Source organism: Lemur catta, chromosome 1 (genome assembly GCF_020740605.2).
Source record: "Lemur catta isolate mLemCat1 chromosome 1, mLemCat1.pri, whole genome shotgun sequence".
Classification (NCBI taxonomy): domain Eukaryota; kingdom Metazoa; phylum Chordata; class Mammalia; order Primates; family Lemuridae; genus Lemur; species Lemur catta.
Genome location: NC_059128.1, coordinates 231,663,196 through 231,951,553, shown reverse-complemented (window position 1 = coordinate 231,951,553; position 288,358 = coordinate 231,663,196). Strand labels below are relative to the sequence as shown.

Sequence of the window (288,358 nt, the reverse complement as noted above, 5' to 3'; positions counted from 1 at the left end):
ATTAACTAACCCCTAAACAACACACTATCTAATTTTCAAAAGTGCTGGCTATTTAACAAAATGTAAGGAGACCACAAAATATCAGAAAACTTTCACACAGTGAAAGAGAACATAACTGGCAGCAAGCTATTATGACAAAACAAACACAAATGTTTTTATACTTTCCATGTTCGTTTTTGACTTTGCTTCATAATGCCACTGATAAATGAGTTTTCTTTCAAGTACAGGATTTCTAACATTAAACATTTTATTTTCCAAATATTTTTATAAAGAAATAAAAAAGCCACAAATTACATTGTTTGCCATAAATTCATACATCAAAAAGTAAAACACAATTCAAATGCATTTATATATGCTTCCCTCTTCTCCAACAACACCTTTAGATGTTTTTCTATATATTTTTTTCAGCTTATTATGGGGGTACAAAAGTTTAGGTTACGTATATTGCCCATGCCCCCCCACCCCCAAGTCAGAGCTTCAAGCATGTCCATTCCCCAGTGTATATTTATTAAATATTTTTATCAAAATCAGTTCTAATTCATCTATGCAGACTAGGTAAAAATGATTTATAATGAATTATCTTTAAAATTACCTTCTATATACCTCTACCCCTGCCCATCCCCCATCACTACTAAGTCTCTTGCTGAAATGAACAATGATGCAGTGTATGTTTGAGGGGGCCTCAAGTAATCTGTAAACTTAATTTCCTAAATATCCAAAGATTTCAACTTTCTGTCAATATAAACAAAAGGACTCAAGTGGCCAAAAAACATACAGTTAGTAGGAGGAAAAATCCAGAGTACAACAATTATTTAAGTAAATCTTTACGCTTTTCTCTCAAGCTGTAAGCACTCTTTAGACTAGCATTACTGTGCATATGCAATCACAGCAGTTTAGATTTGCTCTGGAAGATATAAGTACATTAAAAATAAATAATTCTCTATTTCATAGTTTAATTGGTTCTTAAATAGTTTTGCAAAGGGGAAAACAAACGTTGTGAACAGCTGTCTGTTCATTTAAATCTTGAGGAAGATGAAAGATAGTTTATTGGTTTGTTTTTTTCCTAAAAATGCAATATATACATGCAATTAATCACTGTTCATACAGAGAAGGAATGGAATGGTATGGACAGATGCAATCTCTTTTAAGTATTATAGTTGTAGGATATCTAAATGGAATAAATTGACACTGACAATCATTTAAAGGCAAAAACCAAAGTCAAGAAAAATGTTGAAGAACAGAAATATCTACTGTTAAAAAGAAGAAAGAAGTGTTATCCAACACAAAAATGAGACCTATGGATTCAAAAACCACTTATTTTACCTATTTTACTGTCTTAAAATACAAATTAAAAAAGAAATAATAGGCAAATGGAGTCTAGACCACTTAGAATTGAGGCATCTTCATAGAAAAATAATACATATAAAAAAACCAAGTGTGATCAGATAGCAAAGGTGAGGGCATTTCTGTAAACTGACTTAGCAGGATTCTTGCTACACCTAGGCTAGATGGTACAATGATGTGACCCCATAAAACAAAATTTCACAAACGTCTTCATGTTTGTGATAATATATTAATGCACAAATTTCAACAGTACAAAATCTGGATTTTTCCCTTAGGTTTATAAAAAACTATCAAATTTCTTTTTTTTTTTTTGAGACAGAGTGTCACTTTGTTGCCCTGGCTAGAGTGAGTGCCGTGGCGTTAGCCTAGCTCACAGCAACCTCAAACTCCTGGGCTTAAGCAATCCTACTGCCTCAGCCTCCCGAGTAGCTAGGACTACAGGCATGCGCCACCATGCCCAGCTAATTTTTTCTATATATATTTTAGTTGGCCAGCTAATTTGTTTCTATTTTTAGTAGAGACGGGGTTTCGCTCTTGCTCAGGCTGGTCTCGAACTCCTGACCTTGAGCGATCCTCCTGCCTCGACCTCCCAGAGTGCTAGGATTACAGGCGTGAGCCACCACGCCCGGCCTCAAATTTCTTTTTAATGTGGCTACTTTCTCTAATCCCTCTCTGTTTAGCAGTGTATGCTATATGAGTACCTACATGCTGGAATTTTGCCATGAGAATTATACCTCTTTTTTTAAAAAATTTTGTATTGATATATAATAATTGTACATACTCATGGAGTACATGTTATATTTTGATACAAGCATATAACATATAATGATCAAATCAGGATAATTGGGACATGATTCACCTCAAACATTTATCATTGCTTTATGTTGGGAACATTTGAAAACGTCTAGCTATTTTGAAATATAATAAATTATTGTTAACTATAGTTGCCCTATTGCACTAGTGAACACTAGAACTTTTTCCTTCTCTTTAACAGTATTACCCATTAACCAACACCTCCTCATTACCCCTTCCCACCACCCTTACCAACCTCTAGTAGCCACCATTCTATTCACTACCTCCATGAGATCAATTTTTTTTAGGTCCCATATATGAGTGTAAAAGTGCAATATTTGTCTTTCTGTGCCTGGTTTATTTCACTTAAAATAATGTCCTCCAGTTCCATCCATGTTTCTGCAAATGACAAAATTTCCTTCTTTTTCATGGCTAAATAATATTCCATTGTATATATATACACACCACATTTTATTTATTTATTTATTTATTTATTTATTTATTTTTGAGACGGGGTCTCACTGTGCTCAGGCTGGTGACGAACCACACATTTTCTTTATCCATTCATCCCTTGATAAACACTTAAGCTGATTCAATATTTTAGCTGTTGTGAATAATGCTGCAATAAACACAGAAGTGCAAATATCTTTTGGTTACATTTCATGTCTTTGCCTCACCCAAGCGAGGTTTAGAGGCTTGCCCTTCCCCTCTACAATTCTCACCGTGTCCAGTAGTTGTGAGTTTACCCCCCCAACCCCCTAATCCCTGGAAAATATTACTACTGTCTGAGCACCATAGTGTTGATCAGTTAGTGCCAATTTGACAGCGAGTACATGTGGAGGCTATTCCTCCAATCTTGTGATACTTCACTGCAGATAATGGGCTCAAGCTCAATCCAGGAAAATATAAGAGGTGCTAGATCCTTCTTATGTTAAACTAGTGACTTGCCTTTCTACTTATATTTATGTACATCTCCTTTCCATCATATGACACTTAATACCTTTCTAGTGGCATATTTTAATCAACATATTACATAAAAAAGAATCTTGACTTTTAAATAAATTTTTTTAGTGCTGTGATATGATGGGTTTAGCAATTGACGTACAATATGGTAACTATAATACATTGTACTGTTTAAACTAATTCACCACTATAGGAAAATGTTTCATTTTTAAAACATAACGAAGTTGAGAGTGCACAATTATGAAATACTAGAGAACAGTGAATAAATAAATAAGATGATCTTTAAATCTGTGGCCAGCAATTATTTTGTTTTTAGGAACAAACCAGGAAGAAATCATCTTCTTTGATTTTTGAATGTTCTGGTAAATCTATTTGTTTCTTAGCTTTTTCAATATTACCTTGGATTGCTGAAATACGTGACTCAAAAGAATCAAAGTTCTTTTCTGGTCTGAGTTAGCTGACATGGCCACACTGAGGGTGTCCCCATGGAAGTCCTCTGAAGCTATGAAAGATAGGAGTTTCCATGGACTAATTTGTAAGGCCAGCAATTGTTTAGAACTTGTATCAGTCAAAGATTTTCAGGGAGGTGTATTTTATCACTGATATTGTTAAGAATGGCTGGTGCGATGATAAGAAAGCAGCCTTCAGTTGGTTTTATGATTGTTTTTAAATTCTGTACATATAGTGCCGCCTCCTATTATTTGCTGCCACTTTCTATTCTTGGTGTCAAAGAGAAACAGTGTGACACTAGTTGAAGGCTGCAAAGATGGACTTTATTCAGTGCTATTGCAATAGGGGAGAGAGACTTCAGTATGAAAGTGAGCTCAATTCCAAATACAGCAAGGACAGCTGGGGGTTTGAAGCCAATGAAAAGAGTGAGGGGGTCGGTGAAGGGAGAATTACTAAGGGGAGACTTCAAGGTTGGGGGATTCTTGCTAAACTGACCCATCAGGATCCTTGCTAAAGGCCAGCCAACCACTTAGATATCAAGAGTAGGGGATAAAAAACTTGACCACATATCAGGGGTGTTTCAAGGTCATCCCTGAGTAAAAAGAAATCAAGCGTGATCTGATATCAAGGGTGGTGGGATTCCTGCTAAACCGACTTAGCAGAATTCTTGCTACAACTGGGCCAAGGACAGGACCCAAGGACAGAGGTCTGGTTGAAGAGAAAGCTCCGGGCCCAAGGACAAAGTTAAGTAAAAAAGAGGGCTCAGAGGAGCCTGACTAAACTTTGGTCAAGGAGAGAGTCTTTGTCAGTGGCTGTTGGAAAGTACATTATTGGTGAAATATGAGTTAGTTCTGGAAATAAGTAGGGAAATAATACAGAAAGGGCGAGCCATTAAAAAAGCCTTATTTTTAAATTTCCTTATCTTAAAATTACAAAGCCTAAAGCATAATATTAGTCATTTGATCAATGTCACTAATACATAACAAAACTCAGGAAGCAAATTTGTACAACATGATATAACTTTTTTGGTCATTTTCGTCTCTTTTTTCTCGAGATGGATCAAATTTTAAGACAACTCAACTAATCTTTCACCACTTTCAGCAGACAGTTTCTCACTTGCTCTTGTACTTACAGCCCTTCAACTTGTACCTGGAGCAGCAGGTTTCACCTTTAAAGGGCAAGAGATTAGCCTTCCATGGACACCCAGTGCCCACAGAGTGATGCTGTTCTGGTAATACCCACCTTTTTCTCTTGGCCTGCTAAGAAAAATTCTGACACTGCCCCTGAGGGTTACCTTCCCTCCCTGGATCTAATCCAGATTGGCTTTGGAAAGAAAGGGAGAGACTGGAATATGGGATTTACATCAGAAAGGGCCCCAGGGTTTACTGAGGTCTGACTCCAGGAGTAAGGAGAGGTAAATGGAAAAAATCCCCTTGCGTAGGGGTTTTCAGAGTGTGGCTGGAGAGTTGAGAGCAGGACTAGGGAGTGAGTCTTCTGGAGCATGCAAGAAATACTAAGCAAGACGAATGTAGTGTGAGGATTTTTAAGATGTGGTGCTGGGGGTTATAAATTGGACCTCTTCCCATTCTTTAGTAGATGCAGGCAAAAATGATAATGACTCGTAAAATATTTTTGGGTTGTTGGATGGTGTTTCTTATAAGAGGAAACCGTGCCTTGAGGCTGGCTGTACTCTAAGACGCCTGACTCAAATGAGTGACATTAAGAAACCTTTAGTTTGGGGTGCAAAGCTAAGTGCTAGGTCCCTTTAACAGTCACAATATAGTAATGAGGCAGCTTCAGTTTCTGAACTGGACCTGGTGGAAGTAAATTGATTCCACTCCTCTGAGAGCTAGCTTGAATTCGATGACCATTCTCTCAGTTCTTCTCAAGAGAGCATGCAAGGGAGTGAAAACTGGCTTTGAGACACCCCTGGGTGATCATAGACCTAATAATGGACAAAGAAAACAGTGACGCTTCTTCCAGACCTGCTGACCTGAAAGTAAGTACAGTGTGAGAAACTTCCTCTCCTACTTGAATACCATTTATTGTTGACCCTGTTAGTAAAATGAGATTGTGTGACTTTATAAAAATAAAGGGAATAATAGTGAAATACCTTCTCTTCTTATGGTACTTAATGGATTTTACAAATATGAGCTTGTATTAAAGTGCTGTACTTGGCAATTGATTTGCAGCTGTTTTTCTAAAACTCCAGGGAAATTGTACTGATCTCTATACAAATTCCACTTTAAAATTTAATCAGTGCTAACTGAGACTGCCTATAATGTGTTCCTGCACTTAAAGATCCAGCCTTGGCCTTTGTCAGTTCTACAAGTACTGGCATCTCTGTGTGTTTCTCTCTTTTACCTCTTTTGGGAGGAGTACTTGAAAATAGCTTGACACCATAGTCGACTGGACTCTTTCTACAGTGGAATGTTTTTCTCTTTAGAAACACCATCCTCACTCTAGCAGGACACCACATTAAATGAAGTCTGGTCTAGTTCAATTTCACCCAGAAGGATATAAGCGACATTTCACTCCAGGGGCTGACAAGGGTGTTCAGCAAAAAGAATGAGGGAGCTATGAATAATTCAGAGTGTACTTGGCCACATATTATCCCATTCATTGGTAGGATTAAAGACTGAAAGACATGAATTTTGAAGGGAAGAGAGGAGGAGAGTGAGAATGAAAGCACTCTTGAAGAAAGCACAAAAGAGAGACTATTTTCTGGAATTGGTGTTCTATATTGTTGCCTTTAAAAGAATGGGTGGTTAAAAGTTATTTCATCACTGGAGTTTAGTTACCCTGACATGTATAAATCTCTCCTTCAAAGAAGCTAAACTCTCGCATATATTATTAAAGAATTCACAGCATCAAATGGCAGAGAGTGGAGGAGAAAATAAAAGAGCAGGATGGGAAACAGTTGAATAATGTATTTTTTTTCCTCCTGCACATAACACTTTGCAAGTAAACACACTTAAACCAAACATTGTCTAATCTAATGAGTCTTCTATTTTGTTCTTCGATTTATTTTTAAATTATTCTTTTACTTATGATTGAGAAACTGAGTCACTACTTAGTTCAGTGGCTGGCAACTGTAAAACAAGTACATTTGGTTCTTATCCTACAACCCTACCCAAATCATCACATTGCCTTAACTTTTTCTTCCTACCTCCCAGGATTGAAGCCAAAAATTTGAAATCAATTCACTTCTCTGGGGAACTCATTTATATTCTCATTTATCATCCTACCTCAGCCCAGAAAGAACTGATTGTGAGAGAAAAGCAATATAATACAAACATTTGAAACACGCACACACAGAGCTGTGTATACAAATGAATCTACCCACATGGAATCTTAACCTTGACCTCCTGACCCCCAGATCCTTCAGTCTACTTTACCCCATGACATTCAGGCCTTTTCTCCACAGCATCTGCTCAGCAGAGTTGAGGAGAGGATCTGGGGACCATTTTACTAGGGTTCATATACAGGATTGTCTAGTTTTTCTGATCTTAATTGGGTAACTTGGTGCAAATCAACTTATTAAACTTATGTAAATAATTTGACTGATTCATTTAGGCTTTTGAATACCAAGATCTCTTGACTGGGTAGTTCAATTTAAGCTCTACACTACTTCCAGTTGATAATACATCTTTTTTTTTTTTTTTAAAGATATCCAATATCTCGGTTCAGGTGGTCAGTACCCAAGGGAAGCTGCCGGGAAGACGACCACCGTTGCCAGGGAGACCACCACGAAAACCCATTGGTAAAGCCAAACCCAAACCAAAGAAGCAATCCAAGAAGAAAGTTCCCTTTTGGAATGTCCAAAATAAAATCATTCTCCTCACAGTATTTTTATTCATCCTGGCAGTCATAGCCTGGACGCTTCTGTGGCTCTACATCAGTAAGTTAAAATCTGTGCTCCTTTGGGGCTGGGGCTTGTGTCGTGAGTCCAGCAGTAGCAGTGCAGGCCAGACCTGCCCCTGGGTGTTTCTAAAGGGATTTTACTTTTCCCAAGGCTGATACATCACTTCCCAAACTGGTGTTGATGTTTTAAGGAGAGAGAAACCAAGATTGTCTTTCTCGTTTCTTCTTTCACCACCATCACTTTCTTCCCGTAGGAGAGCAGGACCAGGAGATGGGGGCAGGATGGGAAGAGCTGAGGAAGATGCTCAGGAGCTTTTGACTGATTCAGAAATGTAACAGCTTTAAAAAAAGGAAAGGAGTGCTAGGCTGTTTCATTTCCTCATTCCACCCACCTCCTGTTTCTAGGCAACCTTAAATTTCCAGCTTCCTGAGCTCCATTTTACACATGCGTCTTTCTCTCCCCTGTTATTATGTTTTTGTGGATCTGATTGAGCCTTTTGGACAGGTGTCATAACTAACCCCTTTCTTACAGAGTACTTAGTCATGCAAGGATGGCATTTGTTGACTTGTATTGGAGTTCTCATCCTGCACATGTTAATGCATTTCTACAAAATACGTGTCCTGTGACATAATGTGAAATATATATTTGGTCTCTGCTCCTCATGTCTGACAGCGAGCTTCTAACACTCTGTAACTTCCTCAGTGATGGGGTGATAAAAGCATCTTTTGTTATTTTATATATATATATATATTTGTTATAATATTTGATCTTAGTCTCTGGTTCCCAATGCAGTGCTTCTAAGAGTGTCTTTTTTATGTTAATGAAATGACTGATGGGGGAAGCCCCTAGACAACCCAAGGAACCAACCCTATGATTAGAGGGCTGTAACTTTCAGGAGGGGGCTGGAGATTGAGCTCAATCACCAATCACCAATGAGTTAATCAATCATACCTCTGTAATGGAACCTTCATAACAACCCTAACCAACAGGGTTCAGGAAGCTTTCAGGTTAGTAAGAATATCCAATTGCTGGGAGCGTGGGCTGCCCCAACTCCACAGGGACAGAAGTTCCCATGCTAGGAACCCTTGTGGACCTTGCCCTCTGTGCCTCCTCATCTGGCTGTTCATTTGGATAGTTTACAATAAACCAGTAATGGTAAAGTATTTCCTTGGGTTCTGTGAGCCATTATAGCAAATGGTAGCCTAGAGACCCACAACTTCTGCTTGGCATCTGAAGTAGGGGGCAGTCTTATGGGAATGTACCCTTAACCTGTGGGTTCTGACACTGACTCTGGGTAACTAGCATCAGAATTGAATTGAACCGTTGGACACCCAGTTGGTCTCCAGAGAATTGGAGAATTTCTTGGTGTGGGGGAAAAAAAAGAAAAAACTCTGATGTTGAAAGTGTTGTGAGAAGACAGTTTTCCTAGATATACCCCAGGATATTAAAATCTGATTAGAAGGTAAGGGTTATAGACAAAGAATTAAAGAATATTGTCTTGAACAGTTCATTATATATATATATATATGCACGCACATACACACACACAGAAATTGATCACCTATAATTTTTTTGGCACAGTGTAGGGCATCAGGCATACCAAGATGCATCTCCTACCTTCAAAAAGCTCACAGATGCATATTCTATTTTAGAAAAATTCACAGTTCAGTGCAGGAGAGAGAGCTTGAGTTGATTTTTCTGCTTAAGTGGTTTTCTTTTGATCACAGAAGAGAGGCATCCAACCTCTCAGGGACAGAGTCCAAGAACGCTTCATGAACTGGTTTCTGAAAATTTATTTGACACATATTGAGTGGGCCCACTATGTGTTGGGTGCTGTGCTAGGCATGGGGAACAGAGTGATAAGCAAGATATGACCTCTATCCTCAAGGAGCTCACAGATTGGTGAGGGAGTCAAGTCCATTGGCAATTAGCACAAACCCCCATCCCTCAACCCAGAACACGCCAACTTATCTCCCATCATTTCTCTGCTGTACCTCCACTGACACATTTGCACTGCCCTAGCATTTTTGTATAAAGTTTTAGAACATCCTTGTACAGAAGTAGTTTGTTGACTGTGTAAAAATCAGAGAAGGGCATTTCATGGAGAGATATTGGTATGAACAAAGGGAAACTGGTATGCACAAGTAAGAACTGCTCAACAGGAAACAAGTGAGTTTCGATACATGAAATCTGAGTGAGAAGGGTGGCCTTGAGAAATGAAGTGGACAGCTCATGGAAGAGATGTTGTCAACTTTATTTAGAGCTCCGTGGGCTATGAACCCATTAGATATGTAGCTGCCTAAAATAAGATCATTTTAGGAGCCTGATACTGACATAGCTCAGACAATGCCTTATTGCCACACAGATGGGAAAGCCTCCTAACCACCTTCTCTCCTCTTTTACAGTTAAGACAGAAAGCAAAGATGCTTTTTACTTTGCTGGGATGTTTCGCATCACCAACATTGAGTTTCTTCCTGAATATCGACAAAAGGAGTCCCGGGAATTTCTTTCAGTGGCACAGACTGTGCAGCAAGTGGTGAGGGGGTGAGGGCAGAGGGGGTGAAAGTCTGGGGAGGGTGGAGTTGAGGGGGGTGAGGGGTTAGGGGAGGGACCACAGATGTCACAGGTAAGCAGGGCATAGGGAAGTAGAGGGCAGAGGGAGGCTGTCAGAGGGAAACGTGGGATTTAGCTCATCTTGGCTTAAGACAGAATTGCTTCCCGCCCCCCCCTCCACCTAACATAAAAAGCAATGGCTCTCTCAGCTTCAGTTATTCTCATCTGTAAAATAAAGAAATTGGATCAAGTGACCTTTAAAATGCCTTCCAGTTTCGAAGTTACATCCATACTGATTAATTTTGTGATAATTCACAAAATTTATTTCAACCTTGATGCACTGTCAATCTCTTCACTTTTAAAAATAACTTTCTCATTATAGAACTAATAAACATTTATTATAAACCTTAGTAAAATTCATAAAATTATTTTAAAAATCATTAAAATCTTCTTTAATGTTATTGCAGAGATAAAGCTCATTTTATTCTGGACTATACAGACATAGGGGATAGTGCAACATTGGGATACTAGTAGATATTCGGGTTTATAATCCAATTTTTTTCTCTTAACATGATATTGCATATTTTTAGGCAAGTAAATATTCTTTAAAAAAACATAAGTCTCGATAGCCCCAAAGTTAGCAAATCCCTTTTTACTGAATGTTTAAGCTGTTTCCAATTTTTGTTACTATAAATAATGCAACAGCAAAACTGCCATATAAATTATGTATATCTCAGATTACTCCCTTAGGTGATTTCCTAAAAAGTATAATTACTTGTCCAAATAGAAAAATATTAATTTATGGCTCCTGGCACATACTGCCAACTAGAAAGTTTCTTCCAATTTGTATTACCACAATGGAAATTCAGTGGTGACCTCGATGCAGTGACTGGCAGTGTAGAATGAGGAACGGTTGTGAGAGACAGGCCCAGCAGTCAAAGGTAGTGGTGGTTGGAGTGGCTCTTATTTATTGAATGGCTCTTTATACTAGGTATGTTACTAAACCTCTTAATTCTGATATATACACAGTCATGTGTCACTTAATGATGGAAACACACCCTGACAAAAGCATTGTTAGGTGATTTCTTCATTGTGTGAACATCATAGAGCGTACAATACTTACACAAACCTTCATGGAATAGCCTACTACACACCCAGGCTATATGGCATAGACTATTACATCTAGACTACAGCCCTGTACAGCATGTTACTGTACTGAATACTGTAGGCAATTGTAACACAAATCAGTAGATAGGAATTTTTCAGTTCCATTATAATCTTACAGGACCACCTTTGTATGTGGAGTCTGTCATTGACCCAAACGTCATTTTGTGGTGTGTGACTGTACACCACTTATTCCTCAAATTCTCCTAAGGAGGTAGGCATTTTGATCGGCACTTTATGGTTGAAAAGAAAAAGAAAAAAAAAACTCAGCAGGTTTAGGCAACCATGTTCTGTGTTGCATAGTGAATTTAAACTCTGCAGCTCATGGTTTTTCCACAATATTTTATAATTTCTAAGTTTTTTTTTTTTTTTTTTTTAATCCTGGGCAATTAAGTAGGTGGCTTCCAATTATGTAGGAAGGGGAATACTGGAGGAGAAGATGACGTGGGAGAAGAGAGTGAGTTTGGTTTTAGAAATGCTAAGTGAGGGCAAGGAAGGTCGCAGGGGTGGGGAACCTGCAGCCTTTCAAAAGGATCTAGGAGGATCTAGAAGGCCACATGTGGCCTTTGGGTCCCAGGTTCCTCACCCCTGGCTGGGCCTTGCCCTAGAGACTGGACCTTCTGAAGGATCCTGGTGGACCTGGCTGTGGGCACCACTCGCCCCCTAGTGGCTAATGTAGGAATATGTCATTAGGACTATAGTCAACACTTGCACTGATGGAGAAGAGGTTGGGTCAAATACTGTGTTATGAAAATGTGCTTAAATGAGTTAGATTTGTTAACTGTGGAGAAAATTAACCTTTAGAGTGGGCAGAATACAGAAGTTAAGCTTGATTAGAGTCTTTAAAGAGAGCAATCAATGCATGAAGGTAATTGATTTTTCACAGACAGAATGAAGGTAAGTAACCCAAGAATTGCTGCAGGAAGTAAGAATTTATTTGAATTCAAGAAATAATGTCTGGGTTTGCAGTTAAGGGCTTTCATTTGAGGCTTGCTCTTCTCTTGTCAAAGCTTGGACCTACAATATATAAGATGCTTTGAAAGGAAGACAAGTTTGAAAGACTTAAGACAACTTGATTCTTTTTCAGGTAAACCTGGTTTATACCACATCTGCCTTCTCCAAATTTTATGAGCAGTCTGTTGTTGCAGATGTCAGGTAATGTATGTCCTTTGTTTGGGGATTTCTGCGTTCACTTCTATAAATTCCACTTAAGGCCATGAAAAGGCTGAGATTCCATCATTCTCAAGTAACTTCTTGGGGGTGGTTGTGAGTTAATACCCTATAGCACAACTAGTGACCTGACCCTTTGCCATGCTGTCACATTGTGTTTTTACTCTTTATCTACCAGTTCTCGCCTTCTCCCCATAGCTGAAATCCTGGTCCCCATGTCAGTGCCACTGGGCAAAATGCTCGTAAACATGGCTACCATATTGGTGGAGGTGGAGACAAAAATAAAGCAGAGAACACTATTTCTCAATGTCCAGTGAAAAAGTAGTCACTAGAGATATTCTGAGGAAAAAAAGAATTTCATGGTCAAGTAGTTTTTAGAAAAAATTGTGCACCATGTACTATATCCCACTGCCCACTCCCATCTCCAATATATCGGCAGAGATTCATAATCTGCTTTGGCATATTAAGGCACTGAGAAGCCTTGGGGTAAAGGATTCCTTAACTTTCCATTTCTTACGTTATTTACTGCAGAAAACTATCTTACGTTTCTTTCACAAAACATGGTGATATTTATGCAAGTAGGAACTCAGTCTCTGGCATCAGACTGAAAAGCAAATTGGACTTGATTCCTGGATCTGCTACTTATTAGCTCTGTGACTTTGAGTTGTATTTGGCCTCAATTTCCTCATCTGTAAAAAAAGAATAATAATAGGACCTTCCTTATCAGACTCAAATGGGATAAAGCAGATTTAACACAGTGCCTGGACATGGTGAGGTATCAAACATTATAACTGTTATTTTTAATGGCAGTGACTACTGATTGATATCCACGAGTAGTATATTTTTCCATGGAGATGCAACTCTACAGTAATGGTTCTAAATTTGAATCCGACACAATAATCAGAATGTACATAACATGATGCTTTCCTTTTCTGGTACCCGTAATAGGAGTCAATAATTACACCAAGAAGGGAACACATCAGTTAGCGGATGTGCTTACTGGCCTTACCTTGAATCTGTCAGTTGGGTTACTGCCTCTCTATAAAGTCTACTTCCTAAGAGGTATCCCTAAACATCTCTCTTTTTTCATTATAGCAGCAACAACAAAGGTGGTCTTCTCGTCCACTTTTGGATTGTGTTTGTCATGCCGCATGCCAAGGGCCACATCTTTTGTGAGGACTGCGTGGCAGCCATCTTGAAGGACTCCATCCAGACAAGCATCATAAACCGGACCTCTGTGGGGAGCTTGCAGGGTCTGGCTGTGGACATGGACTCTGTGGTACTAAATGGTGATTGTTGGGTAATTCTGCTCTAGCATTCCTTCCTGCAGCACTCCTGACACTTGCCATTACTGTAGTCAGCATTGTAATGAAGTATTCTCTTCCATAATCCCAGTAGCACAGGATGAGCTGAAGACAACGGGGCTATGTTAGTACAGGAAATTGCTAAATGTTAAATACAGTGATTGAACCATAGATTTGGGAACAAAATATATATGAAGTTGAATTTATTAAAATGTACATTTATTCAGCTCATGCATCTTCAAACTAAGTCCCCAAGGAACAAAGTTCTGGAGAAAGAAGGATTTTGCAGAGATTTATTTTGTCTTTCTTTGTCCAGACAGAACTACCCCTGTATTATGTAGTGTTGCCCAATGCTCCAAAATGGATTGCTTCATAGCCCTGTCAAAATGCAAATTTCAGTGTTTGTCTTGACAGTGAAATGGTTTAATTATTATGTAACCCAAAATTTATTCAGCTTTCTCTTTTTATTTAAACTTTATATATTGAAATAAATGTAAACATATTATATAAGTATATATATTCCATAGAAATGATAGAAATTGTATATAATATATATACACAGACTTGCACACTAGGCATATAGTGGGTGGCTGATAAATATTTGTTAAATGAATGAAAAAGCTCATGGAAAATTTTGTGCTACATGTACTATTTCAGATAGAGGACTAATTATTATCATATTTGTTTATTGCTTTTTAACTTTATGTTTGAAACTTGTAACTATGATTTCAAGAATACAAAAGTAAAGAAAATGGTATAATGAACTGTCATATACCATTTCCTCAGCTTCAACAACTACCAATTCACAGGTTGTCCTATGTGATCTCTAAATACCTAAACAACCTCCCTCACCTTCACTGGATCATTTTAAAGCAAATTCCAGAAGTGTTTGATTTCTTTTAAAGAAGAACTAAAAATAATTTCACTAAGTACAATTCTAACAAAATGGAATGATGGGTTTAACAGTCTCTTTCTATGTGGTTTTTCTTCAATGCAGCTGGACTTCGGTCGGATTATTCTTCAACCATAGGATCTGGTAAATTCTTTCATGGTTCCCCACCCTCCCTACACACACACTAGTATCATTTTTGGCTGTAATTTTCCTTTTCTAAGGACAGTATTTGTTAGTGCTCTTTGAGTTGCAAGTGATAGGAATACATTTAAATTGCCTTAAGTACAAAAGAAACTTGACTGGCTCATGTAACTGGGGCATCAGTGGAGTGGGCTGGCTTTAGGTGTGGCTGGGTCCATGTTCTAAAATAAAATATCATCAGAACTCTTCATCTCTGCCTACTTACGTTGAGGCTTCCTTATCAAGTGTGTTCTTCCATTGTGGTGGCAAAAATGGCCACCAGCAGGTTCACGCTTATAATTTATCATTTTTCAACCATGGTGGAAATCACCCCCACATATTTCCTGACAGTTCTGGCAGAAGTCCTGGGGCTGACTCCCATTGTCTGGCTTGTCCGACAGCATGCTCATTCCTGAACCAGCTTCTTTGACTCTAGGTTACGTGCCTACCTCTGAAACCAGGGGTGGGGTTAACCCCAACCAAACTATATAGACAGGATAGGGATAGTTTCTCAAAGTGAAATCCAGGGCTGTTACCAGAAGAGAGTGAATTGGATTCTTGGCTGGCAAAGACAGCAGATGTCCCCCACAGGACCTCTTTTGCTCTTTACTTTTCTATAAAGATTTCAAGAAAAATCATTCCTAAAAAGTAAAAAAAAGAAAAGAAAGAAAAGGGAAAAAAAGTGCTGTCTCCACAGACAAAGGCTGCTCTCAGTACATCTATGCAGATCATCTGTCCTTCCGCTACCCTCTGGAGATTTCTGCAACCTCAGGGAGGCTGATGTGTCACTTCAAGCTGGTGGCCATCGTGGGCTATCTCATTCGTCTCTCAGTTGAGTCCGTCCAAATCGAAGCTGACAACTGTGTCACCGACTCCTTCACCATTTACGACTCCCTCTTGCCAATCAGGAGCAGCATCTTGTACAGGTATTACGCGGGCACTCTTGTTGGCAGGGGAAAAGATTTTTTTTACAACATCTCTATTTTACGTACTGTAAAATAGAGAGCTCTCTGTTCCCCCTGGATTTTTTAAAAAATCATTTTTGTGTACACTCATAGGGTCAAAGACTGACTCATGCCCTATTAAGTTTGCATTACACTTTAGTACCATTGCCAGAGCCACTGGACTCAATGTTTTTCACTTGTAGAGAATAAGACTCTTAAAGTCAGTAAGAATTGCAGCTAATACATCTGAAATATAATAGATATTCTGTTTAATTTTATATTTATTACAATTGTGACAAGTCTGCTATTTTAATAGATTGTGAAAATTCTATGATGATTGCATAGCATTAGTAAAAAAATTGAAAGTTTTTCTTACAAAGATAACATATGTTCTTTGTAGAAAATTATGTCAGCCAGAGAAACCAATATCAATTACTTCACAATCTCATTACCCAGAGCAAGTTTCTGTTATATTTTAGTATAAATCCTTTCATTCATGTGTATTTAATTACACACACATATACTTACATATACCCAATTTTATTTTACTTAATAGTAAACATCTGCTTATGGGTGTTTAATATTTGATAACCTCCAAATGATTTAAGCTTTATTAAATAATTACTATTTGTTACTTACTGTGCTAAAAATGTACATGAATTATCTTATTTTTAACAGTGTCTATGTACATATGTAACAGTGCTTTATGTGTGTATGTAGGTATTTATATTTTGGTGATGAATATGCATATTAAAAATTCAAACACTACATAAGGATATGCAGTGAAAAATAAGTTTGCCACTGACTCCCATTCCTCAATCATCAGTTTCTTTCCATCATCCCAGACATATTCAGTTATTATCTCATTTAATCCTCACGACAGTGCTATGAGGAGTGTACTATTAGTATTACCACCCTTTCATAGAAGGGAAACTGGCACTTACCAAGATTTAAGCCCAGCATCTTTCACCCACGTAAATGATGGAGCTGAGGTTTTTTGTTTGTTTGTTCATTTTGAGACAGGGTCTTGCTCTTGCTCCAGGGCTAGAGTGCAGTGGTGTGATCATAGCTACTGCAACCTCAAACTCCTGGTCTCAAGCGATCCTCCTGCCTCAGCCTCCCAAGTAGCTGTGACAGTAGGGCACGAACCACCACACCCAGCTAATTTCTCTATTTTTTGTAGAGATGGGGTCTCACTCTTGCTCAGACTGCTCTCAAACTCCTGGCCTCAAGTGATCCTCCTGCCTCAGCCTCCCAAAGTGCTAGAATTACAGGAGTGAGCCACTGAACCCAGCCAGAGCTCAGTTTTGAATCTAGTTTTCCTTAAGGCAGAGGTCATGACCTTAGCCATTAAATACACTGCCTTTATATCTCATTAGTACTCAAGAAGGGTCCAGTGGCAACCATCCAGGAGAATTCGTTAGTAGTAGTCACTGGACAAAAATTTCTATACCTTTGTCAGCTCTGATCCATCCGTAGTGCCCTGTGGGCACCAATTGATGAAGACCTTGTTGGCAGAGACTGACTCAGAAGAACCGATGGGATAGCCCAGGAAATGTGTGGAATTAGTGTTGAATGGAGATCCATTGCTGAAATGACCTATTATTCAGGTACTTTTGTTTTGTTATCTGCTTTCAGAATTTGTGAACCCACAAGAACATTAATATCATTTGTTTCTACAAATAATCTCATGTTGGTGACATTTAAGTGTCCTCGTGTACGGAAGCTATCAGGAATCCGGGCATATTTTGAGGTCATTCCAGAACAAAGTAAGTCTTCTCCAATCAAAGAGAAGTCACTTTTAGAAATATTTGTTATGATACTCTAGTCTTATCTTTCTGGAGGCTGTGCTGTTATACTAGTTGTATTAGTAAAGGGCTCTGAAACAGGGTCCAGTCAGAAGAGAGAGATCATGTTAGTTATTTTAACAGAGTGAATTTAATGAAGAACTGTTAACTTAGTATAATAAAGGTGTTAATTAGGCGTCTCAAAAGACAAGTCAAGAACTATAAGGTATCATGGATATAACACATGTTTGAAGCAACTATCACCCCTAGAGCTGCAAGAACAAAGGAAAGAGGTTGGAATTATTACAATTTAGGGCTTGGGGAGGGGGTCTGTGGAGTGAAACTTAGGCCTCTGAGGAGGAGTTGCTGTTCGGCTGTTGCTGGTGTCTGAGTTCAGAACTATGTTTTTCAAGAAGGTAATACCATCCTACAGATCTGTAGCCAAAATATATGACTTGAAAACAAATATAGAATTTGAGAACAAACATTTTAGCTATATATCTGTTGGGTGCTATTTCTTCCTTTTTTTTTTTCCTTCAAGTCTTTTTTTCTTTTTTTTTTTATTTCTTTCTTTTTAAATAAAACAAAGTTCAAAAAATTTATAAGCTTCTTGATCAAGGAAGTGTACATTTGTAATTAAATTTCTCATAATCTTATAGCTGCGAATCATTGTGTGTTACTGGGTATCCATTGTGTGTTACTGGGTATCTTTTTCAGAGTGTGAAAACACGGTACTGGTCAAAGAAATCACTGGCTTTGAAGGGAAAATTTCAAGTCCATATTACCCGAGCTACTATCCTCCAAAATGCAAGTGTACCTGGAAATTTCAGGTAGCCTAGTTTTACCAGTATCTTAGAAAAGTATACTATTCTGTTTTTAGTAGCATTTTATTTTTGAATTTCATTACTTTTATTTTTTAAATTGCAAGACGAATATTACTTAATTTTACAAAATTTAAATATTATTGAAATATATTATCTAGAACACAAAATTTTCCTGTAATTTCAACCGTCTGCCCACAAATGAACTGCTTTTAGCAGTCTGGGGCTTATTTCTCCAATTTATTTTGTTTGTTTGATTTAAAAAATGCAAAACCATTGCTAAAGGATCAAAAATTATTTTATTGTGATAGAGCACATTTATCAATTCTTAATCATCGGCATTATAATAGGAATAATAAAGAAATAGTAAATGGGATTAGGCAGGACAGTTGGCCCTCTGTATCCATAGGTTTTATATCTGCAGATTCAACCAATCATGAATCAAAAATATTTTTTAAAAAACCACAATGAAAAATAAAACAACAATAAAAAATAATACAACGAAAACTAATAAATCATAACAACTATTTACATAGCATTTACATTATTTTAGGTATTATAAGTAATCTATAGATGATTCAAAGTATGTGAGAGGATTTGTGTAGGTTATATGCAAATACTACACCATTTTATATAAAGGACTTGAGCACCCTCGGATTTTGTTATCCGGTGGGTTCCTGGAACCACTCCCCTGTAGATACTGAGGGACGACTGTACATGTTTCAGTTGTGTAAGCAACCCAGAAGTGCAAATTTGTATGGAATATATATACCTCTTCTTCATGCTAGATTGGACATTTCTTCTTTTTGTTAAATCTTACATTGTAAACTATTTTTCTTTCTTCAACTATAGTATCATATAATGATAGGGCAAAGTGTCACCTTTGTTCATTTAGCATATCCATATAAAATCATTACTGTGTGGCATAGCAATTAGATATAAGAGGCAAGTAGTATGTAGTCTGTACTTATTCAACGTGTTACTGAATGACTACTATGGGCCAGGCACTCAGGCACTATTCTAGACACTGAGGATCCGTGAAATTAGAGGAAAAAAAAAAAAACAGAAAACAAAAAACAAATCCCTTGCTCTTACAGAGCTTACCCTCCAGGAGGGGGAGACAGGTGGTAAACAAGTTAAATATAGGCAATATGTCACATGGTGATACAATACTATGGAGAAAAATAAAACAAGGAAGCGAACTCTATAGCTTGAGTGGGGGTTGGGGGGTGTGAAGGGTAGCAAGTTAAGACGTTTATTACCTTAAACAGATGATCGGGGAAAGGGTCACCAACAAGGGGACATTTGCCGAGAAACCTGAGAGATGTGGAAACTAACCTTGTGGATACCAGGATAAGAACGTTGCAGGCAAAGGGAGCCTGAGGCAGGAGGGTGCTTGATGCATATATGGTTATTTGTGCATAGTCCTAACAGTGAGCTAGTTAAAATGATTCCATTACTCAGATCTGTACTTGGTGTCAATATTCTGATGGCATGCCCATTAAATTATTTTTTATCATGATCACATTTCCAAAGTAAGTAAAAGATAAAAGTTTTGGACCCTTGCTCATTGCCAGATTCTCAAGGCCCAAAGGCAGCAAAAACACAGGGCTTCGGATGACCCATGAGTCTGAAGGTTGGGGAGGAGGAGAGGGAAGAGGAGATGAAAGGAGAGGTTGGGAGAGGAAGAGGAAAAGACATTAAATCTCTATTCCTTCAATCTCTCCGAAAAGCACAAGTATCTTCTTGGGCTAGTATGATAGCCAGAGCAAGGAAAGTGCCAGTCTCAAAACCTCTGCCAAATGTTTGAAATTCCTTTGAGGTAAAATAAATGTTGATTCCATAATAACCTGTAAACTTAAAATGAAAATTCTTAAACATTGTTGTAACTTTTAGTTGAGGTATAAATAAGAATATTGGATCACTTTCCATTTTGCTAGGGGTTGAGGATTAGAAATGCTGAAGAAAAAGATGTCCTTATAAGGATAAGGGCATCCCACGAGGGGCGTGAGGAATGGGGAAGGGGAGACAGGACATCCTGGGGACAAACTGGTGGTGTCCACCATTTCCCAGAGAGCAAGGTCTGTCCTCAGTGTGGAGGTTAAAATAAAGCTGTACCTTTCTCAAAAGGCTTAGAACAGCCACCTGTATCAGTGTGAGAGTGTGTTTCTGTGAATGGAAATCAGAGTGAAAAATATTAATTTTTTTCACCCGTAAAATAGCTTTGAATTTATCAAAAGTAACCATGAGCTGCATGACTTAAGTAACAACAATATTGACTCAAGTCATGATAAAAGTTTTTCATACAAAAGTTGGTTGCTATCCTCCTCAATCCTTAATGTCTGGTCCCATTTCCAAATTTACCGAAGGGCAATCAACCCCACTGGCAAACTCACTTTCAGCTGAGTTTTAAGGTCTTATTTGAGAAGGATTAATTCCTGCTCCAGCTTAAAGTCCATCTGATCCTTCTCCCAAGCTCTCTTGCCAACTCAATAAATGCTCATTGAATGTCTGCTGCATGTCAGGCTCCATATGGGGACACCTAGTAGCAAGATAAACAACGTCCTTGTTCTCATGAAGCTTACAGACTACAGGGGAAGAAAGAATAAATATGTAAAACCAAAAAAGAGTGTTGAGTTTATAATATGTTGTCTACATTTGATTAGCACTTTAGGGTTTTGGGCACCATATTTTTATTTGCCCTTCAAAGCACACGTCTGATGCAGAAGAGATATTCTCGCCACCTTTTGTAGATAAGGAAACAGAGACGAGCAAATCCTTTGAGATCACTCAAATAGAATGTGATCCAGAGAAGGCCAGAAGGAATCATGCCCCTTCTGTGTGTAAATTCTGCTCCCTCCTCCTTTTCTGAGTTCTAAAGGTGTTCAGCTTCCCTGTGTTTCATAACAACCACTTAGTTGAACATTTACCTCCCTCTCCCTTTCTTCTTTGTATCCCAATAAATTTTGTTACAAAATCTTAGAAAAAGGAAATGGAACAGTGCTTTGAATGGTCACAGCTGTCATCAGCCCAGCACCATACAATTTGAGTCCACCAGACATAAAACAGGGGTTACTAGAGTCCATGCAGTTCACCTCCTCTTATCACTTAGGAAATGGATGGGAGTCCCAGAAGGGAGCCCCCTCTTTCCCTGCTTCTGTGAAGGAAATATGAAGCGTCTTTGCCACAGAAACTTCTAGGGCTTCTCTGAGGTGGGTTCTTGGATTGTGTGTCTACAACTCCAGATAAATTGTGGGTGACTGAAAGACAAAGTTTGTCCTGCATCCTATTACCATCACTAACTAGAGAAATATTTCAATGTTACAGGTGCAGATGAGGATAATTCCTCCCTTTACTTGGTTAAGGTTCCCAACACAAAGGTAGAAGTTGGGGAATAGAAACTGAGAATACAGAACATAGAAGGAAGTAGGGTACCTATTTTTTTATTCCTTTGTCCAAATAGCTTGCATTGCATTGTAAAACTGCACCTCATCACTCCATTTGTCAAGCAGGTTAATACAAGTATTATCCCCTTGGCCAATCTGTGTACAAATGTAGAATTGGGTCCAATTCTGTGTCAGTGGAATCAGTGTGCAAGGGGACTTATTTCCTTTCACTACAGAGAAATTTTGTGGATTGGACGGTGGTGGTGTATATAAAACAATTTTACTTTGAAGCAGTGGAACATAGTGAAAATGCCCAGGCAAACTTCTTGGTAGAGAATTGTATTGGAATATGTTCTTACACTATAAAATTTACATTGATTACTTAAGATACTGTCTGTCAGCTTTCATTTTTTTTAATGGGAAGAAATAATCACAAGACTGGAAGAAAATTGACATGTGTTCTCCTGTTCCCTGGGCTTTTGGTGAACATAAAATAACCCTGTTCCTCTTGAGTCTCCCATGTTGGTTTCCAAGCAGCGTGATACACTGGGAAAAGGGTGGCCTTCAGAGAAATACAGGACTGGTTTGAGCCTCTGATCTGCACTTCTTAACCTTGGAAATTTACTTGTCTTTGGTTAGTCTTGGTTCTTCTTCTATAAAATGGGAATCATACTGCCTGCATTAAAGGGTTGCTGTGATGTTTAAATGAGAAACATAAAGTACCTGATTCATTCCCTTTCAAAGGTAGATGGTGAGGTGTGGTTTACTATATTTAAGTGCATGTTAGAAAGAAGCCAACACTCACACACACACTTGCTTACACACACATGAAAGCATGACATATAATTTGATGACTTACAAAAACCAAACGTCTGTCGGAGCAGTACAAATCCAATGGGTAAAATTCATCTAAAGAAAAAGACAGCAGGATTGAATTACAAAGTATTACCTAAAACTTAACTTTATGCTATTTTCAAAAGACAAAAGTGAATGAAAAAGTGACTCAGTAAAACTGAACAATAAGGATGGGCAATATCATGTCAGGCAAGTATAAACAAAAAGAAAGCAGGGTTCACAATCTTAGACCAGGCAAACCAGGCAACACTGAAATCAGGGCAACAGCATCCGTGATTTGAAAGTAAGAGAAGACAGGCAATCTATAATGATAAAGAGGGTGATCCACAAGATCTAATCATGACATAGCATTAATACTCATAAATCAAAAACTATAGGAAATTCAAAGAAGTGGACAATGTTCAAATAAGAAGTTTTTTTTTGGTTTGTTTTTTGAGATGGGATCTTTCTATGTTTCCCAGGTTGGCCTCGAACTCCTGAACTAAAGCGATCCTTCCGCCTCAGCCTCCCAATTAGTCAAACAGATTTTAATTCCTTTTTCTTGGTTAGTGACAGAGATAGTGGGGGAGAATAAATAAAGCTAGGTAGGATGTTAAGCCATACAAATGAGTTTGGTAGTATATACGTGCAGAGAATACTCCTTTTTTTTTTCAAGTGACCATGGAGAATTCATAAATTTGATCACAAAAAAATCGTTAATAAATTCAAAAAATTAAAAGCAATATAAACAATAATTTTTTTTATTCAATTAAGATAGAACTGGCTGGGCGCAGGGGCTCATGCCTGTAATCCAAGCACTCTGGGAGGCCGAGGTGGGAGGATTGCTTGAGGTCAGGAGTTCGAGACCAGCCAGAGCAACAGTGAGACCCCGTCTCTATAAAACATAGAAAAAATTAGCTGAGTGTGATCGTGGGCACCTGTAGTCCCAGCTACTCGGGAGACTGAGGCAGTAGGATCGCTTGATCCCAGGAGTTTGAGGTTGCAGTGAGCTATGATGACGTCACTGCACACTACTCAGGGTGACAGAGTGGACTCTGTCTCAAAAAAAAAAAAAAAAAAGGTAGAAAACTTGATGATGGGTAAACTAAAATTCAACTCTCTTAATGTAAAAACCCTCTCTTAAATAATTCCTGGGTCAAAGTAAAGATCCAAAGGAAAACTTTGACATATCAGACATAATGTATGTGCATATTGCATAATGCAATAAAAGGGTCACTTGCATTGTGTGTGCCTGCGTGCGTGTGCGCATGCGTACATTTGCTCACATGCATAAGCAGCTTTCTTGTTTGACTGCTTCTGAAAAGACCTAGGGGTGATTCATAACAGCCTTCAGAAATACCCAGGTTTAGTATGAAGAGGATGCTGATTCATTTCTCCTTTATCTTAATGTCATTATTTACATCAAGAGAGGAAAATGTTTACACTCGTTAACAAGTGGGTGTTTTCAAGGTTAAGATCACCTAACAGGAGGAAACTGAAACCCAGAGACGTTGATGTGTACCCTGTCACCCAGCTCTACCTGGGGCCCAACAGCTGCTTCCTGGAGTAGGAGCACGCAGCTGCCGGCTTCCTTCTCTGTTAAGCTCTCCAGCTCTCTACCTCGTCCCGCTTTGTTCAGGGGAACTGGTTTACCCCACCGAGGGCCACAGGGCACCAGGAGTAGAACAGCCTTAAAACAAGCCAAGGAGATGAATACTCAGTGAGCAAGGAAATTTTAGCTTGAAACATGTACTTTGATGGAAGCATTTTTTTTGACTTAATGTTTGTTTTTCACAGACTCCCCTGTCAACTCTTGGCATAGCACTGAAATTCCATAACTATTCAATAACTAAGAAAAGTGTGAAAGGCTGTGAACATGGATGGTGGGAAATTAACGAGCACATGTAAGTGATTTCCATATGTGAGAAATCTGACCGAAGGTTCACAGCCGTGGTTCCCTGTTTCCGAAGAGTTTGCCCTTTACCATTTACAGATAGGGAAACTGAGGGATATAGGAGCTCAGTGACTTGCTCAAGGCCACTCAGCTCATGAGAGATTGAGGCAGGATTCAACCCATGTCTTAGGGCCCCTGCCTCCCAACCACTCTATGCTGCTGGGCTACAGGTGTGTATATTCTACACTTCACAAAAGTATTTGACAGATAAAGTTTTCAAATCTTGAGCCTCGGGGGAAAATAATAAACTGGGGTTTTGATGGCACAGAAGGTAGAGACCACTAGCCAATTCTGTGAGGTAAGAGAGTCCTAACTGGCCTGGCTTAATCCCAACACTGGGAAATGAGTTCACGCAGATCTGATCAGAAAGAAACCCAGAGAAACCCAGATGCTTGGGCTTCCTGAATCAACCTAGGTCCGCACTCCTACTCTTAAATTGTTGTTTATTGGCTTCTAAAGCTATATTAGGTATTCAGTACATATTGAATAGGTATTCAAAAATACAGGATGCTCTTTCTTGAAGCAGATGAATAGCTTCTCAGTTCACTTTCAGAGAAGTATCCTGTAAGGTTAAAGGATTTATCTGCTACTTCTTTGCTCACCTCTATTCTATGCATGTAACCTTCCCTTTCTAAATGCTTTTCTTAAAAAACCTTCTTTCAGTTCCTTTGGACAGATTACTTGCAAAATAATAATTGATGCTGTCTTCATTGGAATAGGCCCAATCAGATTTAAAGGCATTCTTGGATTCATTATTAAAATGTAGACTGTACTCCTTTGGGGAGTATAATTGAGTAGACTGTCTAATTTTGTAGGAATCAGAAGACCGGGGTTCAAATTCCAGCCCTGTCATTTAGTAGCTATATTAACTAGGAAAAATTATTTAACCTCTTTGATTTTCAGTCTGTGAAATAAGGTAATGATTCCTACTTAATATGGTGTTTGTTAAGTGTTTGATAAAATAATGTATACTACACAGCAAAAAATATCAGCTGTTATTAATGTGAGTAATCGATTGCTTTCAAAATGACATGGGATGGATAAATTGAGAATGTGCCCTAAGGTTTTCAAAATACTGTAGTTTGGTATTTAATTAAAATAGAGATCCAGAAAACCTATCTTTGTAAAACTTCTGTGAAGTTGTAAGCCTGTGACAGAGCTGTGCTTTTAAAATGAGGTCCTGTTTTATCTCTACATCAACAACAAGCCAGAAAGTGTTTGTTGCTGCCATAGTAAATAGAAGTAGGGTCTCCTCCCAAGCAATACCGGAAAAATTCTCTGACCCAAATACTTTCCTTTCAGTCTTGTGGACTGGCTGAAATCCTATCAAATTCTTTCTATGCTGGTTGTACCCTCAGGGTTTAAAATGCCAATCGTTCCTATTATCAGGCTTTTTCATCTAAAAAGGAAGGGCTCTAATTGACTAATCAGATACCTTGCTGAGAAGTTAGCCTGAGGGAATTGGGGCTGTAATGGGGAAGGAGGAAAAAGTACTGCTGACTGAAGGAAGACTAATGGTCTCCTCATTAGTAGTTCATAGAGCCTGGTTTACCCGACAGACCGACCGAGGGCCACAGGGCAGTGCTCAGGGCAGCTTCAGTATAGACGGCCTTCCTGCAAAGCTTTCCAAAGCTTTCACAGAGCAAAGCTTTGGAGGGGAGGCCTTCAGTGTGCTAGAAAGTGCTAGAGTTTAGTATCAGGCCAACTGCTGTCCAAATGCTGGTTCTGCTTACTAGCTGTTTGAGCTTTAACAAATTACTTCACTTCTCCATGACTTAGTTTCCTTACTTGTGATATGCCTGCACACAGAAACTGACTCCTGCTGAGTTTCTCCACAATCTCCCTTTTTAAACGTTCACTCCACAAGCCACATGATGCCCTGTTGCATACTCTCCTCCTTTTAAACTCCAGCCGGAGCATGGATGCAAAGATCTGTTTCCTTTTGATTCTCTCTTAACATGCAAGAAAACGGCACGAAATGTTAATGGTCAACACAAAGAGAATCACTATGCGATAGAGATAACATAATCATCTTATTTTCAGAGTATAGGATTCTGATCTCAGGATAATTGACTAGAGTAGACTCTGGCTCCAAAAATGAGGCTTGGCTTCCAGGTGCCTCTCAGACCCTGGCTCCTGCTTAGCCAGGCAGCCACCTGCAGCAGCTGTCTCCTCCTTGTATCCTAGCAACTGGCCTATCAGCTCATCAGTTCCTGAACTTCAGCCAATTGCAAAAGACTCTTCCTGAATAATAGGAATATTTTCCTTCTTCAAGCCTTAAAATCATAGATTATTTGTGTTCCTGAATACCGGCATCTGATCTATGGAACATGAGGGTTCCCAGGTGCTTTGGGAGGCTAGAGTGCTTGAAATTCACAGGTTCCTGGGGAGAACACCACTCCCCAAGTGTTGCATCTGCTCTCTGCCTCCCATCAAGACCTTGCAGGTTTGGGCTGGGTGTGGAGGCTCACATCTATAGTCCCAGAGCTTTGGGAGCCTGAGGTGGGAGGATTGCTTGAGGCCAGGAGTTTGAGACCAGCCCGAGCAACAGAGTGAGACTCTGTCTCTAGAAAAAAATCCCTGCAGATTTCACTGTGGGAAGAGCCTTATCCACACAGGGCAGTGGACTCACTTATCACTGGATTGCAATGTAATAATATTGCACAGTGCTAATGCAGCAAGAATTATTAACAGGAGGGATATTTTCTCAAAAGGACACTGGGAACCTGAAGCACACTAAGGAATGAGAAGTAAAATATTGAGGTAGGAATATATTGCAGATACACGTTAATTCTTTGAAATTTTGCCAAGGACAAGTCTTGAAGCACACATCAGATTTCATTGTAGATTGAAATAATGTTATCTTTTGCTTTAAGTGTTGCTGGAAGTCTCTGCATACCCCAGCTCATGGATTTCATTGGGTAGAGAGGCTTGTGAACAAAAGCAGACAATTCTTGTTACACAGTTGTTTATTTATTTTTTGAGACGGGGTCTCACTCTGGCCCCCTGGCTGGAATGCAGCCGTGTGATCATAGCTCACTGTAACCTCGAACTCCTGGGCTCCAGCGATCCTTCCCACCCCAGCCTCCCAAGTAGCTGTGACTACAGGCATGCACTACCATGCCCAGCTAATTTTTTTGTTTCCTGCAGGGATGGGGTTTTGCTACATTGTCCAGGCTGGGTTACACAGTTTTTTACACTGAAAAAGGAAGAGAGGACTGGGAGAATGAGATACATGTTTCTTCTGATCCTGAGTGTTGGTGAGGAAAACAACAGGTTGATGGTACTGTTATTGTTCTATTTAGCAGAGGAGAAAATTGAGGGGGCAGAAGTTACTCAATCACAGTCACAGAGCATAGAATGAGTAACTACCATTAACTCTACCATGAGCTTATGACACCCAAAGGACCTAAGTATTAGTGAATTCACTGTCCATAGGAATGCGGTCGGCAGAACCCCAAGCTATGTGTCCTTCTTGACTCTTGTCTCCTCAGGTACTGTGGCTCCTACATGGATCACCAGACGATTTTCCGAGTGCCCAGCCCTCTGGTTCGCGTTCAGCTCCAGTGCAGTGCCAGGCTTTCCGACCAGCCGCTGGTGGTGGAGTATGGCAGTTACAACATCAGTCAGCGTAAGCCTGTGATCAGCTCCTTCAAGAAACCTTAGGAAATAGCCAAAGGGAGGCTAATGCTTTATAGCTCTAAACTTTGAGAATTTAACAAGTGAACACTGCTTTATTTTTATTATTTCTTTTTATATATTTATTTTTTACAATACATTAGTACATATATAATAAAAATAAAGGTAATACATAGTATATGAAAGTATGTATTTATTACTACTGTATTATAGAAGAAATAATATAACTCTTTGATATTACTGATTAATAATTAAAAAGCCCCACTGTTTGGTTTGCTGTTGTTCCTGCCAGCCACAGCTCTCTGTGAGTGTGACGTTTACGCCCACATAGAGTGGATCCCAGGCCAACAGTTACAACCACTTTGGCCTGTGCTGCACAGGGAGAGCCGGTTGGTGGACAGAGTTCAAATATCAGCCCTCAGAATGGTGAACTTGAAGCTCACACTGAAAACTGCTGGAAGAAAGGCCAGGTCACTGGAAATGGCACTGTTTGAGGGAAGTCATTAGCTGGAGAGAGTAGATAATGACCTGCTCAGGAAATCCTCGACCCCTTTTAAAATGGCAAAAGTAGAGGTTATCCACTGAGGAGTTCACGAGGAGGGCATGACTTGAGCTCCTTTAGACCATATCTGTTTTTGCCAATCCCCAAAATATCTTCTTCTGGATTCAGAATATTACACCATGAATATCAGAATATTAGTTTCCAGCAGAGTCACAGGTAAATCAGTAAGCTGTCTTATTTTTAATTGTTTTTTAATGACTATTTTCCAGTGGCTCATCAATCCATTGTGTGAGGGTTTGATCTAATCATGCATTCTCCTCCATTTTTTTTTTTTTTTTGCACAAGGGGGAGATTTATTATTTCTCTAATATTTAACAACAAACTCAGGATTAATGATGCAAGATCAGGCAGGGAATGAATCACTGACGAGCAGCCTGGTTGAAGTGGAAAGAATGATGGACAAGGGGGTAGGAGGTGGGAGGCAGGAGTCTGGAGTTGTGAGGCCAGTCACTAATCTCTTTAGGTCCAATGTGATACGATCAGTGGTGACTAATATGTTTTGGAACAGAGACCACTTGAAAATGTAATTAAAGATACACAGAACAAGGCATCTGATCACAGGATTCAGAGACAACAGAAGTCCATTTGTAATTCCCTGGGGAGTCTAAAGACCCCACATTAAGCATGCTGGACCCTTGAAATCTTCCAACTTTCACATTTTTCAAGTATATGATAAAACCATCAAGCCGAGTCAAGGCCATGGAGTTAGTAAAAGTTTGCTTGTGCATATGGCCTGGATGCAACGTTCACTCAGAGCTTCTGGTGGATTGCTTTCTTCTTTGCTCTGCTAATTTCCGTATTTTTGTCTTGCAATTCCAACAGCCTTGATGTGATGTTATAGTTACCACCGCTGCTACCCTTTCAACTCCCTACCACTGAACACTTCCTGTTTCTTTGCTAGTGTGGTCTGGTGGTTGTCAGGGGCCCACCCAAGGTTTTCTATTTTGTATTGCCTGTAGCCTGCCCTGTCGGATCTTTCAGATGCTCCTCCGGTTTGTGTGTCCCTCAGGCCCAGCGCTGTGATGGCGTAAACGACTGCTTTGATGAAAGTGATGAACTTTTCTGTGGTGAGTATTCAAGCTTTTCATGTGGCTTTCTTATGAACAGGCAACTTCACAGCGCTGTTGCTGCTGCTGTCTATCCTTGGTCTTTGTGGTTGTTATCTATCCCTGCATAACCCACTACCTCCAGAACTCCGTGGCTTACCACAGTTATTCTCTATCATGCGTCCATGAGTTGTCTGTGATATGACTGACCTAGGCTGCTTCAAGCACTGGGTCCTCTTGGGCTTGGTTCTTCCCAGGTCAAGATCAGGTCTACTCTTTATGGCTCTTTTGCTCAATGAGCCAATGGGCTAGTCATGGCAGTGGCGGAAGCAAAGGAGGGGTGAGCACAAACGTGGTTCCCCTTAAGACCTGGGCTTGGAACTGGCACACCGTTTTGTATCATATTCCCCTGGTCAAAGCAAGTTGCACAGCAAAGTCAAGGCGCAGGGAAGTTTACTCTGCACACCTTAGGGCCATGGCAAGGGTGGGGTACATAATGCTACCACAGGGAGTGAAGATCTGTGGCTAATAAATTAATCCACCACAATCTTAAACACAGCAATCCTCTTTGAAAGCACATATCTCGGAGAGAAGCTCAGAAATAAACTCTTTCAGCATGCTTATTTATGGAGTCCCACAGTTGTTTGTAAATAAAAGAGAACGTTTTGTTGCTTTTAAAAAGCCTGTACAGTTTGCATTGACATCACATTGACAATGACAAAAGCGTGGGGTACTGGATATTCTTATTTTGAGTGGAGAATCTCAATCTTGGCTTTTCATATCTATTTGAACCACCTTCCTGAATCTATCTCTAGTTTCAGGGAGCCATGTAGGAAGGACAATTCACTGGACAATGTGACACCACCAGCAATACTTTCTCCTAAAGATCCAGAGGGTTTAATTCGAACACAATTATGATGGTGATGCTATTTAATCTTTTCCATATACTTTGGGAAATATTACAGTAAATATACTATAACAGCTAATATACTATTTGTGAAAAATTATACTTATAAAAAATAACCTGTGACTCTATACTTTCTTTTTTTTATTGACTAAACAAAACAAAAACCAAAAAAAGCCCTCTTAACTTATGGTTCACTGACCATTTAAATTTATAGTCTTCTATTTCTTAAGAAAATAAATACTGACCATTATCTAGTAACTGAAGTTTTGGGTTTCTTTACATTATTATTCTCTGCTCTGATGCTCCAAACAAAAATAATTAGTGTTATTTTATAATAAGAACTATTTTTTTGGTAATCATTATTTCTCATTGTGCCATTTTTGGGAGCTATTCTCTAGGAGAATACCTTAGGAGACTTAAGGAACTATTTCAGGGCAGTAATGTCCTCCCTTCTGCTCCTCACAAGAGATACCTCTGAAAAAAACAGAGGTAGATAACAAAACTAATAACTTTTTGAAAAATCAGAAATGTCTAAAATGTTTAAGGCATGATACCTTCTAAATATGGTTGGTTGCCAATATACTATGCCTGTCATTGATGTAAAGGCAATTCATGAAAATATTCCAAAGAAGAATATGATAGATTTACACTGGTATATGCTAATTTAGGGAATGGATCTCTCAGAATAAAATAATTTTAAAGAGTTTTCTTTACACACAGACCACAAGTCTATTGTCCTCTAAGATCTCACATTCATTAATTCATTCAACAAACCTTTAGTGAGCACCTACTATTTGGTCAGATGCTTGAGGTAAAGAGATGAATAAGACAAAAGCCTCAGTCTCAGGACACTCCTACTTTGTTTATGAAGGTAGACAAGTTCAATTTAGATGACAGTGTATTATTTTTATTTTCCTTAAATTACTCATGATACATTGAATTGTAATTAAACAAATAAGCCATAAGAAATGTGTTCAACACATTTATACAAAAGCAAAAATCGGATCTGATAAGTGCTAACAACTACACCAAAGTTTAAACATCTGGTTTTCCTCATAGAAGTGCCAGTTTTAAGGAAAATATGCCTTTTATTTTATTTAAGTCATATGAATGATTTGCACCTTTTGAAGGGTTCTTCTGGTCATCAGAGGACGCAGCTGATGTCTCAGGCTCATGAGCTTTCTTTTCTCATTCTAGTGAGCCTTAAGCCTGCCTGCAATGCCAGCTCCTGGAGGCAGCACGGCCCTCTGGTCTGCGATGGCTTCAGGGACTGTGAGAATGGCTGGGACGAGCAGAACTGCACTCAAAGTAGGAAGGGTCCTATGCGCTCTGCTGTTCTTCCTATGAAACTCATCTGATGAATCAAAATACCTCTGCTGGGTTAGGACAATCAACCTGACCCAGTTTTCCTGGAACTTTCCCAGTTTTAGCACTGAAAGTCCCTTGTTTTGGGAACCCTTTTAGTCCCAGACAAATTGAGACAGGTGGTCACTCTAAATGGGGTGGAATATGCACGCGTGCATGTGTGTGTGTGTGTTCATATGTGAATACTGGCGGATTTTCATTGCTTACTTTCTTTTAATGCTGCTGAAGATTGTAAGATACTGAGGACTTGGTATAGAGAAACTTGCCAGATACTGTGATGGGACACGTTCTATTCTTGCCCTTGCAGAAACACAAACCCCCCATTGGTTGTGAACAAATGTGCTGTAATTCACAAATCTGTCCATTTTCCTCCCTAATAATATAAAAGGACTGAGTGTGGCTGTGATTTTTGCTCAAAAACTTTCTTGGAGAATAAGACAGGGTAACAGGCAAAGAGGCCACTGATGTGGCCAACTCCTTTGTATGTCACCTACAGTGGAGGAAAGCAGAGGCGGTTGGATTGATCCTCAACAGATGTACCTCCCCGCCTGCCTTCTGTTTAGGTGAAGGAACAGGTCACTGTGGGGTTGCTTCGTTTCTCTCTGCCATTTTCCCCAGAGCAGCAAAACCAATCCTATGGGTAAACCATCCTTTGCAGAGTTCAGTGTCATTCACTCAACTCTGTTTCTGGCTAGGAGAAACTGTTTCTTCTTTTGTTCATTTTTAGGTATTCCATGCAACAACAGAACTTTTAAGTGTGGCAATGACATTTGCTTTAGGAAACAAAATGCAAAATGTGATGGGACAGTGGATTGTCCAGACGGAAGTGATGAAGAAAGCTGCAGTGAGTAGAGAATCATTCCAATTCCTGTAATCCCTCTTCCATTTGCCTGTTTTTGTTTTTTTTCATTTTGATTCCCTGCTTGTATAATTCCCCTGGCAGAGGTTGCCACAGGCCCAAGGAAGAATAGTAAATATTGGTGAATGAGTCTGAAATTGTTTCTCAGAACTAAAAACTCTAGAGTGGATTCTGTTTTCTTGCAAACAGCATTAATGCACTAGATTTTTATACTGAGAGCATTCACTTTGCAGTAAATCTAATCAAGGGAGAAGATCTTAAAAAAAAAACCCATGAGAAAAGAAATAGTTACTGGTACACAGTGGATGACTTTGTTAGTAATGCCTTAGGTTATGAACAGTATCAAGTGCTGATTTTTTCTTTAGCTAAGACCCAATAATTAGTCTGGCATATGTTCTTATTAGTTGCGAGGCCCTCTAATTAATTGGCCATGTGGCTACATGTTAATTATATTTTTTTACCAATACTATTTTTTTTTTTTTGAGGCAGAGTCTCACTCTCTTGCCTGGGCTAGAATGTAGTGGTGTCAGCCTAGCTCACAGCAACCTCAAACTCCTGGGCTCAAGCAATCCTCCTGCCTCAGCCTTCGGAGTAGCTGGGACTACAGGCATGTGCCACAATATGCAGCTAATTTTTTCTATTTTTAGTTGTTTGGCTAATTTCTTTCTATTTTTAGTAGAGATAGGGTCTCACTCTTGCTCAGGCTGGTCTTTAACTCCTGAGCTCAAGCCATCCTCCTGCCTCGGCCTCCCTGAGTGCTAGGATTACAGGCGTGAGCCACCGCGCTCGGCCTGCCAATACTATTTATGCTGGAAAATAATTGCTCTGATAACTAGTTTTTCTTAGTAGGTTTTCATTTGTCTTGGACTTACAAATTCACTCCCAAATGCTTTCTTTCACGTCAGCACAACTTCAAAGACAGTCTCACTTCTGTTATATTTGGAACATAGAGTTTCCTCTCTACCTAACAACCTAATTCCACAGACTGCTGTTTGTATCAGTCTAGCTCTTGCTATAAGTCCCCTCCTCCCCTCACATGCATTATTGTGTAGACTCTGTGTCAGGGCATGTTTCAGGAAGGAGGGGCTGGTTTCTTGGTACTGGTTTCAGACAGACCCACATATTCTTTCTCCTCTAGATAAGCAGGAATTTCAATTTGCTTACCCAGTGAGTCTGTTCCCAGCCAGCACTAAACCTGACTTACTTTCCAGTTTTTCTTCCACGTCTACCCTCAAATCACATGCCCTTTCCTCTGCTAAAGGCTGCAGCAGGAGTTCCTCCACCCTTCACCGCATCATCGGGGGCACAGACACCCTGGAGGGGGCTTGGCCGTGGCAAGTCAGCCTCCACTTTGTTGGATCTGCCTACTGCGGAGCCTCAGTCATCTCCAGGGAGTGGCTTCTCTCTGCGGCCCACTGCTTCCATGGAAACAGGTAGGACATCACAGTCCTCACTCTCAAGAGGCACTCTCTGACCACAGTCCATACAGCTGCCCTCAAGTTGTGGGAAGAAGCTCCCTGCTGGAGACGTTCAATCAATTCAGTTTTTTTTTTTTTTTTTTTGGGTACCAATTGTGTGCCAGACATTCTTTTTTTAGGTATTATTGATATAAAGAAGAAAGAACACAAAGGAAACGTCAAGAATGAATAGGCTTTTACTAAGGGCGAGAAAATAATATAAAGCTTTCAGGTCAGAGGGAGCAAACCTATGAGAATGTGTGCAGAATGCAGAGAATAACAGGCATTGGAAAATGGCTGGAGTCTGGGGAGCTCTTTCCAAATTAGGAGGGGAATCCTGGAAGGGTCCATTAGGACTCACTTTGGAAGGGCTCTTTCCGTCTTTACCAATGGGATTATTATGGGAGAGATGCTCTTCCATCTAAGGGTGAAAGGAAAGCTTAGAAAATAGGCTCACTTAAAATTTAAACTTATTTGGAATCTACTGGATCTTAGGTAAAAAAAAAAACATGTTATTCATTTCTCCTTCTATGTAATGTATTTCAGCAAAGTTATACAATTTTAGTTTTTGCTTCCTCTGGAAATGATAGGATTTACGTTAATTACTAAAATAGCTTCACATCTGTTTGATCACTATTGTTTTATGCTGTGAAACTTCTCCAAATAATGTGCTAGCCTTAATATTCCTTTGGGTCTCCAGAGCCACTCATGAGACCTCAGCTAAGACCACACTCTTTGGGCTTCCACATTCTCTTCACCCCCACTGCTACACTGGTGGAGATGGAAGCCTTACATGGAGACTACAAGCCCCTCTGTGACTTGTGCAAGATTAGGATTCTGGAAGGACTAAATGTTGGAAAAACTCTTATAGGCATTGGCCTAGGCAAAGAATTTATAAAGAGGACCCCAAAGGCAATCACAGCAACAGCAAAGATAAATAAATGGGATCTTATCAAATTAAAAAACTTAGGCACAGCCAAAGAAACTATCATGAGAGCAATCAGACAAACTAGAGAACGGGAGAAAATATTCACATGTTGCACAGCCGATAAAGGGCTGATAACTAGAATCTATATACAACTCAGGAAATCAGTAAGAAAAAAATCAAACAAACCTATCAAAAAGTGGGCAAAAGACATGAACAGAAACTGTTCAAAAGAAGATAGACTAATGGCCAACAAACATATGAAAAAATGCTCAACATCTCTAATCATCAGGGAAATGCAAATCAAAACCATAATGAGATATCACTTATCTCCAGTGAGAATGGCCTTTATCAAAAAGTCAGCAAACAATAAATGTTGGCGTGGATGCGGAGAGACAGGAACACTTGAACACTGCTGGTGGGACTGCAGACTAGTGCAACTTCTGTGGAAAGCAATATGGAGATACCTCAAAGAGATACAAGTAGACCTACCATTTGATCCAGGAATCCCATTACTGGGCATCTACCCAAAAGAACAAAAGACATTCTATACAAAAGACATCTGCACTTGAATGTTTATAGCAGCACAATTCACAATTGCAAAGATGTGGAAACAACTCAAGTGCCCATCAATACATGAGTGGATTAATAAAATGTGGTATATGTATACCATGGAGTTCTATGCAGCCACAGAACAATGGCGATCTAGCACCTCTTGTATTATCCTGGATAGAGCTGGAACCCATTCTGCTAAGTGAAGTATCCCAAGAATGGAAAAATAAGAACCACATGTATTCACCATCCAAATGGTTTTAACTGATCAACACTTAAGTACACATATAGTAATAACATTCATCGGGTGTCGGGCAGATGGGAGGGAACAGGAGGGGACGGGTATATAAACACATAATGGGTGTGGTGCACACCATCTGGGGGATGAACATGCTTGAAGCTCTGACTTGAGTGGGGCAAGGGCAATGTATGTAACCTAAACATTTTTACCCCCATAATATGCTGAAATAAAAGAGAATAAGAAAAAGGAAGAAGGATTCTGGAAGGACTGATGGGGGAGGGGCTGTTGGTGCCCTGTGAATGGTGACACTTCAGCGATTAGAGCAATGATCTTTAAAGCTTCTGGTAGTTTGCAAGAAATAATTTCATTAAATTCCTGCTTATAACACTTTGATTTCTAATCTCCCTTGGTATTCAAATAATTTGGATTTGATAGTAGGGTCCCCAGACCCCCACCTTACTGGGCCTGTCTGTCTCCATCAAATGCCATTTTCAGCATGAATAGGAAGAATGTAACTAATTCTATTTACCAACATTCTTGACCTGGGTGTGGTTCATGAAATACCAGTGGCAAGAAAATTTTCAAGCATTTCCTTAGGATGTTGTTGAGGGAACTTTCTGGAACATAGCTATGGCTCCACCCTTACCACAGTTTATTTCATCTCTGGTTTTACTAAGGAGACAAGGGAGGCTCAGAATTGTGCTTCTTGCCACCTCTCCGGACAGAGCCAGTGGCTGTGACAAGGCACTGAAAGGCAGGCCTTCCTTTCTCAGCCCTCATCTCTCTCTAGAGTGCTTGTTTCCAAAGCACACACAGTTCTTCAAGCTACCAACTTTGTGCTTCTTTCCTTTTCTACCAGGCTGTCAGACCCCACACCGTGGACTGCCCACCTCGGGATGTATGCGCAGGGAAACGCCAAGTTTGTCTCCCCGGTGAGAAGAATTGTGGTCCACGAGTACTATAACAGTCAGACCTTTGACTATGACATTGCTTTGCTACAGCTCAGTACTGCCTGGCCTGAGGCCCTGAAACAGCTCATTCAGCCAATATGCATTCCTCCCGCCGGCCAGAAAGTGCGCAGTGGGGAGAAGTGCTGGGTCACTGGCTGGGGGCGAAGGCACGAAGCAGGTGTGTGTGTGAATGAACGGTCATGGCTTTACCTGCACAGCAGGATAACTTGTGTTGCTGTAGTGCTTTGGGGTCCATAGAGCGGGTTTGTGTATATCATCTCTTCAAGCCTCCTGACAGCTCTGAAAGGTTGGATTGGAGGAGGGTTTTGTTATCTCTGTTTTATGATGCTCTCTACCTGCTCCAAAAGAAACAGGGCCCACCTCATAAAGCGGGAGAGGAGGCTGTATGAGCCAGTCAGGATCGACTAGAGAGTATGGGCCCTTTTCAAACTCTGATGGGTTTGCTAGGTTTGCCCCCTTATAGAGGAACAATTCTACCTTATTTTTTGTTTCCTTTTATCCAAAGTGATTCATTTTTAAGACGGAGAGGGCACACACATGCACATCCTGCTGTGCCAGCTCATAGACAACTGTTTGGAAGATTATGTGGGCATATCCTGCACCAGGGCAACCGGCCAAGGGATGAGAGTGGGAGCTGAACTCCAGGCTGCCCTTAGCTCCCCAGACTACAGATTCAGGCCTGGGGGTTATACCAGCCTAGAATTGGTCCACACAGAGGCGATGCTTTTTTACAATTCCTCCACTTAGGGGGGACATCTTTTTCAATATGCACAAAGGTCAGGCTGTATAGTAGGGAAGTCCCTACATCTGCCCTGCCAAGGTTTTCCATGGTCCAGGATTAATGGATGATTCTGAATATATAGTGAAGGGACAAATCCAAAGCCTGTGAATGTCTCCCCAAAGGTTAGTGCTAATACTTTCCCTTGGTCTTCCAGTCACCTCAGAGTCCTTTGCAATCCTTTCCAAGGGCTTAGGACAGATACAGGGTCTGTAATTCATGCACTGTACCCTGCAGCCTCTCTTTGTCATTCTCTAAAGATTCACTGTGGACAGGTTCTCAGATGCTCACTGCTGTCATTTAGTTACTGAAGTAATAATACTCACCACCAGTTTGGGTCCACTGAGGTCTCAAGCTGACCATTTGAACACTTACAGCCTTAGTAGGTTACTGTGCTCAGTGCCTTAATTCAATGATCATATATCACAAGAGGAAAGTGTCTACCCAGCCAATTTATCAGAGGAGTTTTCTTTATAAGCATGAGTGTGTGTGTGTGTGTGTGTGTGTGTATGTTTCTGACTCATCTTAGCCAGGCAGGTTAGAAAGGAAATGAAAGGGCAATACCCAAACTGCTAAGGTTTTATGGTTCCTTGGAGACTCCTGTATATCAGTTATGCTGCTCCATTTAAGGCACCCTCCAGAATGGTAAATATTGGTGATAACTGTTGCTGACTCACCATCCTACAGAAAGCAAGAAGGACACGGTGAGGAGTGTGGCAGAGCGGCCCGAGTGATTGAGTCAGACCTTGGGTTTGAATTCTGCTGATACTTGCTAGCTGAGTGCCACCGGGCAAGGTCTTTAATCTAAGCTTCCATTTTTCCATCAGCAAAATGGGGAAAATAGTAGAATTTACCTCAAAGAATAGCTATGAGGATAAAAGGAGATAATGTGAGTTAATTGTTCAAACGACACCCTGAATAAATATGGTCATTACCATTACCATGATTTCTACTTCTGATGCATTTTCCAGATAATAAAGGGTCCCCTGTCCTGCAGCAAGCAGAGGTAGAGCTTATTGATCAAACCCTCTGTGTTTCCACCTATGGGATCATCACTTCGAGGATGCTCTGTGCAGGTGTAATGTCAGGCAAGAGAGATGCCTGCAAAGTAAGTCATCATATGTTTTCCTTGCCTAATGTGTTTTCCATAAATGCTTTGCCATTTAATGTATATAACACTGGGAAATAGCTAGGGCAGGAATTCCCCTTATCTGAGTTGCCCAGATATTAATTGTATTCCAATTGCCTAAGATCAGGGAGAGGTGTTGAAAGAACTGATTCTATAGAACTCAGTTTTCTAGTCCTGATGTATTCTCCTCCAACATTTAGAGGATGAGGTCAGCATTCATCATTCTGCCATGATTTTCTTAGAACCAGAACTAGAAAGGAAAGCGATACAGAAACACACACGCATGCTGTGTTTCAGGATTGCTACCTATTTCCTTAGCGGCAGCCATTTAACTTCTGAAATTACAAGGGTTTTATTAACATTTACTCACTCGTTGAAGCACAGGCTGGGGAAAAGAGAAGAGGAGTGGGAGAGATGATAGAGAGTACTTGCATGCAGGCCTCTGGGTAGGCCCCGTGATAGTGGTAAAATTGGCGGTTACCTCTTGGTTGACCTTTGACCTTTGGGATGTTTCTCTAACCCTGACAGTCCAATTGATGGAGATCGGCAATATGTGATCACCAAAGAGTAAACAGATGGTTTAGAGGATGAGGAGGATGGGGGAGCTGTTGTCTGTCACATCTTTCCACAATGTGGCCACGATGCCAAAAACTCATTTTATTATAATAATGATTTCTATCTTTTGAGCTCCTATTTTGTGGCAAACACTGTGGTAGGTCTTTCATGTAACTTCATTCAAGTCATTCTTTTATCCTAATTTTACAGAAGAAGAAACTGGCTACAGAGAGAGTAATAAATTACCCAAGTTCTTACAGCTAGTAAGTGTAAATGTCTGAGCTGGGATTTGAACCCTTGCCTCTCTGATGCTAAAGCTACTGTGTTCTGTGTGCCTCCTGCAGCTCGTTGGTTACATAGCTCTGTTCAACATGGCTGTAGGGGTTTACGTGTTAAATTAGATTTAATAGTAGTAGAGTTGGTGTGGTAATAATTAAAACAAACAGCCCAGTTTCCCTCCTAGTCAGAATTTACCTAATTAGGTATAAAATTGTGTGAGTGGGAAACAGGGGCAAATTTGGACTGCTTTCTGGTCTTTGCCATCGACTAAGTTGCAACTTTGCCTACACTCCAAAATAGGAAAGTAAAACCAGACATTAGAATTTAAAGAAGTAATACTGTAGAAATTATGTTTAAACTTTGAATTATTTGAGCCTTTACTTTGTGGAATTGAGATATCAGAAGGGACTCTCACGTGAGTTTGATTTGTCTGTGACAACTGTTGGCCGGTGGTTGTCAGGGTTGCATCATCGGACCAGGCTAACTAACCAGGGTCTCTTTTTCTTTTCTCCATGAGGAAAAACTGCTGAAGTTACATGGCCTAGAGATAGAAGTCAACCTTCTACGATAACTATGCCTCATAAGGTGGTTGTGAGCATTGAATGACCCCCAATAATGCTGGGCACATATCTAGCACTAAATAAATGTTAGTCCTTATTATTATTACTTCTACCACTACTAGTAGTTCTACTACCACTACTGAGGTTTTTTCTTTATTTGAGGGTGAGAGGTGTTTTTTCCTGCTAGAATACTCTAATGTTATTTTTTGCCTAAAGAATCAGGTTTCTTAAAATGAATGCAGATTTGTGATTAAAGGAAGAATAATTCTAAAATGACATTAGAAGTTTCACATTATTTCTGGACACTTCCCAAACTGCATGGTGATTAGCCAAGCAAAAACATGTCAGAATTGGACTTTTGAACACAGTCCGTTAGACATATTAATGATAAAATTTCTGATCATGGGACAAATATGCTTCATACTTCCTTATCTTTCTGTGTAGGGAGATTCAGGTGGACCTTTATCTTGCCGAAGAAAAAGTGATGGAAAATGGATTTTGACTGGCATTGTTAGCTGGGGCCATGGATGCGGAAGACCAAACTTTCCTGGTGTTTACACAAGGGTGTCAAACTTTGTTCCTTGGATTCATAAATATGTCCCTTCTCTTCTGTAATTGTACCAGCTAGATTTTTAACTGTGATTTGTTAAAAATAGATTCTTTAAAAAGAATGTGATAAAATAAATCACTGGATTATTTTCAACTGGAAATGTTAGAGTGTACACATTTAGTATTTATTGAAAGACAGAGAGATTAATGTGTATTCCATAAAAAATTTCCCTGAGGATATTGGTATATTTATTTTTAGGTGTCAAAAGGTCATTGATCCAGACATGGAAGAAACCTAAAGTAATGTCATGAACCAAGCCTCTAAAATAAAATAAGACATAAAAGAGATGTCCTTACTTTATTTTATTATTTAAGGTGCAGATGCTTATAAGGATTTAGGCAAATTTGATTTGTTGAAATAAAAAATTCCAGTAAAAACCATACCTGACTTCAGCATTCTCATGAAATTAAGTGCACAAAAATATCTCCTTAACAAATGCAAATAAAGCAAAACACATTTTGTGACAGAGGAAGTACCTATATTATTGCTTTCCAATCCAATTTTGTCTGACTATATTATAATGGATCTTCTTTAACCATGGTATCTGGTAATGTTGGATACAGAGAAATCAATCAACCAACCAACAAAACTGACAAGTTACCAACAATTACTAAATGTAGAATGAAGCATCATGGTAGTTGGATTGAAAGCACATACATGAAATTCAAAGAAATTGTGGTAATGCTGGTCAGCAGTGAAAAGGCAAAGACATTTTTGTATGATTGTAGTGAAAGGGAAATTTTTCAGAAATATTATCATCATCTGGTTTTGGGTTCTTTTATAAAACCCCAGTGGCCAAGACTTTTTTTATTTTCAGGGCCTTACAATACCTTGCATAGTTGTAAACCTACAGCACACTCTCATATCCTAGTTCATGATTTATTTTGTCTTGATTTAGAGGATTTCACACTCAATCTCAGAATAATCTTTTCATTAACAAGAGCCAGAGTTAACAGTACCACCAAATAGATGAAAACAGCAGAAAAAAGAATATTATTTGTTTTCCCTGGAACAAAATCAAAGGAGTAATAGCAACACTAATATTAAGTAGTATCCAGAACAATGCAAAGAACCTCAGAGAATCTTAATGCAATAGCAAAAGGAGAGAGAGAGCAAAAGGTGTCATTCCTTAGGTCAGATAAAAACACTGAAATTTGAGTATGATTTCCCTGAAACAATGAATATTTTCTAGTTCACAGAACATATTTTGATTTGCTAAAAGACTGTTTCCCTCAGATTGAGAATAAAACATCTTAATGAAATCTTTGGCTATAGGATAGTATAATTCAGAGGGCCAAGTGTACCACTTAATTTACAGGAAGGACTTAAACTTGGAATTCACTGTATAAAAGATCAAATTAGGCTGATAGTTCTTACAATCCAGGTTTATTTTGCCTGGTATGGCTGTGACCTATGTATGAGGCGAAATATATTTTTCACTTCGTGGTCATTTCTAAGGCATAGAATTGGTATTCACGAAACACTAAAAAACCTTTGCATGAGTCTGTATTCTCAATCGGGGGATCAGAGATGGAAGAAACCTAAAGTAATATCATGATCCATTACTTTCATGGAGCGCTAGCATGATCTGTCAGATTTGTTAGGGATGGGTGTTTTGAAACCACACACATGCATACCACTATAGAACCTTGCTAGCACTAATGTGAGTGTACCACATTCCTCAGCAGCACTGAGTAGGGAAAAGGTTGAAAAACATCAACCTAACTCACTTGGATATTTCATGCCAAGATGCCTGTAGAATCTGAGTAATGTGGGAATATCTCCTTCATTCTTGCAAAGGTGTGAATTGAGGCAAATCCATTGGTAATATCACTTTGATGATGTTACTTTATTTTTTGGTTTATATGATAACCATTGGGGAAATTATTTGCTCTTAAAGGAGATGAGGAAAGAAGAGCAATTACTATTAATATAACAAGAAAATCAAAATTGAAAATCTTATGTTGGTTAGCAAATCTTGACAAGAAGTATGTTTTAATTTTCAAACATTATTTAAATTTGACTCTTTAAACAACCTAAAGCAATTGAGCCAATAGTAATTTTAAATTATATTAAAGAGAACTATTGGTGAGATAATAGTACTCTTTAAAAAGCTACCCTTATAGAAGTAAATTCTGAAGAAATTGCAAAAACACATCTAGGTAGAGTATGGTTCCTCATTCACAACTGTTTAGTTTTCATCAAAAATTGTTTAATCTAAAACTGGTTGTACCTCCAGGGAAAACACTTCTTTCTAACTCATTCTGAATCCCTAGTTTGGAGTCAAACAGGCAGGATAAAAAAGTCCTCAGGTAATGGTTGGGACTCTCATCTGCATTCTAGGTCAGCTGTCTGGAGATTAAGAAATTTGCAGTTATCAGAAACAGGAACATGTTGCAGTAATTTTGGGAGGTATCGGTAAGTGCCAGTGATCAGGAAAATATGACAGGACAGGAAGAAAAATCAATACCAAAAGAAAACATTGAATCCAGGGTTAGTGCTGGGTGCTAAGGATTGGAGGTGGGTGGGTATTAGTTACAAAGATACAGTCATAGAGAGTAAGGAACCATTTACTGAGACCTTTCTATTTTTCAGGAACAGGAATAAATGTTTCACTTTAATTACTTTATTCAATTCTCCTCACTCTGCTGGGTAAGAATCATTTTATGGGGAAAGAGTCTCATAGACATTAAATAACTTGCCCAAGAACACACAGACAATGAGTGTCTAAATTTGATCCTGGTTTTACTTGCTTTAAAAATCTATGCTCCTTCTATGGTACCCTAGGGACAAGGGTTAGGTATATGGAATTTTGGAAATATATCCAAGTCTAGATTAGAGAATACATACACCTTGCTTTACAGTACTCAAAAGGCATTAGGATGTGTGTTTCAGAGAGTGTGACAGGAACAGTTGCTTTTTAATTCTCTGGGCAAGCGAAGCAGATTTTAGGTATGTGTGCATGGAGAAACTAGGCTTGGAAGACAGCCACAATCCATCTGACAGGAGAAGGAATCTCCCATTGAGATTGAGCTCCTGCAACCTAATCAGGCAACCAGGAGAAAAGTTGTCTGGGCCCTGGGTGAGGATGGGGGGCAGTCAGGGGTTTGAGAGGTTGCCATGCTTCTGGTCAGGTTTGCATCTTTTTGAGACTACAGATCTTGTCAGGAACCACCCCTACCTCCCACCCTGTCCCTACCCCTTCAGTGACTGCAGTTCCTAATCAGTCTCTAGTCCCTTTTAGGCCTAGGGGTGCTAACAGCTTCCTGCTATTGCTGTCCCCTGGGTGCCTCAGCATTTCCTGTTGATTGCCTTAACCCTTGCTCCTTGGTTAAAAAGCCTCTTCCAAAATCCCAGCCAAGAATGCGGCCTGGATCCTGCATGCCCGCAGGACCTGCCTGTTAGAGCCGAGAGAGCAAAAGTTGGTGCAGACAAGCCCCTGAGTCACTGCAGTTAGCAGGAACCCCTTTAGCAGGTGGATGGAGTTGAAGTTCATATGACCCGATAGCAGACAGCAGACAACTGGAGACAGGCTCTCTAGGCAGTGTCTCAACACTAAGCATCAAGGGTGCCAGACTTTTGGACTCAAGTCAACATCTTCTGAAGAAGAGATTATTTGTATGCTTCCTGTCAATGCCCCAAACTGGTCTTAACGTGTGTGTGCTGTGGAAAGTGTGAGAAGCAGGGAGCAAGGCTGCTCTGAACAGAAGCTTGAGAGGTGAGGCCTTTGGACTAACACACACTGTGTTTAGCAAACATAATTCCAGGCTCAGGAAAGAAGAAGTTCTGAACTATGAATAGGGACTCAAGGAGAATGGTGTTTGTGCATACATGTGCAGATGGAGGGTGTGTGTCTGTGGCCCCTCCCCCAAAGATAAATAGTAGTAACCAGCATTTATGAGTGCTTACTATGTGTCAGTCACTGTTCTGAGTGATTTACTTACATCAGCTCTTAATCTTGGCAACAGATACATTAGGGGGCACTCACATTATGCCAGCTTTCCACGGGGAGACACTCTGGCACAGAGAGATGAAGCCAGAGGTCTCACAGTTAGGAACCTGCTGAGTAGGGAATAACCCAGGGAGCCTGGTTCTAGGGTCAGCGGTCTCCCCACACCACCCAGCACTGTCTCTGTGCCCGACTCCGGACTTGTAAGAGGAAGTGCGTTCGTGGGTATTATTCATCTTCATATGCCCAGAACGTAGCACAGGCCTGGTACGCGGTCGATGCTTCCTGCTTACTTGATTCAATGAATGAACTTTTTTGCTAGACAGCGAGGACTGGGGCAAACCCCAGTAAGCAACAGCTCTTAGGGGTAGACTGCAGACTTTCTTCCGTGGGACATGCTGCCAGGCCCCTCCTTTCCTTGCCACGACCCTAACCCTAGCAGGTTCTGAGCTCAGATGGGTTGTATCTGCTGGAACAAGGAAAGGCATAGCAGGCAGCGCCCTGAACAAACCAGAAAAACAGCCCTCCTCCGCTCGGAGCCCGGCAGGGCACAGCCTAAGCCGCTCTGCCCGGCAGGAGGCCTCGGTGCCCGCCGCGCGCCCGCCCCATCCCGCCCCTTCCTCCCTCCCGCCGCCCGAGGTCTGCGGGCCGCCCCGCCCGATGGGTGGAGTGCGGGCGAGGGAGGCACCCCGGACTCTGCACCCGCAGGTGCGCGGGGCCTCCCAGCCCAGCCGCTCCGACCTTCTCCGCCGGCCCATGGAAGGGGCCCGGCCCCCGCCGCCAGGAGAGGAGCTGGCGCTCTCGGTGCTCGAGGGGCAGCCGGACGAGCAGACGCCTCTCAATGGGGCCGTCCGGGCCACCCGCGCGGCCGGCGGCCCCTGCCCGGCGCAGGTAAGGTCCCCGCGGCGCGACAGCAGTGCACGGGCCCGGCACCCGCAGTTTCAGGTTTCCAGCCAGGCCCCCGGGCGGCACAGACGCAGAGCCTCGGCGGTGCGTGCTCGAATATTCTGGACGGAGCGGAGCGAAAGGGATGGCTTTGGGCCCGAGCACCCCGCCCCCGCCCCCGGCCCCACCGACCTCTCCGACCCCTGTGACGCTTCAGGAATCCTGGTGGTGAGATGTGGCCGCTCTCTCTCCACCGAGAGAAAATCCCCAGGGATAGAGGTGGTTTTTAATAATTACGTAACTTTTAATTTAGTTTTTTTTTCTTTTTCAAGTAGGGAAAAGGAGAATGATAGATTGAGTCTCCTTTCATCAATCTCTTCTGCCTCCCTCTTGCCTTCACTGCCTGGCCACTTCCACCCCCTTTCCCTCTCCCTCCCCCATTACCCTATCCCCCATCTCCCATCCCCCATCAAGGCTCACCATCCCCGGACACTTTCTATCTTCTCCCAGCCTGGCCAAATATTTCATTCTGCAGGAAGAGAGGGGAGAGGGGAGAGAGCAGCAAGAACAAGAGGGGGTAGGGGTGGCGAGGGGTGGGACGTGAACGTGCCCTGCTCAGTGGAAGGGAAATAACTTTCAAAGTTCCTGCCTCAAAGGACTAGACTATGCCCCATCTGCTTTTGCCCCTCTCAGTCCCTAAGGAAGTCTTTGGTGATGTTTAGGCTGAGCTCTTTTCTGATTGAACATTATTCACTCCTAGCAAATGCTTGTAAAACATAAGACCTTTGAATTCCAGACCATCCACCTAATTAACCTCCAACATTGGCTTGAGGTTTGCTGGGTACACAGAACTCCCATATATATATAAAGTTCCAGCCTGATCTTCCTAGGACCCTCTCCTTCACCCCCAACCTTTTGGCTGCCCAGCTGTTGATTTTAGGGATAAGCAGTAAATTCAGATGTTGAAAGTGTTGCTTTTGCTCTGCATCGATTCCTGGAAATACTGTGAAAGTCTGTTTTTATAGGTACTCTGGAGAGTAATTTGGTACCTTACCTTTGAATTAAACAGGAACACCACAAAAGAATGAAGGTTGAACAAAGATGTTCTAATCGCAAGTGCAAGTGGCCATGACTGTGGACTTGCCCTGTGGATCCTTGAGAGCAATGTCTAGGAATGGGAACTGGGAATACTTGCCACAGATTAGATAGACCCGAACACCCCAAAGACTCCACAGTTTGGGGCTGAATCCAGAGATCTGGTGACAGCTTCACAACTAAAAAATGTGTCCCAGGGGCAAGGTTGTCCATGGGGGTAGTGTAATGTGCCAAGCCCTGGGAATGCCTTCTTGAAAACAGTTGAGGAGCAGAACATGCCAAATCCATGTAGGGTATCAGTACTTTATAATTGTTAGCACCTGTCCGGTAGAGATTGCTGTTTCATGTTCTAATGACTTCCTTGTTAGGTATATACAGATATCCTAGACTTCCTTGTATGTTAGCCTTGTGGGCCACTGAGAGGGAAAGCTATCATCAGTGACAGGAGGAGTGACAGTGGAGGGCTCCATGAATACTGGGAGGGCATTGTAGAAACACTGGAACAGGAAAAATTTCAAAAAAGAGAAAAAAACACATCCCCGAGTGTGTTAATCATTTTCTTTGGTTCAATAGAATAAGGTATTTCAATTTGAAAAGTCAATATAGTGTTGATGGAAAACTCAAACTCTGTAAAATGATTTAAAGAGGTTTATTCTGAGCTGAATGTGTGCATCATGGTCTCAAGAGGTCTTGAGAAAACATGCCTGATATGTTTTGGTTTTATACAGTTTGGTTTTATACATTCATGGAGACAGGAATTACAGGTAAAACCATAAATCAATGTATACAAAGTATACATTGGTTTGGCCTGAAAAGGTGGGACATTGTGAAGCAGGGGCTTACAAGGCATAGGTGGGTTTTAGGGATTCTTTAGGTGACAACTGGTGGAAAGAGTTAAGCTTTGTCTAAAGACCTGGAGTTGGTAGAAAGGAATACTTAAGATGGGGGTCTGCTGGAGTGGAGTTAAGAGAAGGGGGTTTTCTATCTGTCCCGTGCTGCTACACTGGAATCAGGTTGGAATGTAAGCCACCTTATATTACATTAATAAAAACTCATTTAATGAGATTTTATTGTTTGTAAGCATGGCTCACCAGGCCTCTCAGAAAGGAATCTGGGCAAGAGAAAAAAGATCAGAATTCAGTCCTCATTAGGGTCATTAAAAATATTGGCTAGCACAAACACAAGATTCAAACACTTAAGAATTTTGTGTGTAGGTCTCAAACTGTGTGTCAAGAGTTCCAATTTTGAAATGTAGTGTAAGTCCATGCATTTTCATTAACCGTATGTTTTATACCTGTCATGTGACAACACTTGTGATGCATAAATGCATTTGAGTATCACAAAAAACTCAAGAGGAAGGTGTCAGTATTCTGATTTGTCAGGTAGAGGAATGGAGGGAAGAAACTGAGGCTCAGAGGAGCGACTGAAATGCTCAAGTTCACTCAGTGGTGCCTCTGAAGCTTAAACTCAGTTTTTTTAGGTCTCAAACCTATGCTGTTTCTGTTGATCTGTTTTATCTATCAACAGATAATTGAAATATATATCATATATAACTTATTTACGGTTGCCTAAATTATAAATTATATATTACTGATTTCTGTAAGTTAGGTAATTTAAGTGAAATAGCAGTTGAGTGTCACATCTGGAATGACGAGGGAGTTGCAGGTGGATGGGTGAGCGGGTAGATGAGTGAGGAGTAGGGTGTGGGATCACTGGGAAGAACACATCTCATATCATATCGTGGGTATCTACCTATTTGGAAGAGCTGGGCCGAGAGAGTGTACAAAGGCAGTAGAGAGAACTGCTTTCCCTTTCTTGATCCGGGTGAGGGGATTCGGAGAAAGGAATGTAAGCCACTGAACTCCACTTTGCCTGCCATGGCTGTAAACATGGCAATATCATTGGGTCAAAAGTGAAAAAGAAATTATGGATAATAAAGTGAGACCGGTTTTCTTTTATGGCTCATTACATGGGCTCTGACCCAGTTTTCACATAGAAGTCCTAGAGACATTTTAAGTGATGGCAGCATCATTAGAATAATAATAAACCAGTAAATTGCTAGTTTTGAGGCAAGCAAGACTTATTTGAATGGGCTCGCTGAAAATTAGCCCATTGCTGTATGTTGTTCAGTCCAGGACAAGAACTGGCTCTTCTGTGCTTGGATCAAACAACAGGTGGATTAAATCCCACCATGAAGATTATAAAGAACAAATTTTTCTATGTGCTAAGAAATTTTTCCCTAATCTCTATAATATCTGCTCCTGACTGAGCCACAGAGAAGAAAAGCTTTTTGGATCGAAGAGATGGATAGTCCTGCCATTGTTACGGGATCCTGTGTCCTGTATTTAGACTTTTACCTGAGGAGAGATGTGAGTATTGGGGGAATGTTCAGACGAAAGCTATGAAAATTCTTGAGCCATATAATGCAATCACAGAATGTGAGGTGCAGTTTGCAAAGATCTCTGGAAGGTGCCTTGCAGAAGAACCTGTGTGTGGCCTCTCTTCACGACCTAGAACCAGGGCAAGAGAGAATGAAGAAGGCAGTGAAGGAGGCAGTGTGTCTTCGTGATCCAGTTTTGAGAGGAGGCTCAGACAGCACAGGTAGCAGACACCTACTATAGCAGAGGTTCTTTGCTGTCAGGTCACATTGGAATCTTCTAGGGGCACCTCTAAAAAGCACTATTCCTCAGTTGATTCTAATGAGCAGACAGCTGAGAAGCACTGTATGCTCTGTTGTTTGGTTGGGAGTAGCTGACAGACCATTTTATAATGACTTAAAATCTATGAAGATTAGTCATGCAAGGGACAGTGGCCAGTGGCCTTGGTTTTAGGCCTGAGGACAGGTCAGTGAAGGGCAGTGTAGGATGGCAGCCTTGGGCTGGACAAGAAGAGGCATTCCCTGCAGACAAGTGCTGTGTCATTTTGAGCTGAGTTCCTCTAGGAAGTCACAGAGTAATTAGTGGCCTTTTTAAGCCAGTAGAGCCCTAATTTATGATCTCTAAGGAACAGCCCAAGTGAGGACACAAAAGGCCAGGGAGGTGCACTGACAATTATTCTGTGGCTTGTTTGAGACTCCAGGTCATTTACTTTTGTGCTAATCTTTATGGTCCCGGCTGCCTTTTGTATAAGGACTGAAAACAGCACATGGTCTTTTGGTCCCAGGAGCTCTGTAAGTTGGGGTATATGTTTCTGTCCCCTGAGAAATTAAAAATTCCTTGTACTGGGACTTTTTTCCCCATGTGTCTTATTAAGCTCTTGGCTTTGGTGGCTTTGGAGAAGTTCTGCAGTCTTTGCGTAGGGATGTGAGGTGGCCCTATCCCTGCACTCCCAAGCCCCAGGGCCTTTATTGCTCTCCTCCACCCATGACAGGCTGGGCCTGAGAGCCAGCGTAGAGTGCTCTTGGCTCCAACGTTCGACCCTTCTTCCTCCAGGACGTCTGAAAGCACATTCTTAAAATTTTTGGAGTCCTCTACAACTAAGCAACACACATTAAATGTCAGTTATCTGTAGGGGGCAAAAGTGTGGACTCTAAGAACAAGGACGTTTAAGAGCCACCCCTGCCTGGATGTGGTTTCAATTTGCCTAGGAAGATAAGGCCAGTATCTGTTTGTATCTGAACATGAAACCAGACAGGGCAGTCAGTGGCAGCAGCAGATGAGCTATGTGGACGGCCCATGAGCTGGGAGATACCACTGAGGGCTGGTGAGAAGGGAGATGTCCACAAAAGGGAGGGATTTGACCTGGCTCCTGAAGGGTGGAAAGCTTCAGACCAGGGGCCTCAACCCTGGTAAAGCAGTTGATTCACTTTGGAAGGTTTAAAGTTACAAGCCAGGGCCTGCTCCCACTTCCCCTACAACGTGGTCCACACCCTAGGTGCCGGTGGGGCCGAGGTATGTGTCCTTAAAATTCTCCCCAGGTGACTCTGATGTGCATCCAGGCATGGTAACCTGAATGTGGACTAACAGTTTCCTTTTCTGATGGTTACCAGCAAAATAAGAATGGGAGAGAAAGTGAGCAAGGTGTAAGTTCAAGAGTGTCTCCTCAAGTGTGTGCTGCTGCCTTGTGGGATAGGTGGACACTCTGAGTAATGACTGAGAAGTGATTGCTCCCCTGGGTCCAGCTCCTAATATTTGTTTAGCTATTAGCAGATGCTTTTTTACCATTATCTCTAGTTTCTGCAACAGCCCCCATGAGCTAGATTTAGTATTTCTATATTTTAAAGTTGAGAACATTGGGGCCTATGAGTTTCAGTAGCTTGTATGTAAAATCACACTGCCTTTAAGTGGTATCCCTCAGATTGGAATCCAGGTATGTCAGATACAGAGACATTTCCCCTCCGTCATAGTCCATTGTTTCCCATGGTCTCCGTTAGGAATTACCTCTTGGTGCAGGCGGAAGTAGAAGAAGAGTGACGGGACCATTAGGGGCAGGTGCAGGCCCCTCCTAACACTCATAACCTGGAGCTCCACATAGTGCTGCCAGGAGGCTGTGGACAAAAGGGAGAGTTCAAGAGTTTTGCAGTGACTCACAGCAGGGATTAGTCCTGGCTAATCCCCCTGAACTGTGTATTTGAAATGGGCTAATGCACACCTTGAAGGATTGTTGGGATTAAGTGAAATAACGCTGGTGCTGGATAAACCATAGCGGTTGTAATTGTTTTCTTTGGCCCCTCTCTCTGCCTCACTGTACCGTTTGCAGCATATTTACTACTGTTTCTTGCATCTGTTCCTTCATTTCCCTTCTCTGGCCTTTTTTACATAGAATCTGGGCCACAGCAGTAGCCTTGTAGCTTTTTCTTAGTGCATCAAATCCAAACTACACATCATTTTTCTCCTAATTTTCAACTCTGCTCTTATGTTCCAAAACCTTCAGCAGGTCACCAGTGTGCACCAAATTAAGTCCAAACTGTTCTGGTAGCAATCAGAACCCTCTCAAGTGTGCTCCAACCTTTCACTTTCTCTAATCTTGACTTTCCTTACTTACCTCTGACACTCACACTCCGATCATCAGACTAGTCTGTTGGCCAGTTCCATTACGAATCAACACTTTGCCTGCTCTTCCCTGGGTTTGGAATGCCTTCAAGAATCCATCTTTCCCAATTCTGTCTGTCCTCACCTCAGAGTCCCCAGAGCATTTTCTTGCTAACTTCTTTGTGAGGTTCCATTCTGCCCTCGTGTATCTTTTTGTAAACTGGATGCAGTAGAGTGTAGCCCCCTGAGGTCAGGATCCTGCAGCCTTCCTAGCCCCTAGCAGATATTCAAAATGTCTGTTGAAACCAAATGACTACCTCACGATCTTCCTCTGCCTTCTAGGCTGACAAAGAAAGCGCCTGGAGCTCCTGCAATAAGAATTTGTTTGGAAAGTGTAAACTGTGGATGGTCATCGCCTCCATTTTTCTGGGTTTCATTGCAGTGATCATCCTAGGCTTATGGCTCTATGGAGGTAAGAGGACTTAAATGGGACAAAACTGACATGTTCTAAGAACTTGTTTAAAGCCTGTGGCTTACAAATGGAAGATGCACTCATTGCTCTTTCATTATTTAGAACATTAATTTAAAACTGGCTTGGAATTTGTTGTATGGGGGTAGATATACATGATTTTTTTTTTTGTTCTTGTATTTTTTTGTTGCTTGTCTTGTAAGCTCCAGAAGAAGTGTGGAGACTGGAGTTTTACTTTATAATTTGCTCATTGGATCTTGAACAGTTTTCTTAAATTTTTAACTTCCTTAAAAACTTTTTACATCTCAATACTTGCTTATTTGAAATTCTTTTTCTTCTTTGTTTAATAAAAACAATTATTGTACTTCATCTAGTATATCTGGTATATTATTATAATGATAAAATAATCAGTAATATATTTGCAAGAGTTTTTTTAAAAACTCTATAGAACCATGTATCTATAAGCTGTCATTATTTTAACTTATTTTAGAAATAACTATTACATTTGTGTCATACGGTGTATAAAAAACTAACATGGTGCTAACTATATACTATATATCTATATACTTTACGTATATTATCTCATTTTGTTATTTATTTTTAATTTAAAAACAGTACAGTTCAGTTACCCATAAAACCTTCTATAATAATATCTTACTATATTTTCTTCTAGTCTTTTTCTTAATTATATTTTTAAAATAATTTGAAATCAGATTTTTTTAATAGTCTGTGGCCTACCTAAAAAACTTTAATGTTATATTGATATCATTTTGCCAAGTCATTAAAAATTCTTTGTGAATATCATTTTTTTATGATTGCATGATGCAATCTTGTACATCATTTTAAAGCCTTTTTTTTAGGTAGTTCCCAATTTTTTAATGAGTATCAGTATTAAAGCTTTTACAATATATAAATACAGCACCCTCCAGTGGGCAATCATTTCAATTTCAAAATAGGAAAGAAGAAACTTGTTGTTATTTGTATGTAGGGGTGTTAGTAGAGAAGGGCTTATCTGGAGCGAGGCTACTCCTGAGCTTGATCAGGTCTCCATGAGGATTTGGGTGGAGTCGGGCTGTCAGTGACTAAACCAGTCATAGAATGAGGGCAAGGCGGGGGCTCCCTGTGTCTCTCCAGAGAAGTTCTTTGGAATTTTCCTCAGGAAGTACGTTTGCTGTTCACCTCCTGTTCCCCCTTCTCCCCATGCCTTAATCGTCTGTCTTAAGGTTTTTGTAGTCCCTGAAGGCATAGGAAAATTCTGATAACATCAGCCAATCTCCAGATTGTGAGTTTCTCAGGCAGGTACTATGTCTGCTTAGTTACTTGGGGCATTACTTAGGTGGGTTGGATGAGTCTTTGAGGCCATAAGCTGGTTTTAAGGTACGAAGAAGCTAATAAGACATTCTGTACCTCCTCCATCATGCTGAGGACCATAGTTTTGGTGCGAGCATTGATAACTTCCTCTTCACATCAGCTCCAGCATGTGGATGCTGAAACTGAGGTTGAACCAAGCTCTTGTCCTATCACAGCTAATTGGTTCTGTCCTGAAAGTTGACTGATTGATCTTTTGGCATCTGGGGCCTCTCGCAAAGGATGATGCAACAGGTCTAGGTGGTTTAATAATCAGGATCTGTCTTTCATTCTCAAAACTCATATGACCTCTTCAACTCACAAAGAGCAATATGCAGAGGAAGGTATTCTACTTCTGTCAAATTTTTCTGGAGACATGCAGGTTATAGGATAATATTCAGGGAAGCATTTTTAACACTTATTGTGCAAAGTTCATTTTTAGTTTGATTGTAAATTTGTGTTTTGACATATGTTAATGCTGTAAGAGAGATTTTTCAACCTTTTTTTTTTTTTAAATTAAGGAAATACTGTTATTTTACTTGGCATCTCAGTCCTTGGGTGTTTGGGCCTGCAGGGAGAGTCATGGCAGGTGTGGGAGTAGGAGAACTAGGTCAAAAGGGGTGGGGCAGAGCAGCTCTGTAGGCACTTCCAGGAGGACAATCTAAAATAATCAGGTGCTGCCTAATTGCCAAGCCTGTTGAAATGAATCAAATATTTGTAGAACCTTCAGGTACTATGTGGAAAATGTTGCTATCTGGGAAAAGGGCACTGTCCAGAGAGTCAAGGGCCGTACTGGTGGCTGTCTGGATTCATTGAGAGACTAAGGTTCCTCAGGAACTACATTTGCCATTGGCTGCCTGCTTTCCCTCCTCTAAACCCCTCAGTCTCCTGTCTCAAGGCTCTGCAGTCTTCCTCTCTTGGAGGAAGAGGTGTTAAGACCTGTGCAGCTGGGGTGGACACAAAACTGGGCAGTAAATGCATCTCAAAACAGAAAGAGAAACTAGTTGGGGAGGGGTCAACAGGATCTCCAGGGCAGCTTGCACACTGGGGAGGTATATTCTATCACTGACATTGTTAACAAGTGCCAGCATGCAGTGATAATAAAAGCAGGCCAGCTTGTAGTAGGTTTTCTTATTGTTGCTAATTTTCTAGAGTGCACACTCTTATTCTCTGAACCTGGGGTGGGCTTTCCAACTACTCTGTCCTTGTTATGCTGTTGAGGTGATGGACAGGGTCAAGGTTCCGTTTAAGGCATTGAGTAGAGGCTTTGTACGCGAAGAGGCCAGCACTCCACCAGACTCACAGTCAACACTGAAATGTTTTTTAAATGTTCAATTTTGTGTGCAGAGTCCAGGAAATCCTGTTGTCTGGAGGCCTGGTTTTGTCCCAGCTCTTTAGGGAAAAGATATTAATGGATTCTCTCCTTCTCCCTAAGGAATATAAATTACTTGGCATGAAGAGTAAAGGAAAAAAAAAGCCTTCCTCTTTTTCTCGAGGTCATTTTCTTTATGGATAATTTGAAGAGCCAGTTATGCATCCTTCAATGTTCTCCTTTCTTCTCTAGTTCACCCCAGTCAGGGAGGGCAGAGACCTGAGTAACACCTTACGGATGAATCTCTTCTTCAGTTTGGGCAAAATATTCTGAATGTTGCAGAAACCAAAGCGTGACAAATAGGTGAATGCTTTGAAATAGGATTTAAAGTTACAACACTCTGGGGACCCTTATGTGATATCCCCCAGCAGTGCATCCCCCAGATTCCTGCCAGACCCTTTTAATCTCTTCATTTACAGGCCCTCCCATGAGTAGGAATGCTGTGTTACCGAGATGTAAGCAGGGACTTTCTAAGTGACGCTGTGTTTGTTGAGTGGATTTGTTTTGCCTTTCGGTTGTGACTAAGAGCTACTTCTTGTGATGTAACGTGGTCCCGGCAGACTGACAGTTTGCACAGGGTGATACTTCCTGGTGTAGGGGGACTCATGAGAAAGTCCTGAACAGACAGCATTCACAAGCTGTAAGCTACCAACGTGCTTGGGGGCAGCAACAGAATAGCAGCTCTGACCCAGTACCTTGAAATTTCTTTATGTTTTCACCTGTTCATCTTTCCTTCCAATCTCAGATGTTTTCCTCCTCACCAAGACTGACTCCTGAGCTATGCTCTCTGCAGAAGACCCTTCAGCTTCTGACCCAGAGACCTTCAGATATCTTCTCCTCTCTCTAAGCATCCTCGGTTTCTTCTCAGTTCTTCAAATACGCTAGCATGGTCTCTCCTTCAAAACAATCTTCCATCAGGATTCCTGCTACTTCCTTTAGATATTTTTTTCTCCCTCTTCTTTCACTGGCAAACTTCCAGAAAGAAAGGGCTACATTTGGGTCTGGCCTCCAGACTACTCCTAGACCCCTTGTATCCACTGGTCCCAAATTGTTCTTCTTACAGGCACTAGCAATTGCCTGTTCATGAAATCCAGCCTTTCTTCCATCTCCTGCCCTGTTTGCAGCCTTCAGTTCTGTCAACTGCGCCGTACTCTTCTCAGTCTACAGAAGTCCTGGACTTGGTATTTTTTGCTGTTTTTGCTTCGGCCTCTGCATTGTGGTCTCACGTGTCCATGAGCTTTCTTAGTGTTCACAGTTTTCATTCTTTCTGGAATAGAGTGCATTCACTCCCAGGGCAGCAGCCACACCCCCTGGAGGGTGATTCCTAGATCTGCATCTGTATAATTTTCCTGAGTTTTAATCTCTACCTAGAAATAACTCATCATTTCAATCATTATCCATGTGAAACTGCTATTCATTTGCATCCTGTCTTAGTCTGCTCAGGCTGCTGTAACAAAATACCATAATCTGGGCGGCTTATAAACAATAGAAATGTATTGCTCACTGTCTGGAGGCTGGGAAGTCCAAGATCAAGGCATCAGCACATTTGTGTCTGGTGGGGCCCACTTTCTTGTTCATAGATGCATGTTCCAGCTGTGTCCTTACGTGGTGGAAGGGGCAAGGTAGCTCTCTGGTGCCTCTCTCATAAGGACACTAGTCCCCTTCGTGAGGGCTCTACACTCATGATCTACTCACCTCCCAGAAGCCCCCACCTCCTATTACCATCACATTAGTGATTAGGTTTCAAGACATGAACTTTTTGGGGGGTGGGGGCACAAACATTGAGAACATCGCATATCCCTTTCCTAATTTGCTCATCCTTTCCCCAATTCACTCACCCTTTATATGAGACCAGGTTTATTTCAGTTCTGCTAATATCCAGCTGTGTAACTTTAGGCGAACTTTTCGACTCTCGGGGCCTATTTTCACATTTGTAAAATATAAATGATTTCTGAATCTGAGTAAATAAATGAACATTGACCCTGATACACAGTAGTGCATTGACCTGAACAAATTGAGCATTTTCTCCAAGCCTCGATGCCTTTATTTTAAAATGAAAACAATAATATTTAACTCATGGGGTTGATTTGAGGATTGCACGAGGTAAGTGCATAGCAGAGTGTTTGTACATGATGCTTAATACAGTAGCTATTATCCTTCTTGTTACCCAGGTTTGATATCTTGGAAGCAGTTTTGATTTTTTCTTCTCTCCCATGTCTAGATAAGACTAACTCTCTCCAGTCATTCCGTGGTAGTGTTTTGGTAGCAACTCTCCCACTTACTACAACACGTTGGATACTTTATGCATGTTGGTTCTCATCTTTACCATCATCTGCAATGTAGGTGCTGATATTTCTGTTGAAGAAACAGCTTCAGAGATTTAAATGACTTGCTTCAAGTCACATGGATAATAAGGGGTTCAAACTCAGTCTGGCTAGCTTTAAATCCTGCTCTGTTCCCACTGTCTCAAACCTTCCCATTCATTTTTTCCTTCCTATTCCCACTGCTGTCAGTGAAAATCGGTCTCTCCCAATCTGGTGCCTGTGGCCTCTCTGCTTTTGTTCTCTCCGGGTTCCGTTTCATCCCATCCATGAGCACCAGATTAGCCTCCCATAAATGCCAGCCTCTACTGTCTGCGTGGGACACACTGAACAACCCTCCGTTACCTTCCGAAGGCGTCTGGCGTTAAAGGCCTCCTTCTCCAGCTTCATTTCTTATATTCCAGCCAAAAAGCTGTTTTCATTTTCCTTCAACACACTGTATATGTTTTTGTGATTTTTTTTTTTTAAAACACATTTTCTGCTGCTGCTCAGATTGTCTCATTAGTGACATAAAAACTCTCCTGACTGGGTAAACCTACTGTTGCTGTTATTATTTTGACAAACACAACTATTTATCAAGGTCTTTGTACAGATTCAGTGTTTGGGTGACACAAGTTAAGCATATGTCATAGACCTGTTATTGGAGACTTCGTTTCGAACTTGGCGTCTCTTCTCAGGGCCCTCGAGTTTAGCAATTATTCGAATCCTGTGTTATCCTCTGGCATTCCCTATTTTTTTCTGAGACATTGATATCTACTGTGGAAATCTGCATGGTGGTGTAGAGCTCAGTGACATCCATTGCAACATTATTGATAGCAGTGAAAAGCTGAAAACGATAAATATCGTATTTAAGAAAATAGGTGAGCCTATTATGAACATTATAGAGCCATTAAAATAATCTTTGAAAGGAATTTCAAGCACATGGAGAATAGCTTTTGATATGTTAACAACAACAAAAGAATGAAAATAAGTAAGAACAATAGCAACAATCAGCAAAAAGCAGGATATTAATTACCTGCTCATGAAGACCTCAAATATATAATCTAAAATATCGAGGGTAGCCTCTTGATTAAAGGCTTATGAGTATTTTTTTCTTTGCTTTGTTCCAATTTTCTATACTTTGCAAATTTTCTGCTATGAAGACTTTTGTCATCAGGAAAAATAATGTAATGACTTACAGCAAATAAGGATGCAGAGATAATTCCCTGTGTTTGGGGGTCCCCAAGACCACTCCTAGATTCAGTGATTTGGGAGGAAGACTTAATAGGACTCAGCATATAGTTGTACTGGTGACTATGGTTTATTACAGCAAAGGGATACATTACATAAAAGGATTGACTGGAGCAAAATCCAGAGGAAACTAGGAACAAGCTTCAAGAGTCCTCCCCCAGTGGAGTTGCACAGGCTTGACTTAATTCCTCAAGCAATTAGCTGTGACAACACGTGTGAAATGTCGTCTACCAGGGGAGCTCATTAGAGATTCAGTATCCAAGGTTTTTATTGGGGGTTGGTCATATACACAGCCTTTGCCTAGCATGTACCAAAACTCAGCCTCCCAGAAGGAAAGGAGGTGTTAGTCACATTGTTTGTACAAACAGTTGAGGCACATGAATCACTCTTATCAGGGAATGGTGGAAACCCTCCCAAATTCCAAATTCCTAGCCAGGGGCCCGCTTTGAGCAGGCCCTTCCAATGCTAGCAGTCTCGGGCCTGCTGAATTAACTCTTTTCTGCACATTCCTTGCCCCAAATACCTCACATGCCCAGATTTCCTCAGGGAATAAGCACCAGGATTCTTACTACTTCTTACCTGACCTTTCATCACAAACACTGAATTTATTCCACTATGGCCTTTTCAAAGTCCAGTGAACGAGGCTGATGATGTTATGTCTGCAGCATGGGATTTGAGGGAAATGTCTGTGGCAACACAAGCACCTGGTGCTTCCCACCCACGCCTTTCTCAGGGCCAGAGAGGTAGTCCCCTGTGTGGGGCCGGTGTGAGGCTGGAGTGGAGCCAGGGAGCACAGTTAGCACTCTAGTGCCAGCTCTGGCTCCTGGCTCCTGGCTTTGTGTGGTTTTCCTTTAGCTCCAACTGCTTAGAAATCAATTAGCTAGCAGTCATTAGACCACAAGCAGCAACAGGGAACTCATTGTCCAAGGGATATAATTCCTGCATGCCCCGGGGCCCTGAGTGCAATTTGGCTTCCTTTCTGCAAACAGTGTGTGTTAACATCCCTCTCCTGTGGGACATAGTCTAGAGGCAATGACTTCATGCCTGTTCCCTGCCTTCCTGGGAGACATCAAGACGTGGACTCACGCTTATGTTCTAGTTCCACCTCTGTTCTGGTCGATGACATCACTTCCTCATTGTGGTCTTTGATAGCACAGAATTGGAAGGTGATGCAAAAAGTTGCTTGCTCACCCCTGTCCACTGTCACCCACTGTTCATCCACCCCACTCCCTCCCAGCTCCTGCCTTGACACTCGTGTACCTAGCTAAGCAGGTTCAGTTTAACAACGAAGTTCATGTTCGTCACACTCCCTCCCTCCAGCCCTTCCCCTAGTTTGTATTCAGTGGAATCTGAGACCCATTTGGCATAAAATCAACAAAACTTTTACCATGATGGAGGCAAGGCCCTGTCTTTTATTTGCTTTTACTGAGCAGAGAAAGCATTTCTGCTTATACTTGCTTGCTGTGCCCAGCCTTTATTCTTGTTGAGTGCTCATTGTTATGTTTAAATATAGCTGCTGTCAGTGAAATAAATAAATGTATGATTTTATGCAGGTGTTTACTTTTGTTTTTTATTTTCACCTCCCCACTCTCTTCAGTAACTTATGTTGATGAAGATGAAACTGAAATACTTGAATTATCATCAAATAAAACATTCTTGGTCATGCTAAAGATTCCAGAGGAGTGTGTTACTGAAGAGGAATTGCCTCACCTGCTCACTAAAAGGGTAATTATGTCTAATGCATTGTTTGTTTGCTGAGTTCTTAACATTAGAATATGAATTTTGCTAGAATAATCAGCATAGAGCTATAGAGTAAGTGGCTTCAATCTCAGATTCTTTATCTGGATTTTAGCAGAAAATAGTGCTTGTAAATGTATTTTCAGTAGTGGAAAGCCAGAGGGAAGAGTCCTGGCTTCTTGCTATCTATATCCTAGAGAACAGTGTTCTATTTACTCACTCTGGCCTTATAGTTGATTCAACCTATAGTATCCACTGAAGGTCTCTATGATATGGCAGACAACAGGCCAAGTGTCAGGGCCACATACTCTGTTCCCTCAGCGCGCTCACAGTCCAAATAGAGGCAGTAATTACAAAGATAGTTATAAAACAATGTGATATGTCCTGTTACTGAGATATGTACAGCATGTTTCACAACTGCAAAGGGTGGCTATCTAAGCTACCTGAGGCCGGGGTGGAGGCAATACTCGGGACGAATTTTGGAAAGAGTTTTCTGGGTAAAAGAGCATGTGACATCAGGGGACCTGCACAGTAGTGTGCAGTGGCCTTTGCATGCTGTGTGGTTTTTCCACTCTTTGGTTAGGATCAAAAGATTTTAATCAGCAGATTGACATGGTCAGAGATTTTCATTTTAGTCTTTCTGGGTGATGGTGGAAAAAGACTGGAGGAAGAGATCAGTTAGAAGGTCCAGGTGAGAAATGAGGGAGGCTTGAGCCAGAGCAGTGGCAGGATTCAGTGAAGGGCTCAGGTGAGATTTAAGAGGTTTTCTCACTCAGCAGGACTCAGTGACTGGTTGGATGGTGGTGAGGGAGAGCCCCTGTCCAGGCTTCTGGTTGAGGGACTGGGCGGATGGAGGGCAGCATCATTCGTGGAGTGGGAAATGCAGGAGAATGAGCCCCCTGTGCAGTAACGGAGCTCTGCAGCCAGACCGTGAGGGTTGTTGGGACAGGCCTGGGCATCCTCTCAAAGGCAGGTGGTTCACAGCCAGACCCAGGAGGTTTTTTGATAAGAAGATCTGAATGAGACCAGCCTGCCATCCACCAGACTTCTGTGGCATTCCTCAGTTGCATGGAGTGAGCCTTCTTCATCTCGAATCCATCTGATTCCTAGAAAAGCTCCCGAAGGAGCTCATTCTATCCTGGTCCCGGCCGAGTCAGTTTCTGAGTGCCCAGATGCACGAGATTTGATTGCTCCTTTTATCACAGGAGTTTGTATCCTGTGATGATTACTCCCGGCTTCTCTTTCTCCTCCTCTTCCTTGTTTATGTCTTGTCTGAAGTTCCCTTTCCTCCTTTCCTTCCACCTACTTCCCAGGGCAAGTTGCTGAGTGAGAAGCTTCTTGCTATTTTCTTCTTGGTTGCTTTTTTAATGGAGAGTTTTGCATTTGCTGAGCAAAAATGAAAGGAGTCAGCATCCACCTGTCCCCTGTTACAGACTGGACTGTCTCTGTCAAAGGGAAATGGATGTTAATTTTTCATCTTAGGACCGTATCTCTTGCACAGAGCTAAATATGAGCAAATTCTCCAAGTATTTTTAGCTCTTCACCGTGTAGTGGCAAAGGAACAGGGCCTGGCAGTGATACCTGGGGCAAGTACACAGATCAGATCTCTTTGAGCCAGGTCCCTCTCTGATAAGTGGAAATTGCAATACTTTTTCTATATTATCTTACAGGTGCAAATAAAATTGCATATAAAGAAATTTGAAAAACTTTTTTTTAGAGTTACCTGATTTACAGATGATAAAAGTAAGGCACATGGAGGTGGAAGACTCCTGCCCTTCATTCCCCAAAAATGTGCTCAGGAACAAAAATTAGCAACTTAATTTACTGTCTTACTGTGAGGTTAATAACCCCTTTTCTCTATTAAGTCAAGTTCCAGAAGTTTCTGGATATAGAAGGTGAATGGGAGTGTGTATTTTTATAGGAAAAACTGCTTTCTCTATACTCACCCTCAATAAACAACACTTCGGTGACCAAATGTGTGGGTTTTTTCCCCACACCAGCCAATTCTCTCACACCAGCTGGGTGTCCTACAATCCACTTCATTTCTGACACCATCTACCTGCAGTCAATGCAGACCCCACAGATCAAGGGCTCAGCCTCACAAGACTTCCCTGGCTTCAGATACCAATAACAGGTTGGGGTTGTCACCTGTGCTTCTGACCAACCAGCTATTAACTGGAGGTTTCCACAACCGCCTCCTTGGGTCTGATTGTTTGCTAGAGCGGCTCACAGAACTCAGGTAAGCACTTCCATTACAGGTTTATTACAAAGGACGTGACAAAGGACACAGATGAGCAGCCGGATGAAGAGGTGCATAGGGCAGGCATGTCGGAGCATCCAGGCCCCCTCCAGGGACACCAGCTTCCCAGCATGTAGGTGCATTCAGCACCCCGGAAGCTCTCCAGACCCTGTCTTTTAGGGATTTTTGTGGAGGCTTCATCACATAGGCATGATGGATTATTAACTCATTCTCTGGCTTCTCTGCTCCCTGGAGGATGGGGGTGGCCTGAAAGTTCCAAGCTTCTACTCATGGTCTGGTTTTTCTGTGACCAGCCCCCATCCAGGAACCCACCAAGAGTTACCTCGTTAGAATAAAAGACACTCCTATCACCCAAGCAATTCCGAGGGATTTAGAAGCAGCTCTGTGTCAGGAGCTGGGGCCAAAGTCCAAATATTAGAACAAAAGATACACCCAGCACTCTTATCACTCAGGAAATAACAAGAGTTTTAGGAGTTCTGTGCCAGGAAATGGTGGAAGAGGCTAAATAGTATATATAGTTTTATTATGTCATGGTTTCAGATACTTACGCCCTTTCCCTTGCTTTTCTAAACACTTTTCCTACCCCTGTCATATTTCATGGCCATAGTTTTCTTCTCTGAGGCTCTCACTCTGCTTAAGCCAGCCTGTAACATTGCGTGGTGTACTACTGTACCCTGAGCGTGGTTTAGGAGTTAACAGTAGCACATCTCTTACTCTGGAAGCTGGTTTCTAATTAGCCACTGTGTCAGACTCTCTCTCACTGGGCTCCTGGCTCAGTTTGCACCAAGCCTGGTAAACACAGTGTGGGAGACACCAGAGCAAGGGGTGAGGAGTCCCCTGTTTCACTTCTTTGGGCCTAAAGTGGACAGTGTGACTAACAGCTCCCAAAGTGCGAATATGGCCTAGATACAGCAGGGGGTCAGGCCACCAAAAAGAATCTTAGAGTGAACACTAAAAGTGATCTCGTCTACCACTCCATATCTTAACTTAAAATTGTAACTTAAAAATTTTACTTGGAGCCTACTATGTGCAAAACCCAGTGCTAGACCCTAACAGTTAATAAAGGAGAGAAGGGAGGGAGGGAACAGAGAAGATTAGAAGGAAGAGTAGACATCGTCCCTGCCCTGGGAAGCTAATCCAAAAAGAAGAGAGAGGCATTATTGTTATTTATTATTATTATTATTATTTTTAATGCTTACAAAAACTCCCCTCTATAGCATCCTTATTCTCCTCCGTATCATTCTGAGCAGCCCCGTAAAAGCTGTTTTTCTAGTTGCTGAGTTTTCAGAAATGACTATCAGCCTGGGGTGGGGAACCTGCAGCCTCGGAGCCACAGGGGGCTTTTTGGATCCTTGACGGCAGCCTTTTGACTGAATCCAAATTTTATGGAACAAATCCTTTTAATAAAGGGGTTTGTTCTGTGAAGTTTGGACTCAGTTGAGTGGCTGCTCTTGAGGATCTGGTGGGTAGTGTGGGAATGGGAAGAAGCTGCGTTGCAGCGTCTGTAAAACCTAGGGCTGAATTTGGGCTTCACCATTTACTAGCAGAGTGACCTTGGTTTCTTTCTTTCTTTTTTTTTTTTTTCACATGAAAAGGACATAATTTATTCTTGACAAAAAATATCTAGAGGGAATGATGCTTCTTTTAAATATCAAAAAAATTTTTTAAATTTATTTTTATTTTTTATGTGACCTTGGTTTCTTAATCTCTTGGAATGGAGTACTGTTTTTGTTATTAGTAAAAAGGGGAGATATATTAATGCCTGTTTTGTTGGGTTCTTACAAAGATTACAACAATTACGACAAGATTAGAGGAGCACAAATAGCAGGTGCTCTAATCGTTTCCACTCTGCCTTTGAGAGGTTGCGTTGCACCTGTTGTTAAGTGGGAGCATGTTCTGGAAGGGCAGCCTCCTTGACACTCCATTTGGAACTGGGTGGGAGACAGGTGAGCTCCCCATAGGGCACTGCTGTTTTTTTGTGTTCCTCTGTTTGTTATTGGGTAAAGTAAGGGGGCACTAATGAAGCCACAATGGATGAAGCTGGGCATGCTTGGCTCAGCACAGGGCACCATCGGATGCTGGTGGGATTCCCAGAACGGTGTCAGGGCTGAGGCTTCACGCTGCGCAGGGGTGGGTCTGGCGGTGCTCTCAGATGCCTGGCCATGGCTCACTGCAGCCCCGGAGCTGGGTCCATGCTGGGGAGTATAACCAGATGCCAGGGCAGTCCTCTCTCTTATGCTAGAACCAATCTACTAGAGAGCAAGGCATTTACCTTCAAATGTAAATCTAAAAGAAATGCCATGTAAATACATTCAGCCACATATTCGTGAGTATTCATACTAGGTTAGGATTCCTATCTCTGAAACATGACTGATCAAATCCTGGGAAAAGACACGTGTAACACAATACCAACAAGCTAGTATTCAGAATACAAAACCAACCAGGGCAGATAGATAAGAAAAAGATAACCCAAGAGCAAGAAGGGAAACTAATGGGCAGTTCAGAGTTGAGAAGTCCCAAACAGTTAAAAAACACACCAACAGATGCTTTCATTTGTAGGCAAGGCAGTACAAATTTAAATAATCTGAAATACTATTTTATACGCCTCAGACTGGCAAAAATTTAAATCTGGTAACCCTAAATGCTGGCAAGAATGTGGGAAACGGAATACATATCCATTGCTGGCAGAGGAAAAGGGAGAACAATTTTGTTAAGTTGGAAATGCACCTTCTCTTGGGCCCAGCACTTCCATTTCTTGTATATACCCAAAGGAATCTCTTACATGTACAAGAAGAGATGCACAGAAATATTCAAAGATGACCATTTAGGCATAGGTAATAGGGGGCATAGATAATAGGGGAAAATTGGAAGCAGCACACCTGCTCTTCAGTAGGGGATGAGTAAGTCTGCACAATCATTTAATGGAGTCTTTGCAGGAGATAGATGGATGCACTTTATCCAGATGTACCTTAGGAGTAAGTCTTAAATGTGATTTTGAGTGAAAAAAAAAGCAAGGCTTAGATTATGTGGAATATGGTAACTTTTATTTGAATAAAAATGCAAATTAAATTATATATTATGACTCCATAAGGAAGTAGTAATTTATAAAATTATGCAAGGAAACGATGTGTGCCAGCTTCAGGATGACGGCTAGCATGAGGGAACAAGGGAGGAAAAACTGAACGGTGTGTGTAGGAGTCACTTGAGCTTTATTTCGTTTCTTAAAAAGGGCTGAGCTCAATATAGCAAAATGTGAAGGCATGAAACATACGCCGTGGGAACACAGGTGTCATTTTTTTGTGATGTTTGCAGTAGTTTATGCATAAAATAAAACCTGCATATCTTTGCAATTCCCCACTTTGTCCGTTTGTCCAGGGGAAGTGCTAGACCTGTGGCTCAGCGTTGGCTGTGTGTCCTTGCAAGGAAGCTCTGGAGAAGGAAGAAAGGAGCCTTTGGCCTGTGGTGGCCCAGGTGCTGGGTGGTCCGTGGTGCTGTCCCCCTGCTGTCACTTCGTGGTCTTTTCGTGTGGGCTCCAGCTGCTGACCACTTGCACCACTAAGGCCACAAGGTGTCAGTGTGACTTAAATGAAAATTCCCAGCCAAGTCACTTGGTCCTCATAAATGCGGGTCTTTTGAGTTAGTGTTAACTCCAGTGTTGGCTTATAGTAGGCTCAAGCTTCCCTATTTCTTGATCCAGAGCCTCTAGATAAGTTAATTTCTAGCTAGAGTAGAATCTCCTTTGTCTAGAAGCTTTGCTTTGTCAGGTGATGTGCTCCATGATCTGTCAGTAATGTGTGTGGTTGTTTGTGTTTGTTTTAGCTCACAGATGTGTACAGTACATCGCCAGCTCTGAGTCGTTATTTTACTTCAGTTGAAATAGTGGACTTCAGGTAAGAGTGTGGAACATTACATTTTGGTCTCCTTCTCTGGAAAGAGACCCTCCCCACGCCCACCCTATCACCATTTACCTGGGAGGGTTTCCCTGAGCCTCAGAGTGTGAAGGGAACCAATCACAGAGTCATAGAGTGTCGGCGCTGGGAGAGAGGGTCTTTGGAGACCAACTGGCTCAACTCCCTTATTTTACAAATGAGAAAAAGGAAGCCCAGATTAGTTGTATGGTTCAACCAAGGTCACACAGTAGAGAGGAAAAGCCAGTCCCTGGTGAACCGTGTTTAACCATGGATGCTCAAATAAGCTAAGGGTAGAAATGGAAACAGATCTCAGATAATGCTATGATAGAAATGTTATAATCTATGTCCTGGCTTTTGCTTCTGAGGAGCACAAATAATCCAGGACTACATCCTCCTTGCTTAGCATTAAAAACATAAAGATACATATAACAGGAAAAATCTGCCTTCAGCCTCCTCTCTTCTCCGCTTCCACCACCCATAACTAATTCTGTGCCCTGCCACAAAATTAACAGCTATCAATAGTTTGGTGGGATTTCTTCTGTATAACATGCATAGTATATATACTCATATATATTTTTTTCTTTTTTAAATTTCTCCCTGATCTTTAATATTCTTGGGCTGTAGACATCAGGGTGTTTGTAGAGGAGTAAGTTTATTATCTTTTTATATCATTAGGACTCTTGGAGGTGATTTAAGTGAGATTTACACCAAAGCTTTATTATCTACTGTTCCTAAGATGTCTGTGGAATGTGACCATCAAATGCAATATAATATCGAGATTCCCCTCTCAAACCATAACGTTAGCAGACCTGGGAGGGGACGTGTGTAAAGCAGGTGGTAGCGCCACAGGGCAGGACCAAACTGACCTGAGGTCTGCAGACATTTAAGTGGCCGCCACCTCCGTCTTCCTTCTTTATAGATCCCGTGTCCATGTTACCTGATGGTGACATCTTCAGCATTGCTTATTTTAATCATAAACGATGGGTGCTAAAATGCCAGTAGAAAAGGAGGTATCCATGATCAGACGCAACACGGTTTCCTCCATGCCCCTGCCTCAACTTGCAATTCAAAGACTGAGGCAGAGGTGAGAGAGGAAGGCCCCTCAGAGCCTTTCCAAGACCCAGCCGTACGTTACTGGTGCAGAGGAGCTGGGATTATGCAACAGGGGTTGGGGTAGACATTGGGGAAAACCCATCAGAAAACTGAGTAAAACATGGCTAGAAATCGGGCCAACACTTAACATTAGAGAATCTGTTTTTAAAAGTTGGCCGGGCGCGGTGGCTCACGCCTGTAATCCTAGCACTCTGGGAGGCCGAGGAGGGCGGATTGCTCGAGGTCAGGAGTTCGAAACCAGCCTGAGCAAAAGCGAGACCTCGTCTCTACTAAAAATAGAAAGAAATTTTATGGACAGCTAAAAATATATATAGAAAAAATTAGCCGGGCATGGTGGCACATGCCTGTAGTCCCAGCGACTTGGGAGGCTGAGGCAGAAGGTTTGCTTGAGCCCAGGAGTCTGAGGTTGCTGTGAGCAAGGCTGACGCCACGGCACTCTAGCCCGGGCAACAGAGTGAGACTCTGTGTCAAAACAATAAAAAAATAAATACACTGAATCGTCAGCCACTTTGAAAAATGCAAGAGTATTGGCCTATGTGACCTCTGGCCACAAGAGGGAGCTCTGCCACCCCTTAGCAGGGCAGTGGCCTAAGTCATGCATCCGTGAAACTTCGATAGTCTCAGATACGATCTCCTGCTAATTATTTTATTGCTGGTTCTTAATCTGGGCCATCTTGAACCAAAGTAATAGAATAACTGTGAAAAATATAAGTGTTGAAATAACATTTAAAGAGCATCACAAGCTACTAATTAACTGAGGATAGCCCTATGATTGTTATTTTGGAAATGGGAAAAATATGTCCTAGGAAAATAAAAACTTATTTTCCTTAGATCCCATTACTGAGAGTTAAAAGCTTGGTCCTCCTGCCTTAGGGGCCTCTGGAACTGGAATTGAGACAGAAAAGTTTTTCACTTGGAGGACAAACCAGGGAATTATGATTCCTTGCAGGACACAGGCAGTCTCTGTGAGAGTTCAGGAGTTCTGAACCCAGGCAACGGCAGGGAGATTTGGGCCCTGCGTAAAACATTTTTATGGGTTGAATAAAGAGCTGGTCAAACTGAAAGCTCTGGCATGCATTTGTGGGGGCAGCGTTAAGAACATGGAGAAGGGAATGTATGAAGGGAAAAGGGCAGGCTTCCTGGGCTTGCCTTAGGGGAAGAAGGCTGAGATTGGGACAGACAACCTGTCAACCCTGGCATCTTCCTTGACCATAGCTGGGTTGTGCCTCTCCCTTTGACGTCCTCTCCAAGTGGACTCTGAGGGGATGGGCACTAGATGGAAGGAGGAGGTCAGGATCACCTCAACTTTTTTGTGATGGACCTATGGAATAGGATTCTCCTAGGACAGCACATTCTTCTAGGACAGAACACCCTTTGCTATTTTGTGCTGGAAGAACATGCAGCACTGAAAAAATGTGATTGCTAAATTTGATTTCCTGAGTTGCAGTGTGATTCTGTTTCTTGTTTGATTTGCCTTTTAGTGGTGAAAATAGCACAATGACCTACCACCTGCAGTTCGGGGTTCCATCAGATAGTGAAAATTTTATGAAGTATATGATGAGTGAGGAGTTGGTGCTGGGCATTTTGCTACAGGATTTCCATGATCAGAACATACCTGGTTGTGAGAGTCTGGGGCTTGATCCAGAATCCCTCTTGCTGTATGGTAAGTAGAGCAAGTGAAGAAATCAGAGTTGTGATGATAAATGAGTGAACCAGACTGGGAACAGATGGTCTGGTTTGGTTTGACAACCTTGGTGACATGGTGTGATGTCAAAACATTCATCCACTGACTCGTCCTCTTGGGCCATGTTGTCTCTGTGCAGGGATGTTCCGTGCTCCGTGGAGGTTACCTAGTCCCTACCCTCCGTAACAAGACACTGTAGTTAGAAAAAGTAATCATGGAAAAGATAATTGAACTATAAAGATGAAGGTTGGTAAATGTTTCCTTGTTGTGGTTCATCCACCTTCTATGCCCGTGTTCTCTTTTACAACATCATTAGCAACCTTTATGTGATTTCACAAGAGAAGTAAGTATTGAGGAATTTGAAATAAAGGTTTAGCTAGTGATTGAAAGATTATCTCCATATGGGGAACTGTTTTGTTTATCTGTTGAAGGCCACTGAATTCATTAAGAAATTAATGGAGAGGCATAAAAAAACAAATTGATTTCTTTCTCTAGAAAATTAAAACAAATGTATTCATTTACTTTTAAAACTGAAAACCAAACAAGGAAATTAACACGTTATTTAATGAACACGGCCAACACACTACTTGTCAGATTCTGAGAACTTTTTTTTTTGAGATAAGGTCTCACTCTGTTGCCCAGGCAGTAGTGCAGTGTTGTCATTGTAGCTCACAGCAACCTCAAACTCCTGGGCTGAAGCGATCCTCCTGCATCAGCCTCCCGAGCAGCTGGGACTACAGGTGTGCGCCAACATGCCTGGCTAATTTTTCTATTTTTTGTAGAGAGAGGGTCTTAAACTCCTGGCCTCATGCAATCCTCCCACCACACTCTCCCAAAGTGCTAGGATGACAGGCATGAACCACTGTGCCGGCCTTAGACTCTGAGAATTTTTAACGCTTTGCGTAAAACCTGACTAAAAGGAAGATTGGAAGGCAAAATGGCTCCACACTTTGGAAATGTCCTTCTGTTGCTTCTGGACCAGAGCATTTGCCTCTGCTTATGATCTCATCTCATTTCTCACTTCTGACACGTCACTTGGAGGCATGTTGGCTCTTGTTTAGCCTAGGATGGCAACAATCTTGGGTGTTTTATTATCTCATCCACGGTCCATGAAAAACACTTTCCACGCATTAGTAGGTACTCAGTAGATACTTCTTAAGTGAATGAAGAAGGGAAATTAGAAGAGGTGGTTAGCAGCAGGTGCAGTGGCAGAAGTCTAGAACCAAAAGAGTGGAACGGAGGATTGCGAAGCACGTGCATTACTACATGATTTGAGAAGAGGTGTTTATTATGACATTTCTTGATGATGGGAGAGAAAGTAATCTCAGCCTAAGAAGGCACAGAGTTTTGTGCAGCAGTTCTTAAAGCTTTCTTTTCCCAAATGACTACAAGGATTGACATTCAGAAGGACAAAGTTTAGCTCACTGGAAAATTCTCATAAATGAATAGTTTTCTCACAGAGTGTATCCTGAGTAAGTAGAGTGTGTCTGTGGTCCAGGCAGACAGCATATGTGTGGGGGGTGAAGAGATTGTGCCCCTGTTACAGGAATTTTAAAAAGAAAGGGAAACCCCCCCAAGCCTTCAGCTGCCACCTGTGTAACGAGGCATGCGATGCCGGTAGGGGCCACCGCTGCGGTGTGACTGGTCTTGAATTTCTGAGGCCCCTATATGAATTCCAGTGCTAGCTCCTTCCAAACGTAGGCAAGGGAGGTGGGAGGAGGGTGAGGAAAGGTTTGAGAGGGTAAGAGGCTGAGAGGTCCATACAGAGCAAGATAGAGGGCATCGCTTGTGAGGCCCCAGGAGGTCTGAGAAGACCCCGAGCTCAGCCAAAGAGCCTCAGAGCCACTTCCCCAGGGCCAGGCATTGGGCACTGGGGATACAGCCGTGAGTTGCACAGTCCCTGCTCTTCTGGAGACTGTCCTCTTCCTCTCAGACATTTCTTCTGTGGGGGCTTTCTCTGACCCATGTCCCACTTTCCAGAGCAGGAATGTGCAATATTTGAGTCATTTTCTATTTTCAGGAATGTGAGCTTCAGCCCCCTCTCAAATGGAAGGGTAGACAGTGACCAGCAGGGCGGTGAGGAGAGAAGAGAGCCACGTAGCAGGCAAGCAGAGGGAGGGACAAGCCCAGAGCCAACTCTCAAAAAGGGGAAGATGTGTCAGGAGAGGCCGAGTGAGGCCGAGTGGGTTCTTAGGCCAGTTTCTGTGTGCACATCAGTGTGGGCTTGGCGGGCTTAACCTCCCATCCCCGTGATTGCTGGGCAGCTAGTTGCTCACAGTGATAATGTTCTTAGTCTTCTAAGAGCAAAGACTCTTAAGATGATGACATATGTTTGGTTTGTATGTCCCTTAGAGATTTGAGGACAGCTGTGTTCCTTCTCCCCAGAAAATAAAATGCACATACCCCTTCTCACTACATAAAATTGTACAATTTCAGAGATTCCAGGGATTCCTTTGATACCAGCCTGCGGTCCACTGGGGGTTCATGTGTGTGTATTTTAGAGGTGGAACCTTAATTCAGATTGCAATTTGGATTTCTGAGGGGTTTTGTGTGTGTACGCTTCTCATTCTCTAATTTGGAAATACAGTAATTATTCTGACCTGACTGCAGGCATATTTTAATTCACTGTAAAAATGAAAACTTTCCTTAATATGTAATTATAAAGGAATTTTGAAAACTCCTCACTCCTCACCCTTCTCTGATTTTGATCATCTTCATCTTAGGGATGGGTGGGGCCTGGGTAAGATGGGGAAGTCTGTTTCACTAATGTCAAAGAATAAGTCAGAAGCATGAGTTATTTTGGACACACATTGGTTACTTGGTACTGTTTCCTCACACTGGAAGGAGTCAGTGCTAGTAGACTGGGAAAAAAAGACAAAAACAGGATTTTTGTGAGAGAGAAGAGGAAACAATTTCAGGCAGTGAGAACAGTGAATCTCATTGGCACATTCTGGGGTAGGCTGATGAGTGATGCCGACATACGGCAGCGTGTGTGTTCTGTCCTTGGAAAGGCTTCTTGCTGTGTAAGGAGCGCCATTTGCATTGTTTATGGATTCTTCAGGAAAGTGGAGAGTTTAACCGTAGAGCACTCGTTCTCAGCCTGGGAGCGATTTGCACCCCAGGGGTATTGGCTATGTTTGGAGACATTTTTAGTTGTCACAACTGAAAGTGTATGTGAGATATTAGCATCTAGTGGGCATGAACCAGGGACTCCTCTAAACACCCTACAAGGTGCACAGCACAGTTCTCGACAACAAAGAATTGTCCAGCCCCAGATGCCAGTCATGCCAAGGCTGAGAACCCTGCTGGGGAGACGTGGGCTCTCCCTGCACAGTGTCAGTGAGTGCGGGTCTTGCATGTGCACCTCCACCGTGGCGGCTCTGCTCCATTTCCTGCATCAGAATTTCTCATGCTGTATCATACACGTTTTAAAAAACTAAAGCTTCAGAGGTATTTTTATGGTTAGATCATGAAAAAGGACTGAATGTTAAAATGTTCTTAGTATCCAAAAGCCACATCAAAATGTTTATCATGGATATTTATCATGTTGCTCATTTGCAATAAGCAACAAGTAATAAATGTTATTTGCCCTTTGAAAAGTATTCCGAGGTGTGTGTGTGTGTGTGTGTGTACTGAAGAGTAAACATTCTCTGTTAGGAATTTACAAACATTCTAATTTTATCTAAGACTTACTCAAACAAAATCAAATAAAAACATAAATGATTTTAAAAATTAGTGACTTCTGTTCACCTGTGTTTTCTTTTCAGAATGACGTGGTGGAGGTCAGTCTGTGTCCAAAAGCAGTGCTGCACTGAGTTTTGGAGATGAAGAGCATTCTTTCTGTTTTACTGAAAAAATCCTGTGGATCCATATAGAAGAACCTGGCAATGACCGGAGGGGTGGAGACTGGGCCTTTCTCTCCCGATTCTGCAGTTACAAAGTCTGGCTCAATGTCCAGCGAAACAGCGCCTGAGCGCTGCCCCAGCCGGGTCTAGTCTAAACAGGGGTCAGTGGGCTGGCCACACCATGTGAGGTCACTGCTATTCTTGAAGCACCAGCCGCCTCCGCCCACACGTGGACACTTTCTCTTTGGGGTGGGGGTGGTGCACTGTCTCCTTTTAGGCAGGGTCCTCTTGGCGCGTGCTGCTGGAGCAGGGAGAGGCAGGCAGCCAGGTGAGGGAGATTGAGCCAGTCGCTCACTGAAATTCCCCTCCTTCCTCTCACCATTATATTAGCTCTACCTCTAAGCCAGGCTGTGAGGACAGGAAAAGCACTTTACAAGACCTGAGCAGCGTAGCTGAGTGTCTACTTGCATGACCCGTGTAAGACACCTGGGTATCTTAGCAAACCAGCCTTAGGCATATCAACCTAATGTTACTGTGATGTAGATATTTGTGTGTATATATATTTGTGTATATGTACATAGCTACAGGAAGAAGATGTATGTTTCTTAATTATTTTGCATCTCCTCATTGTTCCTGTGATTCCTGAATGCCTGTTTTGGAAACATGAGTCCCTTTGAGTTTTGAACATACTATTATCATTTTGATAGTCACCCCATTTATATTTTTGTAAACTTCCATCAGAGATCATGAAAACTGTTTTTCTTTCTTTTTTTTTTTTTGAGACAGAGTCTCGCTCTGTTGCCCAGGGTACAGTGAGTGCCGTGGCGAGTAAGTGCCGTGGCAAGTAAGTGCCGTGGCGAGTAAGTGCCATGGCATCAGCCTAGCTCACAGCAACCTCAAACTCCTGGGCTTAAGCAATCCTACTGCCTCAGCCTTCCAAGTAGCTAGGACTACAGGCATGCACCACCATGCCCAGCTAAGTTTTTCTATATATATTTTTAGTTGGCCAGATAATTTCTTTCCATTTTTAGTAGAGACAGGGTCTCGCTCTTGCTCAGGCTGGTCTCGAACTCCTGACCTCGAGCAATCCACCCACCTCGGCCTCCCAGAGTGCTAGGATTACAGGTGTGAGCCACCGCGCCCAGCCTCATGAAGACTGTTTAACATCTGCTGTGGATATTACACATTGGCTCTTTACTGCCCAGTGTCGTTAGGTATTGAGTTTATATCTTATCACGGGTGGTTGTGATATAGGAAGAACCACTCTCCTTTGGAAATAAGCTGTTGGAAGCTTAATGCAAGATCATTTGGGAGCTAGGAGGAGTATTAGCCACTGTATGGTCATCTGTGGATATAGAATTGCCTGTCATGAGGCAACAGAGTATTTGTTTTATTGGGAAAATTGCTTTGTTGATAATTTACCAAGAGAAAGAGTTTTGTGGGTATCCAGTGAGAGACTCCTGGCCCTGATCTCTCAGTTAAATTCGCTGTGGGAGGAAGTCCATGGGAGGGCAGCTGTGTAAGGTGTGTGGCAGACTGTTTATCACAGGCTAGATTTCACTGGAGCTCTTTACGACCCAGGACTCTGAATAATGTGAATTTGCTTTCTTATTTAACTAGAATATACATGTACTGTAGCTTATTGTCTTATTTTAAGGATAGTTCCTTAAACTAGTGACACTAGTGGATTTCCCTTCTTCCTCTTTTTTTTTACATGTCAAATGTGAGACTTAGTGCCTTAGAGCCTTTCTTATTTTTAGCAAATAATGGAGAATTTTAATGGAGAATGATTTAAAAACATGTACAATAAATTCTTTTTGCATCTGTGTTGTTGCATTCACATCTACCTCAAAGGGGTTGACTCTCCAGGGCTGTGCTTTGGGCTGGCATTTTCTTGCAGTGAATGGTGTTGAAAGTGATCTTTTCACTTTCCCAGGGAAGCTTCCTCTTCTGAGTGAATAAGAGCTAGCTGGGTTGGGCTGGGGAGGGCTGGGTTCTCCTCTCTGCTCCAGCTAGAGCAGGGAGCGGCCTTCCATGCCCTCCTCTTCCTCTGAGGGCCCTCTCTGGGGCTGGAAGCAAGAGCCCCGTTGCATCTGGAAACAGGATTTAGTTTTGGTCTTCCTTTCTTTTTTAGAAAGCACCAAGATGCAAGCACTTTGTCTTGGGTTTTGACCACTTGCAAGTCATAAAGGGGACTTTCCATAGGCTTGATTTTTTGACCCAAATAGTGTGGAAAGGACTGACCTTTGTGACCGAAGCATTTTGAGGTGTTTGAAAAAAAATGGCCCTTGCTTTCTTATACGCTGTTCTGCTATAGGAGAGAAACATACTGGTCATCATACATCTTAAATGACAGGCATAATGCCTTGTGCCTGTAAGGTTTTAACAAATATCTGTGAAACAACTAAAGGATTTGAGAAGAAAAACTGCTCTTTTCTGGAAGTCACTTAGATGTGGACATGTTACTGAAAACTCAGCATTTGTCCACAAGGCCAAATCAGAAGAACAAGGACAAGTGTTTTGGGGAGGAGGAAAGAGATTTATTTTACCTGCAAAGGAAGAAAAATGGCAGACCTGCTCATCTCAAAATTCAAATTTTTCCTGAACATAGGTAGAAATACGGAGCTTTTAAAGGGAGAGCCCCTCAGTTCTATTGTGTTTAACTATTCTAATCGTCCCATCTCTGCCAAAGACAAAGCCTGTGAACTCCTCCAGCCACCCCTGGGGGGCTGCTGCCACCTGGGATAAGAGCAAAAGGCCTTTTCCCTGGTCCTCCCTACCACTGGCCTGAGGCAGGGATGCAGGTTTCAGTCCTCAAAGAGTCAGAGAAATTTCAAAGAGACAGAAATTTTTTTTTTTTTTTGCTGTTTTTCTTTTTTCCAGGCCATTCCCTCTGTTACATATTCCCCACTCTCAATATTTTGCTTCCATATCTATGGGAGAAGGGGTGACTACTCTTGTTATAGATAGAGTGGAGACAGCCAGATCAGTGGAACCCACTCCTGTTCCCCTGCCAAATTCTAGTCATGTGTCCAATCCTTTTTTGCTTTTCAATTTAATTTAGTTCTGTAGATCTTTAAAAGTAATGTGTTTTAGGACGGGCACAGTGGCTCACGCCTGTAATCCTAGCACTCTGGGAGGCTGAGGCGGGTGGATTGCTCGAGGTCAGGAGTTCAAGACCAGCCTCAGCAACAGCGAGACCCCGTCTCTACTAAAAATAGAAACAAATTATCTGGCCAACTAAAAAATATATATATATATACAAAAAAAAAAAAAAAATTAGCCGGGCACAGTGGCACATGCCTGCAGTCCCAGCTACTCGGGAGGCTGAGGCAGTAGGATTGCTTAAGCCCAGGAGTTTGAGGTTGCTGTGAGCTAGGCTGACGCCACGGCACTCACTCTAGCCCAGGCAACACAGCGAGACTCTGTCTCAAAAAAAAAAAAAAAAAAAAAAGTAATGTATTTTATGGAAGCCTATATGAGATACCAATGGAGAAGAAGACAACAATAAGAAAAGAAGCTGCTAGTGTTATTAGGGAGTCAGGACCTGCCCAGATGAAATAGGAAACAGCAGGAAAAAATACCTTAAAAACAAAGACAGACAAACTGTAGGGCTATGGGTGGTCAGAGAAAAGAGTAGTCAGTATAGTTTAGTTGGAAAAGGCTTTATGTAGGAAATAGGACTCTAACTGAACCCTGAAGCACTGGTGGGATTTGAATAAGCGTATTTACCTTCCATAATCTTTGTGTTTGCTGGGGCTGGAATGCAGTGGGGAGGTCATAGCTCACTGCAGCCTCAAACGGCTGAGCTCGACGATCCTCCTGCCTCACCCTCCCCAGTGGCTGGGACTACAGGCACATGCCACCACAACATCCAACTAATTTTTGTGTTTTTTGTAAAAATGAGGTCTCCCCTTGTTGCCCAGGCTGGTCTCGAACTCCAGGCCTCAAGTGATCCTCTTGCCTCAGCCTCCCAAAGTGCTAGGATTATAGGTGTGAGCCACCACGCTCTGTCTCTCCTTTTACTTTTAAATGTGAATTCTGGACATGAACTCCTGCATTATTTAGAGTCTGGTAAATGCTAAGAAAAATGGGAGGAATCTCTCAAAGTTCTCCCTTCTCTCCTATGACTGTTTCATTGCTTTGAAATAAGTTAGTTCACACTGTTGCCACATTGCAGGCAGCTTTATCCACAGACATCCTTTAATGTTTCCTATAGGATTAGAGATCATAGACTTAGCATAAAAAGGGAGCCCTCCATCTTACAGTTGGGAAACCAAGGCCTGGAGAGCTGGAAGGACTAGCCCAGAGATCCAGGGTTTGTTGGGGGCAAAGTCCAGCCTGCTGGGCAACCACACATGATGAATGGCCTGGTAGCAGCCCCAGGTGCATGCTCAGTTCAGGCGTGGTTGACATCTGGGAGTCCATGAGGAGCGCAAGCAGTCGGGAGAAGGGATGAATTGAGAGGGAAGGCCACTAGACTGCAGAAGACTTTCTGTGATGATAATGACCACTCAATGCTTCACCAAGCGCCTTGCAAAAGAACCCTCTGTAGGAAGCCCATTGAACAGTTGGCAGAACACAGGTACACTTAGATCAAGGGGCTTTCTGAGCTTAAGAGGCTATAGGCCTAGAAAAGAACAGAGTCAGATAAATGTAAACAGAGTCTCCTTTTCTCTACAAGCCCCTGTGGAGTCCCATAGACTCCTTTTTCTGTTCTGCCTCTGACCTTCTGTCCCTGAAAATATCTGAAGCACTTCTCACCCAAGTTTGTCCTAAAAACATTAACATTTGAACTTGTTAGCAGTAGATTTTCCCGCCCTATCTATGCCCTCTTCCTATTCTTCTCTTCTGTTTTCAATAAGAATTTATTCACAGAATAAGGGATTATTTATAGATGCTGGTATGCATGTAAAACGGAAACCACAGAGTCTGCAGTTGCTGCATAAATTGTGCCTCTGACTTTTGGCTACGTGCAGTTTTAAGACCAGTGTGGTGGAGGGGGGTGTTCTGGTTATATCTGTGATTTGAGAGACTAATATAGATGCTGAGCTTCAGTTTGTCTATCAAGAAGAGGGACTCTTATACTGAGAGGTTGTATCCCTAACCCCTTGAAATCATATACAAATGTGTACGGGGTGTTTGTGTGAGTGTGTGAGAATATACATTGTGCAAAGAGGGCACATAGCTTTCATCAGAAATCCTGAAATCTATGGAAAACAGGATCAGCATTATATACTGACAGTGGATTTTTTTGACATTAAAGTGTATTTACTAGAAAACTTGAGACTTTTACACATTAAGTACATTAAAATCCTATCATAGAATCTTTTTCCTCAATTTTTTTGTTATTAATAATATTTTTGATTGACAAATCTATGTACACATTATAGTGGGTACTTTAAGGCACTCCAAAATGGCTCTCTTCAAAAATAATTCCATTTCATAATCCCTTTATTATAAGAACAACTTTCTTTGGTTAAGTATTTATGCTTAATATGTTCCTGAAAAAGGGTACATACTGTTTGGTACAGGTAATGCTTTCACAGGATAAGGTTCAAACAAATATAACTTAACTGTATTAGGAATATTTCAACCAACCAACTTCCACGATGGTCCAATATCCATGTGAAAAGTTCCAGCATAACCCCATTGAGTGGGTGTTTCTGCCTCACTAGAGGACTGCTGGGTGACCCTGGATCACCAGATGCATCAACATGTTTTTCTCCATACATCATAAAAGATTTTTGTTTCTCTCTCCTCTTTGATATCATTTATTCAGAGTCTGTGATAGATGATTTGCATACATTAGATGTAATCCTTCTGTTTATGGGGTGAGAAAGCTGAGCCTCCAAGTAACAGGTTCAATGTCACAGAGGGAGGAAGAGATAGAACCAGAATTTGAATGACTGATTATCTGTCGCTGGGGTCCACACTCTTTCCCCTAATTCATGTTACATCTCATACAGTATTCACTGCTCCTTTTGAACCTGAGTGAATCTTGGCCAAGGATCAAAGTTAGGGTTCCATGGGAAAAAATTTTGCTAAAAGTAGAAAGTTAGCAGAGGACAAGATACCAAGATGTGATTGGCTCTGTAACTGAAGGCCACTGACTGGCTGAAGTCTCAGTAAACCTGTGACACACTCAAACTCAAGCAACTGGATTTATCTCCATTTGGCACTTAGCACATTTTAAATGGCAAAGTTATTTAGCTTTGGTTAACTTTGGGAACAAAACAGTAAACATAATGTATCTACTGCTTGTGTCAACAAAACTATTACTATTTAACATCCTTAAACTTAGGACAGTGACTTAGGTTAAGTAAAACAGCAAGTCAAGAACACAGGTGTGACTATAGAAATAGACGAATTTGCTAAACCGTCTTAGTCTCACTCATCCAATTTGTGGTTTTTAATATTTTTATACTGTTGTATTAGTACCTGCTCTTATGCCTCAATAACCAAACACATTTCTGTTGAGTTTGTCTCGAACTACAATCATTTAGGGCAGAGGGCTGCAAATTTTTTTCCAGAAAGGGCCAACATATAAATATTTTTGGCTTTGTAGGGCCTATTGTTTATGTCACAACTACTCAACTCTGCCATGGTTGGGCAACCATAGAAAGTATGTAAACAAATGAGTGTGGCTGTGTTCCAAAATAACTTTATTTACAAAAACAGGTAGTGGGCCAGGTTTGGCTTGGGTGCCATAGTTTGCGGACCCTTTGTTTAGAGGATAGACATAATCCTAGGAACACCAAAGAAAAGGTGAGAAAAAGTAAATAATAAGGGCATACAGTGGAGTGTTCATTAGAGAAGGGGTGTGTGTGTTATTTTTCCCATGTGAACATTTTATTCATATTTTTTATACATTACATTATTAAATATATACATTTACCATAGAGGGTCTTCTATGTAGTATATTGGAGGAGCACTGAATTGGAAGCCAGGAGAAAATCAGGCTCTCAATAAAATTTTGCCACTAACTTTAATATATCACTGGACAAATTCTCCTCTCTGAGCCAAAAAAGGATAGTGGGATTGAAGAATCTCTGCTGATCTTTCTACACTAACAATCTCTGATGCTATGATTGTCTTATTAAGATTTTGAGGGAGAAATACAAAGTCAAAAACAAAATCATATAAGTTAAACTTATATAAAAATTTGGCCTGGAACCTCCTGATTCAACACACATAACCAACAAAGCCATGGAGGCCAATGTGGAGGACGTGGCCCAGACGCATGGAGTGAGAGCAACACTGCTGGCTCCTGGTGGGGGTTGGCTGAGCTGGAAGGTTGCTGTAATGAGTGAACTCCCCCCTGGGTAGTATAAGGGTATAATGGTGTAATGAGTAAAGCTTCTTGGTGACTTCAGAGAAAAGTGATGGGGACACTTTATAACAAGATCCCTACAGAAGAGCAGAACCCTCTGTGGTGTGCACAGCTGTAGGAGAACGAGGGAGCGTCTCCCACCTCCCACCCCAAACCACTTAGAACCAAAGACCATCACTCCTTTCTCAAATAGTGACATTCAGGATAACTGGTTGGTCTTTGGATGGTGGCTTTTGAGTAGGATCTAAGAGGCCCTGTGGTTTGCAAGCCATGCTCTGCGTGGAAAGGGTTGTTGTGGGAGGTGAGCTGGGGGATCTTTGCACCCCCTCACCTCAACCTCACCCCCAACCTTTATTTGCTGATGTTAAACAAATGCTCTTCTAACTGCTGCATTATAAATGGGAAAACTTAGTCTCAGGAGGGGCTGTAAGCAGACGTGGCTGTTGCAGAAAGCGCGAGGAGACTCTGGGAGGCATGAGAAGTTCATATACATCTTCTGGGGAAGGTGGGTGCCTCGGGGTGGAAGGCACATGGAGAAGTGAATACTCGGTCTCAGTTCCTCCCAAGCACTCTCTGGGCCTCTCAGCCTCGCTGGAAACGTTCTCATAGTACTCCTCAGCGGAGTTCCCAGATGGCCTTCTCTGGAGGACCCCGTGATTGATGAGGGTGTAGCACAGCTCCTCTGTGTAGGTCTGGTCAGAGGTGCCCTGCTGGTCAAAGGAGAGCCATGATCAAGTTTGGCCTCTTGTCATTCCCTTAACACTTCAGTTGCAATGCAGGTCTGACCCTAGGTAAAGTTCGTCTTCTACGGCCACCTCCTCCCCAGCTCTTGGCTATTTTTTCTAAACGGCTGTCTTTATCCCAACCACTAGGCAAGATAGCACCAAAGTGCCCATGTTACCCCGAGTACACAGCCTACCCAGGCGTGTCCTCTGCTTCATGTTCCAGAGCGCCCCCTGCCCACCCATGCAATTCTCAAGGTCTCAGGGCTGTGAGGGCAGCCCATTCTTATAAAACAGAACAATCTGGTGATAGCTTAATGTTTTGGGTTATGATATTTAACCACCAAGTCTAGAGATATTTGCGTTATTAAATAAGGAAACAACTCAAGGGAAGTTTTCACTCATGATGGACTCTCAGGAGATAAAAGGCAAATTAGCAAAGTATAGGGCAAAGAGCGTGGATTTTGAAGTGACACTTAGTTTTGAATCCTGGCTCTGCCATCTTGTCCACTGTCAGCTTTGAGGAAATATCACTAAATCTCTTAGTTTTTTCGTCTGTAAGATGGTGGAGGCGGGGGAATAACAGTGTCAGTCTCATGAGGTGGTTGTGGCAGTTACACAAGAGGATGCATGTAAACCACTCAGCGTGTTGCCTGTCATAAACAGAGTGGTCAGTACATGTCAGTTCCTTTTAATAATTGTATAGCAGAAGTAAGTGGCCACCGCTGCTGCCACCAGGCCCTACATATGCCACCTGGGCTCACAAGCACTGGCATCCAAAGTCTTTCATCCACAGAGGGGTCAGAAGGGGTCTGGGAGACCAACTTCTTCTCTGTCTGGGAGGCCTGCCAATTCTACCGTCATCTCGGAAAATGTCTTAGAGCTGTTCTTATTACCTGGATGGGAGCAGATGATATTCCTTCATCTGCAGAGAGAAAATACACTCAATGAATTTCAGGTTATGGGGAGATTTGAGGGAATGGGAGGGGAGACCGGACTCTAAGCAACTAGAGAACTGGGGCACAACTGGCAGTAGCCCTTATCCGGCTATTCTGATCTCTGGCACATCCCTGGGGAGAGTCAAGAAACAGCCAGAGCTGTGCTTAGTCTGAGAGGCGAGAGGAGGAAGACACATTCAGTGGGCCTTTGGATGGGAAATCACACTCTGTTCCTGTCTCCCTCTTCTCCCCCACTCCCCATCCTTCCTTATACAACATTCACTGCATATTTACTCTGTACCAGGCACTGGAGAGACAAAGAAGAATCAGAAAGCAGTCCCTGTCCTCAAGAGGTTCACAAGCTAGCAAAGGAGGCAGACAAGGGGCTGTGGGAGATCCACAATGCAGAGAGAGGCTGTCGTTTCTATTATGGGTGACAGAGGATGGCAGAGGTGTAGGGGCTGACACTTAAGGAAAGCTTTGCAGAAGAGGAAACTCTTAGGCTGAACATTCCTGTTCCTGTACTTGCTGGCAGATACAAACACGAGCAGGCTAATTTTTCAAAAGCCAATTCACTTAAATCCAACTGGCTCTGGCCATTGAGCAAAGAGAAAAGTGGACACACCTGCTACCCCCTTGCAAAGACGCCAGCATGAGAAGCAAACACGTGTGCTCACATGGGAGCCCACGGTGGAGGCTGCTGCATGCTGCATGGATGGACATTCTTTCCATAGTGACATCCCAGATTCCCACGTTCCCATAAACCCCTATGGCCATCTAGGACTTTGCTAATTATCATAAGAAAAGCATCTGTGAGTTTTAACATCTGGTTTTATTTCTACCATGTGTTGCTCTGATGGCGATTGGGGTTCCCTGGGACCCACCATCCCCCCGGGTGACATTGCTGGGGGTAGTAGGTCTATATGACTCATTTACACACCTAACAGGGCTAGCTTTCAAGAGTCAGCTTGAATGAACTAGGCTTTGAACTCAGGAATGCAGAGTCAAAACTTTTCTGTGTTTCTTCTTCAAAAATGCAATGCCTTTTCCTCAGGCCTACACTTTCTTATTTTTTCTCTTACTTGAGATACTATTTACCATCCTCTCCTTAAATTGTTCTCTCTCCTTAACTTCAACATTGTTCTGTCACCGGAAACCATTGCACCAGCCTCCTAAATGGTTTTGTGGCATTTGCTCTTGTCATTCTTTGCCACAATTTGTTCTCCACAGAGCAGCTGGGGAGATCTCTTTAATGCAAATCTGATCATACCTGCCCCCTGTGTAAAGCCCTTCAGTGTTTCCTGTAGCTCTCAAGACGAAGATGCAAATCCTTAGCTTGGCCACAAGACCCCTCCCCTCCCCTGTGCTGTCTGTATTACGCCTTTTGCCTCCGCCTCTTGCGTTGACTGTCCCCAGTTAACTCCTCCAACCTGCAGACCTCAGGCACTGACTGAGGAACGTGGAGATGAAGGAGCCAACCCCTGCTTCCGTGAGCTCACAATCTAGTAGGAAAAAACACGCAATTGGATAGATTGCAGCAAAATGTGAGGGTATTATACTAGAAATGTGCCCAAAGCACTTTGGGAGCAGAGAGAAGGGGCAGTTTGGAAATACAAGTTTACTAAAAGTGAAAATGACAAAAAAGCGATGACTTACTTTCCTTTTGGGAATCTTGTCTCTCTTTAAAAATGTGTGTTTTTTTCCTGTAAGAGAAGGTAAGTTGGTTGTTTTAACATTCAGAACCTCTCAAAGGAAACTATATAAACCTGTAAACGCCAAGTAGAAATGCATTCCTTTGTGCTTCTCTCTGTCTCTCTTTCTCTCCTCCCCTCTCCCTTTTCTAAATCTGATAGAGAATTGATTTATAGATAGGAAACTATGGTGATATAGGTTGCTTTTTTTGGAGAATTTTTTATGACAAAGTAGCAATTTCTTTTCTATCATAAGAGTGAAGGAGCCAGGGTTATTTCTAATCCAATTCTGATCTATGCTCTTCAAAACAACCTAACAAATTCCCCCCATAGAGCATACAGTATAAAAGACCCCCTGGAAAAATGCAGTATAGGTATTAATATAGTGGAAGTCCATTGTCATCTCAGGAAACAAGGACATCTGCTGTAAGGAAGATGACCATATGCCCTAGTTTGTTCAGTCCGGTTAATGTCATTATCAATTACTTAGTGACCATTAACTATTTTTAGCATTCTTTTCACTCCCCAAAATATCCCAGTTTGGATGTTATATGATCACCTTGACTGTAAATTATCTCTGCAAGGGACAGAAATGTGTGCTTCTGTACATGGAGACTCTGGGATTTGCAGTATAAAAAGGAGTCTTTCTCTATGTTAGTCACTAGTTTCATCCTTGCCTCTGAGGCTTTCCTGTTTGAGGAGAGGATACCATCCATGAGATACTGTTCCTGTTTCTTACCAAACGTGAAGGGTTGCTTCCCTGATCAGGTGATTGTGTCTGGGCTAGTGACAGGCTTTCGCTGTGGCCACAGACAGCCGGGAGTTCACAGGTAACGCACAGCAAATACCACATTGAAACCACACTTAGGGAAATAACACCTAAAAACAAATCTCCACTCACCATGGAAGGCAGAAACACCCTTCAGCGATGTGGCAATCCCAGCACCTAAAATACCCAAGAGAAATGACGCAAATCACAAGAATGATTTCTGTAGCTTTTTTTCCACAAGAGAGTATTGATCCTAGGTAACTTGGACACATCTCTCACGATAGACTGCGTTTTTCCTTCTAGGACATAGATGACACTATCAATTCCTAATCAGGGGAAAAAAACTTTCTGTTGTACTCCCAGGAAAGGGAAAAGATTTTCTCATCCTCAATTATAGGGATTTATTTGTGAGGAAGAACACATAAGAGTTGTCTTCAGGAAATCAAGGTACAAGGTACAAATGTGTGGACATTATTGACATCATTTTCTTAAGGCTGGGTGCAGTGGCTCACACCTGTAATCCCAACACTTTGGGAGGCTGAGGTGGGAGGATCACTTGAGGCCATGAGTTTGAGACCAGCCTGAGCAACATATCGAGACCCCCGTCTCTATAAAGAGTAAAAAAATTAGCTTGGCATGGTGACACTTGCCTGTAGTCCCAGCTACTTGTGAGGCTGATGCAGGAGGATCACTGGAGCCCAGGAGTTTGAGGTTGCAGTGAGCCATGATGACGTCACTGCACTCTAGCCTCTAGCCTGGGCAACAGAGTGAGACCCTGTCTCCAGAAAAAAATAAATTAAAAAAATATTCTTTTTTTCGGGTATGGCTTAGGAAATATGTGTACAGGATTCCACTTCACTCTGAATTTCCTCCAGTTTACACTATATTATAATTGTCTGCTCATTTGTCTATATCCTACACTAGAACGTGAGCTTCTTAAGTTGGGACCCATATTTATCTTATTCATCATGGTATGCATCACCAGTGTATGCCACAATGCCTGACACACAGTAAATATTTTTTCAATAAATATTTTGTGAAGATATGAATAAAGAATGAATAGGCAAGAACAGAGCAACTCTAACTGGTGCAGGAGATCATTAAATCTATCCCCTTGACTCCAATGGTATAGCTAAATAACAGGACTTATCTCTTTTGTGGCAGAAAGGCTTAGAATCTATCTGCAGTCACACATCTAGGTTAAAGTCTAAGAATCATTTTGTGTGTTTGTCTAAGTTGGAGCCATAGTCAACTACCTACCTGGTTGAATGTAGAAGCCCTTTATCTCCAGGGAATCAAGGTGCAGGTAACACTTATACTATGTAAAAACATTTGGAGAACACCATGCAAAAATGTCTCCCACAGTGAGCTTTCACGTGGATTTCCCTCAGAAGGGGCAGTGGAGGAGAGGCTGACTGCAGGGTGGCCTTGGGTGTGGTCACCAGCTTTGCTGCGTGTTCTAACAGCCTCTAGGGTTGGTGTGTCATCAGAGCCTTTGGGGCCACGGCGCCCAGCTGCAGCTCTTCCTCTTCTTCAGGCTGCCTTCAGTGCTCTCTAAACCATCCTCTTACATCTCTTGCTTTGTTTCTAAAGAAACATCCTAAGGAAACTACCTAATCACACCAATGCTAAGAAACCAGGTTCACTGAGGAGATATGAGAGTGAGATGAAAGGAGATGATTGATTTTGAGTTATTGGATCAATATCTCTGAATTCCTCAAGCCACAGTTTTCTAATCTATAAAATGAGGATACTACGCTGCTTACCTCATGGAATTATAAGGAAGAGATAAAGTTAAATATGGACAACAGCTATTTGTAAACTGGGTCTTTCTCTTTCTCAACTTTTCTGCAATTTATTCTTCCATTTCAATATGGATATTTTGGTTTGGGATGAGTTCAGACAACCTCCATGAAGCAGGTCAGACACATCTCTGTAACCTTAGGCTACACGCCAGCAATTCCAGGTTTCTGTCTCTTTCACCAAGACTTCCCCAGCTCCCTGGTCCACCTCTTTCTTGTTATGGCCATGGCCCTTCTGATCTGTTTCATCATTTGAACTGCTTTAACATATGCACACTTACCACTGCTCCCCAATATGATTCTCAGCTTGCACCGAAGAAATGTACACTGTTGGGGGCATCTCTGGGTCCCCAGCTCCTAATGGGAGCCTTGGTGTTAAAAAACAGCAACAGTGGTTGTTTTTTAGTTGCTACTCTTTCAAAAGCTCCTCTCAAAATTATGTGAAAAGTAACTCCACAGGCCACAGAACAACTGACTTTGCCACCCTTTGGGGTTCTTGGACCCTGGGACACTAGCTCCATATTTTAGAGATTCTCTTTCTTAGAGAGAATTCTTTAGGGCCAGGCACTCAAAAGGTCTGGTGAGAAAGGACTGATGGGGCCATCTTGACTGAATAGCATTGGGGTAATCACAAGGGTCTCTCCACAAACCTTCCAACAATTGATGTGACATCGGGGATGTGGTCACTTCAGAAACAGAAAACTAGAGTTAAAATAAAATGGCTAGGATGGAGCTTGAGCACAAAGATACTTAGATGGTAGGAAGTAAGACCCTTATTTTATAACAGGTATAACAGGGATTAACAGGGTCTATTTTCTGTTGCTAGGGGTTACACTAGGCTCCTAGCAAAGTAGCACATCTCCTGTTTAAAGTTTCAAAGTCATTTTGTCTTCGTCCTGTCTTCACATTTGCTACCATTACAACGATGCTGGGTCTAGGCAGGGCCCTCTGTCACGGGGATGAGAAGTCCAGGGCCTGACGCACTTCATTCTTCCTGGGCAAAGGCTGGGAGGAGACTGGTCAAATTTGCTCTCACCTGGATGTTCTCTGCTTGGTGTTTTGAAGTCTCAGATTCCAAGGCATCTCTTGAGTGTCTCGCTGCCACCTAAAACTCAACATATCAGAAATAGGCTAGGTACTTCCTCTCCAGGCTTCTTGCTTCTTTTTACAATTTTTCCAACTTTCCTCATTTCTGCTATTACCTTCTCCCTGGTCGCCCTTACACCTGTTAATACTCCCTCCTCAAACATGTGCCACAGCCTACCTTTGATCTGATGTTCTCGCCACTGCCACAACGGCCCACTGATTTTCTCCGACAACTGTATGCACAACTAATCCTAAATCATCTGTTCCCAAATGTCCAGGAATTCTCATCATGACTGTGAGAATACTAGAGTCAAGACAGAGGCCTCCTTAACTACAATTATCTGTTTGGTGCAGTTGCAAGAACTGCACACAAGCAACGGGGAAGGGTACCGGCCATGTCTCATGTAAATTGCCATCTTTCACAGAAAGCACCGATGCAGAGAACATGGGGTGAAAGGGGAAGAAAAGGATTAAATAAAGAAAACAAATTGGCTCATCGCTTGTGTTGGATTTCTGCATACTCAACTTTTCATTTGCTGGGAATTGGGGGTATGAAGATTAAGAAACTAGCACTTAAACACTGCTTACTATATCCTAGTCATTTTATGCATTATATTTTGTTTAATCCTAGAAACAATCCCTGAGGTAGATATCATCATCCTATTTTTTTTTAACCGATGAGGAAATTGAGGCCAAAAATATCAGGCAACTTGTCTGAAGATCCACAGCCAGTAAGAGGAGAGTCTGGGTTTGCTTCTGACAGATTCCTTCCTCTGAGGCTCTGAGCTCCTCTCATAAAGGGGTAGTTGCCATTCTATTCAATGGGAAATTTCCCCAGCTTTTGTAATAAATTTGAACTGGAGGGACATGGTGGGGGGTGTGCTGACTGGATGATAACTGGGCGGTAGGGGTGAAGTGGAAAAATCAGATCCTTCAATATATTAAGTGAGACATTTTAAATCAGCATAGAAATGAAGATGCTGGGCCAATTTATCAATTATTTGGAAAAAATATTATATGTCACACCATACATTAAATGTATGTGGTCAAATGTAAAACAATAAAATCACAAAAAATTGTATGTGTGGATTTGTCTTATCTTGGAGGGGGGAAAGGGGGGAAAGGATTTTAAGCATAATGCAGTGGCAGAAACTAAAAAGCTTTCTAGATTTAATTCAGTTATCATTAAAATACAATAAACAAAACCATAAAAAGTCAGAATGGCACAAGACATGTGTGCCTTGGAAAAATATTTTTTTTGCAATATTTATGAGAAAGGACTAATTTCTTCAAAGTACAAAAAGCTTTTACTATCACTAAAACAAAATAGACCAAAACTCAAAACAAAAACGAACAAAAGACATTACTGGCTTTTCACAGATGAGGAAATACAAATGACCAATGAATACAGAAATTTAAAGATAATGCATCCGATGTTATCAGTAGTTATAAATGTAATTGCCATTTTATTATTTTTTGTTTATACTTTCTCTGTTTTCTATTTTTTATAACAAATACATATTAATGTCATAATCCTTCCCCCCACACCAGATCTAAAACACAAATTTACATATGTGACTTAATCACTACTTTCTCATTTACATCCTTTCTATATTTTGTTTTGTTTTGTTTTTCTAATCGTTCATCTAACATTAACCGAGTGCCTGCTCTGTGCCAGAAACAATGCCAGGAACAATGCCAGGAACTGGGAATTCAAAGATGAATAAGAAACAATCTCTACATTTGAGGAGCTCACAACTAGATATAAAAATAGTGATTTATAATCTGATAGAAGAATGTAAAGTAGAGGATTGAGAAAGGGTTTGAAGACCCAGGGAGGAGAAATCTCAGACAATGCTATTCTCAGAAAGGGACATGAGGCTCTCCATAGGATCACCAAGCCTTGTGGGAAGTGGCCATAAGTGGGTCACCTCCGTTTCCTGTGTCCCACTCTCCAGTGACATGAACTGGGAGCTGGGACACCAAACATAATCGTGTAAAGACTTCTCTGGGCAGCTCACTGTCCCTGGACAACCTCCTTTTATACCCTTGTTTTGGATGGTATTAATTTTTACAGTGGCTGCTTTGATGTTAATGAAGGTGATGGTCCAAAAAATGAACTTGTCTTCTTTGTGTCAGGCACTATGTCAGCACCATGCACACTAGAACCCTCTAAGGTAGGTATTGTATTATTATGATTTCACTTAAAATGAGGACAATAAGTCCAGAAAACTTAAAAGCCAAGTTCTCTACCTACTGAGCTGACCTCTGCCTACCTGCTTGCAGGGGTCCACATCAAATAAACCCTCATGGGACAGGAAGCTTGCTGTTTATTTTGAACTTAAAATAGTGACTGAAAGGCTGGTGGTGCCTTTGACCTCCTTGTGGAGCGTGAAGAGCTCAGGAAAGCATCCCTTTCTCAGGACCTCAGAAAGTTGTTCCATGTCTTAGGTGGTCGCCTGTTACATAACCCTCCCTTGGTGAAGTCTTTCCACCTCTCAGCCATTCTCCTCCAGCTACTCACTGTGATTCTGAGGAGAAGTCAAAACCTATAAGACATTTAGTGCAGTGCCTGGCCCATAGTAGGCACTGAATGCTTGGCAGGTTCCTTAACCTAATTCCCTTCGTCCCCAAGAGTGGCCCTCTTTCTGTCCTTCTGGCTGCCTTGCCCTGTCCCAACCCCCTTGCTCCCCTGCAGGGAGTCTGGACTCACCTGTTCTCCCTCAGCAGAGAGTTTCCCATCCTCTCGGTGATGGAAAGGAGCCTTCTCCTCCGTCCCTTTACCACTTCCCTCTGGCCTGCCTTGTGCTCTGACGGGGCAGTCTTGACTTAAAGGCGAGTTGTGTCGCTCTGGCCACCTGTGCAGAGAGAGCTGAAAGGAGAAGGGCATCTCTGCAGAGGGAAGGAAGAGGCCAGGGGGAGGGGAATTACAGGCACACACGTGCAGAACGTCCTCAAATGTCAGAGTCAGAATGAACCAGGCTGTTGGCCGAAACCAGAAGCTGTAGGTCAGTGAAAGCTTTGAACATCCTGGGCACGCCAGGTCTGCAAGTATAGACGGGCTGTGGGAGTTTTTCCATTTCACATGCTTACCATCTATTAAATCACTAGTCAGAGGGGGAAACTTTGTTTTTTAAAAAACAAAAGGTTAAAGCAAAGAGTCTATTGTTCCTTCTCCATTTCTACTGCTTCACTTGACCAGCCAATAAATAAATAAAAAAATAAAACAAAGAGTCAAGCCACAGACCCAGTAGAAAATATAATATAAAAAACTCATTTGAGAGTAAACAAACACCACATAACAAAATGGGCAAAATCTTTTTGAACAGACACTTCACCAAAGAAACTATATCGATGGCAAATACAGGAAAACATGCTCAACATCTTAGTCATTAAACCACAATGCAACACATTTGCAGGCTTATTACAATGGCTCACATTGAAAACAAAACCAAGAACTGACAACATCAAGTCCTGGTAAGGGATGCAGAAAAACGGGAAATCTCACGCATTGCTGGTGAGAATGCCAAATGATACAGCCTTTTTGGAAAACAGGATGGCAGTTTCTTATAAAGTTAAACAGACTTACCGTACATCCTAGCAATTCCACTCCTAGGTATTTACCCAAGTAAAAATTATGTCCTCTAAAAACATGTGTACACATTTTTATATCTGCTTTACTCATAATTGACAAAAAGAAAAAAAAACATGAAAATAGCCCAGATGATCTTCAATGAGTGAATGGCTAAACAAATTGTATTACATCCATGCAATGGAATACTAGCCAGCAATGAAAAGGAATGAACTATTAACACATGCAACAGCTAGGGTCACTCTCAAATGCATTATGCCAAGTGAAAGAAGCTAGACTTTAAGCCTACCTTTTGTGACATTCAGGGCAAAGTAAAACCATAGTAACAGAGAACACATTAGTGTTGACCAGGAGCGAGGGGTAGGGGAGGCGTTGACATTTAAAGGGCAGGAGGGAATATTTTTGTTGTTGATTTTTATCTCGATTGTGATGATGGCTACATGGCTGTGAGCATTTTTCATAATCCATAGAACTATATACTAACAAGGGTGCATTTTACTGTATGTAAATCATATCTCAACATATACTTTAACAAGTGTATGTTGACTACCTTCTATGTGTTGGGCACTGAGGGTTCAACGGTGACAAAGTGGATACAGGCGTGCTCTCTTAGAGTTCCTTGAAATAGAATAAAACAAAGTGCGAAATACTTTATTGCTTGTCCGTGAATAACACAGAGGTCGTACTGAAAACAGGCGGGAGGGGGATGGGGAGTGGGCTCAGAAGAAACAGTTTTAGAGAAACTGGGGTGCTGGTTGTGGAACACCAGACCCATCCCACATCATTTTGTCCTCGTAGCTGCTCTCCAGACATCAGTCTGCCTCTGTGAGGGATTTCCAGGAGCACTTTAACTAAAATGGCAGCGAGGTGAACAATCCCTTCCTAGGAATTGCATTCTGGAATACTTTTCAGAAGAAAGTATTCTGGAGTGAAAAGGGCCTGTCAGAGAAAGGAGGGTTTTATTAATCCAGGAGGGCTTGATGCATGGAAGCAAGATATATTATTATTTATAATATTTTAATACTATAAGGACAAATACAAACTAAAAATAAGAGGCCTAATTCTTGCTGTTGAAAATAAAGAAACTTCCTCCCTCCTTTCTCTTAAACCATTTACTTTAGAAAACATTTAAGCTTTTCCTCTACCTCTTTGAAATGTATGTAAATCTGTTTAAAGGCAAAATATGCAATGCAGGAATATTTCCTCCAGGACCTGGAAGCCATCTCTTTGAAGGATAATCATCAAGGAAGATAGTGCTCCTATCTCCCAGTTTTCCTGGGAGTAGAGGAGCCTAACTTCAGTTAACAAATCTACTTCAATCAAAAAGAAAGGAGAAATTTATTTTTTCTTTTAAAGGCAATTAGCAAACACACTATCTAAACAATTTTGGATGATATGTGTGTGACGGATGGTGCCTTCACCTCCTTTTATTTGAGGACTAGTCATTGTTTATCCTGAATGTGTACAGTGGATTATATCTGGCTGGCTATATAAAAGGGCAAGACTTCTTTCTGCTTTTGTAATCTCTTCAGGGGATTGCTCGTGATGCACCTTACATTCTGGTTTAATGTTTATTCAAAAATAAAAGTGTTTTCTTTCTCCTCTACCTTTATGAAGAGCTTTTCTGGAATGGCAGGAGATTTTGTTTATAATTCTATTTCCCTAATGGCAGGTCCATGAAACTTTTCATTAATCCCTCAGGTAATTGACTCTAGGAAAGATCAACTATTCAGTGCCTCAAGGGTGGCAGATTTTCTTATTTTGAGAATATCTGAAATTCAGGAAAACCATCTTTTTAGTGAATTAAATGAAGCAGTGAAATAAGAAAGAAAATTCTTAAGGAAGCTTATATTAAAAATTAGGGGTGTCCACTGCATATAGATCTAAGAAATCTGGGGCTACCCTAGTCTATTTCTCCATTCTCCTTTTTCAAAATCACTTCATTTCCCAGGCTGGATAATTTAGGGACTGTCTTCAGCTTATCTAAAGCTTCTTTTCTGTGTATAGAAAATCTGAGACAACCACCAATGGTCTGCTATTTTAGGTGTGAAGAAAGTGGGGTATGTGTGTGTGCGTGTGAGAGAGAGAGAGAGAGAGAGAGAGAGGGAGAAAGAGAGAGACTGAAGGAATCTTGATATAGTGTTGTAAGTAACTTTTCTCTTCCCCGTTGTCTTTAGAAAAAAATGAAAAAATATCAATCCAATCTAAAAGTCCCTCCTCCTCTGTGGGCTCACTTAAAGGCCAGCAGCAGAGAACCAGAGAGTCTCAGCATTGTGGAAAAGAGAAAAAATGAACAAGAGGGCTTAGCCAGTGAGTAGGGCTTTTTTTTTTTTTTTTTTTTTTTTTTTGACAGAGTCTCATTCTGTAGCCCCTGCTGGGGTGCAGCGGCGTGATCACAGCTCACCGCCACCTCAGACTCCTCTTCTTAAGTGATCCTCCTGCTTCAGCCTCCTGAGTAACTGGGACTACAGGCACGTGCCACCACACCTCGCTAATTTTTTTCTATTTTTGGTAGAGACAGGGTCTCGCTCTTGCTCAGGCTGGTCTCGAACTCCTGACCTCAAATGATCCTCCCGCCTGGGCCAACCAGAGCGCTAGGATTACAGGAGTGAGCCACCGTGCCCATAGTGAACATTGTTGACTCCTCACAAATATGAATTAAGATATCCCAGACCCTGGGCGGGGAAGCTTGAGCCTGGCCATGGCCCCATGGATGGTTTAATTAGTTCTAACGCCGTCTTGAGGTATCTTCGAATCCAGAGAGTAAACGCAGCAGGGTGAGAGCTGAAAATCAATTTGCCCGTTGTAATTTAAGGAAAGATTGGGTATTGCTCCCTACATTTCAGCCTTCAGTTTTACTCACGGGCCACTAGATGGAGAAGCTGAGCTATGGAAGTTTTAGCTACCGTTCGTGCAAATTTCTTATCATTGGTAAGGTAACAGGAAAGAGCAGGGCATTTATAATTTATACATTTATTACTGTGAAACCAAATCTGGACTATAAATAATCTACCTCCACTGACAAATAAAAGTACTTCCACACAAATGCACACAACGAAGCTCAAATAGTAATGTTAGAATCATAGATTTTCTCTTCTGCTCAGTGTTTACCCAATACTGTGCTTAATACATATAAAAAACTATAGGAAATGAATTGGAAATAAGGCCAAGACATTTGTAAGCAGATAATGGTGAAATCAGAAGAAGTTTGGGCTGGGATCTTTAAATTTACTTTCCTATCCTTTGCCATTACTGCAGAGAATTAATGACCAGTGCAAAGACTGTTTTGCTAGATCACGGGATAATATAACCAAAATAAACCATTTGTTGAGAGATTTCTAATAATCCAGGCACTCTGTTAAATGCTGTAGATACAGTTTCTCATTTATTCATGTAAGAATTCTATAAGATAAATACCATTCCCTCTATGTTGTAAATGAGGACAGCTGGCTCAAGTGACTTGCTCAAGGATATCTGGGTAGTAAATGATAGAGCCAGGATATATGTTTAAACAGGGCATGGACTTTATCTGTCTATTCATTGTCGTATTCAATAAGTACTTGTTAAAGACAAGCTGGACTTTGAAACCTGGTCTACATCACTCCAAAGTGGCAGTAAGGTGCAGTATATTTGCATGTTTGGAGTGTTATGGCTTCCCGCTTCTCATGTGGTTTACAAACTCTGGGCTGGCCTCAGCTGCCAAGGCAGGTTAGAGACCTTTAGGGTAAGAGTGATTCTAAGTAGCCCCTTCAGTTTCAAAGGCCTTGATGGGATACTTCTAGTCCTAGCATCATTTTTTACTTTTGTTAAATGAGTTAAGGGAGCTGGAAGAACCATGCACAAGAAGAATCCTTTTGGAGCACTTTATGATAGCAAAAGAACTAGTTTATTCAAGACTTCTTGTTGAGCCAGGAGTCTAATAACTTGGTTAAGACTTCTTATTCTGCTTCCTTCTAAAAGAGGGTGAAAGTTGCAAAGATGGGACAATATTGAGGGGTCTTCCTGAGTAGCGCTTTCTATTTATATACTTTGTGGAACAGAATATGAGCTGATTAGGGGTCCTGGCTAATATCAGAGAGTTATATGTTTGAAAACCATAACTATTAACTGCTGCTGTTCCTCATTAAGGGGTATTTGGTTTTAAAGAGGAGATAACAACACAGTGTCTGTAACTCTCTGGTGAACACTGGGGCTGAGCTTTTGCTTTCTGGTAAAGGGATTTTTGCATATAGCTCCACTGGTTTGCTGGGAGCAATGGTAACCTAGAGGGGACTGTCTGGAGACAAAATGGGAACTAGTTCATTCAGAGGGCTCTTCTAGTTGTAACCTGCAGGAGGGTGGCATAGCACTTCCCTGTGAACGAATGACCCTGGGGAAGAATGTTTCTTCTTTTGAAAAGTTTTCTATTTCTCGTTATAAAACTAATATAGAATAAGAGGGCAAGTTAAATATCTGCAGAAAAAAGTATAAACCAGACTTAAGCACTGTAAAAGTAAACGAAATCAGCTAAATTTAAAAATATTCAAGGGTCAAAGGATCAAGGAAACCCTTTTATGTAAAAATTTTAAAAGCAGACAACATTCTGGGCATTCTAAATAAATAGGTGGGTTTCCTCTGAAGAGTTAAATGGAAATGAGCTCTAACGCCTTCCTGAGCAAAGTGTGTACATTACATTCGTTCAGGTAAAAGCAGAGCCCGGGCACACACGCCCCCATGTCCTGCCGATGAGGCTGGGTATACACACCATGAGTATTTCATACTTCAGTGCTGGTGTGGGGTCTTCCCCACATGGAGATGTTTGCAAGCCAGTACATGAGCCTAGTCAGACACTGACAGTGACTAATATTGTGGAGTGTACACAGCACCTCTGCAATGGCTTAGATTTCCAAAATAAAACCTCGGCAAACTAAAAAGCATTGCAAAGTATGCTGAGTATGTTTGGAGGATTTGAATTCCAGTGTCATCACATCTAGTTGTATCACTTTGAGAGATTTATCTGTGTGAGGGTGAGGGGAAACTTCCCCTTTGCTCTGGAAGGTTCACTGAAAGATCAAGTCACAATAAGGCACATTAATAAGAGGAAGAGATTTATTTACCATGCACACGGGGAGAATCACAAAGTGATTACCCAAGATCCAAGTGGGGTCCAGAAGTTTATATACCTTTGTTTTAGAGGGGCAGGGAGATGAGAAATATAGGTAACTCTGTTGAGTGGCAATAGGTGGTTACTAGGGAGGATGAATAGATATTTGAGAGAATGAATGGATGGGGGAAACAGATTGACTTATAAATAATTCTTTTTTTTTTGAGACAGAGTCTCACTCTGTTGCCCAGGCTAGAGTGCTGTGGCATCAGCGTAGTTCACAGCAACCTCAAACTCCTGGGCTCAAGCAATCCTCCTGCCTCAGCCTCCTGAGTAGCTGGGACTACAGGCATGTACCACCATGCCCGGTTAATTTTTTCTATATATTTTTAGTTATACACCTAATTTCTTTCTATTTTTAGTAGAGACGGGGTCTCGCTCTTGCTCAGACTGGTCTCGAACTCCTAAGCTCAAACGATCCACCTACCTCGGTCTCCCAAGTGCTAGGATTACAGGCATGAGCCACCGCGCCCAGCCCGACTTACAAATAATTCTATTTGGAAATTAAATTAACCTATGAGACAGGTATTATATTTAAAATGATTTGGGTCAGATCTGGTTGCATTCTTGATCTTCTTTCCTATAATATATTGAGATAACAGGGAGGGGAAAGGAAGTCAATTGTTCTTTTTGATGGGTCTGTTTTTTAATAAAGAAACAGAGAAAGCCGCTTCCAAGGCCTGTTGATCTCTAAGGGCCTTTAATTCAAAATACTCTTTATAACAAGGAGTTATATTTTGAGGTGAAATTTCCTGAGCTCCTTCATCTGCATACTCTAAGCTCCATTATTGCTTTTGCAAAATGGGGCTAACGGTAGTGCCTACCTCCTAACATTCATGTGATTGCTTGAGCTAATGAGGACAAAGCACTCAGAATAGTGTCCAGTGCGTGCTAAGCTCTCTCTATGCGACAGATCTTGTTAGTTCAGAGCATTCTCCCCTCTCCAGAAGCTTGCTCTGGATTGACGGCTGAACTCTCCATGGCCTTTACACTCCTAACCTGTCTCCTCCTCCTCATTCATTCTACTCAGGTACAGCGGTTATCTTGATGAATTTGGAAGCAGAGCCTGGACATTCTTTGTGAAGCCACTTCTTCTTAATATTTTTTAGGAATGAATTTACTTTTAAAAATCTTATATTTTCTACTGTTCTCAGCTATGCATTAAGCTTAATGACAAATGCCTACAGTAGTCAATCTTTCCAGTTCTAGGAAAAAGAAGGCCACCACATTCTCTATGTTAGCTCAGCCAGTAATAATGGTGAGTTTGTGTGTGTTTCAATCTCTGTTGGCCTTAATCCTTTATCTTAGTTTTTTATTGGTTCAGAGGTCAGGAGAGGAGGAATGCTCATTAATAGGATCCCTCAAACACTACAACAGCTGTCATGTAATTATCACTGGGAAAAACTAGTCAAGGTTAGTTTCGGAGAGAAGTGATAGTAGTTTAATTTGATTTTCCCAACAGGAGCAAACCAAGTTGTCTTTTCCATAAAGACACTTCTGTGACGGAAGTCTTCCCACTTTGGCTCCTAGAAATGTGCCCTCTACCAGTTGTCGGGCATAGCATTCATAGTTCCCAAACCCTGAGTAGAAGCCTGCTCCTGAAGATATATTTAATTATTTTTTAATTCTTCAGATATTTATTTAAGGCTTACCATACTAAGGGTTTATATAGTATAAGAACTTGTTTTCAAATCTCTTCTCTGCCTTTTACTAGCTGTAAGATTTTCTGCAAATTATTTAGTCACTCTTTCAAATTACTCATTTATAAATTGGGAATAATAGTACCTACCTTACATGGTTGTTACAAAGGTTAAATGAATTGGTACTGTATGGCATCTGTTATATACATAGCATATAGAAAGTACTCACTAACTCTTAACATTTAAGTCTATTTTCTAAAATTATATGCAAGACATTATGATTATTGTTGTGAATATAATTGTGAACAAAATGATTACTGGAAGTTTCATTTAGGTTCAATCTGAATCAGTTTCCATTTTTCACTATTATAACTCTCTGAGAGCTCCCAAGATAAGAACAATGAGTGACAAAAATCAACACTTGGATCAAGAGAAACATTTAAACTATATTTTAATTCATTAGATTTTTCATAAAATGAATCCAACCATTATTGCTCTAAGAGCAATATGGCAAGTATCAGAGTGGCATAAGCTTATTTTCTGGCTCTAAAACAAAAACTCTAAGATATCTCAAGATTTTCTGAGATGTTTTGTATATTTAAAATAACAGATATTTTAAATCAAGGAAATTTTGCAAAAATATATATTTTGAACTGGCTGGTTGCAAGGTCCAAACTTCTTTTCTCCTTGGCACCACGAACATCCGCACAGGATCTGACGTGAAGTTGCTACCTCTTGATGTAGGGAAGTGTGTTTCAGCAACAGGAGGCCTCTCAAAACAGCAGCATCAATGTGTGTTCGGGGCAGTCTTGTCAACCATTCCTAACAGAAGTGGGAATAAAAACGCAAAAACGTAGAGAGCTTTGGAATCTTTCAACGTTGAGCTATAACCCAGAACAGGTTGTACTAGAGGGTCAATTTCATTCCCTAAAGAAACATGGTGTGGTCATTATTGTCCAGGCCCAGGAAAGAAGTTGAACACATGAGTGTGCATAAAGCAGTGGCAGCATGACTTAAACTAGGATTCAGAGTCTGAGAAGCCACTGGAGCCTGGAACTGGACAGGGGCAGCTTGTGGACGATCGTGAGGAGGCTTTTCCATTGTTAGGAACACTGACTTAAGCCTTTATCACTCACTGAGCTTCAGGTCAGGCTATTACCACTCCCCTTCACAGCACCTGTATTGCTGAGTGTAAAGGGTGGTAGGAAGACAGAAAACATTCAAATAACTTACATTTCAATCATGCTTAATAGTTTTATAATCATGTTTTTCATTACAAGAGCAATAGGATGACATAAAATAAGAGAAGTGAACAAAACCACCTCTCTCTCACTCTTCTAATGCCATAATTTAATCATGTGGATTTATCTTTGCTAGCCTTTTTTCATGCTAAAAGTGTGTGTATATTGTATGTTGCATGTTTGCCTTTTTCTTCATATTTTACATTGGACTATACAGCCAGCCTTTTTAATGGTTGCATGATATTTCCTTGCATGGATGATCTGTAGTGAAATTATTAATATATTCACACTCTCATTGTTGAACACCTGGGCTCTTGCTTTTGCCATAGAAATAGTCACGGCCTGGACATTTTGCACATATGTTTACTTTAAGGATCACTTCATTTGGATTAATCCCCAGAAGCAGAATCACTGAGTCAAAGGGCATGAGCATTCTTGACTTTTGTTACAAATTGCTTTCACTAATGTACCAACAAAATAAGAGAAAACCTGTGTGACCGAATTTTCATCTGTTTCAAAGGAAATAGATGTTACCATTGAATAAAAATTTTGTTAATTTAAAGAAGCAAATGTTAATACTTCATTGTTTAATTTTGCATTTCTTAGATTGCTCTTTTTTCCACTGTTAGGTATTATCTTGAATTAGTTGTTCATAAGTTTGTCTACTGGAATTACAGTTTTTTCCTAATCATTTTTCCAAGGTAAAGATATTGATCTTATTGCAAGCAAATAGTTCTTGCAACTACTTTTACACAGTGTATTGTTAACCTTTAAATCTATTTTTAAATATGGTCTTTGTCACAGGAGGTGGCATGCAAAAGTTACATTTTAAAAATGGAGATAAACCTATTTATTTGATGGTTTTTATTTTTTAACTCAGTGATGTGATATATGTAACCTAGAGTCGTATAAAGCACACACACACAAATATTTCCCCACAGACACATTTTAACAATCAACTGTCTGACTGTTCTACTCATTGTTTGTTCCCCAAAGGTCTTGCTCTCTTGTATCCTCTATCCTGAATAACCTCTTTCTTTCTCCGTAAAGACTTTGTTCACTCTCCATGGTGATCTGTTTCTCTTCTGAATTTCTTTAATTACATCTGGCACTATCCATGGTGTACCTTGTATTGTTATTTAATTGCCTCCTCATAGATTTTGTCTTATTAACGTAAACACTTGAGAACTTAAGTCACAACTTACTACCTTTTTCGATCTTCCAACAATACCTATAGCCTGAAAAATAACCTGTTGAACTGAGAGCTGCCAATGTTGCATGTGAGATTAAGCAGCAGAATAGAAAGAGGAAACCAGGAGATTGTGAAGTTCTCGGAAATGTAGATAAAGGAATGTTATTTTTAAAGTTCATTTTCCAAATTAGAATTTAGAAACACTGTTGTTCAAAGAATCAACTGGCTAGTGGGAAGAGCTATGATTTACACTATGACATGAAGGGGAAATGGACACTGGCTTCAATCTGTGTCTCCAGGGACAGGTGTGCTCCTGATCATGTTGAGGAAACTGAGGCAGCTTACTAGGCTTTCTTTTAGGTTTATTCTAGGGGACTGCTTAGATGTTATCATTCTCACTAAGCTCATCAAGTAATTCAGTAGGTTGTTGTATCTAGAAATTGAGATAGGAGACAGGAGTCAAATTCGAGACTGTTAACAAGGGTCAGATTTATGTAGCAGGGCTGGTAAAATCTGGTGTATAGGGCAGGGGTAAAGGGCTGGGACTCTAGGCAGTGGCAACACTGTGTGGTCCATCCTGGGGACCAAAACACTTTGCAAGGAGCTGTTTGATTTTGGGACACGCCTTTGATGGGGGTTTTCACCATGTAGAGGGAAAGCCACAATTCCAGGGTAGTTGTGGTGAGGAAAGGGTTTACCAGTAGTGGGAAGGGAACTGGCTTAGAAATACAACCAAGAGCTAATATCAGGGAGAGAAAACATCTACTAAATAATGCAATTTGATGATATTCTCTGTATGTCTCCCTAGCTGATGTTTTTGCCATTTAACAGACTCTCACTTTCACACTGCTGCTTCTTTATTAACAAACACCATGCCATCATTTTTTTTTTAATTGATGGAAAAGTAGCTCTCTTTAAGCATAAGTACAGGGAGAACATTAACTTCCCTGGCCCTCCCCTCTGCTCCCCCAAATATGCTATTAAGCTGAATCTTACCAGCTTGGCGGCTGGCCAGGACTAAGGAGAAAGATGGCCTAGTCAGTGGGCTCTAGAAGTCATCTAATATTTTACCATAAATGTCCTCTGTATCTTTTTTTTAAAATTGTGATTTCCCTTTGTTATTCCCTAGTCTTCAGGAGCAGCTGTGTTTGGGAAGATTAGAATAGGTGAGTGTATCCATGTTTTTTAGAGAATTAATATGGGAAGAAACAAAGAAGTGTGGACAAGTAGTTCATGATGTTAAGAAGGAGTGAGAAGAGAATAATGGAAATTGTGTGTTGTGTAGGGATTGCTTGTTATGTGCCAAGCACTGTGCAGTGTAGTCTCCATTTCTTTCCTTTCCACAAAAATGAGTATTGCTATTATCCCTGGTTTATAGATGGGAAAGGTGGTGCTTAGGTAGGTTAAGAAACTTGCCCAAGGTCACATGGTTGGTAAGTGGTAGAACTCGGAGTTAAATCTAGAGTCTCATGCCACAGATCTTATGTTATTATGCCAGGAATTACAGACAACAAACAATAACTAGGGAAGGTTTGAAATAAAGCTTCCCTAAGAAGTTTCCTAAATACTTTAGGGAGAGAATGAACATCCTGCTTTCATGTGGGGTGGGAACTTGGGTGTTAAAGAAGAGTATCGTTCCCTTGAAGGCCAGGGTGCTGGGATGGGCATGAGAGAAACACCCTCCACTTCCCCACAGAGCCTATGATCACCTTTCTCTCAACGTACTTCTGTGAGGAGAGGTTAGAGGGAGAAGACACATGTGTTCTCAGAAGTTTATGCCTGGTTCTAATAAAGCAAATAGACTTAATTGATGCGAAGCATTTCTTTAACAACTAAATACACAGCTTTCTGACCTGTGTATCCTTAGCAGACATTTCTCAGATTCTGGGTAGCATAATAAGCATCTCCTAGAATAATATAACCAACCTGGCAAAGACTAAAATTAAAAATGAATTCTCTACCCCATCTAAAGCCCCCTAAGATCCAGACACAGGTAGGCTGATGTAAAGGTAGTGTGGTATTTTCACTGTATTTCTCTCTGTTCAGTTTCCATTCCAGGGCCCTGTAGTGCTTCATAACTTGGGATTCTATTGCAAAGTTGGTCTAGGGCTTTGAAGATCCAACAATCTTCAAAGTGATCTGAGTTCGTAGTGACCTATGAAATTGATCAATACTTTTGAGAAACTTTCTGAATAACTTAGATCAGCCTGGGATTAGATTATATTAGAGCACTAATTATTGAGATTCTGCTCTGTTCCAGGCATTGTGAACATAGGCCAACTGCCATCAGGCTGCAAGATCCCAGATGCTTAACTGAGGTTGCACCCGAAGCCTTCAGACCAGTGAAAGTTTTGGCCCAAGTAGAAAGGGGTCAGGTACGCTGCAACTTCAGCCACTCCTGGTAAAGCCTGGTTGCTAATGTAATTCAAGACAGGTATTCTAGCATTTCTTAAACTTTGTTTTTCTTTGTCATTTCTCTAATATTTACCTAAAAATATAGATATAATTTCCACTGTACCCAGTGCCAAGAGAAACTTTTCATACCAAAACATACAAAATGATTAGCAGGTGAACTTTTTTAGAAAAAGAGAAAAATATTGGTAGTTTCTATAAAATTCAGACTCTCTTTTACACAAAATAAAACTTTAAAATACTTTAAACTTATCTCTTTAATATTCGTTTACTCTGGAATGAGTTCTTCCAACATTGTATTTGAAGCTGGTTCAAAAAAGATACTATTAGTTCAATCACTGACACAAGTTACTGTTTCAATTATCCAACTGTCAAATTATTAATAGATAAGGTTGAAATCAATCACACTTAGGATCTGTGATCTGAAATTTGTAGTAATCTCAACTGATGGGAAGAAGATCATGTTTTAAAAAAGGATTAAAAGTATTTTATTATAAAGGTTATATAACAAATGTGCAGAATGTTTGGAAAGTACAGAGACAAAATCATCCATTGTCCCAATATCCCCAAACACTTCTTTTTAAAGTTCCGCATATTACAGGGGTACAAATGTTTAGGTTACATATATTGCCTTTGCACCCCCCCACCCCGAGTCAGAGCTTCAAGCATGTCCATACCCCAGATGGTGCGCATTGCACCCATTAGGTGTGAATATACCCATCCCCTCCAGCCCCCCACCTGCCCCACACCCAGTGAATGTTACTACTATATGTGCATGAAAGTGTTGATCAGTTAATACCAATTTGATGGTGAGTACATGTGGTGCTTGTTTTTCCATTCTTGTAATACTTCACTTAGTAGAATGGGCTCCAGCTCTATCCAGGATAATACAAGAAGTGCTATATCACCATTGTTTTGTGGCTGAGTAGAACTCCATGGTATACATATACCACATTTTATTAATCCACTCATGTATTGATGGGCACTTGGGTTATTTCCACATCTTTGCAATTGTGAATTGTACTGCTATAAACATAAAATAGTTTGAATTCCTCATACATTCTGGTTATTAATCCCTTGTCAAATGGATAGTTTGCAAATATTTTCTCCCATTCTGTAGGTTGTCTCTTCCCTTTTTTGGTTGTTTCCTTTGCTGTGCAGAAGCTTTTTAGCTTGAAGTAATACCATTTGCCTATTTTTGCTTTGGTTGCCTCTGCTTTTAATGTCTTAACAAAAAAATCTTTGTCCAGACCAATGTCCTATAGCATTTCCCCCAATGTTTTCTTTTAGTAGTTTCAAAGTTTCAGCCCTTAAATTTAGTCTTTTATTCACTTTGAGTTGTTTTTTGTATATGGTGAAAGATGGAAACTTAATTTCATCTTTCTGCATATAGATATTCAGTTTTCCTAGCACCATTTATTAAACAGATAGTCCTTTCCTCCATGTATATTCTTGGTGGCCTTTGTCAAAAATCAGTTGGCTGGGCCGGGTGCAGTGGCTCACACCTGTAATCCTAGCACTCCGGAAGGCCAAGGCGGGCGGATTGTTTGAGCTCAGGAGTTCGAGACCAGCCTGAGCAAGAGTGAGACCCCGTCTCTACTAAAAATAGAAAGAAATTATATGGACAGCTAAAAATATATATATATAGAAAAAATTAGTCAGGCATGGTGGCACATGCCTCTAGTCCCAGCTACTTGGAAGGCTGAGGCAGGAGGATTGCTCGAGGCCAGGAGTTTGAGGTTGCTGTGAGCTAGACTGATGCCATGGCACTCTAGCCGGGCGACAGAGTGAGACTCTGTCTCAAAAAAAAAAAAAAAAATTAGTTGGCTGTAAGTGTGTGGGTTTATTTTTTGGTTCTCTGTTCTGTTCCATGTGTCTGTTTTTATGCCAACACCATGCTGTTTTGGTTGCTATAGCTCTCTAGTAGAGTTTGAAATCTACTGGTGATTTCAGAAGATGTCTCCAGCTTTGTTCTTTTTGCTCACAATAGCTTTGGCTATTTAGGTGTTTTTTTTTTTTTTTTTTTTGGTCCACATGAATTTTAGGATTGTTTTTGTTACTGTGAAGAATGTCATTGGTATTTTGATAGGGACGTCATTGAATCTGTAGATCACTTTGGGTCGTATAGATATTTTAATAATATTAATTCTTCCAATCCATGACCATGGGATCCCACTTTTTGTGTCTTCTTTAATTTCTTTCAACAGTGTTTAGTTTTCCTTGTAGAGATCTTTCATTTCTTTAGTTAAATTTATTCTTACATATTTTACTTTTCTATGGCTATTATAAATGAAATTGCTTTTTAAATTTATTTTTCAGATTGATCACTATTGGCCTATGTAAATGTTACTGATTTATGTATGTTGATTTTCTATCTGTAACTTTACTGAATTCATTTATCAGTTTTAAGAGTTGTTTGGTGGCATCTGTAGGTTTTTCTAAATATATGATCATGTTGTCTGCAAACAAGGATAATTTGACTTTTTCCTTTCCAATTTGGACACCCTTTATTTATTTTTCTTGCCTAATTGCTTTTGCTAGAACTTCCAGTTCTATGTTGACAAGAAGTGATAAAAGTGGGCATCCTTGTCTTATTCTAGATCTTAGTAAAAAGTTTTCAATTTTTTCCTGTTCATTATGATATTAGCTGAGGATTTGTCATATCTGGCCTTTATTGTGTTGAAGTATGTTCCTTCTATACCCAATTTGTTGAAAAATTTTATCATGAAGGGATGTTAAATTTTATTGAATGCTTTTTCTGCATCTATTGAAATGATCATATGGTTTTTGTCCTTGACTCTGTTGATGTGATATATTATGTTTATTGACGTGCATATGTTGAACCATTCTTATATCTCTGAGATGAATCCCAGTTGATCATCATGAATGATCTTTTTAATGTGTTGTTGGATTCAGTTTGCTAGTATTTTGTAGTGGATTTTTTTTATCTATTTTGATTAGGGATATTGACCTGTAGTTTTCTTTTTTTTTGTTGTGTCCTTGCCTGATTTTAGTAACAGGATAATGCTGGCCTAGTAGAATGAGTTTGAAAGAACTTTTTCCTCTTTAATTTTCTGAAATAGTTTGAGTGGAACTGGTTTTAGTTTTTGTTGAAATGTTTGTTAGAATTCAGCAGTAAATCCAACAGGTCTTGGGCTCTTCTTTGATGGAAACTTTTTATTACTGCTTTAATCTCATTATTAATTATCAGTCTGTTCAAGTTTTCTATTTCTTCATGATTTAATCTTGGTAAGTTGTATGTGTCCAGGAATTTATCCATTTCTTCTACATTTTCCAATTTGTTGGTGTATGGTCATTCATAGTTGTCTATGATGATTCTTTGTTATTTCTATGGTATTAGTGTAATGTTTCCTTTTCCATCTCTGATTTTATTTGAGTTTTCTCTCTACTTTTCTTATTCTAGCTCAAAGTTTGACAATTTTGGTTATCTTTTCAAAAAATAACTTTTTCTTTTTTGTATCTTTTCTATTTTATTTTTAGTCTCAATATCATTTACTTCTGCTCTGATCTTTATTTATTTTTTCTTCTACTAATTTGGAGTTTGGTTTGTTCTTGTTTTCCTAGTTCCTTGAGATGCATCATTAGGTTGTTTACTTAAAGTCTTTCTATTTCTTGATGTAGGCATTTATGGCTACAAGCTACATAATAATGCTTTTGCTGTATCCCATAGGTTCTGGTATGTTGTGTTTCTATTTTCATTTGTTTCAAGAAATTTTTTAATTTCCTTCTTAATTTTTTCATTGACCCATTGGTCATTCTATAGCATGATGTTTAATTTCCATGTAATTGTATAGTTTTCAAAGTTCATTTTGTTATTGATTCCTAGTTTTGTTCCATTGTGTTCTGAAAAGATACTTGATATAATTTTAAACTTTTTGATATTGTTGAGACTTGTTTTGTGGCCTCACATATGGTCTATCCTGGGGGAGGAGTGATGTGGGCACTCCCTCATGGCCACCAGCAAAGCCAGTGGTGACTATTGCCTGTTTACCTCTGATGTTTATTCAAAGCCCCAGAGACCCCTTAAGTCAACAGGTGGTGAATCCTGCCAGGACTGGGTGCTTTCCTTCAGGGCAGCATGTTCCCTTCTGGCCCAGGGTGGGTTCCGAAAAGCCTTCCAGGAACTAAGGCCTAGAGTCAGGGGCCTTAGGAGTTTGCTTGGTACTTCATTTTGTTGTTGCTGAGCTGGTACCCAAGTTGCAAAACAATGTCCTCTGAACTTTTCCCTTTCCTTTTCCCAAATGGCAGAAGACTCTCTGAGCCGCACTGCCTATAGTTGGGGGGTGGCTGCCTCCCTGAGGTATGTATAACCGAAGTCCACTGGCTCTGGGCCAGCACAACCACAGGAATTGCCCAAGTACTGCACCTTTGTGGCCTGAATGCCTTACCTAATTTAGTCCAGGCCCAGGCTGCTTTTTTGTCAACTGGTGGTGAGGCTAACTGGAACTCAGGTTTCAAGGTGGACTGGTCTAAAGTCTCCCTCTTTGGGCACTGGCAGAATTCTGCCCTGTGCTGGGTTCTCCTACTCCAGGGTGGCCCTGGGTTTCAATGCAAAGTCCCACAATCACTTCACTTTCCCTCCCCCAGGCACACAGATTCTCTCTCCACTCAGTGTGCTGGTGTGATACTGCTGGGGGATGGGGAGTCTGCCCTCCTCAGTGTCTCTTTTCTTGATATAATGTTAAAACCAGGTTGTATGAGGGCTCATCTGATCTTTGGTTCTTCTGAAGGTGCTTGCTGACATGGATAGTTGTTGAATTTTGTGTTTGTGTAGAGGGATGATTGCCGGAACATTCTATTTGGCCATCGTGCTCTGCTCCTCTATCACTTCTTATGTATTAATTTACTTTCCAATTGTTATGTGTTTGACCTTTGTTTACCAGCAAGGGTTCTCCATTGTCTCAAGTGAACTGGTCTGTGAAGTGCCTGGTGCCCTGAGTTCCCGCTTAGCCCTAGAAGAGGGAACAAAGCTGGGCAGGGCTGGACCACCAAACTCACCCACAGATACCTCAATGATAAGCACAGGCTTCAGCCCTCCCAGGAGTGACAAGGGGAGCTCCCACTGAATTGCACCAAGGTCTCCACAAGGGGGAGGGGACAGTAACAGCTCTGTGTCTTAGCCAGGAAGAATCGTGGTCTGCTTCCCTATCATGCCCATCCTGGGGCTCATGACTCTCAGTTCAGACAGACACTGTGTCTATCTCCAGGCCACAATGTCACTGAGAGCTGCAGTAAATGCCTGTCCCATAGCTCTCTCCTACGTGGTTTTGGGGGTTCCCTCAGCCCCAGTAAGCTTTGTGGCTTGCTTACTCCCTTCTCCAGGGAAATCATCTGCTGCCTGTATAGAGGGAGAGGGGCCCAGCCTTTTGGCATCTGTCATTGAGTACCAGCTGTGGTGTTGCTGCCAATTTGGGTCAGCTCAACCTCAGAACCCTGGGGAGTGTTCAGGTGCTAGTGATAGTGGACTAGGTTAAGTAATCCCCAGTTCCCAGGTCCCTGGATGGCATACTTCAGTTCTGGTGGGACCAGACCAGGACAGAGCTAGCAAACTTGTCCTTAGGTCCCCCTGTGTTCAGGTACTGTCTGTGATGGGGTAGGGTGGGCTGATCCCCTGGTTGCCGGCAGAATGCTCAAGCAGGGGCGGGGTGGTTTGCTATGGGCCTGTTACTGGGGAGGGCAGGCCCATCTAAGCAGGAGTAGCAGAGACAGGCATCCATGCGGCTTGCAGAAGGCAGTGTGGGGTCCCCAAGATGCAGACCTCTGGGGGATGGGCTCCCCAAATGGTGCTGCCAAGCTACAGCTGGAATACAGAGTGGGCCCCACTCAGTGGAGGCAGGCAGCTGAGGGGTACACGGTCTACTCACAGCCCCTCATCTTTCAGCAACAGCAGCAGCAGTCTCTGTCATTGGAGTGCACAAAAGGGTCCAGATTCCCTGGCCCAGAAGCATCAGCAGTGACAATGGCCATGGCAGCTCAAACCTCTAGTGGCTGGGCCCTCTGAATGTTGGCAGGTTGCAGCTGGACTTGCCACCAGTGAGGGCAGGCCCTCTCAGTGGAGGTAGGCATCTATGGGGCACACTAACTACTCCTACCTCTTTCCCTCAGCAGTGTCTGTCCTTGGGGCACATGAAAGTGCCTAGCCTCCCTGCTCCCTCCATGGCCCTGTGACTTTGGCAGCCCCAGAGCAAGACAGAAAGACCTCTGGGGCTGGGGTCTCTGAATGGTGCTGAGCTGTAGCTGCTCAGGGCTTGAAAGCCTGTGGGGATACATGCAAGTTTGAGCAATGCCTCAGAAATATCTAGGCAGCTCCTTGCATTAGTTTGGGGGCCCGGAAGGGTCTAGGGGATCTCCCATGGCTAAGATTCTATAAGTCCCTGGCAGGAGTGTGGAAGCCAAGGGACCTCTCACTCACTCCCTGCATCAGGGAACTTCTCCAATCTTCCTGCTAATCCTGGCTAAGCAGGCTGCCTGACTTCCCTCTCCTCTGCTTTCCTGCTTCCTCTCTTCTCTGTTGAGTTCCAGTGTTCTCCCTTAGACTATCTATTTGAAACGTGAATATCTACTCAATAATTGTTATTTCTTTCTGTGGGAGAGGTACACACTTGCTGCCTCTAGTCAGTGACCTTGAACTGGAACCTATCAGTGCTTAGTCTTAAAGCTGGTGGGGACCTATGCAATGACAGTATTTTGTGTCCATGTAGATTCAAAATTACATAGTTGTGACATAATAAATATAAAATTCATTTAAAATTAGCAACAGAATGTTATATCATTGGTATTTTTACTTGACATATATCATTAGTCTTTTCTAAGTTACGATATGAAAAATTAATTTTTAATGCCTACGTAATATTCAATCATGTTGATTGTTGTGTTTATTTAATGAACCATTTATTTATCATTACACATTCTGATTTTTATTTTTATAAATAATGCTCAATTATTCATTTTTATTTTTTGTTTGATTTATATCTTTAGGATAAATGTTTAGAGATTATATTATTTAATCAAAGGATATAAACACTTTTATGGCTTTTGGAGTCTCTTGATAAATTTGCTTTATTAATTTATACTGATGTCAATAAAGTAAGAATATATATTAGATTCACTACCTTTTTTTGGTCAATAGGTATTATAATTCTTTCAAAAACTCACTAATTAAATGGACCAACTATTTTATTTGCTTCTTTATTGACAGTGTTTTCCACATTTTGTTTTCAGCATAAGTTTTCATCTGTGAATTGCGCTTTGCTTATCTCTTGTTTCTTAATATTTTATTGACATCAGAATTTTAAAATTAATTGCTATATTTCTAAATTTAAAACATTATTTTCCCTTTAGTGAAATGACAAATATTAAATTTTATTACTGTTATTTATTTTATAATTTAATTCCTTACTATTTAATTTTTAAATAAATCTCAAACTTACTTTCCAAATTTAAATGAATGGCTTAATAGTAGTTACTAAATAATCATTTATGATTAAATTTTTTTTTTTTTGAGACAGAGTGTCTCTTCATTGCCCTGGCTAGAGGGAGTGCTGTGGCATCAGCCTAGCTCACAGCAACCTCACACTCCAGGGCTTAAGCAATCCTACTGCCTCAGCCCCCCGAGTAGCTGGGACTACAGGCATGCGCTACCATGCCCGGCTAATTTTTTTTTCTATATATATTTTAGTTGGCCAGATTTCTTTCTATTTTTAGTAGAGACGGGGTCTTGCTCCTGCTCAGGCTGGTTTCGAACTCCTGACCTCGAATGATCCACCCGCCTTGGCCTCCCAGAGTACTAGGATTACAGGCGTGAGCCACTGCACCCGGCCTATGATTAAATTTTTATTATGCAAAATTTATGTGAAGAATAGGCTTTATATCAAGGTTATCCATTTAGTTCTAGTGATTTATGTCTACTGTTCAGATAGTAAGCTGTTTTTATTATTGTTGCTATGTAAAATATTTTAATTTTGGGGAAGAGCTAATAATTCCCTAATCTTTTTCATATCATCTTGATAATTACGCATGCTTATTCTTATAGATGAAATGTACAATAATATTTAATCATAACTTCAATATTCTCAGTCTGGCTTCATACATTAAATATCAAATATGACAATTAAAAGAATTCCTGAATACAACAGTTTCCAAATACATCTAGGGCTATTATATGAAAGGAAAGTAAATTCTCGTAATTGCTCAAAGAAATCTAACTCACCTATTTATCCTGGTACATGAGAAACTTCTTAGCATTCCATCTAAATTCTTGCGTATTAGTTGAAGTTTGAATAATCATTACTTTTGTGAAATTTTCAGTGCCTTGTATCTAAAAGTTGGCAGAGTGCAAGTTAATTTCTGAGCAGTTATCATATGATTAAATGTTTCTCTGGTAAGCTATTATTTCAGGCCCTCTCTAAACATCTGGGAGAAAATTGAAAGTGTCAATAAATCAACACAAATAAGATAGGTATCTTAAAATACCTGGATATGTTGGTTTTGTGAAAGTCAATATTCCATGTGCTTTCACTGATTTTTAAATATTTTGTTTATTTCTATTCCAAATGAGAAAATGATTGAATTAATCATCAATGGCTCCTTAAAAACTCACCCAGAGTTTTTCTATATGGCATAAAGTATAAAAAACAAGAATTTTAAAAAATCATTCTACTTTGTGGTTGTATTTATTATGCTTTGAATCACATTGGTATCTAAATCCACTGTGAGCAGGGCTCTACGTCTAGGGGAGTAGATAGAGTTGAGCAGGCTTCAATATGCCTTGAGAACTCTTGCTTGGTTGTCTAAATTCCCAACCAACACCCACACCAAAGCTGTGTTATGTGTTCAAAACAGAGGTAAGGAGCACCATAGTTAAGAATGTTTCACTTCTCGTTGGGCATCACTCCAGTGCTGGTGGTGTCCACTTAGAAAATTTTCTTGTGACCATTTTTCACCTTGGTATCCCTCCCATGCCCACCTCACTTTTTTCTGGTGTCCTGTATCTACCCTGTAAGTACTTATATCATAGCTGTAAACATTTTATTCATATGTTTACATATTTTTTCTTTCCCCTTGGTTGAGAGATTTCTTGAGAGTAAGCTGTAAATCTCATTTGTCTTTATCACTTTGGCATCTAGCACTGTTTCTGTCATATATTAATTTCTTAAAATACATAAATACATTTAAGCCTAATTGACTCTTGGTATCTCTTCCAATTTACTTTCTGTAGCTGTATTTTGTAAGTCCCTTGATTCTTTTTGATTTGTGCCTCTTTTATTCTCCCCCAAACTCATGCAAATATACACACATACATGTACGCACACATACATACAGTTGTCTTTCCTTATCCACAGGGCTCAGGTTCTCATTTTGATTGGCAGGGGAACTTAATTAACAGTTAAAATATGAGAATACTTTCACTTTTACATTCACTTTCAAAGTAGCTGTGGAAATACTACTGTTACTCAATTCAGCATGGGTCTGGCAGAACCTTTCTAGAGTACTGTTGATACAGCCTTACTGCAACGTGTAAAAGAAATATATAGGCCCTCTTTTGCCATGTGTAACTGCACCAAAGTCTAACTGTGGCCAAAATGTACAACTTGGCCTGCTTCATAGGCACTGGATGGGAATAGATCGTGCTTGGTCTACCAAGTGCCAAGGCAATCAATGAGCGTGGGAGTGTGTGTGGGTGTGGGGTGTGTGTATGGGTGTTTAAAGAGTGGTAGGGGAAAGCGGGAAGATTGAATGGTGGAAAGCTTAAGATTATAGCAACAATTTTTTGGATGTTAATACACTGTTGGACATATGGCATATTGACCTGAAGACATGAATCAATATTTCTTTACCTGATGGCATGTTATAGGAATTAGGCAAGGTGCCTTGTAAGCTTTTCGTAACTGACAATCTTCTACAGCTCCATTTATGACGATAACATAGGTTACAGTTTCATCATAGATACTAATTTTGGTGTTCTTTGGTATATCTTTTACATGAATATTAGAGAGCTTTAATTGCAGCTTGTAGTTCCAATCCTGTAACAAAAACACCATTTCATAGTCTATTATTTATTTATGATATTTAATATAAATTCATAGTCATTTTCTAATAATATTTTAATGCAATTCCATTCAGAAAGAAAGACAAGTTTATACAAAGACCTCTTACCTCATAAGACAAGTGTTCCCTGATTTTTCTGGCAGTAATAGCAAGTCCAATTTTTAGCCACATGTTATGCTCAATGAGAGGACATTCCTCAAAGACTTCATACAAGCAGTGTTTGGGAATAAAACATGTCTAGAAAAAGGATATAAACTTGATATTTTATTCTGTGCATCTATGGTTTAAAGTATAGTGTTTTCTTGTTTATATATAACATTAAAGCTAAGAATTTAATCATGTAATATTCACATTATGGGCTGGCAACCTAATAAAATGTGCTTATCAGTAAACATTTTTGTGATCTTGTCATATGCTAAATTTTAAAAGGCCAGATGATCCAATGAGAGGTTCTTTATTATTCTTTTTAAAAAATTGTATATACTTATGGGGATAATGCAATGTTTTGATATACACATATAAATATATATACACATTGTGGAAATATTCAATCCAGCTAATTAACATATTCATTACCTCATATACTTACTTTTTTAAACTGACAAATAATGATTATATATATTCATAGGGTACAATGTGATATTTTGATATATGTGTACTTTGTAGAAAGATACAATTAAGCTAATTAAAATATCCATTACCTCACCAACTTATCATTTTTTATGATGAGAACATTAAAATCCATTCTTTTAGCACTTTTGAAATATATAATACATTATTATTAACTGTGGCTACCATGCAGTGCAACAGATCACTAAACTTATTCCTCCAGTCTAACAGAAATGTTGTACCCTTTGATCAACATCTCTCCTTTCTCCATCCTTCTCCCTCTCCTGGCCCCATCTCCAGTCTCTGGTAACTATCTTTCTACTCCCTATGAGAGTGACAATTTTAAATTCCACATATAAGTGAGGTCTTCCTCTATTTTTCTTTCTGTGCCTGCCTTATTTCACTGAGTTTAATGTCCTCCAAGTTCATTCATGTTGTTGCAAATGACAGGATTTCCTTCTTTTTTTAGGGCCGAATAATATCCCATTGTGTACATATACCACATTTTCCTTATCCATTCCTCCATTAATGAACTCTTGTGTTGACTCTCTATCATGGCTTGCGAATAATTTTTGTGCATAGTTTATGCGGACCAAGGTTCATTGCTTTCACATGTATATTCAGTGTTTTCAGGATCACTTGTTGAAAATACTATTATATTTTTATTGAAATAATTAGAGTCTTTGTCAAAAATCAATTGACTATATATGTGTGGATCTATTTCCTGATTCTCTTTCTTGTTCCATTAATCTGTATGTCTTAACTTAAAACTAATACCACATGGTCTTAATTACAATGATTGTCTCTTTTTAAATCAAGTAGTGTAAATCTTCTAACATTATTCTTTATCAAATTTGTTTTGTCTATTATAGGCATTTCCTATAAATTTTACAGGCAGCTCTGCATTTCCATTTTAATTGTAGAAGCAGCTTGTAAATGTTTACAAAAGAATGAGTCTGCTAAAATTTTGATAGAGATTGTATTAAACCTATGGATCAATTTGGAAAGAATGGACATCTTAATAATATTATGGCTTCCAATCCATGAAGATGGTAAACTTCTCCATTTGTTTAGAACTTCTTTAAGTTCTCTAGAAAATATTTTATAGTTTTCATTGTAGAGATATATGTAGATGTATGTAGAGATAGATGTATGTCTTTTAACTTTAAGCCTTTATAGTTTTCATTGTAGAGATATATGTAAATAGATATGTAGAGATAGATGTATGTCTTTAATTAACTTTAAGCCTATCCATTTTGTGTTTTGATTTTTGTTGTAAAAAAAATCTTAAATTTCCGTTTTCAATTATTTGGTACTGACATATAAAAGTACAATTAATTTTTGGAGTTTGGACTTGTATCTTGCCACCTTGCTAAGTTCATCATAAATTATAGTTATTTTGGTAGATTCTTTAGAATTTTAAAAATACAGATATCATGTCATGTGCAAGGATGATTTTAGTGCTTTCTTTATAATTTTTATGTTAGTTTATTTCTTTTTTCTAGTCCTATTGCACTAACTAGGAATTCCAATATAATGCTGGATGGAAGTGGTAAGAGTCGATGTCTTTGCTTTGCTCCCAATCTTAGGATTTTAATTTATCACCACTAGGTATAATTTAGCTGTAGATTTTTCATAGATGCCCTTTACTGGGTTCAGGAAGTTCCCTTCTAATCTTAGTTTTTGGAGAATTTTCATGATGAATGTGTTAAATTTTGTCAAATTCTTTTTGTTCTACATTGACTGAGAATATTATATGAGTTTTCTTCTTTTTTTTTTGGATAATGTGTTGAATCACACTGTTGGATTTTCAAATGTGAATCAACCTTTTATTCCTAAAATAAAACCTGTTTAGTTTTGATGTATTATCCTTTTTACGTGTTCCTGGACTCAATTTGCTAATATCTTATTAAAATATTTTTTATCCATGTTAATGTGGGATATTGGTCTGTAATTTTCTTTTACTAAAATGTTTTTCCAAGGTTTAGTATTTGGTTACAATGGCCCCATAAAATGTGTTGAGAAGCTTTTTCTCCTTCACTGTTTCCTGAAAAAGTTTTTGTAAGATGGGTATTATTTCTTCCTGAAAGATGTGATAGAACTTACCAGTGAAACCATATAGCATGGAATTTTCTTTGTGAGAAGGGTACAAATCAAAAAATCTTAATATAGATAGGGCTATTCAAAATTTCTAATCCTTAATTCAATTTTGGTGTGTGTGTGTGTGTGTGTGTGTGTGTGTGTGTGTGTTTCAAAGAAATTTGTCCACTTCATCTAAGTTCTCAAATTTATTTCAAAAAAGTGTTTATAATATTCCCTTTTAAATCTTTCTAATGTCTGATTTAGGACTTGTAGCTATATCTTCTCTTTATTCTTGTTATTTGTGAGGTGTGTGTTCTTTCTTTCTCTCTCTTTTTCCTACATTAGTCTCACTAAAGTGGTTATCAATTTTATTAATTTTTTCCATGACTCGGCTTTTGGCTTTGTGAATTTGCTCTATTTATTGCTTTCTATTTCATTGATTTATCCTAAGATTTTAATTATCTCTTTCCTTCTATTTATTTATATTTAACTTGCTGTTCTTTTTCCAGATTATTAGGTGTAAAATTAGATATTTTATTTTAAACATCTCTTCTTTTCTAATACAGGCATTTAAAACTTTAAATTGTCCCCTTAGCACTACTTTAACTACAGCTTACAAATTTCAAAATGCTGAATTTTCATTATAAAATATTTTTGTAATTTTTTTTGTGATTTCTTCTTTTACCCAATGGGTTATTCTGCAATATATTATTTAATTTCCTAACATTTGGGAATTTTCTGAGTATTTTATTGTTACTAGTTTCTAATTTAATTCCATTGTGGTCAGAGAACATAAAAATTTGTAAGATTTTTATCTTTTGAAATTTACTGAGATGTTTTTATAAGGCAGCAAATGATTGCCTCAGTGAACATGCTGTGTATAGTTAAAAAGAGTGTATTATTCAGTTGTTGGATGTATCAATCTGTATATTGAGTTTTTTGATAGTGTTTTTCAGATCTTCTGCCTTCAGTGTCTTTCATCTTTCATCCATGTTGACCTTTTTTGGTTTACTTGTTCTTTTAATTACTCTGAGGGGGGAGGTTAAATCCCTAACTATGATTATGGATTTGTTTATTTCTCCTTTTAGCTATGTCAGCTTTTGCTATAAGAATACTGTAGTCCTGTTATTAGAAGTATACATATTTAGAAATATATATGTTCCTGAATTGTCCTTTTTATCATTATAAACAGTGCCTCTTTATCTCTTATAATATTTCTTATGTGTACATCTAGTCTAATATTAATATAACTACATAACTTTTCTTATGCTTCCTGTTTCAATATGCTGTGTCTCTAACACTAATGTTCATCACTTGTAGATAGCATATAGTTGGATCTTTTTTAAAAATTCAAGCTGACAATCTCTGCTTTTCAATTGAAGTATTTAGAGCATTTACACTTAATGTAAATATTAATATGATTTGGTTTAAGGCTACTGTTTTGCTATTTGTTTCCCATTTTTTTTCCTTTTTAATCCATTTTCTTTCATGCCTTCTTTTCAGTTAATCAGATATTTTTATATTCCACAACTTCCTCTATTGGTTTCTAAGCTGTATCTTTCCTAGTGTTAACAATCCACACTCTGGTACCACCTCACATTTCACACATGATTCTTTATACTTCCCACTCCTAACTTTATATCTGACACTTCATGGTTCCCCTTTCTCACATCTCAAATATAATAGCTTTACAAGAGAATTATTTCATTTACATAGTTTTAGTTCTTTGTGTTATTATCATATCTTTTACTTTACATGTGTTAGAAACCCCTTTTATAATGTTATTATTTTTGGGTTAGTCAGTTGCATTTTAAGAAAATTGTAAGAAGGAAAAAAACTTAATTGTTTATATTCACTTACCTATTTAACTATTTCTGGTATTCTCTTTCCTTACTTATAGATCTGACTTTCTGTCTGGTAGCGTTTACCTTCAGTCTGAAGAATATTGTTTAGCATTTATTATAGTGCAGATCTGATAGGGAGGAATTCCCTTAGCTTTTATTTATAGAAATGTGTGGTTTTTTTTTCCTTCCTTTCTACAGTTTAAGATACTGTTCTATTGCTTTCTGGACTTCATTGTTTCTGATAAGAAGTCAATAATATGATAATTCTTTTTTTGTTGTTCCCTAGGATACCATGTTGTCTTTTGCTCTGGCTACTTTCTGACTTTTTCTTTCTTTTCATTTTTTAGCAATTAGGCATGTGTGTGTGTCTCTGTGTGTGTGTGTTTGTGCATTTCTGTTTATCCTGTTTGAAATTTACTCAGTTTCTTGAAACTTTAAGTCAAGGTTTTTCATCAGTGTGGGAAAATTTTGGTCATTATTTAAAAAATATTTCTCCTGCCCCGTTCTCATTCTCCTTCTGCAACTTCCATTATACACATATTGCACCGTTTATATTACACCACAGATCTCTAGAGTCTCTGCATATTTTTAATAATAATGTTTGTTGTTCAGACTAAATTATTTCTATAATCTGTCTTCCAGTTCAGACTCCTTTTTACTGCCATCTCCAATCTGCTCTTTTTACTTCTAAAATTTCCATTTGACTCTTTTCTATATTTCTGTATTATGCTTATATTTCCTATCTTTTTAATCTTTAGGAACATATTTCCTTTAATTATTTGAATATATTTCACTTTAGTTCTTTGAATCAATTTTTTTAACTACTGCTTTAAAGTCTTTGCCCAGTGCATATTCTGGGCAATCTCCGTGTTGATTTCTATTAAATGCCCCTCCCCCCTTTTCTATACTTTAGGTCACAATTTCATGTTTCTTTGCTTGTTTAGTAATTTGTGATTACTGGTGATATATAGAGACTTCATATCTTTTTTTTATCTTCCTCTGAAAGTTGTTGATTTTTGTTATAGTAGGTAGTTCATTTACTGTCTGATCACCTTGAGCTTGTGTAGGCTGGGTTTTACCATTTGCTTGTGTTAATCAGTAGAAAACTTTAGGTATTTTCCAAGGTAGTGTAAATTGGTGGTACTTAATCTCAAGTTATGTCTCCGTCATGGATTCTGTCCGGGCTTTGTTAGGGTGGATTGAGAGCAAGCCTTACTCTAGTTCATGATCTTTACTCTTAAGATCTGTTCTTTCTGGCCTCTCAGCTAGATGCCTGTAGTTTTCAAAGATTTTTTCTTTCTGACAAGACTAAGACTTAAAAGTCAACAATCCCTGGGACTTCTTGAACCCTAGTATCTCTCTTCCATTCTTAACAATCTGGTCAATCTAGTTTTGTCTGATTCAGTGCATGTGCAGCCCAGCCTTCAACCAAGGTCTTGTGGAGCCACCACACAGACTCCTTGGGTCTCCCTCTGTGCAACTCTTTTTCCTACTCCCGGCTCTGCAGATGCTAGCTGCTTTAGCTTCCACAACTTTTGATGTTCCATTCCTCAGCACAGCAGGATAAAGATCTTCTGCTTGGGTTCTTACTTGTTGCATCACAGTTTTAGGCAGGGAAATAGTTTTCGGTAGAGAGTGGATGTAGGACTTACCTTGTGAGTTTCTCTTCTCTCAAGGTTCTCAGACCTACACTGGCATTTTCAATGGCTGAAAACATTTGCCTTATATATTTTGTCAAGTTTTGTGGTTGTTTGTGGTGAGTATACTAGTCTGTTACCAGTAAATTCATCATAGCCTGAAGCAGAAAGCTAGAATGGTTTTATGCAAATACCAGGTATCATATAATTTCACTTTTAAATATTTTAATATATATCACTGAATGGTAGTGACATTTAAAAGGTATAATGTAATTATCTAACAGAAGTTAAAATGTCATCTAATATTCTGTACATATTAAAATTTCCTAAATTGTCTCAAATAGATCTCTTTATAACTGGTTTGTTCAAGTTAGAACAAGTGTATTTGGTTACTATGTCTCTTAAGTCCACTTTTAATAATTTTCCTTTGTTTGCTTCCCTTCTCCTTCCACACACTTTTTATGGCATTGATTTATTGAAGAAATCACATTATTTGTCCTGTAGAATAACCCACATTCTAAATTTAGCAAATTATTTTTTCGTGGTGTCAATTAATTTTCTTCCCTTATCACTGTATTTTCTATAAACTGGTTCAATCTGGGGGCTTGAAGAGCTTCAAGTTTTCTCTTTTCTTGTGTGAGAAGACTTCTTGGGTGGTGCTAGTACTCTGGCTCCATCATATCATGAGGTAAACTTTGTACCTGGTTGTCCACTTTTAGTGATGCTGAGGTTGACCAGTGTCCTTAGGTGGTATTCTCTTCATTATAAAGTTCCCCATTAACATTCCAGTTACTGGTTTTAGCATCAGTTGATGGTTGTTGCCTAGATCCATTATTTTATTAGAGATGACAAAATGGTGATTTTCCAGTTCTCTCATTATGCATTTGTTAGCTGGAATTCTATACAGAAGATTTTTTCCTCATAATTTTTTTTGATTACTTTGAAAGAGTTCATAGAGGAAAGGCAGGACAAATGTTTAATCCTTTCCCTTAAAAAAATCTATTTTCAGAATAATAAGATGATATCCTTGCTACCTCATTGAAAATAAAATTTGGTATCATTATCAACTTATGGATTGTTTTATATATTTATGGAGTTCAATTGTTTGCAGCCATTATTCTTTTTGAGTTAAAAATAGGGCACTGGGAACCCCTGGTACTTCGAGGATTTTTGCCCTCAGTCATGTCTAGGGAAACTTCAATCCACTTTGCTCAACTTTCTATTAATAGATTCTAGGCCTGACATTTTTATCTTCCTTATCCTTCAAATTATAATGTTGATAATTAACATATATTATCCAATTTCCCCATGAAAGAGTTCATGTAATCAGTTTTTATGGTTAAATCCTTCTTTCTTTATGGCAGGTTCACTTTCATGACCCATTTTGCCAGGACATTATACTAAGGGAGTATAATTCCAGAACAAGTTTTCTTTTACCATTCCTATTTTTATAAAATAAACTGTCAACTAGAGTGAAAATTTATACAAAATACTAAAATAACCTTAAATTTGATATTAGATATTTAACAAGATAAAACAGTAAGTTACAGGTGATATTATCTGACCTCCACCACAGTTTTGCAGGTGGCAGAACATTTCATAGGTTCATTAGTTAAGCAGTTTAGCTCTCCTATCATTTCCCCACTGAGTATATAGTCTGCGTAAATTATCGGTTGATCTTTCTCCTCTGACTCCAATATTTGGTCAATCCCAAAACCTGGCTTTGATTGTTTAAGCTGTTCAGGAACAAAGAAAGAGAAAAATACATATGCCAGTTAACTTGTATTACCAAAACTATCTAATTTATGAGTCTTCATACTTTGGTTTAAACAATTCTAATTTATACATATCATTCTGAGAATACTTATTACTCATTCCTTTTTAAGTAACTTTATTAATATTAGATTAGAAATTACTCAGACATAAAGCATTCTTAAATACTCTGATCTTTCTGATTCCTTGTACTCAGCCAACCTATATCCATCTTAGGATGGCAAAATATCCAACTCAGATAAACATAAGATAAATAACAATTTATAATTTTCCATCTTAAAAGATGATTCTTTTAATGGTTTCTTGTTATCTATGAGAACGTATGGTTTAAAGGTGATAGGTTATGTTATCCATTGTGTCTGAACATGGAAATTGTCATTTAGATGGTAGCTGCTATCCCCTCAAAAGGAACTATGCAGTTCTTAACATGAAAAGCTATTAATTTTCAATTTTATAAAGTTTCTTTTAAAGCTATTGCTCAGAAGTGTGTTTATTAATAGCTCTGCCTTACCTTTATCATGCCTGAAATAACTATATAAATTCCTTTGGGCTCATCACCTTCTTCAAATATATCATTTCCACAATCAAATGTTATAACTTTGGCTCTTTCCTAAAAAATACCACCAAATACAGAAGCTGTAAACAATATTTTAACAGTGGTGGGGAGTGTTAAAGTTCACATTTTAATAAAAAGTTTTATATTTTTAAAGTAAATATCATTCAATAAGATCTGAGATATCATGTTAGTAATAAATTTATAAGAGAAAATAGGAATTATGAATAGCAAAGAGAGGAAGATGGATATTCATGGATATATTATACATAATTTTAGATACAGTGTTTATATATGGGTTATAAAAGAAACAATCTAGAAATAAGAATGTAATGAAAGGATGAAAATATTTCATCTGGATGAAAAGTAATGGGAACAGATGTAGGCTAATGGCACACGTATATTATATATACTCATGCTCTAAACAGTTGATGAAGGAAATAAAAAATTCATTTATTCAAAATATTTTAAGCAGTTGAAAAAATATATTTAGTCTTTTGGTACAAAATAGATATAGAAAAAGAATATTATTAGAACAAGTTAGATACATTTATTTGTTAATTTCACACTTATTGAGCACCCACTATGCATTATGCAAAGTGTTAGGGGCTGGATATTAAAGATGGATGAGCTTAAAAATACAGTAGGAGAGGGAGATGTAAATATAATTGTAATATAATGTACCCAAAGCAATAGTAAAGGTATATACTGGATACAGTGATGGCAACATTGGTCCTCCAAACTCAGGATGGACCATAGGATGGTTTTCTTCTGGTGTGGCATTTGACTACAAAGTCTATTTTTCTGGGTACCTGTGGTGGAGATGTTTCCAGAGGAGCAATAAGCAGGAAAAGTTTGAAAAAAAGATTAAAAGAAAGGGCATTTCAAGAAAAGTAAATAGCACCCACAGATGAATGGAATTAGAAAACAATGTAAAGTGTGTGGGACACCAAAATAGTTCAGTATAAATAGGGTTATATGGCAAATGGGAAACCAATAAAGATAGAGAGGGAGGCAGGATTCAGGTAGTGGAAGGATTTTTTATATCGCTCAAAGGGGGTTTGATTTTATCCTATAAGCAGTAAGGAACATTTAGAGAATTTTAAACTAGAAAGTATCACAGTTAAATCTTTATTTTTAAAATGATTATTAGTTGGTACATTAAAGATAATATTAGAAAATAAAAATACTACCTGAATGAGTTTTATATAGTCTTCCTCTTTATCTAGCCATGGAACATGATACAGAACTTCTTCAACAGTAAGAGGCTTGATAACAGATTGCAACTCAAGCATTTGTCTTTTTTTGGTCATGATTAACTGAAACCAAAAAATTTAAGAAAAGAGATGAACCAGACTGCTGTTTACAGAATGTTTAAAAAAACTATGTCTTTCTACTATTTCCTATTCTTGATCTTCTGAGATTTTTGTTCTTCCATGAAAACCTCCAACCTCTTTCCTCTTAAGGATTTTTTCATCTCTATGTATGATCATTATTCTGAAGTCATAGACTAAACAATTAAAAGTAAACCTTTTTACTGAAGTATAGCCAATGTGAAAAAAAGTGTACAAATCATAAATGTTCACTCAAAGATTACTTACAAAGTGAAAATATCAGCACCCAGATTAAGAAATAAAATATTTGGTACCCTAGAGTCCTTCCTTATGTTCTCTCCTAATCACTACTTCTACCCAAAGATAACCATACTCTTCTACTATCATAGTTTATCCTTTTCTGGTTTTTGGCTTTATCTAAATATACTAAATATACTAAATGAAATATACTTGCTTGTATCTGGGTTCCTTTGCTCAACATTATGTTTTTGAGATTCATCTATGGTGTTACATGTAGCAAAAATTCATTCATTTTATTTTCATTGTATAGTATTATGTTGTATGGATATACCACTGCTTTATTTCTCTACTGCTGATTGACATATGGGTTGCTTCAATTTGGGGCTTTTATGAGTAATGCTGCTACGAATATTTGTTTATATATATACACATTTCTGTTGAGTTTATGGTTATCTATTCTAATTGCTGGGTCATAAGATGTGCATTTGTTCAACTTTCGTAGATACTGCCAAACAACCTTCCAAAGTGGTTGCACCAATTTACACTCTTACTCTAATGTTCCAGTTGTTCCACACTGTTGCCTACACTTGATATTGTCAGTTTTTAAAAAAATTTAGGTACTCTGGTGATTGTGTACTTGTATTTCATTTTGGTTTTAATTTGCATCAGGCTTATGACAATGATATTAAGCACCTTCCTTTATGCTTTTTGGCCATTTAAATACCTTCTGCTGCAAAGTACATTTTCAAATCTTTTGCCCATGAAAAACATGGACTTTCTGTCTGTTTTTATTGATTTGTAAGAGATTTCTTTGTATATTCTGAATATGAGTCCCTTATTGGAAATATTTATCTTGTAAATATCCTCTTTTAGTGCATTGTCTTTTAATTCTCTTAACTTTTTAATAAAGAACAATTCTCAATTTTAAAATTATTTAAATCCAATTTTGTGCCTTGTTTAAGAAATCTTTGCCTATGCCAAAATCATGAAAATTCTCTTATGTCACATTCTAGAAACTTATTGTTTTATCTTTTACAGTTATGTCTATAATTTATCTGGAATTGATTTTTTGTGTATGATATAAGATAAGGGTTCAGAATGAAATAGAACTCTACACAAGAAAACCCCAAAAATTACGAGAAAAAATTGAAACATAATTGAATGGAGAGATATCATGTAAATAGATTGAGTCAACATTACAAAGATGTCAATTCTACCAAATTGATATGTAAGCTTAATAGAATCCCAATGGGAATTTCAGTAGTCTATTTAGTGGAAATTTCCAAGCTGACTTTAAAATTTATTTGAAAATACAAAATGCAAAAGCTAGTCAAAATAATCTTGAAGAAAAGAACAAAACTGAAAGAGTAAGTGAGTAAGGATTTACTGTTATTATTTTTTATGTGCTCATTATTTTCCTCTGTGTTATTTTACCATGGTCTTTTGTAGGTTTTCCTGTAGTGTTTTCTGTTTCTTCTTAAGTGAAGATGCCCGTTTCCACAGGACTTCTCACCATGGTTAAATGAAATTATAAAGTGGGCCATTAAACTATAAAATAAGTATTATATTAAAAATGCCCTTCCTTGAACATGATGAGTTTGTTTATTTGTACATGACACACAGGAACTGTGTTGTCATGGAGTAACCTACAGAAGGACAAGCTATACTGTGTCCAGACTGTTATTCTGGATGCCTCTGGAAAATTGTGGCAATTGGGGGGCTTAGGAAACCATATTATTAATCAAAATCTTTTTTGTTAAATTGTTTTACTAATTATATAAGTGATATATGAGAACATTTCCAAGTAAAAGTTTCAAGCATGATAAACAATATTAATAAAATAAATAGCTAAGGATCTTCTCATTCTCCTTCTTTCCTTCCATTTCTTTCTCCAGATGGGACCAATACTAATAGTTTTATATATATCTGTAACTATTTTACTCTGTAATAATATCTTTTGATGCATATAATTTTTTATTTTCATGAAGTATACTTTGTCTAAGTTTTTGTTGTTTTTGTCTATGTCTTAAGCATTATATCCAAGAAATCATCGCCAAATTCAATGTTGTAAAGTCTTAGCCCTATATTTTCTTCTAAGAATTTTACAGTTTTAGGTCTTACATATAGGTCTTGGATCCATTTTGAGTTCATTTTCATATATGGTGTTAGGTAAGGGTCCAACTTTATTCTTTTGCACATGGATATTCAGTTTCCCAAAGAAAAAGCATATAGTTGGATCATGTTTTTTTTTATCTGTTCTGCCAATCTCTGTCTTTTGATTAGAGAATTTGATCCATTTACATTTAAAGTAATTACTAATAAGGAGGGACTTATGTTTGTCATTTTGCTATATGTTTCCTATATGCCTTTTCTAAATGCCTATATCTTTTTTGTCCTACATTACTATCATCTTTTGTGTTTAGTTCTAATGGTGAAACATATAAGTTCTTTTCTCACTTATTTTTGTGTATATATTTTACATACATTTTTGTAGATAATGTGGGGATTATAGTTAAAATCCTAGACTTATAACACTATAATCTGAATTTATACAAACTTAATTTCCATAAACACAAAACTCTACTCCTTTAACAGATCCATCCCCACCTCTTTCAGCTGTTAACATCACAAAATTACACCTTTATATATTTTATGTTCAAAAACATAAACTAACATATTTTTAATGCATTAGTCTCTTAAATGATGTAGAAAAGAAAATGTGGAGCTACAAACCAAAGTTAAAATAATATTAGTTTTAATTAATAATTGTATTTTTTAAAAAATATATTAGTTCCTTAAATCATTTAGAAAATAAAAAGTAGAGTTACGCACAACTGTTACACTAATACAAACTTTTATAATTGCCCATGTATTTATCATTACTGAGATCTTTATTTCTTCATAAGGTTTTTTTTTTTTTTTTTTTTTTTTGAGACAGAGTCTCGCTCTGTTGCCCGGGCTAGAGTGAGTGCTGTGGAGTCAGCCTAGCTCACAGCAACCTCAAACTCCTGGGCTTAAGCAATCCTACTGCCTCAGCCTCCCAAGTAGCTGGGACAACAGACATGTGCCACCATGCCCGGCTAATTTTTTCTATATATTTTTAGTTGGCCAGATCATTTCTTTCTATTTTTAGTAGAGACAGGGTCTCGCTCTTGCTCAGGCTGGTTTCGACTCCTGACCTCAAGCAATCCACCCGCCTGGCCTCCCAGAGTGCTAGGATCATAGGCGTGAGCCACCGCGCCCAGCCTTCATAAGGTTTTGAGGTACTGTAGAGTGTCCTTTCATTTAACCTGCAGAACTCCCTTTAACATTTCTTTCAGGGCAAGTCTAGTGGTAAAAAACTTCCTCAGCTTTTGTTTATCTGTAAATGTTTTAATTTCTCCTTTACTTTTGAAGGATAGTTTTGCTGGAATAAGATTCTTGTTTGATATTTTTTTTTCTTTTAGCACTTAGAATATATCAGCCCACTGGCTTCTGGCCTCCAAAGTTTCTGATAAGAAATCTGCTAATAATCTTAATAAAAATTTCTTGTATATGATTTGTTGCTTCTCTCTTTCTGTCAAAAATTCTCTCTTTGTCTTTTGACAGTTGATTATAATTTGTCTAGGTATGGATCTCTTAGAGTGCATCCTTCTTGGAGTTTGTTGAGATTCCTGGATGTTTACATGTATGTCTTTCATCAATTTTAGGAAGTTTTCAAATATTCTTTCTATGTTTTTCTCTCTCTCTTCTATTTCTGGAACTCTTACACATTGTATGTTGGTTTACTTGAGGTGTCCCACAGATCCCTTAGGCTCTGTTCACTTTTCTTTAATCTTTTTTTTCTTTCTGTTCCTCACACATGATAATATCCATCATTCTATCTTCAAGTTCACTGATTCTTTCTTTTGTCTGCTCAAATCTGCCTTTGAATTCCTCTAGTAAATTTTAAAATTTCAGTTATTACATTTTACTTTTTAGCTCCAGAATTTCTTTTAGTGTTTTTATTAGATTTTCTATCTCTTTATTGATATTTCCATTTGTTCACACGTTGTCTACTTGACTTTCTCCATGTCTTCTTTTAGTTCTTTTAGCATCTTTAAGACAATTGTTTTAAAGTCTTTGTCTAGTAGATCTATGATCCGGTCCTTTTTTTTTTAGGGAAAGTTTCTGTTCTTTTTTTTTTTCCTTTTAATGAGCAATACTTTCTTATTTCTCTGTATGCTTTGTGATTTTATTGTTGAACTGGATTTGAATTGAATAATGTAATTCCAGAAATCAAATTCTCCCCATTTCCCCCAGTGTTTGCATTTAAAAAATGTTGTAGGCTGTCTCTGTGCTGAGGATCAGCCTGAGGTCTAAACTTAAGGTATTTTCTGTTTTTTTTTCAGAGCCTGTGACTTCCCCTGTGTACACATAGCAACTTTCTTATTTCCCCTGTGTATGTGGTTGTTTTTAAATATCCCAGTCTTTAATGTCTGGCACCCAAGAGGGGAAAAGGAGAATAATAAAGAGGTAAAAAAAAAAAAAGTGCCAGCCCTTTAAATCTGTTGAAAGTCACTTCAGCCAGAGGGAGAGGGGCTATAACAATACAGGAAGGTGCAATGACAATGGCTGCCATTTCTTTGTCTATTTCTCTGATCAAAAACAGCAATCAGTGATCAGAGCACAGATACCTGATTTTTAGAGGACAGGGTCCTTTTTGCCCAACCTGGCTCTTGCAAGTTGTGTGTAAGTTGGAAATGTGCACAACTGCCTGCCATGTGCTGAGGGGTGCTAAGAGACAAAATTGATAGAAATTAGCCACAATTTATCATCTAAGCCTTCATCTGGAAATTGCACACCTTCAATAAACTCTGGAGTTTCAAAATAGTGACATCAGACAGATTCTACTAGTGCAATTGCGGTGTAGGTCAGGAAACAGATTTCTGAAACTTCCTACTCTGCCATCTTCCCAGAATCCTCTTGACCATCACTGGATTTTTTTAAAAGTAATTTCTGAGCAATAAGTTGTACAAGTAAAATCTATTTTTTAAGCTTCCCTAAAAATAGTGTGAATTTTGATTAAGGTGTCTTAAATGAACTGATTATTTTATGTATGATTCACATCTTAAAATATTGATTCTCTGTGGCATGGGTTGCAACTATTACCTGTGGGGCCAACACCTGCTTGATGCCTGCTTTTGTAAACAATTTTTTTTAATACAGCCATGTGTATTTATTTATATGTTGTCTAAAGTTCTTTTGGTGCTACAATTGTGGAATTTAGTAGTTGTAGCAGGGACCATTTGGCCCACATAATATAAAATATTTACTTTGTTACCTTTTATAGAAAATGCTTGTCAACTCCTGCAGAACATGTGTTAAGTAGAGTTTTTCAGTTTTTGCCACATGGGTGTTACCTATCTCATGTTAGGTTCATACTTAAGAATTTAGAATTTTTAACTGTGATTATGAATAGAACATTTTTCTACATATTTTTAATTGGGGAAAAATTTAGTATATTGATTTTATGTCTTGATACCATATTGAATTCTTTTATTAGTCCTACTGCTTTTAGGTTAATTCCCTAGGATTTTTAATTAAATAATCAACAAATAATAGAAGTTTTCTCCTCTTTCTAAAATTTCAATCTTTGAATTTTCTTTCTTTTTTTCTTGACTGGCTAAGACCTCCAGCACAGCATTCAATACTTGGAATGGCACTCGTCATGCTGTTTCCGACTTTAATAGGAATGCTATTTAATGTTTTGCTGTCTAAGACAATGTTTGCTGCTCACTTTTAATAGATATTCTTTAGCAAGTTAAGGATGTTCCTTTTCCTATTAGCTTTCCAAGATTGTTTGAACATTCTGAATGAGGGTTGAATTTTATCAAGTGTTTTTTTTCATCTCTGAATACAAGTCACCTAGCTATTTTGGGAGATAAAACCTACTTGTACAAAATATATTATACATTTAATATGCTACCAGATTCAGTTCACTACTATTATGCTAAGAAGTTTTATATATGTATTCACAAGTATAACAGTTTTATTATTTTTAATGCTATTTCCAAATTTGGTGTCAAGTTGGTATTAATACTTCCAGAATAGGTTAGGACTATTTCTATATTTTTATATGTCATGGTGCCATTTATGTAACTTAGAAAAAGGAAATGTAGTCAATCCTAACCTTGTAATTGCATATTCTCACAAGTTATGGTTTATATAGAAAACATTATTTTAGTGTCACAGATAATTCCCAAGAACATAGTGTAATTCCCACTGTAACTAGGAAAAAGAATAGATTCATCAAATTCTTGGTTTGGGAGCAAAGCAGAGAAAGGAGTGGACCCTCACTGTAGTGAAAATGGAAAGAGAAGTTGACCCTTAGGACTGCAGGAAGGAAACTGTCTATGATGGGTGCTTGTCTTTAGGTAATTGTTTTAAGTGAGATTTTCATATCTCAGGAATGGCCAAAATAGAAAGAGTCAAAAGTAGGCTTGAAGATCATGAATGATGGTATATCAAGTAAATATATTTGCTTTGAAAATATTCTACCTTACCTTTTCAATTTCAGTACCTTCAACTTCATGAATAATTCCTTTTAACCTGAAAGCCTTAATAATTTCTTTAGCCATGTTGAGCATGACATTAACCTCCTCTTTTGTTTTCATAGTGATAGCAATTTCTGGGTGATCACACTCTAAGTAGCCTGAAAATAATAAAATATTTTTAGGTGAAATAAGAACAATGTTTTAAATGTTTCATGTAGATAATAAGCTAATATTTCTGTTCTAAACTCATGGAGTATCACCCTCAACACAGGGAAATGTATCTTTTCCTGAAGGGGCAATTGCAGTCAGTCATTATTCCCTAGCAGTGCCAGAGTTCTTCCTGCCATTATTTTGGCAACACTCATAATTGTGTCTAAGACCATGGAGAGCGATAGACAGCCCCAGTCCTAGGATTAACAGTCATACTGGTCTACCTGCACTGGGCACTGGGAGGCTGCTTGGGGGTCTAGTTCTGGAGTGTATGACCCACTTTAAAATTCTGTTTGAATTAGGATTTTTAGCTACAAACTGTGTGCTTACATATGGCTTATGATTAAGTTCTCTCACTCATCCTGGGTCATTGTCCAATCACCCTGCTAGTGTGTCTAGATGACTCAAACATCTATGAGAAGCCTGTCTCGTCTGGGATTCCTGATGCCTATGAAAATTTCATCCACTTAGATTTTACATTCAGGCTTTTCCCTGATCATGACCTCTTATCTGGCTTGGTAACCATCTGCCATAGAAGATCTCTCATGCCTGACCTCATTTCCATGCTTTCTGTGTCCTTTTGCAGCCCACCATCTGGTATGAAACTCCTTTCTCCTCCTCACACATGAACATTATACTGTGAGGGTGTGTCTGTTCCACTTGCAGAATGTGTCCTGCATTGGGAGCGTGAGCTGGCATGACTCAGAGAATAGGCTGTTGGTGTGTTTGGACATTGGACCTCACAGTAGATCTAACAGATCTATAAGACTCTATTTTGATTTCAACTCATTGCCAAGACCTAAATCTTTAAAAGGCAGCTCTGTGGCAAGTGAAGGAAAAAAGTAGCTTTTTTCCTAATGTCACTTAAGAAGATACATGTATTTCTGGTTTGGAAGAAAGAATTCATAAAGGCTATAATTACATGCATAATCATGACATGCTAATGTGTCTAAACAGAAATTAAAAGGACTTCATTGTTGTAAAAGGCAGAGAGAACAAGTGTGGAGAGGTAATATTATACTATTCCCATTTCATTTCTAATGAAAATAAGATCACATTGATTGTTGAAGTTATCCATTTTATTATTATTAGTGAGTGGGTTTCCTCTAAAGATTAGATCTAGTTATAAAAACCACTGCCTTTCTGAAGTAGTGATCATAAAAGATGGTCATGATGAATATTTAGGATGAGAGCTACTTACCTAGCTCTTTCATAGCATTTTCCATATTCCTTATTACCCGCTTTAATAACATCTAAGGACCAAAAGAAATATTATCTCCATTGGAAAAACAAATTTTTATAAGATGTCATTTGCAACTGATGGATTTTTAACCTAAATCAATAACTTTAAAGAAATGGAGAGCTCTTCAGGGATTAGAAGTGAATTTTGAGCTACAGCACTCTTTGCTTCAGCAAGACTGGTGAGGAAGATAAGAAGTAGCATTACCTAGGCAGATTTTGAGAAACCTGAATGTGAGTCATATATTTTTACTTTAGGACACTATTGATTCTCAAAAATGCACGCATCATAGGTACATTCAGCTTTATGAGAGCCTCAAAATTTGGGACACAAGGATGGCTTGTGGGCACATATCAGTATTAATCTGTCTCAATATAAAAAAAATAAAAATAAAATCTAGAATTTAGGCCCTAGAACTGTCTTTGCTGCTAACTAGCTATGTGATTTTGGACAGAATCATTTAACCTCTATGAGTCTCATTTTTCTCGTCTGCATAATGATGGAATCAGGCTAGGTTTCCCTCTGGATGAATTATTGTTTTCTTTGCTGTTTTCTATTTGCCAGATCACTTGTTTTTCCATTACTGTTTACTGTGGGGAAAACAAGGATAGAGTGAGACAGAAGGAGCTTTTGGGCATTATGAGGAATCTCTGCTGAACACTGCCATCACTTCTCACCTTCCAATATTTCCTATTTAGTGCATCTGTTGCCTGCCTGATCCTTGGGCTAGCATCAGGAGGAAGCAGACCATTGCACATCGTTTCATAATAGCCTCCACAAAGACAGAAAGGTGCCTTCCAAGAGCCTTGCAATTGCTAATTTGGCACAGACGTTTCTGTGAGGAGGTATTTGCATAATTTAAACGTAGATTAGTTTAAGTACTTACAGAAATTAATTAGCAAACCAGGAGTCAAAGACCACATCTACATAAACAGACAGAGAACATGATGGGTGAGGGCAATTGAGGGGTAGGGAGATTGAACTCTTCTTAGTATTTAAGGTTTTCCTTACCTGTTTAGCCTGTTTAGAGCTTGCAATCTGATCAATTATAGTCACTACATCTGATTCACCTTGGACATATCCTTTTAGTACAGCATACCAAAAGGACACCAGATGACTCATCCTTTTATCTGTTAATTGCAGCAACTTTGGTGTTATGAGCTGGGGAAAACAGGGCTACTATATAATATAAACTGTACAAATTCTATTTAATCATATGTTAATTAGCTTAACCAAAATAGATAATAAGAAAGTAACTGCCCTCAAAGGTAAGTACAGTAACCTGTCAAGGTTCTTAGTTATTTTATTCATGGTATCTTTATAAGTTCATAACTACAGCTATTTCCCCTATGACTGATAATATTGGGCACCTGTGTGAAGTTTATGACCTTATCCTTTATTTTCCTTATAGAGGATTTGATGCTGTTTTCAATTAATTTAAATTCTTGGAAAAATGTGATTAATCTTTTGGGCTTAGGTCACAAAATACCTATATAAAGTACTGTCACCTTTACATGCTAAATCATCTACTAAACTTCTATTAGATGGTTCCATCAGGTGAGAATCCACCACAACCATACTTCCTGTTAGAACCCAAAATTAACTTCTCCCTCTCCCTGTATCTCTGTCGAGGACTGAAGTCTCTGGGTTACCTGTTACCACTGTGCAGTCCTCTAGCTTCAGCAGTTTTCTGTTCCCTTTGTTTCCTATTCATGCTTCACCACCTTCATACTCTATCCTCCAGCCACGTGCCATTAATCCCCAAAGAGATTATACTCAGCTTTCAAGGTTCAGCTCAAGTAACACCTAATAAAGGAAGTCTTTTCTATCCCACCAGCATTTTGTGCATAGTCTGTTTTGCACTTATACTACCATATAACATTGGAATATCTAGATTACTTGTTATTTCTCTTCTACAATAAGCTGCCTAAGGGCAGAGACTATATTGAATTTGTCTTCATATTTCAAGGGCTTACCATTTGACATAAGATAAGGGTTCAGAGTTTCCTCATCATATAGACAAACAAACTTTTCTGAGGTGGTTTATCAGTTTCTTCATCTAAACTAATTGGTAGACTCTTGATATTTTCCTATCAGGAAGAATTAATCAGTCTTTGGACCACACTAGACTTGCCTTCCTCAGGTCAAATTGCACTCTACCATTACTTACAGTTCACTAGAGTACTAAAAAATAAAGGAACCAATGTTTGTATACTTTTAGACCTAGCTGATTTATACCTCTCAGTAGAAAATTATGTTTAAATGCATGTAAGAAAGATCTAAATGTATAGGTTCTGTTAGCTTTATCTCTAGATGAACTATGTCTTATTTAGTTTTGTATCTACCATAGTGCTTATATGCCTGTGTGTCTTCTTTGTGTATGAATAGAGAAAAAGACGGAAGAGACAGAAGCGGGGGAGGGAGGCGGTGGAGAGAGAGAGAGAGAGAATATCCTGTATTCACATATATACTTCTATGCCTTGTGAGGGAATGAGTTTTATGTCATTGAAATAATCATACAGAAAATACTCATCATATAAACATATATTAGACAATCAAAGGTCATTTTTGATACCACGATTATATACTACTGTGAACTTATATAACGTGAAATGTGTATTTTTTTTCTTGATTTGTATGAATGTGTGCTACTTGCTTTGTTTGTATGAATGCTTTGCATGGTTGTTTGTTTTGTTGATTTCCATCTTTTATTCCCTAGGTATCTATAGAAATAAACATTAGTTTGGGGTTGACTTGTACTTATATTAATGTGGAATTTCTCATGTGGTCTCTATTCGAAGAAAAAGCTGTGATGAGTGTTTCTGTACTTTCATGTGCTAAATGAATTTCTAATATAATTTGGGTATTTGTAACATAAAATGCTATAAAACTTAACTTGTCAAAGGGAGGTAGAATTTAAAATATAAACATTAGTCCAACAGAAAGTGGTAGTCATAAAACTAGTAAACTGACTTTAGTCCGTATTTCATAAAAATCAGTAGGAATTTGAATTTGCATGATTTACTTTTCTTTACCTTCAAAAGGCGTAGTAAACGAAGAAGTTGAACAGTTTTTATAAAGATCAATGTTTGATTCAAAACAACATTCTTATTACTGGTGTTCATCTCAGCAAGTATTATATCTATGATGGCAACTACTGTAATTAGTAATTCAAATAAGTTCCAGGTATATGAGAAAAAATCATTCCTTATTGCTGCCATCTGTTGATTTAAAAAGAAATTACATTATCATATTTGTTTTTGCTTTTACTACACCGTTTCCCACAATAACTTAAACATCATCACTCAGCTTTTTCTCTCACCTATCTTAAGACTCCACATGTGTGAAATACCACCAGGAAACCCAAATCAAACAAACAAAAGCAAGTTCATTAGTTCTATCTTGTAGTAAAGGAACGCACATAGGACTATCGATTTAGGATTGGGTATAAAGCACAGTTATAGATGAAAACAAACAGATTTACATAATGACACTGGTAAAAAGTAGCAGCAATGGAAAGGCAGAAAATTCAAACAAAAACATAGTGTCCCAGGGGTTTTTAATTTAAAACAAATACCCCTAAATACCACAATAATCATGAGTGCTATATTCCATTTTTTAGTATTATATGATTGATGTCCAAAATGGTGATTCTGAATAATGAAGAAAAAAATTAGATTATTGGTTTGATGCATGTGGGCAAGGTTTTTATTAAAGTAGTTCAAGATTTAAAGATATATTTATTAAAAGGTTATGCTTTCTTCACTAAATTCACTTCTGTAATTTCATCTTGGGACAATGCAGAATAAAAGTCACTTTTAGTTTCTCAAAAACTTTAGTAAAAGTAAATATTTTGTCAGAGTTACACTGGTAATTATACTAATTTTTTCTTCATCTCAGTAAATATATTTGTTTGTAGAGCTAACATAAGGCTTCGTCAACACATGCACATTCAGATAAATACATTTCAGAAGCTATTTATGTATGTTTCACTCATAACCCATATGTTCCTACACCAGAGTAGAAATAGCTTATTAGAATGCTTTTTAACAGGTAAAGTAATGACAGTCTTTTAAATAAGATAGTTACAAGCTGAGAAATTGCTTCTGTCATTTTTATTAAAGTAAACTTAGTTTTTAAAATTTTCTCCTTTACACATCTAGATAGCCAGTGAGGACAATCAGAGTATTTGTTGATTCTGACAACATTTTTTTAGAATCATTAAAAAAGGTGACTTTTTAGAAGCAACTCAAAAGGAAATAGGAAAATTGAAACATTTACAAATCTACTACTACTAGGCATAAGACCAGATTAGAATACATAGTTCCCTTTCCTTGTGTTGACATTAATTTGAAGGCATTAACATTATAACTTCATCTGAATTCTGGAAATGAGGATTTCATTGCATCAAATCCATACAGGAAAAAGTTTTGTGACAATTCTGTCCAGGGCCTGCTCAAGGCCATCTGAAGATAGTTGAAGTATGTTCCTAGTTAAATATGAAATTTCTAGTATAATATGAATACTATGGAAGGAGCTCATTTTTATAAGTTAAAGTGAAATATATCTGAAAATTTTAGATCTTATATCTGTGTCCACATGTTTTGCCTCACTTAACTATTATCTAACAATTGATCTACTAAATTTATAATACTGGAACAAGTAATTTTTAAATGTTCCAGAATTGTGACCTGCTATGGTGGTTTAATATCATAACATCTTCTTTTCTAAATATAATGATTTGAATTTAGACATGTTAAATTAAATATATACTCATACTAGTAAATGATAACATTAATTTGGAATGAAATGACTAAAATATTGAAGCATTTATTCCAAGGGAGAAGATATTCAAAATATCTACTATTTTGTTATAGTTCATTCGGTCAGTCCTTTATTTTGAAAAATGTTTATTGAAAACCTGCTATAGCTAAGAGAATGGGAGGTTTCAAAGATGATTGTAGATTCAAGCTTGGGAAATTGGGTTTTCAGTGGAATTCTAAAGGAAGAGTAGGTTTAGAGAAGATACATTTCTTTTGAATATGCTGCTTGAGATGTTTGCACAGTATTTTGTCAGAGGGATCCAGTTAGCAGTTATCTACATGATCTGAGGCACTGGATAAAATTTGAGCTGCAGACATGAATTTGGGAGTCATTCGGTTATGAATGATAGTTGATACCAGGAAGACAGCATGGTCTATAAAGCCCTTCATTATTTAATTTACATCTATGTCTCTTGCCTCATTTTCCATACCATCCACACTAATTTAACATCTCTTCAATCTTCACCCTGATCAAGCCATCTCTGAGCTCCAGTATTGGCAATGATGTTCCTTACGTACGAGTATGCCACAGTGTTGCCTCTAAGTTTTCCCTTAGAGAAAATACTCACGTACTCATTTTCATCTTTGATTCCTATATATTATTCAAAATTCAGCTCAAGTAACTCCCTCTCTTGAAAACCTTCCTTCTCTGACCCTACTGTTCTGTGTGAGAAACTCCTTCTGTTTATTCCCATGGTACTGTGTATTTCTTTATTAAACTAAAGACACTGATTTGTAATTTTGATTAATGTGTAGTCTCCTACCAGCCTGATTCCCTTACCCTCACTTTACTCTGATTCTAAGAAAATGTAGGATACAGATATATTCATGTCCATGGGATAATGTGTGATCCATTATAAATTAAGAAATTGCTATGCTTGTTTATAAACAGACTCCTGTATATTTAGTGATAGAGAGTTATTTCTCCTGAGACTGCTGGCATTTGGCCATGCCGAGGGAATTCAATGTCTGAATCTGGGAAGCAAAGGATAAGATCCTGGTCTTGTGAGGTCCTGCTCAAGTCCTCATTTAGCCTCTCTAGATGTTTCATTTTCTTCTTATTGAAGCAGAGTATTGGTTAGATTATTCTCTTAGGAACTTGAAGGAACTGGCTTAAAGAGTTTAAACTTTTCTGGTGAGTACATGTGATGCTTGTTTTTCCATTCTTTGGATACTTCACTTAATATAATGGGATCCAACTCTCTCCAGGAGAACCAAAGAGATGTATCATCATTATTTCTTATAGCTATTGGTTTGTCTGATCATCACCTAAATGCACATCAGGGAAGGATACCAATTGGATATCAGTCTGAGACGAGGGGTGGGGGGAGGGGATGGGTGTATGCCTACATGATGAGTGCATTGCGCACCGTCTGGGGAATGGTCATGCTTGAAGGTGCTGACTTGGGGAGGCGGAGGGGGGAGGGGATGGAGGTATGACTACATGGTGAGTGCCAGGCGCACTGTCTGGAGAATGAACATGCCTGAGGCTCTGACTCAGGGGGATGGGCGGGACACGGACAATGTATATAACCTGAGCTTTTGTACCCCCATGAAGAGCTGAAATAAAAAATAAATAAATAAATAAAAGAGTTTAAACTTTATCTAGATACCAACTATTCAGAAATGTAAGAAATTATCTGGAGGTTACAAGAATATGGCCACAGGAAAGGGAAAGTCCAGTGTAAAAGGACAATGTAGGCTTCAAATTAGGAGGGGTTTGTTGAATGCAAGATTGTCAAAGAATGGTTGGAAACTCAGGTAATGCCACCTTCTGGATCTCAGATGCCAAAGAGTGATCAACATTCCCCTGAAAAAGTTTCAAAAGACCCATTTCTCTAACAGAGTGAAGAGTGTTTTGGGAAAAGGTTGAAAATACAGGGAAGGGATTTAAGGCAGCACTGTGTATTAGAGAGAACATGAACCTCGAGGGATCATATCCCAACTCTACTATTCATTAGCTATGTGATTTTAGACAAGAGACTCAGTCCCTGATCTGTAAAATGCAAGCATGACAGCAAGGTTGATTTAAGGATTTGAAATGTTATAATGAAAATAAATGGTGCCTTGTAGGCAAAAAATTATTATTATTGTTATTAACATAATGGAGACTTTAAAAGACAAGGTAAAAATGGCAGAACTGAACTAAACAGAAAAGAGGGTAAAGGAAACGATAAGTAAATGTGAGGTTACAAATTGGGCAGAGACAATAAATCTTGAGTTAAGTCGGAGGTAGAGACAAGAACAGGGTTGTGACTTGGAAGTATCTTCTCAGCTACGAAGTACAGTGATATGTTGTAGTCCAGTACTGGTATCTTAAGTGGGCCTGATTATATGAAGCCCACTGTGGCTTCAGCAGCCTAACATTGGAAAAGTACAAAGAATATTAGAGGGATCTGTTATTAGGTCTAGAAGGATCACCATCTGTCATTTAGGCCAACCCTTCCCAGAAACTTCAGGGTGGGAAAAGTTCAGTAACTTAGTCAACAGCTTACAGCTTGTCAGAGAAAACCAAAACAAGAGCTAAAGTCTATTGAATCTCAGCTCAGTGCTCTTCCCACTATGGTACATGTTAAATGATTTTAGGGGACTCTCACTCGCACCCACATGCTGTCACTAACCTTGACCCTAATTGCTTTATTTTCCCTTAATTCTATGAAACCTTCTATGGTCTTTTCAACTAGTTTGGAATTTATTACATACAATGTGACTGGATTTGAATTCATTTTTTTCCAATACCATGGCTCTGCAGTAGCATTTAAATTTTCCACCACAGATCTGAGATTCATATTTTTGTGCAAATATCAGACATAATTCCTCTATTTAAATTTTCTTGCTAAAAATATTTTATATTACCACTTGTTAATCCATACAACGCAACACTACCATCAATTTGTAGGTATACATTCCCATCATTTAACAGCTGCCTTTATATTATATTTAAAAAATAAAATTATGAAATTTTTCAAGTATAAAAGAGTATCTATCAAGCTACCCATCCGTTTATCTATTTAGTATAAAAATAATAAAATGAACATTCATGTACTCACCACCCTGCTAAGTTTAAGACCATGTCAATGCCTTTTAAACTTACTGTTTCCCTTGGACACACACCATTTTAAAATTTATTTTTGCAAATACAAAATCAATGCTTAAAAGTATGCATATTTTCTATTGACTCACCCTGAAAATCACCTTCAAAAATTAAAGTTTGTTTTGGGAAGTAAGGGAGAATTTCATACACGCCTTTAGAAAACCCTCTGTAGCTAGTGTTGAAAAATGAGGTTAGAAAATTTTCCTGTTAGACATATAACAAGTTCATACACATGCAAATTTTAGATTACCTTAAGTAGGCCCTCTAGGATATAAAATGCAAGAAAAATGTAGCTAGCACGTTTTATTTCGTGGTCATAGATTTGACCTAAGTGGGGTATCCAAAACATTATGATAGGAAATGTATTCAGTAGTGTCACAAGGTATCCAACATACTCAAATTCAGCAGTAAATACTATTTTGTGGCATATACGAAAACAGAAATGCCTGTAAAACAAAGAGATAATTTTATCTGATAAGAGAATTACATCAAATGATCTTCAGTTCTGTTCTAATTATCAATAGTCATAGAGCCCTCCTTAATTCTAGAAGCAGCCAACACTAGCTAACACTTTCTTGCCTTCTGCTTCAAATACTGTCCTTTTAATTTCCTCTTCTGCTAAATGTCTTAAGTCTAGCTTCCCCTCTGTCTTTTTGTCCTTCCTTAACTCTCATTCACTTTTTCTATTACTTTTAACAGAAATACTTTTGGTGTAAGACAGGAATAATTCAAACTGGAAATTTTAAAAAATAAACACAATCCCTCTCACCTTCCAATACTTCCAATTCTTAGAGATGACTACTATTAACAGTTTGAATATTGTTCTAAATTTTTTGTTTATAAAACCATCATCTATACACATAAAATAAATGAAATTATACATATTTTTCTGTAACCTGCGTCTTTTTTTCCTTTTAACAATGTATCATGAGTATCTTCCCTTTTCAAGGCATAAAATTGGGAACAAAGCCTAGGATACATGGTATTGGAACATATGGATCCAAAGTTTATCAAAAACTTTAAATTAATGTATATGCTTTGAAAAATATTTTCCATACTATGTATGCTAGAGAGTGAAATATAGACAAAAGGATTTACTTTTTGTATTTTTAATTCTATTTTTTAATTATTCAAGTAGTAAAATAATGCATTATTATTGTTAAAACTCAAAATGATATGATCAATCACTTGCTGATTAAGACTGAGGAAGTATGACATAATTTTCTACCATTCTCAGGGGTAGATTGGTGCTATGGGCCAAAAGTTTTTATAATTTGGGATCCTATTTGAGAAAAAGATGATGACATGATGAACACAGAAGTGTATGATCGTGTGATCACATCGCTAGGGCACTCCAAGACCTCAGGCAGTGCCTGTGTGAGACAGAAGCTGTGGAGTGTGAGCCTTGTCAGCTTCGTGGTAACACCCCCTCTGCCCTTCTTCAGTCCTCTCTCCAGACTGCTTTTCTCGATTTCTTCCAGTAGCAAAACCATATCTGGCACAGCACTGCACTTGTGGTTACTTTGCTTAAGTTTATGGTTGACCATAATCTGTCATGTTTATGCCAAAGAGGTGAATTGAAGGGAATGTGATGGGGACTATTCATAATTCCTTTAAATGTTTAGTTTTTGTGTTAATTTCTTAATTCCTCATGAGATGCTGTATTGCTTCTTACTATTTTGGTCATAGGTTCCACTTGGCTACTTGGCTGGTCCTGCCATAATAGTTTTTATTCTATAGGTCAGCAAATCAATGTGAGTGTTCAGTTAGATACTAAGTATATTAATCCCCATTATACCCTCAGGGACTTAGAGAAATAACCACACAGTGGGCCTTCTGGATTCTGAGACAAACTGGGCCAGAAACACCATATATACAGCCTAAAAGCACCAGTTTAACTTGAGGATCACAATAGCATTTCAGGCCTTTGGTATCAATATTGACCTCTTAAATTGCCATATCCAAAAGTCATCAAAAAGTCTGGGTGTTGTCTTTCCTCCAATGCATAGCAATGATAAAATGAGTAAAGGTCCATTTGAGAAAAGATTGAGGGATCATTTGCGCTAGATCTTTGTGGTGTAGTTACACGTTCTTTCTCAAGGGCTCTGGTTCTGACAACTGACCTAGATATATAGAGAAGGGTGAGAGATCATGATTTTCCTTTGCAGTAGCTGCTCTCATCCCTTTTGTCATGAGCTTTCTCTTTGGAAAAATAACACTCTAGTTAACTGTTCATCTATACTGCCCTTTGGCATGTTTGTTAGCCATCCTCAGATGAAGGCACTCTGTAGGTCAAAGCACACTGAATGCTACTCCAGGTTTTCTGCCCACAAAATAAAGTATTCCCATCTTGCATATGACATTTAAGTACTGCCATTTGTCTTCTGTCATTCTCAAATCCTATTTATCCTTTTGATAACTAGAGAGGTCAATTTCACGGTAGCCTCTCCTATTGGCAACCTCACTGTCCCCCTCTGCAGGCCACAGTTGCCAGTAGGAGAGGCTACCATGAAATCGACCAGAAATTCTCTGTTCCCCCTCTCACTGAATTTCTCAGCGAGCTTCACTGTTGCCTTGATGAATGGAAATGTCCTTTTAGTCTTCCCAGAGAACAAGTTCATACGGTTGGTTCTTCATTCTCCCATAATAAATCCAACCAAACATTCCCATTTTTATTACCTGAACTTCATTTACTGCAGGTTGTTGGCCTGGTCAAGTTTCAAAGAACCATCCCAGGAGTGTAATAGTACCCATGCCCAGTGTTTTTGACAGTGCTAAGACTCGAGTCATCATGGATAAGACCACTCATGCCAATAAATTCTTCCCAATCTGGCCTTATGTTGCAACTTTCCTGTGCAACACCCTCAAGATTCACTCCCTCATTAAGTTCTACCAGCATTTACAGTCAGGTCCTGTAATTCCTGCAGGAGATAATCTATAGGCTCCTGAAACAGGCACTATATTTCCCTCTCCAGCTGTGTTGAGACCTGACTGGGTAATTTCCCTAGAAACAATAAAAGGTGATGAAGACTGATCTTGAAAAAAGGACAGGTATCATTTTGTGATGTCTCTGTGGCATCTGATGGTGACAGGAGGCTACTCTCCTCTAGTAGTGGGGAGAGGGTTGTCTTTGCCAGACCAGAGTGTTCATGAGAATCTGGGAGTTCAAGACCCTCAGGTTTGTCTACCGTAGTGTTTCCATTTCAGGTCTCATGGTCCCGGTCTTTTTCTATCAGAGCTTTGAACTTGATACAGAAGCCCTGTCAATGCTATATATTTATTTTCATTTGCATAGCTCTAGCTGCACCCCCCCAAATTATATATAGTATATTGATTTTATTATTTAATTTTGAATAATTTAAGTTGAATTTTTAATTTCAATAATTATATATATTTTTCCATTTTTCTATTCAGTTTCTTTTGGTGGTTGAACTTGCCATGTTTGTGATTCCATCATTTATTAACTTCAACATTTCAGTAATACTTACAGTTCATATTGAATAATTCTAATAACTGAAGTCTTAGAGATATAAATATGTTGTTATTTGTACTGACTGTCATTCATGTTTATTTATTTCTTTATGTGTTCATTGATCTTTGACAAGGACTTCATCTTCTGGCTAGGGTACTTAATCTTGAATGAAATACTATTCAGAACTTAATAATAAATGCTAACATCTGTTAAGTGCTTACCCAGTGCTAGTCCCTGAACTAAGTGTTTCTATACTGTTTATGCAATCTTTACAACAATCCCATAAAGTAGGGAAAGGAGGAACCTACTTAGCATATTTTAGTACCAACTATGTGTCAGTTACTTTGATGGATGCTTTACACATGTCAGTTAGTCTCCAGAATATGAAGTAAATGTGACTATACCAAGTTTTCAAATGAAGAAACAGAAGCCTATAAAGATCATTCAGCTAATAAATGATGGAGCTTGTTATTCTAAACCAAGTCTTCTGAATTCAGAACCTGTACTTCTACTTTGGGATAATGATGTTTAAAAGACAGCCTAAAGGATATATGGGCTGTCAGTAATAATTTTTCAAATCTCCCTTTCTTACATCTACAGAAATAATTACTCAGAAAAGTTGCAGCTTCAGTCAGCATTGAAGGATTTTAAAGAATTATAATACAAAAATATCCTTTGGATATTTGAGTGTGGTGGATTAAAGATAGACACAAAATCTTTGCTATTTCTATTGAGAGGTAGGCTCTATATTTCTTCCCCCTGAATCTAAGAAAAGAAATGAGGCATCCAAATTGCAAAGGAAGAAAGAAGTGAAGTATTTCTATTTGTAGATGACATGATCCTATATACAGAAAATCCTAAAGAATCCACAAAAAAATCATCTAGAATTAATATACAAAATCAGCAAAGTTTTAGGATACAAGCTTGATATATAAACATCAGTTATATTTATACACACTAGGAATGAATGGTCTGAAAATGAAATTATAAAAACAATTCTATTTAAAATAACATAAAAAGAACAAAATAGTTGGGATTAAATTCAACCTAAGATTTAAATGCTGAAAACTATAAAACATTACTGAAAGAATTTAAAAGTTTAAATAATGGAAAGATTCCATGTTCATGGATTGGAAGGCTTAATGTTGCTAAGCTGACAATACTACCTAAACAATCTACAGATTCAATGCAATTCCTATGAAAATCTCAATGATATTTTTTGCAGAAATAGACAAGGTAATACTAAAATTTATGTGAAATTGCAAGGGAACTCAAATAGCTAGAACAATCTTGAAAAAGAAAATAAAGTTGAAGGACTCATACTTTGTTTTATCAAAATTGTCCAGCAGCAGTGAAAAACAATTTGTTGGTTCTTCAGGAAATTAAATATAGAATTACCACATGACCCAGCAATTTTATGCCTACGAGTTATACCCAAAAGAATGAGAAACAGAAACAGATATTCAATTACTTGCACGTGGATGTTCATAGCAGCACTATTCAGAATAGCCAAAAGGTAGAAACAACTCAAATGCCTATCAACTGATAAAGGGGTACACAAAATGTGGTATATCCATACAATGTAAAATTATTCAGTTGTAAAAAGGATTAAAGTATTGATACAGGCTACAAAGTTAATAAACCTTATATTGATACATTCTTCTTTATGTAACTTTTTGTATATATATAAATAATTTAGTTGTAAACTACTTCAAAATATTTTACAAAGTATATAGTATATAATTAAAAAATAAACAGAGAATTTCAAATGACTATAATTGAATTTCTTATAAGGTTCAAAAGCACTTACCCTGATATCTCATTTTCTTTTTTAGTTTTATATACCCAATTGAGCAGTATTTTTCTAATAATGATAAGTATCTTTCTGCTTTCAGAATATTTCCTTATTGTCTCAATACTTATACATCTAAAAAAAAGAGAAATCTTTAAACATGCTTTAAACATTTTGAAATAAGTTTAATGCAATATTTTCAGAAATCAGGAAGACTATTTTGTGCAATGATGACTGGATATAAGACACTTTCATGGGAACAGTTCCAAGTCATGAAGCTGTAGACACAAGTAGATACACAAACATGAAGTTAGGATGTAGCACTAATTCATTAAATAGAGAGTATTAAAATTTGGAGATACATGATTTAAAATGTAAAAAGTTCAAGATTCAAAGAGAAAAAGCAAACAATGATTCAAATATTTGGTATTCATATATATCGGGGTTTTCATGTTGGATCTCTCATTGTCTGGTGTGGCAATGAACAAATTACCTCATTAACCTGCTTGCTCATCTATAAAATGGGGTAAAAATACTTATGTCAGTCTGGGATAATTAAATGAGAAATTACTAATATGTATAAAGCATCCAGCCTATCTCATACATATCCCCATCTCATTTATTTCACATTCAAGGCATCTAGGAAGGTTAAAATGACTATAAAAGAATTAAAATGGGAACTTAGAGAAGTCAGTGGTCATAAAGGCCCCAAAAGACATTTTGGTAGCACCTGTCCCAAGTTGTCTGTAAATTTCTGCTGGCTTTTTTATTGAGATAGTTCAGATCAGTGTATATGATTTGGTCTTATTTAACCAATTCCCTTGGTTTTACAAAGTATTCATCCGTGCTGATGAGATACTTACATTGTCTTCATCAGAAGGAGGCTGGGCCTTTGCCCTTGGGTCTGAGGTCTTATTTTGTAATGCTTAATGGAAGAGCATTGGAAATCTAAGTTCAAAGGTTGACTTTTCCCTTCCTATTGATTATGATGTTTTCACTTTAAAATTTGTGCAATTTCTTTAATACAGGGATACTAATGTAATTGAAAAGAATAAAACCATTCAATTCTTTGTGATTCAGTATAACAATGTAATAATTACATGGGAAATCTTGAATGTGTATAAGATTTGATTCATTCATAATTTAAAAAATATTTATTAAACATCTACTATGCTTGCTAAATGCTAAGGATGAACCATAAAAAAAAAAATTGACCTCTGCCCTCAAGGCTCCAGTGGACTATGGGATAAAATATACAAAGAATACTTGTGGTACAGTGTAGTAAGTGGAGCTGCAGAGATAATAAATAACTGAGCACTCGATCTACACAGTGGGGCATTGTACAGCCTTATCGTGATACCAGTAAGTGTGCAATATTTTACAGCCCAAATTGCTGAGTAATTCAGGCTCTTGAATTCCTATCTTACATCAACACAGTCAACTGTTTAGACTTGAGTTAGTAAAACAGTATGATCTCTTTAACTAGAGAGTGAGGTAGCTTGGCTTTAAATTCCAGCTCTGTAATTTATTAGTCAAAATGACTTTGGGTAAATTATTTAACCTCTCTGTGCTTCACTTTATTCACCTGCATCTTGAGGATAATGAGTACTTACCTCCTAAAATTTTTATGTGGTAAAAATAGGTTAATACATGTAAAGAGTTTAAAACTACCTGCCGTAGCACTCAATAAAAATAAATCATGGATTCAAAACACTATTTCTTAGGCAATTACACAGGCATTCAGCATAGGTCCTGTTTAAATCCTCCACTCTTACTCTCTTTAGACATATCTTTCTTGCCACAGGACACCCCCAAACATGGGGCTACTTATAGGAGTGATCAGCAAATGGCAAAATCAACTCCCAGGCAGACCAGCAAAGAAGCAAGAACTGAATATAAACATACTCAACAGAAAGTTCTCTAGGGTTGGAAGACTATTTTGCTAATCTTAATATTCCCCACCATGCCTGGAATATAGCTTTGCACATATTGGCATGGCATTTAATATATGTCTCTTACATGTATGAATAAAAATGTACTATATTCCAAAATGTGCCTATAGTGTCCACTAAGAAAGAGTCCTTTCAATCCTTTGACCCCCTGTCTGCCGTTAGCCTCCTTTTGGTATCCATTTGCTCTGGGTCTTCATAGGCATATGTTGCCTCTGCCTTTGTGGAGGACTTAGGGAGGAAAAATCAAGGCAGGGGCTGAATTACTCTATGTTGTTTTGTTTTCATATTAACCTCTCCTAGACAATATAGTGATGATGTATTTACTTGTGTCACTTATTCATTTAAAAACTTCCTCTGTACACTGCATGTGTCTTCTTGATACTATGCATTGTGTTGTTTCATATTAATCAATTTTCCCAATCCTCTTTTTTTTTTTTTTTGAGACAGAGTCTCACTTTGTTGCCCGGGTTAGAGTGCCGTGGCGTCAGCCTAGCTCACAGCAACCTCAAACTCCTGGGCTTAAGTGATCCTACTGCCTCATCCTCCCGAGTAGCTGGGACTACAGGCATGTGCCACCATGCCCGGCTAATTTTTTCTATATATACTTTTAGTTGCCCAGATAATTTATTTCTATTTTTAGTAGAGATGGAGTCTCGCTCAGGCTGGTCTCGAACTCCTGACCTCGAGCGACCCACCCACCTCGGCCTCCCAGAGGGCTAGGATTACAGGCGTGAGCCACTGCGCCCGGCCGCAATCCTCTTTTTCAACTCCCTCAACTTTACTCAGGTCACCTAAGCATTGGCAGGACCTGAATCAAGAGGACAAATGGAGATTTTTGTACCATAAGTGGAGATATTTGAACATTATATATCAAGAAAACAACATTGTAAATAGGATCTGTTTCATCTTCCTACCCTAACACATATAACATCATAGTGACTTGTGTGGCTAGCTGTAAAATGAAAACTCTTACACTCTTTGAATTTCTGTACTTGAAATACAACGAGAACATGTCCTCATTTCTGGCTGCTGCTTTTCTCACACTCAGCTTTACCCTTCAATATACCACAAGCTTGTATGTGTAAGTGGACACAAGGCTGGCACATCACTTAGGTTTAGGAGTGTGTAAAAGGCCCAGTTTGCTCATGGCATGATGGATCAGAGGTAGAGGCCCAAGTAGACTCTGAAAATGAACTTAGGACAATTTCAACAGGGATTTTTGGTGTCTTTGGCACTAGAACTTGTTCTTGGCTCTACACCTAGAAGCTATGTCTGGGCTTTGGGTGGACATTGTTGCAACTACTCCTTCTGCCCAACCATGGCTCTTTCATTCCTCGGGAGGAATGATCTGAGGGCACTCTGCAATACACCAACTTTGAGGGACTCACTGCTTACTGTGGAGACCTATATCTAAAGAAATCACTGCAAGATTACAGTGTATGCTAAGCAATAAGAGAGGATGCATGAAGTACTATCTGTGCTTTAGCAAGATGTGCCTGGAGGGATTAAGGAAGGATTTGCCCTGATTTAGGCATTCAAATAGTCTAAAAGGAAAGTTGTTTACCACACCTTACCTTTGGATGGGGCAGGGGGTGGGCAAAAAAAGAAAGAAAAGAGCGTTCCAATCAGAAGGAGCAGCTTGTCCAAATTCACAATCTGAATGAATAAAGAAAGTTTAGGAAACTGAAAACAGATGATGTGGCCTAGTGTGGGGTACAGAGCAGGCAGCAGCTTACACACATAATACTGGATGCACTGAAGTTATCAGACAAAAGCAAGAAAACTCACTTGTGTAATTTCCTAAATGCAGTGGCTTAGGATAGAATCCTTCTCTTGATAATATACTTACTCTCCCTTCTCACCAAAACTTCCTGCTGCACCTACCAACACCTGGACTGCACTCTGGGTCAGAATCTCATTCCTGTATTGTCTCTGGTAGCTCGCCTAAAAGAAATGTTGATTCAAGTCATTATATAGCATGAATAACAATGACAATTTATTACAACCTTTATGGAAAAATAATATGTGAGAAAGAAGTCAAAATACTCAAATAATCAAAAGTTTTTGTAAAAAGAATCATTCTATGGAGTCCGACCTATGAGATTAGTGCAGAAGGTAGGTCTGGGCTTTGGATAGAGCCAAACTGGTTCCAAAGAGAACTGGGGTCCTGCTAAACATTAATTAGGTTTCCAAAAAGAAATGGAACTTAGTGACAACTAAGTCTGGGAACTGCAGACTTATCCTCATCTCAAAAGTTTATAATGCATATCAGAATATTAAAAGTTCTGAGAAATCCTACATTAAATAAATCTAGATTTACGTCTTTATTTAGTTCCATTTTACCAAATATTTCCACAACATAATTCTGCTGTCCCATCCATTATCAAGTTTACAAGAATTATTTATAAGGAACTTTATAATTTATAAGGAATGTTATAAGGATTATTATAATAAGGGACTACTACTATTTTGTAGAACATTGTCACTCCTTCATTCAATACATATATTAAGAGCCTACTGTGCTTCAGGGATTATGTCTGATGATGTGGAAACCACTAGCTGACACTGTTTCTGACTTTAATGTACTGAACACTATTGTGTAGAACAATTTCCTTAACTGAAATGTATGATATGACCAAAGATTGTTGAGTTCTGCAGCAAGCATTCTCTTTGTACAACTTTTTTTTTGATATTAAAATACTGTCTTGTTCTTGGGGGATACTAGGAAGGGATAGCAACTAAATTTGAGGGTGTGGGATAAAAGAACTATTTTTCCATAATGACAGGAATTCAATAGAACAGGATTTTTCTCCTTAAACATCATTAAAATATGTATAAAACAATATAAGATTAAAATATTTTCAGTATCCTCAAACGTAAAAATTGTAGTTTGTGGAAAAATGAGAAAGCTGAAAATAATATGGATCTCATGAAAGTTTAGCAACACAAACAACAAGGCAGTTAGATACTAGAAAAATATTAACTCTTCAATAATCTTTCCCTCCAAAATATAAGAAAAAATTAGAAAATGATTGATTCAAGTAACTTCCATTGATTGAGCTCTCTACTATACTAGCAAATGAACTTAACTATATATGTTTTATATAAAATTATTTAATTCTTGAAACAACTTTATAGGGAAGGTATTCTAATCTATATTTCATAGATGAGAAAGCTGAGGCTTACAGAGTTAAGTTTTCCCAAGATTACATTAGAAACCTAGATATCTCTGCATTTAAATCTTGTCTCCCCCCTCCACCATTATGGTGCGCTGCCTCTTCTGTACCACTGTCTTGCTATGCTGTGCTTTCTTTCCTAACATACAAGGTAGAGAAGATATTGTCTCAGTTAACAATAACTGGCTGAGGTTTAAATAAAAGCTCTCAAAGCTTTGAAAACTGTAATAGACCAATTATTACAATATTATTGCCAGGAGTAGTGAACATTAGAATTTAGCTTGCAGACACCAAATCAACAAGTCAAGATAAACATGAAAATGTACCTAGAATGAAGAAGAACTAAGAAGATACAAAATGAGATGAGAATCTGGAGAACAGGGCAGAGCGATCCAACTTACTTTGAAAGGAGAATTTCATGATTAAGACACAACATGTACAACAAAAGCACAAAATCAACAACTGAAAATATAATAGCAGACACCAAACATTTAAGGCAATAAATCAAAAAGGTACATGGAGCATATATTACAGAAAATGTAGAATATCATAAGTGGAAAGAACATAAGAAGTCATTTAGTCAGCATAAGTTTCCTCTTTTATAGATGGAGAGAATAAAGACTTAAAAAAGTAAGTCCTGATTCACACATCATATTAATAATGAAAGTAATACTCAAAATGGGGTCTCCTGCATTTGTTTTGTGCATCCTTAAATACTAAATTTTTCTGAAATAAACTAAAAATTTGAAAGTTGCTGCAAGATATGATCTCACAAAATTTTCAGGTTATAAAGAAATAAAAATAATTTTATAACCATCCAAACTGGAAAGGAGGCTACATTTAATTTTATAAATATTAATTTAATTTCATAAATACCATTCCATTGTCTTCATATGACTGTATCATTAATTAGATCCAACTTCATATGTTTGGCAATCTCATTTACAATAGCTACAAAGAAAATACCTAAGAATAAATTTAACCAAAAAAGTAAAAGTTCTCTATTCTCTACAATGAAAGCTGTAAAAGACTGATGAAGGAATAGAAAATGACACACAAAAATGAAAAGACATCTCATGTGCATGGATCAGATGAATAAATTGTGTTAAAATTACCATACTCCCCAAGCATCCTGCAAATTCAATGCAATCCCCATCAAAATACCAATGACATTTTTAATAGATGTAAAAAAAAACAATCTTAAAATTTATATGGAACCACAAAAGACCTCGAGTAGCCAAAGCAATTTTGAGTACAAAGAACAAAGTTGGAAGCCTTATACTACTTGACTTCAAAATATACTATAGTGCTATAGTAACCAACACAGCATGGTACTCGTATAAAAACAGACACATGAACCAATGGAATAGGAAAGCCCAGAAATAAATTCACCTATTTACAGTCAACTGATTTTCAACAAAGTTGCCAGAAACATGCATTGGGAAAAGGACAGTCTCTTCAACACATGGTGTTGGGAAAATTGGAAACTAGATATCCACATGCAGAAGAATAAAATTAGACCCCTATCTTTCCTCATATACAAAACTCAACTCAAAATGGATATAGGCTTTAAATATAAGACCCACAACTATGAAACAACTATAAGAAAACATAGGGAAAATATTTCAGGTCATTGGTCCAGGAAAAGATACTATGAGTAAGACCTCAAAAGCACAAGCAACAAAAGCAAAAATAGGCAAATGTGATTATATCAAATGACAATGCTTCTGCAAGTAAAGGAAGCGAGCCTGAAGAATGGGAGAAAATATTTGCAAACTATTCATCTGATAAGGAATTTATATCCAGAATATACAAGGAACTCAAACTACTCAACTGCAAAAACAATAATTTGATTAAAAATGAGCAAAGGATCTGAAGAGGTATTTCTCAAAAGAAGATTACAAATGGACAACAAGTATATGAAAAAATGTTCAACATTACAAATCATCAGGTAAATACAAATCAAAACCACAATGAGATATTCTCTCTCGACTCAGCTAGAATGGCTATTATCAAAAAGTTAAAATATATCAAATGCTGGCAAGGATGCAGAGAAAAAGGAACTCTTATACACTGTTGGTGGGAATGTAAATTAGCATAGCTATTATGGAAAAAAGTATGGAGGTTCATAAAAAAGCTACAAGTAGAACTACCATATGTTCCAGAAATCCCACTACTGGGTATATATCCAAAAGAGAGGAACTCAGAAAATTGAAGAGATATCTGCACTCCGATATTTATTACAGCACAATTCACAATAGCCAAGATATGGAATCAACCTAAGTGTCCATTAATGGATGAATGGATAAAGAAAATGTGGCATATATACACAACAGAATACTACTGAGCCATACAAAAGAACAGAATCCTGTCATTTGCAGCAACATGGAGGACATTATGTTAAGTGAAATAAAGAAGACACAACAAGATAAATACTGCATACCATGCAGAAGCCAAAAAAGTTGATTTAATAGAAGTAGAGAGTAGAATGGTGGTTACTAGAGGCTGGGAAGGGTAGTGGGGAGGAGAACCAGGCAGAGGTTGGCTAACAGATACAAAGTTACAGCTAGATAGGAGGAATAAATTCTAATACTCAGTCGTACAATAGGATGACTATAGTAAACAATAATTTATTGTTTTTTAAATATTTAGAAAGAGAATTTTTAATATTCTCAACACAGAGAAATGATAAAGGTTTGAAGTGATGAATATGCTTATTATCCTAATTTGATCATTAGACATGTATACATATATAGAAATATCACACTGTGCCCCATAAATATGTACAATTGTCATATATCAATTAAAACAATGACAACAAAAATACCTTCTCAACCCTACATTCACATTTCATATTGGAATAAAATATAAGTTAAAAAGTAAAATTTAATAATAATGTGCCAAAAGATATCAATAAGCAAAGTGACACAAAGCTTTGGGTTTTTTTTTAAGGCTGAGAAAAATGTGTACATACAAGTATTAGTGGCCTTAGGGATGTGGTGGGGAATAGGGTTGTGGTGATGGCAGTGGGAGATCCTAGTGATTATAAGCCCAGCTAGAAAGGCAGTCAAAAAATTGTCTAGCAAGTATAGTACTTAGATGGAGAAGCAAAACTATTTGGAAAAGTTAAGTGAGCAATGAGGCAGATCAAAGTGTATGTAAATATGCTGGTGGTTGATATTTCCACCATATGGTGTTTACATTCTTTTATTTTTATTTTCTATCACATTGAAAATTTTTTGATTTGGGGACTTTTTGCAGAAAAAAACAGAAATGTAATTTATGTTTCCTAAATTATATAGCAGATTGCATATACTTTTGGTTATTCTATCACATTTTTGACAGTTATAGACAAATTCTGCAAACTCCCCATTTCTGCTTTTGTAATCCAAGGGAGCAATTGTTGCTGTTTAAAAAAGCCACGTTTGGGCCGGGCGCGGTTGGTCACGCCTGTAATCCTAGCACTCTGGGAGGCTGAGGTGGGCGGATTGTTTGAGCTCAGGAGTTCGAGACCAGCCTGAGCAAGAGTGAGACCCCCGTCTCTACTAAAAATAGAAAGAAATTATATGGACAGCTAAAAATATATATATAGAAAAATTAGCTGGGTATGGTGGCACATGCCTGTAGTCCCAGCTACTAGGGAGGCAGAGGCAGGAGGATTGCTCGAGGCCAGGAGTTTGAGGTTGCTGTGAGCGAGGCTGATGCCACGGCACTCTAGCCTGAGCAACAGAGCAAAACATTGTCTCAAAAAAAAAAAAGCCATGTTTGGCTGCTCAGATTCACTCATGGTTTTCTCAGGACTTGCCCTACTCTACTGTTTCCAGATCCTCTTCTACTTAGAAATCCTGATCTAGATGTTTGACTATCCTGTTCCATTATTTCCTTTGACTGATATTTTTCTTTTCTCTTCCCTGATGGCTTGGTATATTCAGACAGCCTGCCTTTGTCTTTGCTTCAGAAGCTGTTCATAGGCGGTTGCCAAGGGAAATCCTGATAATTTGCCTTTGTCCATTTACCTCACAGAACCATGGCTCCTGGTGCATCAGATTTAGAAGAGATGGAAGAGCTAGCTGGGATATTTCCACCCCAGCCTGTCTTAACTTAGCTGTGTGGGAGAAATCTTTGCCCTATAGGTAGCAATACCTGATTTGGTAGGACAAGTGGAAAATCTACTAGTGGAACACAGCACCATGAGGACATAAGCTTCATCCTTCGTGGCACTGCCTCAGTTGCTTAAAGAAGTTGATTAGGTCCTTAAAAAAGCTGTTTTTGAGACTCAACTTGTCTGCTTAAACTACCACCTGCTGAAGAGAGAACAATCATGCCCTCCAAACCTCGCATTTCTTGAGTTAGACTAAGTAGAATGCTTGGGATCCTGTATGGTTGGAATAGCTGAGAAATCAACAACAGCTCCATATGCAGTGAGGAAGGCCCAACATGAGCATTTTGAGATGAGTCATGGCAAATAGTTCAAAATCCTGACCTGGATAGAACACGAAAACTAGCCTGTTAATAATTTCCAGCATAGTTCTGTATGCTGCTGTGCTACAGAATTTCTCTAATTTTTACTCAAGATTTGAATGAAAGCATAATACCCTGTACTGCAGTTATTAGAGAATTTGGCAGTATCCTTCCATAAAACACTGACTTGGACCCAGAAGTGTGCAATGTCACAGAATTAATTGCCTAACACATCTGAAAGTTAAGCCCAGTTGTAATTCCTGACATTGGGATCTGTGACATTCCCAATTCTTCATTGTAAAACACCTTTACTTGAGCTACTTTGAGTGGATTTCTTTTTTTCTTTCCTTTTTTTCCCTTGCAGTCAAGCAGATTCCTAAGACAATACCAAACTTCCCTTTGCCTTTGTAAACAGTCTATTAAGTTATGCAGGTTAGCATAAGCAAGACATCTTTAGCAAGGGAGAAAGATTTCAATATAATTTTAAGCTCGAAAATAATTTTAAAAGGTATAATACAGTACTATTTGTGCTGACAAGAGACGCCTGTTGGCAAGCTCCATTGCTTCAATGTTAAGGAGCTCATCTATGTCTTTGTTACAGTTTGGACATTTCACCTTCTGATGCTCTGTTGTTTCTCCCTGGTGCAACTAAGTAAAACATAAATGAAAGACAAAAAATAATACATGAATATTTACATCTTGTTTAGCATAAACCTCAACCTCAAGCAATTCTTGTAACAGTTTGATTTGAAAAATACTAGAAAACCTGGTAGATACTGAAAAATGTTTAGATCCTCATCATTTGCACAAATGTCCTCATTATTTGCCAGGTTATGTAGAAGGTAAAATAATTGCCAGTTTTGGGGGGAAGAGGTTATATCATATATTCACATTGCAATATTAACAGTTTAAAATGCTACCACATATAGGATCATACTTTAAACCAGCAGATCTCAAAGCGTGGTCCCCCAGCAGCAGCAGTAGCAACTGGGAATTATTAGAAATGCACATTCTCAGATCCCACTCGAGACCTACTGAGTTAGAATCGGGAGGAATGCGCAGCGATCTGTGTCCCTGTAAACCCATTCAATTATCCTGCTGCAGCTAAAGCTTGACAACCACTTCTTAAACTAATCGCTTGAGGTAGGATAGAAAGTGAATATGCCTTAAGGAAATGGGAACATGGACAATTTACAGATGAGAAAAATTGAAGCTTAGAGAAAATAAATGATATGCTCAAGATCAGAAAGCTATTTATTAAGTGGCAAAGCTAGGATATATAAACCAAGATTATCTGAGTCCAGCGTCATGATTTTACCTGTTACACTGTAATATGCCTCATGTCTGCATCATAAAAAGGAGAATGGTTGTTTGATCAGCTGCCTTCTGAAACTAATCAAGTACCAGAACAGTGGCCCCAACACTGATTCTGCCTTAGAATCAGCTAGGTAGTGAATGAAAAATATATATTTCTGAGACCCTGCTCAGACCACCTGCTTCAGAATCTTCAGGGGAGGAGTTGGGAATTCAATCAATATTTTAAATAAACTTTCCAGCTGATTCTGATGCAGACAGGTCAGTAAAAGGTCACAAACAGACATTGGGAGCTACTAGAGCAATTCTTGGATTTGACATGGTACTTGTGCCATCCAGAAATCCTGGCAATATTCCTGCAGGCACAGGGCTTGACTCTTAGACCTTATCTGGAGCTTCAAGTGATGGTTAATGGATTTTTCAGAATGCTATTTCATAGAAACTAATTGTCTTAACTCTGCACTGCTAGAAGTTGGCCCCTCATACGGTGTGATGCAGAAAAATATCACAGTGAAAACTGAACATGATGAAGGATATGGAAAAGCAGCAGCAGCTTTGAGAAAATCCCCAAGACGTTTACCGTTTCCCCTTATGGAAACCATGACTGATTGGTGTGCTGAGTAATCTTAAAAGAAAAAGTCTGACCACAGATATTCTAAAGCATATCTCAGGAACAGAAGGTGACATCTCACCCACAGCTAAACTTATGATACTGGTTTTGAATTCTGTTTTATATTAAAATACTATTAACCATAAATTAGAGTCTAGCAAGTGCTTAGCATATATAACAGCCTACATAAATTCTGAATAAATGAATGAACAAAGGCACTTGCCCACCCCTAATGTGGTCAACAACTAGCCATTTTCTAAGGCTCGTGCTCTTCTTTTTGACCTCTTTTACAGGCAGCCCTAATACACTGCTCCCTCTTTTGAATTTACAACATATAATTTCAATATTCTCAAAGGGGTTGTGACTTCTACTTTGCCCCACAGTGATCATAAAATTCCTTAAGATCTCCTCCTTGATATTATGGCAAATAAAGTTATCAATACAACTGTGTCAATCACAAATATTAAAAATTAAGAATGAATATTTATGACATGATTTATACTTAATGGCAATCATGTCTACTTTGAAGAAATAAACAAAAGGTGTTACTTGCTTACTGTATATGGGTTTTCAAGAGTAATTGCTTTCTCAACCATGTTCCAATCAGCATTAGCAAGATCTTTATCAAATTTCAGTGCAGAGGCTGAAGATTTGGTTAGTTCTTGAAAATGTTGAAATGTATAATAAACTGACTTATATTTGGTTGATGTGACATCACGAAGACCTTTGATACAAAGAGTATATTTTATAAATAGGAAGACCGCCATTTTGATATGGATTATAAAATTTCCTTTTGGTCTTAACTTATTGTTACCAAGTATTTTTTTAAAACTTTAAATATTTACTATAAATTGTTTAATAATAAGAATAATAACAATATCATTTTTTTCTACTTTTATACTGCTTCTCACAAAAGCTGAGATATAGAATAACAATAATAGTAATAGTCAATATTTGTCGAGTATTTACTATATACTAGGAAAACATGTGCCAGAATTTTGCATGTATTAAGTCGTTCGGTTCTACTGACTACCCTTTGAGATGAGTCCTTTTTCCCAGTTTGAGATAGAAGGACACAGAGGTGTGATGGCTAGTTTTATGTGTCAACTTGACTGGGCCACAGGGTGCCCAGATAAGCAGCTAAACGTTATTCTGGGTGTGTCTGTCCGGGTGTTTCTAAACGAGAAGAACATTTAAATTGGTAGACTGAGAAAAGCAGATTACCCTCCCCAAAGTCAGGGAGACTCATGCAGGCTGTTGGAGGCCTGAACAGAACAAAAGGCTGAGCAAGAGACAATTTGCTCTGTCTGCCTGATGGTCTTAAGATGGGACGTTGGTTTTCTGACTTCAGGCTTAAACTGGAACTTGCACCATGGGCTCTTTTGTTCTCAGGTCTCGGAACTGCTTATTTTGGGACTTAGCTTCCATAATTGTATAAGCCACTTAAGCACGTATGAGGAATTATCTGCACTATTCTCTAAAGTCCTAATTCCTCAAACCATCTTTCTTTTCTTGAACACACCCCGTTTCCAGCTTCCTCAAGAATTTAGCACCTGTTGCATTCTCTATTTTATTTCATATGTGGTTTTACTTTGGTGTGTACATGACTTTTTGACATTACTTTATTTGATGTGTTTACCATCTGCTTCTCCTCACTCCATTGTAAGATCCATCAACTCAGAAACCTTGTCTGTTTTCATAATGCATCACTATGAGTTAGAATAATGCCTGGCATATAGGTGGCTCCTAATAAAAATTCTCTAAATAAGTTTATAAACTTATAAAATTATTTTAGTTATATTGGAATAATGTAAATAAATAATCTTTTTAAATAAACAGGCTCATTGGCCCAAACCCTTAATATGTCTTTACATGGAGATTCAATTTCCTCTTCAATTAGGCACCAGTGAATTGTATTTATATGGATTCTTTTTTTCATTATTAACACTTCTTTAGCATATTTAGAATATTTTTCTCTTCACTCAAAAGGGTAAATTAGTAAGGCTTACCTAGTCTAGTAACTGCCCTTGGCAAAATAAATCTGTTGACAATCAGGGAAATTAAGCATACAGTCAATCCGTGAAATAATACCTAGAATTGAACAAAAAATACAAAGTATTCATGACAATTTCATATAATATAGTCTATATTCACCAATATAAATTAAACTAGGTTATACAATGTTAACAGACGCTCAAGGCAGGGGAAGAATTTGGATGTCAATCTAAGGCATGATGAAAGTATTCTATGAATTCTCTTATCTTCCTGCATGTACTTCATCCATGCTTTGGAACCAAACTAAAATCAGGAGATATAGTTTGACAAATAAACAAACACCCATAGAGATATTGGAAAAGAATATTTGTCCTTAAATTCCACTGTTGTACTTCTTGGGCCCTGAGAATACATCTATACTTTACCAATTCTTACCTACTATACACACCTGCCTATGCATAGCCACACAGTGCTCTGTTCAAGTTACCAGCACATCTGTGTAAAGTTAGTTCTCCTTACCTGGGAAAAGAGAACAACTAGAGGCCTTGATATGTTTTCTTCATCTCAAACTTTGTCTCTTTGGCACCCTTTCATTGTCAGGAGGGAGAAGCAATTAATGTCTTTGGCGCCACTTAATTTCTTCATTCATGTATATCCCAAGTCAATCTCCATAAATGAGTGGACTAGCACTTCTCTGTCTGAGATTTCACAGTTCCGGTGATTTATAGATTTCTAATTTCCAGAGCTTTTCTTAAATCCCTAGCCAATCTGCTGTTCTATGGCCCCAAATGGAAATTATAGACAGAGCATGAAACCCCACTACTGGCTCTCAAAGTTTCACATTAGATTCACTTGAGGCTGGGCGTGGTAGCTCACAGCTGTAATCTTAGCCCTCTGGGAGGCTGAGGCAGGAGGAACGTTTGAGGTCAGGAGTTCAAGAACAGCCTGAGCAAGAGTGATACCCCGTCTCTACAAAAAATAGAAAAATTAGCCAGTGTAGTGGCATGTGCCTATAGTCCCAACTACGGGGGAGGCTGAGGCAGGAGTATCCCTTGAACCCAGGTGTCTGAGGTTGAAATGAGCTATGATGATGCCACTGCACTCTAGCCAGAGTGATAGAGCAAGACTCTGTCTCAGGAAAAAAAAAAAAAAAGAACCACTTGGGAAACTTTAACATATTGGTGCCCAGTATGCCTACACTGAATATTATAATTTAATTCTTTAAGGGTACAGCTCAAACATAGGTAATTAGGAAATCTGAGGTATAATCTACATACATTGAAATACTCGTGTACCATTTGAAGAGTTTTGATAGTGCACACACCCATATTATGCTCAACTCTATCAAGGTGCAGAATATTCTGATATCCTCCAAAATTTCTCTAGTGCCTCTTCCCAATCAATCCCCTACCCCATGAGGGCAACTACTATTCTAATTTCTATGTCTACAAATAAGAATTGCTAGTTCTAAAATTTTCATGTAAATTACATTGCATATTATGTGTCTCATTGTGGTTTTAATTTGCATTTCCCTAGAGTAATGATGTTGAGCATTTTTTAACATGATTATTAGTATATATCTTTCTTTTTGAACTGTCTTTTCAACTCTTTTGTACATTATAAAGATTGAGTTATTTTTCTTTTATTATAAAATTGTATACATTTTAAAAAATACATCCTAAGAAGAAGTGCATTGTCAGATATATGTATTGTGAATATTTTCACCCAGTCTGGGGTTTACCTATTCCTTTCAGTAAAACTACCTTTTGATGAGCAAAAGTGTTTAATGTTGAAGTGATTATTATTTTTTTGTCCTAAGAAACCTCTGTTTATCCCCAGGTCAAAAAAAGTATTCTCTTATATTTTTGTCCAGAAACTTTAAGTTTATGATCCATCTCAAGTCAGTTTTCTGCATGATGTGAGGTAAAAATAGAAATTTTATCTTCTTTTTCTCTAAATGAATATCCAGTTGTTCAGCATCATTTGTCAAAAAAAATTACCTTTTCTTCTACTGAACTACTTTAGCACCTTTGTCAAAAATCAATTCACCATATAAATGTGAATCTTTTTAAAATTCTTTATTATATTCTATTGATCTATTTTTTATCCTTATGCCAGCATGCTACAAGCTTAATTACTGTATCTTTATAATAAGCCTGATATCAGAGAGCATAAATCCTACAACTTTATTCTTTTTCAAAATTGTTATGGCTATTCTAGGTATTTTGTGTTTCTATATAAACTTTAGATTTGGCTTATCTATTTCTAAAACAAATCTGGTGGGAGTGGGCTTGTGTTGAATGTAGTGACATCCTAATGATCTTGAGTCTGCCAATCCATGACTGGAATGTATCTCCATTAATTCAGGTCTTTTAAATTTCCTCTCAACAATGTCTTATGGTTTTCAATGCATAAGTCTTGCACAGTTTGGAAAAGAGCCTCTAAGTTGGCTCCCAAAGTTATCTATCTCTTCATATTTAGTTGCCTTAAGTATGGACTGGATTTACTGACTCGCTTCTAATGAATAGAATATGCAGAAGTAATGTAATGTGATTTCTTAAATTAGGTTATAAAAAGACCGTGGCCTCCGTCTTGGGAGCTTGTTCTCTTCCAGCTCTCTTGCTTACTCACTCTCAGAGAAGCCAGCTACCATACTGTGAGCTGACCTATGGAGAGATTCAAGTGACAAGGAGTAGCTTCTGGCCAAAAGCCGACAGAAATTGATATCTTTAGTCCAAATGCTTGCAAAGTACTGCATTTTGTCAACAACCACGTAAGTGAGTTCAGAAGCACATTCTTCAGCCTCAGTTGAGCCTTTCGATATCTGCACCTTCAATTTATGCTTAAATTAAAGTTTATAAGACAAATTAAATCAGAAGCACCAAGCTCATCTTCACCCAGATTCCTGACCCACTGCAATAGAGATAATAAATGTTTATTTCAAGAAGCTAAATTTTAGGACAATTTGTTACATAGCTATAGATAACTAATATATACATATTTCATTATTTTTATTTCAATGCCATGTTTTTGATGCTATTGTTATTTATAATTTCATTTTTCTGACTGTTTCTTGTTAGTATGTAGAAATACAATTTACTTTTGTATGCTGAACATGAATCTCATGACCTTGCTAAATTCACTTATTAGTTCTAGTTGTTATTTGATACATACCAAATAACTGTGTGCCTTTTTTCTCCCTATTGCCCCAGTAGGACACTGAGTACAATGTTTCATAGAAGTGTAGAAAGGAGACCTATTTGCCTTTTTGCCAAACTTAAGGGGAAAGCATTCAGTATTTTATCATTAAGTGTCATTTAAGCTTTAGGGTTTTTCTTCTTTTTTAATAAATGCTCTCAGTCAAATTAAAGCAGTTTCCTTTAAACTTTATTTCACAGAAAGTTTTTCTTTTTTTGACTCATGAATGTATGTTAAATTTTGTCAAGTGCTTTGTCTGCATCTGTTAATCATATGGGTTTTCTTCTTTATTGTGGTAATGTAGAGTAAACTGTAGTTTTATAGTTTCACACTTTATATTTAATTCCATGATCCACTTGTATTAATTTTTGTGTAAGATGTGATACTTAGGTCAAAATTCATTTTTTTCTGCCTGTGACTATCCAATTCTTCAGCACCATTTTCTGATAAGCCTATCCATTCTATAATACACTGAATTGCTTTTGAATCTTTGTCAAAAATTAGTTGGGAATATTTGTGTGGATCTATTTCTAGGTTCTCTATTCTGTTCCATTGATCTGTGTGTCTTTCCCTCTGCTAATACCACAGTCCCCACTACTGTAACTGTAATAAGTCTTGAAATCAGGTATATTGATTCCTTCCACTTTATTCTTCTTTTCCAAAATCTTTTTTGCTATTTTAGTTTCTTTGCCTTTTCATATGAATTTCAGGTAAACTTGTCTATATTTACAAAAACTTACTGGGATTTAATAGGAATTGCATTAAACTTTACATCACTTTGGAATGTTAAGTCTTCCAGTCCATGAACGCAGTGTATCTCTATATTAACTATATTTAGGTAATCTTTGGGTTTTTTTTATCAGTGTTTTATAGTTTTAAGCCTACAAATCTTATACATATTTTATTAGATTTATACTTAAGTATATTATTTTCTTGAGTGATTGTACAAGATACTACACCTTTTATTTTGGTTTTCATGCATTAATTGCCAGTATATGAAAATATGGTTTATTTTTTTAATATTTATCTTGTATCCTGAGATCTTGCTGAACTCACTTAATAGTTTTAGGAAGCTTTTGTTTTTGATTTTCTTTTTGAAGATCATTGGGATTGTCTATGTAGATAATTATACCATTTGTAAATAAGGATAGTTTTATTATTTTTCCTTTTCAATATGCATTTTTCCTCTTCTTGCCTTATCGAGCTGGCTAGACTTTCCATCACAATGTCCAACAAGAGTGCTGAAATTAGACATTCTTGCATTATGCCTGATCTAGGGAGAAAGCAGTCTTTCACTATTAATTATGATGTTATCTGTAGATATTTTGTAGATGTTCTTTATCAATATTAGCACATTTTCTTCTATTCCTATGTTTTGAGAGCTTTTGTCATAGACGAATAATAAATTTTGTCAAATGCTTTTTCTGTATCAGTTCAGATGATACTATAAGTATCAGTTAGATCCTGTTGCTGACGGTGTTGTTCAGTTCTTCCATATCTTTGCTGATTTTCTGTCTAGTTCTATAATTTGTTAAATAAGTTACAGGGAGGAGTGTTAAAGTCTCCAATTTTAATTTTTCTATTTATTCCTTTAGTTTTATCAGTTTTGCTTCACATATTTTCTCACTCTTATTTAGAACATATTCATTTAGAATTGATTTTTTTTCTTCTGCACTCTCTATTCTCATCAAGTTCATAAAATTTTTCATTTAAGATATTATATTTCTCAATTCTAGAATTTTTCTTTGGTTGATTTTTATAGTTTCAATTTCTTCATTGAAATATCCCATGTCTTTACTTTTATGTCCATTTTTTTCTTTAAATTATTAAATATATTTTTAATAGTTATCCTAGTTTTAACATCCGTGTCATCTCTGGGTTTGTTTCAATTGAATATTTTTTTCTCTTAAGAATAGGTCACATTTTCCTGCTTCTTCACATGCATAGTAATATTTGGCTTTAGGCTGTATATGATGGATGCTACATTGCTGAGAGTCTGGATCATGTCTTCCTGTAAAGAATTTTGAGTTTTGTGTCAGGCAGTTAATTTACTAGCAGATCACATTATCCTACCAAGGCATGGTTTTAGTCTTTCTTAGAATGGGTCTAGAGTAAACCTCATCCTAGGGCCTAATGCTTATGTCTAAGGCATGGTCTTTCTGTGATCACAACTTAACCGATGTGTTGTTCACTGAGGTTTATGTACTGTGGCTAGTCAGAACTCCAGTATCTGCCAGCACTTTGCAGCCTCCAGTGTGTGCATTCAGCTCAAAGCTCCCTAGTAGCTTTCTGCTGATCTTCCTTCAAAATCTCGGCTTGTGTAGATTAGCACTGGACTAATGATTCACAGGGATCCTTATGTAGATTTCTGGTGCTCCTTTTCTACACAATTCTTCTCTCCATGGTACCTTGCCTCCCCAAATTTTAGCTACTTCAATAGCCCTAAACTCTGGTCTCTATTTTTTCCACTCAGTGTGATTACTGCACTCTGTTTGCCGTTCGCTTCTCTGTGCCATGGTTTGGAAGAAAGACCAGAGCGAATGTGAACTCACCTTATGTGTCTCCTTTCTCTAAAGGATCTAAACATGAATGTCCAATACCCCAAACCAGTTGCTTCATATATTTTAACCATTTTTGTAGTTGTTTACTGTGGAAAGTAAATCTGATATCCATTATTCATCATGACAAGGGCCAGAATTCCATAGACACTGGTATTTTACTTAAAGTGCCTGAAGCAATCTAAAGTGCATTGTACGTTAAGGACTACTAAATTAGTTTAACAGTTTAAAAGTATAAGCGCTAACACTTAGATGGTAGACATATATTAATAGTACAATATAGCAATCTGATTTAGTCATCACTACAGTTCTGTGAGGTAAATACAAATAGTGCCCAATTATACAGATGGGAAATTGGGGCACTGTAGTTTGCCCAATATCACATAATTTATGAGTAGTAAGAGACAGAATTAAGAAGGCAATATGTCTTTGAGGTTAGTATTTTTAACCTTTCACTGTAATGCCTCTCTGTAGGTATTAATAAATTAGCTGTAGGGTTCAGTCAGATTAAGTTAAGAAAGGAGTGTTAGTTTCTTCTCAAGTAGTTACTACTAGCAAGAACATTTCACTAAGTAACCTTGTTTACCAAGTTTTTTTTTTTTTAAAGCAGGACTACATAATATATCATTATCATCATCATCATCAACATAGCTTGTATTTTTTTTTCTTGAGACAGAAAAAACTCTGTCTCCTGGGCTAGAGTGCAGTGGTATCATCATAGCTCACTACAGCCTCCAACTTCCAGGCTAGGTTCAAGCGATCCTCTTGCCTCAGCCTCCCAAAGTGCTCCATGAGAGCCAGTAATCCCAGCCGAGCTTGTATTTATTATACATTTACTATATGCTAAACAATGTGCTAAGCACTTTATGTACATTTTTTTTCTCACAATAATCCTTTGTGAAAGTTGTATGCTAGAGCTGTCTCTTACTAGTTCATGAAAGCTGATGATTAAAGTTTTAGGAAGTTCATGAGCTGATTGCTGTTCTCATCATTGGTGGAAATGATTTCACAACAGAAATTGGCAAAAATTACAAGTTAGGAATCTTTCCTCCCTTCAACTCACAAGTTACTTTTTACACATTTACCAGTGAACCATTGATTATTAAGTCTGTTTGGAATGAGGAAACTAATACTTGGGGTGAGGTGGAAATTAAAAACTTGCTGATGGTTACACAGCAAAAGCAGCTAAACTAAAAATTTCAGTAACTCAGATACATGTGCAAGGTTAACCATCCCATTGATCAGGATATATGGTGATGACAATGATCTTGCGTGTGAAAATAGATTTAAAAACAGAGGAAGAGGCCAGGAGCGGTGGCTCACGCCTGTAATCCTAGCACTCTGGGAGGCCGAGGTGGGCGGATTGTTTGAGCTCAGGAGTTCGAGACCAGCCTGAGCAAGAGCGAGACCCCATTTCTACTACAAATAGAAACAAATTATATGGACAGCTAATATATATAGAAAAATTAGCCAGGCATGGTGGCACATGCTTGTAGTCCCAGCTACTAGGGAGGCTGAGGCAGGAGGATCGCTTGAGCCCAGGAGTTGGAGGTTGCTGACACCATGGCACTCTAGCCTGGGCAACAGAGCTTGAGACTCTAACTCAAAAAAAAACAAACAAAAAAAAAAAAAAACAGAGGAAGAAAGTCAGGCAATATTAGAAAATTTTGGTTTTAAAAGAAGTTTGAAGATTTAGTGTTTTTAATATTTGAACTGTTATTTAATTAGACACATAATAAGTAACCTGCCACTCTTCCTTTTACACTTGGAATTTATGTAACACACACACACGCACAATGAAAGTGCCAGATGCCTGCTGCTTGCTCTGGGATACCTGCGTAGGAAATTTCTCACAGAGTTTCTTTTTATTCTCTTGCCTAGAGACACGGTAGAGAGAGAGTTGGGCCCAATACGTTGTTAGGCAGAGTCTGGGGGTACTGTTTAGAGTACTTTACCTGAAAATTAAAATGTTTGGCTCCTAACATTACTACATGTGGCCTCAGAAATTTATAGAAGGCAATAGAGCCAACCATAAGTAGATTTCTGCTTCTTTTGATTGGGTATTAGGAGTAAATAAAATTTAAAACATTCTTGAACGCATACTTTGTATTAGGTACTATTTTAAATAATTTATAAGTTTTAATTAGTTTAATCTTCATAATAAACCTATTTTAGGAATGTAAAAGAATTTAGGAATCCAAACTGGGATGGGGAGAAGAAAAGCTGTCAGTTGTTCCTCCCCTCCCTGAAGTTGCCATCATAGCTAAATCACTCCTACAGCCCAAGTGGGGTTGAGCTACCTCACTCCAAAAACATATTTTAAGTACAATGCAATGGTTTTGTAAAATATCAAAGTAAGAAAATACAGCTTTCTTTACCTGAGATTTTTGCCTCTCAGATCCAAGGGCAAGGTCAGAGTAGGCAAACAGAAGGGCCATGCTTATGTTCGGCGTTCCTTTCACTTCACTCCAGACCATTATGAATGTGCAGCGCCAGTTGAACCCACGGCCAACTCGAGACAAAGCAGGGCTCATTAATAGAAAGACCAGAAGTCTAAAAGACAACACAATATTTAGAAAGTTATTCTAGTTACAGAAATTTCTTTCCATTTCTTTCTACTCTATCCCAATCTGTTCTCTGTGGGATTGCTAACTCTCAAGCAGATGAGAAATGTTTCACACACTGTGGGCACGGCGCCACAGGAAGGTAGAAGGTATTCCACGGAGAGACTTGCCAAGAGAACAGCATTATTCTCTTTGGTACTTTCTATTAGGTGAGTAATAGGGTAAAGCCACATCACCCTTGAGAGGTGCTTCTTTAGGTGAAAAAAAAAAGTTAGGGATGTTTTGTAGATAAATTCTGGATCCCAAAAAGAAATAAAAATAAACATAATGAATAAGAAGTAAGAAGAAAATGTCCTCCCTTTCTTTTTCTTCATAGATTTGAATCTTGTTGAATCTGTCCAATATTGGTCAAGCTTTTTTTTCTATTTCTTTTTTCGGTCATATTCATTCCTCCATTTTACACTAATTTTATCTGATAATTTGGGACTGATTTCCATTTACTTGGCAAGGGCTGACTTGATGTCAACCATCCAACTAGATGGAAGTAGAATGTTAGACATTTCAGTGATGGAGATTAAAGAACTGTGAGATCTAGTTACAGTGGTTTTTCCTACTCTATGTCATCTTCTTTTCAGCTACATGGACAGATGCTTTTCTGCCTCCTTAACAGTGGAGAAACTACAAAAATTACTTGAGCAAAAAATACATTTACAAAGAGGACTTCCTTATGATTTTTTAAAAAGCTATTTCCAACTATAATTTTTAATTTGTAGAAAACTGTTATGTAATATTAACAAAAACACAAGGTAAGATTTTTATGTATGATTAATGCTTAACTTCATGAAACCCCATAGGAAAAAAAACACTGGACAAAATACGCCAAATGTTAATAGTAGTTGCCTAATATTAAGATTATGAAATATTTTTTCTTTCTAAGTTTCAAAAATTTTACACAGTATTTGCATTGCTTTGAAAATTAATTTAAAATTGAAAAATGCTAAATATTAATTTTCTGATGATCCCTTGGAAAGTTTGAATCAATTGTTCAATCTAAGGGATGAACAATTTTTCATTATTTAAAGATGATCTTCAGACATTTAATTTTCCATAAATAGAAAAATTTAAATGATATTCTTACCTTAAAACGATCAGCATAAAGTAGATACTTAATGAATAATATATATCAGAAAATGTTATATAGAAATATGTATGATCAGGAATGAAAAGTCCAACGAAAGTAAACACCATAAGAAAAGCAATAAATGCTAGACAATTCCAGAATCTGCATTTTTCAGGAAAAAATTAAATATAATTATTTATAATTAATTAAGTTTGCATATTTATTGCAAGGCTTATCTATGTGAAGCACTATGTTATTTGTTAACAAGAAAATAAAGATGAATAAGGTATTTACCAAGACTCAAGGGGCTTAAAATTTAACTGGAAAAAAAGGAGCACTACAGCAAATAAACAATTCTAAAGCAATTTAAGCCAGTTTACAGTGTGTGTAAATTAGTCTCATTTTCTATTGTATCTGAAAGAAATATTTAAGTTGCAGCTATGCTACTTGATAGAACTTAAACATCCAAACATCATGGTTCAAAAAAAAAAAAAGAATAAAAAAAACAAACATCATGGTTCATATAACTTGAAAATATTGATTGTGAAGTCATTGTTTGATTAGGAAGAGATAAAATCAGTAATTTTTTAAGAGAATACTAAAATTTTAGTCTGATTTACAGAGTGATAGAATTAAGACTTTGCCAAAAATCTACTTAGTAATTAGAAAATGAATCTTTCTTCCCCCTAGCTTTATTGGGATAATTGACAAATAAATTAAGTTTCAGCTATACAATTTTATGTTTTTATATATGCATATACACATCATGAAATGATCACCTCAATCAATTAACATGTCCATCACCTCATATAGCTACTTTTGTGCGTGTGTGTGTGTGTGTGTGTAGTGAGAACACTTATTATCTACCCTCTTCGCAAATTCCAAGTACACAATACCGTATTATTAACTATAGTCACCATGCTATACACAAGATCTCTAAAACTGACTTAACTTACATAACTGAAACTTTGTTCTCCATTTCTGCCACCCTCCACCCCTGGTAACCACCATTCTAGTCTGTGTTTCTAGAATATAACTATTTCAGATCCACATGTAAGTGAGGTCATACGGTATTTGTCTTTTTGTCTGGCTTATTTCACTTAGCATAATGTCCTCCAGGTTCATTCATGCTGTTGCAAATGGTAAGATTTTCTTCCCTTTTTTAGGCTGAATAGTATATTCAATTATGTGTGTATGTGTGTAGAATTTAATCTATTTTCATTCCAGATATTGATAGGTAAGGACTTGGTATGGTCATTTTTTTAATTATTTTCTAGTTGTTTTATAGATCCTTTCTTCCTTTCTTCTTTTCTGTCTTACTTTTTGTGGTTAAGTGACTTTCTCTAGTAGTATGATTTGATTCTTTGCTTTTTATTTTTAGTGTGTCTATTAGAGGTTTTTGCTTTGTGGTTACCATGAGGCTTCCAAAAGCATCTGATAATTATAATAGGTTACTTTAAACTGATACAAATTAACTTCTATTTCAAAAAAAACCCAAAACTCTACAATTAACTCCTTTCCTTTCCTCTCCTACATTTTGAATTTTTGATGTCATAATTAATATATTTTTGTATTGCATATGCCTTAATAAATTATTGTGGTTATTATTATTTGCAATAGTTTTTATTAACCTTCATGTTAAAGATAAAAGTAACTTACACACCACTATTACAGTGTTACAGTATTCTTTTTCTATATATTTCATGTCTTTAAGTCCACATATTGTATTTATAACCAATAAATTGAAACAAAACTTAAAAGGCACATGAATACCATTTTATAAGAGAAAGGTAGCCTGTTTTTACCTATTCCTTGCCAGACTCTGTCCTTGACAAAGATAATTTTTGTCCTGAAGAAGAATAGTTCTTTTGATTAAAAACAAATTCAATACTCAAAGCAAACCTTTTTCTGTTACATTAATAAGAAATCCCTGCTTCTGAGCTATATTTAAGAGGCATAAATACCTAGGCAATATTAGAGAAACAATCAACATAAAATATGCTGGCATAGGAAATATTGAGTGAAATCATTCAAAATATTTTCCTGTGACTGAACTTTGTTTCATTACTCTAGACTGAACTATCATTTCTTTCTTGTATATGCATGACCATATTTTTAACTGTTATCTCTTGGATTTAAATATTGCATCCAACACAAACTTAGAGGAAAACACAGTAAAATATACTTTATGACAATATAATTTTTGTATTCTTTTTTCTTCTTTTAACTTCATTACCAAAAGCAAATCCAATTCTTGCACCATGTACGTAGGCCTCCCTTCCCACCAAAAAAAAAAAAAAATTCCTCAAAGCATTATACCCACCTACCCATACAATTAATAAAATCACTTTTAAACATTAATTGAGGAGGATAATCCAGTTAAGTGAATGATGAAGTATACTGCAATCATGCTTTATTATTAATTTAATGATTAGATAATTTAAAAGCACATAAAATTGTGGGAAAATGCCACCAAAGACCAAAAATCAGTCTTATTAATTAGCATAAAATGTAAATGAATTGGTTAAGCAACAAAAATTGTGGAGATGTCAGGAAATTTTCAAACATGGCAGACATTAATGGGAGAAATCTGATGAGGATGAAACCATATTTTCTAAGGAATCAACCTCTATCAAATTAAGAGAGAATGTGAGTCAAACAGCCAAGCTCTAAACCCATCCCACAGATGTGTGTATGTACTCTTATGTGTATATCTGGAGACAGAGGGGGATGTGTGATATGTGTGTGTGAAATAATCAAGCACGCAGAAAAAAAAGCTTTTGAAATTTTTTTAAGTCCCTTTCCTTCATTTGATGATCATGGGATGTCCTAATAAGTATAGAGGTAACAACACAACCCCATCTGTATGTAAGTATCATCTGGAGAGAGTTTTTAAAAATCATAAGTCCTATGATTGCACTCTCAAAGATATTGATTCTAGTAGAGCTAGGCATCTTTATTATTTTTGTTGCCCAGTATTGCACAGCCAATAGCCTAGAGGAATTGATACCTAATGGACTGGACATTTTGGAGAAGTCAATTTGCCAAGAATGAAAGATTGTATAGGTTGGCAAAGAGGTAGTTTCTATTTGGGTGAATTTCTTTCTAATAAGGTGATGTATGAATAGAAGCATGAAAGACATGAAGCAGCCCCTTCTGCCAATATGTAAGGGAAACACATTCCAAGAGAAGAAACACAAGGTCACAAGCCCAAATAGTGGAGCATGTTTGACATTTTAAAAATAGCAAGGTGAACAGTGTCGTTAGAGCAGTATGGGTGTAGGTGAGAGTGGTAGAAATGAATCATAGAGTTATCAGGGTAGACAAATCATGGGACTTTGCCATTAAAACAACTTTTACTTGCAGCTGAAAAAGATGAAAAGTTGTTTGTTTTTTTTTTTTTTGAGATAGAGTCTCGCTTTGTTGCCTGGGCTAGAGTGCCATGGCATCAGCCTAGCTCATAGCAACCTCAAACTCCTGGGCTAAAGCCATCCTCCTGCCTCAGCCTTCTGAGTAGCTAGGACTACAGGCATGTACCATCACACCCAGCTAATTTTTTCTATTTTTAGTAGAGATGGGGTCTCACTCTTGCTCAGGCTGGTCTCAAACTCCTGAGCTCAAGCAATCCTCCCACCTTGGCCTCCCAGAGTGCTAGGATTACAGGTGTGAGCCACCATGCTTGGCCTAAGATGAAAAGTTATTAAATGGTTTTAAGCAAAAGAGGAACTGAGAATATGAGATGGGTGAGGGTCAGTAAAAGATCATAGGATTGATGAATTAGTCTCACTGTAGATGCAGAATTGTTAGAATTGGAGTACTAGAGTGCATAAGGTGAAAATATAGGAAATAGTGCACCTTCTCTCTTAAGAGTAGAATAGACCTGCTGTACGTTGTTGTGGGACATAGTGGGATTTATTATATTATCTTAGATTTCTACTGTCTTGGAAATAGGAGTTGGTACATGCCTATTACATACAATAAGATTATTGGTCAGGCACAATGGCTTATGCCCATAATCCCAGCGCTTTGGGAGGCCAAGGCAGGAAGATGACTTGAGGCAAGGAGCTTGAGACCAGCCTGGTTAACATAGGGAGATCCTGTCTCCACAAAATAAATTCAAAAATTAGCTGAGTGTGATGTTATGTGCCTGTAGCCCTAGCTACTTGGGAAGCTGAAACAGAAGGATCATTTAAGCCCAGGAGTTGGAGGCTGCAGTGAGCTATGATTGTGCCACTGTATTCCCACCTACAGTGACAGAGCAAGACCTTATCTCAAAAGAAAAAAAAGATAATTGAAATTGAGATTATGAGGTGGTTATTTGTGTGACTGTAGAAGTGGAAGTGGGAAGGTGGACATACTCATCGGAGGAGAGAAGGTCCAGAAACTTAAAACTGAGGAAGTAGAGGGTCAACTGTATGGATACTTATGCCACTAAGAATGATGGTAGAGTAATGTTGGAGAGAGTCACAGTGAGACAGAAGCCAAAATCTTCACAAAATGGAGAATGTGATTCAGTTCTAGAGAACAACCACCAATAAGGTAGAATATGGTACAATCTAGTGGCATGAACTTCATAATTGGGTTCTTCTGTGGAAGAAGGAGAAAGAATAATCTGGAAATGACTTCCAGGTACAGGGGATCACCTACTTCAACTCTAGGCTCAATAGTGCCAGGGATGCAGATGAGAAAGATATTACAATTTATAAGGAATGCAAGAGAAGAGAAGTAATATCTACAGGGGAGAGAGATCCAGCCTACAGTTAGAGCAAGAAGATGGTAGGAGCCTTCAGAATCACTTCTCACAGATATAGTTAAATACTTGTGTAACGTTTTAAATTCTTCCCTCACTGTGGCCCATTCAATTCTGTCCAGCTCCAAGTACAATTGACTTCCATTGTAACTGACATGAAATTTTATGTTTAGTATTCTGGAACCCTATAAGCTCCTATACCTTTAAGCTTCTGACTTCTGAATTTATTCTGTCTTGTGTAATATTCTCCCAAACTCCAGAAATCACTATTTACTTTCAGGGCCTCCATTTATACATGTGTCACCATTGTGTGATTTAGGTCAATTTCCCACCCTGTGCACTGTAGCACTGCAGAAAATCCCCTTCCTTTAGGCTGACATGGATCTCACTCACCTCTCTGCTGCTCAACTGGGTGCCCTTGAGCAAGGCACAATCTGTACATTTCTACTCATAGTCTTGTCTACATTTACTTGGCCATACTTTCTTTTATAACACTGCTAACCCTCTTCAAATGTCATAGATTAATCTTTTAATTTACTTTACATGGAATCTCTTCATTGTCCTTAAAATATTGGTCTTCAGATTTTTTTGCATTGAATTCAATTTTTAAAAAAAATATTGCATTAGGATATTATTTCTCAATTATTACATTTTTTGGCATGCTCTTACTAGTGGATGCAGGATGCTAGATTGGATATTACAGAGTAGATGATCAGAGACTTGAGGAATTAATGGGGAAATAGAACCAACATGAATTTAAGGTGAGCTTACAAATTTTGCTTTAAATTGGAGGAACTGAAGGCACATACAAAAGAATTGTTAGGAAGGGTTTTTAGTCGGGTAGTTTTCAAGTCTTTACTTGAAAATCTTACTTTTATCACGTAGATGTAGTTACTATTACAATATTATAGCTTGCAGTGTATGAAACAGAGGGAAAATATGCTAGTTACTTACTCAAGAAGAAGTGCTTCACCTCCTGGTTTAAAACTTGTAGAACTTAATAAAAGTCCCACAATGGCCAGGGTAAATACCCCAGACATTCCAATTAGGTCACCTGTTTTTAAAAGGAAATAAATTTACAGTATTAATTTAACATCAATAGTAGCATAAATTTTACCAGAGATGAAAGTATCAGATATCTTGATATCTGACTTTATAGAGAGATTACCACACTCCATTTCAGCTGGAAAATATCAAAAATTATTACCCACCACCCAATCAGTGTCTGTTTTCCTCCTCCAAGTCATACCCAACTGTGTAGCAAAGTTTATAATGGAAATCCTTGCTTTGGCTTCAGATCATTGGCAACAATATGGAGCTCACAAGACCCTTCATTTACCCTAGTGAGGCTAGAGCACCCTCTATGGGTCTAATTGTCTCAGATAGGCCCTGGAGGGATGAAATGGAAATGAGCTGAAAAGTTCTTGATGGACTAGCCCACTTCATATGCCTTCTTCTTGGGGGACAGTAGGTGATAGAAATGGTTTGATTTTGTGATACGACTAAAGGAGTCAGGCCAGCAGAGAACCAGTATGTATCTACTTCCCCAGTATAATATCATTTTGGTGCATTTACTGTGGGGACTGCAAAGCATAAACAACTGTTGGTGGAATAGTCTTAAAAGTAGCTCTATTAAAGTTGTTTCTCCTTTGAGCTTATGTGAGTAGTATATTTCCCCCATGTAAAGTTCAAATAATAGGGTACAATATAGACATTACATTTTTTTTTTGCAAAAGATAACACTCATAATTCCACTGCCAAGACTTCAGGTATAATTTTCAAGAAAATTTTGACTGGAATTTCTATTAGACAGAGTACTGTATTAGCCTAGAAGAAATAATTTGATAAGCTACTTGAGAATAGGGAATGAGATCCAAGTGGTAGCTTCAAGCATTAAAAGATGCTTGTTGAATTTCTATCCTGGAGACAAGTGGTGAAAATTAAGTGGAAAAGATGGAAACATGAAAAAATAAAGATACCTGTCAGATATCATAGGATTGTGAACTGTATAACCTAATTTTCTGCATCTTCAGTAAAATTTATTAAGAACCAGAAACTACTGTGTATTCAGGAAGAGGTAGAGGAGATCATGAGGAAGGCAAACCCAGAAGTTTTTAGAAACTATATAAGCTCTTTGGGTTTTTAGAGAATTGGGAATTTAAGATGGTTGGGTCAAGATCTTTGAGAAGAATAGAGTACCCAGTGAACCCCTATTTTATAAATCCAACATACATATACAAAAATAAAGTCACAGATTTAAAAAACCCAAATGGAATTATACAGTAACACAGGTCTGTAATAGGCTTCTTTTGTTTTTCCATCTAATGTTCAGCAGGCATTGTTCTAGCTAATAAACAAAAATTAAAGTATTTCTTTTTAATACTAAAGAATATTGTGAATATTCTTTTATCATGTGCTAAATTGCATTCACACTTGGATTAGTTCTGTGCCCCTTCTGTTTCTCTGGTTTGCTTTGTATTCCTGTGTTACAACAATTATATTTTAATTATTCTAGGCTAGTAAGTGTTTTAGTGCCTGCCTCGTAGGGAAAGTTCTCTACTTTTTAAAATTGTCTTGTCTATTCTCACATATTAATTTTTATAGATAAACTTCTAAAATAGTTTTTGTAAAAATTTTAAAACCAAAAAAATTTATACCATTCTTTGATTTGAATTGCAATAAATTTTAATTTAATGAAATTGAAATTATATCACAATATTGAGTTTTCCCTTCTAGAGATAAAAAAAATTACAGATTTTTATATTCTTTATTTTAATCCTGGCTAGAAATGGTACCAAAGGCAGAAGCAAACACTTTAGTCATTTTTGAATCATGAAAGAAAAGGGAACCATGGACACAGGTACTTTGAGAAGATCAAGTCCTGGACTAATTATTATAATTTGGCTGGTGACATTGAAGTCAGGAAAATATTTATGATGGCTATCTTGAGGATGCTAATAGTATAAACAGTAAGCCAGGTCAGAGTGAAAGTCCTTTTACATTAGATTTACATTTACTCTGTACCTTGTTGTCATGAAATTCTGCCCTGGCGGTTTTCTTCCTAAAATGTCCATTGAGACATCTTGACTCTAAAAGTTTGAAAGTATTTCCTTGGGTATAACCCTTAATCTTGAGGCTATACTTACTTAAATGATATTCAAGGGAATTATATTTGTTAGAACATATTTTTGTAGGAATTTAAGTATATACATATATAGTAGTGCATGAGGAACCTACCTGAACTGATTGATCATTTCCTCACTGTTAATTAATTAACTTGATTCTGTAAACTTACTATATTACAATTGGCTTTAATCCACTGATTAATTAGTTAGAAAGCCTCAAGATTCTATGTTCTGCCTTTCCCTCTTCAGACATGAAAATAATGAATCCTGTTACTCTAGCATTTCTCAAGAGAAGTTTTCCTTGTCTCAATTTATTCAAATTTTATATTTCTCAGCAAACTATTGCAATTTATATGTTTAGTTCCAAACTTCTTGTTAAGTTTATTCCTTGATATTTTATAACTTTTTGTCAGTGGAAAGAGAATCAATTTCTTATTATATTTTCTAGCTATTTACTGCTGGTTTGTAAAAACTGTCAGCTGTTTTGGGTAAATTTATCTTATATCAAGCTATTAAAGAATTTTGCTGGAAGTTCATTAATTAATTCTGTTGGATTTTCTATATAATATAAAATGTTGCAAGTAATGTAACTGTTTTTCTTTGAAAATAGTGTAAACTTCTTTCTTTTTTTTCTCTTATTGTATTAGCTAGAGCTTCCAGAACTATTTTTAATCATAGATGTGAGGATATATACCATTATCTTATTCTTAAATGTAATAGGTACATAAAATAGTTTTTATAATATTTTAAAACCAAAAAATTCTATCATTGATTTAAATTGTGATAAATTTTCATTTAATGAAACTAAAAGACATAGTATAGGTGTGATAACTAGGTATTAGCTCACATGCCAACACCCAGTCATGTGAAGGGCTGTCTGAAGAGCTGGGTTGAACATGATTCTGAGGCTGTGTCAGGAAACAGTGATGCATCAGAATCTTCTATACTCCTGTGAAGAGGCAACTGTGGTAAATAGATTAATAATGTTGATAGACTTTCTAACATTTAGCCTTACTTGATCTGTTACTTTTATTTTGATTTCCTTTTTGGTCTAAGAGTTACCATGAAAACTATAACTAATTTATAAGCAGTTAGAATGATTTTTTTAAACCTTCTTTTTGTAGTTAGTATTTAATGTAATTCCATCATGGTTGAACAATGAAATTTTATTGAAATGTTCTTCAATTCCAGCTAATTTCTGTAAATTGTCTACAAGCATATATAAAGAATATGCATTTTGTTTTGGGAGGCAAAACTCTATATATCTTATAAACCAAGTGTATAAGTTACTTAAATCTTTTTGCAGCTGTAATTATTTTTGTCCAATTGGTCATGAAATTCTAGGGGAAAGGCATAATAATTTATGTTACTGTAATTATAGTTTTTTCAAATTCTTCTTCTTTCATAATAGTGTGATCTGAGACACCAAAATAGATACTCCTTTATCAACTAAGATGATGGACCCTAAGGATAAGGAAACAAAGTTACCCACAGGTCAAGGTTTGGAGGCCTGGCTACCAGAGCAAATTTCTGAATTCCTAAGACTATAAGAAAAACCACACCCTTGCTAAACTCCCTAACAGTGGGAGCTATCAGACCGATTTACAACCACAACAGAGGAGTGGCCTTTCAAACATTTTCTAATAAGCTACTGTAGGTCTTAAACCAGTTTCAGCCAGGTTATAGAGGTTGCACACAACTGTCTTTGTGTCCTATAGTTCACATTTTGATGTAAAGAGTCAAATCCCACTTCATTTTAATGTTAAAATGCCATCCCAAAGTGAACACGGGATGTATGTTACATACATGTTTACGTAATCTCCATGTGCCCTGCTACCCTCATAAATATGTATAGCTTTTCCACCAAACCTGCTGAATATGTATGCCACTGGCCCTGTAAGGCATAAAATCCAACCCGTCCTTCCCCTCCTCAAAGACAGAGCACCTTCGGTCCATGCTGGAGCCTTTCTCTTCCTAGCTTGCAAGCCAGTATCACCAAGAAAGCTCTCCTTTCTACGAGTTAGCCATCCTGGTGGTCTTTTGGACAACAATAGTATTTGCTTTACATATTTTTGTATATTGTTTCCTGTTGTATAGATAGTCATACCTTTTATCTCTTTTGATAGATTATTTTAACAAAAATATTCCTTCTAGGTCAGTTGAACATTTTTAGTAATTTTTGCCTTTTATGTATTTTCCCATATTTTTGTTTTGAATTTTTCTATGTCATTTAATTTTAGAAATAAGCCCTTCACTTACAAATATAAAAGATGAAGTACAGCATTGAAAAGATGAAACTTATATGATTGATATCATGATCAATAACAGTTGACATCCACAACTCAATTAGTTTTGCACTTAGAATTCCAATTGAGAAACTTCCTATAAAATATGAGCAAATTGTATGGGTGACATCACGACCTACAAGAAAGGAGAGTAAATAAGAAATATTTAGTAGAACTTACTTGCCCTTGATTTTAAGTGACACTATAGATCAACTTTTCTTTTGGTCATTTTCTTTAAAATTAGCTCATTGCTACAATGAATAGGGGAGTGCAGACATCTCTTTGACATATTGATTTTGATTCCTTATACCCAGAAGTGGGATTACTTGATTGTATGGTAATTCCATTTTTAGTTCTTTGGGGAACTTCCATACCATTTTCAATAATGGCTGTACTAATTTCCATTCCCACCAACACTGTACCCTCTTCTCTGCATACTCACTAACACTTGTTTCTTTTATCTTTTGAATAAGAGCCATTTTCAGCAGGTGTGAGGTGATATCTCATTGCAGTTTTAATTTGCATTTCTGAAATGATTAGTTATGCTGAGCATTTTTTCATGTACCCATTGGCCATCTGTATGTCCGCTTTTCAAAATTGTCTGTTCAGGTCCTTTGCCCATTTTTTAATCACGTTTTTTCTTTCCAACATATGGAATCAACCTAAGTGTCTACCAGTAAGTGAATGGATAAAGAAAATGTGGTATATATACATAATTTAACACCATTCAGCCTTATAAAGGAAGGCTGAATAATCATTTGTAGCAACATGAATGAACCTAGAGGACATTATGCTAAGAGAAATAATCCAGGCACAGAAGGAATAATACCACATGATCTCACTTATATGTAGAATCTAAAAAAGTTGAACTTGCAAAAGTAGAGAGTAGAATGATTATTGCCTGAGGCTGGGGGTGGTGGAGAGGGAAAGAATGGAGAATTGTTGATTATTGGTTACAAAGTTTCAGATAGACAAGAGGAATCAGTTTTGAGATATATTCCACAGTAGAGTGACTGGTCAATAATAATGTATTAACATTTCAAAATAAATATCAATGTTTATTTAAGAGAGGAAATTTCAAATGTCTCACCATAAAAAATTACAGTTTAGTGAGGTGATGATATGTTCATTAGCTTGATTTAATCATTCTACATTGTAAACTTACATAAAAACATTACATTATACCCCATAAATGTATACAATTATAATTTATCAATTAAAAATAATATTAATAAAAAATACCTTATCTTTGGGGTAGATGTATAGTATTTTCTTATTTTTAAGTTGAAAGAGTTTCTTTTTGCTTTTTTTATCTTGTGTCTTGCCCAGGCTGGAGAGCTATTCACAGGCACAATCATTGGGCACTACAGTTCTGAACTCCTGGGCTAAAGCGGTCCTCCTGCCTCAGCCTCCCCAGTACCTGGGAGGAGTACAGGCATGTGCCACTGCTCCTGGCTAGAGTTTGTAAAATTTGGTTACTTTGGTTTATGAGCTTCTTTCAGGCTCCATTAAGGAATGTATATTTATTCAGTGCCTACGGTATGTCAAACATGTAATAAATTTTAGAGAGATATGAATGAACAAGAAGTAGGAAGTCCATAAACTCATGAAACTTATACTCTAAACCAAATGTAATACATACAGGAAATACAGAAAAAGGAATGACTTTAGGTCCCAACTGAAGGAATCTCCTATATTATTGACCTGACAAACTGAATTATTGCTTCCTTATTGTTGGGTATTTCACTTATTTTAACTTTGCCCCCTGATAAACAATGCTGCAGTGTCTATTTCTGTATATAAGTATTTTTGTGTTTCTCTGATTACTTCCTTGGGTCCCAAAAGTGGAATCACTACACTAAAAGATAGTTGCTCCTTTGTTGTTGATATTTTTATACTTTGCCTAATTGGTTTCCACAAGGCACTGTTATGTTGCCCTTCCCAGGAAAACAGGGAGCCTGAGCCCATGATAGACTCAGTTGCTGGAACCAGGCATGCCTCTAAGCCTCATGAGTTCTAGGCTTGGAGCTGGCCCTGGCAATAATTTTCAGAATGCAGCATCTCCTGTCACTGAAACGTAGGATGGAGGCCAGCTCTGGTTTCAGAAGCATACAGGAATTTAGAGTTAAAAGACCACAATTTGAAAGCTGTTTTCTCCTTTAAGAAAGGAAAATACCTCTTAATAAGTAACACAGTTTGCCCACTAGATTTGTTTAGCCAGGAAAAGTCTCAAAGCAAATCCTTTATTACTTATACAGTTCTTAAATTCCTAGCGCCCAAGTTGGAAAAGGTAAGAACTCTGAGAGCAATGACTCTTCTTAATTTTTCCCTATTATGAAATATGTGCTAACTTCAAAGATTAGTAACACTGTTTAAATAACCACAAAAGTTATAAAAGCAATGGTTACTATGAAAATTATTGATTCACAATTGTGTCAGGTGATGTAAATGAAATATAAACGCAATACCAGTAAAGCTTATCAAGCATCTTTATTTCTTAAGGGAAATTTTTCTTTCAAAGCTATTAAAAGTTCAGAGAAAGTCCTAATGACTAAGAAAATAAATTCATTGCTCTCTTTCTCCTACAGCAGAGTTTTTATTATTGAAGTGATTAATATTATTTTAATAGTGAATACTTACAGTTTTTATCCCTGTGAAACCTAAAAAATAACATAAAGTTCTATCCATTGATTATTATCAAAACTACAAGACAAGCTCTATGAAAACAAGGGAACTTTGTCTATTGTGTTTGTGGCTGAATACCCAGGCCCTAGAATAGCAACTATTACATAGTGCATATTAATAAATATTGAATCAATGAATCAGTATCTTTTCCCCTCTTTTTCATTCTCCGCACCCCACCCCTTGCCCCACAGTGAGTATCAAGAAAGTTCTCTTGATTAGACTGGAGATGTAATTTCTGATACAAATTTCCCTGAAATTCTGTCATCATATATAATATCTTGAATGAAATCTGATAGAATATGTACCAGATTTGGTCTTGGACTTGGATTTTCCTAACTGGCATGTATGACTGTACTTTTTTGTGCTTTTCAGTTCGGTTTCCTCAAAGGTGGCCCTTGAGTTTTTAAGGTGCTTCTGAGTACAGATACTTCTTTCTTGCTCACCTTAGTTATCTTCAGGAAGGTTATGTCTATAGGAAGTTTTATGATGAAAACTCCCTGAGTGCTTTATTGGGTCACCTCCACTTGTACTGTGGATGTTGGTAGAGTTTGTGTGTGTGGTTATTTGGCTTTCTCACACATCATAGATGGCAAATTTGACATACTTAAAGACAATGTATCTTTCTGTGCTAAACTGGGGCTCAAGGTTCACCACAGATGTTCCAAGCTTCCATGACCTGGGTAAACTAACACTGGATACAGAGCTCCATCAGTGTGTTGCTCACAAGTCTCAAAGGCTAAAAGCAAGTACTTCTTATGCCCAACTAGGGTAACGGTCCACCACCTGGATTAGCTCGTTGGGGAAGAGATGGAGGCAGGGCATGGTTCCCAGTATGGAGCTTCTTGGGAAAGAACAGTCTTCACTGAATTTTAGGATAAGGCAGGAATAGGTAAGAGCAGAGGTAAACAGGGTCCCTGGTTGTTCGACAATGAAGCCCTCTCCAGGGATAGAAAAAAAATTTTACAGCTAAAACCTCTTCTTCTTGAGTGGTTAAAGATAATTTGGGATATTCTTCATGGCTGGGGAGAATGAGTAGCAGAAGAATCCCACTGTGGATTATTTGGTATCATACAGACCCTGTGGTGGACTAGAATATGGTCTGGCGGTACTTTCTAAACACTCTTTTCCCAAGGGAATGGGCGTGACAGTGGACTGAGACAATGCTGCAGAAGGCCTCAGAGCACACACAGCCGGTGAGTGGAATAGTACGTCACCGATTTCTCAAGAAGACTGTAAATCATTGCTTTTCCCAACCAGTGCAAATACACCACAAGACAAATGGCAAATAAACACATAAATTATAAGTAATATCATGAAAATATTTTGATTTCATGGACACCCTGAAAGGGTCCTGTGGATCCTCTTCCTCTACTACCAAAGGATTCAGAGACTACACATTGGGAATGACTTTTCTAGGAGCAAGATATGGGGTTTTGACCAGGGAGGAGCACATAAGATGCTTCTGGGAGTACTGGTAACACTAAATTTCTTGCCTGAGTGATAACTACATAGCTGTATACTTTATAATCATCATTATAATGTACATGTATTGTTTATTTTATGCACATACACAAGGAAAAAAATATTAAGTTTGAGGGCCATATGAAAGTGGTAAATGAAAGAGCTCACATGCACCTTTTAATTCCTCTGCTTAGAAGCACTGGTCTCTGGCCCTGTAGATGGCCACATAACCCACACTTCCTGCTGGAGTTGACAGCTTTCTATGTTGCTTCATGAGAGATAGTCCCAGGGCAAAGGGCAGAGAGGCTGCCTCCTCTCATTACTAGTGGGTGCACTACCTGGCTTATTTTCTAAGCTCATCTTCAGCACATAAAGGAAATCTCTAATCCTGATTGTCCAGCATTCCAGTTCAGCACAGGCCTGTGGAATGGCGCTTCCATAAGCATTTTCATGAAGAGTCTCAACACAGCCTCACAACACAACCATAGCTAACATTAAATAAGGAACATGTGACAGTACTTTGTAAAGGGTAAGTCACTATACAAACACTCGCTACAATATTCCTACAAGCGTAATTTATGGTAAGATATTACAAATTTATGTCAGCTTTCAGAGAATACAGGATTCTGATTTTTAAAAATTAGAAAGAAAAATAGGTCTTTACCTAAGGTATAGTTCATCTTGCTTTGTCTTCTTTTATTAATATCCATGATACTGCGAAACATCATTAATGACATAACAGAGGTCATCAGACTTTCTCCAACAATTAAACTGGAGAGGCTTCTAGAAAGACCTATGTGTATTGAGGGGGGAAAGATGTTTTTAAAGTGGGAAAAACATTAAATACTAAATATTGAAGAATAACATTATATCAGCAAATAGCAGGATATTCCTAGTTTGGATTTATATCACATAATTTCCCCCACTTACTTAAACTTCAGTCCTGTTTTAAAACTCCCTTTAAGGAAATTTAATTGTGTATAAACTGTAAATTAAATCTAGATCATCGTCATTAGGTACCAAATTAATTGTGGTCCATTATGTTTATGTAAGTGAGAGAATTAACTAGACCTCTCAGTCTTTGTTTCAAAGCACAGATAAAAACATGAAATTAATTATTTTTAAAATTCAGTGATTTTTGTCTATATAAATACATGCATCATAAATCAGACATACTTGAGGCAGGACAGAACACTATGATTGAAGGATAAAGTAAATTCATAGATCAAGGCTTTATAACGTGGCATCTAAATAGAGTATTAGGAAATTGTTCAGATAATCTAGCATGAGTTAGAAATTACCTGACTGTCCCATACAATGCATTCCTTTCAATGGTTTTAGAAATCAAACTCCATGAATGGAGAGAACCCTGATATTACCTACTTCCATCTTAATTTTTCTCTATTTCTGATGATATTCTAAGTTTAGATGTCCATCAGTTGCCCTTTTCTTCTGCCATTAAGTGTGCCTACAGTGGCAAAATTATAACTTTGAGCATCTCTAAGGGATTTTCTAAAAGCCACAGGAGGGAAATATTATTATATAATAAATTCCTTTTTGTAAACCAACCACTGTATAACTGTGATGACAGCCTAACTATAATCAGCATGCTGACAGAAGAAATGCCAAGGCAGTTTGTTCTTGTGGTGGCTCAATTGCTTCCACGGTCCAGTTCTTCCCTTCTCCTGGTATGCATGTCCATTTCTGTAAGACTTTGCAGTGCTTCTCATCAAGAAGATCTGGTCTGTTTGGTTATGAGACTTGATGAGAGCAGAAAGATCTCTGTCTCCTCTCTCTTGGTCTCCTGCCACCACCATGGCAGCATTCCCTGGCTATCCCACTGGAGGAATGTTAAAGATACATGAAGGAAAGGTGGATCTTCCCAGTTGAGGCCAGCTTGGATCACTAGCCTCCAGATGACCTGTCAGCTGACTATAGATTCATTAGTGAGCCTAGCCAAGATCAGCAGAGTCCTTTTCATATCATCAGAACTACCAGACTCGTGAGAAACAATAAATAATTGTTGTTTTAAACCATTACATTTGGAGTTGTAAGCTAACTGATATTGTTGTAAAATTATTCCATTTTAGCAAGTGTGAATATTCAGAAATAAATAATAGATACAGGGCATAAGGAAAGTCAAAAGAACATAAAAAGCTCAAAACAATGTTAATGTACTCATGTATTCTACTGATAGTCCTGGGCAGATTTTTTTGAGGAGATGTGTGTGTGTGTGTGTGTGTGTGTGTGTGTGTATGTATAAACACATTTACACAAATTTATAGACATATATGTTTATAAATCGTCCTCTGGAAACTCAACAAAAATGCTGCCAAGAGAAAAATACTTTAAATTTTTTGTGAAAGATGCAAAGTGAAAAGAAAAACAAAATTTCAAAAGTAATGGTAAGGTGCCAAAATTTATGAGCATAATCTTGCAAAATACTCCAAATAGATTATTTAAATTCAACAACTGCAGGCTAGAAAACAGTGGAATACTGGACTACAAGATTATAAACTTAAGAGAAGTGTGAAAGTAGCTCTCAGCTATCACAGGAGTCCCTCAAATCTTTGGAGGACAAATGTGTTGGTACTGACAATGTCACACAGAGGGAGGAATGTGAGATGAGAGTGTGGGGAGGAAGACAAGAACCCAAGCTAGGGTGATGGATGCTGGCAGTTCCTTCTTCTAAGTCTCACCTCACCCTCTTAATCACCTTGTTTTGAAGGCTTGGCTTTCTTTCATTCATGTATTTACTTACACTTGATGTGTCTCCAGTACTTTATTTCTACTTGCCTCAGATAGTTCTTTCCCACTTAACTGGCCATAAAGTGAAAATAAAATTGAAATGAATATGTGTGTGTGTGCGCAAGCATGCGTGCATGGTTATATAATGGTTGGTTCACAAAAAGGAATTTATTATATAATATTTCCCTCTTACGGCTTTTAGAAAATCACTTAGAGATGCTCAAAGTTATAATTTTGCCACTGTAGGCACATTTAATGACAGAGGAAAAGGACAACTGATGGACATCTAAACTTAGAATATCCTCTAAATAGAGAAAAATTAAGATGGAAGTAGGTAATATCAGGGTTCTCTCCATTCATGGAGTTTGATTTCTAAAACCATTGAAAGGAATGCATTGTATGGGACAGTCAGGTAATTTCTAACTCATGCTAGATTATCTGAACAATTTCCTAATACTCTATTTAGATGCCACGTTATAAAGCCTTGATCTATGAATTTACTTTATCCTTCAATCATAGTGTTCTGTCCTGCCTCAAGTATGTCTGATTTATGATGCATGTATTTATATAGACAAAAATCACTGAATTTTAAAAATAATTAATTTCATGTTTTTATCTGTGCTTTGAAACAAAGACTGAGAGGTCTAGTTAATTCTCTCACTTACATAAACATAATGGATAGCAATTAATTTGGCACCTAATGATGATGATCTAGATTTAATTTACAGTTTATACACAATTAAATTTCCTTAAAGGGAGTTTTGAAATATGACTGACATTTAAGTAGGTAGGGGAAATTATGTGATATGAATCCAAGCTAGGAATATCCTTCTATTTGCATGCATGGATGTGCCATATTAATATTCTATTTTAAAGCAATTTTTCTAGTTGTCATTATTAAAGAGTGTCCAATGGGAAAAATTAGGTTGTTTTTCTTTGTATGAGGCTTTTGAATTTTTTCTTTTCTAAGAAAAAACTTTTTTAAGTTAAATTGACTGTGTATTTTACTTTAAAATACAGATTTATTTCTCTTAAAATAGTATACACTGAAAACAACTACATGATTGGTGATTTTATTGTTTTTGACTTTTCAGGCTTAATAGTGACAATGACTCCAAAGGGAAGCCATTTTTAAAATGACATTATCATAATGACTTTTCAAAGGAAAAGAAATATTGGGCAACAGAAACGTTGCCATATGTATATGCAACGTTGTAATGCCCTGGAACTGTTCTGCTGGCCCAAGGTAGAAACAGGTATAACATTAAGCGTTCTAACTAATCCCTTGCCCTATTTCATAATTGGATATAATGCTTTTTCTTGGATACTAGGTAAGTCCATCAGTGGTGTTTGCTTCTGTCTTAAACATCACCTGCAGAACCTCTGCCCAATCCTCAGTTCCCAATCCCTCACACCTCACTCCACGTAGTGAAAAGCTGCCACAAACAAAAAATCTTAAAACTGAGATAAATTAGTTACAAAATTTGATATACCTACCAAGGTCTCTTATGGCAGTTGCAGTAAGCATGGGATCTGGACTCACAAGGATAGCTGAAAATAATAACCACGGAATGGTCTTCAAAAGTAATTTATTCACAGATGCCAGATACCAAAGAATTAAGGTATAATTAATTAAAAAGCCAGGAATTGTAATTAAAAGAATCTGCAAAGAAATTTTACAAAAAGAAAAATCAGATTGCTTTTGTATTCAATTTTAAAAAGCAGACAGTCAGGATTACTGGAGATGTAGAATCACCACCATGGGTTGGGCAGGCTAACTCATTCTGCTCCAGCTGGCACGCTCGCTGAACGGATGCGAGAGATGGCTCAGCAGAGATCAGCTGAAGCAACTCAAACCACTTTTGCATCTCTCTTCTTTGCAATTTCATCTGTCTGTTGTTTGTCTGAACTCTACATGTCTGGATTTGGTTTAAAGCACAAACTATTCTAATAGTTTTGCTTCTGATGCAGTTTAGGTAATGGCCTTATATTTACAAATCTGTTTTGATTATTTTGAAAGAAATGTACACCATACTCATCATTTGGAGTGTTTGTTCTCAAGGTCTTTCCCTGATATAGTCCAAATCTCACATGATTTTAAAAAGTCATTATAGTTTGTGAATTAGAGTTATAGCTGCCACTGTGAGTTGTTTTCTCTGCTTTTGTTCTTTTACATATGGATGTAGGAGGCTTTAGAAGGTGGGTATGTTAAAACATGACTTTTCTCAACAATTTCCTTTTACTGGAGCTAATATACTTCATAGTAGCTCTCTTATAAACTTTCACAGTTAAAATTATAACTGGTATGAAGGTCTGTCAGTCAGATTTTCAGAATTGCTTTTTTCCTCTGTGATTTATTTTGGGGGTCTTCAACATGCTAGACAATTGCTAAAATATGGTTTAGTCACTAAAATATGAAGCTGAATTTATTATTCCCATACCCTGTACTTTTGCTATCTTCTTTGTTTTCTATTTTGGAGCAAAATTTTTAAAAATCTGAATATAGATATCATGTACTTCATGAGTAAAGATATTATTTTAAAATGCTACTTACCTGTGACAATAACTTCTGGAGTATGTATACATCCATGTCAAATGCAACATTAAAGAAAATTACTGGTGTAAATAGTCCAAAAAATAATTCTGGACTCATCCCTTGTATGTCATCTACATATCTTTGGACCTAAAAATATAAAAACACATCATTTTCTCATTTATCCATCCCTTTATTAACATAGAATATATGCCAGGTACTCCTATCTCTAGCAACAGAGAAAGACAATTTTGGGGTATATTCACACCTAACAGGTATGGTGTGCACTGTCTGGGGGATGAGCATGCTTGTAGCTCTGACTTGGGCAGTGTAAAGGCAATATATGTAACCTAAGCATTTGTACCCCCATAATATTCTGAAATAAAAATAAATAAATAAAAGATACATCACAATGTAGTAAGTGCTAAAGTCTTAATTCTGTTGGATTTTCATAGTTTTCCATCAGATTATTGCCAATTACAGAAAAAAGTTAATGCACATCCCTATGCCCATTTTATTTTATTTTTAAAGAACTGGTATACAAAGTTCATTGATATGGGTACTAAAGAATATGTAGCAGGTTTTCATGCATACAGGAGGAGGAAAGAGATTGCAGGTAGGTTGATTATCATGAACAAAATCCACAAAGGAATAAATCAAATCAAATTCTAGAAACTATTAATATAAATAATTTGCGATGTCTTTTACAGAAGATGTGTGTGGAGAAACAGAAGGATAGAGACTGGAAAGTTAGTGTAATTCATGCAATGACTAACAATGTTTATCATAAGCTATTTAGTTGAAATTTGTAAATCCTATTATGGGCATCCATTCAACATTCATTTATCAAGGAAACACTAAGTACCTACTGTATTAGGTGATATCTTTGCATTTGGGAGATAATTTTCCATGGGTTCTCCTGTGTTTCTCCATGTATGAGTGGAGGTACTCACTGTTTTATTCCAGCTATCTTTTCATGAGTGTTTGTATGGCTAACAGTCTTGGAAGAGGGAGCAAGTGTCCTCTGGAGCAAAGGGCAGACTTAGTTTGCTGTCCAATGTAATAAAGATAATGTTTCCCTTGTAGGAAGACAGCAAATGAGCTTACTACCCAACATAAAAGATGCGGGTTCTCTAAGCTCAGGTTTATTCTCCTGTAATGCAACCCACTGTATGTGCAGATTTCACCTAGTCCTCTTTGCTTGTCCCTGCGGGACTGGGATTTAGGAAACAGTCACAAGAAAATGCTCATACTCTGGGAACTGTTATTGCTGTGAGTAATAAAGTCCCTTGTCTCTGGCCCAGGAGTCTCATGTCTTTTGTCAAGACTAGCATATTAGCTTGCAAGTAGAGTAAAAATCTTAGACCTTTCACAGTTTTTTTTAACATAAAGTCTCTCCCTTCGAAGGAGTTGCTGACAAATAATAAAGTTTATAGAAGCACTTAAAATTGCATTTATGTCAAAATCATATGATTATAAAACCTGTTTATGACAAGTGAAGTAGTAATCTGTTTCTGGTTCTCACATGAACACATTTTCTATAATGTTTTTAACATCGCTGGCTAAATTTGTTTGGAAAAGTCAATTATTTTCAGACAAGTTCTCATATCCACTCTTATTTACTAGGGCAGACATTGGTAAAGGATGGTCCCTAGGCCAACTCTTCACACTTGGAGACTGGCCTCTATTCTAATGGAAGCCCTATAAAACATTCTTAACTGAGGCAACTTATTGGATCAATATTAGATTCTCTTGCTACTGGAGTCCTATACCAGTAGCACAAAGTCTCCCTGAGCTACTATCTCATTAGCCAATTTCTTGTCTAAGCTTTTGAATTCTGTTCAATACTCATTGGCCTCTTACACTGTCAGTAGCTATATGTGCACTTGTTCCAAATTGCCTACATAGTTTTAGAACTAGGCTCTGTTTTGAGTATGTTTAACTGGATCTCAGCTTTTTCAGGCCTGGCTCTTTTTTCTGCACATCCGATCTGATGGATGCCATCCACATTACAAGCATCAACCAACTGGCACAGCAGTGAGGGGATGAGTATTTTTGCAAAAATTTTAAGGCCATCTTTGCATTTATATTATTCTTACATACAGGACAAAATACTCACTTACTATACACACCTGGAAAGATGTAAAACTTAGCATTTCAAGACTGCATCCAAAGAAAAATAATGACACAGAGAGAGGAATTGGAAAGTCTTTCAAGTGCTGGTTCCAAAATGCTGCAAAAAATATGTTGTTAATGAAAGGCAATGAAATATCACATTTATAGAACTTCAATGTGATATGATTTCTTAATGTTGAGGATAATAAAATTCTGCTTTACTAATCATTTTGTATTTTCCTGTAATTGAAGCCCTCTCTTACACATAAATACATGGACTCAGAATCAGTGCAACTGTTAATCCGGGTTCCTGTTTTACCTCTCCTATGATACATCTCATTCTCATTTTTTTAGAATTTTTACTATACACTGCTAGCAATCATTGGAACCCTGGAAGCATGTTCTTGGGTTACTATTGGAATATTTAGAGTAGTTTTTGTACACACTAAATCATAGATTAGTTTCTTCAGCAATCCTGCAATAAAAAGTTAATAAATAACTTTAATGAAACTCCTGGTTGAGGAGCAATGAGGAACTAGCTGTATTTTTCTCACTAAAAAAATTAGTTACCTATTACACATTAAAAAGCCTATAATAAATAGTTAACGTTAACTATGTTATCATGGTTATAAAAGTGCAATAAGTAATATCACAGCATTTCCTTCCATTTAATTTTTTTCTGCTTCTTTGTAATGCAATCCCTAATCAGGTCAAAGAAAGTGCAAAAATAAACCTTGTTTTCTTTTTATTTCCATAGTGTTCTTTTCTTCTTAAAAAAGCTAGGCATAACACTTATAATTTGGATAAAACCCACGGTATCCTGGGGATATTATGATTTTCTACTTATTTGCCTCAATTATCTGCATCACTTAAATCTAATCTTGACCTATCAAGTCAAAAGTTGTAAACACTTTGAACCCAATAAAGATGAAAAATATAGAAATCAGATTCTACATGTCCCTTTTCAGAGGCAGACTATTATTAGATTCATTTGATTGAAAATATTGGGATAAAGTTATGAATTTAGTAACAAAATTCTTATTTCCTATTTACTGCTTCTTTCCGTAATTTTATATGGTACATTTGTAAGCTATTCTCATAGCATAAACTCAGATAAAGAGAGAGTTAGCCAGGCATGATGGCACACGCTTATAATCCCAGCTACTCAAGAGGCTGAGGCAGGAGGATTGCTTGAATCCTGGAGTTCAAGACCAGCCTGGGCGATTTAGTGAGACCCTTGGCTTGGGAAAAAAAAAACAAAACAAACAAACAAAAAAAAGTGACACTTACCTCCAATCGTGCAGATCAAAGATATTATGAGAATTATTTCAGGCAGGTCGTCAGGAGTAGTCAAAAAGAAACTCCAGAGCAATTCCAGCCATGAGCCAGAAAATTTGTTACTAAAGGTGAGGTTAGAACTACTGTTGGTATTGGCGTCCATCTTGTTTTTCACAGTGCGACTGAGTCCAACTCTAGGTCTGTCTGCAAAACTCAGATAGGTTCAAAGGAACATAAGATTTGCCTTCTTGGTGGCCTTCTAATAATTTTCTTAAAAAGAAAAAAAGCCCGTATTCTCCTTTAATTATTTCTAGTGATATAGTCTGCCAAAATTAGGACTGCCTCTCCCTTCTATGATGCTTTCAACAATGAGATTAAAAAGACAGAACTCCAAGTGAAAGAGACTAGCCAGTGTCCCCTTGTGTTCACTTATGATGCCAGGCACTACTCAGTTATTATCCACCCGCATCTGTCCAACTGTTTGAAAGAGGAATTCTTCATCTAGCCATTCACACTCACCAATGCGATCATTGGGGCCACAAGCCGGGGCAGGTTTCTTATCTCTGGGGACAGACAACTGAGGGGTTTGTCCTCAGCTTACCTGAGCCCTTGGGAGCATGTTCTGGCAGCTATTACAAACCGGGAAGTAGAATGGGGGAAGAATATTTGGCTCTCTTTTGTTGCTTTATCCAGACGGAAATTAATAGATTATGATGACATCCAATCACGGTCGCCTTTTATCTCATTTGGGACACTGACAGGTCAGGTTTTCTCTAACTGTTATATATTTACACAGCAACCAAGATTGTAAGAAAAATATTGAAACCCAAAGGACTTACTTAAAACTGGGGAATTGTTACATATTCTGTCTTATTGTTACTTCTTGGAAGAGGCACAACAAAGGCCTTGATAAGGCTCTGAAGCAATACATAATAGCCACAGTCGGGTAATCGCACCTGCTTCCCATTGTGAGGGAAGTTTTACACCAAAGGTCTTAAACTCATGCAGGGAATTCTTATGCTTCTATCTCTCATACTAGTAGCTTAACATTTTCCAGTGTCTGCTATTGGCTTCATCTGGCTGCCTTGCTAAGCAATTATGATTCCTAGCATAAGAATTTATGAAGAAGACCCCTAAGGCAATCACAGCAACAACAAAAATAAATAAATGGGACCTGATCAAATTAAAAAGCTTCTGCACAGCCAAAGAAACAGTCACGAGAGTAAACAGACAACCTACAGAATGGGAAAAAATTTTTGCATACTACACATCAGATAAAGGACTGACAACAAGAATATATTTAGAACTCTGGAAAATCAATAAGAGAAAATCAAACAACCCTATCAAAAAGTGGGCAAAGGACATGAATAGAAATTTTTCAAAAGAAGATATAAAAATGGCTAACAAACATATGAAAAAATGTTCAACATCTCTAATCATCAAGGAAATGCAAATCAAAACCACAATGAGATACCACTTAACCCCAGTGAGAATGGCCTTTATCAAAAAGTCCCAAAACAATACATGTTGGCGTGGATGCAGAGAGACAGGAACACACATACACTGCTGGTGGGACTGTAAACTAGTGCAACCCCTGTGGAAAACAATATGGAGATACCTTAAACAGATTCAAGTAGACCTACCATTCAATCCAGCAATCCCATTATTGGGCATCTACCCAGAAGAACAAAAGTCATTCTATAAAAAAGACACCTGTACCCGAATGTTTATAGCAGCACAATTCACAATTGCAAAGATGTGGAAACAACGCAAGTGCCCATCAATTCACGAATCGATTAGTAAATTGTGGTATATGTATACCATGGAGTATTACTCAGCTATAAGAAATAACGGTGATACAACATCTCTTTGGTTCTCCTGGAGAGAGTTGGAACCCATTATATTAAGTGAAATATCCCAAGAATGGAAAAGCAAGCATCACATGTACTCACCAGAAAATTGGTTTCCCTGATCATCACCTAAATGCACACTGGGGAACAATACCAACTGGATATCAGACTGAGATGGGGGGGGAGGGGAGGGAGAGGATGGGTGTATGCCTACATGATGAGTGTGTTGCGTACCGTCTGGAGAATGGTCATGCTTGAAGGTGCTGACTTGGGGAAATAGGGGGTAGGGGGAGGGGATAGAGGTATGACTACATGGTGAGTGCCAGGCACACTGTCTGGGGAATGGACATGCTTGAGGCTCTAACTCAGGGGGATGGACAGGACATGGGCAATATATATAACCTGAGCTTTTGTACCCCCATAATAAGCTGAAATAAAATAAAAAAAATAAATAACTTGGACATTTGTTTTTCAGTTTCTGAAATGTGTGTGTGTGTGTCTGTGTGTGTGTGTGTATATATATATATATATATGTTTTCTTATATGTTCTTTTCTGATAATAAAAACAATATCTTGAGAGAGAAAATTAAATGGTTGAATATATGCTTATTGTGAACAATTCTTGAAATAAACATTTCAAAAGCAGAAAAAAATCACCCACAATCATATCATCCAGTGGCTCTTATATGTTTTATTTACATAGTTGGGCTCATTCTTTTATAATTATACTTTTTGCTATTTTCCACTTAATATCACCAGCATCAAAAAGCCTTATAGACACGAGTTACAAAGGTTGCATCGCATTAGCACCAAGGTAAAAGCGTGGACTCTGTGGTCAGACCACCTGCACACATCAGTCTGATGGGCTTCTGCTCGTAGGTTCAAAGACTATGGGCAACTTACTTCAATTCCATTGGCCTCAATTTTCAAATCTGTATAATTTCCCAGTCTGCATAATTTCTCTCCCTGTATTTATTACTTTTGGATTCACCTGGGAAGCTACAATGATATTGGTAAGTGGGTCCTATCCCCAGAGATTGTAATTTCATTCAGTCCGAGTTGCAGCCAGGGCTCCTCGGGTGATTTTAACATGTAGCCAAGGCTAGCAACCGCTGTGATCCACCCAACTCAAAGGCAACACTGCTCAATTTTCAGTCTCAATGGCAGCTTCCTTTCAATATCCTTGGTCAGGTTTTGTGAGAAAGGGTTTCAGTGCGCTTCAGCCAAAATCACCAGAAATACACCTGTAGCTGACAAGTTTTACTATTTGTTGCAGCGAGGAAGACTATACACAGTAGGGAGCTATATAATCCCTCTTGGTAAAAAAGTGTTAGAAAGAATCTATTATAGCATCTGGGCTTCGGCTGAGTAATTTTGGAGAAGGTCTAAGGAAGTGAGGGTTCCTTCTAGATTGAGAGCTGTCAGGAAGCGAGGACAATTCTGTGATTGTCTTTCTCAATAAATCTTATCTACCGGGAGAGCAGACTAGAGCAAAGACAAAGCCGTAATGGGTACAGCAGCAGCAGTCACTCATTTCAGCTGAGAGTGGGCATGTTTGGTATTTCACGGATTACACAGAGGCCTTGTTTTCTCTCACTTCGTCATGGTTAGAGTGACCTTGTCTGATGTCGATGTTCCGTGGGTTTGTTTATGTCCACGAGGAGAACGACCTGCTCTAGCCATTAGCATCAGGCCAGCTCGTGGTAACACTGGGTCCTGGCTGCGAGTATCAAACCAGTTCTGGAATTAGGGGATGCTTTTGGGTATTGTTGGATTTTTTTTCGTCAAAGGATTTCAAAAGTTCTTAAGCTTACCTTAACATATCAAGAGCTAGAGGGAGACCTGGAGATCTTGATGGTAAAACAAATGATAGAGCAGAGTGAATTCAACTATACCTCCTAAGTTAGAGATTCTCAACTTTGTTACACATAGAATTACTTGGACAGTTTTAAAAAATACTAACGCCTGGTTGCTGCCCATTGAAGTTAATTTAATTAGTCTGGGGTACAGCTTGGGTATTAGGAATTTTAAAGCTTCCCAGTGATTCTAATGAATAACTGAGGGTTAGAAATACTGCTCTAGGAGGGGGTCCCTGCTATTAGGAAAGACCATTTTGATTGACTGGTGATATTTGTTCTTAGTTAACATCAAACCATTCGGGAAAATATTGTCACTATCACCTCTTGCACACTGTTACTCCAATACTAAGCATCTTGGATCATACTTGCTTGACCAAATAAGGAAAACTATTTTTCACATCTTAGTTACACATTCCTATATGCTTTCAGAATTTAATATAGTTAAGGAGTCTATTGTTTTCCAAACTATAAATAGGGATACATTTTCCCATAAGCATTTTTCTCATTTCTAAAATTGTTTATTTGAAAACTTTAATAAGTATTTACACATTCAATCCTAATATATTACTTTCAGAAAATAATAGAATTGCTCTAAGTCCTGACTATCCTTGAAATACAGGGATCTGATCAAGTTCAACACAATTTATCTCTCTGGTTGTGAATATGTGATAAATACTCAATTTGCCTTGCCCAAAATCTCCTAATGAATCTTTACCTGAGAATAGATCTTATCTTAAATTAGCTTGTAAATTCTAATATTACTTCAGTTTAATATTTTAAGCTGTGAGTAAAGAAGTAGCAGTGAGAATAAACAGGTTTTCAATATAATTAAAACTCTTCTTCAGCTTAGATTAACTTTTGATAGTCTTGAATACATTTGTGACTCAAAGTCTCATTAAGGAAAATACTAGTTTACTACACAGTTTCTCTGCATTAATTTATCAATAAATTAGCTAATATCTCAATTCACTTTGTGTGTGGAGGTAATTAATGACTTCCCTTTCAAAATGGCATGTGGCTGGACACACAGAGGCTCACAACTATAATCCCAACATTCAGGAGGCTAAGGCAGGAGGATGACTTGAGGCCAGGAATTCAAGATCAGCCTGGGCAACATAGTCAGACCCCCATCTCTAAAAACCAGTTTTAAAAAATTAGCTGGATATGGTGGCACACAGCTGTAGTCCGAGCTACTCATTAGGGAAGTTGAGGCAGGAGGGTGGCTTACACACAGGCATTCAAGGCTGCAATGAGCTATGACTGCACACTGCACTCCAGCCTGGGTGGCAGAGTGACACCCCAGTGTTGAGAAATTTTTTGTCTCATGGAGTGGAAGTCACACTAATTCACCCTGTTCCTGAAAATAGAGCAGGCTTTCTTCCTTTTAATTGCTACATTTTGCAGTAATTAGGTGACAAAAGTATCCTGAAGAGGGCACTGTGGAATCCCAGTAATCATCACCTGCTTAGTGGTTTGTTACATATGAACAACTGTTGGATTGTCTCCTTAGTGAACTTTCCTACTACACAATGTAGGCATCTTACTGACTGAAGGTGAGAGGTTTATTGCCCTCCTTATGCCTCTTCACTGGGACTGAGCCCCTCTTCCTGCTCAGGTCAGCTGCACACACCTGAGGAGATGCATTGCTTTCTTGGGGACTTGATTTTCAGTGTCTCATTAACACAAAGGGAACACACGTCAGGGAATACTTCCTAAAGAGTTGATAGGAAGGGCAGGGGCTAAGGGGCGAACTGAGAGGCTGGTTGATCTTTGGGAAAGCCCTTGGTTGTCTGCCTTGAGAAAGGTGGAAACTCCAAGAGAGAATGGCTCGATCTGTAGCTGGAATAATGTGGGAGCATTTGTTCCTCTGGGAGGGGAGGCTGAAAGAGAAAGCAATGGGTAAGGTCAACTTCCAAAAAGGGAAACTAGAGGAGAGCTCACCATCCAGAGCCTCAGAGGTAGTATCTTGTGGAATATGAGTGGGAAGTGCAGGCCAGCTATTTCGCTCACCGCAGAGCAGCCAAGTCCAACTGTAACCTCACTGACAGTTAATAGCTCCAAGCCCCGCCCCTAGTCTGCACCAATTGGCTTCAAGCTCATAAACCCTGACTTGATTGGCTGAAGAAAGACAGCATCTTTGCCCCTCTACATCAAAGGCATTTGAAGGCTTACGGCTTTGATTATTAAAAAAATAAGCAAGGGAGCGGGAGCTTCCAGCAATTGTTATTGCTTATGTTACTTTAAAGCTTTGGAACAGTGAATTTCTGGCAAAGAGCTGATGGACACTGTTTTCCCAGAATCTTCGTAGGACAGAATTTCCTGGATAAGATAGGGTGGTAGAGATTTCGAAATATGAGAATACAGGTTGCTGGATTAAGAAAAAAGTGAATGGCTATTCTGGGCAGGTAGCAGAATGAAATCAAGACAGACAGGCAAGGTGGACTTTCACTCTGGGTCATATGCGAGGAATTTTTTTTTTATAGGAATAATGATATACTCATTTCTTTTTTCTAAACATAATATGTAAAGGATATTTTAATTGAAATTACTTAGCGTTATTACCACAAAGCAGCCAATTTTCATGTTCTTACTCAAAATATTTTGGGAGAAATTTCATAATGATTTTGAAATCTAGATAATCGTTTGGTATGTATGATACCTCTTTACACTTTCAATCACATAAAGCCTTTGTGAAGCTATTTTGTTGCCTGTGAAAAAGAAGGTGCAGAGAAGAGAGGTTAAGAGGTTAAAGAAAGTGGAAGTGAAAGGGGAACCCATCAACGACAGAAGTAAATGCTTACCACAACAGCTATTAAATTATCCTTCTGGCTGACAGAGAAGCATTTACAGCCTTTGTAGAATGACCACAAAGCAATAGGCATTGATGAAGGAAATTATTTTCACTAAATTAACAATGTAAATCCTTTTTGGTCGATGGTCAGTCAAGGAAACTAAAAAAAGGTTTTAAAAGTGATGAAGTGCAATACTGTTTTAATGAAACAGACAATTGATATTGTCTCGGAGTTACTCATTTAGGTGGAAATATAAGGGTTATGTGTATATTTTCTGTTATATATTAGAGCTGAATTAGATTAGCAAATGGAACACTCAATTACCGTATCTATAAGCCTGTGAGAAAGATATCTTTTTAAAATTATTTTTAATTTTTCTTTTATGTTTTGTTCTCTGTGTTTCATCTTTCTCTAGTTCCACTCTTAATTACACCCCAATGACTGTAAGGAACAGGTAACCATATTTCTTCTTTTGTCCTCTAACTTATTTGGCTGGAATTCCATAGAAAATAAATAGTCATGGTCTGTTTCTCTTATATCTACTGATACAGGTAAAAATAGTGGATGAGATGATAGAGTGATATCCCCTCATCTTTTATTTGTCTTTTCTTTTTGATTATGGTTTTAAAAATTTCACCATCATTAAATTAAAATTTTTTATATACTAAAACCTATTGATGCTTCTTGCTTGTGATTTCTTCTTTCATTTTTAAGTGAAGTCCTTTCTTTATGATTAAGTAGTTTAATAAATATTAAAGCATATTTACTTCAAATTTTTATTGAATTGATTTTTTAAAAAGACTTTCCTTCATATTCCTTCAGAATTGTTTTAGTGCAAAGTAAATGCCACAAGAGTGATATAATCCATGTAACTTTTCAGAAGCAGCAAGGTCATGATCACTTTTAACTGAGATGATCAGCGAAGGCTCTTCAGAGAAAGCAGGATTGGGCTTATAAAGATAGGCAGTCACTGGTTGAATATATGAGTTTGGTGAAGAAATGGAGGGGGTCTCTGGAAAAAATAAAAATTATCTTATCTGTATTATTTCTATATACATGGGAGCCTTGGGGGATACAGAGGTAAATAATAAGTGATTTGTTCCCCAAGTAGCTTACTTGTGTGTAAACAAATACAGGTGTCCCAAAAGTCACCACGCATAGGGAAAATAGGAAATTGTACCTAAATGTACCTTTATTTACAAAATAGTCATTACAAAATTTTACAAAATTTTTCCTTTGTATGGAGACTTTTGGGACACTCTGTAGTTATCAATAGTGTAGAATGTACAATAATAAAAGCAGTTTTGTTAATTATTTATGCAAGGAAATAATGATTTTTTTCTGAGATTTAATAGGAGATTGCCATAAATGAGATAATGTTTTAGAAGATTTTGGCAGACAAACCAAGCTATGTATACACAAGTTTTTGGAAATACTATGATGTGCTCAAGACATTCTAAGTAGTTCACTTGTAGTGAGCATTGGGGCAGTATTCTTGGTCTTGACAGGCAGGAGATCGTGTATCTTAAGGCAGCTGAAGAGTAAGTATAAGGGGAATTAAGATAGAGCTGGAAGATATGGTTAAAAAAGAAATAAATAAAGATCTTAAAAGTTAAGTGACTTTGGATTACAAGGAGGTCCAGTGTGTGGCCATTAGAGTATATTGCTAAAGAGAAATACAAGAAACCTTTAAAAACGTTTTTTAACTTATTTTATATATGTATGTGTGTGTATATGTGTATATATGTATATATAGTAACTTAAAATATATGTATATATACAAATACATAAAAAGTGAACAAATATTAGGCTTCCAACTTAATTCTTGCATATATATCTACCCATGAAATCACAATGCACACACAGATACAGGGTATCCAGCAACCCAAAATATCTCCTGTACCTCTTCCTAGTCAATATCCCTTCCTCAGAATCACCATTATTTTGATTTCTATCACCATTGAATAATTTTGCCTGTTCTTGTGGTTCTTATAAATGGGACTACACCGTATATACTCTTTTATGCCCGACTTCTTTCACACATTACTATGTTGTGAAATTCATCCATATTATTATGTATAACAGTATTTTTCTTCTCTCTTTTTTGTTGCTGTATAGCATTTAATTATATGACTATCACCACAATTTATTAATTCATTCTACAGTTAATGGACATTTGAGTTGTTTTTAATTTTGACTACCAGAGGTAAAGCTTCTTTGACATTTTTGTACTTCTCTTTCGGTGGACATATTATTCATTTCTCTTAGGTGTATACCTCAGAGTTGATTCATGGGTCTAAGAGCATGCAAGAGTACAGCTGTAAGGCCAGGCGCGGTGGCTCACGCCTGTAATCCTAGCACTCTGGGAGGCCGAGGCGGGAGGATTGCTTGAGCTCAGGAGTTCAAGACCAGCCTGAGCAAGAGTGAGACCCCGTCTCTACTAAAAATAGAAAGAAATTAGCTGGCCAACTAAAAATATATATAGAAAAATATTAGCCAGGCATAGTGGCACATGCCTGTAGTCCCAGCTACTCGGGAGGCTGAGGCAGGAGGATTGCTTAAGCCCAGGAAGTTTGAGGTTGCTGTGAGCTAGGCTGACGCCACGGTACTCACTCTAGCCCAGGCAACAAACTGAGACTACGTCTCAAAAAAAAAAACAAAAAAACAGTACAGCTGTAGTAGATATACCAAAACATTTGTCAAAATGATTGTGCCAGTTCAAATTCTTACCAATCTTGCCAAATTCAGTATTAGTTATTCTGTTGGATGTTTGATATTGTATTTGCAAATTTAATTTGTATTAAACTGATGAATGATAATTTTTTCATGTGTTCATTGGCCATTTGAATATTCTTATCTGTGAAGTGCCATTTAAGTCAGTTGCTTAGTCTTTTTTTTTTTTTTTTTTTTTTGAGACAGAGTCTTACTTTGTTGCCCAGGCTAGAGTGAGTGCTGTGGCGTCAGCCTAGCTCACAGCAATCTCAAACTCCTGGGCTTAAGCAATCCTACTGCCTCAGCCTCCCGAGTAGCTGGGACTATAGGCATGTGCCACCATGTCTGGCTAATTTTTTTCTATATATATTTTTAGTTGTCCATATAATTTCTTTCTATTTTTAGTAGAGATGGGGGGATCTCACTCTTGCTCAGGCTGGTCTCGAACTCCTGACCTCTAGCGATCCACCGGCATCGGCCTCCCAGAGTGCTAGGATTACAGGCATGAGCCACCACACCCGGCCCTTTTTACTTTCTTAATGTAGGAATTCATCACTATGAACTTACCTCTTAGAACTGCTTTTGCTGGATGCCATAAGTGTTTCCATTTCCATTTTTTTCAAGATATTTTTTTGATTTCCCTACTGAGTTCTTTTTTAACACATTGGTTGTTCAAGAGTATTTTTTTTATTTCCACATTTATGAATTTTTAAATTTTGTTCCTTTTATTGATTTCTATTTTAATATCATTGTGGTTAGAATGGATACTTGATAGGATTTCAATATGTCTCACAAAATCCTAACAAATGATTTATCTTGGAGAATGTTCTGTGTACACTTGAAAAGAATGTATATTCTGCTACTATTTGATTGAATATTCTGTTTACATCTGTTAGGTCTATTTAGTCTGTAGTGTTGCTCAGTTCTGCAATTGTAATATTGATTTTCTGTCTGGATGATCTATCCATCTTTTAGGATGGGATATTGATGTCCCCTACTGTTATTGTATTGCTGTCTATTTCTCTCTTCAGATCTGTCAATGTTTGCTTTACATATTTAGGTGCTCTGATGTTCAATGCATATATATTTACAGTTATTATATCCTTTTGATAAATTGACCCCTTTATTGGTATATAATAACCTTGTTTTTCTCTAGTGACAGTTTTTCACCTAAAGTGTATTCTGTCTCAAATAATTATAGCCACCCCTGCTGTTTTTTGGTTACCATTTAGATAGAATATCTTTTTCCATTCATTCACTGTCAACCTATGTGTATCCAGGTTATTTCATTTAGCATAATGTCTTCTAGTTCCATTCATATAGTCACAATGACAGAATTTTCTTCTTTTTAAAGGTTATATAGTATTCCATGGTATATAAATACTGTATTTTCCTTATCCATTCATCCACTGATGGACATTTACGATGTTTCTATTTCTTGGCTATTGTGAATAATGCTGAAATGAACATGAGAGTGCAGATATCTCTTTGACACACCAATATCAGTTCCTTTTGGCCATATATTTAGAAGTAGTATTGGTGTATTACCCTGGTAATTATATTTTTAGTTTTTCGAGAAAACCCCATACTATTTTCCAAAATGGCTGCACTAATTTAATTCCACCAACAGTGTACAAGGGTTTCCTTTTCTCCACATCCTCGCCAATACTTGTTATCTTTCATCTTTTTGGTAATAGCCATTCTAACAGGTGTCTGTGAGGTGATACCTCCTTGTGTTTTTAATTTGCATTCCTCTAATGATTGGAGATGTTGAGCATTTTTTCATATATCTATTGGCCATTTGCATCTCTTTGTTTAAAGAAATGTCTGTTTAGATCCTCTGTTCATTATTTAAATGTTATTTGTTTTCTTGCTATTGATTTGAGTTCCTTATTTATTTTCGATATTAGTCCCTTGTCAGATGTATGATTTGCAAATATTTTCTCCTAATTTGTGGGTTTTCCCCTCACTCTATGAATTGTTTCCTTTGCTATCCAAAAGTATTTTAGCTTGGTGCAATTCCATTTGTCTATTTTTGCTTTTGTTACTTGCATTTTTGGAGTTTTATCAGAGAAATTATTGCCCAAACTAAAGTTCTGAAGCTTTTCTCCTATGTTTTCTTCTAGTAGTTTTATAGGAGCAAGACAGAGAAGAAGGTGCAGGGAGTGTCATCCTTCCTATTTAGATTTGATGAGGTTTATTCTGTGTTTGGCATGTTGGCTCCCAGAGCTTGGCTTGTTAGAGGCCAGAACTATAGGGAGCTGCTGAAAAATGTGGGGCCATACATTTTCGAGGGGGAAGTGGGAAACTGGGCTCATCCTTGGGATTCAGCTTCCAGGAATGTTCACACAGTTCAAAGCTCCCATCTTTTCTTTGTGCTTGAGGGAAATCCTTTGAAGTCCTCAAGCACGGTGATTTAGGAGCCAAGCCCTCTGGCAGGGATTGTAAAAGCTGGGCACTATATATGTGGCATAAGCCCTTATAGTTTGGAAAGAAGCTAGGAGTTGGGGGTTCCTTTCTGAGTTTAAGGCACTTTGCTCAGGTTAAGGTTAAGGCATCAGTGTATCTCCACTTTTCCTATCCATTTTAATGTGGATATTTTCTCAGTTGTCCAGTGTTTAGGAGTCTTCTACCCGGATGTTGGCTTTCTCTTGGAAAGAAATGACCTCTATCTAGATGTTTACTCTGCGTGTCTGTGGGAGGAGGGGTGATCTGGAGCCTTCTATTCTTCCATATCACTGATGCTACTGTCTCCATTCTTTTTAGTGTAGGTACTTACAGCTATAAATTTTCCTTTAGTGATGCAGGGGGTGTCCCAGTGAAGGGAGGAAAGCCCCGTGAACTCACCACATACAGAGTAGGGGTCCTCTCCCAAGCAGGAGGGGAAGCACTTATAGGGCAATGGTAATGTTCTTATTTATTTGAAAACTCTGTTGGGAAATAACCATAAGTGGCCAGCATTGTCTTGAGGTTAGGCCATAAAGGTTAATCATAAACTACTGTCACAGAAAAGTAAGTGCAAACAGGTTGTAAGGCATCTGGCTTAGTAATTCATCCATCCTTGGATGGTCTCAGTCTGGTGATTTGCTGATGATTTCATTTTTTAGTGTGGTTAGGGTCTGGTATCAGTCAAAGTGGCTGCACTCAGGCTCTCTTGACCTTCCTTTTCTGCCTTATCCCTGCATTATTAATACTGATTTTACTTTATCCCATAACTCTTGATATGTTGTGTTTTTGTTTATGTTGATCTCTAAGTATTTCCTAATTTACCTTGAGATTTCTTCATGACTCATGGATTTAGGAGTGTTTTGTTTAATTTCCACATATTTGTAAAGCTTTTGAAGTTCTTTTTGTTACTGATTTGTAATTTTATTCTACTGTTGTCAGGGAAAATAATTCATGACTCAAAGTCTACTGGGTACCTAATACCTCCTTATTCACAATGAGGTGATAGATTAATAGCACTGGTTTCATTTTTCCTTTGGGAATTGGGTTTTCCCTGCCTTATTAATCAAGGAAATAGCTCTCTAGTGGGTAGGCTTAGAGGGTAAGTGTAGAGGCTCAAAGCTAGATGGAGGGAAGGTTGTCCTAAGGGAAGAAAGATCTCTATCACCTGGGAACCATAGGAAAGCCAAATATTGGAAAATGGTCTTTAAAGGAGTGGCTGACCATTCATGATCAATGAAGACTTTCATTTACTCTGAGATAGAAGCTAAGGGAGAAGTTATGAGAGAAGAAGATACTTTTTATAGGAATTTAAAAGTGACAAAAAGAGAAAAGGAAAGGCTCATTGCCCAGAATATGTCTTTTGTGTTCACATGTTATTGTATGTGCCAGGGTCGGGGGTGGGGTAGTAAGTGTATGTGTGCAAATTGGAGGCTGGCTATTGATCTTGTACAAGCCAACCGGGTCCCTTGCCCACTGCCCAGTGAAGGCCAATATACTGATACAGTAGGTGGTGTAGAGAAGAAAGAGTTTTATTTTGCAAGGTGCCAGGTGAGGAGATGGGAGGAATTTCTCAAATCCATCTCCTGGAGAATCTGGGAGACAGGATTTTTAAAGATAGTTTAGCAGGCAAAGGGCAAGGCAATTGGGTCTGTTTATTGGCAGGCAATGAATTCACAGAGATTATTTTCTCAGTTGGGAGACTTCCTGGGTACGGAGTCTTAAGGCTGTTGGATCTGTTCCCACGTTTGTCCATGGGTCCTGTTGGCATCAATGGGTACCCCTGGATTGTGGATTCTGAAAATTACCTCAAAGACCAATCTTAGGCTTTATGATAGCAAGTTTATCTATAGAAGCATAAGTCTTTGGGTTTTAGAATAGCGTTGTTATCTACAGAAGTGGCGGGGAAGTCACAAATCTTGTAATGTTATAGCAAGTGTTACAGCGAGTGGTCCCCAGGACAAACTAAGCCCCACTTTTATTAAGTTGGGGTGGTCCGAGGGGTGGGGTCTCAGGTGACTAATGCCTGCTAGGTAATAGGTTAGTTGATGTGTCAGGTAATAGGTTAGTATTATGTTGATGCACCAGGTAATAGGGTACTTGATGCGCCAGGTAATAGGTTTAGTGTTATGCTGATGCGCCAGGTAATAGATTAGTTGATGAGCCAGGTACTATGTTAGTATTATGCTGATGCCAGTCTTCCATGAGGGGTGGGGATTTCAAGTGGCTTCTGTGCCACTTAACAGATGGGGTTTTCCTTATCAGTACCTATCAGGGAGGATAGAGCCGTTAAGCAGTAAGCAGTTACAGCAGTAAGGAAGTTAGGGAACAATGGCTGATTAACCTCTGGCTATACCTACACTCTCATACAGCTTCGACTTTGGTCACTATTTATACCTTATGGCTCTACATTATTTATTTATTTATTTTGAGACAGCGTCTCACTCTCTTGCCTGGGCTAGAGTGCCGTGGCGTCAGCCTAGCTCAGAGCAACCTCAAACTCCTGACCTCAAGCAATTCTCCTGCCTCGGCCTCCCAGAGTGCTAGGATTACAGGCGTGAACCACCGCGCCCGGCCTTACATTATTTTAATATAGACAGTTTCAATATTATTCTAGAGATACCAAAACCAATTATACTCCTCTGAGGACAGTATTTTCCCCAAATCCTAGCCCTGGCTTCAGTCTCCCTGGTCTATTTAGCTGATTAAGTGTAGTGCTAAAAGATTCTGGACAAAGATCCCCGCTCCTAACTTGTAAGACAGAACTTACAGTCCTGAAGACAGTAATCATTAAAACAGCAATAATGAAAGTACAGAAAGAAAAAATCCTCACTTTCAAATGGATGGTTTGTGTTAAAGAATGCTGTAAACTGGAAGTGATGGTGGGGGCTTTTCCAAGATACCACCAGGAGGAAGACTGTGAAGGAAAAATAAAAATCTCAGAATCCTCAGAACTCATTATGCCAACGGGAGAACTGAGCTTGGGAACTGAGTGGTGAAAGCACTCCCATCCTCTCTCCAAATTCAACTCCTCCATGAGGTACAGAGTTTTTTTTAAAGAAATGATGCGGGGGTGTTGGCTAATGACTAAGTAGGTTTTTGGTGGACAGATTATGGGATGGAGAAAGGAAGCCTGGCTTGCAAAAGTGATTTCGTTATGCAGATAAGCCTCTCTCTAGCAGCCCTCAGACAGAATAGATGGTAAATGTCTGTGTTTTGACCTTTAAAGGTGTCAGACTCTCAGTTAATTTTTCCTAGACTGAATAAGGATGACCTGGCTGCATTAATGGAGATTTTCTACAGATGCAAATTTCTCCTCCTACTCCCCACAAAGACGGCTTTGAAGCATTATTTCTGTTTACCGACAGCCATCTCAAAATATGTCAAAGAGCGTATTTTGGGGTAGAATAATTTCTGATTTCCTTCAGCCCTAAAACCTTTCAAAATATGTACCACCATATAAAACAAGGGCATGTCATTTATAACTTTAAGACCGTAACTTAAATAAAATATTGAATGTCAATTACAGGCTTATGTTCACAGATGCAGATCAAGGAAGAGATAAAATCAGTAACTCTCCTGCTCACCCTGAGAAGACTACAGAATTGACTATTTACTTCTTTTTTAATATTCATCTTATTTTATATAAAATGTAGAGTCACTTAGCACTAAATAGAGCTTCATGAGAATGCAATCATTTGTCTCACTGCTCACCTTCTCCTCTCCCTATTTTTTTCCTGTATACCATTTCCCTTAAATACAGCATTCTCAAATCCTTCTGTGAAGGCCCAGGCCACAGATGCTTTGTGGTCTGTCCTTTTACCTGGGGTGTCCTCAGACTTTGGCTTAATAAACCTCAGTTGAGTGTAACTCTCATTTTCAGTCACTTATAAAAGTTAACAAGACACTCTGGGGAAGCTGGTGTGAATTTCTGTGCGTGGAATGCCAACAGGCAGGTGGCTGGATTGGAATTTAAAGGGGGGAAAAACAGAAATAAATAGCACCAGACAAGAAATACTCCCTCCCTTTTTAAAGCGGGATACAGAGAGAGGAGTTTATAAAAAGAGGACAATGATCTATGGAGTTATTTTTTTTTCATTTTTATATGTAAATAGTATTTAATTTGAAACTATTTAGTGACTTTATAAGAAAGTCAGTTTTTAGTTTTTTTTACTCTAGTTCTTTAGGGGCAGGGGGGATGGTGGTGTAAGGATTTAGATGCCAAGAGAAATAAATTTTATTGGCATAGCTCCATGGAAAGCAATCTTTTCACCTGATCTCACTCACTGTAGATAAACAGTGTAGTTTGAACAGTGTGAACTAAAATAAAATCCTAAGGCTCTCCCCTGCCCCTGCCGTACGCTGACTGAATGGATCCCCTGCTGGCCAAGGGGACACCCTAAAACTGAGTTGCGGCCCATGAAAGGAGGTCAGACATGCCTAATCAGGCCCCCTCCCTTCTTGTAGATATCCTTTGAAACTCATTGACAGGCCTAAGGCTATACCAGACAAACCTGCAGGTCCTCAATTTACACAATGAATATTAATATATGACCTGGTAGCTTGTCTCTGATCAGCAGACTGGACTTTCTTATCTTAACTTAAAACATTCCAAGCCTTTAGACAAAGCTTCATTTCTTTAATCAATTACAAGTCAAAGAATCTTCAAACCCACCTATAACCTGTAAGCCTCCACTTTGAGATGTCCCACCTTTTTCTGCCAAACCAGTGTATACCTTCCATGTATTTATGATTTATGACTTTACTTGTAATCCCTGTCTCTTTGAAATGTGTAAAACCAAACCACAGCAAGTCCACATGCTCAAGACTCTTGGGTGTGGCTCTGGGTCATGGTCTTCAAATTTGGCTCAGAATAAACATCTTTAAATTATTTTACAGAGTTTGGTTTCTTTTCCATTAACAAGGACATAAATGATTAGAAAAGACTAACACTCTTAAAAGAAGATCTGTTAATAATTAAATTTTAGAAGTCAGAAGATAAGATTTCAAAGCCTATGTATCAATCATGTGATAGCTACAAAACAGCAAGCAGACATATATAGAAAAATAGCTTTATAGACTTACGTATATAAATATAACCAAGAGTTAGGCAACAAGTGAAGGAGTTCAAGGAGTTTCACCTCAAAATATGAATCCTTGGTATAGAAAATATTTTGAATTAAAGGTCCTTAGAGATCAATAGGCATTGGAAGGGGCTTTTCTTCTATCTTCATTAAAAATAAGATGGACTCATCACGAAGAACAATTGCCTTTCCTTCCCCTCTCAGTTATCTCAATATATTGCAGGAAAGAAGATTAAGAATTTGACCAAACCTGACCAAATCCAATTTGAAGATAATACCTGTCTCTCAGGTTAATTTAATTTAATTTCCAAAAAGAATTATTTACAAGTCACTCTATTTCCCCTGCATTCATTCATTGTTCTACCAAGTATCTATTCATGCTCCTAGTAACCATTTATTGTCCTTCAAAGTTGTTTATATTCCTTATCTCCCCACCTCCCAAAATAAGAGTATATAAACTTCTGGACCCTATTGGAATATTGGATAATCACTCTGTGATTCTCCTTGTGGGCACAGTAAATAAATTTATAATCTCTTTCTCTTATTAATCTGCCTTGTTGTGAATTGATTTTTCAGCAAACCTCCTTCTAGGAGTGAAGGGGAAGTTGAAATGTTAGGACATAAAAGTTTAAGGGGCCGGGTGCGGTGGCTCTGCCTGTAATCCTAGCACTCTGGGAGGCTGAGGCGGGAAGATTGCTTGCTCTCAGCAGTTCGAGACCAGCCTGAGCAAGAGGGAGACCCCGTCTCTACTAAAAATAGAAAGAAATTAGCGAAACAAATAAAAAATAGAAAAAATTAGCCAGGCATGGTGGTGCATGCCTGGAGTCCCAGCTATTCCAGAGGCTGAGGCAGGAGGATTGCTTGAGCCCAGGACTTTGAGGTTGCTGTGAACTAGGCTGATGCCACGGCACTCTAGACCAGGCAACAGAGCAAGACTCTGTCTCAAAAAAAAAAAAAGGAACTTGCAAGTGGTTAATGAGTAACATTTCTGGCATTTTGGCGGGAGCAAGATTTCCATTTTAGTGCTGGAGTTTAGTTAGAAAATAAAACACTTTGAGTTCTAGGGAAGATTTTTCCATCAAATTCCATGGGCTTTCCACTCCATGTCATGCTCCAGCTCCTCATTCTTCCCATTTGGGTACAAGAATCAGGTAACTCTTCACTTTTTCTCTCAAATGCTTTTGGCTAGAAATCAATGACAAATAAATACCAAGCTGTAGGCTATTTACTTTGATAAAGTTCAATGAACAGGCATTATGTTTGGGTCTGTATGCTAATCATGCAGTTTCCAATCATGTAGCTATTAATAGCAAGTAGATTGATTTGAACGTTAATTCAGTAACTTAATAAATAAAGAATGAAAGAATGGTAATAAGCACTGCTTCCGAAGTATGCACAAGTAGCTCAAACCAGCTGGAAGCTAATGAATTCTTTTTCAATTTGTTTTGCTTTGTAGTATATCTTGTGAACATATTCCTGCAGCATATTTGCCTTTTAATTTTGAGTTTGACTCGCTTTGTGGCTCTTCTTGGTCATTAAGAAGTTTGTGATTTTTATGTTGCTAAATCTGCTAATCATTTCCTTTGTGGGTTTGTCTGTCGTTACAAGCTGAGGTACCCCTGAGACACATTAACATTTAACAAATATCAAGTACCATTATTTTCTAGTCATTTAAAATGATTTGATTAAAGATATTTAACTTGAATTTGCCTGTAATCAATTTAGTTCATGGTTAAGGCAATAGCCAATGTTCCATAACAATTCAGGAGAGGACAAAAAATCATGATAACTTCTGGTTAATGAGCTTTCACTGGGAGAAGTATTATTTGAATTTAATTAGATAGTTTAAACAAAGTTGAATGATTGATGAAAGATGCTGAGGACAAAAAGAGGGTGATAGGCAGAGGATGTCCATGTTCCTTCTCCCTAACTTACTTCAGCATCTAAAATGTACAATGATGAAGGCTGGTTCTGTCATCAAGTAGCTCAAGATCTAGCGTGGCGGACAAACATGTGAACAAAAAATGATGAAGGTACTGTGGTAAGCAGAATTATAGAAATTGGTATGGAAATAGTGATGGATAACTTATTACTTTTTTGTGTTGCTATTTTGGCTTTTTTTTCTCTGTTATTGAGTCCTCCCTCAGGGCAGAGACCACATTATCTATGATGAATAAAATGTCTATGGTGATTTATAACTGCCAGTACGTCTATAATGTTCTCATTTTATATAATACCCTGGGAGTTGGGCATCATTAAGCCCATTTTTCAGGTGAAAAATTTGAGGCTTAAAAAAGTAAAAGATTGCTGTAAGACCACACTCCTAGAATTCAGACCAGGCAAAATATCATCATAGAACTTCCGTCGACAAATGAAGTGCAATTTATACAATAAGCCTGTTATGTGTATCTGAAGAGTCTATCATGCTGTGTACATAGTTATGGACTAACAAATTTAAAAAAAAGTATTTTTAAAAATTGCTTAAAATTTGAAGATAAAAGTCAAGAGAAGTGAATGAAAAACAGCATAATATAAGCTAAGCGGATCAAGGTGCATGAAGATTTTAACCTTTGTATTTAAGTAAAACAGACACACAGGAAAGTGTACAGATAAGTACACAGTTCAATGAATTTTCATAGTGATCATACCAATACATCCAGCAAAGATCAAGAACAGACCACTGGCAACATCCAAAGCCTTATTGATGTCCCCTTCCATTCACTATCCTCTCCTAAGGGGACCACTATCCTAATTTCTTATAGCACAGATTTGTCAACATTTTATGTATTGATTTATATATTGTTTTCAAAGATAAATGTAATCATTTGTCATCTATTTATTTGTTTCTGGTTTCTTGGATTCAATATTTTTGAGATTTATTCATATTGTTGAGAGTAGATTTAGTTCATTAAATCTCATTGCCATATATTATTCCATGTGCAATACCATAAATTATTTATCAATTCTATTGTTGATTTACATTTGGGTAATTTCTTGGTTTTGACTATTACAGATAGTGCTCTTATGAACATATTTATTCATGATTTTTGGAGAACATATGTATGCGTTTCTACTAGGTATATACTTAGGAGTAGATTTTCTGCTCATAAGGTACTCCTATGTTCAGTTTTAAAATACTGCCAAAGGATTTCCCAAAGTGGTTGACGGAATTTACATTCCCATCAACAATGTGAGTTGTGTTTTCTACACATTCTCACCAAACTTGGTATTGCCTGTCTTTCATTTTCTGGTGCACGTGTAGTCCTTGTTTTAATTTGCACTTCCTTAATGACTAAGTTGAGCGCCTTAAATATGTTCATTGGCCATTTAGACATTCTGTTTGTGATATGCCTTTTCCAATATTTTTCTCAGTTTTCTATTGAGTTGTCTGTCCCTATTGATTTATGCGATTATATATACATTAGAATAAAGTCCTTTGTTATACATATGTATAGCAACTATCTTCTCTCACTCTGTGAGTTGTCATCTTACTTCCAAAGATGCATCTTTTGATAGACTAAAGTTACTAAATCTTAAAATAGGCCAAATTTTCACTTCTTATTTTTTATCATTTCATAGTCCCAAATAAAGAATTGTTAACGAACCTACAAGGGGGGTTCACTGTTACTCACCACACAGCAAATCAATTACTGAGACAATGAGGATTGTCAAGGAAGAAAGAATTTATTGCAGGGTATGCATCAACCGGGAGGTCAGAGTTATGGACTGCCTCAAATCTGCCTCCCTACCAACAGGGTCAGGGGTTTTCCTGGAGGTGAAATGAATAATGCATGAGGGGAATGAACATCATTACACGTTTGGGGTGGAGTGCAGGGCACACAAGTGCAGTGAGAAATCATGCTAGCGCACACATCTTATGATAAAAATGTAGTGGATATGTCCCTCCCAGGGTGGGGATTTCAGTAGTTTAATAAGGCCAGGGTTAACACTGGTCACTATTTTCAGCCTTGTGCATAGGCAGGATACCAGAAATAGGTTATTCAGTGGGTCCTTGGGCACAATCTGTGGTAGGTTGTTACTTATGTTGTTTTCTCTGGGCAAACAGGTGGTGTAAGGCTTTGTAGTTATCTCATGGGTACAAGGAAGCCCCACCATTTCTGGGAAAGAAACTCAGAAGAGAATGCATCAGTGCAACAGAAAGTTAAAAAGTTCTGGTCAGCAAATCTTACTGGTCTGGGAACTTGAAACATAAGAGAACTACAAAAAAAAAGCACTATAAAAATGTTTTCTTGCATATGGAGCTGGTTATAGAATAAGGCATCAAATAACTGTCTATGTGTGTACCATTTAAGAAATCAGAGAGGTGCCAAGATGGTTGATGAGAGACATTGCTTGTCAGACTATACTGACAGGAAGATAGGAATTCTGACGAAGGAGAAAAAAAAGAGAAGCAGAGTGGGTGTGGATCATAGAGAGAGGTGCTGAAGCCTGCTAGGGATCTCTCAGAGGAAAATTGCAAAGCAGAGAGGTAGAAGATATTGATAAGGATCAAACCCAGGGAAGCTCCAAGCCCATGAAAGGGTAAAGGGGGATCCCTCTCACCCTTCCACAGAAATTTGGTGGCTATCAGGCTATCAAGTTTCTTGGAGGTGTTTTCACCCCTACAAGCCCAGACATGGCAGCAAACATGGTATAGTGGGGAGAATGTGCATGATCCTGGAGCTTGGACATTTCGTACGGGGCTTCCCACCAGGAAGAGTGTCACAAGCGGCCAGAGAGCCAGCTTTCTTCCATTCAGATGCTTCCTTCCCTGCCCCTTCCGCACCCACTGCGACAGGGAAAGCAGTTTGGGCAGAGAATTTGGTGAGTAGCCCCCCTCACCAGGAGTGTGCTACAGGTTGAGGCTTCCACAGAAAGTGGAACCCATTTCTTTCCCTTTTGGGGCCTGTAGAAGATCCGGGATGCCAAATTTGGGAACTCCCTGCCTGAAGATGTTTCACAGAGTTTAAGTAAATCAATTACTGAGACAATGAGGATTGTCAAGGAAGAAAGAATTTATTGCAGGGTATGCATCAACTGGGAGGTCAGAGATATGGACTGCCTCAAATCTGCCTCCCTACCAACAGGGTCAGGGTTTTTTCTGGAGGTGAAATGAATAATGCATGAGGGGAATGAGCATTTTCTGGTGCATGTGTAGTCCTTGTTTTAATTTGCACTTCCTTAATGACTAAGTTGAGCACCTTAAATATGTTCATTGGCCATTTAGACATTCTGTTTGTGATATGCCTTTTCCAATATTTTTCTCAGTTTTCTATTGAGTTGTCTGTCCCTATTGATTTATGCGATTATATATACATTAGAATAAAGTCCTTTGTTATATATATGTATATATAACTGGAGGGTCACTGGAGGGTCAGACAACCAGACTGGATCCTGTCCCCTCCAGACTCCAGTAGGTTGCTGGAGACAGAGTGGGGAGGTCTGTGAGTTTGACTTGGGTGGCAAGGAAGCCCATGAGGGTAGATTTGACAATAGAATACTGTGAGGTTCTGAAGCAAGCTGGGAGAGTGCTTAACCTCCCCCTACAGGAAAACCTCCCTGTTTTATTAGATCAGATTGTACTGCACAGCCCTGGGTGCCATAGCAACCAGGAGCAGCTCATGCAGGTGCTGTGGCTGGTCATGAGTGGTGGCCCCTCCCCCACCCACTCCAACTGGGAGAGCAGTTTGTGCTGAGAAGTAGGTGAGTGGCCACCTTCCCCTTGCAGGGCGTGCCTCAGGCTGAGGCTTCTATAGAAGGTGAGACTCATGCCTCTTCCTCTGGGGTCTGCAGTGGATCTGCAGTGTCTGTTTTGGGAACTCCCTCCCCAGTGGCATTTTACAGAGTTGTACACCAGTGAGTCCGACAATCAAGCTGAACTCCATCCCTTTCAGAATCAAGTGGGTTCCTGGAGACAAAAAGATGAGGGCTGTGAGTTTGACTCAGGTGGCAAGGAAGCCCACGTGGACAGATCTGACAGCAGAATACTATGGGATTCTGAGATGCGGTGACCTGGCAAAGCCCCCATGAACCCTGCAGGAAAACTGCCCTGTTTGATTAGAGTGTATTTTATGGCACAGTTCTGGGTGCCATAGCAACCAGCCATAGTTCATTCAGGCACTTGGGCTGACTATAAGCAGTGGCCCCTCCTCCACCCATTCCAGCCAGGAGAGCAGTTTGCATGGAGAAGTAGGTGAGCATCTCCCTCTCTGTAGTGGGTGCATACTTCAGGCTGAGGCATCCACAGAGATTGGGGACAACACCTCTTCATCTGTGGATTTGTTGTGGACCTGGGGTATCCAATTTGGGAGCCCTCTGTCTGCCAGTGTTTCACAGAGATGCACACTAATGGGACAGACATGCAGGCTGGGGGAGATGTGAAAGCTAGATAGTCAGATTGTGAATCTCAGATGACCCCATCTCCACAAGCAGACTTTCTGGCTAGGTGGGGCTACTTTAGCCCCTCCCAGGTGGCTTTCCACAGAGGCTGGGAGCAGACCTTTGAAAGCTGCTGAAACAGCTACCTTACCAGCTTTTGTTGAACCTGAGGGCGGAGCCCACCAAACCCAGCCACACCCAGCCTCACTCCACCACCTGCCTCTACTGAGGCAGAGAATCAGGACACACCTGGATGTTACAGGACCCCATTCACCACCTGGGGCATTTTAGTGCTCCACCTGAAGGACTAGAAACAGTCACAAAAACAACATTGCAACCTGTTCCCTCCAACAAACACTACTTACTGACAGGGAAGTCAATCTGCACATCCCTTTTCAACATCTACTGACTCAATCATACAGGGTGAGGTTGTTTTTCACCCACAAGCACCACCTACTGTCTCAGTGATTAAACTGGGCACACCATTACAATTCATATTGCTAAGAAAACCACAGGGCAGGGGAAAGAAAAAGGATTACAAAGGGCTGCATCCTCTCTCATCAAAGAGAGACAGGGAGTTTGCCCACACACATAGCTCTCACCACTGTTACAGCACACAAATAACTAGCAACTGAGAAAAGCACCACACTAAGGATATCCATTACTAAGTCATCTATCCAGAACGTAGATTGCCATCAAAACACCCACAAACTAAGCCACAGGATCTTACCCAACATAAGCTACAAACACCACCATATGAGTGAGCGAGGAGAAAACCCTATTCTAGACAAAAGAAAATCCAAAATTAAAAAGCAACAACTGCTCCAGATCAGAAGAAATCAGCGTAAGAACTCTGGAAGTGTGAAAAATCAGAACAAAAGCTCTCCTCTAAAAGGGAACACCAGCCCTCTAGCAATGGATAACAACCAAAATGAAAATACTGAAATGAGAGCTAATGAATTCCAAATACAGATTATAAAGAAGCTCAATGAAATCCAAGAGAAAATGGAAAATCAACTAAAAGAAACCAGAAAAACAATTCAGAAAATGAATGAAAAATTCACTAGAGAGATAGACATATTAAAAAAACTAGATAGAACTTCTAGAAATGAAAATTTCATTTATGGAAATATAAAACACAGTGGGAAGTATTAAGAATAGACTAGACCAGGCAGAAGCATAAATCTCAGTGCTTGAAGACAACTCTTTCAAGTTAAATCAGTCAGTCAAACATAATGAACAAAGAATTAAGAGGAATGAACAAAGCCCAGGAGAAATATGGGATTATGTAAATCATCCAAATATGAGAATCACAGGCATCCCAGAGGGTGAAAAAGAAAAAACACAAAGGCTGGAAAACCTATTTGAAGGAATAATTAAGGAAAATTTCTCTGCTCTCGCTAGAGATTTAGACAACCAGGTACAAGAAGCTCAACAAACACCTGGGAGATTCATTGCAAAGAGGCAATCACCAAGACACATAGTCATTAGTCTGGCCAGGGTCAACATAAAGGAGGAACTCCTGCAAGCCATAAAGCAAAAACACCAAGTAATCTATGAAGGAAAACCCATCAGGCTAACTTCAGATTTCTCAACTGAGACCTTACAAACCAGAAGAAACTGGGGCTCCATCCTCAGTCTTCCTAAACAGAACAACTGCCAGCCTAGAATTTTGTGTCCTGCAAAACTAGGTTTCATAAACAAAGGAGAAATAAAGACTTTTCCAGACAATCAAACACTGAGGTAATTTGTCAAGACCAAACCTGCCCTGCAGGAAATATTCAGAACTGCATACATGAAGCAACACAATTGTCATCCAAGCTAAAGCTCAGAGCTCAAATAAAGCAATAATACAAGAAGTAAAACAAAGCAATATTGTACTAACCAACAGGATGAAGAGAACAGCATCCCACATATCATTTCTATCAATCAACATAAATGGTTTCCATTCCTCACTCAAGATACATTGCTAATGGATAAAAAAAGAATACAAGCCAAGTATCTGCTGTCTCTAGGAAATACATCTAATCCATAAGGACTCTTGCAAACTCAAGGTCAAGGGATGCAAAAAAAATTCCATGCAAATGGAAACCAGAAGAAAGTAGGTGTAGCCATTCTCATATCAGGTAATATTGACTTTATATCAACAATAGTACAGAAAGACAAAGATGGTCATAATATAATGGTAAAAAGAACAACTCAACAAGAAGATATAACAATTCTAAATATCTATGCACCTAACACAGGAACGTGAAGATTCATAAAGCAAACACTACTGGACCTAAGTAGAGAGATAAACAGCAATATTGTAATAGCCGGGGACTTCAACACCCCACTGAGAGAACTGGACAGATCATCCAATCAGAAAATAAATAGAGAAACACTGGACTTAAATGGGATTGTAGAACAATTGAGCCTACAGACATTTACAGAACATTTTACCCCCAAGCTACTGAATATACATTCTACTCATCACCACATGGAATATTCTCCAAGATTTATCATATTTTAGGCCACAAAACATGTGGCCTAAAAATTCAAAATTCAAAAAATTGAAATCATAACATATATCTTCTCAGACCACAGTGTATTAAACTAGAAATCAACTCCAAGAGAAACTCCCAATTCTACACAAAGTCATGGAAAATAAACAACCTGCTGCTGAATGAATATTGGATCAAAGATAAAATTAAATATGTAAATTAAAAGATTACTGAAACTGAATGACAAATAAAACACAAGCTATCAAAATCTATGGAAAATTTATAGCCTTAAATGCCTAAACAAAAAGACAGAAAGATTACAAATCAACAGTCTAATGATATGTCTCAAGGAATTAGAAAAGGAAGAGCAAATCAAGCTCAAAGCCATAAAAAGAAAAGAAATAACTAAGGTCAGAGCAGAACTAAATAAAATTGACAATGAGACAATTATACAGAAGATCAATGAAACAAAAAGTTGGTTCTTTGAAAAGATAAACAAAATTGATAGACTTCTTGATAGATTAACCAGGAATAGAAGAGAAAGGTCTCAAATAAGCTCAATTAGAAATGAAAAAGGAGACATTAGTATTACAACTGATACCAGAGAAATGCACAATAACATCTGTGAATACAATGAAAATCTCTGTGTATATTAACTCAAAAACATAGAGGAAATGGATGAATTTCTGGAAACACACAATCTCCAAAGATTCAATCAGGAAGAAATAAAACTCCTGAACAGACCAATAACAAGCAATGAGATTGAAGCAGCAATTCAAAAACCTTCAAAAAAAAAAAAAAAAGCTCCAGACCAGAAGGATTCAAGGATTTAAAGCAAGATTTATTAGCCCTGCAAAGACAACTTGGTGTCCATACTTCAGAAATTATTCCATAACGTAGAGAAAGAGGGAATTCTCCCCAACACATTCTGTGAAGCCAGTATCACCTTGACACTGGATGCAACAAAAGGAAAGCCAGGAAAGGACACAACAAAAAAAGAATACTACAGACCAATACCTCTTATGAACATAGATGCAAAAATCTTTAATAAAATACTAGCAAACTGAATTCAACAGATTATAATAAAAAATAATCCACTCTCACCAAGTGGGCTTCATGCCAGGGATTCAAGGATGGTTATACATATGTAAATCAGTAAATGATTTACCATATAAACAGAAGTGAAAACAAAGATCATATGATCATCTCAATAGATGTAGAAAAAGCATTCAACAAAATTCATCACACTTTCATGATAAAAACCCTCAACAAACTAAGCCTAGAAGAAATATATCTCAAAATAATAAAAGCCGTATACAACAAACCCACAGTCAACATAATGAATTGGGAAAAGCTGAAAGCATTCCCACTAAGAACTGGTACAAGACAAGGATGCCCACTGTCACCACTTCTATTCATCACAGTGCTGGAAATCCTTGCCAGAGCAATCAGGGAAGAGAAAGAAATTAATGGTATCCAAATTGGGAAAGAGGAGGTCAAACTATCACTGTTTTTATCTCCCACAAATAAGTGAGAATATGCAATATTTGTCTTTCTGTACCTGGCTGATTTCATTTAACATAATAACCTCCATTTCCATCCATGTTTCTGCAAAGGACATGATTTCACTTTTTTTAATGGTTGAATTGTATTCCTTTGTGTATATATGACACATTTTCTTTATCCATTCATTCACTGATGGACACTTAGGTTGATTCCATGTCTTTACTATTGTGAATAGTGTTACATTGAACATGGAGATGCAGGTATTCCATCGGTATACTGATTTTCTTTCCTTCAGGTAAATACTCAGTTGTGGAATCGCTGGATCATACTGTAGCTCTACTTTTGGTTTTTTGAGAAATCTCCATGTTTTTTTCCATAATGGCTGTACTAATTTACATTCCCACCAACAGTGTATAAGAGTTCCCTTTTCTCCACATTCTTATTAGCATCTGTTTTTTGTCTTTTTAGTAATAGCTATTCTAACTGGGATAAGATGATACCTCACTGTAATTTTCATTTGTATTTCCCTGATGATTAGTGGTATTGAACATTTTTTCATATACATGTTGGCTATTTGTATGTCTTCTTTTGAAAAATGTCTGTTCATGTTCTTTGCCCATTTCTTAATGAGATCATTATTATTATTTTTATTATTACTGTTAAATTCTTTGAGTTCCTTGTATATTCTGGATGTTAGTCTCTTCCTGGATGAATAGTTTGCAAGTATTTTCTTCAATTCAACAAGTTGTCTCTTCACTCTGTTGGTTGTTTCCTTTGCTGTGCATTAGCTTTTAGTTTTATAATATAGTCCCATTTGTCTATTTTTGTTTTTGTAGTCTAATTTGGATGCTTACTTTATCTCCTCAGACTGTCTTTGTTCTTGCCTTTTAGCAGGGCTTGTAATTTTTTGTCAAAGACAAACATGATAAATCAGAAAATAGGAACTGAGCTGAATAAGCTTTTAGTGTAGGTTTTATGTTAATCTGGCTAAAAGTTGGGTTGTTTTTATTGTTTACTATAGCTATAGGTGTCAAGGACTTCAAATTTCTATATTTTTCTTGTTTTTCTCTCCTCTGTTTTTTTTTCAATTTCCCTAAGAACTCCTTATTAATTAGAGTCTGAGCCTTGTAGCTTTTTCAGCTGTAACCCACTATCTATTAATATAACCATAACTATAATGGAGCCCTGTTGATATGATGGTAAGAAGTTGAGGACAAAAAGCACTTTAAAATTTTATGATTATTTCTCACTCTTTTAGTAGGCCTGTGTACTGTGGCTGTGACATTCATTCGCACATTTTCTTACATCTTTTTTCTCCCTGCATCCCTTTAGGTGAGACAGAAAAGCTAGAGGGAACTGAAGTTGGGTCATTGCCCTTCCATCTATATGAGATAAGATGCTAGTGATGTCATTTTCCCTGGAAAGTAGGGTTTGGTTTTGTTTTTTATGGAAAATGCACTGGGCTTATTTCAAAATGGTTACTTTTCCATTCCTCTTTCCAAAGATATGAGGTGGTTTTTCTTGGCTCTTCACTGATAACCTAGTGGGGTTCCTGAAGGTGAAACCCATGGAATTGTGGTATCTCCCTAAGACAATCTCTGAGGAGTTTGCCACTCTCATTCTAATTCACCCTCTGCTTCTGGCAATTCATCAGAATTACCATTGATATGTCCGTATCATTTTGTGACTCCAGTGGCTTCCATTCTAGGAAGGTGAATCTCAGCTGCACTTCTCTGCAGTCATTGTCTCTCCAGAGATTTCAGGGTAGTAGTTTGCACTGTGCCTTCAATTCTCTGACAAGTCTGATAAAAAATCATTGATCTTCACTTTGTTCAGCTTTTTTTCTTGTGTTAGGATGGGAGTTATGACTTCTAAATTCTGTACATGTTGAAGCTGAAACTGGAAATCTTATTTATTTTGGAATATTGAGCTTGAATTTAGGATCTTGCTGAATTGTCTTATTAATTCTAATAATTTCTCTGTAGATTTTTCTAATTCCTTGAATATAAAATTATGTCATCTGGAAATAAAGACTCTGATTTAATTTATTAATTTTAATTCCTTCTCATTTTTACCCATTTTTTTCATTTCATGGCTTATAATCTTAACTAAGATCTCTAGTCAAGAGTTGGATAGAAGTGGTGAGAGCAGAGGAAATCTGTCATTTCTGAGCTCAAAGAGGAAACATTCACATTTTCACCAATTAAGTGTAATGTTAACTGAAGGTTTGTTGTAGTTACCTTTTTTTTTTTTTTTTTGAGACAGAGTCTCACTCTGTTGCCCAGGCTAGAATGAGTGCCGTGGCATCAGCCTAGCTCGCAGCAACCTCAAACTCCTGGGCTCAAGCGATTCTTCTGCCTCAGCCTCCCAAGTAGCTGGGACTATAGGCATGCGCCACCATGCCCAGCTAATTTTTTCTATATATTTTTAGGTCCAGCTAATTTCTCTATTTTTAATAGAGGTGGGGTCTCGTTCTTGCTCAGGCTGGTCTCGAACTCCTGAGCTCCAACGATCTGCCCGCCTCGGCCTTCCAGAGTGCTAGGATTACAGGCGTGAGCCACCGCGCCCGGCCTCTTGTAGTTGCCTTTTTTTACATAAAGAAAGTTGTCTTATATTCCTAGTTTGCTACTATTTTTTCATAAATAGGTGTAGAAAAGTGTCAAAAGTTTTTGCTGAATCTATTAATTATCTGATTTTTTCTCTTCTCTGTTATTATGGTGTTTTAAATCAATTGATTTAAAAATATTAAATCATCCTTACATTGCTAGAGAGAAGGAATCCTTGGTGATGATCATTATGTCTTTTTTAATATATTAATTTGATTTTCTAATATTTATTTTAGGATCAATGTTTGGGAGAGATACTGGTTTGTAATTCTCTTTTCTCGAAAAATTTTTATTAGACATTATTATCAAGCTTATGCTGGCTTCATAAAATTGTTGGTATGTGTTTTTTCTTCTCCTTTTGAAGAGTTTTACAAGATCGATAATTTCTCTTCCTTATGTATTTTAAATATTCAGTGAATGTATAAGAGACTTGATTTGTTTGTTTGTTTTTAAATATTTTTAATAATGGATTCACTTTAATTGATATCTCTCAAAGTGTTAACCTCCTGCAAACTGCTCCATCTGATCTAGAAATGAAAGTTTTAAAGATATATTTTTAATTTTAATTTTAGTTTAATTATCTTTTATTTTTCACAGTGTAACACTTTGAAAGCACACACACACACACACAGACACACACACACACACACACACACACACACACACCACTTAATAGACAAATTTTCCAGAGCCCTTCTTTCGCATAGTAGGAAAATGAAAAATTTCACTTTATCTTGCTATTAGAGAATAACCTAGTTGGATGCACTTTTCTACTAAAATTATTGACCATTTTTCTTCAACCAACAGAGAAATTATGACCTTCTGCCAATCTTAACACACTATAGCAGAAGATTGATGAAATCAGTACTTTTGAAGATCTCAAGATAATTCTTTCTTCTTGTCCTCAAATTTTTATGGCCTTATAGCATTCCCTTTTAGCATTCTTATCTCATGATCTACTAGCTAAAAAGCACTTTTTTTATTGCTACCAATACTCATTTGTGTTGGTTAATTTGTATTTCAATTTTGGCACTCAATAAACATTTACTGATTAGGTAGTATATACCAGAAATAGTTTCAGAAACTATTCAGTGGTGAAGAAGATAGGGGAGTTCACGTTCTAGTGTGTAAGCGAGACAAATAAAAAGGTAATTATAACATAGAGAGATAAGGCCTATGATATGGGTGAGCCAGGTTAACATGAAAGTATTTTTCCTTTAATTAATGCTGGATTTTATTTTCAGATTCTTCACATAGGATAAAGCACAAAAACAATGAAACAGCTATTTTCGGAGAAAATGTGACTATTTTCTGCAATTTGACAACACCAGAAAATGTTGTGCAAATTACCTGGCAGAAGATCCAAAACTCTTCGCCACAAAATATTGGCACTTATAGCAGTAAATACGGAGAAAAGATTCTTCCACCGTATGTAGATAGGCTGAACTGCAAGATCATTGAACCCAATTCCTCATTTATAACTATCCGTGAAGTGACATTTGAAGATGAAGCCTGCTACAGATGTCTGTTCAATGTGTTTCCAGATGGCAGCCATGGAGGACAAATCTGCCTTAACATTTTAAGTATATAAATGTTTTCTGTAGGGTCAAATTGCTGGTACAGAAATTTTGGGGATGTGATCTTTTAAGGTTAGTGCCCTGAAAAAGAGTATTAGAGGATGAAAGACTGTTTGAGATCATCCAGGCCAAGTTTTTATTACATGGAAGAAAAAAATAATGGAAGCCAATGATGCTTTTATGAATTGCCCATTTTCACACAGTGCAGGGACTGGGCATAGCATTCAGATAGTCTCCCCTCTCCTTTAACGTCTTACTGCTTTGCACTGGCTTTCTTCCAGTGGAAAATATTCATGAATAGCATCAGGATTTCCTCATTGGGGAGTTAGGAAAGGAGAGGAAAAGAAAAAGAGACAGTAGAGAAGGAGAAAGGAAAGATGAAGACTTGAAGAGAATAAGAATTTCCCAGTCTTCAAATGAACACAAGGTTACAGGGATAGTGACAGTGGCATGGTGTCCCCTCCTCATGTTGCTATAAATTTAAAATATTGGGGGTTTATGTAATATAATTTTAAGTTTGAATAAAAGTTGAGACACCAATTTTTCCTCTCAAATTAAAGAACCTGTAACTCGGTATAGGAAATGGTATTGAGAGGTTTTGTAAAATGTGAGAACTATCTGAGAAGGGTATGTTTTCAATATTCTGGCTTCATATGAAAGCTTGGAAAAGTCCAGTTTTTAGCACCATAGAAATCTCGTATGACATACTTTTATATTTAATTTTGTTTCTCCTTTTTCCCTCAGCTGTATCAGAATTAAGAACTGAACTCCAATTCGATCCTGACTCTGAACGTCTTCTTAGCCTTAGTTGTTCAGCTGTGGGAAAACCTGCTCCTCAAATATCTCTTTTCCCCTCACGAGTCTTAATTAATTCATCAGAGGAATATTCTACTCAGAATTCAAATGGCACAATAACTGTCACTAAAATATGCACCATCCCTTTGGAGACTGTGAGGTCTCTAGGGCTCCAACACCTGATTGTGTACATGGATCATCCTCTAAGGAATGAAGAGAAGATTGTTCCTCTGTCACTAAAACAAGAATGTACGTAGAAGTGATAAATCAATAAGGGGAAATATTTATCTTTCTTTCAAATTCACTACCAGAAGTGGTTGCATAGTCATCTATTTTTGAAAATGCAAATCAACATAATACACATGCATGTTCAAATAATCAAATAATGAAGACAGTCTGTACCTTACTCCTGCTCCCTGGGGAAACTGTTCTTATATGGCAAATTTTTAATTGATCTCCTTCATATGCTTTCCAAGGAATTTCTGCCATTCATTTACACCTCCCTCTACTTTTCCTCCACCCTTTCCTTCCCATACAGTTTTTTTTTTTTTTTGCTGCTTAACTTTGCAACCTTCAACAGCGTTGCTAAGCCTGTTTCTTGTTTCATGCACCATAGAACATCTTTCTTAGCTGCCGCTTCTTGCCCTCCTTCCTTCCAAGCTATGTCAACTGTATTTGTCTTCTGTTTCATAACAATTAAACAGGGTATGATTTCCCTATAGGATAATTCTAAAAGTGGAAGCCAATAAATAGTATTTAAATAATTGTTTTTATATTCTACCTAATAATCTTTTAGAACTAGAGTAATTAGTCTCTATATATTTACTTTAATACTGATATTTTGGGGTTTTAATCTACCACATTACTACTTGTTTTCTGTTATCTCTCACCCATTTAATATTTCTTGCTCTTTTCCTTATTTCAAATTATTTTATTTAATTTTTCCCATTTATTAATTTGTTAACTATACATTCCTTTACCCTTCTTTTAGTGGTTGACTTAGAAATTATAACATATATTCTTTTTTAAATTTTTATTTATTTTTTAATTCACACATAATAATTGTACATATTTATGGGGTACATAGTGATATTTCAATATATACAATGTATAGTGATCAGATCAGAGTAATTAGCATCTCCATCATCTCAAACATTTATCATTTCTTTGTGTTGGGAACATTCAGTATTCTGTCTCCTAGCTATTTGAAAATATATATTAATGTTAACTATAGTTATCCTACAGTTCAATACAACACCAGAATTTATTCTTTCTATCTAGCTGTAATTTTGTATCCTTTAACAAATCTCTCCCTATCTCTGGTTCCCCCTATCCTTCCCAGCCTCTAGTAATCTCTGCCCTACTTTTTAGTTCTATGAGATCAACTTTTTTAGCTTATGCTTATAAGTGAGTACATCAAGTGTTTAATTTTCTGTCCCTGGCTTATTTTATTTAATATAATGTCCTCCAGGTTTATCCATGTTGCTGCAAATGACAGGATTTCACTCTTTTTATGGCTGAATAGTATTCCATTGTGTATACATACCAGATTTTCTTTATCCATCCATTTTTTGATGGACACTTGACTTGCTTCCATATCCTGGCTATTGTGAATAGTGCTATAATAAACAGAGTGCAGATATGTCTTTGATATACTGATTTCCTTTCCTTTATATATATTCGAGTATAAATAACACAGATGCAGTGACAAGCCAAACAACCTTCTCCATTCTCTAGTGTCAAAGAATAACTATTCTCCTCTTCCTACTTAAACAGGCGTGAGACATTGGTTGCACATCTATATTTCAGAGCAAATGTTCTAATTCCTTTATCCTCTAGCCTAGAGTTTTGGTGACTATCTTGCCATGAACTATACTACTTGAATATATTGATGAATTACTAGGAGCCACAAAGAAAGTATCCTAAACATCTGTTTGAGAAAAAGATATTTTTCTCACCTGTCATGAAGCTTTAAACCACTCAGCTTGTAGCAGTCTCATCTCTGCTCTTTCTACATACCATATACTTTTAATTTGAGCCTTATAGTCCAAGGAATTTTATGTTCTATACCTTAATCTTCAATTCTGGATGCTTTTTAAAATCAGTGGGCTACATTTCAGGCTTTGGAAGTTAAGAAAAACATGTACCTGTTCCACTGAAATATTTCCTTTTCTATTAAGGCTTTTCAACCCGCATGTCTTCCCAAGACAAAATGAGTTACACAATTATCATCCCCCTCTCCATTTTCCTAATTACACTGAAAACATTAAGGCATAGTTAGTTGAGGGTCTTCATCGCTGTCCCACTTCAGATCCCAACCTGCATAAACACAGCTATAACAAATTTCAGTATTAAACAGGGACTGATGGGCTGACATACATCACTTGGGCAAATCAAACAAGATTTACTTATCTAAAGGATGCATAAGGAGGTTCACAGACAGAATATACAAAAAATAGATCAGAAACATTTCCCAAGAGAGCTATAAGCATTTTCTGTTAATCAACTGAATAACAAAATCAGATAGATAGTCTAACTAATACTAATCACATTGTGTTTAGTATTCATATAGCAACATTCCAAATCATACACTTTGTAAATGAGATAGAGTGAAATATTTTCTTTCTTCAAAATATACATTGAAAGGGCAAGTAGTTTATCAGAGACTAAAAGAAGATTATAGTACTTCTGTATACCTTTTTCTTTCCATGTTGTACACATGTAAATGTACAAGCTAATGATTTTTCTAGGAGCTCACTTGGTGGCACAGCTTGTAGTAAACCTTAGGATACCTAATACCCAGTCTTATGTCTTGATAGCATTCATAAAAATTGTGTGGTGGGTGTGGGGTGAGAATATTAAAGAAGTTGCAATTAGTAAGCAGAGCTATTCTACGTTATTAACATACTTTTACATAATCTACATTTTTTGGTTCTTAGAAACTCAGGGAAATGGTGAGGATAAAATTTCTCCAAAATTTAGTCACATTCGTTCAAGAACCAAAATGCATCACTAGCCATCAGTGATGTTAAATCATAAAGTTTGAATGAGTGCAGGAGACATCACATCTTTTGGAAGCCTCCAGCTACTATAGTACTGGAGTGAGAAGTCTAGTACATAGTCTAGATGTAGGCTAAATATTCTTACAATCTCATGTCAGCTTAGAATATCTCATCAGTCTCTGAATTAAATAATCTCTGGAATAACCCAAATAAAGGACAAAATGGTATCTAGTACAAAACAAGACTATTGGAAAACACAATACATTCAGGCCAGCACAAACTACTGCTCCATCATTCTCAGCCTCCCCAAGCTAGCACAACGTGGCTGAAGTAGAGTCCTGAACTCAATGCTGTAGAATTAGAACAATAGGCAATTTCACTGGCGACTTTGGTAATAATGCTAACAAGTCACAGGATCTATCCTGCAGTCTTGTAATGCTCTTACATGCAATTGATAGTTACATAATTTTAGGTTAACTATCCTTTTGCCTTCAGAACTTCTAGAATATTTCTCCATTGTCTTTGACAATCTATTGTTTCTGATGAGAAGGCAAATGTTAATCTAATAATTGTGATAATAGATATTACTGTATTTTCTATTTGGTAATATATAGCATTTTGTCCTCTATTCTTGTTATATTTTTAGTTTTGTTTGTTTTATCTTTTAATGTGATGGACACTTGTTGATTTCATTAAATATTGAGACTCAAATCCTTCAATTTTGAGTATTTTCTCACTTTGTATTCTTTTTATAAACCCTCAATAAGTGGCCATTAAAACATCTAGATTTGAATTTTATTTCTTCTTCCTTTTGAATATTTGTATTTATTTTTGGTTTCTTCATATTATCTGGGAGATTTTCTAAAAATTATTTTCAAATACTTTTGCACCTAATCACTGTGAATCTTTGGGTAATTTTCTTAACATCACAGAGACTCCATTTTCCCATCTGTACCTAACAACTGTACTCGCCCAGTTAATGTATATAGTCCTTATAAAATTCTTATCATATTAGTTAACACATTAATCTTAAATATTTATTATTATTATAAATTTATTTTCTGATATTATTACTGACTCTTTGGAAATTCCATTTTAATAATATAGTTATCAAGTAAGTATATTATATTTTGCTTAACAATTTTCCTGTGATGAAAATTTAAATGGTTATATCTTTTTTCTTATCCTTGAGAATGGTAAGATTATATTAAATATTATATATATTAATCTTTGAAGAACATGTAGATCTTTGAATACCATTAGTATATTTTTTATAAAGAAGAATATGACAAATTATATAGCATCAGTTTTAATGTCAATGAAGGAATGGCAAATCAAAAGAGCATTGCAGATTAAAGATAACAAGATAGCACATTGTATAAAGTAAGTATAGTCAAAAAGAACATGTTTATGATTTGTGTTTTTCAGGTACATCTGGTTCTTCTTTTTGGGTACCTACAGTTCGTACACTCATAGTTTTTTTATGTGTTTCATTTGTTGTCATCGTCATTCTTTATATCATCCTGAGAAAGAAAAAGTAAGTGATATTATTACCTGTTTGTGATAGAGAAGGTAGGTGAAACAGGGCTAGTTTCAATTATATATTTAAAAAAAAATCCAAAAAGCTCTGTCAAAATTTATTGTGAAAAAAGTCATCCTGAAAAACTCTTTTCCATATGCTTGGTAATTTCTGCAGTCAAGGATATATTCTTGTTAAAATGATACCGTACTTGGGATTGTTACAAGTGTAGGCTGTTAGTAACCATTTATGCTTTTGGTAAGTTGAGTTTAAGATTCTTTATTGAGGACAGATTTTTATAGGAGAGAGCATATGGACTCCAGACACGTGGTGAGAGGGGGTTCACTGAGTGGTAAAAAGGCTGAGATTGAAAGCTTGAGATAAGTCTACCTGACAAAGCCATCATGAGGTGAAAGTCATCTTACTTTACAGGACTAATGTAATGAACTATCCATTCATTATTGAACAAGTACTTTCTGAGTGCCTCTATATTGCTCTGTATTGTTCTCAGTGTGGCAGACAGAGACACAGATAAAACAGATGACTTCTCTGCCTTCAGGAGCTTTTATTCTACCAGGGAAAAATAGACAATGGAAAGGTAAAAGGAAATGAGAAAATACCAGGTGGTGATGATTACTATGTAGAAAAGAAGACAGAATGGTAAGATTGAAAGAGACTATGGGGCTAGTTCATGTTGGGTGGTCTTTCTGAGGAGGTGACATTTCAGCTGATAACTGAGTAAGAAAAAAAGGTGTGAGTGAAAAATTCATGATGAAGAGTGTTCCAGACAAAAAGGAATGCTTAGTTCAGGTCCCAACATGGGAATGAACTTGTGTTCCAAGGAAAAAGAGGCCAGTGTAGCTGAAACAATGCTTTGGAAATGAGAGACGGAGTCAGAACAGGTAAGACCCACAGACCTGGGAAAGCACTGGGGTTTTTTATCATCCACGATATCAATCCATGTAACCATTTAAAACAAGGGAACTCGAAGATCTGATTTATTCTTGTAAAAGATCTCTCTTGCTAGAATGGGAACAAGGTTTCTTAGAAGTAAAGACTGAGATTTTTAAAGAGACTATTCCAGTAGTCAAGATGAGAGTTGATAGTGGTCTGGGCTGGAGTCGTAGCAATGGGGCTGGAGGGATTAGGAATATGTTTAGGACATGATTTGCTGAAGGAACGGTTGTGGGGGAAAAGTGAAATGGAAGAATTATCCTGATGATTATAAGTTTTTTGGCATCAGATGAAGAAAACTTTTATAAATATGGAAGTTAGAGGAAGAATAAATTTTGGAGGGAGAATCAAGGGTTCTATTTTGAACATGCTTATTTTACATCTATGGGAATATGTTAATTAAGTATCTTTATATGTGAATCTGAAAATAAGGACCAATGGTATCAATTTGGGAATATAGTGGTTATGTTCTTCAAGAGGACAAATCATAAGTTATGACTCTCATAGAGATAATATGCAAGTTCTGTAATTGAAGTATTTTTATGCTGTAATAAGCATTTGAAAAGACATTTTATTCAATCTCTCAAGAAAATTTGAATTCCAATCTCCCAGTTTTTATTCAAAGCTTACTCTTACAACATTCTGCCATGAGGGGGAGTGTTTGGGCTGTATTCATCTTATGGATACATTAATGTCATTATATGTCTAGGTCACAGAATATGTGTGAACAAACACCCCAATTGAGACAGCCTTCCATGAAGAACTTAATGAGTCACCCTCGTTTCACATACAGGTAATTGGCAGACATAAGAAGTTTTCACTGACATTGTGTACACTTTAAATTTAAGATTTAACCTTCCAAATTAAATCATGTATTTATCATACTTTAGCAGCAGTTGTCATTTTATTAATAGAAATAAATAAAAACAAAGATGTGTTTAAATATATAATCTAATTTCATGAAATAGCAGTTTCAGATGAGATTATATTAATATTAATGTCTTTGAATGTTTCTAATCATCCCCTGATTCAGGAAACCTCCCACCATCAGCAATTGAATGACTGATTGATTTGCTTTTTTTTCTGATTATTAATAAACATGAACATGTCATCATGTACTTATTAGCCATTCAGCTTTTCCTTCCTGCTTAAGATCTTGTCTACATCTTTAAGTAATTTCTGGTTGGCTGTTTATATTTGCAGAAATTTTTTATATCTCTGATCCTTTACATACTAGGTATTGATTACTTCTTCCTATTTGGCACCACTCTATTAAATTTCTCAGTTATATCTTTAGAGAAATAGAAATCATTAATGCTTTAGTATTGTTAAATACATCCATTTTTTAAAAAAATTTCAGAATATTACGGGGGGTACCAACGCTTTGGTTACATCTCTTTATTGGATGTATAGCATGAAAATATTTTCTCCTATTCTGTAGGTTGCATCAATTTTTCACTTAAAAGTTTGAGTTTAGGATATTATTTAAGAGATTCTCATTCAACTAAGTTTCCAATAATATCCTCATTTTATTAGCGTCATATTTTTCTATTTCATATGTAGGTCTTTAAGCCTGAATGTCAGATTGATATGCAGTATTAATTTTTGTTATACGATCCAGGTTTTCTAGCATCAACTGCTATACAACCTCTTTCCTCACCAGTGAGGTCTATTTTCAGCTCTGTCACATGGAATGTTTGCTTCCTTGTTTAATTTTTTGTTTCCTCATAATTACATAGAGTTTTTATTATTAAAGTAGTTTTGTTATGTGTTAAAATGTGTTAGGGAGAGATTCCCCTCTTTTATTTTTTAAATTCATACATCTATTCAGGAACACACACACAAAGACTACACACACATGTACACTACACACATGCACATGCATATCATGGAATAAGTTTATTAGGTTTCTAAAAAGATATAGCTGAAATTTTAATTAGTTTTCCATTGATTTTATAGATTAATTTAATTTCTAGAACATTGATATCTTTATAGTGAATGTGCTTCACCCATAAATATGTTTTTTTTTTATTTTAGCATATTATGGGGGTACAAAAGTTTACATTACGTATATTGCCCTTGCCCCCCTGCCCCTCTCAAATCAGAGTTTCAAGTGTGTCCATCCCCTAGATGGTGCACATCGCACTCATTACGTATGTAAACACCCATTCCATCCCCCCCCCCAGCATCTGCCCAACACTCGATTAATGTTATTCCTAAATGTGCTCTTAGGTGGTGATCAATGAAACCAATTTGATGGTGAGTACTTGTGGTGCTTGTTTTTCCATTCTTGGGATAGTTCACCTAGTAGAATGGGTTCCAACTCTATCCAGGAAAATACAAGAGGTGCTACATCACCATTGTTTCTTATAGCTGAGTAGTACTCCATGGTATACATATACCACATTTTATTAATCCACTCATGTATTGATGGACACTTGGGTTGTTTCTACATCTTTGTAATTGTGAATTGTGCTGCTATAAACATTCTAGTGCAAATGTCTTTTTTATAGAATGTCTTTTGTTCTTTTGGGTAGAAGCCCAGTAATGGGATTGCTGGATCAAATGGTAGGTCTACTTGTATCTGTTTAAGGTATCTCCATATTGCTTTCCACAGAGGTTGCACTAGTTTGCAGTCCCACCAGTAGTTATGAGTGTTCTTGTCTCTCCACATCCACCCCAACATTTATTGTTTTGGGACTTTTTGATAAAGGCCATTCTCACTGGGGTTAAGTGATATCTCATTGTGGTTTTGATTTGCATTTCCCTGATGATTAGAGATGTTGAACATTTTTTGATATGTTTATTGGCCATTCTTCTGTCTTCTTTTGAAAAATTTCTATTCATGTCCTTTGCCCACTTTTTGATAGGGTTGTTTGACTTTTCCTTGCTGATTTTCCTGAGTTCTAAATAGATTCTAGTCATCAGTCCTTTATCAGATGTGTAGCATGCAAAATTTTTTTCCCATTCTGTAGGTTGTCTGCTTGCTCTGGTGGCAATTTCTTTGGCTGTGCATAAGCTTTTTCTTTTAATCAGGTCCCATTTATTTATTTTTGTTGTTGCCGTGATTGCCTTTGGGATCTTCTTCATAAATTCTTTGCCTAGGCCACTGTCTGTAAGGGTTTTTCCCCACATTTTCTTCTAGAATTCTAGTAGTTTCACACCTTAGGTTTAAGTCTGTTATCCATCGTGATTTTATCTTTGTGAGAGGTGAAAGGTGTGGGTCTTGTTTCAGTCTTCTACATGTGGCTATCCAGTTTTCCCAGCACCATTTATTGAATGAGGAATCTTTTCCCCAATGTATGTTTTTGTCTGCTTTGTCAAAGATTAGATGGCTATATGAGGATGGTTTTATGTCTGGATTCTCAGTTCTGTTCCACTGGTCTGTGTCCCTGCACTTGTGCCAATACCAAGCTGATTTAATAATCACAGCCTTGTAGTATAGTTTGAAGTCTGGTAAATTAATACCTTCCATTTTGTTCTTACTGCCTAAAATTGCTTTTGCTAAACGGGGTCTTCTCTGGTTCCATACAAAGTGTAAAATTATTTTTTCTATATCTGTGAAAAATGATATTAGTAATTTAATAGGGATTGCATTGAATCTGTAGATCACTTTGGGTAGTATAGACATTTTAACAATGTTGATTCTTCCGATCCACGAGCATGGTATCATTTTCCACCTGTTTATGTGCTCGGCTATCTCTTTGCTCAGTATTTCATAGTTCTGCCTGTAGAGGTCTTTTACCTCCTTAGTTAAATATATTCCTAGGTACTTTATTTTCTTTGTTGCTATAGTGAAGGGTATTGAGTCTTTGATTTGGTTCTCAGTTTCACTGTTATTGGCATATATGAATGCCTCTGATTTGTGTGTATTGATTTTGTATCCTGAGACTCTACTGAATTCATTTATCAATTCCAGGAGTCCACCATAAACATGTTATCCATTTATTCAAGTCTTTCTCAATGTCTTTTAGAAAAGTTTTTAAATTTTTTCTCTGTACGTTTTGTGTAATTTTTGCTAAGTTAATTCTTTGGTACTTTTAATTTGTTCACTATAATGAATGACATTTCATTTTTAAATGAAATTTTCTAGCTGGTTATTAGTGGTTTAGGAATGTTTCTGGACTTTGTAAGTTAACCCATATTTGGAAGCTATGCTACACTTTTTATTAATTCAAAGTGGTTTTTTTTAATTGTGATATTTCACTTGCCTACACATTCATTTCTGTGTCAGTGAAAGCAACAGTTGTGGTTGGCATTTATCTAACTTATAGGTAATTTAACTCATAAAAGTAATATGAAGATCTTGAAAAAAAATTACATATGCAAATAAAAGCTTCCAGAATTTTCTGTTATATTTAAGTATTATTTTAAATCTTTTTCGGCTTTGATATATTCACCCACTCTTGCCTCCATGCCATGCTGTGCTGTGCTGCTTGGAAAGGACAAGTACTATATTAATAATAACATTTGTATGACAAATCTAACATAGTCAGGTGGAACAGTGGTTGTCAGGAACTTGCCAGAGAGGGGAAAAGGGAGGTATTAGTCAAAGGGTACAAAGTTTCAGTTACACGATTTGAGTAAGTCCTAGAGTTCTACTGTACAGCATAGTGCCTGTATTTACCAACACTGTGTTGAGTACTTAGAAATTTGCTAAGAGGCTAGATCTTATGCTAAGTGTTCTTATCACTAATAATAATAATAATAACAGCAAAGAGGGTGGGAGTAAACTTTTGGATGGAATAGATATGTTTATGGCGTAGATTGCAGTGATGGTTCCACAGGTGCATAAAACTTGGAATTCTATACGGTTATGAATTGCTTAACAATTGTGATACATTCTGCAAAATGGGTCATTAGGTAATTTCATCATTGTGCCAAGATCATAGAGTGTCCTTACACAAACCTAAATGGTATAGCCTATTGCTCCTAGGGTACAAACCTGTATAATATGTTAATTTATTAAATGCTGCAGGGAATTGTAACACAATGGTAAACACTTGTGTATCTAAACATAGAAAAGTTACAGTAAAAATACAATATTATAAATTTATGGGACCACCATTGGTCCCATAAGTCCTATGGTCCGTCATTGACAGAACTATCATTATGCCATGCATGACTTTATATTAAACATGTATAGCATTTTGTATGTCAGTCACACCTCAATAAAGTGGATATGGAAGGAGAAGGAAGGAAGGAGAAGGAAGGAAGAAAGAACTGTGGATCCTTAAAGTAAAAGCTGGGTCCCAGCACCTTGTCAGAGGGTGGTGGTGGTAAAACAGAAAGGCTTCAGGAAGTAAACATTGATCTCTTTGTCCCTCCTCCCCCCTTTTTCTTAAGAGCTAAGAACTCTGGAACTTGTTACAATAAAAACAATCCTCATCATTAACGCAAGTGGAAGGAAATTCTCCAAGCATCTCTTGTATTAACCTGGATAGAGCTGGAGCCCATTCTACTAAGTGAAGTATCACAAGAATGGAAAGTCAAGCACCACATGTACTCACCATCAAATTGGTATTAACTGATCAACACTTATGTGCACGTATAGTAATAACATTCATCAGGTGTTGGGCAGATGGTGGGGGAGGAAGGGATATGGGGTATATTCACACCTAATGGGTGCGGTGTGCACCATCTGGGGGATGGTCACGCTTGAAGCTCTGACTTCAGCTGAAATATCAGCTGGGGCAAAGGCAATGTACATAACCTAAACATTTGTACCTTGTAATATGCTGAAATAAAAATTTTTTTTTAAAAAGAAAATAACTGATCACATCATGAAAAAAATAAATCATTACAGAATTGCTTGAGTATATAATTTGATTCTCGAGTAAAAAAATAAATTAGTGTTTGGTTGTTTTTTTTTTTTTAAGTGTCCATTGGTTAAATTCAACTTGGAAACATTGGCCACTCCTTCAAATGCTAACAGTTATTTGAACAATTCATCTCCCCCACCTCTTACCCCATTTCCTTTCTCTCAGTCCAGGTAACAGGAAAATGGAAAAAGTGATTTTTCTTTCCAAACACTTTCTCAGTTTCTCCAATTGCCACCTCTGATAAAAAATATTTGAAGATAGGCAAAAATGAGTAGAAACAGAATTCACCGGCCCCCATCTCCCCCGCTCCCCTGAGCGCGGAGGCGTCGGGAGCGGGCAGGGAGGGGAGGACAGATCTGAGCAGGCGGCGCGGAGGCAGGTGTCTGTGACGTCTGCCGCTAGCCGGGCGTACAAGCCTTATCCCTGACGACCGCGCGGCTTCCCGGCGGCAGGCAGCCACCCGCGGGGCCGGCGGCGAGGATGGCGAGGCTGGTGAGCGGGGCGGCCGGAGGGAGCGGGGCGGGCGACGCCGAGCCGGGCCCGGGCGGCGGGCGGAAGGCGCGGAGCTCCGGCGGCCCGGCTCGCTGCAGGCTGGTCCCGAGCTTGTCCGTGGTGTTGACGGCAGCGCTTCTCTCTCGGCGCTTTACCTCCCTGAGAAGCGGGTTTTGCCTTCCAAAGGGTGGTTTACAGGCCGTTGCCGGCGTCCTGGTTCAACATCCCAATTCCCCCGAAAAAGGATGCTACGCGCTGGGCCCTGGAGTCGCTTTCCCTGCGCCGGCGGCGGGCTCGGCTCACCGGCTCCAGCTCCCAGGAGGGGGGAAAGCACAGCCTATTTTAACCTGCCCCGAGAAGGGGACGACAAATGCTGTATTGGCTCCGTGTGGGCACCAGAAAGCTGCGGTGGGGATGCGGAATTCCAGGCTCGCTCCCTGCTGGAGAGCTTCTTCGCCCCCTCTTTGATGCTCAGCCTCTTCCTCCCTCCTAGCGCTTGCCTTGAAGCCACGAAGGGGAAGAGCAAGCTCAGCGTCGCTTTAGAGAGAATTGAAATGCTCTGCGATCATGATTCCTTGAAGGGTGAAGACCCAGGGTATTCAGAGAGACAGACATTTTGTTTATTGAGATCTGTTTAGATGACAAAAAAAAAAAAGCGAAGGGGAGGGCTTTCGTATACCCCATTGGTATAATTAGATAACAATCCAAATACAATTAGTGCCTCAAGATAATTTTTTTTGTATATATTGTCTTTTGTTGGCAAGACCACACAGCCAGTGATTTCACTGTCTTTCTAAACAAAGGAGAATGGTGGCCTGCGAGCTGGTGTCTACTGCGGGCTACATGCTCTTAAATCTTCACAGCTATCCTTCTGGCAAGGGTCCATTACCCGACTTTACAAATAAAGAAATAGAAGGAGAGGTTAATTTTTCCAAGTCCATATGACTGCATGTGGTGCGATAAAGATTTGGACTTAGAAATGTGCAGAGAAGGAGGTATGTATAGGGGCAATATAGCTGCCAGGTGGGCAGTTATCAAGTAAGACCTAGGCGTTTGTGAACCTTGGCCTGCTTGGCAAGGATTATAAGTGGATGTCTTTGTTTTCATGATTGCTCTGTCTGTGTATGACTCGATTAATTTTTTTCATTAATATTGGTATGTACTCTAGCCTAGGCACTGTGTTTTAAATGCTCATTACTCATAATAACCCTATGAGATAACAGCAACATTCATTTAGTGCAAATTTGTATCATCATTATTTTGGGAGCTTTACATACACTATTTCATCTGATCTTTTTAACCATGAGGTTCATACGGTTATTTTTCTTGAATCTCAGAGAGGTAAAATGATTTGTCCTAGCTCAAATATCTTAGCATTCATTTTAGTCCAGGTCTCCTCCCTGTAAATATAAATACTGTTGTTTTCAGGTTGCTAGTACTTTCATTTATTCTGCATGGACTAGAAGAGAAAAACTGTATAAAATAAAAATACTTATATATTTAAGAGTAAGGCTTTCCTTCTGATTCCCTTTGTGTCAATCACTGTTTTTGTTTAATGTTGCTGGCTGCCAGTCCACAGACAGTATTGTGTTTTGGTATGCGTCTGCATTTTCTCTTAAAAACACAGATTTCCGCTGTGAAAGCCAATCCATTCTGCTCTCCTCATCACAGCCTCTGCTAGGGCCTGGGCTTCTACGTGAGAGAAAGAGAAAAAGAGGTGCATAATGGTTTTTAAAAATTACGTGGAATTAGAATGCCAATATCTGTCTCCATAATTGACTTAATTGAAAATAAAACAAAATGTGTTGGGCACTGACAGCAGAGCCTAAGGAAACATTTGCCTTGATTTTTTTTCTGATTTTCCTATACAATTAGGTAGGGTGGGGCAATCTCAATAATACTGAGAAAATTATCAGGTTCTTCCTTAGGCACTTCAAAACCAAAGCCTTTGTGAATGTGGTCCCTGGGAATAGGTGAGAGGAAGGGACAAGGTGAACAGGTGTGGTGTTCAGACAGCTGAATCATTTTTGACTTCCTGAAGGACAGTGACTTTGTCATTGGCCTTAGACCTGTGAAGACACTGGGAGAATTCACAAGGAAGGCATATAGCATGCTCAGGGTATGCCTGGGACTAAATAATAAAGTACATGTGCAAGACAACCAGGCACTCAGGCATGGGGTAATACTGGAAATGGGCCCCAGGGAGGTGAGACATGATCCCTTCCAGAACATCCATCCTGAAAGATCCGCCAGGAACACTATGACGGAGACTGTCCATCTCTGGCAGTTACAGTGGTTGCTGGAGAAGAGCCCTTTTAGAGCAGGCCAGTCTCTAGCATGATGCTCAATGCCAGGCCTTCACCCAGACTGACAGCTCTGGTGCTCACACACACAACCACTTCCAGGGTGTAAGTTGGCCCCAGGAGAGCTGATTGGTTCCAGTGTTCATGACCTCTTTGATCCCAAACCACAGACCCTGACCAGGACAATTGAGGCTCCTCTCCTTATAGCTATACCCCTGGGGAAGAACACTGTCAATGATTACAAGGTAATTTTCTACCCTTACCTATGACGGGACTTGGTTAATAACTTCTTTTGCTAAAGGAAAAATGAAGCTGATGTAATGAAATCAATGTTTGTGAAACACCTGTTGGTTTAAACTGGCTTGGCACTTCCTCTTTAACATTTTCCTCATTAGGTTAAGGTCATGGCTATTTCCCAAGTGAAGAAAAGGGTGTGCATTAACCAGAATTAATAAATCCATAGAGTAGGAAGAAGGGAGGATATTAGGATTGGGGTGGGTCCCACAGGACAGGAAAAGGAAAGAGAAATCCTTGTGGTAAATAAAGAACGAGAGATTTAGATCTTCAAAAACCCCATTCCCTCATCTCCTACTCCTATGTCCACAGGAAGAAGGATGTCATAAAACAATAGAAATCTCAGAGAAATTGAGGGACAAACAGAAAGATCCAAGTTAGAGTGTTGGGGAAAATGGCCATAGCAGGAAAGTCACTGTATCTAAAAAGAATAGCCAAAACAGGCCTTAGACAAGGCAAACATTGAGAATTAGCTGAGATTCCTGCAGGTGTAATACCATTTTTTGACAACTATCCTGACTCTATTATGTATAAGGACTAATTATACATGTCTCGGGAGAGGGAGAATATGAAGTCCTGGATGACTTGAATGCCTGGGAGATAAAAGTTCAGAAAAGAAGCTGTTTTGGGTAAAACAATGATGAATTTGGTGTTATTCATAAATTTATTTATTCATTCATTTTATTTATTCAACTGAGAGCCTTCTAGGCAGAAGGAAAACATAAATATAGGAACTAAAGCAAGAAAGAGCTTGATAATTTCAAGGCATTGAAAGGAGATGATGAAGTGGAGCTTGGTGTGCAAAGATAGTGACATGAGATTTGAGAGTGTGTTTAGAGGTGGTGAGCTGCAGAGAGCGGGAAATGGAGGCCTAGAACTCTGGTAAGACATTGGATTGGGAGATCCTTTATTACTAGTATCCTTGCTAGACAATTACCCAGTGGCTTTCAGAGATTGCTTGGCTCTGTGGAAATCTCGTTAAATGCTTCTCAAATATCAGTTTCAAAACTGAATTCAGCATATTCTTCCAGGGCAATGAAGCAGAGACTGCTGTGTGCCTGGCAATTTGGTAATTCCTCACAATAGTGATGTGATCATAGGCAGTAACAACATAATTTTATACTAATGTATCCAAATTTTAAAACCAACAATACTTTATACATAGGAGAGGCAAGATGGTGTAATGGTTATAAGCTCTGAAAGTCAGACTGCCTGAATTTAATCCTGTCTCTATCACTTCATAGCTGTGTGACTTTGGGCAAGTTACTTAACATTTATGTGCCTCCTTAAATGGTATACTTAATAAAAGGAAAATGGTGATAATAATTATGCATCCTTTATAGGATTATATGAAATATTAGATGAAATAATTATGTCAAGTACTAAGAACAGTTTTTGGTACACAATAAATGTTTAATAAACATTAGTAGTTTATTCACCTTATGCAAAATATGTTAGAGTATTATTTTGATATATTAACTGGTGTTTTTTTTTTATTCCAATAATTTATTTTGGTCTTCTGGCCTTTCAAATCAGACAGTCAAGCACCCACCACCTGAGAGGAGGAATAATACTATAAAAAATCAGAAAAGACCTTTTTGTTTCAGAAGCCAAAGTTTCGCAGTAGCAAGGGCCTAGGCATTTGAGTTTCAAAAACCAAAATGCCGAAAGACCAAGGACATAATGTTCATACCAGAAAGAGTTGGTTGGAAGAAAGCAAGGTGATAGACAAGCCAGCTTTTCTGACCCTAGAGGAAATAAATATTTTCTAGGCCGGGAGAGCAAAAAGGGACTAACTGATGTAGATGCTTAGACACCAGTTTGCATCCTGAAAAGAAGGCTCTGTGCCTGGTTTCCTGAACTGGGGAGTTTAGCGGAGTGGAAAATAGAACCTGCAAGTCGTTGTTGAGAATCAAGAAAACAAAGTACCTGTGCCTCACTTCCCTGGGGAAGACCGTGGGAAGCAGCATGTCTGTCCATCATGGCAAGAGAACTGTAAAACACAGATGGACAGATACCTGGGAGTTTAGGCAGAGAGCCTTGTAGACTTTCCTTTCACTCAGTACAGGCAGAACCTAGGGGCAGGCCGGGAGAACACAAAGAACACCGACTCACCTTGTAAGCAATAATTGCACAAACTGGTAACTGTGATGACTTGAGAGGAACACAGCCGTCTCAGTGAATGCTAAGAGAATAGATGGTTGCAGCCAATGATGAGTAGCCCCATCCCACGGTTTGACATTATGTAAGCGTCCAGGAATGTAGATGCAATGCTAGAGATTGGAACAATCATGGAGTCTTGGGATGGTGGGAGACTGAATTAACAGAGATTATGCAACATTGATTGAAATTAGGTTTGTACATCCAGTTGGATTGGTAACATGAAACAAAAATAAATTTCATTTAAAGAAAAATACAGAGAAGACTTTTCTTACACACTCCTATTGTAGAAAAATATAGGAATCTAGGGAAAATACGGGGAACAGTTACATTTCTAGCCTGTGCCCCTTAGAATGAACACACATGTAGACCAAATAAATGGATACATGGTGCTACTGCATAGAGAAGTTCAACTGTCTATACCCTGCCGGCTTGTTTTATAGAAAGATGATGCCCAGAATAACATTCCCTTAAATACCACCATGATTTGTAAGAAGACCAAGAATTTATTCCCACATACATGAAAATAAAGCAATAAAGAAAAAAATTAAAAGCCAGTACTGGTTTATAAAACTTGCAGCATTTGCAAGAATATCAGGCCTGTTGAAATTCAAGGCAGTCACATAATGTTTCCAAAAAGTGGTTACCCCTGAGTTACACTTTAAATATTAACAGATGTAGATTTTGTGGGTGGGTGAATGCTATCTAACATTTGTATTCTCTGCCTTTTCTGTATTTATGTAAGGCAGTTTGGTTTTCCCTAGTGATCCTATATCTTTGAGGCCTTGCTCTTAACAATGTGGCTTTAGGAGCAAGGTCCCAGATTGCTAGGGATTGCCACCATGAAGGAGCCACACTGCTGCTTTTCCCTCCCTATATCCTGAGCACACTGTTATTTCTTCCCTTTATAGCCTCTGGTTCTGCTCCCACAAAACCAAAGTTCTTTAGTGGGGAGAAACATACCTCGACATTCCCTGAACCTTCCTTGGCTTTGTCCAAATCCAAACCCCATTTCTGTACTTTGCTTTCTGTCTTCAGGTGTTCAGGAGACCCTTCTGTCATCTGTCTACCTACCGCCTGATTTGGGGCATGGCAGCAGTGGTGCTGTGCTCAGCACAAGGTAAAGATGCTCGGTTCCCCTGCTTGGAGTTCAGCAAACACAGCTTCTGGGGTAGAGACATTTGGCCACTATTGTTTGTGCTGTGCTGGTTCCATTTGTCTGCATGAATTATTCAAACATGTAATTTGCCTGGAGGAGCGGAGTGTTTTTTTTCACTTTGCACATTTTTGTTTTCAATGTAGAAGAACACTTTGGTATTTAGAAGATGTTTCCGTAGATGAAATCAGGCTTATGAAAAATATTCCAAGTTAAAATGTCATTTTGTTACCTACTAAATTGAAAGACTTTTTAGAATAATAATTCCCTGTGTTTGTAAGGATATGGGAATACTTGGGAGAGTATGAATGGCTACAACCTTTTTGGAAGGTGATTTGGCAGTAAGCCTTAAAATTGGGTGTATTCCCTTTTTACAGAAAAATGTAGAAAATAATGAAATATAGAGGTTATGTAGGTTGACAATACCTGTTGTATAAGAAATGTGGCTGTCTCATCTACTTATCTACTGGATTTCCTCGTTCTTCCTCCTCTGTCCCATGGGAGGCCATGCTCCTCACTCTGCAGGCTGAATGCTGTTGACAAATGGGTGGACGGGGTTCCTGCCTATCTACCACCCTGGTTGGCAGTGTCCATTACAGTGTTTCCTTGAACTGACTGGAGGAATCTAAATGGAATTCCATATCAGCAGCAAAGAATTGTAAACTTTCCACTAAATGATTTATTCCAAGGGCAAAAGGAAAAAAAATCATCCAAGAGTTGAACTCCAGTTTTGATCCCTTTTCCACTCCTCATTCTAAAAGCAACAATTTCTTCTAATCTTTTCTCTGCAAAATCTCAACAAACCTTAGGAAACCTCAACCTTGACAACAGGTATTGCCTCCCAAAACTTTTCCCCTCCTGAAAGAGTATACATCATTTAATCTCAAATTATACAACACTGAGGGGTTCCAGTTGGTATTTGTCATGCCCATCTCTTCATCCCTGATACTGTTGGGAGCTGTTTGTTTGTGTAGTCTTCTGTTTTTTTTTTCTATTTATATTTGCCAACATTTTATCTATATTATTTGTCTTAAAAATAAATTTTAGTGTTTCTAATCAAGTCTACATTTTGTGTACCATTTTATTAATTGGTGTTTTTATCTTTATTAATTCACTCCTATTTTTGGGAAAGGGAAGTAGGAAGTATGGAAGTAAGTATGGATTTGTTTTCCAATGTCTCTTATTTCCTACTAAATGTAGTTAAAATTAAATATGTCCCTTTGAGAACTACCTCACCCATTTCCACAGATTTTTAACATGTTATGCTGTCATTGCAATTCAGTTATAATAATTTATGATTTATACTGCAATTGCTGGTGTACCTAAGAGTTAAGAGAAGTGTGTAAACTTCGAATTTTAATGTATTGTGGACAGTATTTACATCCATAGGGTAGCAATTTTTCTGTAGACTATTTTAAGTTCAGTTTTGGGGAATGTTATTTACGTGCTTTGAAAAGATAATACATTCTCTCTTTGAGTAAAGTGTCTGTATCTATATCAGTTCATAAGTGTGCATATATATACACACATATATAAAGTATATTAGTATATTGAAATATATAAATGTATTAATTATATTAAACATATGAAGTATATATAAATATATATTGTTTTCAAATTTTCTATATCCTTATATATGAATTTTTTGCTATAATTTTTTAAATATATGGAGTTGAAGATTCTGAGAGAAGTATAGAAAACTCCCACTATGATTTGGGATTTATAAATTTTTCTTTTGAATTCTATTGATATTTGCTCTATATATTTAAGAGATATATTGTTAGGTGCAAGAAAGTTCATGATTAACATATGTTATTTTAGACTGCTCCTTTTATCATTTTGAAAAATGCTTTTTTCCCCTTACAGTCCTTTTGTCTTTTATTTTCTTTTTTCTCTCTTTTTAGAAGTCCTATTGGACTCATGTTGGAATATTTAAATCTACTCGTTGAATTTTTTGTTAATCCTTTTCCTATTCTTATCCCTTTCTGCTACATTCTAGAAGAATACCATGGCCTGGTCTTCCTACTTACTAATTTACTCTTTACTGGTATGGTATTTATTCTGCTAAGTCAGCCAATCTATTGAGCTTTTATATTTCCCACTTTCTACATCTCTAATTTCTACTATTTACAATGCTAATGATTATTATACTTAGGATATCACATTTATTCATGTCCAAGTGTTTGTTGATTTATGTTAGCTTTATTCATTTGGTATAAGTTCTTCAGTTTGTAAAGTTTATTGTTCCTCTTTCATTGTCTTAGCTTCCTCAAATGTTTGACTACTTTTTATTTATTATATTGAGATTTCCCATTAAATCATCTATCATAGTATGAGTAGCTAGTATTGGAGCGGGGAAGAAATTATTATGATAGCATTTAGTGAAAACGGGGAAAGTGTGGATTGTCATTTGGATGTCAAAGCTTCAAGATCCTCTCTGGTACTGCCAGCCTCCCAGAATATTGCCCTGTGTATTTCTCTCCCTTGTGTTCCTATACTCACTCCTGCTTCCGGGAGGCAGACACATCTGTATGGCCCCCTTCCTTTGTAGAATGTGTGTATGTGTATGTGTGTGTGTATGGAGTGTATAAGACTGCTTCATCTTCTTTACTTAAATTGATCACTCTGCCTGTTGTCCTTTGACTCTTTCTTCTTCTTGGCTTCTACCTCTCCAAGTGTGTACATCCTTGGTGATGCTGCTGTCCTATCTGACAATTTCCATCTTCAATTTCATTCTACCTACTTTCAAGCTTACAGGGATTCTTCACAATTTCTGGTAACTGAGAGTTGGCTTTCTTGTTTTTCTACTCTGCCACTATACTTTCAAAGATTGAATAAACATTTGAACCTATATTTCTCTAGCAAAATGTAGGACTGTAAATAAATGCTATTTTCTTTTTTGCATTTTTCTCTATTTTTTAACATTTGGCTTTGAACATACATTGTACTTGTAATCAGGAAAAAGTGTGTATGTATTAAAATTTTTAAATATCAATGTTCTTTTATGATTCCATAGTGGAAGTGGTGACCCAGGATGAAAGAGAGAGGCTGTACACACCTGCTTCCTTAAGATGTTCTCTGCAAAATTCCCAGGATGTCTTGGTTGTGACATGGCAGAAAAAGAAGGCTGTAAGCCCAGAAAACCTGGCCACCTTCAGTGAGCTCCATGGCGTTGTAGTCCAGCCTGCCTATAAGGACAAGATGAACATCACCGAGCTGGGACTCCAAAACTCAACTATCACCTTCTGGAATACCACCCTGGAGGATGAAGGGTGTTACATGTGTCTCTACAATATCTTTGGTTCCGAGAAGATCTCAGGAACAGCCTGCCTCACCATCTATGGTGAGAGTCTCAGAATATATTATCTCTGTCTGGAAATACCATTTTCGAGAATATTTGTTGTAGTGTTTAGTTTTTCAGGGTCCTAGTCACAGAAATGCTCATGAGAAGACACTTAACCTTTCATGTTACTGTTATTTGGAGAGTTCATCGGGCTTCACTGAGTTCTTTGGCTGGAGATATGTTTTCTCTGAGGGACCCTGCTGTCAGTAAGAGTAAATTGAGGAGAATGGTAAGGGCAAAAAGTTCTCCATAGGCAGTGATGTGATTCAGACCTGGCTTTGACATCAGTAATAATATGACCCTAGAACGATTCTATCCAGTCTCTGCACTGACTTTCTTGGTCTGGACAATAAGTGTGAAATAAGTAGGGTCGGTCCCTTTACAACTTTAACTTTTTGGATCTGAGGGCAGAGTGAGATTGGGTTAACCTGAAGCCAGGTATGATGCTCCTTTTCATTTTGCATCAGGGTAGCTCCTTGGATATTAATAAGGGCACATGCAGCAGAGGCTTTTCATACTTAAATGGTGCCAACTAGAAATATAATTGGATAATAAGCATTCTTTTAAAATTCAAGAGGCTTGGTTTGATGAGATTCCTTTCCTCTTAACTAATGGATAGCTGAGATGAAAGATTAGGAAGTAGGGTTAGTGGATAACTTTGGAGCATAACACACTTGGTGGTGGTTTTAGGAGGGAGAAGACAAACTTAGACAGGGTTGTTAGGAATATTAAAGTGAGTGTGTAAGCATGCCAAGAATATTGCCCATGGGGGAAAAGGAGGCTTAGTAGATGAGAATGTAAGACAGATATGACAACTCCAAAAGAAGTTTCTTTCACTTATTTTATTTTGTCTATGATGATTAGTCCTCTCTGCAGAATCTTATGTCAGGTTTTTTTCTTGACATAAATTCTTTCATTCTCTCTGTGTCTGCCTGTCTTTCTTTCTCTACCTCCCCTTCTCTTTCTTTCTCTCTCTCTCCCTCCCTTCCTTCTTCCTATCTCATTTTTCTCTTTTCCCTTGTTATGTCATATTTTCCTCATTTCTGTTCCTTTTTTCTCTTCCTCTTTTTCTTTCATCTTTCTTTCTCATATTCTCCTTCCTTTTCCCATAATCTTGTGTATAATTTTTTCCTGAAAACTAGACTCCCCTGAGCCTTCAAGCAAGTAATCCTGCTCTCTTCCACACTTCAGCCTTTCCAGCCACACCTTATAGCTCTCACCGAAGCCATTCCTGGATACACCAGAGGACCTTGACACCCAGTCTGGCCACATCAACCATGTTCATCTTCCTTCACATCTCTCTCTCTTCCTTTAGTGTTCATTGCCTTTAGTAATCTGGACACTTTTTAGAAAGAGCCATAGTTCTATAGCCCTGCTTTCCCCAGCCTGCTGCCATCTACCTGCCTCTTAAACATAGCTGCAAGCACAGACCAGGCTTTTGATTAGCATTGCCCTTTAATTACCTTGTGGGCTCCAAAGACAACCACAGAAAGACAAGTCTGCATTTGCTTTGCAGAGATAAACTTGAGGTTCCAACAAAAATGAACTTGTTAGCCAGGGGACTTTTAAAAGGGAACAAGCTACAGCTGGCCTGAAAATAATGTCTGTTTCTCATAAACTAGTTATTTTCTATTAACTCCATCAGGTGATCTCCAAAGCCCTTTCAACTGTCATGTGTTTAAAATTTTTCTGGATATTAGCTATGAATTTATAATTTGCATTCTGTGTAGCTCTTCTAAAGGGGATTTCTGAGTCTTCTCCATACATCACATTTACTGATCCAGCTCCAAGCAGGAAACAGCTATCTCTCTGCAGAAGGCCCTATGTGTTCTCAGTTCTGAAACTGTCATGGTACTTCCGATAGGTATAGGCTACCTATGTAGAGGTGCTGGTTGAGGGTTATTGTCAAGCCATTTGAGAGGAATACTCAGAAGGAAGCAGAGATGCTGCATTGCAGTGGGAGAGGAGAACAGAATAATTAGACTTTGGACTGTTTGGGAGAGAAGAGTATCATCTGACTTCTCAGTATCTTCTGCCCATCTAACTAATTTTGCTAGAGACAAACTACAGAGAGGGTATTTCTCATCACAGGTTTGTACTAGGCCAGTCTCCATCCTGCAAGTCAGAGAATTAGACACAGGAAGAACTGGGAAGGCCTCAGTTTAGGTGGAATATCCCAACTTATTTTTCTAGTCCCCACTGGCTTTTTATAAGGCTCTTTTCCTCATCTCTGTGAGGAGAATGCAGGATTCAGACAAGGTGCTTAACTGACAACAGATCCTATACATTTTTCTTTTGTCCCAGTGCAGCCCACAGTATTCCTTCACTACAAATACTCTGAAGACCACCTAAATATCACTTGCTCTGCCACTGCCCGCCCAGCCCCCATGATCTCCTGGAAGGTCCGTGGATCGGGGATTGAAAATAGTACTGAGATTGTCTCTAACCCAAATGGGACCACATCTGTTACCAGCATCCTCCAGGTCAAAGACCCCAAGAAACAGGTGGGGAAGGAGGTGATCTGCCAGGTGCTGCACCTGGGAACGGTGACCTCCTTCAGACAAAGTGTGAGCAAAGGTAAGAGAAGGCGAGCAAAGACAGCTGTGATTGCATCTGTGTACACAAGCCTCAAGGTGGTAAAGGTCCCGCAGAAGCCTTCAACCTCTTAACAGGGGAGCTTAGTGGGGAGAGATTAGGGTAAGCAAGGAAAGAAAAAGAGTGGAGGAAGCAAATAAAGCAAGTTTTATTTTGGTAAATGTGGTACATTGCCCACATACCAAATGTTGCTGAGATCCATTCATTCATGTATTTCTTCCATTCTACTAACATTTACTGAGTGTCTGTTATGTGCCAGACTTTGGATTGAACATGAAAATTACAACAATTAACAAGACTCAGTCCCTGCATTCAGAGAGCTTCTAGTCTCCTAGGGAACACAAAGAAGTGGCTGGGCAATTGTAAAACTACATGTGTGTTAAATGCTTCAATAAGAAATCTATGGTGCACCATGGAAAGATTGAAGGTGGGGATGAAGGGCATGAGTTCAATTTGGGGGTGGGGGAATTAGGGAGATTTCCTGGAAGAAGTGACATCTATGATGAAAGTTTTGTATTACCTACAACGTGGGGAAGGGGCCAGTCTCAAGTGTTTTCATCAATCATTTGAAAACAAACTGCCTCCCATCTAGGTCTCCTTGTGTTCTCTCATGTTTCTTTCTAAACTACTGTCTTTGGGCCTCCTAGATACAAGAGGTGAGAATTATGGGTGAAAGAATAGAGGAAGCAGTGATTATAGAGGCAAGAAGTTTTAGTGAAAACAGCCAGTTTTGTTTCTCTATGTAGTTTTGAAACACTAACTCTGGATGAAGCATTCAGTGATAAGCCTCCTAAAAACTATTACTGCTCTTTTTTGGGGAATTTCCAACAATAAAACCTGGAAAAGCTTTCCTATATGCCTCATTGGTGCAGTGGCCTCTAAGGCATGTCTCCCATTGGCATTTGGGGTCTCTGAAAACCCAGACTAATCAGAACGTGGATATTTAGGTAAATTTGGTCAAAAAGGCTTGCAGTGTTGGATTTGGAAATCTGTGAAGAGATCTGCAGATCCAGCCAGGGCAAAAGGTAGATTTCCCTGAAAAACAAAAATCTGAAAAAGAATATGTCTTCTTTTCCAAAATGCCAAATTTCATATATATCACTTATACTGTTTATATTCCACTTGTATAATGTTTATTCATTCTGTGAACATGTACTAAAAATCTTCCAAGCTCAAAGCATTATGTCAAGCCCTTGAATTATAGAAATTAGACAAATCCCTGTCTGAAGGTGCTTGGTTAATTGTGATGTGACAAATCCCATTACAGAGGTATGGAGAAGATGCCAGAGACTCCCAAATCAAGGTGCTCTTCTCCTGCCTTTCTATGCAAAATAACGTCAAGGAGCTGATATTTGGGCAGAGTTGCATTTATTGCTACTGAAAAGAGATGTAATAACAAAGGCATAGATTAGAAGAAATTCAATAAAAACATTGAGATGAGTTATTTCTTGGGGTTGAGATCATGAAATTCGTGGTTTTCTCCTTTATATTTCTCTGTATTTTCCACAATTTCCTCAATAAATAATGGATAGTATGACAAAAAATTTTGTGCTTTGGAGGCAAACAGACTTTTGGCTAAGCCTTGGCTCCCTCATGATCTTACTTAACTTTTCTGAGCCTCAAATTTTTTTTAATCTGTTAGATAATAATACTTAACTATTGGGATGTTTTAAGGATTTAATGAGATAATACAATTAAAGCTGTTATTATGTAGTAGCCAGATAAACATGCTAGCTATTACTAATATCTAAATGTTATTAAAATAATATGAAGTCGTGAATATAGACCTCCATATGTATGTATTTAAGGATAATTTTAATTGAGGGCTCAACTCTAGTAAAGACTCCTCATAAATATAGCTTTATCACTTTTTGCCTCAACAACATCCTCTTGTGACTTCATTTTCCTTTTTCTTTCTTCAATATCCATAGGCTATTGGTTTTCAGTTCCGCTATTGCTAAGCATTGTTTCCCTGGTAATTCTTCTGGTCTTAATCTCAATCTTATTATACTGGAAACGTCACCGGAATCAGGACCGAGGTGAGTCATCACAGGGAGTACAAAGAATGACACAAGTTAAATGATTTTTTAAATTTTTTTTTCATTTCAGCATATTACAGGGGTACAAATGTTTAGGTTACATATATTGCTCTTGCCCCACCCAAATCAGAGCTTCAAGCATGTCCATCCCCCAGACGGTGCACACTGCACCCATTATGTGTGTATATACCCATCCTCTTCCTCCTCCCATCTGCCTGACACCTGATGAATGTTATTGCTATATATACACTTAAGTATTGATCAGTTAATACCAATTTGATTGTGAGTACATGTGGTGCTTGTTTTTCCATTCTTGGGGTACTTCACTTAGTAGAATGGGCTCCAGCTCTATCCAGGATAATACAAGAGGTGCTAGATCACCATTGCTTTTTGTAGCTGAGTAGAATTCCATGGTATACGTATACCAAATATTATTAATCCATTCATGTATTGATGGGCACTTGGGTTGTTTCCACATCTTTGCAATTGTGAATTGTGCTGCTATAAACATTTGAGTGCAGATTTTTTTTTTATAGGATGTCTTTTGTTCTTTTGGGTAGATGCCCAGTAACTGGATTGCTGCATCATATGGTAGTTCCACTTGTAGCTCTTTGAGGTATCTCCATATTGCTTTCCACAGAAATTGTACTAGTTTGCAGTCCCACCAGCAGTGTATGAATGTTCCTATCTCTCCACATCCATGCCAGTGTTTATTGTTTTGGGACTTTTTGATAAAGGTTAACCGATGTTTAAATAACAATTTGTGGGTCATTTGAAGATATAAATAAGGGAATGACAGCAGTATGTTTTGTTTGTTGTTTCCAAAATACATAAATGTTGATGATGTTTTAAAATGCTTCAGGGTCATTTTCTTGCAATTGGACATTATTGCTTTTCATTTACTAAGATGGTTTAGAAGCCAATTATTTTATAAGATGAGAATAAGAGTTAATGAGAAGAATGAGGAAAATGTTTAATCACAATGGAATCATTTGATGGCAGAACCAAAGAAAGAAGTCTGGCACCCATGCAGGGTCCTCTCCATCCATTAATGAGAAAGAAAATCTCTTTTCTTTTTATACACCTCCACGGGCCATCTGTCCATTTAAGAGTCTGTGAAATTGTCCAACTATGATCACGCATTAAGTAGCACTTTCCATGTTATACTCCCATGTTTCAAGCATCTAGGCAACATGCAGGTGATCCATTCCTACAGTAACTGTGTCATGTCATTCTGCCCTTCTAGGCTGTAAATTTTTCTTTATCCCCCAACAGCATCTCTACATAGCAGGTGCTCAATAAATGTTAATTTATTGAATGAATGAATGAAAGATGGATAGATTTTTCATAGTGACTTTTTTCAATTCTCTGTCTCCAATTGTAAATTCAATACCTCATAAATGCAAGTCTAAGATATTGTGAGGCATAATAAAACAAGAAACACTGTAAAATAAGAGGACTAAGCTATACATAGAGAATTAAATTTCTTGAGTTTCTGAAGACAGTGCACAATTTGCCAAAGCAACACAAAGTTGCAGTTTACTTCATGTGTAATGGGAATTTCCTAGGGTACAGGGTAACATGGGAGTTCCTCCATCTCAGATGGCTGAAGGATAGGTGTCAGGGAAGAAAAACTGTTGGCTTTGATTGTTATTGTGAATTTTTATTAAAAATATTTCTCGAATGCCACCTTCTTTTTTCTTTCATTTTATGTTGTATAGACTATGTCTTTCGTATTTTAAGTTTTTGGACTACTTTATTTTGCCTAAGCCTCCTCTGAACACCAGATTAATTCTTGTGAATTTATAAAACAAGCAACAAATCTTTGGTGTCAGTGGCCTTTTTGCAAAAGTAGGTAAAGGTAATTATTCTGTCCGGGAGAGGAGATTACAGATCAGATAATCTTACTGCACGTAAACATAAATCCGTAGAACTCACAAGCACTTAGACAGGATGTCAAAGGTGCAAATCTGTTTGATTCTACTTTATGTAAACATTTCAATTTTCCAGTTATTAATAGAAAACTGAATCCCAGAAAGGGAAGTGGACTCCTGTCCTTAAGGTCACACAGCTTCTTAAGAGCAGGCTAGGACTAGAGCCCTGGTCTCCTGACCTCTGCCCTAATGTCCTTCCAATCAATATTGATGCCTTGGAGCCCAGACTTGAAAACAGCTATTGTTATCATTTGCACTCATTTTAATCTGTGCTTATTGTTACTGCCCTATTTTTTTGGAAAGTGCAAGCAGAAAAATATATTTAAATTCACTTTAAAAGGTTCCCTCTTGGACAAGAGTCTCATAATACAATCTATTCACCCCCAAGGTAAATTCCACCAGAAAGGGACATTTGCAAAATACTTGCCATTTGCTCATTAAGCAAGTCTTGTATATCCAGGGAGATTTAATCGTGCAGTACCACGTCTGAGTCTTGAAGCAAGAGATTCACCTTCTCTCTGTGCCCAAGTTTTTCCTCATTATGAAATAAACACCTGAATCTGTGTTGAATCGTGTAAGCACTAGGATTGCCATTTACTGATGATGTCTTCATGACCTAAGGTCAATTCAGTTAATCTCTCTGAATGTTTAGTAGCGTATTTTAAATGACTGGATTTTTGACTGGTTTCAAAAATTTTAATTTCACATAATTTGGTTCCATATACTTACAGCTAGTAAAACCAAGTGTCCATTATACAGGAGCCTTAAATGCTCAGGGCTAAGGAAATACTGGTTCATTAAGACCAAATCATAAATTATAGAAAAAGTTAGGAGAAAGGAAAGAAAATAGTGGAAGATAGTAACACCTTCTATTTCTACAAGTAATAAATTCTCCTGGTAAATTTGTGAGGAAGGAGAATAGCCCTATACATTTGCCTTCCATTTTCCCTTACCCTTACTTTTGTTTTCTTTCTCTTTTTCTTTCCATCGTCTTCTGAAAACATAAAATTTTTGGATGGACAGGGAAACATGCCCAGGCAAAATGACACAAAGTTTTGAACCTAGTGACCTAAAAAATGATGATATGAACAGAAATGGGGAAGTGAGGGGGTAGAACTGAGTGGGTGTGTTTATCTGTGCACACGCGCATGTTCAGAGCTTGTAGAGAGGTAAAGAAAAGGAGAGAGATGAATTCATTCTTGAATTTATTGAGTGTGAACAAGGAATCATTTCCATGGAGCTGTCCAGTAGCCAGTAAGAAAAATCTGATAAGTCTGTTAAGTAAGGTCAACTCTTTGTTGGATAAATGACCAAAAAGAAAAAAAGAAAAACAGTTTACTTTAAATCCTAATCATTATTCATTGCCTATAAAAGTGCAAGCAAATGTATACTTTCTGCACAAGAGGGGTAATCGCTAATGACTGATGCTATCTTCAGACTCCTTTTACTTTTCTTGTGATTCTGTGTAATGCCAGAGAGTATGATGTGGGCCTTTTTCAACTGTAAAGCTGCACAGGCCATTTCTCTGCATTGTTCCTATTGGGACCATCACAGTTACTTCTCAGGAGACTACCACAAGAAGATCAATAAGCTCACAAAGAATACTCTTTTTCTTTCATGAATCCAGTGCTTTATTACTAAAATAGAAAATGAGAAAGAATTAAAATTCCCTAAGAAAATTTTCCAGCATCTCATAATACTTCTTTCTGTTAAAACCCAGTGATGTCATAAATTTCTCCCTATATGACAATGTAGTTAAATTTGGGGTTGAGAATAATCTTTTCTTTCTCATTAGTCAACCCACTAATGATTACATGCTTCTCAGAAGCATTAAAAAAACTTCACTTTGGGGGAAGATCATCATAGAAAATCACCTAATTTTTAGACATCTTTCTTTAGAATGGCTGCTTTCTTTTTTTTTTTCTTTTTCTTTCTTCTTTTTTTTTTTTTTTTGTTTTTTTTGTTTTATTGAGTCAGGCTGAGTTGGAAAACAATAGAAAATTTGGACAATTATGTGAAATTCATATTCCAAACTTCACTTTTTCTTCAAGTACTAGCTATTTCATGTCGAGTGTATTTTTCACCCACATGATGTGTATATTTAGCTTGATTTCCTTCATTTCACAGTAACCTAACCTATGAATGGGCTCTTGGCAATGTAACAATGGCAATGTTTGTAAAATGCTATTTCCTGGGTGATAGCATGTCACTTTCTCTTATTTTAAGCTTAGTACTATGTCAAACAACAAAGGTATTCAGTAAACAACAATCTGTGATGGTGAAATTGGTCATTAGTTAGGACAGTACAAATAATATTTGTTCCCTCCAAAATAAGAATCTTTGCTTTGCTAAAAATTGTACTTATGCTTCCAAAACAAAGGCTGGATGAATGGTAATACCTACCCCCACCCCAATATCCTCATAGTTCTAGGAAGAAGAAATGTGATGCTTTATATGAGAAAAGCAATAGGGAATTTTTATTGACCTTCTTAGGTCAGCATTGCTGGGACAAGTCTTGCATTCCAAATTTATTTTTCCTTAAATTTTGCCTGGGTACAAATGGCACCCATCATTCCAAAATAGCAGGACATAGTCTTATCACAAAGTCCTTATCTAATAGACACTTAAAGCCTGGACACTCTTGCCTGGAGCTGTTTTTTTTTTTTTTGGTTTTTTTTTTTTTTTCGGTTTTTTTTTTTTTTTTTTTCTATTCCCCTCTCTAACATCTAAACAAACCCATGGGGCTTAGGTGACCCAAATTTTGAGTTTCAGTCTATGAGTGGGGAACACCTCTAGGAGTCAAGACATCTCAGCCTCCTGCTTGTTCAGCCTTCACATGGCACACCCATTCCCTCGGCTTTTTGGCCATGGGACTGTTTTAAGGAGATTAGCTATCTGCATTCATGCATCTGTTAGAGCAATTGGTGAAAAACAAGAAGGATGAGAAAATCCTCCAGTTGAACAATCCTCTGACATCTTTGCTCCTTTTGCATTTTAGTTTGTGTATATCCTTTACCTAGTGTCTATTACCAGCTATTTTGTTTGGAATTGTCATGCACTTAAGCAGTATAGTCATACTCATACTAAGCTTGGCTCTGAACAGTTGCAAGATTTTAGCCTTCACTACCAAGAGAAGCCAACTTTATGGTCATTAAACTGGAAAAGATTGAATCGCTTAATGAAAATACTCAACATGGTTTAACTGAGGATGAAACATCATAAGTGCTGTATTAATTCTCTATTGCTTCTTTGCCAAATTATCACAAACTTAGTGGCTTAAAACAACACAAATTTATTATCCTACAGTTCTGGAGGTCAGAAGTCCAACATGAATTTCACTAGGTTTAAATAAAGATGTCTGTAGGGCTACATTCTTTTTTGGAGACTCTAAAAGAGAATCCCTTTTGTTTTTCCTTTTTAATTTTCTAGAGACCGCCCACATTTTTTACTTCTTTGCCCTTTTCCATCCTCAATGGCAGCCATGGCCAGTTGAGTCTTTCTCTCATTGGATCACTCTAACTCTGACACTCCTGCCTCCCCATTGCCTTATAAGGACGCTTGTGTTTACATTGGGCCCACCCTGTATAATTCAGGATAAACTCTCCATCTCAGGAGCCTTAATTTAATCACATCAGCAAAATCCCCTTTGCCATGTAAAATAATATATTCACAGGTTCCTGGAATTGGGATGTGGACACCTTTGGGGGACCATTATTATGCTTATTACCACAAATGTTAGGGAGTGTAGGAATGAGTTGGATAGAGATACAAGTGTTAAGGACCTCCCAGTGCAGCATTCACTATATGTAATTCCATAGCCTTAGCTTTGTTGGTGGTAACTCTATATAATAGAATATCAGAATCTAGTCAGAACCTCTGACCACATTACAACCAGGCAAGACTTCATTTTTCAAGGTTATATGCTGTCTTTCAAGTCTATAATGTAAAAACATTACTTTTGCTTTCTCTAGTTTTCTAATCATCACTAACAGTAATATTGCAAAAACTAGGGTTTTTAAAAGTGGAATCTCAGTTCTTATGTATTTCTTGCTTCTCTCTACTCCCACCCCCTCACAGAGGGAAGTAATTCTGACTTCCTTTAATCTCTTAGTTTTAGGCAAGTTCACTAGATTCTCTGTGGAAGATCAAAGTGGGAAAATTATATGTAGCACTATGTATGGTGATAGGCATAAACAAATTAATCTCTCCTCATTTATCATAACTCATTAAAATGGAAATTTATGAGTCTCTATTATTTGCAGAGTAATGTTATGAGGCAATTATAGATTTTAGGAGCCCCAATATTTTCCATATCATTCTCAGAATTCATTGAAATCCTTATGTATATACCCAAATTGATTCCAACAGCCCATATGCAGTAGAGCAGTTCATCCACTAACAGTTTTTTTTAAACAGATAAAAAATATATATTTGACAAAATATATCAGTTAGAAAAATGGTTAAAATATCAGAAAAATAAAGAAATCAAAGTCTCAGGGTGTTCAGTACAATTTTCATTAATATATTTAGTCCCTTACAACAATCATATTGTAAAAAACGTAATTTACTCTAGTAAATAGAGAACAAATGAGATTTTGTAATACAAACATGCAAATCAAAATTGGCAAAAATCACAACGTCAGTGTTAAATCCTACATTTCATGGGAGACAAGTATGGAAGCATCTATGAATGGGAGACTATCATATGAGAGTTTCTTGGCTTTCTCAGTAGACAAACTAGACAGAATTTCATGACCAATGGCCAGTTCTGCTTGTTCTAAGAGTCTGTGGTCACTGGTTTATAAATGCTCCAACCTTCTCCCATATTTATACAACGAAGAGAAAGTGTTAGCCTTGTATTTTGAAAGTCCTTTAAAGATTTTTTATTAAACACCTTTGGGACTTGTGTACACTATTCTATTTTAATATTTTTAAAATTATCATTTGCTAGTTTTATTTTATTATTTTTATTATTTATTTTTTAAAATTGACAAAAATTGTATGTATTTATGCTGTACATAATGTTTGGATATATGTATACATTGTAGAATGGCTAAATCAAGCTAATTAACATGTGCATTCTCTCACATACTTTTTTTGTGGTGAGAACACTTAAAATCTACTCTCAGCAAATTTCAAGTTGTACAATACATTGTTATTAACTATTGTCACCAAGTTGTGCAATAGATCTTTTGAACTTATTACTCCTGTCTAACTGAAATTCCTTTAATCTTAACCAAGATTGCATGAAATAATTGAAAAACTGAATTTGATGTTTTGTTTCTACAATATTTCTGCCTTCAAGAGTTAAAAGTTTTTAACTATTCATCCTGGTGAGGATTATTGTAAACAACATATAGAATTGATTGTTTTTCCATCATTTTTATTTGTAACTGTGAACAATTACAGTTGTGACCAATCTCTCAGTGATTTTGGTCAAGTCCTACCTCTACAAATTAGCTGAGTACCTTTGAGCAAGCTGTTTAACCTCCCTTTGCTTTGCTTTCCTCATTTGGTAAGATGGGGATAATAATTGCAACTGTATGTCATAAGACTGTTGTGAAGATTTAAAAGGGAATACATGTAAGTGCTTAGAAAAGTGCCTAAAGCCAGTGGTATGCTAGGAACTAGCTTGAGGGAGAGGGAGTGGAGTGCTTATTAGTAGCTTTTGCCAACTTCTGTGATATATTCTTACTATCCTCAATTTCAAGCTACCATCAATTTAACCATCATTTAAGGCTCCAGCACACCAATGCAACGTAGTAAGTTTCCAATAAATGTTAATTGCTGTTCTTACTACATCTAAGGTGCTTTTTGGGTCTAGTAATGTGTATTTTTATGAACTGTACAAATATTGAAGGAGGAGGAAGTTTAAAGAGGTAAATGGAGGGAAAGACATGGGGATTATGTAAACTGGGGAAGTTTTGAGGAAGAAGATTTCAGAAGTTATCTGAATTTGTCTGGATACATGGGCAGGAGTATTTGGAAGGGAGAAGAACACATAGGGTAAATCCTCACTGAACACTGTCAACAGGTTCTTGAAAACTGCAATTTTAAGTGAAACGACATACAAGGAAACCGATCTTACCATAGGGTAATTGATATAAAAAAGAGTAAAGTTCCCATGGCATATTTCTAGTCACAAAAACATCACCAAAGTTCTAAATAAAGACCAAAACACTTGTAATATTAAACATTGAAATAACTATGAGCTGTACATACATTTAAGAAAGAGTAATAAAAACAACTAAGATAATTGTTTACCCAATGATTCCAGTTCCAGGGGCTTGGGTGGCTGGAGCCCATATCCCTGCAGGCAGCTCAGGGCACACGGTAGGCACCAGCCCTAGACAGGAGCTATCCCATCGCAGGGCGCACTCACACACACACCCACACTCACTCGGACTGGGACAATTTAGACATGCCAATTCACCTAACATGCAGAGCACGTCTTTGGGATGTGGGAGGAAACTGGAGTACTCGGAGAAGACCCACATAGACATGGAATTTGCAAACTCCACACAGACAATGGCCTTGGATGGGAATCAATTTCTTTTTCTCACCCATGTTATAATAAAATGACATTGAACAAAACCTGCTGTATAAGTCATTTAAGTAACAATCTTGGGAGAAGTTTGGAGTGAAAATAAGCCCAGTGGGGGCAAAGTATCAGAAAATATATGTACCAAAAACTTATGTGCACTGAAATGAACTTGTGATGACTAAAATGACTTCTTGATATTGTAATCTTATTTATTTTTGAGAGAGAAACTGTTTTGGTTAGTCTTTTTTTTTTCTTGTGGTGGGAGTGTGGGAGCAATTACTAAAGTTAGCGTGTAAGTCACGGGAAAGTGAGGACAGTGCCAGTAAGGATGTGTTTGAATGGGTTTCCAGGAAACTAAGCTGCTGGATGCCAGGAAGAGCAGCTACCTGAAGTTGGTTGTAGATCCAAAGCTTCCCTGGGTTGCCCAGCAGCACTGATTCATGGATGTTCTATCTGGTTTCTCCCTTCCTTACTATGACTTGGCCATTGTCTCTTCCCTCCACTAAACAGTTTCTTCACCCTCTATTCTATTTGTCTTAAACATACCGCATAGGTTTTGTTTCCTCATAACCTTGGTTCATAGATGACCCAACCCCCCACCCCCAAAAAGAATATTTCCAGACCACAGGAAAAGACAAAGAATCAGAATCTCTAGGTATGTCCTGGGTATTTTCAAATTAACCAATACTCAGGGGGTCCTTAGGCATTCTAGAGTTAAGAAGAATTCTCAAAGGTTGTGTTTCAGCAAATGCTGAGAGTGAAGCATGGCCTTTTGCGGTGGGGAGAGGATATAGATATATTTGACACAGGAACTTTATTTTAGGGAAAGGAAAAACTTTTTTGGACTAGATGCCAAATAAATCATTCAAAATCAGATTTAAGAGATTTTTTTTAAAAAAAACAGCTTACTCTATGATCTCTAAAGAAAACTATGCTGTCATTTGGATTATTATTCTGGATTCAGGTTAGTAAATAGGTCATATAAAAATTATAAATTCTGTTATTGCTAACTGATAATTCAAAATGAATAGTCTTACCACTCAGGGAAAAGAATACTTAGCTTTTGAAAGGGAAAACTTAGGTTGTAAAAGAGAAAACTTTTGAAGTAGAAATGTGATTGGGGATGAAAGTAGGACATGGAGAATATTCTTAAATATTTAAATGGATGTTCACAGGATGAAAGGACTTGACTTTCTAGAAGTTGTTACATTTAATTCTCACAACTACCTATGAGGAAGATAGTATTTCCATCTTACAAGTGACCAAACCAAGGCTCACAGAATTAAGCTCATTCATTCATTCATTTTATAAATATTTATTAATAATTCTTCAAATGCTTGGCAGTGTAATTAGCACTGGTTATAGTATAGTGAACAAAACAGGACCTTGTCACTCTCATGGAGATTACAGGCCAGTGAGTCAGAGGAACAAATGAATCAACAAATAAAGATATACTATTAAGACATGAGAATGTACCCACAAAGGAAATGATATAATATACAGCATGCAATAAAAGAGAGTAAGTTCAAGAGGAGACTAGTTATTTGGAATTTGTTAGGGCAGACATCACTGAGGTGGTAATGTTTAATCAGAGACCTGATAGGGAAAAATAAGTCAACCATGAAAGAGATAAGGGAGGAATGGCTTCTAGCAAAAGAATTACAAATGTGAAAGCTCTAAGGCAGAAAAGTCATTAATATTTTGGAGGAGTGATACTCAAAGTATAGTCTAAGGGTGGTTGTCCATCCAAGAACTGTTCCTTATTAGTCTGAAGGTAAATTAAGTTTATAATTGAGAATAAGTGTATAATAGGACAGTAATCCTATATCTTTTGAATTAAATAATTTAAAAATAAACTATTATATGTACCTGTTATTTTACTTCATTTTTCTGGTAACTCATGTTTATTATTTAAATTTAAATGTATTGAGCTACACTGGGAGACAGATGATCTTCCCATGGACCGTTGATATATGGTGTTGGAAATTTTGGCAGCGTCTAAAATGTGCAGAACTTTGCAGATTCTGGTAAAGAATTGCCTAAGATTACACAAGAGAGTGAGAGAGGTGCCAAGGTAAAATTCCAAGTCTTTTACTTCACTGTCTACATGCCTTGCAGAGAGGCCCATGTGCTACCAGGTTGTGTGCTAGAAAGCCAGTAGCCCTTGCAAAGGCCTCTGTCTACTTTATGACCATTTCCAACCTATGCCCAGTGAGTTCTGGACATCTAGTCTCAGGTGATTCTCCAAACCATCATTTCTTGGGATTACCTATGTCCTTTTGAAGAGAGTCCTGGTCCCCTTGATATATTAGTTCAGGAATGTTTACTTCCTTATCTTTGCCAATGAAATACATGCTAGGAGAATTCTGTGTTTCTTAATCCTTCTGTTATTTATCTTCTTAAAATATATAGGGATAGAATTACAAATGTCCGAAGTTAATATCTGGGTTTTCTTTTATCCCAAAGCCTAGATGAGTCACACAGAACCCTGAAAGTTATTTCCTGGTCTACTTGAATCTGACGCAAGAGGAAAGCAAGAGGAAAACTGGCCATTCACTAAAGGACCTGAAGGAGCAAGATAGGTGGGAGCGAAAGGATCCCACGACTTTCCACTGCCATCCAAGCTACTCCATATTTGAGTTCCAGGAGGAAGTCATTGTACCTCACAGGTCTGTTGTAGGACTTGATTTTGTAAAGCAGTGCAGTGTTGTGCTGTTGAAAGGGCACTGGACTTAGATTCAGGAGCACTAAGCTGACAGGCTGACTTGGGCTCCTACTGGTGGGGACCCTCTGTTAGTCACTTTACCTCAATGAGCTTCCACGTCCTCATCTGAAGTATAAAGGAGTTGGACCAGATAATTTGCCCTTCTGCTGTAAAAACTGATGTAATTCCAGGAAAAAAAAAAGGAATAAACAAAGGGGGAAGAAGTGAAAAAAAGAGAATACGGAAAGGTCCAAAGAACTTTTCAGAGACTACCTTTTGCCCTTCTGTCAATGTTACATCTCTTCTTCCCTTGTTCTTAGGTCCATGAGTCTGTTTTTCCCATCTGGTATCTAGTCCACTACCTGCTTACTGTTTTGCTAATAGCTGGCCTTGTTAGAATCCTTGGTTTCACTGCTAATTCTTCATGTGCTTCTGTGAGGTTTACCACAACACAAACAGAACTGAATTTATTGTGAAATAACATTGGCAACCTTAACTTATCCATTTAACATCTATTTTTATAGCAGGATAAATATCGTTAGTCTTAGGCAATAGATGGCATTTTTTTTAAAAAAAAGCATGTTTTCCCCGTCCATTTATCTTATAATATGATCCAACCCTATTTTAGATCATTCTGAATTCAGCCTAGTATGATGAAAATATATTATAAAAACAGTTATTTAGGAGATTTCCTGTATAGCAGTCAGCCAATTTATATGCTTTGTCTCTGTTGGTTTCTTTTTCCATGAGCTGACTTTTCACAATAGCAGAGGACGTAAGTGTGAGCATATAGTCCCTTTATTTTAAGGATATTGTCCAACTAGTGGAACTATGTTGCATCTTAAATAACCATGAGACCAAATTAGTTGCTTTTCCAGTATCTTTTGCTTCGTCAGTCTCTATTCAGTGACCTAGGAATTAAAATGTAAATTGTTTTCACTGTTGAAGTGGATATTTATATATTTAGTAAGATTTCATGTGTTATTTAATTCTGTATTATTTCTTATATTTGTAGTAAAATGCTGAACAATTAAAAGTGTCAAATCTAAATATTTGGTTTATGATATTCTCTTGGGAAAGGTGGAAATGAATGATAATCCTTGTAATTTCCTACTGTGTGTGAAACCTCCCCTCCTCTCTATCTCCTGCCCCTAAAAGATGCAGTTGATGTTTCTGGCTAATCACAAAATCACAAATCGGATGTCCTTGATCTAGCCAGCAGGAGCTCCTTCAAGTTGGCACCTTCGTCCTTTTGACATGACCCCATTAGTTTTGGAGCATTACTTATATGTGCTTTTTTGGTTTTGCTTTTAGATATCAACCTTTGATGAGCTCACAACAGTTTTAAATTTAGTAGAAATCAGCACCCTATATTTTTCTGCATTTCTGGTACCACAGCTGAATTGTGCTAGATCAGGTAGGATAATGTAATGCCATGGTTCTCAAACACCTTGGTCTCAGGACCCCTTTACCCATTTAAAAACATTATTATGGATCCCGAAGAGGTTTTCTGTAACATAAATTATGTCTGTTGGTATTTACCATATTTGAAATTAAAACTTAGAAATATTAAAAACAAAAAATATACAAGCATACAACCTGTTAGCTGTTAGAGTGATGCCAACATCCCACATCATATAGCTTCCAGAAAACTTCACAGCACACTTGTGAGAGAATGAGAGTGAAAAAAGCAACTAATGTATTGGGTGTTGTTATGGCAATAACTTTCTTGATAATGTGGACCCCGTGAAATGGTCTCAGGGACAATATGAAAGACTGATGACTTAAAGTATAGGCAAAGAAGGAGACCACCTTATGAGAAGATTTCATAAGTCTTTCTCAAAGAAACTCCTTACTAAACAGCTGTCTGCACAGTACCTGAGCATTTTACCATATAATCACGACTTTAATTTAAGCCACTGTCTTTCTGGGAGCTCTTCCTCAAAGCACAGAGACCTAATCCTCATCCATCACTAATAATTCAATTTAATTGTCTTATTAAATGGCTTGCCAGCTATGTTTCAGGATATTGAGAGGCTTGGATTAGAATAGGTATGTTTGATGGGGAAGAGTTGGGAGACTTACTGAGAAATAAAGAGAGGAGAAGGAAGGGGTGGTCCAGAGTATGTCCCCTGTCTGAGAAAGAGGGTCAGTGTGAGGCACCACAGCCTGGCTTTCTCCCCATGACTTCTGCCCTCTCCACCCTGGGAGAACTTATCTTGAACTTTCAGTTATGGGTGTTTTTTTGTATTTGTGAATTAGAAAAAGGTGGCTTGGGATTTGCATAATTTACCAAAATTGGGAAAGTTGTAAACTTTTCAGGCACTTCAATTACATGTTTCTCTTAAGTAAAAATTTAGAAAAATTCCAGGATGATGGTAAACCTGCTCAGAGACAGGAAAACAAAACAAGCCCTTTGTGTTTAACTTAAATTGAAACTGAAGATGAGGGCTTTTTTTTTTTTCCGGTAGGTATTCATCAATCACTAACTAGATAATTCACAGATCTAGGTTCAAAGAGTACAAAATCCATATTACTACTAGGAATCATAGGCTTTGATTAAAATAGTTTTCTTAAACCACCTTTTTTCTCTAGTTATTCCTAGCTTATCAAGAAAAGGTACACAACTATAATGTTTTTATTATTTGTATTTGTTCTCATAGTATTCCATATTTGATCTCAATCCCACCCCCTCAGTTTCTCAGGCTAATCCACTTGCACAAGTTCACATAGAGTTGTGATTTAATCCAACAGACCAACATTTGCAGACATCGTAAGCATTTGAACCATGTGAGGTCCGGAAGGTATTTAATCACATTTTTGTAGGTGTGAAAAATGAGGCTCCAAGCTTTTCAGTGACTTTCTTCAGGCAGCACTATAAATGTATGTTGGAGCTGGAACTCCAACTCAGAATTCCAGGTTTCCTGCTCAGTGAACTCTCTTTCCTCCCCCCCATGTGGCGATTCATCTCATATCTTATTTTTCAGCATATCTTGTTTGCTTTATCAAAATATCCAGAATCCAGCTCCTACCTCCAATCCTACCACGTGGCCCAAACCATCGTTATCTTTCTACTAGATCATTGCCATCACTTTCTAATTAATCTTCCTGCTTCTACTTTCTCCCCTTTCAGTCTATTCTAAACATAAATGTTCTAAAATATATCAAGTCAAATCATGTCATTCTTCCACACAAAATGTCCAAGTGCTTTCCATCTCCCTTAGAATGGAAGCCAAAGTCTATGCATGAGCCAGAAGGCTCTACACCATGGGGCTCCCTGATACTCTGTGAAATCATCTCCCACTACTCTCTGTTCTAATCACTAGCCTCCCTGCTGCTTTACCAATATTCTAGACATGTTTCCACCTCAGGGCCTTGGCACTTACTCTTCTCTCTGCCTAGAATGTTCTTCCTGCAGATAGCTGCATGACTGTTAGCCCTTTCCCTCATCTCCCTTCCTAGCTTCATTTTTCTCCGTTGCTCCCATCACCATCTAGCATGCTATGTGGTTTATTTGTGTACTTTGTTTATAAGCAACTGAGACAATTCCTTGAATGAATTGTTTTTCTGCTAATACATTGTGGGAGGGAGGAGTACTTTAAACAACTTTGCATTGGTGCCTCCTTCCTGCCCTATAGAAGAGTGTGACTGAACTAGAGAATAGGAAATAGGGCTTTTAGAAATTGGTGGTTGTGAGGCATTGGAACAAGCATAAAGGATTTGGAGCCAAAACAACAGGGTTTATGTTCCATCCCTGGCATTCAGCGTGTCCGATCATGGCCGAGTCACTTCATCTCTTTGGATGTACATTTCCTCAGGTATAAATTGGGGTGTGCACCAAGTCTGACCCCTAAGTTGCTGCAAGGCTCAAGTGAGAAGGGCTGTGCTGTCCAACATGCCAGTTTATATGCTGAGGCCTGTCTGCTCTGCGATCTCAAGACTACCACTGAAATAGCACAAGCCTCTGTCCTCAGTGGCCTTTTCAGTTCCTCCTCACCCACAATCAGCTGGTCCCCCATTCAGAGTGGATGTAGCTGAGGAGGAAGTGTGAGCACTGGCTGAGCAGAGAGAAAACCCCCCTGGGCTTCGCTTCAGTGGAAGCAGAGAACCGAGTGCACCATTCAGGATGACTTGGCCTTTCTTTGTGCTGAGGACAAAGACAAAAAGAACAAATTACAAAGGAGTTAAAGTTCTTTTTATTTAGCATTGGCTTTCTGAGTATAGTTTTGCCATCTTACTCTAGAGTATTATCAGCTGTGACCTCAGAGATGGCAGAGAGTCCTCTGGAAGACAAAAAGAGGATGCTGAAGTTGACATTCCTGAATTCTCTCCTTAGTGTTATGTTGGTTTAACAGAGCTGGTAATACCTCATGATGGGAAGACTTTGCCACAACTTGAGAGGTTCCAGAGAACTCAACAGATATTTGCTATGCTTTAACCAGATACACATTAGTCTACATAGTGGAATGCTGAACTCAGAAAGTTGGAACTCACACAAAGGGAGGTATGTTTTTCTGGGAATGGTTTCATTTTTCAGTCCATTTGCAGAAAGGCAATGAAGCCCAGCTGCTCATGGTATGCATTTCAAATACCACATGATTCTGGATCTGGTGGTGGTGTTTTGCTGTGTTTAGTAATTTCCTTAACTTATATACAGGTTAGATTTTCTTCTTATAAATCAAAGACAATCTTGTAAATACAATTGGCCCTCTGTATCCCTGGGTTCTACATCCATGGATCCAACCAACCATGGATCAAAAATATTTGGAAAAAAGCACCATAAAAAATAATACAACAAAAATGATACAAACTAGAAAAACAATACAGTACATAGCAACTATTTACAACACATTTACATTATGTTAGATTTGTAAGTACCTAGAGATGATTTAAAGTGTGTGGGAGGATGGGCACAGGTTATATGCAACTATTACATCATTTAATATAAAGGTTTTTTTAAAAATTTTTTTTTATTTCAGCATATTATAGGGGTACAAATGTTTAGGTTATGTATATTGCTCTTGCCCCACCCGAGTCAGAGCTTCAAGTGTGTCCATCCCCCGGATGATGCACACTGCACCCATTAGGTGTGTATATACCCATCCCTTCCTCCCCACTCCCATCTGCCCAACACCCGATGAATGTTATTACTATATGTGCACTTACATTCTATTAAGTGAAGTATCACAAGGATGGCAAAACAAGAATCACATGTACTTACCATCAAATTGGTATTAACTGATCAATATAAGGGTCTTGAGCATCCTTGGATTCTGGTATTCATGGGAAGTCCTGGAACCAATCCCCCATGAATAGCAAGGAACTGACTGTATCTCATTTAAAAATCAGTCATGTGAGGGTGTCAATTAAATGCTCTTAAATAATATTTTGAATAATAGGCCAGATAACTCTTAGAAGCAAGAAAGCTCAGGAAGCACTAAAATTTCAGTAACCAATTGAAAAAACAGTGAACAGTCTATGTAAACACCTTGATTCTCTCGTGAACCTTCAGAGGCAGGTAGGACAGGCCTAGGAGTGTTTGTGAAGTGTACCCTAAAGATATCCTAGATCTTATTTCCCCTTCCCACTTGTCCCCCTTCTCTATCTCATCTTAGAGCTAACTTTAATTTCCAAAGCTCTTAGAAGAATGTATTCTTAGAGAGAACTCCAGACCTAACAAGTTGATACTGTATTTTATTTAACCAGGTCTTACTACCAAAGTGTCCTCAGACATCACCATTTGTATAAACAAAGGTCAGCAACAGTTTGAGACAGGGTCTCAGGAGTTCACTGGCATAAAAGCCCCTGGGTACGCTGAAACTTCTGATGTACACCAAATAGCATCCTAGGAATCTCTGTGGGAGAGACTGAATAAGAATCATAGAAAGACAGCATTAGAAGGGATTTCAGAGATGAGGAAACTGAGGTCTACAAAAGTCAAGGAACTCACAGAGCTCACACAAGCCTCACTCCTTTACCAGGACAGATGAGAGAACCAGATAGCAGCAACTCTTGGTATTGTTACAAAGACTCTTACGCAGCCTGATAGAATCTGGTTTGGGGCCCTGACTCAGATGAGAAAAACATTTCCTAAGTTTATATATATTTTCTGGACCTCAGAATTTACTGGAACCCAAAACATTCCTGAATAGCTTCCCCATGTGAAGTTCAATGTTGTTGCCATCACTGGTTTTTGATGTGCCTCCAGCTTCTTTGGCAGTGAAAAGGTACATCATCCGGTTTGGTAGATAATATTTTTAGTTCTGACCTGACACTGAGTTATGGAGAATACCTTTTCTGCTACATAGATTTTCCTTGGCTAAAATCATTTTAATTGTTCTCAGCAAGCATATTTTTTTCCCTGGATCTTGAAGAGAAAATGAGAGAGCCCATGAGTGAGTGTAACAGTGCATTCATGCCTGGAGACGGGAAAGTTTCCAGATAAGTAAGGTTAAAAACAAAAAACAAACAAAGAAATGGAAAAAATCCCCAAGAACTACTCATGAAGCTAACACTTAAAAAGCCAAACTTGAATGAATTTCCATTCACTCTCATCAAGCTTCAAAAGCTAAACATATCAGAAAGAACATGTCAACAGCGGTGAAAAGATGAAGAAAAAGAAAACAAATGACTTCACATGTTTGTCATGTTTGGTTTTATTTTACTGAACAAAGGAAAGGGATAGAATACAGGTGCTGACGTTACTAGATAAAGTTTGTGATGATTGGATTTTATACTAAATATATAATAATTTTAGGCCCATAAACTTTATTCATTTTTTAAGGATAACCTCCATTAGAAAGCAACATGGTTCTCTTTACTATAATATACATGTATTTCTTTCAGTAGTGTTTATGGTGATCAGAATAGCAACATGTGTCTTGCAATGGGTAGCATTTATCAAGCTCCCTTTCAGACACCTCACAGTACTGGATCTTGAGAGATAGTTGCAGAGGAAGGCACTAATAAAACCCTGTCCTGGAGAAACTGAATTCTTAATAACAGAAAAAAATAAACATACCTGTATGTATTTAGAAATGACTTGTGGAAATTCCTGAAGTAATATCATGAATAGAAAATAAAATTTAGAAATATATTTGTCATTCAAAATACTTTGATCCTACATAATTACATACATAATGCTATTATGTTTCGGATATAGTGATAGGGAATAAAATTGGCCAAATGTTGATCATTGTTGAAATGAGGCCCATTATCCTTTTCTGTCTACTTTTGCATATACTTTTGTCATAATCCAAAGTTAAAAAGAAAGGACTCCATCCAACTTGGCTAAGCAAGAATATTAGTATCTGCTCTATTTTCACAATATGTTAAACTCTGCCACATTTTCATCTGGTTTCCAAATAAAATCTTTCTTCAACAATCATGAATTCCAGTACTCTGGGCCTTTATCAATGGAAATATAATCCCAAACACTCTTCACTCAATCTTCCATCAAAGCCTGAGAGTTAAAATGATTATACAATCATTCTCGTGACAAATGTCCTAGTAAAAAAGAGATGACAGAAAGGCCAGGTACTGACACAGTTTGGGTATTAAGACAGGATTTAGTTTGGGACTCAGAAGAAAATAACCATGGTCAAGATACAGAGCAGGGAGGTTTCTAATAGTTTCTCTTACCATTTGGGGTGACTTTCTTGATTGCCGACGCTTTATCAAAAGGTACATTCTTGGAGATGATAAAGTTGGAGTGATAATCACTTCCCAACTTCTGGGAGTATCACTGTCTTCTTCTATGACCAGAGTGTTTGTATTCATAGCTTGAACTGGATAGAGGTTGGAGGCTACCCATTTGGTTGGGTTCCTCATCATTTCTGAAGTTATGTCATACACACTATTATTGCAAAACTTTAAACACATATTTTAATTATCATCTTCAAATACTCTAAGCTATTATGGTCATCTCCAAGCACATTTTCAAATTCAGTGCTGTTAAACCAGACCTGGGAGTCATGCCTTTATGCTCACTCCTGGGCTCATCTCACAGTGATCCTTCAGGCTGACTGACTAAGGACACAAAATCCATCTAATTGGCATGTACTTTTGGACCACATGACCTTAGCCCATTGCAGAATCACAGAATCACTCTCTTTTTTTGACAATGCTACAAGAAGCATTTGCAAGCACTGTCAGTATATTTGCTGAGAAATGATGCTGGGATCAAAGTACATTATCCTGCTTAGTACTCCAAGTGAAAACCAATACTAGAAAAAAACTTTTCTTTTCCTGAAAGGATTGGCACATTCCCTCCTTTCTGTTTCGAACTATGTACAGTCATGCGTCACATACTGACATTTTGGTCAATGACGAAGTGCGTTAATTTTATGGACCACTGACAAATATGTATTGTGCTCTAGTAACATAGCACACTGCATACTCCCATGTTTCTGGTGATGTTGGTGTAAACAATGCTACTGCACCAGTTTTATAAAAGTATAACATGTAAAGTTATGTACAGTACACAATACTTAATAATGATAACAAATGACTGTTATTGGTTTATGTGTTAACCATACTATACTTTTTATTATTATTTTGGGGTGTACTCCTTGATTTCAAAAAAAAGTTAACTGTAAAACAGCCTTAGGCAAGTCCTTCAGGAGATAACTCAGAAGAAGTCATTGTTATCATAGGAGCTGACAGCTCCATGCATGTTATTGCCACTGAAGACCTTCTGTTGGGACAAGATATCAGAGTAGAAAACAGTGATATTAATGATCCTGATCTTGTGTAGGCTTAGGCTAATATATATGTTTGTGTCTTGGTTCTCAACAAAAGAACTAAAAAAATTTAAATAGAAAACCTCTTATAGAATAAGGATACAAAGAAAGAAAATATTTTTGTACAGCCGTACAATGTGTTTGTGTTTTAAGCTAACTTTTATTCCAAAGAGTCAAAAAGTTAAAACAAATTAAAAAGTTTATAAAGTAAAAATTTACAATAAGCTAAGGTTAATTTATTACTAAATTTAATAAAGTTTCAGAATACAAAATCAACATACAAAAATCAGTAGTATTTCTATACACCAGTAATGATTAAGCTGAGAACCAAATCAAGAAGGCAATCTCACTTACAATAGCTACAAATAAAATAAAATAAAATAAAATAAAATAAAACAAAACACCTAGGAATATATTTAACCAAGGAGGTGAAAGATCTCTACAAGAAAAACTACAAAATACTGAGTAAAGAAGTTGTAGATGGCACAAACAAATGGAAAAACATTCCACGTTCACAGATCAGAAGAATTAATATCTTTAAAATGACCATACTGCTCCAAGCAACCTAAGGGATTCAATGCAATTCTTATCAAAATCAACTCAAGATGGATTAAACACTTAAATGTAAGACCTGAAATTATAAAAATGCTTGAAGAAAACCTAGGAAAAACTCTTCTGGACATTGGTATGGGCAAAGAATTCATGAAGAAAGAAAAAAATGTATAGAGTTAGTATAGTCTAAGTGCACAGTGTTTATAAAGTCAACAATACTATATGGTAATACCCTAGCACTTCACATTCACTCACACTGCCTCGCCCAGAGCAGCTTCCAGTCCTGCAAACTCCACTGGTAAGTACCCTATGCAGGTGTACCATTTTTAATCTTTTCTACCAGATTGCTACTATACATTTTCTATGTTTAGATAGACAAATACTTACTATTGTGTTACAGCTGCCTACAAGATTCAGTACAGTTAACACGCTGTCCAAATGTGTTGCCCAGGAGCAACAGGCTATATTATATAGCCCAGGTGTGTAGCAGGCTATACCATCCAGGTCTGTGTAAGTACACTCTATGATGTTCACACAATGACGAAATCACCTAAAGACATTTCTCTAGAATGTATCCACATCATTAAGTGATGCCTGACTATAAATGACTAATTTTTCCCTCTTGCCTTGACTGTCAAGAAGCAAAGGTCCAATTAAGAAGTTTTCTCTGATTATTAAAATGATACAAGCTCATTAAAGAAAAGTTATGATGTACAGAAGAATAAAAATGAGGGAAGTGGAGATATCAAAAAATAACTAATTATTTTACCATCCAGAAAATCCACTGTTAGCATTTGTTGTAAGAACCAAATGCGCTCAATTGATGGAATTGTATGGTTGATACAAGAGTCCTTACCTTTTACTCGGTTCCAATTTTGCCCATTTACTATCTTTTAAGTATACATATTTCAAAATTTCTTCAAGTTGCTTTCGGGAAAATGAGTGGCAAACAAAAATTAATCCTTAAATAAACAAATATTGTGGAAAATATGAGGCAAGTCTGGCCAACTGAATTTGTGGGTTATATCAAAGTCAAACTGCAAAAGCCAAGAACTGCATTTATTTAATCCCATTGGCCTCTAGTTTTCTTACCCTCCATTCTTGGGATCCAAAGACTTCCCTGTTCCTGATCTGTTCCTTCTCTTTCCCTACACATGTGCTGCTTCTCTTCCTCCAAGAGTTTGGGAGTTTAGCATTTTATAAAATAAAAATAGTTTACAGTTATTTTCCCCTTGCCACATCCTAAGGCGGTTAGCAAAAAGATCACCACTTGCTATAATGCACAGAAGGGAAATGGTAATGAATAGGAAGGAGGAAAAATAGAAACTAACATATCATAATATTATTTTGGCTCATGCCTGTAGCATTGAATGTCTTCAGTAATGTCAATCATTTTCTCTTAATCTGAACAAGAGGAAATCTAATAACTATCTTCAAACATTGGGAAGGCAGTTCTGTGGAAGAGGAAAAAGATGTGTTTTTGGAAGTTGTAGTGAGTTGAACTGTGTCCCCAAAAACGTAGGTTCACATCCTAATTCCCAGAACCTGTGAATACGGCCTTATTTGGAAAATGGGTCTGTGTAGATGGAATTGAAAGTAAAGGTCTTCAGAGGAGATCATCCTGAATTATCTGGGAATGCCTTAAGTCTAGTGGAACGTGTCCATATAAGTGACACACAGAGGAGAGGAGAAGGCAATTTGACCATGGAAGCAGAAATTGGAGTGATGTGACCACAAGCCAAGGAACACCCGCAGCCACCACAAGCTAGAAGAGGCAAGGAACAGATTACCCCTCGAGTCTTTGAAGGAAATATATCCCTGATGACACCTTGCTTTTGGACTTGTAGCCTCAAAGAATAAATTTCTATCATTTTAAAGCCACCAATTCTGTGATAATTTGCTATGGCAGCCATAAGAAACTGATACAAAGATCCAGAAATCAGAACTAAAATCAACAGGGAGAAAGTAAAAAGATGAACTATCTAACTATTGGAACTGCTCAAGAGTGTGAGAGGCTGAGTTATGAAATAGTTGGCTTTGGTAATTGGAGTTTTAGTTCAGTGGTTTAATGGTCAGGAGGGGGAGAGTTCACAGAATGAAATCAGTAATCTTTTAAGACTCTTACGCTTTTATTTTATCAGACTTAGGTATTTCTGACCATAGTTTTCTGGAATCACTTCTCAGGAATTTCCAGATTTTACTTATATTGTTGCTCACAATCTATGTTTGACTTAAGAATAACACAGCTGGATCCAAACAGGAAGATTAGTTTCTATGGAAGGAAAAAGTCAGTGTTGACCATGCCTGGAAATAAACTTGAAGTACCAGGCAGAGCTTCATATCTGTGTAGCCATCTCCCTGCAGTTCATTCATCTAATTTTTTTCTATGCTTTCAGAGGAATAGACTTCTCTACATGCAAATAAAAAAGCTGACTTATTTATATTAATTTAATTCTTTCTTTGGACTACTAGCCTGTCAGGGGGACCTAAAACTCACATAATTTCGGTGGACTTTAAAGTCAGCTAAACAATTTCCTTGCTTTTGAGAGAGTAGAGAATTAATACTTTGAATCCAATTATATTATCTTATTAGATAACTATTTGGAAGTCACAGGTTGGAGTTCTTAACCTGGGCTCAAGAGTATCTAATGGGACAACTTCATGATCCTCTTGAAATTGTAAGCATATTGTTGCTTTCTGGAAGGACTCCAGTAACCTCCACATCACTGAGTTCAATGAAGATTTTTTTTACCTCTTCTCTGTGTATCTCACATTAATTAGACTCTCTTGAATCTCTCTCTCCAATTACCCTCTATGATACTATGTGCTCTTGATTTTCCTCTCATCTTTCCAGCCCATTCTTCTGGACCTAACCTTTAAAATTTGCAGTTCTTAAAAAGTTGGATGTAGGCCCTCTCATTTTCTCATTGCATACTCTTTCCATGTATGATTTCATTCATGCCCATGGCCTCAATTATGATCTATATACTCACAGTTCCAAAATTACTACCTCTAAGTCAGATCTCTCCTCCAAGCTCCAGATATGTGTATCCAACTGCCTACAAAAAATTTTCACTAGCTGCCTTACAGGCAACTCAAACTGAACAAGTCCAGAACTGAATTTCTGGCCTTTCCCAGTTCTATAAACTGGTCCTCCTCCAGTTTTCCCCATTGCAGTGGATAGTGTCATCATTCGCCCACACATACAAGCCAGAAATTGGCAGATGTGCTTCCTACTCTCTCTGTCTGCTACCATTTAATCAAATAGGACTTGAATCAAAGTCCTATTACTGTTATATTCTAAATATAAATATCTCTGCATCTCCACTGCTACTACCTTTATTCTAGACATATCATCATTTGTCTGAAATATTGTCAATTCATTCCCTACAACATACCTAAGTAGTCTTTCTAAAGTTTGATAATGTTATTCCCCTGACTCATATCCTCCAATGGCTTTTCATTGTTCTTAAAATATAATCTAAGAGCTAAAGCAGGCCTCTAGCTACTTTTACACCAGTTTCATCTTATACCATTTTCCCTGACTCTGTGTACTTCACCCATGATGACTGTGTCAGTTATCTAATGACACAATTATGTTGCAGACCACCACCAAACCTGAGGGACATATGACCACCCTGTATTGCTCATGCATCCATGGTGGTTCGCTAGACAGCTCTACAGATCATGGCTAGACTTGCTCACATGCCTGGGAATCAGCCAGCAGCTACCTACTAAAACTGAGGCAACTTGATTCTCCTCCACATGTCTCTCACTCTCCAGCAGGCTATCTTGGGCATGTTTCTGTGGACCATGGAGTATTACTCAGCTATAAGAAACAATGGTTATATAGCACCTCTTGTATTTTCCTGGATAGAGCTGGAACCCATTCTACTAAGCAAAGTATCCCAAGAATGAAAAAATAAGCACCACATGTACTCACCATCAAATTGCTATCACTGATCAACACCTAAGAGCACATATAGGAATAACATTAATTGGGTGTTGGGCAGATGAGGGGGAGGGGATGGGTATACACATTCATAATGAGTGCAATGTGCACCGTCTGGGGGATGGACATGCTTGAAGCTCTGACTCTGCGGGGCGGAGGGTAGGGGGGCAAGGGCAATATACATAACCTAAACTTTTGTACCCCCATAATAGGCTGAAATAAAAAAAAAGAATTAAAGAGGAGACATCACTAATGAAAAACAAAAAAAAGCAAGTGGAAACACACAAGGCCTAGGCTCAGAACTGGTACATGCCACTTCTACCACATTCTATTCATCAAAGCAACCAAGTCCATCCCAGATTTAAGAACTAGGGAAATACATGGCACCTTTTCAGTGAGGGGAACATCAAAGGCACATAGTAAAGGATGAAGATAAAAGGTGGAGGGAAGACTCACAATTATCATTGCTATCTATTGTCTTTCATTTCTTGAACACACCTTTTTCCTTCATACCTCCAGACCTTAGTACATACTCTTCAGTCTGCCTGGAGAGTTTTCGCCACCTCAGCCTCACCACTCCATTTGGCTGGCTAAATTCTACTGATTCTTCAGCTCTTAGCTAATAAAATTTCCTAAGAGAAACCTTCTAGAACTTCCCCCTCCAGACTAGTTCAGATATTCTCACCTCCTTACCATGACCCCATATGTCCTCTCCTTGAACCAGTACTTCAACCAAAATGGATAATTAGTTGTATAATTTACTATTTAATGTCTGATTACCCTTCTCATAACCTCCAGGAGAGCAAAAAGAAGTATATTTATTGTTTGATATTGTGTCTCCAGCACTGGGCATAGTACCTTGCACAGATTAGGTGCTCAGCAAATATTTGTCAAACATATGCTTGAATGGCTACATCTGCAATAAGAATCAATAGCTTTCATTAGAATCTCAAATGGGCTTGTGATCCTCTACAAAGTTAAAAATCATTGCCTGAAAGTGATGTGTTACAGACTACAGACAGGTATATCCTGGGTGAGGAAGGCCCAGGGCTTGTGGACATCAGGGTCTGAATTGAGCACTCCACTTGTAGCCTGGGGTACAACATGCTACACAAGAATGTCGAGGGTTCTGTTGAGGCTTTGGGAGTGAGGAATTTGTCACAGAAAGAAAACTTTCTCTTCTTCATGTTTTGCCCTCCTTCTGGTTGCTTTTTTGAGCAACTTTGCAGAACTATTTGCTATCAATTCCTTTTGGAATTGTCATCACCATGAAGGGATTTTAGAATCAAATTTTAGAAAGTAACTGCAAACTAAAACATATTTTTGGAAGAGGGAGCAAAAGGAGAAGGGATGATGTATTTACTATCTCTTATAAGCCAGATACTGTGCTATGAGCTCAACTTATATTGCATTATTTTCTCTTTGCAATAAACCTACAACATTAAATCATGATTCACATTTTATAGGTAAAGAAACTAGAGGTCAATGGGATCAAATAAATGCAGTTCTTGACTTACAGTTTGAGTTTGATATAACATGCATGTTCAGTTTTCTTTTATTTGTTCTTTGCTATGGTTTGGGTATGATTTGTTTGTCCCCTCCAAATCTCATACTGAAATTTGATTCCCAGTAATGAAAGTGGGGCTTTAATGGGAGGTATTTTGGTCATGGGGGCAGATCACTGATGAATAGATTAATGCTTTCCCTCGAGGTTAGCAAGTTCTCACTGTAACAGTTCCCAAGAAAGCTGGTTATTAAAAAGAGCCTAGAACTCCCCCGCACCCCTCCCTTCCTCTCTGGCCATGTGATCTCCGCATATGCTGGTTCCTTTTCACCTTTTGCCATGAGTGGAAGCAGCCTGAGGCCCTCACCAGATGCAGGTGACCGATCGTGAACTTCCCAACCATCAGAATTGTGAGCCAAATAAACCTTTTTTTTTCTTTATAAATTACCCAGCCTCAGGTATTTCTTTATAGCAACACAAAACAGACTAAGATATTCTTTAACATATTTTAAAGTGTGGTGGCAAGATTAGAAGTAATTAAGAGATCACCATCGTAGCAGGATATTCCAAGAATGGGCACCTTTGCTTGGGCTCCCCTAAGGCTCAAGGCCACTATTTCCCAACATATGCATTTGCTTCATTTCTTCCTCTCTGTAGTACGCTTTTTTTCACCTTCTCTCCTCTTTTTTTTAATGTTCAGACTTTACATTATATCATAGATTTCTCTAACATCGTTGAGGCAGCTTTGGTCCATTAAGTATCTTCCAAAGTTATCTTAGAAATGATGAAAATTCTCTACTGGGCTTGATGAAAGTTTTGGAGCACCAAGTTTTGGAGTCTGAGGAATGTAGAATAGAACCTCGACTTTGCCAATCATTAATGTTAACTTTGAAAACACTTCTTGGCTTTCTTCAGTCTTGAATTCCTTATTTGGGGAAATAAAGGATGTACCACCTCCTTGCTCAAGCCAGTAGCCTTCGAATTAACTGCAATTAAGTGAAGAGAGAATGTAAAGATGAGGAACCAAAATGTAAGGCAGCTTGAAAACCGTATCTAAGAAAGAGTATTGAATGTGTCCTGGACACAGAACTCACTGGAAGGAAAATACTACAGCAGAAGCCTTATAAGTTTCTGAGAAAACTGGACTGAAAAAGAAACCACAGACTAAAAGTGCTTGACTGTTTCAGATGCTAAAATAATAGTTGTGCTGGGTGCGGTGGCTCAAGCCTGTAATCCTAGCACTCTGGGAGGCCGAGGTAGGTGGATCGTTTGAGCTCAGGAGTTCGAGACCAGCCTGACCAAGAGTGAGACCCCGTCTCTATTAAAAATAGAAAGAAATTAGCTGGACAACTAAAAATGTATAGAAAAAATTAACCGGGCATGGTGGCGCATGCCTGTAGTCCCAGCTACTTGGGAGGCTGAGGCAGGAGGATTGCTTGAGCCCAGGAGTTTGAGGTTGCTGTGAGCTAGGCTGAGGCCATGGCACTCTAGCCTGGGCAACAGAATGAGACTCTGTCTCAAAAAAAAATAGAATAAAATAAAATAAAATAATTAAAATTAAAATTAAAAAAACAATAGCTGAGCTTCCCCTTGACCAAGCAGTTGCTGGATGTACTCCACAATGACCATTTCAGTGCCCAATCCTGTGCTTGGCATAGGCCCTAAATAAATGTTTCTTCCCTCCCATACCGCTTTCCTACCCTTAAGGATGATTCCATTTTCTGCTTCTGACTATTAGGCGCCTCAGTCTAGGAATGAATTGCTGATATCCATGCTTTGGGGTCTCTCATCCTGACAGGGGCTGCAAGATCCTGGTAGGTGGCAGAGCCCAGAGTGGTTTTGGAGAAGGAAATCCCTTAATCACCATGGCCTAACTCGTGGGGCTACTCATCCTCCACCAAGACATACTGTCTCTCCTTTCTGATTGACTCATCTAGTTCTCTCAGTAACACAGGTCCAGGCAGAAATGACACCATTTATTCACAAGTTAGTCACAGTATGGATTCCTTTTTTTTTTTTTTAATCTTCTGAACACTCATTGTGCTCCCAGGACAACCTTTCAGGACTACAATCACAACTAAAAGTCAGAATATATGATCTAAGATTTATGCTGTCTGTACGTGGAATACTTTTAAAGGGTCTGTCGACATAGACAGGTAGCACATATAGGCACGCACATTCTTTGGCTCCCTGTGAATTTTTGACAGGGCTTTTCTAGGTGCCTTGGTCCTGGTGGAATGTACACATTTCTGTTGGCATGCCAGAGGTCCAGGGAAGACTGGTAAACAGTGGCACTAACCTTTTCCTGCCTCTAATCCCTGTAACCCTCAGTACATCCATCTACTTGTATGTTTCCTTGAAAAAAAAGGTGGGGGTGGGCGGTGGGGGCATTGCAAGGATAGGGAGGAAAAAAGTCTGGTAGGGAGGGGAAAAGGAAGAGAGAAAGGTAATGCTGTAATTCACCTCTCCATGGGTCTCCATGGTCTCCACTGGGGACACGCCTGCTTCTCCGTGGGGAAAGCCTGCTCATGTGCTCCACATTCCCTTCTTTTTCAGCCTTTCTCTTTCCTCATCCCTTCACCCAACCTCCTTTTCCTATTACAGCCTTTCCTCTATAATCCACCAAACAGCAGTTAGGTCAGGTTCAGCAGGGGATAGAAATCCTTGAAACACATGTCCATGATCTCTGTTAGTGAGATAATAGTAGTTCTTAAATGAACAAAGGGAAAAAGAGGAAAACTAATTTTTTACTAACTCAAAATAGTAGCCCTCACTAAAGAATCTCCCTTTCCCCAGCTCTGCAAGGAAGTGAAAACACAAGAGAAGGAGGGCCTGTCTCCTGGAGGCCTCTTCTCATTCCTTCCCTTTCCAGCTTTTCCTTCTCTATTTATCTGAGGGCCTCACAGACTTTCATTCCTAGGATGCTAAGAGTTATTTTCCTGATAATCTAACCCACAAGGGAGACTTAGAAAGCATTAGTTTGCTTTACTCCAATTAAAGAGAAACTAATCAAATGCACCAATTCACACTAAGTTGTTACAGTTATCAGGAAAATTTCATTTTAAATATGGAATTCCAGAAAGGGCTGATTAAGCAGGAATCAAAAACTGGCCAGGAATAAATTCATCCACTAGCAGATATGTTTTTTTGTTTTTTTTTGTTTTTGGCCCACCAAATATTTTAACCAAATTAGGAAATTTTCCATGCAAGTATGAGTTTCCTGAATTGGATTTTAAAAAAATTCAGCTGTGCCCATGCTTGGCCAGAGGCATAACTCATGCATACACCCACTGCTTCTTGTGGATTGGCTATGACTCCTGGTTTGCCACATACCCCACCACGTCTTGTCTTATCCACAGTGTGCTTCACTCATTATGGCTACCTGCCTGACCTCTTATAGAGCTTGAATGTGCAACTTCTGATCTAAAGGAATTAACACATATCTCGGTTGCAGGTGCCACCTCCTCCAGGAAGCTGCTTCTGAGGCCAATTCCACCCTTTCCCAGAGTTCGATGCTCCCCTCTTGTGGCTCCATTCACTGCATCCTTTCTTCCGCTGTCATTGTCCATCCCTCTTCCCAGCAAACTGCAAGCATCTTGAGTAAGAGGCGGTGTTAGTGTTCTCTGTAACCCTAGCACAGCACGACGGGTACGGCTGGCAGGCGGGTTAGGTCACACAGCTCAGTATGTTCTTCTCCTGGTGTATAGCGCTGAAGATTCTTTTTTTTGACCCTGCTTCTAACAAATCCCAAACTCCTAAAATCCTACCACTTTGTTCCCTGAAACTCATGGCCAATAATCAGCAAACTCCCCCGTGTCCTCAATCATTTTTCTAAAGGTTCCTTTCCTTCTCTTCTTGCACTAACTGAACCTGGCGCCCCCTGGAGGACAGTGTTTCTCCTGCAGCCCCTGCAATGGTTTTGCTCTCCTCCTACCACCGCATCCTGACACGTGGCGGGGGGTGGGGAGGGAGGGGTTTTTTGCTTCTCATTGTCACTGCGAGGCCCCTTTCCTTTCTGGCTACATGAAAAGCCACGTCTTTGAATCTCAATTCATCAGATAATTTACTAACTCCTCATTGTTATAGTCATCCACCTCCCTCAGATCACTTCCCCGCACCCCTTGAAGATTTTAGTTCCTGGTTCACTGTCAGTCTCCAAAACTACATCTGTCATAATTGTTGGTGATATCAATGTGTACACAGACGACCCGTTCAATTCCCAGGTGTTTCCCCCCCATTAACTCTGTCCCCACCCCCGACCTAGGGCACCCTACCTCACTCCCATCGTCATATCCTGATCTCTGTTCTTACAGAAACCGCTCTTCCCTTATGACCTGACCATCACATTTCCCGTTGCCGGAAGGCCACCTCCTATTTTTCCTGTTCACTCCCTCAAATACTCCAAGTCTGACTGTCCCTTATCTGTGATTCTCTTTATCCTTTAGCTTTCATCTGTGGTTCTCAACTGAGGACAATTTTGATCCTTATTCCCACAGGAAATATTTGGAAATGTCTGGAGATATTCTTGGTGGTCATAGCTGAGAGGGTGCTATTGGCATCTAACAGGTAGAGGACAAGGATAGTGGTAAACGTGCCCCAATGTACAGGACAGCCCTCCACAGCAAAGAATTATCCAGTCTAGTCCGTCAATGGTGCCGAGATTGAGAAACTCTGCTGAATACTGCCATTGAATGTACCATGGTGTTATAGATTGAATTGTGTCCTCCATAAAAAAGTGTCCTAACCCTCGGTTCCTCAGAATGTGACCTTATTTGGAGACAGGGTTATTGCAGATATAATTAAATTGAGAGGGGTTCATGCTGGATGGAGTAGGCTGGGTCCCTACTCTAATATGACTGGTGTACTTATAAAAAGAATGTCCTGGGACGAGACAGACACAGGAAGAACTCCATGTGAAGATAGAGGACTGGAGTGATGTATCCACAAACCATGGAATGCCCAAGAGTACCCGCAAACCACCAGAAACTATGAAGAGGCAAGCAAGGATCCTGTCTTATGGCTTTCAGAGGTAGCATGGCCCTGCTGACACCTTGATTTTGGACTTCTGTTTTGCGGACTGCGAGACAATAAGCAACCCAGTTTGTGGTACTTTATTACAGCAGGCCTAGGAAACTAGTACACCTGTTTTCACTGAGTTTTACTCCATTTATGTCCTCACTTCCAACCTTGCTCGCCTTAAATAATGAAACCAGGACATTAGCTATTAATAATGGAATGATATTTATTAAGCAATAGAATATAAAATCTCATATAACTGCAGTTATTCTAATCAGGAAGCAAGAGATTGACACCTGGCTGTGTATATTCATCTATCCAAATCAAGTGATAAAATGTTGTAAGCAATTATTATAAAATTGTTTCAGAATGAAAGTTGAATGAAAGCAAGAATTTATGTGACACACTAAATTGATAATATCAGTGGGTTCTCCATTAACAGTAGAACCCTTGAAATGGGGTTTACCCTATAAACCTGAGCTGACTCTTCTTGGGATATGCATTTTATTGGTTCACATGTTCCAGGTTTTAATTTTTTGACCAATTACTAGTAACCCCAAATCCTTATTATTGGTATCAAATCTCTGACCAACTGATCTAGGTGAATAATCTCAGCTGCAGTGGTGGTCCTGAAATGATTCTGTTCCACTTAGTTAAGTAAATAACTTTGCAAACCTGAGACTGTATATAAAAAAAGAAACAGGTGATGAAAATAATGAATGTGCTATTGCTGCTTTGCTTAAATTGTTTTTATGCAAATATAACAAGTTTAAAAATCATTTTACTGCTTTGTGTATGCTTTGTATATTTTAAAGATGTTTGAAAACAACTAACATTATAGACAAATGATTTTAATTGAAACATTTGGGAGTTTTACCCATTTATGTTTGCAATCAATTTTAAATACTTAAGATTATCTGATTTGCTAAATGTATGAGTTTAGGTTTTAAGAGGTTGCAATGCTTAAAAGAATCATATGAAAATGTGTAAGTTTTACTATTAGTTTTATTACAAGTGCCTATGTATTTTGGAAGGTTTTATTTATAGTACTTGTATGCCTGCTTTCTTAGGTGCTTGAGGTTCTTGAGAAAATCCATTACATGAAATTGTGATTGTAGCTGGAAATATTTACAGGAATGTAATCAACCAGGTGTGTAAAATATGTTTAAATATTTAGGGACAATCATATTATCAAATTTAAACATCCATTTGTTGAATTACATACTTTTAAAATATGAAATAATTGGTTTATATATAGTATGTAAAGAATTATGCATATTTTCCCTGTGAAATGTGTAAACTAAGCAAACAATATCCAAGTACAAACTGTGCTTAATTTTAACCGAAAACTTCTTATATTTATGAATTAATACTAGATTTTTCAAAAGTATGTTTGAAAGTTTAAGAAAAGCAAGATTTTCCATTTATAACTAAAGTAAACTAAATGTCAGTGATAACACAGGCTACTGTATGTATTGTTTTCTGTGCACAAAAACCTCTATGAAAGTTTAAAACAAGCCCAACTGATGTCACCCTGGGACAGATCTAAAAAAAAATCTGTCTGATGAAAGTGACGTTGAGGACAAAAACAAAGAATCTGAAAGAGGAAGCCAGAACAGGGAGAGCCCTAGTAGCAAAGAGGAATGATAGCACGTAGGGAACCATCAGAACTTCAGTCTCAGGGCATGAAGGGTGAAACAGGAATCTTGAAGGAGATAGATGCAAAAGCCCTGTAATTTGAAAACTATGTAAGAAATAGCTAAAAATACTCCCCCAAGGCCTCCCGCTTGGATTGTGTGCTGACACACACACATACTCAGTATGTTAAAAATGAATCGAGTTGGTTTCTTCCAGACCTCTTTTCTGTGGAGAGGCCTTGGTGGGCAGTGCCTCTTGGGAAACAAGTAAGGCTTTTGTTTGTGTTTTCTTCAGCAGAGCCTGGTGCTAGCTCTGTGGCTCAGGAGACAGAGCTTGATTGTTTCTCTCTTCTCTTCCCTCTCTTTTTAACATAATACGCTCATTTCCTGACAGGCAGTGGTACCACATCAGGCTTCCTCTGCTCTTCCTCTCCTCTTCCTCCCAGCCTCAGGGTCTCCATCTGAGTTGAGGTCAACACAGGAGTGCAAATAGGAAGAAACCAAAAGCAGAGCAGGAGAGAACATGTTTGGATGAAATAAAATATAAACCGGACACACCTCTGCCCTGGCACAGGCATTCCAGCCACTCCTCCTCCTGCCTGACCACAGGCGTTGGTTTGCTTCCAACTCAGGGCGTTCACATTTGCTGTTTCTTCTGCCTCGAATATGAACTTTCCCTGTCTTGTTTACTCCCGTGCCTGTGCGCCCCAAATAGTATCTTCACATAATAGCCATTCCGAGACCACCTGTGCACGCATGAACAGAGAACAGGAAGTTCGAGAATGCGCTTTCAATGGCCTCTTCAGCATCTGTCGCCTTAGTTCACCCATGAGGCGGAGAGGACCTTTCTGGACAGTCCCAGATTGAAAGGGCTTCTGCCTTCCACCCAGAGGGGGAGCTGGCAGCCTTCTGGGAAGCTCACAATACAGTCTTCCAAAGGCCAGATGTATCCTTTTTACTTAGTCCGCCTTTTTCCACAGGCCCTGCCCAAACCGACATAATAAAGGAGCAAGGTTGTTATGCAAGAGTCTTGAATTGACACTGTCTCTTCTCTTACTAGCTCTGTGACCTCTAGCAATCCACTGATCTTCTCTATACATCTGTTTCCTTACACAAAATGAATTCAAAAGCCTCCTATACATAAAATGAATTAAAGATTATCCTTGGCTCAAAAGATTGCACGAGGAACAAAGAAAATATGGCTTGCAAAGATTTAGTAAAGTTCCTCAAGAGAGGGTGTGCTCAGTTTAACTGTAGTGTGGTTTTCAATGATACTATTGTTAGCTATGAAATGAAAAACAGTCTCACTTGGTGGGTTCCAAACTGTGTTTTCAGGTGACTGTAAGATTTCTTAGAGTCACTTCAGGTTCTGCAAATGTTTAATTCTATTTTTTAATGGATTTTATTTTTTAGTTTTAGGTTTATAGAAAAATTGAGCAGAAGGTACAGAGATTTCCCATATATCCCCTACCCCCACACACATGGCTTCCCCCACTAACATGGCACATAAGAGTGGTACATTTGTTATAATTGAACTACACTGATGTATCATTATCACCCAAAGTTTATACTGTCCATTAGAGTTCATTCTTGGTGTTGTATGTTCTACGGTTTTTGACAAATGTATAATGACATGTATCCATGAGGCATTGTGCAGAATGGTTTCACTGCCCTAAAAATCCTCTGTACTCTGCATACTCTACTTATTCATTCCTTCTTCCTCCTTAACCCCTGACAAACACTGATCTTTTTACTGTCTTCATAGTTTTGCCATTTCCAGAATGTTATATAGATGGAATCATACAGTATGTAGCCTTTTCAGATTGGCTTACTTCACATAGTTATATGCATTTAAGCTTCCTCCGTGCCTTTACATAGCATGATAGCTCATTTTTTTAATGGTGAATGTTTCATTGTATGGATGTAACACAATTTATCCATTCATCTATTGAGGGACATCTTCATTGCTTCCAAGCTTTGATAATTATTGGTAAACCTGCTATAAACATCCACATGCAGGTTTTTGTATGGACATAAGTTTTCAACTCATTTGAGTAAATACCAAGGAGTACAATTTCTAAATTATACAGTAAGGGTATGTTTAGTTTGTAAGAAACTGCCAAACTGTCTACCAAAGTGGCAGTACCATTTTGTATTCCCACCGACAATGGAGAAGAGTTCCTGTTGCTCCATCCACGTTTTTACCAGTATTTGATGATGTCAGTGTTTTGAATTTTGACCATTGTAATAAGTGGGTAGTGGTATCTCATTGTTGTCTTATGATATAGAATGTATTTGCATTTACTTGTTTGTCATCTGTGTATCTTTGGTGAGGTGCCTGTTCAGATCTTTTGCCCATTTTACAATCTGATTGTTCATTTTCTTATTGTTGCATTTTAAGAGAGGGTTTTATTTTTTTTTGTATATTTTGGATAACAGTCCTTTATCAGATATGTGTTTTGCAAATATCTTCTCCCAGTTTATGACTTGTCTGCTCATTCTCTTAATACTGACCTTCATATAGCAGAAATTTTTCATTTTAACAAAGTCTAGATTATGAATTTTTTTTTTCATGGATTGGGCATTGGGTATTATATCTAAAAAGTCATTGCTATACCCAAGGTCACATAAATTTTCTCTATGTTATCTTCTAGAATTTTTACGGTTTTCCATTTTGTATATTTACCCATAATCCATTTTGTGTTAATATTTGTGAAGTTTGTAAGGTCTGTATCTAGACTCATTTTTGAATGTGATGTGCAGTTGTTCCAGAAGCATTTGTTAAAAAGACTATCTTTTTTCTATTACATTGCCTTTGCTCCTTTGTCAAACATCAGTTGACTATATTTATGTGGATCCATTTCTGGGTTCTCTCTTCTGTTCCACTAATCTATTTGTCTATTCCTTCAGCAATATGCACTGTCTTGATTACTGTACCTATATAATAGTCTTGAAGTTGGGTAGTGTCAGCCCTCTGACTTTGTTCTTCTCCTTCAACCTTGTGCTGACTATTCTGATTCTTTTGCCTCTCCATATAAACTTTAAAACAAGTTTGTTGATATCCAAAAAATAACTTAACTAGAATTTTGATTGGGATTACACTGAATCTATAAATCAAGTTGGGAAGAAATGACATTTTGACAATATTGAGTTTTCCTACCCAGGAACATGGAATATCTCTGCATTTATTTAGTTCTTCTTTGATTTCCTTCTTGAGAGATTTGTAGTTTTCCTACAAATGTAAATGGTATTGTGTTTTTAATTTCAATTCCATTTGTTCATTGCCAGCATATATAAAAGTGATTGACTTTTGTATATTAGCCTTGTATGCTACAAACTTGTTATAATCATTTATTAGTTCAAGTCTCTTTTGTTGTTATTAATTCTATTGGATTTTCTATACAATTATGTTATCTATAAGCAAAGACAGTTTTATTCCTCCCCTCCCAATATTTATGCCTTTTATTTCCTTTTCTTGTCTTACTGCATTAGGCTAGGAATTACTGTATAATGTTGAAAAGCATTATGAGAGGGCACATCCTTTCTTTATTCCTAATCTTAGTGGAAAAACTGCTAGTTGCTCACCATTAAGTATGATGTTAGCTGAACTCTAATTTTAAAAATACATTTTAAGCTTTTGTACATTTACATAGATAATAACACCATCAAGTATGTTTGCATGCATAATTTTAACTAAGTAAAGGACTATATTTTTCTTTCATGGTGACTTCTGGGTAAACTTGGAATGAAGTCTACTCCTACATCACTAAATTCTTACAAATTAGTCATTGATTAGAAAAATTTTAGATCTGGAGTAGTTTTTAGTTCCTTGGCAGACAATGCTCAGTTTCCTAGGAGTTCATCCTAGAGAAGGACTCGGCAAGTTAGTGGACTGTAGCTGACTCACTGTCCAAATTCTGATCAAATTACAGGAAAATTTGCCATGGAATTCAGACCCAGTTCACTAATAGCTGGTTTAAATGTTAAGAAAGAATGACTTATCACTTCCTTAGCATAAATCCTGTGCTTTCCAGTATTGAAATCAAGGGCAAATATCAGCAGTTTAAATTGGCTCTATGACATTGTGCCACTCTCAGGGCTTTTTCAAATCTCATGTCTGGGAAAGCTGGTGCACCTATGTTTCCTCTCTAATATAAATAGATCCTTCCCATTTTTGCCTGAAACTAGATACCTGTTAGAGTAACCATCTGCCCTGGATTTTTAAAAACAGTTATGTTTTCAAATTTTTGATTTAATTTTTGATTCATGAAATATGTTAATCACAGTAATGTGTAAATGGCTTCTTTGTGCTTATGTTTGTTAAGAACATACATTGCATATCTGTTACATGAAGGAAGGCACTCTATAAATATTTGTGGAGTAAATTGATAAATATATTTTAATTTTAAGTAAAATTTGTCAAAAGAAAAAATATCACACTTATTTTTCAGCTAGATTGGAGTGCTTTTAAAGGGAAAATAATATCCTTATCACTGAAAGCTTGCCCTTTGGTTACAGCCTGTGACATTGCTCTATTTGTGCTCACAGGCACAATTTTCTGACAAGGGTAAACTCTCCCTCCACTTCTATAAATCTTTCCCATCTGTCAAAACCATCTCCCCTAGAAAATTTCCCCAGGAACAGTCCCTATGTTTTCCTTGACTAGTTACTAGAGATACAAAGACCTGGTAAGAAAAAAAGGAAATATTCAGATTAATTTCTCTAGGCTTTTGGTTCCTACTGTTTGCTAACTTCTTCAAAAGAAAAATAAGGGGTGGAAGGGTGGGAGGATTCCTTTCCTCCAAATTTTTTAGAGAAGATGAGTATATATTATATCCTAAATATAACAAACGAAATTGTTTAAATAAGCAAGCCAAATATTACTAATAGACTTTCATACTCCCAAACAATGTGATTTTAGATTTACCAAAGTTAAAAAAGGAAAAGAAAAAAAGCTCTGTGTATTTTTCCTTCTCAGAAAAAATTAATCATTTCTAACTTCAGTCTCCTAACATAGTTTTTGGTGTACATTTAGAAATTAATTATATACTGCCTCAAGATGATTTGCATCATGTTGTTAAATATTTAATGTCTGTAGAGTTATTATTTATTAGTTCACTGATTTAAAAACATGGTAAGGGTTCCAAGAACCAAGTAGGAGTCTTGGAAGAAAGAGCAAAATTATTTTGGAATTAATGTAAGTTTTGGGCCACTGGAATTGAGATTCCTAAGCAAAAAGAAAAGGAGTGAGAACAAAGACTGTTCATGCCTCTATAGTGGGAGCTGCAATTTCAAATACCTATGTGGGGCAGGAGAGGTAAAATATTTATTTAAAATAAAAAGTTTAACAAGAATAAGAGTTATAGGCACCATGCTAAACTCAAACTGAAGCACTAGGTAGTAGAAAATAGACTGCTAGGAAAGTAGGGAACTACTCCTAGAGCCCTGGGATATTTGTGGCTAATGAAAATAAAATACAAGTCTTGGTGGTACTGCTCAGATGTCCTAAAATGTCTTTTGACTGAGTCCAGGGTGATTTTCCCTGAGTTTCTCAATGGAGTATCTAGTCTAGCTTGAAGTTCTTAAGGCCTTCATCCCCTCCAACTCACTTAAAATTGAGATTCTCCAGTGAAGAGAAAAGGAACAAAGCTTGTGGCCCTAGACTTTTTAAAAAGGGCCTTATCTCTAATTAGGGTGCTTCTATAAATCTCCTTGTGCTTTGTCTTTTTAGGCACTGCTAGGTTAGCCTTTATTTTTCTCCTCACCTTGGTCAAGGAGCTGGTTTTCTCCCCTGATTCTCCCCCAACCTAAGAAGGGATTCTTTATTTGGACTCCTTGACTCTAAAATTTCCCCAAGATTCTGTCTTCAGTCTCCACTTTGCCCTACAATACATTCTTTTGTGAAGCTCCATGTCACTCTCATACTCAGTGCCAGCTTTCAAAACCCCAACCAAGAACAAAGTTCACTTTACTAATAAGGTGCCTACTTGCTAATAAGGAAAGAAATTTAGACATGGGCAATGTTGCAAGAATACTAAGCAAAATGAAAGCAAAGGTTACCAAGCAGAACAAGAGTTCCTCTATGCATGTCTGAGCTGACAGTGAGCCTTCTGACAATGATAGCAGCCCAACAGAGCTGGTTTGTGCTACACTTAGTCTCGGCAGCAAAACAGGTAGTAGTAAGGTTCCTGTACCCACGCTGCAAACGGCTTGATTATGTTTGAACTTCTCATTGAATGAGAGAATAAGGAAGTAAGGGGAGGGCAGCAGTATATCTCTAGGACAAGGAAGCTCAAAGGCCTGCCACAGTGACTATAAATGACTTCTAGACCCCCCAACTGGAGATAAGGAAGGAAATGTGGAAGACAGAACTCTTATAGTCGTTAGTGGAAGGAAACCACTGTTAAATATCACAGAGAAAACATGTATACTCTTTGTTGTCCTTCCTTTGAGGTCATGCCCCAGGGAAGCAAGGCTACAGATGTTTCCTCAACAAAACACTCTGAATGTAGTAGAGTAATGCATCTATTCTGGACTTGGAGCCAGAAGACCCAGGTTCACACTCTGGTTTCACCATCATTATGCCATCTCCCACACATAGTTATCTCCCTAAACCTTGGCTTCCTAGCTTTTAAAACAAAGATGATATAAAAATATTCACCTTGTACTGTTGTTAAGAGAAATACAAGAAGTAATGTATGTAAAAGAATTTTCAAATAACTAAGGTACCTCATTAATTTGAGGTTGCATTATGAGTTTTTAATACTTTCACACTTACAATGTTTATATTAAGTATTTGTGATTTAAAGGATACAAGTCAAAAAGAGAATTCAGGATCCAAAAAAGTCTGGATATTAAAAGAGACATTCAGCAGGATAGAAGTAAGTAGGGTAATAGCATGATGGGCTTTTGAGACATTTAGGCCTCAGTTTCAATCCAGGATCTACAATGAACTACATAGTCATGGGTTAGCACTTTTCATACTCAGGGATCCTCATCTGTGAATAATTAATCAAATGAGAAAGCAGAGCAGAGCATAGCATTAGTTTTCTTTTTCTTTCTACCTTTTGCTTCTTGACATATTTTCTCAGTCTCCCAAGCTCATTAAAACCTGTGAAAGGAAATTTACCTCAGTAGATCCAAACAAAAGATAGTGTCATGGAGCCAGGTAGACAGTAAATGTTTCTTCCATGGCAGACAATGTTGGACTGTTTATTCAACTTGTGCTCCTGATTATGTATCATTTATAGTCTCTTAAAACCTAGGGTAAAGAAGTTTCATGTGACACAAGATTGACATGAGAGCATGCAGCTGTTACTATGAAGGGGGATGCAGAGCACTGTGGGAAAATTATGTGTTCATGGCTGTCATTATGATCTTATAGATTTGTTTTCTTTCCTGAGCCAACACTTACAAAAATGTACCTCCTGTACACATGGCCTACAATTTGAAGAGTTTATTATCAAGTCAATTAATTGTCTTCTTTATGCATGTTTATGGTTCTGCTGTCTTGTTTACATGTCTATGGTATGAGTAGTTCAGCTTCCATCAACGGTATAGTAAGGTGAGAGACTTAAGCAATGACATATTTCTCCAACAAATAAAAATATGTATTAAAATATTTTAAACACAATGTAATGGGAGGATACCTGGGAAGACAGGATTTTTTTAGTTCACATGCTGTGTAAAAAAAAGGAGACAAGTTCCTTGGAGGCCAGGCCTACTTTGCCATGCAAAATTATTCACTTTTCCAGGGTAGGGTGAGGTATTTCTTTTGCTTTCCTCCTGGATATATTGAGAAATCACTACAGAACAAACAGGTTGGCAATAAACAATGAAAACACCTTTCTGGCACTGTGAGGGCAGAAGCTGAAGCTCCCCACTTCTCCCTCAAGAAGGTCTTTGCATCAGGACTGAACTTGTAAATGAATGAGAACAAAGTGCTTGAGGGCATCAGCCCAACAGGAGAGGCTCTGTGTAAAGGTTTCCCAGGAGTAATCCAAAGTATCTCCTGTACATGGCCAGGGTCATTGCATAGCAGTATGGGCAGCATTAGCCAGGGGAGACTTTCTTTGAAAATGGTCCTCACTGCAGACCATAAAGTTTGTCCAGAATAATGAGTTGTGGAGATAGTTTTGGCATATTTCAGCCCCAAAGCGAGTTACCTGTAGTCTCAGTTCCATGAATGTGATAAATATGTGTAAACC

The 288,358-nt window shown here is 38.1% G+C and overlaps 6 protein-coding genes across 9 annotated transcripts; 4 read left to right on the top strand and 2 right to left on the bottom strand.

The window, feature by feature from the left end:
- Window positions 1-5,500: 5,500 nt before the first annotated feature.
- On the top strand, window positions 5,501-41,098 carry TMPRSS7 (transmembrane serine protease 7). 2 transcript variants are annotated; one of them, XM_045540310.1, is made up of 18 exons: window positions 5,501-5,548; window positions 7,219-7,450; window positions 9,820-9,950; window positions 12,219-12,286; window positions 13,397-13,590; window positions 14,603-14,641; window positions 15,375-15,603; window positions 17,260-17,390; window positions 18,126-18,238; window positions 24,247-24,353; window positions 27,898-28,034; window positions 29,564-29,671; window positions 31,755-31,865; window positions 32,650-32,766; window positions 34,043-34,214; window positions 36,816-37,084; window positions 38,677-38,813; window positions 40,673-41,098. In XM_045540310.1, the coding sequence occupies exons 1-18, from the start codon at window positions 5,501-5,503 to the stop codon at window positions 40,841-40,843; spliced, it is 2,514 nt and encodes an 837-aa protein (XP_045396266.1). In that variant the 3' UTR covers window positions 40,844-41,098. The 2 variants fall into 2 exon arrangements, with proteins under 2 accessions (XP_045396266.1, XP_045396267.1); XM_045540311.1 differs by lacking the exons at window positions 5,501-5,548; window positions 7,219-7,450; window positions 14,603-14,641 and having other exon boundaries at window positions 9,858-9,950; window positions 13,400-13,590.
- A 4,376-nt stretch (window positions 41,099-45,474) lies between these two features.
- C1H3orf52 (chromosome 1 C3orf52 homolog) lies at window positions 45,475-73,763 on the top strand. Its single transcript, XM_045540309.1, has 6 exons — window positions 45,475-45,678; window positions 52,080-52,209; window positions 60,074-60,201; window positions 66,293-66,363; window positions 68,979-69,160; window positions 72,949-73,763. Exons 1-6 carry the CDS (start codon window positions 45,544-45,546, stop codon window positions 72,951-72,953), a joined length of 651 nt encoding a protein of 216 aa, XP_045396265.1. The 5' UTR covers window positions 45,475-45,543; the 3' UTR covers window positions 72,954-73,763.
- A 6,819-nt stretch (window positions 73,764-80,582) lies between these two features.
- GCSAM (germinal center associated signaling and motility) lies at window positions 80,583-90,210 on the bottom strand. The gene is made up of 6 exons (XM_045557062.1): window positions 90,081-90,210; window positions 87,318-87,386; window positions 84,612-84,656; window positions 83,676-83,722; window positions 81,978-82,006; window positions 80,583-81,066 (listed from the first exon to the last, which is right to left on the bottom strand). Exons 1-6 carry the CDS (start codon window positions 90,107-90,109, stop codon window positions 80,752-80,754), a joined length of 534 nt encoding a protein of 177 aa, XP_045413018.1. The 5' UTR covers window positions 90,110-90,210; the 3' UTR covers window positions 80,583-80,751.
- Window positions 90,211-98,402: 8,192 nt separating this feature from the next.
- SLC9C1 (solute carrier family 9 member C1) lies at window positions 98,403-189,964 on the bottom strand. The gene is made up of 26 exons (XM_045565762.1): window positions 189,814-189,964; window positions 188,541-188,641; window positions 186,430-186,558; window positions 185,373-185,538; window positions 181,792-181,920; window positions 176,956-177,117; window positions 172,526-172,625; window positions 166,840-166,983; window positions 165,516-165,690; window positions 157,396-157,477; window positions 155,944-156,110; window positions 153,985-154,110; window positions 147,675-147,769; window positions 143,892-144,008; window positions 138,860-139,055; window positions 133,728-133,913; window positions 131,704-131,853; window positions 130,654-130,705; window positions 129,252-129,400; window positions 122,347-122,472; window positions 121,112-121,210; window positions 120,393-120,563; window positions 112,764-112,892; window positions 112,445-112,630; window positions 110,818-110,925; window positions 98,403-98,564 (listed from the first exon to the last, which is right to left on the bottom strand). Exons 1-25 carry the CDS (start codon window positions 189,962-189,964, stop codon window positions 110,818-110,820), a joined length of 3,396 nt encoding a protein of 1,131 aa, XP_045421718.1. The 3' UTR covers window positions 98,403-98,564.
- A 17,632-nt stretch (window positions 189,965-207,596) lies between these two features.
- LOC123642133 (OX-2 membrane glycoprotein-like) lies at window positions 207,597-232,860 on the top strand. Of its 2 annotated transcripts, XM_045557054.1 has the most exons (7): window positions 207,597-207,694; window positions 220,761-221,099; window positions 221,838-222,137; window positions 226,319-226,427; window positions 228,073-228,156; window positions 229,596-229,622; window positions 232,710-232,860. In XM_045557054.1, the coding sequence occupies exons 1-6, from the start codon at window positions 207,631-207,633 to the stop codon at window positions 229,600-229,602; spliced, it is 903 nt and encodes a 300-aa protein (XP_045413010.1). In that variant the 5' UTR covers window positions 207,597-207,630; the 3' UTR covers window positions 229,603-229,622; window positions 232,710-232,860. The 2 variants fall into 2 exon arrangements, with proteins under 2 accessions (XP_045413010.1, XP_045413003.1); XM_045557047.1 differs by lacking the exon at window positions 229,596-229,622.
- Window positions 232,861-233,403: 543 nt separating this feature from the next.
- Window positions 233,404-259,793, top strand: CD200 (CD200 molecule). Of its 2 annotated transcripts, XM_045540307.1 has the most exons (6): window positions 233,404-233,677; window positions 239,473-239,554; window positions 242,607-242,933; window positions 245,238-245,510; window positions 247,460-247,567; window positions 258,512-259,793. In XM_045540307.1, exons 1-6 carry the CDS (start codon window positions 233,666-233,668, stop codon window positions 258,514-258,516), a joined length of 807 nt encoding a protein of 268 aa, XP_045396263.1. In that variant the 5' UTR covers window positions 233,404-233,665; the 3' UTR covers window positions 258,517-259,793. The 2 variants fall into 2 exon arrangements, with proteins under 2 accessions (XP_045396263.1, XP_045396264.1); XM_045540308.1 differs by lacking the exons at window positions 233,404-233,677; window positions 239,473-239,554 and having other exon boundaries at window positions 242,606-242,933; window positions 245,243-245,510.
- Window positions 259,794-288,358: the final 28,565 nt, after the last annotated feature.

Excerpts from the sequence above, each read along its gene's own strand:
- LOC123642133 (XM_045557047.1), top strand. The coding sequence starts at position 207,631 with ATGGGCTTTCCACTCCATGTCATGCTCCAGCTCCTCATTCTTCCCATT. Across the intron at positions 221,100-221,837 it reads AATCTGCCTTAACATTTTAA|CTGTATCAGAATTAAGAACT; the intron begins GTATATAAATGT and ends TTTTTCCCTCAG. Across the intron at positions 226,428-228,072 it reads ATCATCCTGAGAAAGAAAAA|GTCACAGAATATGTGTGAAC; the intron begins GTAAGTGATATT and ends TTATATGTCTAG.
- SLC9C1 (XM_045565762.1), bottom strand. The coding sequence starts at position 189,964 with ATGGACGCCAATACCAACAGTAGTTCTAACCTCACCTTTAGTAACAAA. Across the intron at positions 130,706-131,703 it reads GCTCTAAACAGGCTAAACAG|ATGTTATTAAAGCGGGTAAT; the intron begins GTAAGGAAAACC and ends TTTGGTCCTTAG. Across the intron at positions 112,631-112,763 it reads GGGAACACTTGTCTTATGAG|GATTGGAACTACAAGCTGCA; the intron begins GTAAGAGGTCTT and ends TTTTTGTTACAG.
- CD200 (XM_045540307.1), top strand. Across the intron at positions 239,555-242,606 it reads GGTGCTGTGCTCAGCACAAG|TGGAAGTGGTGACCCAGGAT; the intron begins GTAAAGATGCTC and ends ATGATTCCATAG. Across the intron at positions 245,511-247,459 it reads CAGACAAAGTGTGAGCAAAG|GCTATTGGTTTTCAGTTCCG; the intron begins GTAAGAGAAGGC and ends CAATATCCATAG.
- TMPRSS7 (XM_045540310.1), top strand. The coding sequence starts at position 5,501 with ATGGACAAAGAAAACAGTGACGCTTCTTCCAGACCTGCTGACCTGAAA. Across the intron at positions 7,451-9,819 it reads GCTTCTGTGGCTCTACATCA|TTAAGACAGAAAGCAAAGAT; the intron begins GTAAGTTAAAAT and ends CCTCTTTTACAG. Across the intron at positions 24,354-27,897 it reads TGGGAAATTAACGAGCACAT|GTACTGTGGCTCCTACATGG; the intron begins GTAAGTGATTTC and ends TTGTCTCCTCAG.
- GCSAM (XM_045557062.1), bottom strand. The coding sequence starts at position 90,109 with ATGGGAAACTCTCTGCTGAGGGAGAACAG. Across the intron at positions 83,723-84,611 it reads GGGTGTTTCTGCCTTCCATG|GAAAAAAACACACATTTTTA; the intron begins GTGAGTGGAGAT and ends CTTCTCTTACAG. Across the intron at positions 82,007-83,675 it reads ACAAGATTCCCAAAAGGAAA|ATGAAGGAATATCATCTGCT; the intron begins GTAAGTCATCGC and ends TTCTCTCTGCAG.
- C1H3orf52 (XM_045540309.1), top strand. The coding sequence starts at position 45,544 with ATGGAAGGGGCCCGGCCCCCGCCGCCAGGAGAGGAGCTGGCGCTCTCG. Across the intron at positions 52,210-60,073 it reads AGGCTTATGGCTCTATGGAG|TAACTTATGTTGATGAAGAT; the intron begins GTAAGAGGACTT and ends CACTCTCTTCAG. Across the intron at positions 60,202-66,292 it reads CTCACCTGCTCACTAAAAGG|CTCACAGATGTGTACAGTAC; the intron begins GTAATTATGTCT and ends TGTTTGTTTTAG.